Source organism: Schistocerca piceifrons, chromosome X, assembly GCF_021461385.2.
Source record: "Schistocerca piceifrons isolate TAMUIC-IGC-003096 chromosome X, iqSchPice1.1, whole genome shotgun sequence".
NCBI lineage: Eukaryota > Metazoa > Arthropoda > Insecta > Orthoptera > Acrididae > Schistocerca > Schistocerca piceifrons.
In genome coordinates, this window is record NC_060149.1 from 363,216,235 (window position 1) to 363,504,592 (window position 288,358).

Sequence of the window (288,358 nt, forward strand, 5' to 3'; positions counted from 1 at the left end):
GTTTTTTGACTGACATGTGGCGGTGCATTGTCGTGCAACAGCAAAATATCCTGCTTTTTCCGATGTGGTCAAATACGACTCATTCGAGCTTGAAGTTTCTTCATTGTCGTCACATATGCATCAGAATTTATGGTGGTTCCACTTGGCATGATGTCCACAAGCAAGAGTCCTTCGGAATCGAAAAACACCTTAGCCATAACTTTTCCAGCAGAAGGTGTTGTTTTGATTTATTTTTTTCTGTGATTTTGCATGATGCCACTCCATTGATTGCCTCTTCGTCTCTGGTGAAAAATGGTGGAGCCATGTTTCATCACTTGTCACAATTCTTCCAAGAAATTCATCTCCACCATTCTCGTGCTGTTCCAAAAGTTCGCTGCATACCGTTTTTCTTGTTTCTTTGTGAGACACTGTCAACATCCTGTGAACCCACCTGGCACAAACTTTTTTTAACGCCTTCACTTTCAGTATTCTGCAAACACTTCCTTCCCATATCCCAACGTAGCGTGACAGTTCGTTCACTGTGATGCGTCTGTCAACAGTCACCAATTCGTTAACTCTCTGCACATTCTCTGGAGTGTGTGCAGTACGATGCCTGCCGCTGCGAGGACAATCCTCAATATTGCTGTGCCCGCTTTTATCACGTAACCTGCTTGCCCACCGACTAACTGTACTGCGATCGACAGCAGCATCTCCATACACCTTTTTCAACCTCTTGTGGATATTTCTCACTGTCTCGTTTTCACATCACATTAATTCTATGACAGCACGTTGCTTCTGACGAACGTCAAGTATAGCAGCCATCTTGAAGACATGCTGTGACGCCGCCACTCACGGGAACCGGTTGAACTAAGTTTGAAAACAAGAGGGAACGATGTATCTACACACTGTAAAACTTTCACATATGCAGAATGAAAACCGTATTTTTACAAAAATAGTGTGCATTTCTTTTGGAGTGACCTTCATATAACTAACCTGATTACACCAATCCAGCAACAAGCAGACAGTCGACAGTTTACTCACTGATGCAATATGAGTTTATCTTCCAACTAGATATAAGTATATATGTAATCTGATGTTTATATACAACTTTTATAAATGTAAATAGACTCACCAAATGTAACATCTACAGGTTTACTTGAGAATGGCGCTATAGACAAAACAAGCTAATAGTGAAGAAGCATTCCTAATTAAATTATTGCTTCTTACCTGGTATTATTCATCATAAAAAGTCGTTGTTGTAGTTCATAATTATCCATGCTGGATTGATTTAATTTGGTTTCAGGGGATGAATGAGCTATAAACAATAAATAATTTGTGTGAACTCGTTGTCAGTCATTGGTCATGGCAAATGTGATGCAAGTGTTGAAACTGAAGTAACTTCCAAGATCTCGGCTCTTAGAGAAAAAAATGAGAATATTGTAGATGAAGCTTAAGTAGTGCGAAAACAGTGGAAAGCTTTTCACAATTGATTGCAATAGCGAAGAAAAGAAACTGTATAAATTGATAAAGTTGAAAGTGTGCTCAAAAACATATTAGTGGATTTACTTCAGATTTTATTGTAACTTAGATTAAACAGTGGTGAAAGATAGCAATGCAGGTGATATAGTGAATTAACTAAACAATCTTCCCTCGCTCTGCATGTTTGTATTCATATGGAACATACATTTGTACACTCAATCTTTCTTTTGCCCTACCCCAGCCTTCTTTGTGCTTGGATAAATTGTGAACCTGGCTAGAAACAGAGGTTTTCAATTATCTAAAACAGAATATCAGTAACTAACAATATGTTAGAGTGTTCTCTTATTTCTGATAGTATGTCAATAAGAAAGCACCTTGTATGGAACAGTCACATAAAAGTTTCCTTAAGCTATGGGCTGCTTGGGTAGCACAGCGAATACAGATGCTGGAGAACTGACTAGTGAAGCTTTAGTTTTTCAAATGGTATCATACACTGAAAGTTTAGTATTGAGCTCTCAGCAGTTGTTTGTGAAGTTATGTGTGAATCACTGTTGATATGACACACTGCTACTGTTAATCTTCATGTTAGGTTAAAAGCACACACAATGAAAGCAATAGCTGTTGCACAGGGTATTTCAGTAGGAGGCAAAGTTTAGGCTAGCTAATTCGTTTGCCAATATATCAAATTTTGTAAATATATACTGAATGAAATTATAAATGTAAAATAAAATGTAATGTTTACATGTTACTAATTTGCCGCAAATTCTCCTGTGTTTACTGTTAACATAACAGCCTGTTAACTAATACTTTTTGCTTGAATATGGACTCTTCATTTCGATAATTTTGTCCATTAGTTTCAAACTTTTGTGTGTACAGCATAGAAGTTCGCAATGGACAGTGCAAGGAAAAGTTTATGGATCAAAGCTGGTGATGAAATATGGAACACCAGTTAGTTATAGCATATGCTCAGAGCATTTCAGTGAAGCTACAATTGGTCCAACTTTGATGTGATGTGTTCACATCAGAGATGACACGATGCTTTGCATTTTTCATAGTCTCTGTCATATATGCAGCATCTAAGTTATGTTAGTTTCTTTTATAAATGAGTGTAATATTCCAATGCATGATACCTACTTCACAGAACTTTACATTAGATTGGTTCTGCTTCGCTGTTGGCAGTTGGTGTAACAGCAGATTTCCACACAGTGTTTTACTTCAATATTTACGTTACAGATAATGCAAAAAATGAAGGTTGTGACCAGTTAACAAGTGATTCACTCCAAGGTAGGAAAACCTTTTTTTAGTTCGTTTGGGATGATCATGGTGTGCGAAAATTTTTATGTTAGAAGAATTTACTATATTTGGGGATTTGTTGCTGTAAATAGTAGTAATAATTTCTATGCATCAAAAACTTGACATGTATGCTTATTTTATTAATTTATGTATCTGTTTGATTTCTAGCATTGGCAAACGATGTTCCCCTCAGTTCAGACACACCACCTCATGTATAATAAGAAAAAGTTCTGTACTTTGTGTTAGTAAGCACGCAATACAAGAAGAAAATCAGATATTCAGGGGCTGAACATTCTTATGCTAGGCACAGGCTTGGCGACCGTGGGGTTCCTGAGCTGGGAATAGGTAAGCATCGCTCGTCTTCCATAAGCTCTGGGCGTGCTTTAGCGACCGCCATGTGGCACGACAGTGGAACATGGTGTGTCACAGGAATTAGGTATCTTGGTCTGATCGCCTAGATTGCGAGGATGGTTAAGAACTCTACAAAAAAACTCAGTCTCAAGATTTGCTGTGCACCGAATAGATGCATATATGAATATATGAACATGGTATCTGTTCTTTCGGAATGAAACGATACATACGTCAAGACCATAAGCTGCCGACAGGCATTGATACTCATCAACGGGGAAAGTTGAAAATGTGTGCCCCGATCTGGACTCGAACCCGGGATCTCCTGCTTACAGGGCAGACGCTCTGTGCATCTGAGCCACCGAGTGCACAGAGGATAGTCCGACTGCAGGGACTTATCCCTTGTCTGCCGCGAGTAATGAGCGTAATGGGCAGGGGCACTACGATTGTAGTGTGTGGACATTAAGCTGGGAATGTGCGTCTCACGGTGAGCGTGCAAGGGATAAACTATCCTCTCTGCCCTTGGTGGCCCAGATGAATAGAGCGTCTGCCCTGTAAGCAGGAGACCCCAGGTTCGAGTACCGGTTGGGGCACATATTTTCAACTGTCTCTGTTGATGTGTATCAACGCATGTCGGCAGTTTAGGGTCTTGATTTACTTATCGTTCCCTTGTCAGTTCTATAAGGCTTACTCAGTCTCAATTGACCCTTACACCCCTAGCTGCTCATGGAACCGAAATGGAACCCTAGAAATTTACTCCAGCTCCACCCAATGCAGTGGGTTGGCCACCTTTAGGTATTAACACGCAGTCTAGAAGAGGGCTTTTGTAGCCAGTCCTCCAGACTCAGGAATATTTCATAATTCTTGTGTATATGGTAATGGAATGTGTGATGCTAGTCGGAATGTGTTTTTATTAGTTACAAGTAAATCTCACTTTTTTATATTTAACAGGGTTTAGAGGAGATTGCGGGTACAATAAAATCTGTCAAGTGCTTGCGAAATGGGACACTGTTGATCGAAACCTCACGTTCCCAACAAGCGAGAAACCCCCAGAAAGCCAAAAGCCTTGGGGAATATGCCATTGAGACTGAACTCCATACCATCTTGAACTACAGCAAAGATGCTGTGATGTGTAGGGATATGGTGGACATTTACAAAGATGAATTTAAAGCTGAATGGGCCCAAGAAGGCATTGTTGACGCCAAAAATATAATGAATGAATGGCGATCTGGTTAAGTAAGAATCGTTTATACTTACTTTTAACAGCACAAAACTTCCAGAGCACGACAAGGCAGGTTTTTTTAACCTAAGTGTGTGCCCCCAAGTCCCCAACACAATGCACTGTTTCAAATTCCAGCGCTTTGGGCATACTATTCTTGGGTGTAAGGAAGAAACCACATGTGGCAAATGTGGTAAGGTTGCCCATGAAGGAGCCATTTGTTCATCTCCTTTGAAGTGCGTCAATTGCTCTAAGGTTTACCCTGTCTGGAGTAGGGACTGAAGCGGATATCTTGAAGGATTGAAGATGCAAGAATTTAAAACTACAAAGCTCATTCCATATGGTGAGGTCAAAATGGTGTACAAGGCCATGTCCCTCCCCCCCCCCCTCCTTCGCTACCTCCTTTGCTTTTGTTCTTAAACAGCCAATTAAGAAGACTAATGCAGCTACAAAAACGGTAGTTGCTGGTATCAGCACTAATGTCTGTGTTTGTCAGTGCTCTTGGCCTGTTGCAGTTACTTCGAAAGCCATACCTCCACAACATCAGAAAAGGCTGTGCTTGCCAATGCTGCGGAGTTCCCTGCCCATCCGAAAGTTCAGTCTGGTCGACCACTAAAAGTGAAGGCAAAGAATCAATCGTTGACGGAGATAGGAAGTAACTTGTCTGACTAGTCACTTTCTCTGACGTCTCCCACGATTCATTTTCAGAGTTGATGGACACTGATGTTGGCCTGGAGTATGAATGTGCTACTACTGCGACAAATGGCTCCCATATTACAGTGGAACATCAATGAGTTCAAGACACATGTGGAGGAACTGAAACTCTCAGCACAGGATCTTCCCCAGTGCTTGTTGCAGGAAACGTATTTTAAAGTGTCTGACACTCCTGTACGATTGGTTGATCCAACGGAGGATAGGGCCAAGGAAGAGGCCACTGCGTTTGTCAATAATGCACTCCACTCCTTTTCTCTCCCCCTGCCAACTGACCTGCAAGCAATTGCACCCAAAATTCATTTGTGTCAGAGGATCACTGATTGCTCACTGTATCTCCACAAGATGTGACACTTTCTGAGGTTCTCACAGATCTTATAGAACATCTCCCCTAACTATTTCTTGCACTGGGAGAATTTAATGCACATCATGTATTGTGGGGCTCGATGTCTACTTGCCCTCAGGGCCTTGTTTTGCAGACCCTCATATGACGCCTCAGAAGCTGTGCGTCCCCAACACAAGCACTCCCACTCGTTTCTGTGCTGTTACTGGGTCATCCTCAGCCAACGACCTCTCTTTCCGCTCTTCAGCCCTCGTGGATTCTGTTCAGTGGGAGATCACTGATGACCTTCATTCTTGAGACCACTTCCCAGTCTGGATTCACCTACAGAATGGAGCTCTCCTTAAAAGGACTCTGCCGTGATGAATGGTCAGCAGAGCTAACTAGAACTGATTAGCCACCTGGCTGTTCGAACACCATGACAGCATGTAGGAGTGGGTGGACCACATCACACGAGTAATCGACCATTCCACTGACTTTTCCATCCCAAAGTCCTCTTGTCATCCTAGAAGGCCACATGTCCCTTGGCGGACTGATGACTGTCGTTCAGTAAATTGGGCTAGGCTTGAAGCTTTGCGACGGTTTAAATGCCGCCCAGAGGCGGCAAAACTTGCAGCCTTTCGCTCAGCAAGGGCCAAGGCTCGATGCGTCGTCAAGGAAACCAAGAAAATGTCATGGCAAGTGTTCCTGAACTCTGACAGCCGTTCCCCTTGTTCTACAACAGTATTGAAGCCATCAGGAGGATTTCCAGTAAACGCAGTCGGTTGCCTACAGCGGCGTTGTTGAAACCGAAATGTCTCCAAATAACACCTTGAGATATCATACAGACAATGCCAGAGTATTTTGCAACGGCTACAGCCACTGCCAGCCAGGATCCAGTGTTCCATCATTATCGTGTCACCATGAAAAGGAGTGACCTGGACTTGATTTCTAACAATTTGGAGTCCTACAACTGCACATTCTCCACGTATGACCTGGATTCACCACTGCCTGTGGCTCATGATACTGTGCCTGGTCACGAGAAAATCCGATACAGTTTGCTGTGGAACTTGAATCGAGCCTTAGAAGAAGTCCCCTCACAGCGTTTTAATTAGGCATGGCAAACATGCCACTTCCCCAACTCCTAGAGGGAGGCAGTTTTGATACTTCTGTTCAAACCAGGAAAGGGCAGAACACGTCCCAGTAGTTACCAGAGCATCGCCTTTGCGATCTGTATAGGAATGTCCGTGGAGCAAATGGTTAACCGTCGTCTGGTCTGGATGTTAGAGGCCAAGCCGCTGCTAAATCGCTCTCAATGTGGATTCAGATGTCGTTCCACCATCGATAACCTGACCCTGCTGGAGGCGGCTGTCCAACAGTCTTTCCTACGCAAATGGCATTCTATAGGTGTAGTCTTTGATATAGTTGGGGTGTACGGCACTAGACAAGGATCCTCATTTGTGCACGATTTTGCAGTTTTCTGTTCCTCCTCCAATACCGCAGCAGCAATTCGTCAGTTACAATTTACAGTAAAGGAGTTGACAAGTGGGCTGCAAAGACTTGCCTTACGCTTTCTGCAGAGAAGTGTGTGTGTGTGTGTGTGTGTGTGTGTGTGTGTGTGTGTGTGCGTGCGTGCGTGCGTGCGTGCGTGCGTGCGTTTTTAATCGTTCCTGTCGTATTTTTAATTTCTCTGAATTGCATATATGGAACACCGTTTTCCTTTTGAGAAATCTGTGCAGGCTTTGGGCCTCAGTTTTGGCTCCAAGCTGTTGTGGATACCACACCTGAAGGCAAGGGCCTGGAAGGCACTGAACAGATAGAAGTGCGCTAGCCACAGATCTTGGGGAGTGGACAGGGCTTTCGTGAGATCACAGCTGGAGTAAGGGTGCACAGTGTATGGGTCAGTGAGGCCTTCTTACCTGGAGATAATTGATGCTGTACATCATTACAGGATCACGATGGCAATGGGCTCCTACAGAACCAGACCCATACCCAGTATCTATGCTCAGACTGGTGAACTGGCACTTACCATCCAGCGAAACTCCTCATGATGTGTCAGTCGTGTACGTTCCTCGCTACTCCCAATTTACCAGCATACCATGCCATTGCTTGTCCAGCTATGGAATCAATCGTTCATGGGCAATGAGGCCGTTTGCGATCCACGTGAAATGTTTGCTGGAATCCCTTGTGCGTGGCACATACAGGCACAAATCCAGGGTTTTAACTGACTGTCACCCTAGTTACTGGAGAAACCAATAGTAATTTTAGATTTGGAAGAGATTGCACCTCTGCTTATGTTTTAATACTATATTTTCTGGCATTTTAAATGATCATCACAAGTATGTGGCTGTATTCATGGTTGGATCTAAAAAGGGGCATTCTGCTGGCTGCTCTGTTGTTTCCCTGGATCATGTCCTCAAGACTGCCTCGACAGTTCATTGTATTCGAGGGCAAATTATATGCTATCTTGAAGGCGCTGGAGATGGTGAGATGTGCCATGCTTGCTAATTCATCGTCTGTTCCATCTCCCTGAGTGCCCTTCAGTCTCTGCAACGCTTGTATTCAGCCGATAAAGTAGTCCAGGACTCGCTTTTCCACTTACAAAGGATAGGGAAGGAGGTGTCTTTCTGCTGGGTGCCAGGGCACATGGGTATTGCGGGGAACAAAACGGCGGATGTAGCAGCCAAGGAGGCATGTCGTGATGCTCAGTTAGTCCAGTGGGCTACCCCCCTGCATCCTACCGTCTTGCTGTTGAGGTGCAGAGTAATGCATTGATGGGAAGATGAGGGGCTGGAAGTGGCAGGCAATAAGCTCCGGCCAGTAAAGCCCACAACGTGGGCACAGCGTGCCTCCTTCCAACCATCTTTGCATAGGTCACAGCGCTATTGCGCATGGCTCCTTGCTCTGGTAACAGGACGCTCCAATGTGTGGCGCTTACGGTGTACAGGTCACTGTGCGCTACATTTCATTCAATGTGTTTTATTTTCAGACCAGAGGGCAGCAGCAGATTTACCGATAGATCTTCCCTCTATCTTAAATGACGTTCAAATAAATGGTTCAAATGGCTCTGAGGACTATGGGACTTAACTTCTGTGGTCATCAGTCCCCTAGAACTTAGAACTACTTAAACCTAACTAACCTAAGGACATCACACACATCCATGCCCGAGGCAGGATTCGAACCTGCGACCGTAGCAGTCGCGCGGTTCCAGACTGAGCGCCTTAACCGCGAGACTACCGCGGCCGGCTGACGTTCAAATAAATATGACGAGAGTTTTAAGGTAGTGTGATATGACCAACTTCAGGGAGATGTTCTTAGTGTGATAATAGACTGACTGGCTCACCCATGTTTTTTGTAAGTGCTCAGTCAGCCACATTACCCTATGCCTTTATTTTAGCTCCTCTGTCGTTTTACTTATGTTTTAATCCCAGGTATAGCACCTTTCACCCTTTCTCTATTTTCTTAAAGCACGTGAGACAGAGTGATTGTGTGGGTCAAAGCGAGTGAGGTGGGAATGAGTGAATGGGTGTCATTTTATAGTTTTCCTCCTTCCTGAGTGACAACAATTTTACCCATTTTATCCACATTCGTTTCCATTAATATACGTGATGGAGCTGATAACCTCGCCATTTAGTGCTTGAAAACTCCAACCACCCAAAAGAAAATCAGGCTTCTTCAGTAGGCAAACTCTCAGCTCAAGTAGTGGAACAGTAATTTGCATGATGCGATAAAGCCCTTGCAGAAGAACAGCTACACATATGAAGAGAGTATTTCAGTGCTTAAGAGAGTATCACGTATAAATGAAAATTTGTTGTAATATCAGTCTGTCAATACTACAGGTTCTTACATTCTTACAAAATATGTCTCAGCTTCGAAGTCTATTGCATTAACAATTAATTATTATTCTACAAGACCACAGGACTATGTCTGGGCTACGTTTGAAACAATAAGTGGTGTGAAAGTACGATTGGAGCATCTGGTTTCACAAGTTATTACTATTGTATTTGTATGTCTGGGTTCTGTGGAGAACTCCATTGATTTAAGACTTAGTGAAGTTGTGTGTGTTTGTGTGTGTGTGTGTGTGTGTGTGTGTGTAAACAAGACATTATTTCTGAACACATCAATCGTTACTTTATAATCACTGGGTATTTCAGCCTAGTGTGTGGGTCATGTGGCCATATGGTCTTTCCCTACTGAAATATTTGAAGGACAATGAAAACTAGATATGTGATAAAGTACATTGATTACTAACCTCCATTTTTTTGTAAATTGAAGTAAAGATTTAATTTCACGTAACACTGGAGCATTGTTTTGCTGTAAATTAAATAATCATTTAAGTGAACAAATTCATTTTTACTAACATCTGAACTGAATTTATGTCCACTAGTTACCGCAATGGTAAACCGAAGTAACGACTGAACTATATATTCCTGACTCTTCAAACTGTAAAAGGGAATTGGTAGTGTGTAGAATGATCAAAAAGTTCTCAAAAGAGCAAAAGTTTATTATACAGACAAAGAAAGACTTAAACTGTCTTCGTGTGTAAGTTTTTCATTACAGTGGGAACACTTAAATGCTCAGGAGCTTGGACAGTAACTTCCATACAGTGTTGTCATGTGTCATCTCTACTGACATCATGAAAATTGTACATTGTCAATTGAATGGAAGAATCTTATACCGTTTGTACTGGAAACTATTGCAGCAACTAGATCGGCTTAAATTATAGTGATCGGCATTTTCACCACGATGTAATCTGTTCTTAATTAATTTAATTCTACATCAACAAGTTAGGCTGACATCTGTCTGATTATGAGTATTCCTCCACGAAAACAAGTCATATATAAACACATATTCGGAAGTTACTGTCAATTCAGTGGCTTTAACTAAAGAGGGCAAGTTTCTTGCAGGGTTTTAATGGAGAAAGCGTAGTCTTGGTCTCCCAAGACGGCGGACTGTCACGCTCTTGGGTTCACCCAATGACTGTTCTTAGCAAGGTGTAGGTAGCGTTTTGATACAATACAGCTACGAGGGTAAGTCAATTATTATCCCCAATTTAGTTACATTTTTGTTTATTTTTGTAGTACTGTCGTTTTACTTTGATGACGCAAGCTTTGTTTATTTGTTGTTACATCTTTGCCCCCCCCCCCCCCCATGAACCATGGACCTTGCCGTTGGTGGGGACGCTCGAGTGCCTCAACGATACAGATAGCCGTACCGTAGGTGCGACCACAACGGAGGGGTATTCGTTGAGAGGCCAGACAAACGTGTGGTTCCTGAACAGGGGCAGCAGCCTTTTCAGTAGTTTCAGGGGCGTGTGTGGGTGTTGGGGTTTATGGGCGCTCAACATCGAGGTCAGCAGCGCCCAGTTTCAGGGGCAACAGTCTGGATGATTGACTGATCTGGCCTTGTAACACTAACCAAAATGGCCTTGCTGTTCTAGCACTGCGAACGGCTGAAAGCAAGGGGAAACTACAGCCGTAATTTTTCCCGAGGGCATGCAGCTTTACTGTATGATTAAATGATGATGGCGTCCTCTTGGGTAAAATATTCCGGAGGTAAAACAGTCCCCCATTCGGATCTCCGAGCGGGGACTACTCAAGAGGACGTCGTTATCAGGAGAAAGAAAACTGGCGTTCTACGGATCGGAGCGTGGAATGTCAGATCCCTTAATCGGGCAGGTAGGTTAGAAAATTTAAAAAGGGAAATGGACACGTTAAAGTTAGATATAGTGGGAATTAGTGAAGTTCGGTGGCAGGTGGAACAAGACTTTTGGTCAGGTGAATACAGGGTTATAAATACAAAATCAAATAGGGGTAACGCAGGAGTAGGTTTAATAATGAATAAAAAAAATAGGAGTACGGGTAAGCTACTACAAACAGCATAGTGAATGCATTATTGTGGCCAAGATAGACACGAAGCCCACACCTACTACAGTAGTACAAGTTTATATGCCAATTAGCTCTGCAGATGACGAAGAAATTCATGAAATGTATGACGAGACAAAAGAAATTATTCAGGTAGTGAAGGGAGATGAAAATTTAGTAGTCAAGGGTGACTGGAAATCGAGAGTAGGAAAAGGGAGAGAAGGAAACATAGTAGGTGAATATGGATTGGGGCCAAGAAATGAAAGTGGAAGCCGCCTGGTAGAATTTTGTGCAGAGCATAACTTAATGATAGCTAACACTTGCTTCAAGAATCAGGAAAGAAGGTTATATACATGGAAGAACCCTGGAGATACTAGAAGATATCAGATAGATTATATAATGGTAAGACAGAGATTTAGGAACCAGGTTTTAAATTGTAAGACTTTTCCAGGGGCAGATGTGGACTTTGACCACAATCTATTGGTTATGAACTGTAGATTAAAACTGAAGAAACTGCAAAAAGGTGGGAATTTAAGGAGATGGGACCTGGATAAACTGACTAAACCAGAGATTGTACAGAGTTTCAGGGAGAGCATAAGGGAACAATTGACAGGAATGGGGGAAAGAAATACAGTAGAAGAAGGGATGAAGTAGTGAAGGCAGCAGAGGACCAAATAGGTAAAAAGATGAGGGCTAGTAGAAACCCTTGGGTAACAGAAGAAATATTTAATTTAATTGATGAAAGGAGAAAATATAAAAATGCAGTAAATGAAGCAGGCAAAAAGGAATATAAACGTCTCAAAAATGAGATCGACAGGAAGTGCAAAATGGCTAAGCAGGGATGGCTAGAGGACAAATGTAAGGATGTAGAGGCTTATCTCACTAGGGGTAAGATAGATACTGCCTACAGGAAAATTGAAGAGACCTTTGGAGAAAGGAGACCCACTTGCATGAATATAAAGAGCTCAGATGGAAACCCAGTTCTAAGCAAAGAAGGGAAAGCGGAAAGGTGGAAGAAGTATAGAGAGGGTGATGTACTTGAAGACAATATTATGAAAATGGAAGAGGATGTAGATGAAGATGAAATGGGAGATATGATACTGCGTGAAGAGTTTCACAGAACACTGAAAGATCTGAGTCGAAACAAGGCTGACAGCCTTGGGAGAGCCAGTCCTGACAAAACCCTAGCGTCTGGTGAGCAAGATGTATGAGACAGGCGAAATACCCTCAGACTTCAAGAAGAATATAATAATTCCAATCCCAAAGAAAGCAGGTGTTGACAGATGTGAAAATTACCGAACTATCAGTTTAATAAGTCACAGCTGCAAAATACTAACGCGAATTCTTTACAGACGAATGGAAAAACTAGTAGAAGCCTACCTTGGGGAAGATCAGTTTGGATTCTTCAGAAATGTTGGAAGACGTGAGGCAATACTGACCCTACGACTTATCTTAGAAAATAGATTAAGGAAAGGCAAACCTACGTTTCTAGCATTTGTAGACTTAGAGAAAGCTTTTGACAATGTTGACTGGAATACTCTCTTTCAAATTCTAAACGTGGCAGGGGTAAAGTACAGGGAGCGAAAGGCTATTTACAATTTGTACAGAAACCAGATGGCAGTTATAAGAGTTGAGGGGCATGAAAGGGAAGCAGTGGTTGGGAAGGGAGTGAGACAGGGCTATAGCCTATCCCCGATGTTATTCAATCTGTATATTGAGCAAGCAGTGAAGGAAACAAAAGTTCGCAGTAGGAATTAAAATCCATGGAGAAGAAATAAAAACTTTGAGGTTCGCCGATGACATTGTAATTCTGTCAGAGACAGCAAAGGACTTGGAAGAGCAGTTGAACGGAATGGATAATGTCTTGAAAGGAGGATATAAGATGAACATCAACAAAAGCAAAACGAGGATAATGGAATGTAGTCGAATTAAGTCGGGTGACGCTGAGGGAATTAGATTAGGTTCAAATGGCTCTGAGCACTATGGGACTTAACAACTGTGGTCATCAGTCCCCTAGAACTTAGAACTACTTAAACCTAACTAACCTAAGGACATCACACACATCCATGCCCGAGGCAGGATTCGAACCTGCGACCGTAGCAGTCGCGCGGTTCCGGACTGCGCGCCTAGAACCGCGAGACCACTGCGGCCAGCTAATTAGATTAGGAAATGAGACACTTAAAGTAGTAAATGAGTTTTGCTATTTGGGGAGCAAAATAACTGATGATGGTCGAAGTAGAGAGGATATAAAATGTAGACTGGCAATGGCAAGGAAAGCGTTTCTGAAGAAGAGAAATTTGCTAACATCGAGTATAGATTTAAGTGTCAGGAAGTCGTTTCTGAAAGTATTTGTATGGACTGTAGCCATGTATGGAAGTGAAACATGGACGATAACCAGTTTGGACAAGAAGAGAATAGAAGCTTTCGAAATGTGGTGCTACAGAAGAATGCTGAAGATAAGGTGGGTAGATCACGTAACTAATGAGGAGGTATTGAATAGGATTGGGGAGTAGAGAAGTTTGTGGCACAACGTGACTAGAAGAAGGGATCGGTTGGTAGGACATGTTTTGAGGCATCAAGGGATCACAAATTTAGCATTGGAGGGCAGCGTGGGGGGTAAAAATCGTAGAGGGAGACCAAGAGATGAATACACTAAGCAGATTCAGAAGGATGTAGGCTGCAGTAGGTACTGGGAGATGAAGAAGCTTTCACAGGATAGAGTAGCATGGAGAGCTGCATCAAACCAGTCTCAGGACTAAAGACCACAACAACAACGACATACGTCTTTGCAATTTCCAAGCTGCTGTGTTAGTTTCGTTATAGATGCCGTGCTGTTAATCATGACTGCTCCGCTGTCTATTTGCACCAAAGAAGAGCAAAGTTCAGTGATCCGTTTTTTGTGGTCAGAAGGCGTATCAGGGGCCGATATTCATCGAAGATTTTCGGTACACTACGGAAACAGTGTTTTGACACAACGGAGTGTCTACGAATGGATTGAAAAACTCCGAAATGGTCGCACAAGTTTTACGCACGATGAGGGAGCCGGACGACCGTTTACCGCTACAAATGAAAAAACCATTGAGCGTTCACGTGAAATGATTATCTTAGACAGACGATTAACTATTGACTAAGTGGCATATCGTCTGCAAATTCCTCGCGGTTCTGCCTACGAAATCACCACAACAGACTTGGGTTTCATAAAGTTTGTGCTAGATGGATCCCAAAACAACTCACACAGTTGCGTAAACAAATGCGCTTGGACATCTGCAAAAAACATTTGGATCGCTATGGCAAGGAAGGGGACAGCTTCTTAGACAGGATCATTACTGGTGACGAAACATGGATCCATCATTACGAGACGGAGAGTAAACGGCAGAGTGTGGAATGGAAACATCCAAAGTCGCCGTGCAAGAGACAGTTCAAGACCCAACCGCCCGCAGGAAAACTGATGCTTATGGGTTTTTGGGACGCACAAGGTCCAGTACTGGAACATAAGAGCAAAAACGATAAACAGTGCACGTTACAGTGGGATGCTTACTGCCAGGCTAAAGCCTGCAATTCGAAGTAAACGACGGGGATTGCTGTCAAAAGGTGTTGTGTTGTTGCACAACAATGCCCGTCCGCAAAATGCTGCCCACATTGCTGAAACGCTCCAGAAACTCAATTTTGAAGTAGTGGATCATCCTCGATATCTTGCCCCTTCTGACTGTCGCTTGTTTTGTCCATTCAAACAGGCATTAAGGGGCCGTTGATTTGCCCCGGACGTAGCAGTGAAAGAAGCGGTGCATTCCTGTCTCGCAACTCAACCGAGAACCTTCTTTCATGGGGACATTAGGAAGCTTGAACAATGATGGACCAAGTGCGTGGAATCGCAAAGGAGACTATGTCGAAAAATGATGTTCTTGTAAGTTTTCTATTTGATTATAATAAAAATTTATAACTACTTTGCGGGTAATAATTGACTTACCCTCGTAATATTTACATAGAGCACCCTAGTTGTTAGCAGAGAGAGTACACGCTTACAGAGAAGCGTTTTGATTGAAAATTCGTCCACCAGTTGTTTTCGGTGAATTTCATTCTTTTTCTTGTTCCTCAGCACTTCTTCCCTTGTCAGCCATTGAGCAAACAAATGCAATTAGACACCACTGTTCGACTAGTCCACTTAATATTATTGTCATACTGAATACAATAATATATTATCAGGACCAGTGCCACAGGCTGGTGCAAATTTTAACTTTGAACGGAATTAATGATTGAAAGGTAAAAGAATCATGTAGTGTTTCAGCATGCTCATTTCTTACTCATAGCAATCTTGATCATTATTTGAGCACTCACTCATGTCTTATTGTTGTAAAAAAGTCCTCCAAAATGTACTATAAAGCACAGTGTACTCATACTGATGTGGAGTACATCTGTTAAGAAATCACTCTTCTCAGCGAAGGTAATGTCATTTAGAGATTTTTCAGAGGACCCGCAGTTAGTTTTTACTCGAAGTCCTCTACACATATCACAAGTTGAAAGTACTAATATTTAAGCTGACATACTTAATTAACCATATATTACATAAATTTATTTTCGCTCCTTGTATGTGTTATGTTACATTGGCCATCGTGTTTTAAAGGTTCGATTATCGTGAAACTACTTTACATATTGTTCTTTGTTTCACTATCAATAATCCCATCCAAAGGAGACAAGAACAATGATACACTAAAACAGAGGGAGGAAGCTATAACGGACACAAAACAGCCAGAATTTTCCTTTGTTCATAGTTAATTTTCTGCATAGAGCTGTTAAATTCACTTTTGCTAAATTTTTGCAGTGTGGAGGAAGGCTTTTCAAATTTAATTATACAACCACCATTGCTGCATAAAAGTAGTAGTAGCTCACCTAATCTAATGGCGGACTTTCAGTGCATCAATTTATAGTAGTGGGTACGCTATTAGTTTTTTAAAAGTAATTCAAGCACCATTACATTCTGAGTGGAAACGGAAGTGGAAAATTTATCTCGTGTAACTACAGCAATATAGTATAGCATGTTCTTGTTGATAGAAGTACTAATAAATATTCTTAGTATTTATTGTTATTATTTCTCTATTAAATCAATTTTTGAAAACAGTTGTCCTTTATGAGTTCAGAAACAACTGATGAACAACCCATAATGGAGCCGAAAGCTAACAAACGGAAGTTTGTTTGTACTCCCACGAATAACATGCTGTGGATGTTAGAAACGCTCACAATAGCAATGTGAACAGTTTCACGAACACTAGACCAGACAAAAGGAAAATTGGTAGTGAAAATAAATGAGCTTGCACAAAATCAAGGTGATCAGGCATAAGCACAAGCCAGATTAGCTATACAAATAAATGACATCAACAAAAATGGTTCAAATGGCTCTGAGCACTACGGGACTTAACTTCTGAGGTCATCAGTCCCCTACAACCTAGAACTACTTAAACCTAACTAACCTAAGGACATCACACACACCCATGCCCGAGGCAGGACTCGAACCTGCGACCGTAGCGGTCGCGCGGTTCCAGACTAAGGCGCCTAGAACCGCTCGGCCACAACGGCCGGCGACATCGCCAAAGCTCAAAAGGAAACTGCGAGCATCCAAGTGCAAATAAAAACTGAAAATGACAAAGTGCAGGCTGTGTTGGTGAACCAGTTAAACGCTCTTGCCAGAGAGCAAGAGACAACAGTTATGGAACACTTAACAAAACACCAGCAGTCCATGCGAGCTGATATGGCCAAATGGCTAAAGGAAAAGGAATTTCACACTGATCAAACCTTAAATGAAAAGTTCTCCTATTGGTAGGAGAATCGGAACTTACGTAGTGAAACTGAGCTATATAATTTCACGTTGGCAACCGAATAGTGTGTTGGAGAAATTAGTTCGACTTAGTTAAAGAAGACAGAGACGGAGCACCAATTACAGTGAAGACCATCTCTGCCGAGTGAAACCATGTCAAGGAAACTGTGCCTAGAAAACTGAAAGAAAGGGAACAGGCTATGGTTACTGAAGTTACGACAATAAAGAAAGAAACAGAGAAAGTGAACCAAGCAATTGAGAGTGACAGCCCTCCTGTAACTTCAGAGACTAAACTTATATGCCTACAAGAATTCCTGTGATACATGCTAGCATTCCAGTGATGAGTGCTGTACCAAACCGATACCACATGTAGTGTTTCAACTTAAGGAGATCACACATGTACACTTCTTAGTATTTTCCTACACTTGTACATAGTTAGGATTACCATTCATTTTATAATATGTATGGAACCACAGTTGTCTACATAATAAATAAGTATGTGTATACTTTTTTTTTGCTTTTATGTGTACTATGTGATATTTACATTTGTCATACAATTGTTTTGTAAGCACCCTTAATGTGCACACATCTCACCGAGTATTTCAATTTATTATTCTGTGTGTAGTACACATGACATTCTTTTTTATTAGTTAACATGCAATTTTAATGAGTATTGCTAGGCACAGTAGTTTATTCATTGAATACCATTCATTGAAAATTTAATGCAAATTTTATGTAACATATGCAGTGCGATGTAACTGATTATAAATATTAAGTGCAATAATAAATTGTACATAAAGGTTTCTACCATTCAATTAAAAATAGATATTTGATAAAATATTATTCAGTGCAATGGATTTTTCAGTGATCTATAGAAAGCAAGTGTGTATTTTCATCTATAATCATTGGTGTGCGAACATTTTTCCATTTAATGTAAACAGCGTACCTCAAACGTCACCTGACTATAACTCACACACCAAGCTGGCGACTTTCCTGACACTGTTGTATCTCCACTCAACAACAAACATTGTCTACAAAAATATGTAACATTTGTACACTAAATTAAAAAAGGAAACTCAATTGTAAATTTTGTAGGAAAATAGTGGATGCATTCCTCCCCAGGTTTATGGTTTGTTTCCTGCTTAGGGACATGAGAAAATGCCACTGAAAGACAGATATTGTCACACCCACCATTTGACAGCATGAAGAAAATCATAAAAATTTTGGAATCACCAACCCGCTTCACCTAGAAACATTGAATATATATGGTGGGGAGGGGGGGGGGAGAGAGAGAGAGAGAGAGAGCGTGTGTATTTACAAGTTCTATTGAGCATTTTTTAATTTTTTTGTGTCATTGAAATGAGGTGCTGAAATGAGGAACAAAGAAAGCCTCTTAGAAAAAGTCATTTTATACAATGTTTCTAAGTCTATATATATACTACTGGCCATTAAAATTGCTACACCACGAAGATGACGTGCTACAGACGCGAAATTTAACCGAGAGGAAGAAGATGCTGTGATATGCGAATGATTAGCTTTTCAGAGCATTCACACAAAGTTGGCGCCGGTGGCGACACCTACAACGTGCTGACATGAGGAAAGTTTCCAACCGATTTCTCATACACAAACAGCAGTTGACCGGCGTTGTCTGGTGAAACGTTGTTGTGATGCCTCGTGTAAGGAGGAGAAATGCGAACCCTCACGTTTCCAACTTTGATAGAGGTCGGATTGTAGCCTATCGTGATTGCGGTTTATCGTATCGCGACATTGCTGCTCGCGTTGGTCGAGATCCAAGGACTGTTAGCAGAATATGGAATCGGTGAGTTCAGGAGGGTAATACGGAACACCGTGCTGGATCCCAACGGCCTCGTATCCCTAGCAGTCGATATGACAGGCATCTTATCCGCATGGGTGTAACGGATCGTGCAGCCACGTCTCGATCCCTTAGTCAACAGATGGGGTCGCTTGCAAGACAACAACCATCTGCACGAACAGTTCGACGACGTTTGCAGCAGCATGGACTATCAGCTCGGAGACCATGGCTGCGGTTACACTTGACGCTGCATCACAAACAGGAGCGCCTGCGAAGGTGTACTCAATGGCGAGCCTGTGTGCACGAATGGCAAAACGTCATTTTTTCGGATGAATCCAGCTTATGTTTACAGAATCATGAGGGCCGCATCCGTGTTTGGCGACATCGTGGTGACGCACATTGGAAGCGTGTACTCGTCATCGCCTATACTAGCGTATCACCGGCCGTGATGGTATGGGTTGCCATTGGTTACACATCTCGGTCACCTCTTGTTCGCAATGACGGTACTTTCAACAGTGGACGTTACATTTCATATGTGTTACGACCCGTGGCTCCGCCCATCATTCGATCCCTGCGAAACCCTACATTTCAGCAGGATAATGCACGACCGCATGTTGCAGGTCCTGTACCGGCGTTTCTGCATACAGAAAATGTTCTACTGCTGCCCTAGCCAGCACATTCTCCAGATCTCTCACCAATAGAAAACGTCTGGTCAATGGTGGCCGAGCAACTGGCTCGTCACAATACGCCAGTCACTACTCTTGATGAACTGTGGTATCGTGTTGAAGCTGCATGGGCAGCTGTACGTGTACACACCATCCAAGCTCTGCTTGACTCAATGCCTAGGCGTATCATGGCCTTTATTACGGCCAGATGTGGTTGTTCTGGGTACTGATTTCTCAGGATCTATGCACCCAAATTGCGTGAAAATGTAATCACATGTCAGTTATAGTACAATATATTTTTCCAATGAACACCCATTTATCATCTGCATTTCTTCTTGGTGTAGCAATTTTAATGGTCAGTAGTATATATATATATATAGTATATATATATATATAGTATATATATATATATATAGTATATATATATATATATAGTATTTGTGTATATGTATGTAAAAATCTAAATTTTAATATGTGTTTAAATACATCTATCAATTCAAGCCAATTTGACCTTTACTAACTGAACCATGAAAGTACGGATCTGCGATATCTGACGAACTTTGCATCAGACGTAATGTTTATTTTGAAAAACTGTCTAATTGTCTAAAGTAAATTGGGAAGTCTCTAGGGGCTATGTAGTGTTTTGATCCAATACAGGTAATATTTACACCAAGCGATGTAGTTGTTAGCAGAGATAGTAGACACTTACAGAAAATCACTCTGATTGAAAATTGTCCATCAAATGTTTTTGGTGACTTTCATTCCTTTTCTTATTCCTCTACGCTTCTTCTCTCGCCAACCATTGAGCAAACAAATACAATTAGACACCACTGCTTGCCTAGCTCACTTAATATTATTGTCATGCCGAATATAATAACATATTATCAGAACAAGTGTGAAAGGCTGATGCAAACTGTTGTTTTGAAGAGAAGGCTTTATTCTTGTAAAAATATTCTTTAAAGTATGTTATATAGAGCCATGTACTCATACTGAGTCGGAGTACCACATCTGTTAAGAAAGCAATCTTCTCAGTAAAGGTAATGTCATTTAGATATTGTTTGAAGATCTACAGTTAGTTTTTACATGAAGTCCTCTATATGAACCATAAATTGAAAGTTTTAGTATTTAAGTTGAGATACATAATTAATTGTATCATTACATAATTAATTTTTCTCTTTGTACACTGTATGCTACAATAGGTAATGCCCATCTTCTTTTATTCTAGTCTTCTTGGTTACTCCTTAGCATGCTCGTATAGCATTATCAACATTGGTATTTCATCAGCAGTAATAAACATATGGCTTCGTTCACACATTTGTTATGACCATTGAGATTCAGAGGAAATGACTGATAGAATGTGAGAGGGAGCTAGGCCACACACATGGAACTGAGATATTTTAAGTTTTGCCTTTGTCTTTATTGTATGAAATTGAGCACATTAACAGACATCTTTTTGGTTCATAAACAATTGTTTGTAGGCCAAAAATACGGAAAAATTAAAATCTCATCTAATATGCAATACTAATCTGAAAATTGTCAGCTCTGTATCGCCAAATATGAAAAATAAAATTTAAAAAATGAGTTACTTTTACGTCAGTCCAGTCTTCATTCATTGCTCGTTTTAAATTGCAGTAACGTTCAGATTTACTTCAACATGAATCTCTTGTTGCATGTATGGTTTACTAGTAGTGTTTGGTGTCCAAGTCACACTGACAAGCCATGTCCATCGAAAGCTAAACTTACATTTAGTCATATGAGTCCTCCTCGCTATTTTCACCTTCAGTCTCTGATTGAAGAGCACAGTACGCAACATGATGGTTTACACAGATGTAATGGACCAGGGACATGTAATCCTTACATTTTGCAGCATCAATCTTTCTGTCACTGGATACAAGCATTCTGTATCTTGTAAGCGTGAATAAGCAGTGATGGTGTTGAAATCTGTTGATATTCTGTGTTTCCAAGTGTACAACGTGGCAGCCAGTCATGGAATATTTAGAAAACTTATTTAAAAAATTTATTTCAAAGGCCCCAGTCAAGTTTGTACAAGTTTTCTCGCAGAGTAATTTAGGCTGTGCCTACGTGACATAAGCTGCCTCCCTTTCAGAACCAAGGCAGTTCTGTCCATTTAAAGCTGCTGACAAGAGACGCTTTCAGACCTCTTCTGAAGTTTCTAGCAAATTCATGCCCCTCTTCTGAAGTTTCTAGCATAGTCGCACCATCAGTTTAGCCAATAGCATGCGTGAGAGGCAGGTCATATGTGTGGACGATGAAGTGTTCTGGTGAGCTGGACGTAGTCACTTCTCTCTCTTGTGATCCAGACCCCAAGTAGAGCAGACACCTTTCTTGGGAGGCAGAGCCTCTGGCTCTGTGCTTCATGGCTGGCCAGCAACAGATCTCAGCATGAACTGCCTCCCCTCCTGTTGCCTACTTGCTTTAGTTTGTTCGACTTCCTACACTGCCCCACACTTAGCAACTTTCTATCCTAAGTGCACCCTCTGTATCCCTTACACTGAAATATATTCTCATTACTTGACCAAATTTCCCGTTATATCATTGAACGTTAGCCCTGGATGCCCATTTACAAGTCCTAATCATTCGACCACCTGTACACAACGTGGTCCAGTACTTTTCTTTTTCAAAATCTCAACTTCCTCCAAAAACGCAAATGGAGAGTAGCTTTCTATAAATTGTTTAGTGCCAGGCTTCCTGGCTTCGATTTTCATGACACAGACTATATGTAGACTGTCGGATGGAATTTCGCTTGGTCGACTGTGGTGGGGAACTGAATCGGGAACTCAGCGAAGTTCTCCCATAAAACTGTAGGCTCTGCAAAAAAGACAACAGAATCGCTGAATGGGAGGCAAAGATTTGTGCCCTTCAGACTAAACTAGAACACGCAAAATTTGATCTAGATAGGCTGAAGGAGGGAAAAAGATCGTGGGAACTGGGTAAAGGTAACAAGCACTGGGCAAATGGCAAACTGCTCTTCAACTTCATCTATACAGTATTTGAGCTTATAATATTGGATAAATTTGACTTGTTACCCGAAATAGGAGGGGAAGAGCCTCATCCAGCTATAGGCATAATAGGGTGCAGCAGACTTCTAGCAAAGAAACTCAGTGTAGGTCGGTAACAAAAGAATGTGAGGAGACAAGAGTCTCAGGTAGTAGCCATGGGAGGAGTGCAGGCCAGATGATACAGGACCAATTGGGAGCATGATACAAAGTCACAAGTATTGTGAAGCCAATTGCCACCTGTATCCTTGTGACAGAGGGTATAGGGAATTTGTGGAAGGATTTTGGCAAAGAAGATCAGGTAATTGTAGTAGTTTGAGCAGGGAACTACTTCACTAAGGACAATAATTACAGCATTAGGGGTAACCTGAATGAAACAGGGGTAGCAACTACACAAGCGAACGTGAGTTTTGTGGAGGTCCTGTAGCACATTTGACCAGTCCTGTCTTAACACTGCAGTGAGCTCTGTGAACACTGTGTTGAACTGACTGAGATGAAAGCCTAAATGCGTGCAGTGCCTGTTACTGCAATTTCGAAACAGGGATATACAAGACATGACTTACACCTGAATAGGAGGGGGTAAGATCTTGACAGAGCCTCTCGCAGATAATACACAGGGGGCACCATCACAGAAAGCAAGATCCCTATGATAAATGGTGACAGAGATGTATCATAGTTTTGATTTAGAATCAGGATTCAGGCATCCTGTTTCAGAATAACAGAAGATCCCCCAAAATGCTTAAGAATGTACAGAGAAGTAAGTTTAGCTTAAGTCATAGAAATATTAGAGAGCTGGGTAATGAGATAGAAGAGCCTCTTCTCTGCTTGGAAAATTTATAGATAACTACAGAATTAGATAAGTTACATATAAAAGATTACACTTTAGTAGCTTACTCAGGCAGAACTTATATGGGAAACAGAGGAGTTGTTACATATACACTGAAGAGGCAAAGAAACTGGTACACCTCACTAATATCGTGTAGGGCTCCCACAACACGATGCAGCATGCACTCGACTAATGTCTGAAGTAGTGCTGATGGGAACTGACACCGTGAATCCTCCAGGGTTGTTCATAAATCCGTAAAAGTAGGAGGGCATGGGGATCTCTTCTGAACAGCATGTTGCAGGCCATCCCAAATATGCTCAATAATGTACATGTCTGGGGAGTTTGGTGGCCAGAGGAAGTGTTTAAAGTCAGAAGAGTGTTCCTGGACCACTCTGTAGCAATTCTGGACGTATGAGGTGTCGCATTGTCCTGCTGAAATTGTCCAAGTCCGTCGGAATACACAGTGGACATTAATGGATGCAGGTGATCAGAGAGGATGCTTATGTACATGTCACCTGTCAGCATCGTATTTAAAAGTATCAGGGGTCCCATATCACTCCAAACTCACATGTCCCACACTATCACAGGGCCTCCACGAGCTTGAACAGTCCCCTGATGACATGCAGGGTCATAGATTCAAGAGGTTGTCTCCATACCCGTACACGTCCATCTGCTCAATACAATTTGAAACGGGACTCGTTCGACCAGGCAACATGTTTCCAGTCGTGAGCAGTCCAATGTCAGTGTTGATGAGACCAGGTGAGGCATATGCTTTGTGTGGTGCAGTCATCAAGGGTACACGAGTGGGCCTTCAGCTCTGAAAGCCCACATCGATATGTTTCGTTGAATGGTTCGCATGTTGACACTTGTTGATAGCCCAGCAATGAAATCTGCAGCAATATGTGAGAGGGTTGCACTTCTGTCACGATTCTGTACAGTCGTCGTTGGTCCTGTTCTTGCAGGATCTTTTTCCGGCCGCAGCGATATCGCAGATTTGATGTTTTACCGGATTCCTGATATTCACGGTACACTTTTGAAATAGTCGTATGGGAATACCCCACTTAATCGCTACCTCAGAGTTGCTGTGTCCCATCCTTTGTGCGCCGACTACAACACCACGTTCAAACTCACTTAAATCTTGGTAACCTGTAATTGTAGCAGCAGTAACCGATCTAACAACTATGCCATTCTCTTGTTGTCTTACATAGGCGTTGCCGATAGCAGCGCCGTATTCTGCCTGTTTACGTATCTCTGTATTTGAATACGCATGCCTATACCAATTTCTTTGGCGCTTCAGTGTATTAAGACAGAACACAAATTCAAAAACAGTGAGACAAGTAGATTTTGTAGCTATCATCATATAGAAGTTTGTGCTGTGAATTAATATTGAAAAATAGTTCATTCTTAATTGTAACTATATGCGCATAGATCCCCACTGGCAAATTTTGAAGCGATTGTGAGGAACCTGGATTCCTTACTGTGTTATCTGTCAGACTGTCAGACTGCAGCAAGAAGCTAATAGTCTGTGGTGACTTCAATGCAGGTTTTTAAAGGATTCTGATAGGAAAACTTATCTGGAAACCTTATTTGGGTCCTTCAATTTGATCTCAGTGACTAACTTTCCAACACATGTGGATAAAGACTGTAGGACCTTAACTGATAATCTTTACCTTGGCCAAATCAAGACAATAACTGTTTATCCAGTAACAAATGCTCTCTCTGATTATGATGCACAGTAGGTTGGGATAAATAACATAGTCCCTTACAGTATGGATACTCCTCAGTGGAAATCAAAATAATTAAAACCTCCAGGACAAATGTTTTTAAGAATAGTTTACAGGAGAGTAACTGGTATGAAATTTATAATGAACAAAATGCTAACAAAAAATGTAATATATTCCATGATAAATTAATATACTTATTTGAAAACAGCTTTCCACATAAACTAACCAGAAAGGGCATTAAACAGCCTCATGAAAGAAACTATGGATTACTAGAGGAATTGAAGTAACTTGTGGAAGGAAAAGAGAAATGTATTTGTTGGCAAGAACAAATAAAGTTCCTGCAGAAGTTGCACACTACAAAAAATACTCAAAATTGCTAAGACAGGTTATTAAAAAATCAGGGAACATACGCATAGTGTCATAAATTAGTAATTCCAACAACAGACTTAAAGCTGTATGGAATGTAGTGAAATGAGAGACAGGACAACCAGCCACAAAACTGAAATGAATGGAAGAGCTAAAAATGATGAGTCACAGACAGCAATCAAATTTAATAAACATTTCTTAACTATATGAGGAAGTATAGGGACAAACAGTTACAGAGAAAAATTATAGCAGTATTCAGTACGTTGAAAAAATAACACTCATAAAATTCAGTCATATGAATGTATCACCAACTTCTCTTTCAGAAATTAAGAAAATTATATATTCTCTCAAGAATAAAAGCTCATCTGGTTTTGGTGAATTTTCCAATAGAATACTAAAGATTTGTTTCCATAAAATAGGAGTGGTTTTTGCCTGAAATATTTAGCGCATGACTAACTTAAAGCACTTTTGCAACAGAGACTAAAATATGCCATAGTCAAGTCTCTATTTAAGAAAGGTGAGAGGAGAGATGGCAGATTAAAACTGTGTGCCCGACCGAGACTCGAACTCGGAACCTTTGCCTTTTGCGGGCAAGTGCTCTACCATCTGAGCTACCGAAGCACGACTCACGCCCGGTCCTCACAGCTTTACATCTGCCAGTATCTCGTCTCCTACCTTCCAAAATTTACAGAAGCTCTCCTGCGAACCTTGCAGAACTAGCACTCCTGAAAGAAAGGGTACTGCGGAGACATGGCTTAGCCACAGCCTGGGGGATCTCATTCTGGAACTACCGACCTACCTCACTGCTGACGCCACTTCCAAAATATTTGAGAAAGTGGTTGATTCTGGAATAGATGCAACCTGAACAACAATAATAGCCTCAGAAAATCACAGTTTGAATTTCAGAAGAGTTGTCGTACTGAGACTGGCATACACTCATCAAATTTTACAAGTATCAAATAGTAAAATAGCGCTGACTGCTATTAGTTAGCCTGATATGCCTATTTTAATTCACTGTTTTCGTATGACATCATATTTTGGGGTAATTCATCATTAAGAGAAAATGTATTCATTGCACAAAAGTGTGTAATCAGAATAATAGCTGGAGCCCACCCAAGATCACCTTGCAGATATTCATTTAAGGAACTCAGGATGTGCACAGTACCTTCGCAATACATATATTCACTTTTGAAATTTGTTATCAATAGCCTATCCCAATTCAAAAATGGCACCAAAGTGCATAGCTACAACACTAGAAGAAAGGATTATCTTCACTATCCTGGGTTGAATCTGACTTTGGCACAGAAAGGGGTGAATTATGCAGCCACAAAAATCTTTTGTCATTTGCCAAATAGCATTAAAAAGTATGACAGATAGCCAACCAATACTTATAAACAAATTAAAAGAATTTCTCAATGACAACTCCTACTCGATAGACGAATTTTTAGATATTAAGTAGTAATTGTAAAATAAATAAATAAATTGTGTAATGCAAACTTATGTTTAACTGACACATATTGTCATATTCATGATCTATAGAACAAGTATTAATGTAATGTAATGTACGAATCACAGTATTCTCCTAGATAAATTGAAGATTTGCCGGATTGGTGTTATAGCCAACTCATGGATAATGTCATATCCAACATAAAGAATGCAGGAAGTAGAACCTTGTAATTCAACCAATACAGTCTGGGGACGTTATTCTGACTGGGGAGGAATCGTGTGGGTTTTCACAAGGCTCAAACTTAGGCCCACTATTGTTCCTTATACATGTAAACGATCTTCTGTCTAGTATACAATAAGCAAAATTAGTTCTTTTTGTAGATGACACTAGTATTGTTATCAGTCGAAGCATGCATACAGAAACAGAAGAAATTGTAAAGTTTTCTTAAAAGTATCGTTGACTGGTTTTCTGTGAGTGGTCTCACTCTGAATTTAAAAAAGGTACATCATATTCTGTTCTGCACAAGTAATGGTGCTACACCAATAATAAGTGCAATGCATGGTATGGAAATAATGAATGCGGTGGTAACTTCAAAAATGTACAGGTGATTTCAACTGGAAAAAGCACATTTTGGAATACCTAAAGCAATTAGTTAATTCAGCAACATTTGCACTTAGGATCATTGAAAATCTTGAGAAGAGACAAATCAGTAAGTTTACATATTTTGCATATTTTCATTCAATAATGTCTTGTGCAATAATGTTCTGAGGTAAGTCATCTTTAAACAAGAAAGTCTTAATAGCTCAAAAACGTGCTGTAAGAACAATATGTAGTGCTCACCCACAATCATCTTGTAGATATCTGTTTAAGGACTTGAGCATTCTTACTACTAATTCACAATATATATTTATCCTCTTATGCAGTTTGTTGTAAATAATCCATTGTAGTTCAAAAGGAACGTTGGTGTACATGACTACAGTACAGAAGGAAAAAGTATGTTCATTATGCCACATTAAGATTGTCTTTAACATGAAAGGGGTTCAAATGCTGCAACTAAAATTTTTGATCATTTATCTGGGGATATAAAATGCCTGACAGATAGCAAAGTAAAGTTTGAAAACAAACTGAAAAAGTTTCTCCTTGAAAACATGTTCAGCATATAGCCTTATTTACAAATTAGTAAAGTAAATGACTCATTCCACATCTTTACAATTTATCGTACAAACTGCAGTATCAGGTGCAATCTGGCTGGCTGAACTTTCAAATATGCCCACCACCAGTTATGGCACCATGTTTCCTAAAGTCACCACTGCAACACAAGGGCGCTGCCATGATCGATTGCGCTGTAGCCAGTGGATGTAAGCATCCCCTCTCCAGAGCTCCAGCGCTTGTTGTACTTAAGATCGAGCATTCATACACTGTCCCCATTTTCTGTGTTTGCCAATTGATTAACATTTACAGACTTCAATAGTGGCCAGGGCTCGACATCTGCTGGATAGACATTGTACTGGAGAGTGATAGATTTATACATCTTTTGTATCTGTATATGTTTCAACATTCAAAGCTACTGTTACAAACTGATACTGCAAATGCAGTAATAAAGCTATGTATTATTTACACTGTTTGATATTAGATGTAGAATAAATCACTATATGAGCATATGAATTCTATGTTCAGGATCAGCGCACATTCCTCGCTCCTGTATCCACTACTAAAGAACCACACAGCATGCAAAGGAAATCATAACAGGAACATGAAACTAACTAACCAACTGGTTTTGCGAAATTTCCTCTTCTTTACAAATGTGCCCATTTGCCTCTTATATACGTTTGAAGTTGCAGCTTGCAAATCTCGAAAAGTTTCTGTGGTCATCATCTGCACATGGAAAGGATTCTATATACAGGACTTTTCTACCACTCTGTATCAGTCCTCTGGGTTAAAGATAAAGTATGTTTCCCTAATCTTTTTCTCAGCAACACCAATGACATTGTAAGAAATTAAAACGGTATGTGAAAGAATTAACCTTCTGTCGGGCACGGTGTTTGTCGCAGCGAGATCGGGCACGGTGTATCAAATTGATCACACCATTTATTCACGTGATCATTTATTAAATTCTGTTCACAAAACATAGTATAAGTGCCAAATATATTTAAAGAAAGACAAAGATGACATACGAGCACAACTGCAGTAGAAATATTCATCATTCAGATTTCTTATCGTCAATGTTGGGCTTTAGTAACAAATGATAAAAACGTCGCTTTTTCATTTGCTTCTTTATTATATTTCACTAATAAAACACATTACAAATGGCAATTATCTTTACAGAAGGGCTATTATGACACTGGAGCATAACAACAATGATATTACAACTCATTCATTTGTTTCATCGTCACTTTTTGACTGTGGTAACAAATGCGAATTTTTCCACATTCAGAGCAAAAAGGTCCAATGAGTATCGAACAGATAGGCTTCTGACACATTTTGCAACAATATTTTGTCAGCCTTTTTTTTCTGTGCAGGTATTACACCTTTTCCTCTTGATCCCAGACCCTTGTTCTTCGTTTCTGCTTGTGTCTTCTGCTTCTTCTTCACACGTTGGCCTATATTATTGTAGCCGCAGCGAATTCCTGAGGTGTCGAAGCATCTACAAACCAAGTAAGGTAGAAGTAACGCATGTTAGAGTAGCTTCAGGAATTCTTTTCTTCGGATAAAATTCTCGTTGTTGCCGTAGTAAATTACTTGTGAATTGATTCCACTCATATTGATCATTGCAAAAAATATGACCATGGGCCAATGGCACACATATCTTGCTACATTGTATGAAGCAGTCAACTTATCTGTAGTGCCGACTCCACCTTTGGTGCTATTGTAAAATGTTACAATGGATGGCTTCTGTTTATCTACAGTGTCAGCATCTACTGAATTATCTTCATGCAAACTTGATGCCAAGATAACACACTTCCCCTTTTTAGGAACGTAGAAAACTTAGAGTGCAGCCTTTCTTGAAGCCAAAAAGTGAACTATGGACAGCCCTGCCTTTACTGGTAGCAAACTCCAGAGGAATCTCACGCTTGTTTTTCTTCATCGTCCCAACAAAAGAAGGATCTTTTCTTCTTAGCTCTTCTATCAAACCAATACTAGTAAACCAATTGTCTGCAGTCACATTTCGAACTGACTGATAAATTGGTTCACATAGTCACAGAACAAAATCTGAAGGTTTATTGCTAACGTGGTACAATCCTTCTGGCTGCATCCCAGCGTATATTTCCAGATTATAGAGACAAAATACTGGGGGAATCCACAAGAGCATATATCTTAATTCCATATTTGTTTGGTTTGCTAGGTATGTATTGGCGAAAACTGCACCTTCCACGGAATCCTTCAAGTTTCTCATCTACTGTAACGTTTTCTCTGAGGGTGTAGGATTTCAGGCAATTCTGTACAAACAGAGAAAACATATCCCGAATAACTGTTATCTTGTCTAATTTTCTCCTTTCATTGCGAGTCACAGGATTGTCAAATCTAAGGCACCGCGTGATGAATTTGAAACGTTTTATGTGTTCATAACGACACGAAATATTTCAATTCCATCCCCATCACTTCCCCACAGATCTTCTAAGCTTTGTCTGTTACTTTTGTTAACACCAGCCAAAAACAGAAGACCAATGAAAGCTTTTAATTGAATAATATCTATAGGTTTTACGTCTCTCTCTCGCTGAAAAGAAGCATTGACGCTCTCAATATACTGATTGGTATACAGAACTATAATCGACAAAATGTCGTCATCTATGAGGCAATTCCAACATTCCAAAGGCGTTCTCAATGCTTTCGCCACACCAATAGGACCAGGTAACTAATGGCTCTGAGCACTATGCGACTTAACTTCTGAGGTCATCAGTCGCCTATAACTTAGAAGTAATTAAACCTAACTAACCTAAGGACATCACACACATCCATGCCCGAGGCAGGATTCGAACCTGCGACCGCAGCAGTCGCTCGACTCCAGACTGTAGCGCCTAGAACCGCATGGCCACTCCGGCCAGCAGACCAGGCAACTTTCGAATAATATTGTGCGCCCTGAAACGTACTCTCTGCGGTGGTGGAACTTTATTCCATTTTGTCTCTTTGTCCGTTCCAGTAATGCTGACTTTCTTCAAGTACTTCCTCGTCGTTTTCACTGTCGTTTTCCTCTGTTTCTGAATCTTCCTGCCAAACTTCAACTGTGTCATCAGAATCTGTGTCTACTTCATCTTCAAAATCCTCTTGAACTTCATCATTATCCTCTTTGAACAACATTTTTTGTATTTCTGCAACATGATTTGGGTCAAGGAGGTTGTACGTCTTACTGTAGCCTGCCATGATGAAGTGTCTCACACCTAAAATGATAAAATTCCTATAAAATAATGCAGTCAGGAGCAGTGTATCAATTTGATACCTGATACTCAAACATCCTTAACTGACGAATAAACGGTCCAAAAAGAAAATAAGTGCATTACACATTGTATATTAACATTGTACTACTTACTACGGTATGTTGATAACCAAAGAAATGAATTGTTGAAATGCAACACGAACGGGCGCAGTGTATCAAACTGATCAATCAGCACATATATCGACAACAGAGCAGTCGTATCGACACTGAAGCACACAACAATGACAAGCGTTCGGAAAAGGCTAGTTACTAGCGAGTAGACGTCAGTGCTGCCACTCATTGACAAATAATTCACAGTAAACTTCGAGGTGTATCAATTTGAACAGCTGCGCCCGATGGAAGGTTAAGCAAGAATGTTCTATGGAATCGAAAATTCAAGTCATTAAAGTACAAGGACATAGTATACCATGTACAATGCATTATTCTTGGTGTGTGTTGAGCAGGAATCGGTAAACAAATGTAAATATTTCTTCTTCAGTATGTTTTCTAGGATAATTATAAATTTAAACAAACAAGATACGATCTCTGAAGCACATCTTGAAGCCATATTTTCAAGCCACATACACATAACATCTATATTGTTATTACATATGTGTATACCAAAGTCATACACACAAAGTTGCCTCAAACAGAATGCAAATTTGGTAGGTAATGTGGATGTTGGAAAAGCATTATACAAAACGATAGTCTGATTCTTCTTTGCGACATTCAGCTCAATACTGGCTCAGAAGATTATAAACAGCTGTGGCTTGTGTTTGATGTAGGTGAATATCCAGATGTATTATACCCTGTTGTTTGGATATCCCTACATCACACACCTTACATATATCAGTATGAGACATCTTTAAACCTATATTAAATTTTCTTGTGAATGTCATATCTAATATATACCTGACGCTCTAAAAACCACCCCTTTCGATTTCTTTTTTGTAATTTCAGCTACAGATTTCACAGAATGTGTATCTTTCCTTGTCAACTTCTTCCTACTATAATGGCTCTTGTACAAAGAAAAAATCTTTTTGTATGATCAATTATTCCATTTTCTAAATCGATAAACTTTGACATTTGTTTGCCATGTTTTCGTTTTTGGTTAACATAAGGAGAAGATACATAAGCTTTGTTTTCTAATGTTTCTGCATCCTGAGACTTGTCACTGGAATCATCAATGTCATTAAACTTTTCTTGATGAATATCAGATGTTTGTGTCTTCATTCTCCTCTGGTGGTAGACAGATGCTTTCTGGATATTGCAAATACATCACAAAATTATTCAGCATATACCCCTATTGAAACACCATTTGAATTCTTTATACAACATGTAAAAAATAACTTTGATTTATTTACACAATCAAAATATGCACTATTTCTATACTCTCTGTTACATCCTCCATCATGTACAAGAATGCACAGAACAGCATTTTACAGAGTATAGTAAAGAGAATGTCCCTTTCATTCACTGTAAATGTGTGATATTTGTACCAAATGAGGTTATTTTTCATAAAATTCACAGCACAATCGCAATGGTTACCCTGTTTTATCATTGGAACGGTTTTGATTCTTTTTCAATTCATGCAGTCTAGTCTCGTGTTTATTCATACTTTTGTCTTTCTTTTCTTCCAGTAATTTTCATTTCTCACAACTAATAGGCACAGAATCATCTCCAACATCACCCATAATACCAACCCTAAAACAAACGACTGCAAGTGGATGTACTCTTGGTTACCCCTAACTGATGTATTGTTACCTCTCGCGTCGAAAGATTGTTGTTCAGAGATATTCCGAATCCTTCTTTCCTACAGTGGAAAAATAAAAGGAGATAATAATTATTCATGCATTGTGGAACAGTAAAATATTATAATAATATCTGAATATGTAAATAATTCATTTTTAACAACTTGAGGGATAGCTCCCTCTTCTATTCTAGCACACAAATGTTTTCTCATCAGCAAACTTCATTTCTTATTTTTGTCAACTGTAAATAGATTTTAGTGCCAACATTGTCTCAAGTGGTAAAGTGGCTTGACCTATGGCAACATGGTATTGTTGGTGCAACTGTGGGCATTATACACTCCTGGAAATGGAAAAAAGAACACATTGACACCGGTGTGTCAGACCCACCATACTTGCTCTGGACACTGCGAGAGGGCTGTACAAGCAATGATCACACGCACGGCACAGCGGACACACCAGGAACCGCGGTGTTGGCCGTCGAATGGCGCTAGCTGCGCAGCATTTGTGCACCGCCTCCGTCAGTGTCAGCCAGTTTGCCGTGGCATACGGAGCTCCATCGCAGTCTTTAACACTGGTAGCATGCCGCGACAGCGTGGACGTGAACCGTATGTGCAGTTGACGGACTTTGAGCGAGGGCGTATAGTGGGCATGCGGGAGGCCGGGTGGACGTACCGCCGAATTGCTCAACACGTGGGGCGTGAGGTCTCCACAGTACATCGATGTTGTCGCCAGTGGTCGGCGGAAGGTGCACGTGCCCGTCGACCTGGGACCGGACCGCAACGACGCACGGATGCACGCCAAGACCGTAGGATCCTACGCAGTGCCGTAGGGGACCACACCGCCACTTCCCAGCAAATTAGGGACACTGTTGCTCCTGGGGTATCGGCGAGGACCATTCGCAACCGTCTCCATGAAGCTGGGCTACGGTCCCGCACACCGTTAGGCCGTCTTCCGCTCACGCCCCAACATCGTGCAGCCCGCCTCCAGTGGTGTCGCGACAGGCGTGAATGGAGGGACGAATGGAGACGTGTCGTCTTCAGCGATGAGAGTCGCTTCTGCCTTGGTGCCAATGATGGTCGTATGCGTGTTTGGCGCCGTGCAGGTGAGCGCCACAATCAGGACTGCATACGACCGAGGCACACAGGGCCAACACCCGGCATCATGGTGTGGGGAGCGATCTCCTACACTGGCCGTACACCACTGGTGATCGTCGAGGGGACACTGAATAGTGCACGGTACATCCAAACCGTCATCGAACCCATCGTTCTACCATTCCTAGACCGTCAAGGGAACTTGCTGTTCCAAAAGGACAATGCACGTCCGCATGTATCCCGTGCCACCCAACGTGCTCTAGAAGGTGTAAGTCAACTACCCTGGCCAGCAAGATCTCCGGATCTGTCCCCAATTGAGCATGTTTGGGACTGGATGAAGCGTCGTCTCACGCGGTCTGCACGTCCAGCACGAACGCTGGTCCAACTGAGGCGCCAGGTGGAAATGGCATGGCAAGCCGTTCCACAGGACTACATCCAGCATCTCTACGATCGTCTCCATGGGAGAATAGCAGCCTGCATTGCTGCGAAAGGTGGATATACACTGTACTAGTGCCGACATTGTGCATGCTCTGTTGCCTGTGTCCATGTGCCTGTGGTTCTGTCAGTGTGATCATGTGATGTATCTGACCCCAGGAATGTGTCAATAAAGTTTCCCCTTCCTGGGACAATGAATTCAAGGTGTTCTTATTTCAATTTCCAGGAGTGTATTTATGTTTATAACAGGGTGCAAATTTTGCAGTGTTTTAAAGCTGAAGTGCTTTGGTTTTATATGGCTATTGTGTCATGTGATGTTTCTGTATTCCTAGCTGCTCATGGTAGAAGTCTGCATGCCCAGCACATTGGATTTATTCCGTGAGATTTAATGATGTCAACATCTTGCTACAAAATTTCAGCTGATAACCATTCAGCATCATGGAAAGCTGTCAACATCATTTGGCTAGAAGCCTGAAATCTCTTGGAATACTCATTACGCTGGGAAAACTTCAAAAATCACAAACTGGATTTTACTGGTAATCATCTTACTTGACATATTCCGTTTTCTTGTAATCTTGTGTCTGATCTTAAGAGTTTTTATGTGCTGGTAATTTTCACAACCTCTTAAAAAGGCATATTCTGAAATATAATTTATTGGCATTGCAAGTTAGGAAATAAGGTTCCAAGTTAAGAAATCGTTTCCCTTCCAAGCATCTCATAAAACTGCAACAGTGAAAACTTTGGTGCAACACCCTACTTCAAATACCTTCAGCCAACATTGCGTTTTTACTAAGTAAATCAAAAGCAACTGTACTTTTCACTTTAATTATAGTCTGCTTTTTCACTGTTAAAAATGCTTACTTACTGTAAAATCCAATTTATATTCCTGTATATGCACCATATATTATTATTTGTCTAGGGACCGCTTGTATAATCACAGAATAAAGCCTGGAATAACTGCATTGTATGCTGTGCACACTGCATGATGCCATTTTATTTCCCAATTAGTTATTCCTGGTGTGGTGTTCCAATTCAGTTAGAGTGCCAAAGCAAACTCAGCTTTTGGAGCATTTTTGCATGTGAAAGTCACGATATTCAGTTTATTTCGCCATCATCACAGGAAATATAAATTGCAAACATGTGTGATAACCATAGAAATAATATAATTACGCCATTAAGAACAATGAATCCAGTGGGCATCATTATGGGTCTCAGGAACGTTGTGAAAATCAGAAAGTTCTTTCATCTAATGAAAATTTTAATAAGATGTACTTCACTAAGCTTGAAAACAATCTGGACATATAACACACCACTCTTATCTTATAGACAGTTTACCGAGCGAGGTGGCGCAGTGGTTAGCACACTGGACTCGCATTCGGGAGGACGACGGTTCAATCCCGTCTCCGGCCATCCTGATTTAGGTTTTCCGTGATTTCCCTAAATCGTTTCAGGCAAATGCCGGGATGGTTCCTTTGAAAGGGCACGGCCGATTTCCTTCCCAATCCTTCCCTAACCCGAGCTTGCGCTCCGTCTCTAATGACCTCGTTGTCGACGGGACGTTAAACACTAACCACCACCACCACCACTTATAGACAGTTAAGTAAAGAAGCAGATATACAGGATGCAGCACTTAAATCTGGACAAATGAAACTTTTATAAAAGTAAATTCATTAAAACACAACACATACGAAAATGAAAATCCTTTTACATATCAGCAGTGGTATCTTTCAAGTGTAACATTACTCAATGTAACCACCTTCAGCCGCAATGACCACGCCAATCTTGCCCTGAAGCGATCGCACACACTCTTTAAAAAAGCACTGTCCATATTCGTGAATGCTGCTTTCATAGCAGTGCATAGAGATGAAACATTAAGGTGCCTCATCTTATTGGTAACTCTTTCGACTAAATTCCAAACATAGCAGTCGAGGGGGCCTGAACTCCTTTGACCAAAACATGTCAGTGTTATCCAAGAGCCAGTTTTAGACTAAGTAGCCTGTATCAGGTCCTCTTCTGCTATCCGACTCATTTTTCGCTCGCTGACATTCAATAGCGACGCTAATTTCCTTAGCAATTGTCCCAGGTCCTGCGAAATTGGTGCCTGAGCCTTTTCGATGACTGCTGCAGTTCGTGACATGCGTTTCCTCGAATGAGGTTTCCCCGCCGAGTTAGTGGAACCTTCCCCAAACCTCTCTGAAGCATTGTAATTGGCCACAATATCGTAAACAGTTTATCTCAGGTACCCAAAGAATCGAACTATTTCAAAGGGCGAATACCTGTCGCGAAGACTTTCGATAATCGCGGCTGTTCGGTTATACTCCACACTTGTCTGTAACATCTCGTCCATTTTGAGGTTTTCACAGTTTACTAGATGCCTATGGCTTTCAAGAACGCTAACCGCGACCTCTGGGGGAACTACGACATGGCGAGAAATTCAGATTGAAATTTGTCTGGATTTATGCGCCGCACGCTGTATGTTATTTAGCCAGTGAGAGATACGTGTTAAAGGAAAAAACAGGTAATAGAATGTAAGATTTTCAATTCCCGAACTTTTTCATGCAGATTTCAGGAAAAAACCGGAAAATGATTAGGCAGACAGTTGAGGCAGAAGTATGACTCTCATACAAATAAACAACGAAATATTATGACTAGCAAAAGCAATATGGGCTTCAGACTGGTGGTGTTCAGTGCACAGAACATAAATCTTGTGTAATGTACAGTACAATATTTGAGATAACAGAGTTTTGATGCATATCAAATTAAGCTAACTTGCAGCATCAAAAGCTGTATGACACATAATGCTACAGCTCCTGTGATTATTATAATTCTACATACTGCAGTAAAGGTTTTGAAATTAAAATTTTAAGTGAAAGTGTTACTCTATAGTATGTGGTATTTTGAAGTGTCTTTCATTCCTTGACAAGTAAGGGATAATTGATCGAAACTTATCTGCTGACAACTCTGAGGTGTTATTCCCTGTCATTTTGTCAGTTAGTATACCAGTGACTTTAACCACATAATCCGCAGGCGAGATTCACAAAAGCTATTTCATAAAAAATTGAGTCCATTGCACTGTGGGATCTTGTGCATATAACAGCGTCTGGAGAATGTCAGAAATATGAATGTTGTAAAAACTTTGGAACCCATTTCTTGCAAACTATAAAAACCACACTGTTGTAGATTTTCAAATAGACCCTTACAATTACAACTGCAGGCTGTATATGGTACTTTGTGCTTAAGGAAACAAGCCATAAATATATTTTATCATATATATTGTTTTATTGTTTCTGTAACAATGTCATTTTAAAATCAAAGTGTGTGAAATTCATTGAGCTGCCCCACAAAAGGAGTGCAGTACATGACATAAAATACGTAGCATGTACTGTAGATTAAACCATAATTTCACTACCTTGTGTTTTCATTTTTATAAGGAGAACTGTATAGTAACAAATATTCAGAGGAATGGAGCTATTTTGAAAAAGTACTCTGTGCACTAGCAGTTTATTCTTGTGTGCTTGAAAATTAGATGTGTGCAAGGGCAAGTTACATAGTGGATTCTTGGACTAAAACTTGTCCTGCTGGTTGTCGCCTTGTCACTATCAATCTAGCCTAAATCTCCATGAAACAGAACGAAATCTGCAGAAGAAATATCTGAAATTCAGAAGCAGCTGATTCATTGATGGAAAAGTCATTTCTGAAGGGAAAATTATATGAGACAGGCAGCTGACAACTTAATTTTTTATGTAGGTCAGCATCAGTCATAGTCATTATAGGAAACACTGCCAATTCATTGATTTGGATCAGTATTGGAACACATATTCTTCAGGACACATGTACACATGTAAAAAAATATAGTCCATATGGTTCATAATATATAACCCTAACAGCAGTAGGGCTGAAAGTAATGCAAGGTGAGATACAGTTTTGTTTCTTTTCAGCATTAATGAGCCTGTCGTTGTAATACTTCCACAAAATAAGAGAAGGTTGTTCCAATACTGTTGACTTCTTTATAGAAAGTATGACCTGTAAAGAGAATAACATTATCTGCTATCAAAATATTGTCACCCTGGGAACATCAGAAACTACCTTTATCATTGGCGAGGTAAGAAGAAAGGTAGGAATATTCTGTCCAACTGTAATTATCCACGAAGGAGGGCTGTTTTAGTATTGCTTAGGCCTATGTAGCATGATTTTTCTAAATTAAAACGAATGGTGACAACATCTCAATTTATCTCTTCTCATTTTGCCGAGAACTAATTTTGAAAAATCTCATCATTAATGTAAAGTTGTGTAGCTATTTTTGACTACTCGTCGAACTTAATACGACAGCTAAGCGTTATTTCGAACTAGTACAACGCGTTTCCAGAATTATTCTAAGAACAGAGTTTGTGAAGCTACCCCTAGGCACTGTAAACCACAAATAATTTTTGTTTTCGAATATGTTGCCTATTTTGTGGAAGAACACTCATGGAAAAATATCCAAGCTGTCATGAAACATTTTCAGAGTTCCACTAAAACAAAGCAAAGAATAAATAAACATTGAGAAGAGACAGAAGCTCAAAATCTACTACTGTAACGTGTGTGGACGCTTTGAAAATAGGTTAACCTCCTTTGTTACCACATGATGTCGCTAGAGACCAGTTCATACTAGATAGAGTGGAACGGACGGCCTGCCAATGTTACCATCAATTAGTGACGGTTCACACTAGACGGAAAATCAACACGACATCAATTCACTTCGTCCAATGCCGAACTGTGAAAGTGAGGTTATGAGACACCATCCATAACACAAATAGGCGAAATATAGTATAAAAACCAAGAACTATAAAGCCTATTAGCGGTCAAAGCAAACTTTATAATGGATTTTCTTGATCAGTTTTGTACGGCAAATTGCTGGGAAATGAAACATTTGAATACACAGGCATTTATTTTCTGGCGGAAATATACACATCAAACAGTATTTATAAGAGAATACATAGAGCCCGGTTAGCTAATCTATTATGTTTTTTTCCTACTTAGCAAATAACGTCTTACACGACTGTATTTTTCACCTTCAATTGAGCTGACTCGATAGAAATCAGCGATTATATCTCTATCTACAAGCGCAGTTTCGCATATACTACTTCTCTGGTGTTTACGTCGTCGGAATGCTTGAATCCGTTAGGCCAGGGCGTTGCCTTGTTTTGTTGATTTCTGTTGTTAAGATAATGTTGAGATGAATAAAATTATTTGGATGGATAGTGGAGCCAGCTGATGAGTGAAAAATTGCTACGAGTGTGTCTATTGCCGCTGCCTATTATACTAAGGGGAGGTTTGTTAACAGAAATTGAGACATCGGATAACTTCTGAAAAAATTCAAAATATGCCTGACAATCCACAATAATGATGTTGAAATGCGCTGAATGCAGAAATCTTTATTTCTGTTTCCAAAACAACGTGAATTATAATGTTCGTCTCCAATTAGAATAATGTTGGCCGATTGTAATATATATGTGGAAGAGGTTATTATGCACGTTCATGAAAATACCATCATTGCTTGACATTACAAGAGTTGTTACACGTTGCACTCCGTTCTTCAGTGTCATTTGCTATTCCTTAAAATGTCCATTGCGAAATCTCTCCTTCATCTGAAAGTAATCTTGTGTATTTGCGTAAAGTGGCAATGATTTTTTAAAATATTTTTTTTGTACTTTGAGATATCTCATTAAGGCCATGGATTTTTTTGAACTAAAAGAGTGAAGTTCTGTTTCTAGTGACAAAAGATACAGGCATGTATTTTATTTATTAGCAGTTCGTCTTGGCAGAAGTTGTCAAGCCACTATCGCTTTATGAGATACGTTGTGGTAGTATGTTGTTTTTCACGGTTGTCATGGCACTTTAGCTTTATGAAATACGTTGTGAGAGTATGTTCTTCGCGATGGTTGACTTACATGCGTGGATCTGCCTGCCTAAGGTACCATGTATTTGTGTTTGTAAATGTGCACCTTGCGCGGGGGAGAGAGATGCATGTGCACCTTGCGGCAGCTGGCCCACAGATATGTTTACATCTGTGGCTAATAGGTAACCAGTTCTTATTGACAAATCGATTCGAATTAGGGTTGAAGTTCTGGAGACATGTAAGGTACACTGTTCACATGCTTATATTCAAGATTGCGTTGACGAAAGTGTTAAAGTAAATTATGTTCGTCGTCATTGTTTGACGTATCTTACATTCACTACCTAATAACAAAATTATATTGCGCCTTGTGTAGTATGCGTGTACTACAGTGCGAAGTAATTTGAACCTTCGATTAGAATCACCATAAGCAGAAGGCTATTTTAGCCCGACGGCGGAGCGTTAATTTTTAAGTTCTAGGATCACCGTTACGACAATTCATGGGCACGGTATACCAAAAATTCTAGAAGTAACGTGAGTAAAGTAATGCAGTTGGCCCGCTACATTGTACCCCGCCTGCAAAAGTGCATTTGAATTTTATGTAGTTTGGCAATATTCAGTATAGGCGTTTATGCAATAGTTAATAGATAAGAGTTAATTGCCAGTTTACTGTAGTTTACGTAGTTGTTTCATCTGTGACATCATGTTGTTTAAACTTCATTCTTGCTTTTCATACAGTGCTTTGTAATCAGTGCGTAGAATGTTATTTTTGATTATCATGGAAGTATTAAACTACCCCATAAACTTAGATATCAAATTCATGCATGATATAAAAAAAACATTATTTTTCTATTTTAGCACCAGCTGCTGCCTTTTTGTTGCTGTCAAAGCCTGATATCCCTTGAATATTTGGAACAAGAATGGTTGCCATAAGATCATGTTGGTCTCCTTGCATATGGAACAGCAATGTCAAAGTTGGAACCTACATGGTTGCAGCTTATACTGCAGTAAGTGTTTGACTCATAGATCCTGTGACACATTTTTCATGTATTGATCTAATTTGTATTTTTGATCAAAGTGGAATTTGCCGTGGATAAATTCATTATGGACAAAAATTGGAAGCTGTAATCTATGATGTGGATAGACATCTGTACTTGTCAGAAAAAGGAAATGAACTTATTCATTTGTTCACAGTGTGTCCATTTTATTATAACTGTTACTGCTCATTGTTTGTTGAGGTAAATGCTTCTTGGACCTCAAAGCTAGCATTTTGGAAGACATACAGAAGTCTTTCATTGCAGTGCATATAACAACTGAATAAAAGCATTCCTGGGACAGTTGTAATGCACTGTGTGGAATTCAAATTATGTTAAAATTATATTACTTGAAGCTAAGTAGTGTTTTCTCACTAAAAGCAGAATAATGTCTGTAGAAGAAAAACATGTATGGTGATATGGATTTATGTGGTGGCATAGTTTTTGTGTAAGTGCAACGTTGTCTACATTGGTTGCCATGTAGTGGATGGGAGTTGTCAAATATTTATGAAATATTTTTGGTCATAAAGTTCTAGTTGTTTAAAATCATTGGGATCACTTTTAATATCTAGTCCCTTTTGATTTCGCTGTATACATTTATTGAACAAAAGCACTTAGATTACTATCTTAAACTTATGTGTCACTGTGAAAAACATTCATTTGTCCAAACTGGAGAGCTTCTGAGTCTTTCCCTGTTTTTTGTACTTCAAACGTTACTTGCTTTCCAAGAGATCATACAATAGAAAATTTATGTTTGACTGTTGAGATTTTTTTATGCTTGTGATGAGCACTATAGTCATAGGATGGCAGTGCACATACATAGCTCTATACTGATGAAGTAAGGTGTAAATTATGTTTCTTCAAGACACATTAAAAAATGTGAAGCGATCTATAACGATACCCACAGACTGTAATGACATGTTTACACGATTTAAATTAAGTTGTGCATAATGAGTTTTCGCTTTAGATATGTTATCAAAAGTAACCGTTCATGTGTACTGATATGGTTTCTGTTTCCAGTCCTTCAGTGTTGTCCTAATTACACTGATTGCATATATGATGAGTGGTGGGGAATCAACCCAGCTATATTCACCATTATTTGAGACGGATGTCAGAGGATGTAAGTTAATATGATATTATAAGTAGTACAAACATCTTTATAACAACAAATTAGGTCACTCAATAATTTAGTACAGGGTGTCCGCATTAAACATATAATATAAAAAGGTAGTTACTTGAGACATAATTGAGATATTTGTTGACAGTTTTCTTCTACAAGTATGCTATCTCAAAAGGTATTGTTTAGTATTTTATCCATCCTCAGCAATTGTAGTTGTATGTAATGAAATAATAAGCAACCATTTGCATAAAAGAAATTTAATTTCTGTACTGGTTTCATGCACTTAGTGACCTCCTTCAGAAGGTTACACGTATCATATTATTTGCGAGTGTCAGTACTAAAGTGCATGCAGCACAATGCTGTGGTCCTGAAAAATATATGCAGGAGCAATAAGTAATACAATACAGAATCCATTAATACAATATTTTAAGAGCATGATACTTTGTTTCACTTCTTTGTACTAGTTTTATGCAAACACCACACTGCGTGTAGGCATCTAAGAGCTCTTATTGTATTAATAGGTTCAGTATTGTAATATTTATTGCCCCTGCATATATTTTTTAGGACCATGGCATTGTGCTGTATGCACTTTATTTGATATCCACAAGTAATGCGATAGGCGTAGCCTTCTGAAAAAAGGCTCTAAGTGCCCGAAACTGGTAAAAAAAATTAAATTTCTTTTATGCTTCTTATTTTATTACAATATATTGTGTGTTTGCTTGCAGCAGTTGGTAACTGCTTTGTTTATGTGAACGCTCATTAGTATCCGTATGGACTCCACAGCAGGTGTTCTATGTGGTTTCTCTGGGGGAGCTAAAGTCTTTTTACACTGGTACGTCGTGACATGATATTTCAACAAGATGGCGCACCATACCATTTTGCGAACATTGTGAGGTATTTATTGAATTGTGGGTTCCAGGATTGTTGGAATGGGAGAGGTAGTCCATTGACTGCTTGGTCCCCTAGAAGTCCAGATATTACCCCAATTGATGTTTTTCTGTTGAGGGTTTGTCAAGAATCAAATGTACCAGATCACATTTCATAATATACCAGACCTGCACCATCATGTATGTTTCACCTGCAGTGCTGCAACACCTTTGGAGAGAATTGGAATACAGATTACATGTCTCTCACACTACTATTGGTCTGCATATCAGGGTGTATTAGATATGTTAAACAAGATTTTGAGTTCCCATACTTGTGGGAACATATTGTCAATAAATACATCAATTAATTCTCAAGTTATTATGTTTTGTATTGTTATATGTATAATGTGGGCACCTTGTATTTAGTTATAATCACATGTAGATAAGCTAAAGTCAGCATTGTATTTGTGAAGGTACTGTTTTGAAAAATAGTATCCTTCTGTGTTTTAATATTTATGTGAACGTAAGTGCTTGAAAACATTGTAGATGCTAGAAGTAGTGACTCTTGTTAATGAATAAGAACTGCCTCTGTAAGGTCCTTTTTTTAACTTTTAAGGTACTTTGGAACTCATTAGATGTATTAAAACTGAGTGAAGACAATTATGATACCCTTGCTTCCATACAAACAGTGTATTGCCATGACATTTTCCTGTTGGGATTGAAGGTGATGCATAATTAGTTAGTGGGTAATGTGTATTTAAATCTGTTGGTAAATCAAAGAAGTTAGCAATACTTCATGGGGTTCTTGAGGCTGCTATTACGTTCTTGTGAATAGCTGCACTTGGGATGTGCATGAGTTGCTGTGGTTGTGTGTCAAGATGAGGGGATCACACAGTGTGTCAGCAATGTCTTTGAAGAGTTCAGCATCATGGCTCACCTTGTACAGTGAGTGTATGAGGATGTCACACTAACGGCAACTAGCATTACGTAGTTTTTATTGCACTTTTTGAGTCATTGTGTGACTCGTTTGTGTCACCTGGAGTCTAATTATCCACTGTATATAGCAACAGCTATACAAGGTAGTGGAGAGATTTATGTGATAGGGGACCATGTTTACCTAGCAAGAGCTTACCACTTCTTCCTTTCGCTCTTCCTCACAAAACATGCCCAGGGCTTGTGCCCCAGCTGCCATACCCTAATTGACTGCTTGCACCTTTGGTGGTCAAAGAAAAATAAGTGCCAGTTTTTTGGTATGCTTAGTTTAGTGAATTGATTATGTGATGACTGTCTGTAAGACAAAGCATGTTGCTTTCTTAACAACGCAGTATGGCCTTTCACCATTGTGCATCATCCATAAATTCACCCCGTGTCCATGGTATGATCACTTTCCGAACTTTTTGAATTGCCCGTTGTAATAGTGTACACATCTTGTCACCATACTAGCGCTGAATTGACTTCTCATACAGAAACCTCACCCATGCTGCGAGACAGCTAAAAACGTAAAACATTGCTATGTGAGAGCACATCATATGCAATAGTGAGTAGCTCATTATAGTCAGTGAACAGTGGGCTTACAGTTTTTTAAGGAATCTGTAAAGTGTTAGGATAAATTACAGAGGGTGAAGAAAAATTCACGCACTCATACTTTGCAGCACGATTCCTCATGTACAAGCAATACATAAATGTCTCTTGTAAAGTTTCATCCTCCGCATGTTTCTGGCAGTAAATGGATGTCACAGATTAGCAGTCTGGCATCACTGTAATCACATGTCAACCTCTTTCAGCATATAGTAGTAGTGCTGTGCAGTTGGTGTAGTGCATAGCATTTTGGGTTACTATGCAGGGGGTCAACGGTTCGATTCTGGATCGACACACATTTGTTTTTATTTGCTGAATGTAGTCTTTGTGGTACGGTATCTGACGTCTTAATCATCATACAGCGATTACAGTTTGTCTTCTACGAAACATTTTCACTTATGTACTATGAACACAGAAATGAAAGTACAGTTGAAATCATTGCTCAGCTTTTAAAGAAGTCTTTTGCATGTCGTGGGCGCAAATTATTTCGCACCACTGTGTCTACTAGATTCCAAACTTGTTTTCTGTGTACTCTCCCACAGTGGTTCCGCCAATTAGTATGAACTGTTATTCTTGCCACATTCCAGTCCGTTACATTTCGTTAGGGCCTTACATCACCAGTAGGGCTAGCAACATGCTTTCAAATAATTTTCAAACTCATTTACCATGTGTGTGTATTATTACCATCGAACCACTAATTATGCCTTTCAACATTGATTCTGATAACCACTTGCTGTTTTTTATCTCCACGTGTTACTATCATTGTCGTCATTATTATAATTGATGGAAATGTAGAAACATCATGTCCATTACAATTAGGGAAACAGTGTAATTAAGAAAAAAAAGCACATTTCACAATTAGCAGTGTCTGGATGAATCTGCAGAACAGAGGCTGTAAGAGAAGCGATGCGTGTAAAGTGGAACAGCCTGCTGCAAATAATGACGTGTTTATGCTGTATGCACTGTTCACCAGACAGGATTTAGTAGCTAGTGGAGTAATGCGCCCGTGACAGACTCCATGTGTATTCGTACACATATCGTATTTTCTTCTTATGTTATTCTAAAACAGTGTGGCAGGTGTATGGCATACACAAACAATGAATATGTGGATATGCTTCTGGTCCATTATGCAGCTGATAACCGGGTTAGTGTTGCTGCTCGTAAATATGTTCCTATGTGTACTGGTCAAAGTTGTCCAGATAAAAGTGTGTTTCATCATCTGGAGCTTCATCTTTGGGAGACGGGTTCCCTCCTTCCACTATCACGTGATAGAGGTCGTCCATGGACTCGCCTTACTCCAGCTACTGAGGAAGCTATTCTGTAGGTTAAACATCAAGAATGCCAGCAAAGTACACGTAGTGTAGCAAGGTAGCTGTGTGTCTCACAGTGCACAGTTGTTGATGTGCTGTACAAGCATAAGTTGCACCCTTATTATTCTTTAATGCAATACCTGGATGCTGTCTGCAGATGACCTGTAAGTCCTCTGAATTTTTTTCCTGGGGCGACACTTGAAGGAGCAAAAGTATTATACTCCATCGGGGCATGTGGAATAACTGGTAGCACATGTTCATATTGCTCTTGTATCTTTGGATGCAGCCATGTTGTGAAGAGGTCACAGCTGTGTGACACAGCGGGTCGTGCAATGTTCGGAGCTGCAGGGGGATAGCGTTGAGCATCTGCTCTGAGGGCAGTGTATTCTTTTGTGAACATCATGTGGTCATTAGTATGGAAAATATTCATCAGATTACCTTTCACTAGGAATTTGGGTGCACTCAGCGACTGTGATGTGATTTACAGATGATAGAGCACAGCAATCAGCAGTCCCTTTTTGCACGTTTTATTTGGAAAATCTAGATTTCGGCTTGTGCCTAGCCATTATCAATGCTTTATTTCATAATATCAATGCATGTCAGTTCCCTGTTGTTCGGACGTCTGTTACAGTTCTTTCAAGAGTAGTCTTGAAAGAAAGGTGACGCTTGAACAACAGGGGACTGACATGCATTGATATTATGAAATAATGCATTGATAATGGCTAGGCACTAGCTAAAATCTAAATTTGCCAAATAAAACCTGCAAAAAAGGATGACTGACTGCTATGCTCTGTCATTTGTAAATGGAAATTATTATTGTCATAGGTTGCTAATGTATTACATCTGAGTGGACGTATGGCATGTAGTATAAATGACTAGTAGATGTTGAGTGCAATCATCTTTAGCATCTCAAAATTGTTGTTGTTTTTGTAATTGTTTTATCGTGTGACTGGTCATTTGTTTCAACTATCCAATTATGACTTGGCTGATCATGTTTTTGTTATGTTCACTGTTGCAAGTCACTGTACTATGTCAATGTTGGATATATGTGGCTTAAGAAATGGTGTATTCTACAGTATTATATGGCAGAATGAAAATGGCAAATGAAAACAAATGTGCTTCGAACAGAATCGAACCCCCAACCTCATAAACAATACCAGCTGCACAGCACTATGCCTATATGCTGACATCATGAATGTGATTACAGTGTGACTGCGAATCTGTAATACGCATTTACTGCCAAAAATATGTGCAGGATGAAATTTTGTGACAGACATTTTTGTATTGCAAGTGTGTGAGGAATTGTGCTGTGATGTCAACGTGTGTGAATTTTTCTCTGCCCTATATAACAAGTAATCACCTGTATATGAAATGATTATCATAAGAGTTGAAAACATGCATGCTCCAGATAAAACTTCTTTGGCACTGAGAATTCAGTTGAGGAGAAATATAGGGAAAAGTGAATTAAATCCCTCCCCCCTTCAACAGTGGACCTTACTGTTGGTGATATGGCTTGTGTGCTTCAGTGATTGAAATTGCTGTACCATAGATGCAACCACAGCAGATGGATATCTGTTGAGAAGCCAGACAAACATGTGTTTCCTGAAAAGGGGCAGCAGCCTTTTTAGTAGTTGCAAGGACAACAGTCTGGATGATTGACTGACCTGGCCTTTAACATCAGCCAGATCGGCCTTGCTGTACTGGTAATGTGAACAACTGAAAGGAAGAGGAAACTACTGCTGCAGTTTTTTCCCCAGGGCATGCAGCTCTACTGTATGGTTATATGATAATGGCCTACTCTAGGGTAAAATATTACAGAGGTAGAATTATACCCCTTTCAGATCTCCATGTGGGGACTACTCAGGAGGATGTCACCAGGAGAAACAAAACTGGCATTCTACAGATTGGAGGATGGAATGTCAGATCCCTTATTGGGCAGATAGGTTAGAAAATTTCAAAAGAAAAATGGATAGGTTGAAATTACATATAGTGGGAATTAGTGAAGTTTGGTGGCAGGAGGAGCAGGACTTCTGGTCTGGGAAATACAATTTTATAAATACAAAATCAAATAGCGGTAATGCAGGAATAATTTTAGTATTGAATAAGAAAATATTAATGCGAGTTAGTTACTATGAACAGCATACCTAACACATTATTGAAGGCAAGAGGGACACAAACTAGTTGTATATGTGGAAGAGACTTGGAGATACCAGAAGGTTTCAGATTGATTATATTATGGTAAGACAGAAATTTCGGATCCAGATTTTAAATTGCAAGATATTTTCAGGGGCAGATGTGGACCCTGATGACAATTTATTGGTTATGCACTGTAGATTAAAACTGAAGAAATTGGAAAAAGGTTGGAAATAAAGGAGCTGGCGCCTGGATAAGTTGAAAGAACCAGTTTGTTCAGAGTTTCAGAGGTAGCATTTGGCAACAGCTGACCAGAACAGGAAAAGGAATACAGTAGAAGATGAATGGGTAGCTTTTAAGAGATGAAATAGTGAAAACAGCAGAGGATCAGATAGGTAGAAAGACAAGGCCTAGTAGAAATCCTTTGCGGGTGAAAGGTGGTACAAATGTCTAAATAATTAGATTGACAGGAAATGCGTACTGCCTAAGTAGGAATGGCCAGAGGACAAATGTAAAGATTTAGAAGCCTGTTTCAATAGGGGAAAGATAGATGCTGCCTACAGGAAAAGCAAAGAGGCCTTTCGAAAAAATAGAAGTAGCTGTGTGCATATCAAGAATTCAGATGGAAAACCTGTCCTAAGCAAAGAAGGGATAGATGAAAGGTGGAAGGAGGATCTACAGTGTCTGTACAAGAGAGATGAACTTGACAGCACTATTAAAGAAATGGAAGAGGATGTAGATGAAAATGAGATGGGAGCTATGATACTGCAAGAATAATTTGACAGAGCACTGAGAGACCTAAGTTGCAACAAAGTCATTGGAGTAGATGGCATTCCATCAGAACTAATGATAACTTAGGAGAGCCAGTTATGTCAAAACTTCCATCTTGTGTGCAAGATATATGGGACAGGTTAAATATCCTCAGACTTTAAAGAAGAATGCAGTATTCCAATTCCAGAGAGAGCAGCTGCTGACAGGTGTGAACATTACCAAAATACCTGTTTAATAAGTCAGGTTGCAAAATACAAACACGAATTCTTTACAGAACAGAAAAATTGGTAGAAGTCAACCTCGGGGAAGATCAGTTTGAATTCTGGAGAAATGTAGGAACACACAAGGCGATACTGACCCTATGCCTTATCTTGGAAGATGGGTTAAGGAAAGGCTAACCTATGTTTATAACATTTGTAGACCTAGGGAAAGATTTTGACAGTGTTGACTGGAATACTCTCCTTGAAATTCTGAAGGGAGCAGGGGTAAAATACAGGGAGTGAAAGGCTATTTGAAATGTTACGGAATCTGGACAGCCATTACGAGTTGAGGGACATGAAAGGGAAGCAGTGGTTAAGAATGGAGTGAGACAGGGTTGTAGCCTATTCCTGATGTTGTCCCATCTGTACATTGACATTGAGCAAGCAATAAATGATTCCAAAGAAAAATTTCGAAGTTCAGGGAGAAGAAATAAAAACTTCGAGGTTGGGCAATGACAACATAATTCTGACAGAGGCGCAAAGGACTTGGAAGAGCAGTTGAACAGAATGGACAGTGTCTTGAAAGGAGGATATAAGGTGAACATCAACAAAAGCAAAACACTGATAATGGGATATTGTCACATTAAATCAGGTAACACTGAGAGAATTAGCTCATGGCCGAGGCACTTGAAAGTAGTACACAAGTTTTGCTGTTTGGCCAGCAAAATAACTGCTTATGGCCAAAATAGAGAGTACGTAAAACATAGACTGCTAATGCCAAGAAAAGTGTTTCTGAAGAAGAGAAATTTAACATTGAATATAGAATTAAGTGTTACAAAGCTTTTCTGAAAGTGTTTGTATAGAGTGTAGCCATGTGTGGAAGTGTAACATGGTTGATAAAACGGTTCAGTCAGTAAGAGAATAGAGGGTTTTGAAATGTGATGCTGCAAAAAAAATGCTGAGGTTTAGATTAGTACTATAAATCACATAATATATGAGGAGCTACAGAATGGAATTGGTAGACAAGATATTTGTGGCACAACCTGTATACAAAGGGTCATTTGATAGGACACATTCTGAGACATCATAGAATCACAAATTGAGTATTGTAGGGATGTGTGGGTAGTAATAATCACAGAAGAAGACCAGAAGACGAATAAGTAGGACTTCAAATGTGGTCAGGTGATGGGCGTCACTTGGGTCATATGAGATTTCCACACTCCTAAACATCCGTAGGTCCGCTGTTTTTGATGTGATAGTGAAGTGGAAACGTGAAGGGCGGCGAACAGCACAAAAGCGTACAGGCCGACCTTGTCTGTTGACTGACAGAGACCGCCGACAGTTGAAGGGGGTCGTAATGTGTAATAAGCAGACATCTATCCAGACCATCCCACAGGAATTCCAAACTGCATCAGGATCCACTGCAAGTACTACAACAGTTAGGCAGGAGGTGAGAAAACTTGGATTTCATGGTCGAGCGGCTGCTCATAAGCCACACATCACGCCGGTAAATGCCAAACAATGCCTCGTTTGGTGTAAGGAGTGTAAACATTGGATGATTGAACAGTGGAAAAATGTTGTGTGGAATGACAAATCACGGTACACAATGTGGCAATCTGATGGCAAGGTGTGGGCAAGGCGAATGCACAGTGAACGTCATCTGCCAGCATGTGTAGTGCCAACAGTAAAATTCGGAGGCAGCGGTGTTATGGTGTGGCCGTGTTTTTTATGGAGGGGGCTTGCACCCCTTGTTTTGCGTGGCACTATCACAGCACAGGCCTACATTGGTGTTTTAAGCACCTTCTTGCTTCCCACTGCTGAAGAGAAATTCGGAGATGGCGATTGCATCTTTCAATACGATCGAGCACCTGTTTATAATGCACAGCCTATGGTGGAGTGGTTACATGTCGGTAACATCCCTGTAATGGACTGGCCTCCATGGCCTGAATCATATAGAACACCTTTGAGATGTTTTGGAACACATACTTCATGCCAGGCCTCTCCTCAGTGCAATGCTTCGTGAAGAATGGACTGCCATTCCCCAAGAAAACTTCCAGCACCTGATTGAATGTATGCCTTTGAGAGAGGAAGTTGTCATCAAGGCTAAGGGTGGGCAAACACCATATTGAATTCCAGCATTACCAATGGAGGGTGCCACAAACTTGTAAGTCATTTTCAGCCAGGTGTCCGGATACTTTTGATCACATAGTGTACTTTGGCGGCAGTAGAATTGTTCTGCAGTCAGCCTCAAATACCAGTTCTCTAAATTTTCATCATAGTGCTCCTCAGAAAGAATGTCCCCTTTCCGCCAGTGTTTCCCCATTAGGCTGCGTTCACACTGCCGGCCAGGCTGAGCCGAGCCTGGCCGGGCTGCCGCCCGCTTCGATATCAAACACATGGTTCTGAATTGTGGTGTTCACACTGGCGGCCGGGCCGCGCCGACACAGCGTGAGCCTCCCGGAGCCGAGCCAGCGACGTCCAGAGTGTTTAATATTGCCGGCGCGAGCCGACCGCAGGCGCGAGCCTGTGGAGCAGCACTACAGCTTCTGCAGTACACGCATCACACGTCTCCCTTCTGCTTTCGTCACAAGTGTGACTGCGCACATCTTTTATTTTAAGATGTTACCTCACAGTTCACAATCAGTGAGGAAAAATTACGTTTATTATAATGATACATGTGAAATTACTTTTATTTCATTTATTTAATCTACCGTGTTTACATGCATTTACAACAATAGCTTGCCAGCGATCGCGGCATTGCCGCCACTGAATAGTTCGCATTTACTTGTAAACGGAGACAGATATGAGTGTCACTGAGGGACGGAAATGTGTCCCTACCAGATGATAATGCATTGTAAAGTCATGCTGTGGCAGTTCCTTATCAGTGGAAATAGAACCACTGAGTCAAAGGGTATTATCTCAAAACTCTTCGCCTATCAATCTGCCTATCTTACAAGGTAATGAAAAGAATTCTGTGAGGTCATCAGTGGCTCCACATGATCAACCATCGCCACTGCCAAGAAGAAAAAAGTCGGAAAATTTTGAAGGAGTATTTCTGCGATTCTTCGTTGAAGGTACAGCAAGACATTACCATAAATGACGAAGCTAATTACTTCCTAATGATTCTCAGGAGTCCCATAAACTCTCTTCCCCTCAGAGGTAAGCGTTTGTGAAATTTAAAATACAAAAGCATGACTACAATTAATTGGAGGTAGTGAATGCTGTACAAAGTTCTACTGCAAACCAAAAAGTGTGTATTAACGAATATTACCTTATCGTTATACACAATTTTTCTTCTGCTGTAATACTTCTGTGAAAATTTGTGTTCTGTTTAGAAATTTTGTCTTGAATGTTCTGCAGCCCATACTGAAATGTATTATGATTCATTCTGTAATCTGAATAAAATTTTTCAGGATAGTTTTTAAGTTCTTCATATAAAGAAAAAAAACTCTCCTAAATGTCTGTCACTATTTATGGGATGAATCCATAACCTCCTAGTTCTTCTGTACTTCAAAACTCGACGAGTTACTGCAGAGTCAAAACAATACCAATAAAAGAGTGAAGACATTGTTCTACACGAAAGCACAGACTAGCTAAAGGCGAGCAACTGTTGACTGCAGCTGCGTTTTCTACTGGCTTGCGTGTCAGCTGTTGAAGGGTGGGGATCTTTTTAAATTTATTTATTTGGCCTCTGGCCAGCCATTTAGCCAAAGAGTGGGGATTACCTTGACAGTGCAGCGCAGCCCGCCAAGGAAGGAAAAAAAAAAAAAAATGAAGAACAATGAAACGCACATCTGTGCCGATCTACAGTAGTTTCATTAACTCTCCATTATTTTTTCTGTCAAAGTAGACAACGAGACTACAGAATTGTGCTTCAGTTATCTTTTAGTTCGAAATACGAAATGTACGTCATACTAATTGTAGGATGTTGATGACAAATAATTGTTTGTCTTTTGTGATGCAACGTGTGGCCAATTATAAAAGCATAGCAGATGATTGTCCAGTAGCCGAGGGAAAAATTCTTATACATTTGGATTTATCTAGACAATGAGACCTTTAAAATAATACGAGGGATCGACACTAGGTCTGCGCTGATCACTAGTAATTAGTTTTTTTCTGTCCTGCATTATATGACTACACTAAACCAAGCTGTAACTGCGCGAACTTCGTGGCTTGCGGACGCGGCACTGACGCCGCTGAGTAGCTCGCATTACTTGTGACCAGCGACAGATATCAGTATCATTACCATTTCAAAAACTTTTTGGTACTTTAAGCTACATTTCATTCCCAACAATGTATGGTCTAAAACGGATCTAACAGTAAGCTACCCGCTACATAACTTTTTCACTACAATATTTGTAAATCAAGTGCACAACGTTGACAAATAGCATCATTTCACAATGACTGTTAAGAAATATGGAAAGATAAATGATTCAATACGAAGCTAAGATGTTGCACTACCACGTGTACAAAAATCAGATTCCTTAGCCACATACTTTCTTCAAAATCGGTTGGGAAGCGTTACGAAACTAAGAAATCACGCGAAACGAAAAGTAGACTTTTTCTTTTTTCATGACGTAAGTAACGCTTTTAGGGAAAAAGTAGTTCATAAAACGATGTGGCGAAGTCTTATATACCGCTAAGAATTTTTAAACATAAATATTGGAGAAGTGGATTTTCCCCCATTTCGCCGTCCCGGCTCGGCGCGGCGCGCAATGTGAATGCACTACACGTCGGCCTAAGCTGGCTAGGCACGAGCCGAGCCAGTACGCGTCGGCCCGGCCCGGCCGGCAGTGTGAACGCAGCCTTAGGTTTTTCGAAGCATCTCTGTAATGCTTGCATGTTGTTCAGATCTACCAGTAACAAATCTAACATCCTGTCTCTGAATTTCTTCAATTTCTTCCTTCAATCTGACCTGTTGTGAATCCCAAACAGCTGAACAGTACCCAACAATCGGTCGCACTGTTGTTCCACAAGTGGTCTCCTTTACAGATGTACACTTTCCTAAAATTCTCCTAATTAATCAAAGTTGACTGTTTGCCTTCCCGGCTACCATCCTTAAATGCTAATTTCCATTTCATATTGCTGTGCAGTGTTACACGTAGGTATGTAATTGAAGTGACTGTGTCCAGCAAAACTCTATTAATGCTGTATTCGGACATTATGGATTTGTTTATCCTAATCAGCTGCATTAACTTAGATTTTTGTACATTTAGAGCTAGCTGCCATTCACCACACCAATTAGAAATTTTGTCTAAGTCATCTTGCGTTGTACTCGACAATGACACCATACAATCACACCACAACATCATCAACAGTCGCAGACTTCTGTTTACCCTTATCTGCCAGATCATTTATGTGTATGGAAAATAGTAGCAGTTTTATCATATTTTCCTGATGAATACTCACCATTGAGGAAAACGTATTGGGTCCTGTCACTCTTCAAGCCACTCACGTACCTGGGAACCTATTCCGTATGCTTGTACCTACATTGTCAGTCAGAATTGGGGTACTGTGGCAAAAACTTGACAAAACTCTTGTAATATGGAATCTACCTGTTGATTTTCATTCATATTTAACAGGATATCATGTGAGAAAACGACAAGCTGGGTTTCGCACAAGCAATGCTTTGTAAACCCGTGCTGATTTGTGGACAGAAGCTTTTCCCTGTGGAGGAAATTTATTATGTTCTGAATGAGAATATGTTAAAAGATTCTGCAGCAAACTGATGTTAGGGATATTGGTCTGTAACTTTGCAGGTCCGTGTTTTTACCCTTCTATGCAGGAGTCATTCGCACTTTTTTCCAGTCATATGGTATCGGGCGAGAGATTAACGATAAATGCTCTAAGAGAGGGACCAGTGCCATAGGGGACTCTTTGTAAAAACCAAATGGCAATTCTCAGGACCTGGCAACCTATTTGCCTTCAACTCCTTCAATTGCTTGTCTGTGCCAAGGAGGCTTGTTGCTATGTTCTCCATACGGGAGTCTGTGCAATGGTCAAATGATGATGTGTTTGCACAATTCTCCTGCATGAACGATTTCTTAAATGCAAATTAGAAACTTTGGCTTTACTTTTGCCTTCTTCTTCTGCCACACCAGACGGGTCAATGGGTGACTCTATAGAACCCTTAGAGCAACTTAGCGATTTTAATTGGTCTGTTTAGAGATGCACTAATTTCTGTTACCTTTTGCTTGTGGTCATTTGCACGTTCTCTTTTGAACCAATAATGCAACAGGCCTTGCTTGTTCAGCATTTCTGAATTTCATTGTTAAACCACAGTGGAGCTTTTCTTTCCTTAATCCATTTACTCGACACATACTTTTCAAGAGAATGATTTACTATCCATTTAAACTTTTCCCATAATACCTCTACATCCACTGTACTGGAACTGAATAATGCCAGTTCATTGTCTAATGTCTAAGTGATATGCTAACAGCTGTCTATCTGCTCTCTCTAGCAGAAATACCCTGTCTTGATACTGATGCCGTTGATTAGGTCAGCCTTGGTTGTAGCTACAAGATCTAAAATATTTCCATTGTGTGAAGGCCGTCAAATTAGATGCTCAAGACAGTTTTCGGAAAATGTGTTTCAAAGATCTTCGCAAGACTGCCTATCTGTGTCCCCTGCAATGAATCCATAAACGTCCCAGTCTATACTCTGTAGGCTTAAGTCACCTCCAATTAATATCACATGATCTGGGTATTTCCGCACTGTTGACCGTAGACTTTATTTCACTTACTCTAAAACCATCACATCAGAATCAGGAGACTGGTAAAAACATCAAATGGTTAACTTAATTACACCTAGACCTGTTACATGTGACCAGACAACTTCACTGTAGCATGTAGGTTGCAGTAGTTATTTGGAGATGAAGAGGCTTGCACAGTACATAGTAGCGTGGAGAGCTGCATCAAATCAGCCGTGAGACTGAAAATAACAACTAGTATGGAGAATGAGATTTTCACTCTGCAGAGGAATGTGCATTGATATGAAACTTCCTGGCAGATTTAAACTTTGTGCTGGACCGAGACTTGAACTCGGGACCTTTGCCTTTCGTGGGCAAGGGCTCTACCAACTCAGCTACCCAAGCACGACTCACGACCCGCCCCACAGCTGTAATTCTGCCAGTACCTCGTCTCCTATCTTCCAACTTCACAGAAGCTCTTCTGCGAAACTTGCAGAACTAGCACTTCTGGAAGAAAGGATATTGCAGAGGCATGGCTTAGCTACAGCCTGGGAGATATTTCCAGAATATTTTCACTCTGCAGTGGAGTGTGCACTGATATGGAACTTCCTGGCAGATCAATCTCATTCTGGAAACATCCCCCAGGCTGTGGCTAAGCCATGTCTCTGCATATACTTTCTTCGAGGAGTGCTAGTTCTGCAAGTTTTGCAGAAGAGCTGCTGTGAAATTTGGAAGGTAGGAGACGAGGTACTGGTGGAATTAAAGCTGTGGGGATGGGTCATGAGTCGTGCTTGGGTAGCTTAGTTGGTAGAGCACTTGCCCGCGAAAGGCAAAGGACCCGAGTCTCGGTCCGGCACACAGTTTTAATCTGCCAGGAAGTTTCAAATAGTATGGAGTTTTTGTGTACTCAAAAATGCAGAACAATGTAGATAAGTAACATATAGAAATAAAAATTTGACAATATAAAATACACAATTTTATACAATCACTATACATAAAAAGTGTATTTATGCAAATAGTTCTATATTGTTCCTAATATGGCATGTGCTGTGACTTAAAGGGTGAACTGTTTTAGTACTTACAGGTTTTGAGCATTCTTAAATTGTAAACTTATTTAAATATTATGAACAAGAATGCAGTGAGGAATGTTCATTGTTGGCATCATAGTAGAAAACAGCAGTCAGCTAGTAGTAAATGCAAGAGTAAATAACTCATGCACATAGAAAGTAATGATAAACATCTGTGGAAGTAAGTCAAGTGTGTAAATGGAATGAACATTGAAATTTGATTATTTAATATTTACTTGTCCTGCTTGATTTGGATGGTCTGCCATGTATTGTGTAGTTAGAGGAATAGTGACTCTAACAAACATAATGTTCTAATTCATTTGTATTATTTCTCAGAAAGTACTGCAAAAACTTGATTACAATTTTGTTTTGCAGCTATGCTTGGTGTTGGAGGGTTTTTCATTGCCTACCTGCTGCTGCTGATTGCATTCTCTGTATTCCTCATTTTTGGTGTGGTGGAAACTAATCGAGGAATGATGCTGCCATGGATGATCTGCTTTGGAATAGTAATATTGTTTCAGCTAGTTTTTGGCCTGTGGTTGCTTGGTGGATACTACATATATGTAAGAATATTATTGTTTAGTGAGTTAGTATCAAGCATATTTTAATGGTGGTAATTCAATGATTACACTGAAATAAATTAAACCATTATTTTTGCAGCTGGATTCCGTTATGGCAGCTCTTGTTGATTGGCTTTGGATGGCATACAATGTAAGTTTTGTTGGTTTAGGATCACTGTTATTTCATTCCTCCTTTTTTTTAATTTTGAGCAAAACTTAGTGAAATGTAAATAACAGGAGCAAAATTTAAGATATTTTTGAGACAAATGGTATAATATTTTTTGTTGTGCTGTATTAAATCTGAGTTTTTGTCTGTAATGACATTTAAATATCTATAAGAGTACAGATGATCACTCTTTGTTTTTCATGTGAATGAAACAATGAAGAACATCATAAAGGTGTTGAGGAATTAAGGGTGCAACAAGCCATTGTTTGATTTCTTAAAGATCACATGGTATAATATGAGAGTCCTGCCACATAGTAGTAGTCATGGAAGTAGTTTAGGCTAGCTGCTACATGAAAAATTAGATTCAGGGTATTAGATCTCAAGTGTTGTGAAACCAGCTCCTAGACCATACTAGCATGAAACTTGAGAAAAATTTGTAAGGGTTTTATTAAGAAGGTTAGTGCTGAAAGGTGGGAACTAGAAGTGATTTAGCTAATGGCATAAAATATAGTCTTGTGTATCATGGACAAAATAAGAACATATATTGAACACACAAATGTGTGTTTTGTGGAAGCGCTATGGTTCCACTTCCATTGTTGCTGTTGACTATGTTTTAAAGTGTATAAATGTAGAGATGAGGAAGCATCTTAGATTTTAAGTGAGGTACCACATCAGTGTTATTGCTGTGGATGCTATAGACGGATCATGGTACTCTTCTCATGGCCTACATTTGTATCAATTATGTAAATACAAGTTAGCAGATCTGTTTGTAGAAGGCATGAAAGAGGACTATTAGTACACAAAGGCAAAATGCTGTGGTTATTTAAAATGTTGAGTGAGATGTTGTATTTGTATTAATGCTTTCACATAAATTGACATGGCAAGTAACATGTGGAGATTTTATTGCAAATGTAAAATTGTTGGGCTTACAAAATAATTTGCTTAACATGAGTAGTTGAAAAGTAATTCACAGCCGTGCACCCACAATGATTTAGCTTGGCCCTGGGTGGTGATCTCTTAACTGTCATTTACAGTCTATATGTGCAGCTGGTTTTTACATCATAAGAAATGTAAGAGACGTGATTAACTGTGCAGTTGAAATGAAAAAATTTCAACTGTGCAGTTGGAATTAGTATTCTTTATTTCTTTCTTTTTCATTCATTACAAACCAGCTTTATCTAGTAACTTCCCCCTCCCCCCCCCCCCTCCTCCAAGCTCTTTTTTGGAAATTTTATCACTAGTTAATTTTGTTTATGTATTTAGTTCTTTGTGCATATCTTTTGTACTTATGACAATATCTCCATCTCCATGCGCTTACCCGAATCAGTTTGGTTTGACTTTTAATTTTTCAAAATATTTTATCTTTTTTCTTGTCAGTATGGTAGGATTCATTCTTTGTCTATGTTCAAAAAACATTAGTTTTATTTTCCAATTTCTAATGCAATATTTTCCTGTGTATTTTTATACCTCAGCGTTACTTCTTAATTTAGATGTTTCTACTGTTGCAGTGTTTCCTAATGTCCTCATCACTTCTTTCTTTTCATTTTTCTGTTTTTTTTCATATTCTTTAATCATCAAAAACTAGTGGTTTTGATGCATACATGCATTTTAGCCATATGACAGTCTTCTAGTGATAAACTTTTATGTTTAAAGGGAATGATGTTTTTATTAATGCATTTTCATAATCTTGCTCTGTTAGCTTCTGCATTGTCCATAATAATTTATTCTTTGGACTTAAATTTTTATGAACTCTTCTGATTATTCCATACTTCATGCTTAATTTTGATGGTGCAGTATTTTCTAAATTATCTGCAACTGCTAAACTGCCAGTTTTGACTTTATTTTCCCAAGCTATTTTTATTCCCGTTCTGGTGTTTGTTTCTGCAAATGTTTTCCTCCATACTGTGATCTTTTTTACAGCACACTGTTCAACAGGGAATAGTCGATAATCTTGTCAAACTTGTGTCTTCTTGTGAAGTGGGTCTGATATTTATTCCATGAAGTTTGTCTGGGATATTGTGTTTGTTAGGGTTTGTTGCAATAGCTCTTGCATTTTCTTTTCCATTCCAAATTCTTCCATATTGTGGAATAAAACCAGCCTGTGTATAGGGTCATAAGCGTTGTTCGAAATTTAGAAATGTTCATCAGTATTCTGCAGCCTTTTCATTCTTATTAGCAACATTAGATTCATACCTACAATAAGACATCATTCAAATGTTAAGAGAGATGATAAAATTATTGTCCTTTTGGAGGTTGGCATTCAATTGAAGGAAAAAGAAATAAAAGGGGAAGCTGCCCAGTAGAATTTAGCACAGAGCACAATTTGATCATAGTTGACACCTGCTTTAAAAATCATGAAAAAAAGTTATCTACTTAAAGAAATATAATTGTAAGATGGTGTTTTTGAGAACAGTTTTCAAACTGCGAAAGATTTCCAGAGGCGGGTGTGGACTGTGGCCATAATTTACTGATTATGAACTGTGGATGAAAAGTGAAGAAACTGCAGAAAGGTACGAGATTTGAGAAAGAGTACTTGGACAAGTTTGTGGAGAGTTTCATTGGGAGTATTGCACAATATCGACCTGAAACAGAGAAAAGGAATGCAATAAAAGTGATGCGGGTAGATCTTGAGATGAAATAATGAAGGTAGCAGAGCAAAGGACAAGGATTGGTAGGAATCTTTGGGTGACACGAGATACTGAATTTGACAAAAAGAGACTATGTGAAACTGAAGTGAATGATTGAAAGCAAAAGTGAACAAAAACCAGCTAAAAATTAGACTGACAAACTGCAAAGTGACAAAGCAGGAAATTGCTAGTGGAGAAATGCAAAACTTTAGAAGCTGCCCATAGGCAAATTAAAGAGACATTTGGAAACACGAGAAGCTCCAATATGAATATTAAAAGTGCATATGGTAAGTCTGTACTAAGCAAACAAGAAATTTGGAAGGCATGTACAGAAAGGCTGTATAAAGGAAGACAACCTTATAAAAGGGAAGTCATGAAATGAGAGTGCATTATTGCTAGTTGAATTTGGTATAGCACTGGAAGACCTAAGGTGCCGTAAGGCACTTAGAGTAGACGTTATTCCCTCAGATTTAGTGAGGTTCTAGGGTGACCATGACATGACAAAATTATTCACCTGAAACTGGAGATATATGAGACAGGCAAAAACTTTTGAACTCAAAGAAAAATGTAGTTATTACATCTCCAAAGAAGGCAAGTGCTGACACATATATTAACACACCATCAGTTTAACAAGTCATGGTTGCAAAATAATGACACGAATTATTTACAGAAAATTGGGTATAAGTGTGCCACAGGGATGGTCACTGTGGGTTCTGGAGAAATGTAGGACTATGCGAGGCAATATTGACCCTACAGCTCATCTTAGAAGCTAAGCTGAAGGATAATAAACCTTTAATTTATAACATTTGTGCAAAAGCTTTTAGCATTGTTGACTGAGATACGCTGATCTACAGGTAATTTATGACTTGTCGCACATTGAGCAGTCTGAAGAGGAATTTGAAAGTGAATTAATGTTCTGTGAGAATAAATAAGTATATGACTTACCTTACAAAATAGACTCAAGAAAGACAAACCTAGTAGATTTCAGGAAAGCTTTCAATAATGTTGACAGGAATACACAATTTGAGATTCTGAATGTAGTGGAGATAAAATGTAGGTTGCGGAAGGTTATCTACAATTTCTACAGTAACATGACTGCAGTTACAAGAATCAAAGGGCTGAGACAACATTGTAACCTAACATCAATGTTTTTCAGCCTGTGCTTTAAAACAGAAGGATAAAAATGGAAAGGTTATACGATTTAGTTGAACAGAAGAGACAGTTTCTTGAAGGGAGGTTGTTGTACGAGTATCGACAAAAGTAAAACAAGGATAATTGAATGTAGATGAATAGAATGAGGTGCTGCCGAGCATGTCAGTCTGTCCAGTGCATCAAGTTGGTTGTTGTACAGAAGAAGAAGAAGAAGAAGCTATTACTGATTTGTTCTCAGAGTGTGTACAACCCAGTAGATCCAGGTAAAACTTGGGAATTTTTTCATCTGGGAGAAAACTAGGAAAAGCCCGTAAATTTTTTACAATTCTGGGGAATTTTTCATGGTTTCAGTTTTCAATTAAATTTTTGTAATTTTGACTGGTAAGAATCAATATTCTAACAAAGGATATTACCATATCTTGGCACTGCAGAATAATATTGCAGCAATAAAACATGAACGAGAGGGAAAAAAATGAAAATAAAACGTAAGTTTCAAAGGAAATGCGCCATATTTGGTGTCACCACCAGACACCACACTTGCTCGGTGGTAGCCTTTAAATCAGTCGCGGTCCGTTAGTATATGTCGGACCCGTGTGTCGCCACAATCAGGATTGCAGACCGAGCGCCGCCATACGGCAGGTCTAGTCTAGAGACTCCCTAGCAATTGCCCCAGTTGTACAACCGACTTTGCTAGCGATGGTTCACTGTCTACATACGTTCTCATTTGCAGAGACGACAGTTTAGCATAGCCTTCAGCTACGTCATTTGCTACGACCTAGCAAGGCGCCATATTCAGTTACTATAATCTGAACAGATAATATTGTGAATCATGTACTGTCAAGAGTGACGTTCATCATTAATGGATTAAAGTTAAGTATCAAACTAATTACGTCTGCTTTCTGAATTCTAATTCCTTGTCATGTTCCAGACCTCACGTCAGTATAGTCCTTCCCTCCTCACGCCAGCCTGCGTGAGCTAAAACGCGTGCATTTCGGCCTCCTCTAGTAACACGGTGTTGGCTCTTCTGCCAACACAACACCATATACAAGGAAAAAACAGTGTTCGTACAAACGCCTGCCAAGAGCAAAATATGTCATAAAGGTTTTAGGAAGACTATGCCATACTTCAGAACGACAAATTGCCTGCAATGAATGTGACGTCACAACTGTTTACATTAGATTTGTGTGCGCAGTTGCGGGTGGACTCATGCCCATGCGCAATTGAGTTGTGTATGAGTAGTACCTTCTCCTGCTTCTGGCGACAGAAGTGTGGCTGTTAGCTGTATAAGCAGTAGCAGCAAGCAGCCAGATGCTACACAAAATTTTACTGGCACTCTCAAGCTGCCAGATTCACGCATGCGCAACAGGCAAAGATCTAGACGGCGGGGACAAACCTGGGTATCTGCCCCGGGTGGCAATTTCAGAGGGGGTGGGGCCAAATTCATATTCTCAAACGCTGGAGAGGTGGAGGGGGGGGGGGGGGGGGGGACCACTATCTAGTATTACCCCGGTTTGGAAATATCGTAGATCCAGGACTAATACGCAGAGTAGTCAGAGTCCCCCCTGCGGGTCCGGGGGTTAGAAAAGGCCCGAGGTATTCCTGCCTGTCATAAGAGGTGACTAAAAGGAGTCTCACATGTTTCGGCCATTGTGTGATGGCCCCTTCCCGCATCGGCAGCCCAGGTTAGGGCTAACTATTGCGGTTCGCATGCAATCCCTTCTGTCTGAACTGGAGTCTCCTTCCCTTTACCACCTCACATCCAGGTCTGTCTGCATACACCTCCATGGTGTACACATAGGCCGCAGATTTGTCTGGACCTTTTGCAAGACTCTACGGACTCAGCTACTCCTGCTGCTGTCCACTGTCACTTCCTCTTGATTCCTTACATGTCTCGCAGCTCTGAAGTGGTTTACACTGATGCTGTGATGGGTGATGGTCATGGTGGCTTTGCCTACGTCCACAGAGGCCATTTTGAACAGTATTCTGTGCCCGATGGCTGCAGTGTATTCATTGCCGAGCTGGTGACCATCTCTCGTGCACTTCAGTATATCCTTTCATGTGCCGGGGAATCGTTTCTTCTGTGTACTGACTCCTTGAACAGCCTACAAGCTATCGACCAGTGCTACCCTCGCCATCCTTTGGTAGCATCCATCCAGGAGTCCATCTATGGCCTGGACCAGTCCCATTGTTCAGTGGTGCTTGCGTGGACCCCAGAACATGTTGGCATCCCAGGCAACGAACTTGCCGACAGGCTGGCCAAACGGGCTATGCGGAAACTGCTTCTCAAGATGGGGTTATCTGAACCTGTCCTGTGTTCTGACTTACACCATTGGGTTTTTCGGCTTTGGGAGACGGAATGGCATAACAGTACACCCAACAAACTGTGTGTCATTAAGGAGACTACAAATGTGTGGAAGTCTTCCATGCAGGCCTCTCGCAGGGAATCACTTGTCCTCTGCCGGCTCTGCATTGGCCATGCTGGGCGACCCACAGTTACCTCCTGCGTTGTGAAGACTTCCCTGCGTGTCGGTGTGGCACCAGGTTGACAGTGACCCATATTCTGGTGCATTATCCCACTTTGACTGCCCAGCGATGAAATCTTGGGTTACCGGACTCGTTGCCGCTAATTTTATCTGACAATGCCCAATCGGCTGATTTAGTTTTATCGTTTATTTGTGAGGGTGAGTTTTATCATTAGATCTAAGTTTTAGCGTGTGTCCTTTGTCCCTCTCTATCCTACACCCTAGTGCTTCTAGAGTGGAGGCTTCAATGTGTTGCAGAGTGACTGGATTCTCCTTTTTTATTCTCATGTTCAGCCAGCCATGGTAACCTGCATTTTTGTTTTAATCTCTTCATCCCGTTTCTGTGGTTTTCTTGTCCCCTTTTGTCCATTTACATGTTTGTTGCCCTTCATCGTTTTGTGATTTTTCCTTTCATTCTGTTTTGAGTAGTCAGTCTCCTTTGTTTTATTCTCACACTTGTGGCAATGTTTTATTCAGAACAATTAAAATACATTCACATGATTATGGAGGGCTAAAACAAGTTATTAATTTCAGATTTTATTTTATTTCCACCTTTTTGACAGTCAAGCATTAATCGCCTTGTAGAATAGTGAAGTTATTTTTGTCGGTTTGCTAATGAAATTTGGCTTTTATTAACCGTTTCTGCTGAGGGCAGTCCATTTATTTGAAACAAAGCATTTAGTTCCACACTGTTGGCTAATTTCAAATGTTCTCTGCATTTCAAGTGCATGTTTTCATCTTCTAGCACATATGGCATTATGCCATAATAAAGAACCAAACATGTGGTAATATGCTACTGGTACTCCAAGAAAACTTACATCTGAATCTGGACATAAGTGTGTGCACTTTAAGCACGAGTGTGCACTTTAAGCCGAATCATGCATTTTAGTAGGGTTCACAAAATTCCGATGCTGTTGGAGTATCCTCTGATGTCTTGTTTCATTTATGACATAATGTAAGATATTTTAATGTTTTACACATACAAATATATGGGCTTCCAGCGTCATCTTAGCTGCGCAGGCCCGGTGACGCCTATTATCTGGCACTCTCTGGCAACTGCTGAAACGAACCTATTTCTAACAGGCCGTGGGAAAATATTGAGAATGGTGCTTTGAAAAGCGTTACTTTCAAAGTAAATTTCATTTTACGCAGGATGAATTACGTGTGAGAATATACGATAAATTTCTTGACTCTCATTTAAAAATCAACTCTTTGAGGACAACCTTTTGAAGAATTTCAAGCCAAGATGATCAGACATGTATGCCATCATCAAAAATTTTACTGGCACATTTTTGTGATGTATCTTAAAGTGTTACACGCTTATAAAAGATCAACATTATGTGTGAAAGCTTAGATTCTGTTAAATCTTATTAATCTTTGAGGCCAGTATTATATCGGAAGTTCACTGAGGCTTTTTGCAGATGATGCTGTGGTGTATCGAGAGGTTGTAACAATGGAAAATTGTACTGAAATGCAGGAGGATCTGCAGAGAATTGACGCATGGTGCAGGGAATGGCAATTAAATCTCAATGTAGACAAGTGTAATGTGCTGCGAATACATAGAAAGATAGATCCCTTATCATTTAGCTACAAAATAGCAGGTCAGCAACTGGAAGCAGTTAATTCCATAAATTATCTGGGAGTACGCATTAGGAGTGATTTAAAATGGAATGATCATATAAAGTTGATCGTCGGTAAAGCAGATGCCAGACTGAGATTCATTGGAAGAATCCTAAGGAAATGCAATCCAAAAACAAAGGAAGTAGGTTACAGTACGCTTGTTCGCCCACGGAGAGCAGCGCGCTTCGTTACAGGATCCTTTAGTAATCGCGAAAGCGTTACGGAGATGATAGATAAACTCCAGTGGAAGACTCTGCCGGAGAGACGCTCAGTAGCTCGGTACGGGCTTTTGTTAAAGTTTCGAGAACATACCTTCACTGAAGAGTCAAGCAGTATGTTGCTCCCGCCTACGTATATCTCGCGAAGAGACCATGAGGATAAAATCAGAGAGATTAGAGCCCACACAGAGGCATACTGACAATCCTTCTTTCCACAAACAGTACGAGACTGGAATAGAAGGGAGAACCGATAGAGGTACTCAAGGTACCCTCCGCCACACACTGTCAGGTGGCTTGCGGAGTATGGATGTAGATGAAGATGTAGATATGTGAAAGCTTTGCTTTTCTTGTAGCAACACTATGTATATTTATTTAAACCATTAACTTCTCTAATTTGTGTGGTCGCACTTCTTGACAGTGATATTGCTATTGGCTGACTACATCACATGTCCTATGCTCTGAATATCTGCCATCATTGGCTGGTGAGATCACGTGACATGAGCTATGACTGGCTTACAAAATCGCATCGCAGTCTCGATTTCAATGCTTCAGAAAGTAACATGAGGTGTTTGGTGGAATTCAAATTTACACTTTCATAATATGAAAATATGCAGTGTACACATTGCTGCACATCACAGATCTTTCCAAAATGTGTTTTTTTTTCCCCCACCTAAGTTTCATTTTGTAAAGTGCCAGGAAATTTTTTGCCGGTGTATAAAACCATATTGATTCTATGGATTGATAAGTTTTATAGTTCCGAGGAAAATCAGAGAATTTTTTTTTTTCCTTGTCCACGTATACACCCTGGTTCTGCTAAGTACTTATGTTTCCTAAACCCTGCCTACGACTTTCGGAATTATGCGTCCATTTGTTCAGCACTTCCAACAAATGCTGCAGGAAAAAATGGCTGCAATGAGTAAGGATATACCACTTTAGTTATTGACATGTTTTGTCCATTTTTGTGTGGTGTGTGGTTAGGTACTATTTTTCAGTTGTTCTGTAACTTTTGTGTCTTCCCAGATTTTTTCATAACTTTAATATCTAGCTGAAATTTTACATTTGCCTTTGTTATTCGTATACAGGATATTTTCTTGGTCCCTAAAACACTGATCTGGTGGCTAAAATTTCTGTAGCTTTCTTTTTTTTGCATTGCTGTAGTTTTCAGATTCTTCTAATGATTTGTTTGCATATTTAGTAACACAATTATAGTCCACCAGACTTTCTTCTGCTTTGTCACAATCAGTTTACCACGAGAAGTGTTTTCTTATTCTTTCTACTTGGTTTATTTCTTCTTCTGCACAGGTTAATTCCTGTTTTATTTCTTCCAAATTTCTTGAAACCAATTTTCAAAGGTGCTTTATGAATTCCATGTTATTACCTTTAAGTTTTAATGTGTCAGATTTTCAATCTTTTGAAAATTGTGTGTGTCTTATGTATTTTGAAGCAAAGGAAAAAAGTGAAGCCCTACACTGATTTCAAATGACAGAAAAGTTTGAGAACATTGGGACTAAACTTTCTGTATGTAGCAAAGGTGAAGACACCCACATCTACTCAATGTTGGGCCTAGGTGGCCACCTGGAAACATACATTACCGCAACACCAACTACAGGGACCTCAGTTCCCCACCTCCTGGTAGAAAAGTCCTACTCAGCTGGCAAACTTCAGTGGATGGTTACCTCATCTGGACCTACTTGACAAGCTAAACACTGCCACATGGGCCAGAGTCATTCATTGTGAATTGCAGTTTATTTGTCTGATAATTACATAATCTAAATCATTTTATTCGGGCACAAGAGACACGTCAAATTGTGGTAAAATTTCACCACATACAAAGAACAGCTGATGTTAACAAACAGAATAATAATAATACAATTTTGGTATACATACATACATACATACATACATACATACAATAAAATCCAACACTTACTTACTCCTTGCTCAAATGATCATTTCATCCTCTATGAATTCTTCTATTTAATAGTGACGTTCCCTCGCACAGAATCTGCTGTAGCTTCGTTTTTAAAATTTCTGGCTTCATGTCAAATATGTTTTGTGGTTGATGGAGCGTGGTATATGGACCGCAGAACAGTTCACTCATTCTTTCTTCCATGTATACAGTCTTGTATCCCCAACAACAGATAAAACTCTACAAGTAAAATATAGACAAAAGGAAGTAAAAAGAGAGAAAAAAAAACAAAGATGAAGGTGGATCTAGCAGCTATGGGTTCATTGGACCACCACCACAAACACTGATGATGATCCAATCGGCAGAGTCTCCCGTTGGTGTCAAGCTGGTACATTCTTCAGGAGAAAATGACATAGCCAATCTTCAGTAATTTTATCTGAAGTGCAAAACAGTGTCAGAAGAGCAAAGATAAAACAGCCATAAAAAGTAGGAAAATACTGTGACGTAGAATAGGTGCAGTGGTTGAAAACAGCAGGAGGCGCTCTGGGGTTAGTCCTGATGGTGATCCCTCCCAGTCTCAGCTGATGCAATCAGAAGTGAGCCCCATCTCATCACAACCTTCACAAAACCCCTGGTTACATTATCCAGTCAAACTGTAATTGCCATTTGCACCGTGTGGTAGAACTCAGACACCTACTTTTATTTTATACGAAAATATGTATTTCCCTTCAAAAAACTAGATTCCCTGAAATGTATGCCCCAATGTTATTTAATAACAGTGCCTATTTCAGGCCATGTAGACATTTTTAGTGATCAGACATGACACTTTACAGCATTAGAGTCTTTAGCTGTTCGCAGATGGACAACTAGGATTTTACTCACCGTAATATCTATCTGCCATCAGGTTGAAACCTACATCAAAAGATAGTTAACCTAATCCATGAACTATCCTCACCTTTTCTCTTATTAGGTGATTTCAGCTTTTACAGCCCACTGGGAAGCAGTGTCAGTATATTTGACTGGGGCATCTAATGTAACAAGTAATCAGAGATGGACAGTGCCTGTCCAACTCATTTTAGTGTGGTATGTGGAACATATCAGCTGTCAATCTGTCAATCAGTACCTCTGGTCTTCTCACCTTGAAATATCAGTCCTCCATACTTATTAATAACTGTTGCATCAATTTTGAATGAATAGGATGAATATGACAAAAAAATCTGTGCAGCGTATTTTAGGTTCAACTGTCTGCAGCTGTGAATGATGTAATAACACAGGTGCATGATCAGTCTCTGGTTCTGCCATTACATGCTTTGCAGGTGTTCTGACACTGCAGTCCAATCGATGTGGCCCAGTTACTCTTCGCGTTATCAATACCAACTCAGGAATAGGTTTATGCACCACCAAATAAATATCACTCTACTCTGGTGAAATCAAACTGCATTATCAGGGCCCTGTGTCCTCCGATTAACTTGATGTACAGTAACAACAATACAGGCACAAAGACAAAAGTGCCAAGCACCAAAATCCATAGAGCATTTACTGTTGTTGCTAATTTCTGTTGATGATAATCACACTTCAGTTTGACTCTTTTGACTCCAGTCTCAAATCATGTTAATATTGCTGCCATGTGTGGCTTCGTAGATGAAACTCCAGGATAGTTCTGAATCTCCTGGGCACTGCAACAAGCAATATTCACCAAAATTATAAAAACTAACAACCACATCAGCAGCTGTTTACCACAACACAGGAAGTTCACAGCGAGATAATAAGCATCGTCCTACATACCATCAGCAAAGTGAGAGGTGATGGAAGAATGCAACATAAACTTAGTTCATCTGAATTACCAACATCTAAAGCTGCAGGTATTGTCACAGTCAAAAATATAACTTTGAAACACCAATGGAAGTCACTTCTTACACTATGATAACATCAGATGAACTACTAAAGGATTATTGCCTCACTGAGGTGGAACTGCCATCAGCTTAAATGTCCATGCTCAGTCAACACTTGACGCGTTCTGCCTCAAGGGCCTACAACCACTCTTATCACTTTTTAGGTGACTGCAATGTCAGACACACCATGTTTCGTAATATATAAAATTTTGATATTATACTGCACACTGATTCCTCCTTTGCCAGCATTTCAGTTGAAAATATATGTCTGACAACAATACCTGTGTCTTCTGTCTACACAGAAGATAAGTAGAGCACAACAGTTTAGGGTTCATTACTCAACGTCTAGAGTCATGTAATGTTCCTTACAGTTAATGGGAACTCCTAAGCCCTCTGGCCCTTGGCCACAGCACAGCAGTAGAACCCAATAGATCCATAATCAAGGGCTACAGAATCTGGCTGTTACTGTCTTACCATTTTTCAGGTCTTTAATGATATCTTGCCTGAGGGCCAGTGAAGGAAAAGCACAATTATTGACCCAGTCTTTAAACCAGGTAGAAACCCATATGAGTTACAGAGATGTATAACCGCCTGCCTTACAAATGACCTAAGTTGTCATAATGTGTGGTGAACTGGCGGCTGGTGGTCTCTTGAATATGGGGCCTTTCATCCAACTCCATGTGGAGTTCAAAAGGGCCAGTCCAGAGCTGAACATTTAATTTGTCTGGAGCCAGCTATAATGACAGCATTAGCCTCTCATCAAGATCTCTCTATCTTTTTTTACTTAAGAAAGGCCAGGGACACTTCATGACCTTACTATATCTGTAACACACTGTGTGAGAGTGGGCTTCAGTGGTTGTCTCCCAGTTTTTCTCTGGAAGTTTGCGTGTCTACAGTTCTTATATGTTCATTCAGCATGTCGTACAATACCCTCCCTATCCAAGAGACCATATACATGAGACTGGAGGCCACACTGGCCTCTGCTGAGTGTAAACCAGTCCGTGATAGCGATTAGCAGGCGTGTCCTCCACCCCCTCCCCAGGGGGCTCACAGTTCTTTCGCGAGTTCGTGCGTGGCACACACAGGACCCCGAGCTATTGCAGCCAGTTCTTCTTTCCCTGGTTGCATTTCCTTCACCCTGCCCACCCTCCCTATCCTCGCTCCTCCTCCTCCTCCTCCTCTTGGTGTTCTGATTTGTGTTCACCTTACTATCCACCTGGTTTCATGTATTGGTTGCAATTTTTTTCCTTTAGCCTGTTCTTTCATCCTTTTAGGCATTTAGATCCCCACTTGAGTTTTGACCTCAACTTCAAAATTTCCTGTTTTTTAGTGTGAGCCATATGGGGAAAAAGTCCCTCCATAGCATCTATGGTGTGTGGTGTTCTCCCCCCATCCTTCCCCTCTCCCTTCCCGACTGTAGTCCCTTCAACCCTGCTATGTCACCAGCATGTGTAACCAGCCCTTGTGGTGGGGTTGTTATGTACCCATATGGCTGAACACCCTGACAACACAGGGATCACACTACTGATACCTGAGCTGTTCCTCCCCATGTATGCCAAGGAGTGGTTGCTTATCTTCTTGTAGCATCTGAACTCCCAGCAACAGCTGCCATGCCAGATGGCCCTTGCTGTGGCTGAGTGGCACCCATGGGGAGAGCCCCTATTTGGAGTTGGTAGTATCAGGGCGGATGCTTGGCGCATGAATTGTATCAAGCTATAAAAATCTGGTCGTTCTCAAACAGCCATCACTTTGAATGGTGAAGGGTCATTGAACACTGCTTTGTATGACCCAGCAAACTTCCCTTCCCTGGCTACACCATGGGAGGAGGGCCAGGCTCACAGTCTTGGGATGAAACCCTTTATCTGTTACCTCGTCTGTACTAGGACAAATGAGGACACATTCACCACCTCAAAGCCATTGTTTTTCGTGGAAAATATCGAGGACAAGTTTGGTGAAGTGGAGTCTCTTCGCAAGACGTGGTCGGGCTGCCTGTTGATCAAAGCTGCTTCTGCCACCCAGTCCACAGCTCTTCGTGCCTGTGATCGTCTTGACAATGTCCTGGTGTCTATTACCCCTCATCAGTCTCTGAATATGGTCCACGGAGTAATTTTTCATAGGTACTTTATCCTGCAAACTGATGAGGAAATCCGGGCTAATCTGGAGTGGCGTGGTGTTCATTTTGTTCGATATGTGCAGATGGGTTGCAAAGACAACCACACTGATACTGGTGCCTTCATTCTGGCTTTCGAGGTTATGTGCTACAGATGTGATGTGAAACTGTACGTCCCTCCACCTATGCGGTACTTGTGTTTTGGGCATATGTCTTTCTGATGTACAGCGGACCCTTTGTGTGTTGACTATGGCCACCTACTCCATGAGGGAAGCCCCTGTGTTTTGCCACCTGTGTATGTCAGTTGTGCTGATCGCTACTCCCCTTACTCGCCGGATTGCCTGTCGTACAAGAGAGAACAGAAGATCCAATAATACAAGTCCCTGGATCTTATGCTGACGCTCGCCAAAAGTTTGAGAGACTCCCACCTGGGACCCTCTCCCCGGCATGTTTCAGGCCAGAAGACTCTTACCACCACTCTGCCATGAGGCGCACCATCTGTGCGCCCCAAGGTTGCCCGCTCTCTGTCAGTTCCAGATCTTGCAGAAGCCTGTATTCCCCATGTGCCCTGCCCTCCTCCACCTCAGAAAGAGAAGAAGAAGAAACATAAATCCCAAGACAAAGCGCCCCCAGTGCCCCCGGAGGTGCCATCTCCCCCCTCGCAATGAGAGTCTGACATCTTATTTATGGATATCACCCCATCCTTGGCGGTGACGACTACTGACCGAGTGACTTGACCTCCTTGGCTTCTTCATGTCTACCTAGGACTTTCGCCACATGATCATCCAATGGAATTGGAATGTCTCCTCCTATTCTGCATTCTGTCTAGTTCTTCAAGAAACGCCTTTCCGTGATGACTACTGTCCAACATTTCGTGGTTATCGGATGTTCTGTCAGAACCATGCTGGCCCCGGGGTAGCATCTGGTGGGGTCTGCACTTAGGTTTGCTCCGATGTCATTAGTGACTGGATCCCCCTATGTACCAACTTGGAATTGATTGTGTTTTAAGTGCAAACGACTCCAGCAATCACCATTTGCAATGTCTACCTCCCTCCAGGTAGTTCACTTCCTTACGTTGCACTGTCTACCTTAATCCAGCAACTCCCACCCCTGTTTTTTCTTCTCGGGAACTTCAGTGGCCACCATCCAGTGTGGGAGAGAATTATTTCAACGGGTAGTGGTATCCTAATTGACCAACTTATCACAGACCTCAATTTGTGTCTCCTCAATGATGGTTCCCCTACCCACTTCAGTGCCACTCATGGCACCTTCTCTGCTCTCGATCTCACGATCTCCTCTCCTGCCCTCGTGGCTTCCCTACATCGCTCATCCCATGATGACCTTTGTGACAGTGGCCACTTTCCAGTGAGTCTAAAGTTTCCCTGCTGCTGCCAGGCAGACAGCCCCCCACGTTGGGCATTCCACGGGGCAAATTGGCCTTTATATATATTTGTGTGAACTTTGATAGCTCCCTCTCGAATTCCATTGATTAAGTCATGCAAGGCATCTCTACCACTATTCTTCATGCTGCTGGCACTGCTGTCCCCCTATCCACAGGTACCCCTCATCGCCGACGGATACCGTGGTGGGCCAAGAATGTCGCATTCGTTGTCCAGGACTGCCGATGGGTGCTGCAGCAATTTAAGCAATACCCTTTACAGTCGAACTCCCTCACTTTTAAGCATCTCCATGCTAAGGCTCGTTACTTTATTAAGTGGAGTAAAAAAGGAATGCTGGGAGCACTATGTTTCCTCCCTGGGGACGTATACCTCTTCATTGCAGATTTGGTCCAAGCTCCGTAGCCTTCTGGGCCGCCAGCGACAGTCAACTATTCAGAGTCTGAACCTCCAAGGTGCTCTGTGCACTAATCCATTAGTCCTTGCAGAACACCTTGCGCACACTTTGCAACGGCATTGTCCTCCTCTTCCTACCCTACTACCTTTCTCCGGCAGAAACGCAGAGTTAAACAGACCCCCTCTGTTTCATCCCGCACCACGTTGAGCCCTATAATGCACCCTTCACTGAATGGGAATTGGTGCAGGCTCTTAGCTCTTCACGAGACACAGCCCCAGGCCCAGATTCCATCCACAACCAGATGATCCAACACTTGGACATTCCACAGAGGCAACAGCTCCGCAGGGTCTTCAACCACATTTGGCTCACAGGTGCTTTTCCGTCACAATGGCAAGACAGTATAGTTGTCCCCATCCTTAGGCCTGGGAAAAACCCAATGTCTCTGGACATCTACCGCCCAATTAGCCTGATGAATGTACTTTATAAACTGCTTGAAAGGATGGTCAGCTTCAGATTATGTTGGGTACTCGAATCTCGGCTTCAGATTATGTTGGGTACTCGAATCTCGGGGCCTTTTGTCCCCATATCAGTGTGGCTTCTGGGCAAGTGATCTCCAACTGACCATTTACTCTGATTGGAATCAGCCATCTGACAGGCTTTCATTCACTGCCAGCAACAAGCCAGCACCTTGTCGCAGTCTTCTTTAACCTACATAAGGCGTATGACATGGCTTGGTGCCATCACATTTTAGTTGCCCTCCATGACTGGTGGTTCCGTGACCTCCTTCCGAGTTTTATCCACAAGTGTTTATCTCATCGACTCTTCCGGGTTCGAGTTGGCATTCCACTCATGGCCCCTCAGATTCAGGAGAATGGTATCCCACAGGGTTCTGTGCTAAGGGTGACAGTCTCCCTCATTGCCATCAATGGACTTGTGATCTCTGTTGGCCTCTGGTTACCCCAGCACTGTACGTCGACGATTTTTGCATCTGATGCAGCTCCCACTCGGTAGTATCTGCTGACCGCCAGCTCTAAGACGCCTCTGTGTGGACCACCGCCCATGGCTTCCAGTTTTCTCCCTCCAAAATGCGGGTTATGCATTTTTGTTGTTGGCCCACAGTACACCCCGATCCAGAACTTTATTTAGGCAACCAGCTCCTAGATGTTGTAGCACAGTCCTGTTTCTTGGGCCTTATTTTTGATAACAAGGTGACATGGCTGCTCCACATTCACCACCTAAAGATTACATGTATACGGAAGCTTAAAGCTCTCTGCCTTCTGGCCCACACATCTTGGGGTCTTGGGTCTTGTCCCGACTTGATTATGGTAGTCAGGTTTACGGCTCAGCAGTTCCTTCAAAGTCCATCATTGTGTGGTGCGTCTGACTGTTGGTGCCTTTTGCACTAGTCCTGTTGATAGTCTTGTCACAGAAGCGGGAATTCCCCTTCCCCCACGGAACCAAATCCTTGTTTCTTACACAATTGTCATTCACCAATTCCCTGACCATCCTGCGTATCCTGTGCTCTTCACCAATAAGGGATGTCTCCCTCTCAATGCCCACCCATGGGTGGGATTGCCGATTGGCATGCGTCTCACTTCCCTGTATCGGGATCTCCATCTCCACTCAGTGGACTGCACCCCGTGTCTTTCCTCCCATACCCCCCTTGGATGGCGGCTAGACTATGGATTAGGACCGATCTGTTTCAGGGTCCTAAGGTATCTGTCACTCATATGGTTTACCGGCGTCTCGTATGTGGCATCCTTGCAGAGTTCCAGGGTGCCACCATCTTTTACACTGATGGTTCTAAGACAATCGATGAGGTGGGATACACTTTCATGTTCCCTACCGTCTTCGAACACTATTTATTGCCGGGATCATGTAGTGTGTTCACAGCAGAGCTTTTAGCCATTCACAGGGCCCTCTTTTTTGTTTCTCAGGCCTCCCTCCACAGTGTTTTAATTTGTTCAGGCACCATCAACAGCCTACGGGCTATCGACCGATGCTACTCTCATCACCCTTTGGTCTCTGCTATCCATGACCTTCTCGCTGCCCTTGAGCATGCTGCCTGTTCAGGTGTCTTTCTCTGGGTCCCAAGTCATGTGAGCATCCCAGGGAATAAACTGGCCGACCGTTTGGCTAGAGAAGCAGATGCTTACCACCCATTCCCTTTTATGATTCGATCTGCAGATATGCAAATTTACGTCAGATCTCTCTTTGCCCAAAAGTGGAATCCCATCTGGAGTGCTACTGCTCATAGCAATGAACTCTGCACAATCAAGAAGTCTACTGCAGTTTGGCATTCTTCCTTCCACTCCTCTCACAAGGAGTCAACTGTTTTATGTCGTTTATGCATCGGTCGTACCCAGCTCACCCATTGTTTCCTCCTACATAACAACCCACCCCCACAATGTGGTTGTGGAGCCAGACTGATGATATCTCTCATATTGGTGGAATGACCCCTTCTTTTGGCCCTTTGTGTTAAATATAGTCTTCCCGATTCCCTAAATTTAATATTAGCAGATGATCCACGGATGGTTGAACTGGTCCTCAGTTTCCTCCGTGAAAGTGGTTTTTATTTCCCGATATAAGGTTCTACTTTAGTCTTGCAGCAGGGGCAGGTTGGTTGTGGTTGGGACTTCTTTTACAGTCTTCTCGGTCTGTGACCCCATGACCGCCCTCCTGTTTTCCAGTTTTTAGATTTGGTCTCACCTTTTATGGCTTTACTGTGTGTGTGTGTAATGATCATTATTTTATAATTTGACTCCCCTGACTGGATCCGTCCACTTTTAGCAGACCATCTTTCTTCTGTGACTCACTTCGGAATTGAGAGACTGATGACCTCGCCGATTGGCCCCATAACCCCACTCAATTAATCAATCCACCAACAGGCTTGTATAGGCTGTGGGGCCAGTTACCTCACTGTCCCTGTATGTTGACAACTTTAGTAAATATGAAAGCTCTTCATCTGCCAGTGTTGCTGAATGCCAGCTACAAGGTGCCTCAAGGAAAGTGGAGTCACTGGGCCCTCATCCAGGGCTTCCATCCTGTTGGGACTTTGCTAAGCCCTTGTCCTATTTTGAAGGGCTTATGGACTAGTGGCCACCTTTGTATTACAGCTACTGTACAGAGTGCACCATTGTGGGATCTGACTTGCAACTGGTGCCTTTTGGACAAGTCCTGTGGATGGCCTCTTGGGAAAGGCTGGAATTCCTCCTCTGCACATCAAGTGCCACCAGTTACTATTGAGTTTTGCAATACATGTCCTCAACTTCCAAGAACCATATTCTTTTTCCTGTCAGGATGATTCACCTCCCACAATGGTGACCCAGGTTGGGTGTCCTAGCAGAAGTTCACCTGGAATCTCTTTGTTGTGATCTTGACCTTCCGTCATTGAATCCTCTTATCAGATCACCTTTGTAACACACACCACTACCAACCCCCTTCAACCCCCAACCCCCGAGGAACAGTGGTTTATACCTCATAGAAGGATCCACTTCTAAATTGGACAGAAAGAAAAGGTAGACCACCTGTTTTTGTATTTCTTTCTCTTTTCTTGGGGAACTTTCATGTTCCAGAGTTGTCTGTAGTTACAGCTTGAAGTTGATAATATCACCAGCTGTCCCTTCATAAATTCTCGGGGTCACAAGTAACATCCATCCCATATGGGCACACTTTTTTGAGCAGAATTAATGGCCATTGTCCAAGCTCTCTGTTATGCGCCCACTCAACCTTGGGAGAGTTTTCTAACCTGCAATGACATTAATTATAAGCAGTCTGCAGCCATTTTTTATAGTCCTCAGTCTTCTGACTGATGTGATGCAACCTACCACAAATTATTCTCCTGCATCAATGTCTTCATCTCAGAGTAGCACTTGTAATTATTTGTTAGATGCATCCCAGTCTCTCGACTGTCTCTACAGTTCTTACTCTCTACACCTCCCAATAATACCATGGAAGTTCCTGACGTGTTAACACATGTTCTAACATGCTATCCCTCTTCTTGTCAGTGTTTCCTGTATGTTCCATTTTTCACCAATTCTGTGGAGAACCTCCTCATTTCATCTTTTATCAGTCCACCTAATTTTCAACATTATTGTGTACCACCACATCTCAAATGCTTCGATTCTCTTCAGTCCTGGTTTTCCCACTGTCCATGATTCAACACCATACAGTGCTGGGCACCATACATACACTCCCAGAAGTTTCTTCCTCAAATTCAGGCCTGTGTTTGATACCAGTAGACTTCTCTTGGCCAGGAATGCCCTCTTTGCCTGTGCTACTCAGCTTTTTATGTCCTCCTTGCTTTGCTGATCATGGGTTATTTTGCTTCCAAGATAGCAGAATTCCTTGACACCATCTACTTCATGATCACCAGTTTTAATGTTAAGTTTATCACTGTTGTCATTTCTGCTGCTTCTTGTTACTTTTGTCTTTTTACAGTTTATGCTAATCCATATTCTGTGCTCATTAGGCTATTGTCCGCCCCAGTAGCTGAGTGGTCAGCGTGACGGATTGCCGTCCTCTGGGCCCGGGTTCGATTCCCGGCTGGGTCGGAGATTTTCTCCGCTCAGGGACTGGGTGTTGTGTTGTCTTCATCATCATTTCATCCCCATCCGGCGTGCAGGTCGCCCAATGTGGCGCCGAATGTAATAAGACCTGCGATATGGCGGCCGGACCTGCCCCGCGAGGGGCCTCCCGGCCAATGACGCCAAACGCTCATTTCCATTTTCCATTAGGCTATTCATTCCATTGAATAGATCATTAATTCTTATTCACTGTCACTGAAGATAGCAGTGGCATTAATGAATCTTATCGAACTATATATATGACGGTAGTATCTGTTCCCGAAAGAACAGTTACCGTGGATGACCATGCAGCTTTGCTAGAAATGAAATGATAATTAAATGGACACCCTAGCTGCAAACAGGCGTTTATGTACTTCATTGGGGATCTCCTGCTTACATGGCAGACACTCTATCCATCTGAGCCACCGCGGGCACAGAGGATAGTGCATCTGCAGGGACTTATCCCTTGCACACTCCCCGTGAGATCCACATTCCCAACATGTCCACACCACTACATTCGTAGTGCGCCTAATAGATGTTTGCCCATCATACTCATTACTCATGGCAGATTAATCTACCAAGTCCCGTACGAGTTCGGGCATAGCGTGTGCGTTCGCACACAAGAAGGTCAATGGCCGGGAAGCCATATATTTTTAACTATATATGACGGTAGTATCTGTTCCCGAAAGAACAGTTACCGTGGATGACCATGCAGCTTTGCTAGAAATGAAATGATAATTAAATGGACACCCTAGCTGCAAACAGGCGTTTATGTACTTCATTGGGGACATGTTGAAAATGCGTGCCCCGACCGGGACTCGAACCCGGGATCTCCTGCTTACATGGCAGACGCTCTATCCATCTGAGCCACCGCGGGCACAGAGGATAGTGCGTCTGCAGGGACTTATCCCTTGCACGCTCCCCATGAGATCCACATTCCCAACATGTCCACACCACTACATTCATAGTGCGCCTAATAGATGTTTGCCCATCATACTCATTACTCGTGGCAGATTAATCTACCAAGTCCCGTACGAGTACGGGCATAGTGTGTGCGTTCGCACACAAGAAGGTCAATGGCCGGGAAGCCATATATTTTTAACTATATATGACGGTAGTATCTGTTCCCAAAAGAACAGTTACCGTGGATGACCATGCAGCTTTGCTAGAAATGAAATGATAATTAAATGGACACCCTAGCTGCAAACAGGCGTTTATGTACTTCATTGGGGACATGTTGAAAATGCGTGCCCCGACCGGGACTCGAACCCGGGATCTCTCTGCTTTGTGGCAAACATTGCAGCTTGATGAAGACTCTATATCGAATGTTAATCCCACTCTTGAACCAGTCTTTTATTTCCATCATAGCTTCTTTGATGTATAAACTAAACAGCAGAGATGAAAGACTGCATTCCTGTCTTACACCCTTTTTAATCCGAGCACCTTGTTCTTGGTCTTCCAGTCTTATTGTTCCTCCTTTCTTCCTGTACATATTGTATACTACCTGTTTATCCCAATAGCTTACTTCAAGTTTTCTGAAAATTTTGAGCATCTTGCACCATTTTATCTTATTGAACATTTTCTCTAGGTTGACAAATCCTTGATTTTCTTCATTCTTGCTTCCATTATCAAGTATAACATCAGAACTGTCTCCGCAGTACCTTTTCCTTTCCTAAAACCAAACTGAGTGTCATATAGAAGACCCACAGTTTTCTTTTCCACAAGCCATAAACCAATTCTATCCTCAGAACGTATTGGTATCGACCATACATGATCTTTCTGCGACCTCTAGGGTACTTGGAGCTGGATTTTGTTCCTCTGGACCCCAAGCCACATTGTGATTCATGGGAACAAGCTGGCTGATGAGTTAACAAAGGTGGTCGCGAGAAATTACTCTAGAAGATGAATATCCTGGGGTCTGACTTGCAGTCAACACTGCATCTTCAACTTTTGGAGGTTTGGACTGCAGGGGAAGGGGAGGGGTGTTCGCATGCCATGGTCGCTATTCACAAGCAGCAATTACTAAAAGGGTGCATGGTTGCGTGGCAGGCTTGCCTTCACCCTTTCCAAAGGGTGTATTGTCCACACCTAGCTGACTCGGTGTCACATCCTCAGATAAGCAGCCACCCTGTTGTGATTGTGGTACTCCTGTGAAAGTGGCCCATATCCTGTTAGTACCCAAGCTCTCTGCTTTGTGGCAAACATTGCAGCTTGATGAAGACTCTATACCCCTGCTGTTAGGTAATGATATCCATGTGGCAGATGTGGTCTTGCATTTTATTCAAGATAGTTGTTTGTTTACTGTCCTTTAAAATCTGTCAACACAGCTTCATCGCCTCTTCTTACTTTTCTGTGATGCAGGCATTCTGCCTGTATTCTAAAGTGGCTGGAAGGTCATCAGTCAGGTTTGGAAGTTGACCTGCAGAACTAATGTCAGAGGATCTCCAGCTGTCTCTACCACCACACCTCCCCTACCTCACTGTATTTTTTCATTTTTGTATGGCTGTTTTATCTTTGTTCTTCTGACAGTATTTTACACTTCAGATAAAATTACTTGAGATTCGGTTGGCTGTGTAGCAGCTCTTGAACGGTATATCAGCTTGATAAACACTTTTTAATCTCTCTATGCATTTATATTGACCATTGTTTCTATCGTTTATTTTACATTTTTACTCTTCTTTGATGGGAGCATGCCGCCCAAGTATTTTATGTGAAACAGGTGGGGGGGGGGGGGGGGGGAGAAGCAATCTCCTTCTTACCCCCTGCCCCTCGATAGTCCTTTGGCTGATTGCTGGATGTTGCACCTCCCCCACCTCACTGATTTTTACTTTATTTTGTTTGTTGGTCCCACCATGTGCTTCTTACTTATGCATCAGATGATACTGCAAAAGATCATATTGGCTGTCTGTCCTTTTCTCCTCATGGAAGATGGAATCTCGTGGGCTTGGATTATTAAAGGAAGATAGGACTGATGGCTTTATTGTTCAGTTCCTTTGAACCCTACTAGTTAATCAACCATTCTTCCAGTTGTTCCCAAAACTATTTCTGGAGATGATAATAAATTTGGCAACAATGTATGTTGATCACTTAATAATGGATATTGTTAGTAAGTGTGGCACACTTTCCACAATGTCTTTATTTCCATTTCAAGATTTGATAATTACCTGACTAGTGTTCCTTCATCTGTGAATCTGGTTTCTTGTAATATCAGTTCTATGATCTGTATTGAATTGAGCAAGTCGGTCCTGGGGTTTCCCATTATCTTGACAACCCCAAATAACTCACTTTGTTCAGAAACAAAATAAAAAACATATCAAGCAAATGTTATTTCATTACCAGGGATACAGTATCGAGTGTAATTACCTCTCTTTTAATTTTATTTGTTGAGAAGATATGACCAGCAGTAAACTTTTTTAAAAATACCACCTTATATTTTTTATTCAGCAGTCCATTTCCTCTCCTCAAGAAATGTTAAAAAATATCACTTTGTTCCATTCATGCAAGCATGACATTAACACTAATGTAACACAAAATTGCCTTTGAGTGTCCAGTACCAGCACACAATGCAGGTACTTGAGATAGCGCAACTTGTCCACTTTCCGGTGATGACTGTAAACAAATGGAAACTCAAGGAAAGAGCACACTGGTCATACAGTCTTCTGTTGACTCTTTGTGCAAGTAAAATGTATACCAACAAAGAGTGGGCAGAAATGCTGCTCATCTACAGAGAATGAAGCTAACAGCACAGTAGTTACAATAATGTTTTTTGTATTTACAATGTGGGTACATGTCATACAGTACTTAAGTTTGTTTAAATGATATGTTTTGTACAGTGAATGCAGCACTTGGTTAAAAACTGCACTGCAATTACTTTCCTTTTATTGTGGTTTGAGGTAGGTGTATTGCTACTCGGCCAGACGAACTCTACAGACAGCAGTATCTTGACGAAAACCACCTTCCTGATGAATGTTTTTACTTCTTGTTGTTGTGATGCTTGAGGAAACAAGAAGTTTCAACCCGAGGCAACAGAAACAACATAGAACATACACAGATGAAGATAACAAAGTTACTCTTCCTGTTTCTGTTGCACATGACAGCTTGAACAGGTTATTGGCATTCCTAGGACCAGTGTACATTGCATTCCAACACGTCGCGAGTTCTAGATATGTCATGGAGACCTACACCAAGATTTGCATGGGAATGGTTTCCAGTATTGCGTACAGTTCTGCCAGTAGACACAGCAGCAAATCCTCATGAACCAGAATTTTTTTCTGATTTTCTTTTTACTGATAAATGTTCCTTTTCAGACAAAAGACAGATAAATACAAATAACATACATTTGTTGGTCCAGTGAAAACCAGAGATTGCTCAGACATGTATAACATCAATGTCAATCAAGAGTTAATTTCTGGTGTGGGATACTTGATACTAAAATTATTGTCCCTTATTTCATCAATGGTGACCTAACGCACAAGGCATGTGCTGACTTTCTCTCATTAATTCTTTCTAGTCTTTTGAATGAAGTGCCACTTATAGCAAGACTACTTATATGGATCAACATAATGAATGCCCTTGAATGATGTATTGGAAGAGGTCTTGAGGAGAGGAAGAAGATTACTGAATAAAAAATGTAGGATACTATTTAAAAAAGACATACTGCTGAGCATACTTTCTTATGAAACATTTAACAGAAACTGGCAGTCATGTTGGTTAGTGTCCCACAGGTAGCTTTTTGTCAATACTTTTTATACAAAAAGGTGTGATAGAGATAAATGTGTTAGTTCTTGTGTGTTTAATGCCTGGTTACATTTCTTAATTTTGGGGTAGATTTTGTAATTGTATTTAAAAGCTTTTCCATTTCACCTGTATGTATTGAGATGCTGTAATTCACATGTTAGTTTGGTATGCCCTGAATGTGAAGACCCATATGAAGATGCATATTACCATGCAGGATTCCCCTTCTGGTTTTACTATCACTCACACATAGTGAAATCCTCTAATATTTTTTCTAGCATATGAACTTCGGGAACTGAGTTGAATTGTTGATGTTCCAGCCACATAATTTTCACCATGTGACTAGCTACAGTGAAAGATCAATTTGAAACAGGAATTCCTTCTGACCATCTACAGCTCACTGATGAAGTTACTTTGTCTGGTTCCTTGCGAGATCGTTTTCTGTATGACTTCTACCACCTTTTATGAAGTAATGTGCTGTATAGATATAGTTTCTCCCAGTTTTTCTAATCACATTCATGTCTAACATTGTTTTGTATATCCCACAAGTTCCATGTTTTTATAATCATCCATGTATGGTATTCAGTTTTCCACAAAAATAAGTATTGTCACATTATCTACAGTGTGCATGCATACACATTCTCTCTCACATAGTACTCTTGTTAAGATACAATGTTTTCAAGCTTGCATCTATTTTTGTTTGTATTGTTATTTGAGACAACTATGGCATTGATAATACTACACACCACAGTTTCCCTGGGTGTGTGTAATCAATTTCAGAAGGGTACAGGTTGGCTGAATAAAACATGTAACTCAGTGTAGCAACCTTTATGACTGCATGTTAAACGATATTCTGCAGCCCAACAGTTAACTGGTTTGTGGAACTAGCTCATTCTGCGTATTTACTTTTCTGTGATAATAAGTCACTTGAGCAGAGAGATCTTGAGGTGGTGCATGCAGTGATGCTGTAGCAGTCTTGATTCAACTACACTAACAATGGAGTCTGCATAGAGTTGCTCCAAAAATGAATCAGTAGTAGCGTACATCGATACAGTTCCGCACTGTCGCCTGATAAACAAAGTAAGAGCCTACGGAATATCAGACCAGCTGTGTGGCTGGATTGAAGAGTTTTTAGCAAACAGAACACAGCATGTTGTTATCAATGGAGAGACGTCTACAGACGTTAAAGTAACCTCTGGCGTGCCACAGGGGAGTGTTATGGGACCATTGCTTTTCACAATATATATAAATGACTTAGTAGATAGTGTCGGAAGTTCCATGCGGCTTTTCGCGGATGATGCTGTAGTATACAGAGAAGTTGCTGCATTAGAAAATTGTAGCGAAATACAGGAAGATCTGCAGCGGATAGGCACTTGGTGCAGGGAGTGGCAACTGACCCTTAACATAGACAAATGTAATGTATTGCGAATACATAGAAAGAAGGATCCTTTATTGTATGATTATATGATAGCGGAACAAACACTGGTAGCAGTTACTTCTGTAAAATATCTGGGAGTATGCGTACGGAACGATTTGAAGTGGAATGATCATATAAAACTAATTGTTGGTAAGGCGGGTACCAGGTTGAGATTCATTGGGAGAGTGCTTAGAAAATGTAGTCCATCAACAAAGGAGGTGGCTTACAAAACACTCGTTCGACCTATACTTGAGTATTGCTCATCAGTGTGGGATCCGTACCAGGTCGGGTTGACGGAGGAGATAGAGAAGATCCAAAGAAGAGCGGCGCGTTTCGTCACTGGGTTATTTGGTAACCGTGATAGCGTTACGGAGATGTTTAATAAACTCAAGTGGCAGACTCTGCAAGAGAGGCGCTCTGCATCGCGGTGTAGCTTGCTCGCCAGGTTTCGAGAGGGTGCGTTTCTGGATGAGGTATCGAATATATTGCTTCCCCCTACTTATACTTCCCGAGGAGATCACGAATGTAAAATTAGAGAGATTAGAGCGCGCACGGAGGCTTTCAGACAGTCGTTCTTCCCGCGAACCATACGCGACTGGAACAGGAAAGGGAGGTAATGACAGTGGCACGTAAAGTGCCCTCCGCCACACACCGTTGGGTGGCTTGCGGAGTATCAATGTAGATGTAGATGTAGATGTACATCAAGGAAATGAAGAGATGTTTGATCTTATATTAAACACTTTAAAGTAGTTGCTTTTTGTTTTTGAAATGCAGTTTGCCACATCAGGTATTCAGTAGCTTGCCATTTGTTTGCAAATAGTCATAAATCTTTTCAGTGCTGTGCTTGGGACCATTCATATTTTATTTAAAATATGGAGAAGTACCTTTCGCATAGAAACATGATTTTTATTTTTTGCAGTGTTACATAAGATTCATGTTAGTCTGATAAGACTATGAAAATAGGAGTAAATGCTATGTTCAGCAGATGAGCTTCTAGTGGGGAACACACATTAGCCACTATTGTTTAATATATTGTTTTAAACTTCGTACAGTTAATTAACAAAACACAAAATTTCAACTGTCTTGAGTCTTTCCTTATAATGGCTCAGGACTACTCAGTTACATTACCACTGTGGTGTTCTTAATCACTGCAACAAAACGAAATTGCATTTGAACCTAATTCTAATTTAAGTTTTTGTGTTGATGAGTTTTACGAAAGAACAGCTGTTTTTTCCATTAAGATGTTTGATTAGAGGTTTTTCTGGAGCTTTGTTTTTCCTTTTCAGGCATACTGCTGGACCTGTGTGTATTCTCTGTACCAGATATTTAAGGAAATGCAGTCCCCAAATATTGAACTGCTGTACCCGTGAACTATAGCAGTTGCTCCAATCATCAGAAAAGCACCATCTAAATCTATGAATAGATTAGGTATAGTTACGACCACAATTTTTTTAAAACTGGGAGTTACATATCAAAAAGAGTGTGTAAAGTTTCAGGTTTATAAGAGAAGGAAACTTTAATTCATGTACAAAATTATGAATCTCATATTGATATTTTGTATTTTTGTAATGAATATTTACTCCAGTATTTACAGAGACAGTGTGTAAAGTTTGAAGGATGGTTTTTACATGACATGAAACTTCCGTATTATGAGTAACCAAAGAATGAATGCTAATGACCTTTTGTGAAAAAAAAGTAACAGGTGCACTCATAAAGCAAGAGCTTTTTATTTTGCTGGTGTTTTGGAAGAGATTTGGAACTTAATTATCTATTGTGACATTAATAATGTAAGGGTTTGTTTTATCTGTAGCTTTCTTATAAATTTTGTTTTGTTATTTTAATAAGAAAGTGATCTGTAGTGGCTTTTTGCCTTCTGTTCAGTGCTGCTTGTATTTTCATTCGTTCAGTGAAATGATTGGTCTCTCTAAACCGAAGTATTCAGGCAACCAGTATTGCCTTCGGTCTACTTATAAAATAGTAACTATAACTGTTTATGAGATTGTCATGACCAGTTTGTCATCAGTAATACCAATTAAGAATACATGCACCATCTCTGTTTTTGCAGTTCTTTTGTTTGTGGTTTCTTTAATTGAATAAGTGACATGCATTTTACTCATTAACTGTGCCAAATGCATCCTATATTCATTGTTTCTGAACTAGATCCATTGTTACATAGTTCCAATCAAAACCAAGCACCATGCTCCAGCAGATAACAGTAAGATAAGCCAGAAATTGCTAGTTTGTGGTGGTGTTCTGTTAATTATAATTCATTTTTGTTTCTTTTCCCACAAATGAAAACAAGAGGTGGCTTAAACACTTAAATGTTCACAAATGGAGGTTCCATAAAGGTATATAAGATCCAGCTGTGACTCCTTTTACCAGATCTTTGAAAATTCACTTAATGATGGAATCGTGTAGTTAGCTCTACCTCTTTCCTCTCTTAATCAAAATGTATTAAGTGATCTGGATGGCATTATTCACAAAAGAAACATACCATCATAGTATTTTTAGATACTGTAAGATTAGTATAAACAACCCAACAACTAATGCATGTTGGTTGAGTATGTGCTCAGCAAGTAAGTTTTAATGGGAAAGTATTTGTTGTATTTTCTTATGTTGCCATTACTAGTATGAAGTTAAATATTTTTCCTCCTTTTTTTCCTCAGATGAACACACGGATCTGGTCTCTCATTATGCGCACAATATCCAGTAAAATTCCCCAGCATGCTTTGGCTTTATTATGTTACTTCACGTGAATAGAAACAGTACTTCCACTTCAAATAAAAGTGTTCATAGCATTATGTATATTTTTAGTTTTCATTGTGAGGAAAGTTCATTTGTGGATCTTATCATATAACCATTGTGATTTATATTGCATTCATATGAATAATACATTGGAACACTGTGTTCTGGAACATTTACTCCGTGCTACGGTATCAGTAAATACTACAAACTAGTTCCTGTCAACCAATCAGACTTAGAATTACCATTTGTGGGCATTGGTATTATGAATGTATGGTTAACACCCATCTGTAGTTTTTCAAAGATAATGTAGATGCATTCTTAAAATTTGTGTTCTGTTACACTTGTAGCCACTATCTAGTTTACATGTAATTATCACTGAAAAAACTGGCTATTTTTAAAGTTATTCTACAGCAAAGAGGCCTTGCTATATGTTGTACAGTTTTGTCATCATGCAGATGTAAAATTTGCCTTTGCCTGTTTCAGTAATTAAAATATTCTTGCATCACTGTCTTCCAAAACACACACACACACACACACACACACACACACACACACACACAAAACAGCGATCATTTTACAAATAAGATTAATGCCGCCATGTATCCTGTTATCATCAGTATCTGAAGGTATTTCTAATCTCACAGAGTTTGTAAACATAGACAAGATATATTTCACACCTACTGTGAAGTGTCAGAGAATGTACATTACAAAGCAATAAGTGACTAGCATAATAGTACTTTTAGATAGAGTAAGATTATTATAAAATGCTACACAGGAGCTAATGTGTATTGATTATGTACACAGTAAATTTTAATCTAAAAGTATCTGTCATACTTTCAAATTCGTAAATACTGTGCATTAAGGAGAGATGCCACAGGTTCTGTTTTTAGAGGGTTGAATTATTTTGCATGTTCAGCCTGTGTTGAAACATTCATTCTCTGTTCCCCACTGAGTAATTTAAATTTATTAATTATCTTTTACTAAACTGTGGTTGCCTTTTTGCACACCACTGTTTGCAAGGGGAAAATCGTATACATGCATCATTGTTTCTAATACTTAATATGTCCAATAAAATATTAGTGAGAAGTATTATAAAACTTTTTTTACTGTAATGTTATTTTGTAGTTGAATGTTATATTTGTACTTTTTTTAGTAGTTAATGTTGGTCTTTCATGAAGACTGACTCTTATTTTTTTAATCACAAAAATTGTCAAACATTGATTACTTAGAATGTACCTTAAAGTATTCTACACAATTCCGTCCAATTAAGAAACTGTGTTTCATTGTGAAAAGTAATCCATCCATTGTTGCATCTTTGTCAAATGCATTTTTACGTACATACATTTGTTAAATGTTTACAATATTTTATGCAGTAAAATGTTTAATAAACATATGTTTTATTGAAAATCTGCTGTGTGTTTCAATGAAGAAAGTTTCACCCCTCCTAGAATTCTTACTTTCAGTCAAGAGGTGCTGTTTACTATGTGATAAGTGTGATTCCTAATATTTATTTTTAGAGGGGAAGGGGGGGGGGGGACATGTGACAAACTTTTCGTATTCTATTGATAATTCCCTGTACACCTCTCACAGGATACGTTGGACAATATGCAGTTTTCGTCCAAAGCGCTGGGCTAGTTCATTCGTTTCCTTGGAAGAGGAGGCCGATAAGTGTTTTCCACCTCTTGACTAGTCAGTGATGACAGAATCGAGGTGCGCACACGGCAATCTTTTTCAAATGATTTTACAGAAACTATTCAGCAAAAAAATTTCATTTTTGCTTTGCTGATGGCTTTACATGGCATGTTACTGATGATGTGCCCATCATTTCGTTAATGATCTTAGTTATTGTGATTTACGCAAAAGTAAAATACTGTGCAAAATTCAGAAAGTGTGCAATGAAAAATTGGGGTCGCTATGATTTTGCATTTGGTGCATATTGCATAATATGTTATTGCATATGAAATTTGGGTATAATAGAAATTTTTTTTGGACATGGGTAGAGGTATCTACATGTCACCAATCTTGAGAAAACTGATTTGATGCAGCACACTCATTTGTGATGGTGCTGTGCCAGCAATAAAGCCAGAGTGAAATATCCACAACATTCCTCGTATTTTGTTAACAGTTTCTGATATCAAAATGAGATTTTGGCAAATGATAATACGCAAAGAGGAGAGTATTTTACCATATCGTTATTATCTAGTAACTTCATTATCTACTGTGTTATTCCAAGAGCTACTGATTTTTTTGGTGAAAGAATGTAATTTTTAAGGGCTATCGATAGCTGGTGAAACGAGAAATGCTATAGGTTTTGGAACAACATATGTGAAGACATTACAGCCTTTTTTATATAGAGAATGTGCTATTTCACAAGCTACTGACTTGAGTTTTCCTTAGTTCCTCATTTAATAAACAACTGTTTCAGAATTCTGTCATAACTGTGTCTGCACAAGGTGAGGTGAGACAGTGTAAATTCCGCTGCCTTTTGGCAAAACAAGCAAATATTGACATGGCAACCAGAGAAGTGTGTAGGTTTCACTCAAAATTTGCTATTCACGATGTTTCTCTGAAAGTTACAAACAGTTAACAAGGCAGGCAAAAATAAGTCGTTGCATTCTCAGTGGAATTCTTTTTAGATACTAACGAAAGCAGAGGTGACAGTAGATTTTTTTGAATGGTCACCATTCAAGTGTGAGCGTGGAGGGGGACCACTTAATATTTACAAAAAATGTGAGCATAGGCTTCAGTTAAAACAGCACTTCCCCTCCAGCAGTCGATATTTCCCCTACAGTGCTCTGAGCGACCGCCTACAACTGCTGCTCTCCCCACACTTCCCCAGCTGTCTGTGCATCTAGCAGCCATGGCATTTTGCGCGCAGTATACTTGGTTTCTTCTTTGTTGAGATTTTTTATTCAGTTATTTACCTCATACTTTCGAAGTAGAATAATCAGTGCCAGCCATTAATGATTGCATAAACGTATGGGTTCAGAGTGGGGGACGGAGATGTCAGTGTGTCAGCCGGCCTCCATTATATTCTGTTGCCATACGCCAGCAAATTCTGTTAGGCTTGATAGTGAAATGTTGGCCTGGTTTACAAGGAACATAGAAATTTAAACCTCAATGTCTAATCTGTGACAATGGAATTGAGGATACTCTTAATTTTTGTGGTGTTATTGAACAGTTGCTAGGGAACACCTCCCACATTCCATTTGTATTAAGTATACGTAATCCTATGGATTTCCTTCAGATGTAAAATCAGTTCTTCAAAATATTCAATTTTAGCAAGATTTTGTACTGACGGTGACGTAATGCACTTTTGGAAGTACAATTGCAAAATTGATGAGTAAATGAAGGGGTAATTGAAATCAAATATATTCAGTGAAAGTCAATGACGAACTGCAGAGGATGTAACCTGTCATTCTTACCTTCAGTTCAGTTTGCGTAAACATATTAACATGACGGCTGGTGGCAGTCACAACAGAACTGCACACCTGATCTGTGCCTGACAGTGAAACATCCATCATTATGTGTGCAGCAATCAACATGTTAAAGCCTCAGTGCAATGCCTTAAGTTTTAGGTTTGACCACACTATCCTGCGATGCAAATACTTAGTGAGGTTGCATAGTGCAGGACTCTCTCATATTCTGATAAGCAATTCAAATCCCAGTCTGGCAATCCAGACCTAGGTTTTCTGTGATTTTTCTAATTTGATTAAGGTGAATACAGGAACAGTTCTCTTCATAGGGCATGACTGATTTGCTTCCCAATCAGAGTTTGTGCTTCATCTTTAATAACTTTGTCAACAAGACAATAAACCCTAATCTTCCTTACTTTTTCCCTATACTGTAAAAGGTGTAAGACTGTAGTTTAGGTGCATATGAATTGTGAAATAAATGTTTGACATTACTAGTGTATGTGTAAATCACCTGAGCATCATGAGAAGCCATTTTCAGTGTTACCACAAATAAAAAAATGTGAATAGCTGAGGATAGTTAGCCATATTACGTATGCTGAGCCATCAGTTCTTATAAAGAGTTACAGTCTTTAACATTTGTCACAACCTTTAAGAAAACGAATTGTCGAAAAGTCCTGTCAGATTTTTCCTATACCATCAGAAGTCACCTGTAGAAGCAGCCATCTCGTATACCACTCTGCTGCAATCACTGCACAGCTTTATATGGTGGTATGACAGCAAACCAGCTGTTCATGAGAAAGAATGCCCACTGTCCAACTGGGGTCAAGAGCAAAGTGGTACAACATGCAGCTGAGTATGACATGTTGGAGTTCAATGGCTACGCCACAACCCAAGCCACTGGATATTTCTCTCCAGCACCAGATTTTCTGATCTACACAGATGAGACTCATCCTGGCAACACATCCTTCATTCCCACAGCCTTTCTCTCCTGTAACCCTCCTGGCTTCACTCTGTGCTAACCCATTGTTGCCACACCCAGCTCTGTCATATTACCCCCTCCCACCGCACATAATCTTTGTGTGCTGCACCTCACCAGCTCCAATACCCCTGTAGCGCATGCCTAACCTGTACACTTGCCATCACTTCCACCTGCATTCCTAGCCAACCTGCTGCCTCCCTCTGAGCCGCTAGCTACCCATCGCCAAACCCTCTTCCTCCACTCCCCCACCCTCCCCCTCCTGTCCCCTCCCCTCCCCTCCCTGCCCAACACAACCCCCACCCCAGTCCATCTTCTTTAATGCAATCCGCATTGTGTGTCCAGCCAGAGCAATGTAAGGGCACAAATGTGTGTATGTGGCGGGGCTGGGGTGAGCACTTTCTCTAAGCTTGTCAAAGAATTTATTTGAAACTTTGCAAGTTTTTTCTCTTTTGTGTGAGTTTGTCAACGACTCAACACTTTTGCTATTTAGTGAGTGGTCTCTTTTATCCTAAATCATTTAAAACAACAAGGCCGGGGTAACAGAACAACAAAGGTAGCAGAATCCAGCCCAAATATCTCCAGCTCACCTTTAGACTGGTACCAAGTAAGGTGTTCAGTGGTTAAGACAGTGGAGTCAGTCGGGAGAGCAGCAGTTCATTTCTCTGCCTGACCACCCAAATTCAGGTTTTCCTTGGTTTCCTTAAACTGATTAAAGCAGATGTTAGGATAGTTCCTCTGAAAAGGGCACAATCAGTTTCCTTCACCAATCGGAGCTAATTCTAATGATATTTGTATCAGTGGGATGTTAAACCCCAAACTCCTTCTTAGACTGATGAAAACAGTCTATAATTGCTTGAAAGAGACTATCTTCACCCATGTCGTCAGTACTTTCACTATGCTGGGAGAAGTAATGAAAAAGGACAGCAAAGGAAACAAAACAGCTGTGGCTGTTGGGTTACATAACTGCATATAGTTGCTACCCTGGTATGGAATTTCAGACATTACTGAAAGCATGTTCCAGTAATCCAACTGCACTTTCTCCTGATCTAAGTAGATTGTACATTTGACAGAGAAGCATGTGGAGAACCTGGACAAAAAATGGTTCAACTGTAATAGGATATGAATGGACTTGGAAATCATTTGAAAGAACTGAGACCTGTGGCATAGGGCGGGCACTTGTACATAAGAGAGTCAAATTATGTGGAGCTACAACGTCAGTGGCAAGAATGATCCCAGGGGTGGACTGACAGCTGTTGGAGGCTTACTGCTCTACACCCATTCTTGTAACTGCTAAACTCTGAGCAGACAGTGCAAAGTTCTTATAATACTGAAGCTCAGAACTGCCCATTCTTAGTAGGGAGAGGGTGTCAGCTCTGGCAGATATGATACCATCCACTGTATCGTGTTGTGGACCAGGGAAGCAATTGCAATCCAATTCCTGAGAGCAGCAATTGAAATATGTGCCACCACTTAATACCAAAGAAATTGGGATGTTGAGTGCTGGGTTTTTAATCAAGGATAAGTCATGTTGATTCAGATTTTTTTTTATTTATCTTGCTCCATTATATTTATGCTCTTGAAACTCCAATTCCACAGAACTCCGAGCCTTGCGTGTAGGCACAGTGGTGTGCTGATTAAGGAGACCAAACAAGACACACCATTGCTCCTCACTGCTGTAGCAAACACTGTCGATGACTGCAACAGTGCGTTTTATGAGGATCCCCATGGGTGAAGAAACTGGTGGCAGACCCTTGATCTGTAACAGAAACCAGAATAACTAATCAATTTTGCATCTAGCCATCATATCTACCTCTTTAAAGCAATACAGCCATGCAACTGTAACATAACCAGACTTAAAAATGGAATGAGTAAACAATGTCTCAAGCAAACTCTGGAACTCCAAGATACTTAATATTATAGGGCTCTCTCTCTCTCTCTCTCTCTCTCTCTCTCTCTCTCTCTCTCTCTCTCCCCCCCCCCCTCTCTCCCTCACACACACACACACACACACACACACACACACACACACACACACACACACACGCGTGCGCGGTTTTTAAGACAGATAAAAATAAAAAAAACACTACTGCCCACCTAGAGCTCTCTTACAGCTACATAGTCTCAGTAACTATAATACCACTTAAAGCAAGGCATTAAGTTCACTCAGTAATTTTCAACTAGTAGGATCAAACCTTTTTTCTACTGGCACTGGCAATAGCTTAGTTTAGATCTTAATACTTGGCAGATTTTAGCCCCCTATCACTAGTCAGGTACTAGCTCAGTTAACACAAGTTAAACTGCACTTTTAGTGATAGCTTGCTTATATGCAGGGAAGCAAGCGTAATTAATCACTGACTGCTAATCACCAAGAGACGTGCTGGACAAGGCAGTGAACACCATTATCATGCATTAGCAGAACATACAAATAACAGCACTCAACTGCAATGTTCCACTTGTGCAGTTATGGTTGAGTACCGAAAAACCCTTCTGTGCCCTAAAGTGAACGGAGGTAACTAAGCCTTGCTTTCCTCAGTCATTCATACGGAAACACAAAGTCACCACAGCACAGATTGCAACAACAGAACCTCTAGGCATCTGGACAGTATGTGCTTTCAAAACCATTCAAGTAATACAAGATCACGCAATTAATACCACTGACAGTGTCTCTGGAAACCCACTCTGATTCTGTACCATAACAGCCCAAGTTATCAGCCAATACAACTAAGCAAGTTTCACCCACAGACAACTTATACTTACATGACACACTCAGAATCAACTGCCAATCTTTCGCAACATCAATGAACCAACCATTTAAAATAATAACAGGAGCAGACTTACGTACTCTGTCCTTTCGGTAACCGACTTCACTTGCCATCATTTGACTGTCTTTTGTCTGGCCGAATAGTGTCCTTCAGTTACAAGGATGGCAAGGCAACCCCTTTCTCACTATAATTCAATATGAGCAAACTCAAAAATACAACAGACAGAATGAGGTACCAAACCCAAAATCATAACTCATGGATTGCACCAGCATTTTACACACACAGCAAACAAATATCTCCTAACAAGTAATAATGGATTAATGAGGAAACACTCATGCAGAAGCAGAATTCAGTTTCTCAACCTTGTCATCATTGCTCAGGAGCGCCCACTACCAACACACAAAACTATGTAAAGTTTCAATGATCAACTTCAAACGCCTTGAACCAACAAACTAAGCACATCTACCAATAACCAATGGTGTGATCAAAAGTGTGCCCTACAACCTCAACATACGATGATCTCACATCTTATGTGCACCATGCAGCAACAAACATGACCCAAATACCAGTGACCAGTGCTTCCAGTAAACTCCACACTGTTTGGTGTCACAAACCAAAACCATGTTGCCTGAAGACAACCTGTAATATCAAGCTACCAGCAACCACACGACTTTGACAAACACACTTATAATAATGGATCACCCACAATAGAGCAGGCACAAGTTCTGCAATGAGCTATCAAAACTACCTAGGCTGATCACAGTTTGTAGTAATGGGATACTCGCTACAGAGTAGACACAATTCAGCAATAAGCTATCAAAACTACCCAACATCAGAGAATAGTCCAAGCCACAGCAGCAGGTCTCTGTTTGAATCTGAAATCAAAGTTCACAACACACATACGACCACTACATATCAACACAGCCCCTGTGCCTGTCTACCAGCCAGAACTACCCTCTCTGCAAGCAGGCCAAGCACTCTCCCTCACTCTGGTCTGCATTCTGCAGCTCACCAGTGCCAGCATTAAGTGGCACCCCCAACACAGTGCGCTAAGAGCTGACGGGCAGGGAGTTCAAGAGTTCAAATCACTGAGGTGGACCAACAAATTGGCACAAATGCATTCTTCAATATTTGACTTCAAACAGTGTGTGTGTGTGTGGGGGGGGGGGGGGGGCAGGTGGAGGAGTGGAAGCTCTTAAGCTGGTTGTCTACCACTGTCTCACGTTGGTTACCAAATTCTGTATGTACATCTATACTACACAAGTCACCTTTAGAATGTAGTGGAAGGTATTTTTGATACCACTATCGTACCCCTCCTTTCCTGTTCCATTTGTAAATGGAGTTTGGAGAATGACACACCTTATGTAATTTTAAAAATACTTCAAAGTTACTGGCTGGCATGCCTCAGTGATCTCAAAGTAAGGTCAATCACAGGATTGAATGTTACGAAGTACCACAGCCTACGGCCATGCAACTGAAAGAGCCCATTTTTTAAATATGTTACAAGGGATTATTTCAAACATAACTGCACTGTAGTTGCACATTCTATTGTTCAGCAAGGAAATCCTACTAGACAGTTATTCTACATTTGTCAGCTCTAAACTACCCCAGGTGCAAAAGCTGTTAAATGGATTTTTTGTCGATTTTGAGCTGGGCACACTGCCATATAGATTTTTTCAGTCCCTACATGATGGAATAGGCTTCAGGGTGCAAAACCCACTATAAACTGCTGAGAATGGCTGTAGAAAATCTTTTTCAGGTGCAGAAGCTGCTAACTACACATTGTCTTCAGGTGCAAAGCCCACTGAATGTCCAACATTTGCAAGGCATGGCAGTCGCTGTGCCATGTGCAGATGCAAAGCATGCCATCTGACACCAGACTTACCAATCTAGACATTCAGAGCTACCTTTCAGTTTTTTTATGATCAGAAGAGATATTTTTCTTATTCAGGGTTAGGTTGATTACACTGTAGCAAACATGTATGCAACAATGAAGCTCTCGCTGCTAATGCATTGTTCAAATATATGCCGGTAAGCACAGTTCAGCTGATCAGAAGGGTGTTTGCTGACGTATTTGCATGAGTGTTTTGAAGAAAATGCATGATTTTGTGGATGGTTTAGATGCAGAAGATGGTACAAATTAAGTGAGAGTTATTGAAATTCTGCAAGAAGTCGAACCCGTTGTAGTAGTTGTAAATGACCAGAATGAGACCAAGGGTGACAGTCCCTCCCCAAAAAGGAAGTGGTATCCTGATCAGTGGAAGAGAAATGTTTCCTAAACAGAAAGGTAAGAACATGAAAAGTATTATCAAAGCAATGTTATGCAATGAAAACTGTGTTGGCTGTGATTGTTATGACATAACCTCAACAAATTTGTGGTACAACCTATGCTCTGGTCTACACAGTGGCATAGTATGAAGAATTTAATGGACAATCTCTGCAAAACTGAGTAGGAGTGTAGTGCATAGCAGAACTAAAGAAAATTTGTGTTTAATGCAGTAGATATCGCAAGGAGCAGCAAGGAGTTACACTGTTGCCAGATTGCTCCCAGTTTCAGTTTTGCGTGCATTATTCATTGGGGAGGAATTTAAGCAACCAATGGGGGACAGGGTGTTGGTAGTAAAAAATGAAATTTTCTACTAGTGATGTTTTATAACAGTTTTTTTATATATACCACATGATTTTTTAACTTAGGTTGTTGTGCTTACTGTCCCTTTTGTTTTATCTTCATGTACAGAGCTCTACCTAATTTTCAAGACTCGTGATGTAGCTCCCCCCCTTCCTCCCCCTGTTTCTCGTCACCTAAAAGAAGATCCGGTGAGGATGAAAAAAGGAAACAAACTGTTGCTACCCATTTTTCTTTACCAAAAAAGATGGCTGAGGAGATCAAAAATGTTGTTGTTTGCAAAGCAGCTTTTTTGTCAATTTTAAAAATTAGGAAAGATAGTGTTACCAGGCTGTGCCATAAAACTTTAGAGCATGATACGCTTCCCCCTGAGAAGAGAGGAGGTGACAGAAGAACGAAGTTGTATGAAATGGGAAAAGAGAAAGTGAAAAATAACACTAAGAAGTTCATCTCCTTAGAACGTCACTACTCACGATGAACCAACACCCAAAGAAACTATTTCAGTAGTGAACTCAGTATAATGAATATGTGGCCCATGTAACATGAAGAGAACCCTGAAAACATTGTCAAATATTTTTTGATGAGATTTCAATTCTGGCTTTGGTGCTCCATATGTTGATACTTGCTCAACATGCTCATTGCTGGAAAATCATATTGAAGCGGAAAAAGAAAGAGCTGAAGTGGAGAACCTACAAATCTAGCACAAAGTCTACAAAATGAGAGGTGGCGTGTTATACACAAAGCTGAAGGAAAATAATGAGGGTGAAACAACTCTCAACTACGACTGTCAAAAGAATGTAGTATCACAAAAGATGCCAGACCAAGTGGCCTATTATTCCTGTCAAATGTACCTTTACAATTTTAGAGTCTGCCAGGGCTCCTCAGAGGCGCCCCAGAATACTAGTATGGTGTTTTCATACATTTGGTTGGGACATGAATATGCCAAAGGATAAAATAAAAGAAAGAGTATCAATGGCTCACCACAGATTAACTCACTTAAACTTTGAAGGAGGGAAAAAACTTTGATTGTTTTCCAATGGATATGGGATCAGAATAAAATCCCGGATGATGATTAGCATGGTATGTCACTTGTTTCTTCTCAAAGCTTGCAACAATCTGGAAGAAACAGACCTGTGGTTCACAATAGTTGACCACTCATTCATCTCACCTGATAGGGTTTTTGATAACATCCTGTCTGTATACACACATCACATTGAGAAATTCGCAACGATAGTATGTCTAGGACAAAATGCATGTTCTGGAAAGAATACACAGAAAGCTCAGTGAATGTTACTGGTAACTGACATTTGCAGACTAAGAAAGCCAAAAAAATCATGTTCACAGAAAGCAAAAACAAGAAGATTTGTCTAGTTTGTGAAAAGACCTTCTACAATTTTGAAGCTGGAGAGGGGAAGAGCATCCTGAAGAGGGGAAGAAATATCAGCAAAGGAAATGACCCAACACCAATCACAGCAGGTGTAGAATGTTCAGGAGCCAAACTCAGAGACGTTAAAAATCTTTTAGAGCTCCACTTAGGTGAAAACTGGGCAACCAGCGACAAACTCAAATTCTACACTGAGGTGTTTGATGAGCAGGAAGGCACTCCTAGAGTTGCTCCTGCCACTGCCAACCCTTAAGATGAGGAAGAAACCAGAAGCAATTGTGAGTTGATGGACAGTGTTGAGGTTGATTCAGTCAATTTCATTTTCTAGAATTTTTTGTTGCAACTTTGTCCAATTTTTTCATTTTTAAAATTTTTTTAGTGTTTTACTAAGATGCTATTTAAAGCTCATTTTATTTTCTACCTTGTGAATTGAAAGCATGATGATGTATTTTTTTGAAAAAACCTAATGTTGAACATTCATTTTGTTCTATTTTTGTCATTAAATAAGTTAGTTTTTCAATGTAAAATAATGTAACTTTTATATTTTTATATGACAATTTTGTAGAGCTTCCCAACTTCTCTTTGAAATAAAATGTATTGTGTTTAAATTTGCAATAATTAAATACCATCCTTCTGTCATTCCTAACACACCATTGAATAGCAGATTTTGCAACAAAATGTTTGTTTCATAGTTGGATCAGTACATTTGCAAAACTAGCTAACTGCATAAATCAAGTGCGAAAACCACTAAGTCAATATTTCTCTTGAGATTTTAACTTATAAAAAATAACTGCAGATTTCAGCCATTAATTTCAAGTAATTAATTATTATTTTACTTATTTTTCAAAAGTAATGAGATCTTTAACTTTCATAGTTTGGATGGGATGAGTTTTTCATGATTAACTCAGTTTTGTTTATCACTCAGTTAGCAGCTTTCGCATCTGGGCTACTCAAATGTTCTCAATTAGTCCTGTAAGTAATTTGTTAGTGATTTTCTGTTTGACCAAACAGAAACAATTTCCTGATGACATTTTGCCTTTGGTGACCATGATATCAGTAATAGCACCATGGTGGCTAATCCTTCTTTCACAAGTGACACTCAAAAATATTGGGCCTGTTAGTAGCCAGGACAGCTGAAATATTTCTTACGTGTGTTGGTTGCTGCACAAGTTGGTCAAGACACTTATCAGAGACAATGAATTCAGTATTTTAGCATTTCTTTTTGTCCTTACTGCTGAGTGAGGTAGTGCAGCGGCTAGCACACTAAACTGGCATTTGGGAGGATGACAGTTCAAACCTGCATCCAGCCACCCAGATTCAGGTTTTCCATGATTTCCGCAAACTGCTCCAGGAAAACGCTAGGATGGTTCTTTTGAAAGGGCATGACCAATTTGCTTCCCAATCCTTGACACAATCCAAGTTACACTCCATCTCTAATGATCTTGATGTCAATGGGACATTAAACCCAGTATTCCTTCCTTCCTTTCTTTATTTATCCTTACCATGAATACTGTGTGTGCAGTCTTCCCAGTTGATACTGGGCTCATTAAACTCATCACCTATTACTACGACTACTCCTGTTGCTGCTGCTGCTGCTGCGTGCTCACGGCATTTCCATGATACTGAGTTTAGCTTGTCTTTGAATGACTGTATGAACAATGTGTCTGAATCTGGTCATTATTGTTACTCTGAAATAACTGACCCTGGTTAATCTTGTTCATGTTAGTTTGCAGTTGGATTTATTTTTGACCACTCCGGACCTAATGTTTCTGCTTGTCACTATGAATATTTCTCCTCCTGTAAAGTCTAATTTGTCATTGCTGTATGTGTTGTCGAAAATACAAAGGGCGTTCAAAAAGTTTTGCACAGTCATCTCCATTTTTTGTTTTTTGCACATACTTGGAACATTTAGCTATAAGTTGGCATATAAAAGTATTTTCTTTTATTTACAGGTGAGCCATAATGGACTGTGAAGTAGATGTCAGGTTGGGATGATGGTTGGTGATGGAGTTCCTCTTCAAGATCGGTGATGACTCTGCCACATCGATTCGCAGGAAGTTGCTACCTGTTTATAGGGAGGACACAGTGGATCACAGCAGTATCCAGCAGTGGTTGCAGAGGTTTAAAGAAGGTGATTTCTCTCTACTGGACAATCCACAATGCAGTAGACCATCGAGGGCAGTGAGTGATGTGAATAAGGAAACCATTGATCAAATCATCCAAAATGACCGGTGTGTGACGACATGACAGCTTGCAGAAATGACTCGTTTGTCATTGGGTAGTGTGGTATCACTGGTACAGTCACTAGAGTACAGAAAAATCTGTGCACTTTGGGTGCCTAGATTATTGACAAGAGAAATGAAAACTATGAGGAAGAATGTGTGCGATGGTCTCATGAAGACCTTTACTGAAGAGTGGAAACAGTGTTTGGATGGCATCATTACCCATGAGAAACATGTTTGTTTTTGCTGAACCATGGAGTGGCATCGTCCGGGTTCGCCTCAGAAGAAGACACTAAGACTTTCATGAACAGCAGGCCAAAAGGTGATGGCCTCTTCTGGGATCAGTGTGGTGTCATTGTCATTGAGTTTTTGGAACCTGGCTCTACAATTAACCGGGACTGTTAATGTATGTCATTGGACAAGCTGCAACATGCCATCAAGACCCACAGACCATAGCTTCAGGGTCAGCTCATCGGACTACGCTGTGACAATGCCAAACCCCACACAGCCTTTATGGCACGGGAGAAAATCAGGAAAATGGGTTGGCAAATGGCTCCTCATCCTCCCTACAGTCTGCACTTGGCCCCATCTGATTTTTACCTCTTTCATCGTCTGAAGGCCCACATGCACGGTAAAACATTTTATAGTGAGAAAGACCTTAGTTCCTGCGTCAAGCAATGGTGTAAAAGTCAATCCCCAGAATTTTACCAAAGTGCATTTACATCATGGAAAGGACATTGGGCCAGATGCATCACAGCTGATGGAGGCTACATTGAGTAGGCTCAATGTGTAGTTAAATGTTCCAAGCATGTTCACAAAACATTTAATTCTCCTCCTGCAAAAAATAAAAAAAATTAGAGATCACTGTGCAAAACTTTTTGAACGTCCTTTGTATTTGTACTTTCTACTTCAGGTTTCAATGAATTTTGCTCCTAGTATAATGTAGGGGTTACTGCTTTCTAAGACAAATGAGCTCTGGGACTTTGCTAATACTCCATTGTTTAATAACTATTATCATAAAATTCTCTCCCTCTGCATTTGCTTTCTGATCTGTTTTAATAACTGCTTTAACCAATGCTGTTGCTTTGAGTACTGTAAGTGACTGCTACAATGCACTAAATTCATAGAAGTACCTCAGTGTACCAGTAATTATTTTTGTCATGTGTCAGCATTGGTGGTTTCTTGCTAAAGGCACTGGTACTTCAGAATAATAATAATAATAATAATAATAATGAGGTTCAGGTAGAAACCACTGATACCAAAGAGTTAAAATAAGTACAACTTGGAATTGCCTTGGACAGTGTGAGCATAGCTGGTAAAACACCTCATTAATATAAACAGTTTGGCACTGTCTGGCAGTTGCAGATACAAAACGCCACAAATTCTCAGCAGTCAGTAGACATATGCACTTGCACATCTCTCAGGAGTCATACACTCCTGGAAATTGAAATAAGAACACCGTGAATTCATTGTCCCAGGAAGGGGAAACTTTATTGACACATTCCTGGGGTCAGATACATCACATGATCACACTGACAGAACCACAGGCACATAGACACAGGCAACAGAGCATGCACAATGTCGGCACTAGTACAGTGTATATCCACCTTTCGCAGCAATGCAGGCTGCTATTCTCCCATGGAGACGATTGTAGAGATGCTGGATGTAGTCCTGTGGAACGGCTTGCCATGCCATTTCCACCTGGCGCCTCAGTTGGACCAGCGTTCGTGCTGGACGTGCAGACCACGTGAGACGACGCTTCATCCAGTCCCAAACATGCTCAATGGGGGACAGATCCGGAGATCTTGCTGGCCAGGGTAGTTGACTTACACCTTCTAGGGCACGTTGGGTGGCACGGGATACATGCGGACGTGCATTGTCCTGTTGGAACAGCAAGTTCCCTTGCCGGTCTAGGAATGGTAGAACAATGGGTTCGATGACAGTTTGGATGTACCGTGCACTATTCAGTGTCCCCTCGACGATCACCAGTGGTGTACGGCCAGTGTAGGAGATCGCTCCCCACACCATGATGCCGGGTGTTGGCCCTGTGTGCCTCGGTCGTATGCAGTCCTGATTGTGGCACTCACCTGCACGGCGCCAAACACGCATACGACCATCATTGGCACCAAGGCAGAAGCGACTCTCATCGCTGAAGACGACACGTCTCCATTTGTCCCTCCATTCACGCCTGTCGCGACACCACTGGAGGCGGGCTGCACGATGTTGGGGCATGAGTGGAAGACGGCCTAACGGTGTGCGGGACCGTAGCCCAGCTTCATGGAGATGGTTGCGAATGGTCCTCGCCGATACCCCAGGAGCAACAGTGTCCCTAATTTGCTGGGAAGTGACGGTGCGGTCCCCTACGGCACTGCGTAGGATCCTACGGTCTTGGCGTGCATCCGTGCGTCGCTGCGGTCCGGTCCCAGGTCGACAGGCACGTGCACCTTCTGCCGACCACTGGCGACAACATCAATGTACTGTGGAGACCTCACGCCCCACGTGTTGAGCAATTCGGCGGTACGTCCACCCGGCCTCCCGCATGCCCACTATACGCCCTCGCTCAAAGTCTGTCAACTGCACATGCGGTTCACGTCCACGCTGTCGCGGCATGCTACCAGTGTTAAAGACTGCGATGGAGCTCCGTATGCCACGGCAAACTGGCTGACACTGACGGCGGCGGTGCACAAATGCAGCGCAGCTAGCGCCATTCGACGGCCAACACCGCGGTTCCTGGTGTGTCTGCTGTGCCGTGCGTGTGATCATTGCTTGTACAGCCCTCTCGCAGTGTCTGGAGCAAGCATGGTGGGTCTGACACACCGGTGTCAATGTGTTCTTTTTTCCATTTCCAGGAGTGTATAAATGTAAGAGAGTTAACTGTATCTATGTATAGTAGTTATGACAAAAGTTAGTGTTATCATTAAATGAGTACAGGAAGACATTTGGCTTAAAAACTGCTGCTGTCAGTGTTTATTAATATGATGATGTACTTCCTCTCACCTGTATGCATTTTTCGTTTTCTCGCAAAGGATGACATAAAGCCATTACGGCCCATCCTGATGCAAGCTGGCCACAACTGTTGTAACTGGTCCTTGATAGCCTGACCCCACACATTTTCTATTGGACACAGAGCAGGGGATCTCACTGGCCAAGGGACTGCTTCAGCATTATGCATACTGTCCATAGAGGCAAGTGCCCTGTTTGGATGAGCATTATCCTGTTGAAAAATGGTACCACAATACTGCCACATGAGCAGCAGCACATGAGGATGTAGGATGTCAATGAAATACCACTGAGTCATCAGAGTTCTCTCAGTCACTATCAGCCATGACCTGACATCATACTCAATGGCTCTTCATACCATGATGCCAGGAGTAGCACTACTGTGCCTCTCCAAAACACCAGAAGCCAGCAGAACTGCCACAGTGCCAGAGTTATGCCAGACAGCGAGATGATGGGGCACCACTAGCAGCAGCCAACGGGTTCAAGACTAGGCTTCACCTTTGATAGCTGCTAGTCCTTCATGTGGCTTGGTGGAACTGCCCCATTGCTCGTGCCTACCACCACTGATGCCGAGTTTCTAGTTGGACTTGGTGCCACAGTGCCAGCTGTCATCAGGTTCCTATCTGAGGGCAGCAGGTTGATCCAATGCACAGCATACTCTACATGCCACAACCGGGGCTGTGTGCAGAACCAAGGCGACATTCCCTGAGCAGAATTCCACTGCAGCACAACAAGTAGCTCTACTGATGTCAATGGCCATGGTCTCCAAAGGCCGTCAGTCTCAGCAACACTGGGTGCTGCTTTGGCAGCTGTGGACAGAAGCCACTGCACATCTGTCACGTCTGGCCAACTCATCTAATATAGGGTGCATATGAAGCTGTTCTCTCGGAAAGCTAGACAAAAGTTCAGGTAAGTCATAGTAATCAAATTTATTACAGTAAACAAAACTGACAACACTTAACTTTGCCTTTTTACAAAGAGGTGTCGCAAGCAATTGGCGACATGCAAATAATCAATGTCCATCAATACATACAATTTCCATGCAAGCAATTAATATAGATCACAAGTCACAGCTAAATTGTTTGGATCACGGCTCGTCTTCTAGTGCAGCTCTCCTAATGTGGAGCAGCGCTTATATTACCTTCATATAGGGGCGGCTCCTGTTGTGATGCGGTCTTAGTCAGCATACTATTGGCTGACGTTGTCTCACAGCCTTTTCTGCTGCTACATTCCAGGCTGACATGCCGGAATTCCTCCCTCCCAAAGCAATGAGTTGTCATCATGTAGGGAGCACGACAATGGAGGGAGGGAGGGGGGGGGGGAGGTGGAGGGTGGACACTGCGCTGGAGCCGAAGCTGTGGCTACAGGGGGCATCAAGTTTCTGGTCCTACCCCGCCATCCTGCCTTCGCTCTGGTGGAAATATCACCCGGAAAATGACCACAAGCGTTCATGTCCACCTGTGCAGGCCAATAACCAGATGAGGAAGGTGTCGGCTGCTGCGGTGTGGGTGGGTCCAGCTCCATCGGTATGATGAGAGGAGGCAGACGAGATGGAGGCTCCATCTCCATGGGGTCGTCCCGTGGTGTCGTGATGATACCCTCTGGCGGCTGCTGTGGCCACGCCATCCTTGAGATCCGTGAATCTGGGGGAGTAGACACAGACGGATTGATGAGGTCTCAGACACTAGGAGATCTGGCTATTGCTAACCTGGTTGCTCCTTTCTCTGGTAGTGTGTCTGAGTATGTGTTAGTGTTTGTAGAAGATCTCCAGTCATTGGCTAGCATAGTGGATTGGTCAAATAAACAGTTATTGCAGATTGCATGGTTGCATTTGATAAAGTAATTGAAGTTGTTCATAAGGTACACAGAAGCATTTCACAATGCAGAGACTTTTGATCAGCTATGGCAAGGGTTGGAACAATGGTACAGGGAGCATAAACTGCATGTCCCCCTCCCCCTCCCCCGCCCCCCAATCAACCCACCCCGTGATTGGTGGGTTGTGGTGTCTAGGAAGCATAATGAGGTAGTGGAGGACTTTGGGAATAGGATTAGGCAGTGATGAATACAGCCAGGGGGGATATTTAGCTTGACGGGGAAGGGGAGGGAGGCCAAAGTTATAGGCTTAAAATTTAAGTGATAGCATTCTAAAGATGTAGCAGTGCTATTAATATTTAAAATTTTTCATGAATAGCTAATATATAATTAAATAATATATAGGTTAAGTACTAAGCTGTTAGGCTAAGCCTAAGTTAATTATATTAAATTATAAAATAATTTTATTGCATGCAAAAAAAAACTGACATTTACATCAAACTAATATGTCGAGGCTTTTTTACAGCATATCTCTTGATGACGTCATCAATAAAACTTTCTGTTGGGTCCTCGTCCCCTTCAGTTGAAATCTTCACACAAGCTTGGAGCATTTCCTGACCCATCCTATTCCTTAATTTTGTCATCGCTCTGTTCATTGTACTAAATGACCTTTCCAATCTGCAAGTCGAAATGGAAATGCACAGTACAGATTCAGCGAGTGTCCGTAGTGCTTCGTAGCCAATGTCGACTCTCAGAATGAATGAAGCAACATCAGAAGACGTATCGTCTAATTTATTACTAACAACGTACCTAAACGAATGCAAGTCTGCAATAACAGTGTCGACATTTGTAAGTCCCAAAATCAAGCACAGTTCTTTACAATCATTATCACTAAACACTAGAAATTTTTTAAAACTTTCAAAATATGCACTTAGTTCTATCACTTTTATTGCCTTCTCAACAAACTGTTGCTCAGTTTCATCAATCATACTTTTAACAAATTTCCTTGTGCTTTTCGTAGCTTGAATGTACTCCTCTTCATTCGTGAATAGCACACTTTTAACTTATGTTGTGTCCTCCTGCAGTTTTTTAATTTTATTAAGAGTTTCATTTTCTGCACTATGTCCATCGCAGTCACCAACACAGTCGATGTGTCTTAAATGTTCCAGACTTCCAGAAACAAGTAGAGGGATTTGCAAAATGTTAAGTGCTTGTCTCTGCAAAACTTTACATAAGTTTGAGACTGCATTTAACGTATCGTCTAAAATCACTAAAAGGATGACAGCCAAAAACAGTTTTAATAAAAAATTTTATCCTGCAACTGTTTTTGGCTGTCATCCTTTTATTGTGAAGAATTTTAACAGTTGCTGCTGCAGCCATGTTTAAAATCGTAAAATCACTAATCCTACAATGAAATTGGAATTCATCATTTCTAACAAGATTCATCCAGCTGAACTTGTTAAATCCGCACCGTCCTTGTGTATACCTTCACATGCCATTATAATGGACTTGTAGGTTAGGAAAATAGCATGAACTGTGCGATAGGTACTTAACCATCAGATGTCAACAGCTTTGGGTATTTTTAAAACAGGTTGCTCTAAAGCACACTGAATTTCATGCAAAACATTTTCTCGTATGGAAGAACCATGAAAAAGTTTATAAATGTCTTTAACAACATGTAATGTGATTTTATAATGGGGTGTTTATTCCTAGAGTTGGTGGAAGCAATTGACAAAACATGTGCTCTACAGTGAATGTATGGTAGCTTATGGCCCTTCCTCTCCGACAACCGAGCGTGGACTCCTGAGATAGAACCACTAAAATTCGCAGCACCGTCGAAAGAACAAGATAATAATCTGTCGTAAGAAAGTTTTCTTTTATTTAGTTCAGTATCAACTGCTGTATATATGGATCAGCTGAAGTGCTTTTCAACTCAATGAGACACAAAAACCTTTCCTTCACTTCAAACGATGGAGACGGAGCAACATATCGAACTACTAAAGACAGTTCAGTTTGGTTGGAAACATTTGTAGATTCGTCTGCTATTAATGAAAAATATTTGTCATGTAGAAGTGTTTCATCTTGAAAGTCTAAAGACTTTCCCAAACAAGTCAACAATTCTGATGCAATATACTTACTAAGATATGTGGATCTTTTGTTCTGAAATTTTAACCACTTTTCAAGGGTAATGTCGCTTTTCAGTACTACCTTACGAATTAGAGGTTCATATTTTGTTGTGTGGGGTATTTCTTCCTTACTAAGGAAATAAATAAAATAAATGTCGTGTGACTAGGGCCTCCTGTCAGGTAGACCATTTGCCGGGTGCAAGTCTTTTGATTTGACGCCACATCGGCGACTTGTGCGTCGATTGGGATGAAATGATGATGATAAGGACAACACAACACCCAGTCCCTCAGCGGAGAAAATCTCTGACCCAGCCGGGAATCAAACCCAGGCCCTTAGGATTGACATTCTGTCACGCTGACCACTCAGCTACCGGGGGCAGACACTAAGGAAATACAGACTTCGAATTAATGATGACAATGCTTGACGGTTTAAAGCTTTTTCATTTTCATTTTGTTTAAATATGTGTGTATGAATTGGAGCGTTTAATCCCTGTAATCTACAATTTTCAAGTGCAACGGCTCTTGCATGTTTTTCTGAGTTGGCGTGCTTTTCAAGTTTTCCCGTGCTTCCGGTAGCTTTTCTAAATTTAGTGAAAAGTTCAGAAATGTTTTCTGTAGAGCTTCGATATCGTTTTTTAAATGCATTTCACATGATTTGCAGAAAGCCCCACCCTGCTCATGGCCAAAGTACAACCAATTGTACTTACACTCCCATTTTTGCTGATACTTAATCTCGCGTTCAATACTTTGTTTAGAACTGCAATTTACGGATGGGCCAGAAATAGAACATTTATTGTTTAAAAACTGTGGAAGGGAAACTGAAGACTTGGTAGACCTATGCAATTCATCGTCACAATCACTAGCACTTCTTTCAGTAGCCTCACACTCGTCTTTGTCTTTTGCAATACACTGTCTTTTATTAGAAAAGAAAAAAAATTAAAGTTTGTTGCTTCAACATTGTATTTCAGCACTAACACTTCTTTTTATGTTATAAACTGATGAAGACTGCATATAGTACACTACATGACCACATCACATTTCCGTAGTAACCTGTCAACTGACTGTTACAACCTTACAACAGTTTCAACAATGCATTGAGTTTTTGTACAACAATGAAAGCTTAGATTATACTCGTAGAGCAGCATTGCCAAATGTCTCACTCATGGTGGAATGTACCACTTCTCTAGGCAAAAATTGTGTATCCCCACTGATGCTGCGAAAATCATTGTCAAGTGTACACAAATATTTGGTTTGAGCTTTGGACTCATTGATTAGGAAAAATTTATATAGCTATTAAATCTTGGAAATATTCCCAGTAATGCAATAAAAAAACTGAAACAATCTATTATAATGTCAGATGCTACTTCCAATTCCGTATCAATACCCGGGGATGTGTTTTGCGAGATCAGGTTTAATCTAAGGGCAAATAAAGTATAGATACGAGTGGTAGATAAGAATAAAGTTCACAGTGAGGGTGGGCTGCCTAGCTAAGGGATTAGCTTACACTTTAGGCTGATTGCAGGTGTGGTGAGGGAAGACATGAGAGAGGAAAGGCTGACTTATTCCGCAATCGGCGTTGCCAACACACCTTGCAACGCTTAGCTTTATCGCACACTTATTATACAGCAACTGCTAATTTGTTGGTGTTGGCAATAATAATAAGAAGAATAGGCCTCCGGTATGTTCTGCCAGTCGTAAAAGGTGACGAAAAGAACAAACCACTAATAGTGCTAACCCCCCTTTTAGTGTGATTAGTTGGTTCAGGGCAGAACTAATGAAGCCTCGGACAAGTGCTGTCATGGTCAGGGACGACGCTTGAACCCTATGCCCGTCCACAATGGTAACGACACTGCTAGCCACATGGAAAATGATTTAAATCCAAATAGAGATGTTTTGCAGGATATGCTTCCTGCAACCACTCTAGAAGGAAAACAAAGACAGAGGATGAGATGGTCAGATGAAGTTAACCGACACCTCATGTTCTGTTATTACCAAGCAACAAACTTAGGAACCAACACAACTGGATACAGATCACAAGTATACACAACATTTATTACCAGATACCCAGAATTAAAATTTTTAAGAGAACAACGACTAGCTGATCAGATCCGTGTAATAATAAAAAATAACAGGATACCCCAGTCAGAATTAGAAAACCTCAAACAACAAGTACAACAAATACTGGAACAAAATAATGTGCAATCAGAAGAAGAAGAAAATACAGTAATGGTCTCAAACATCCCATAGCAAACAAACAAAGAACACCACGCATCAATTAAACAATCAGAGGAAAATGACATCTTAAGACAGTCACCAGAACAAGCACAAATAAAACACGAAGTGACACACATGTTAGATATAGAAGAAAAATTTCAGCTAACATATATAGAATACAAAGACACAAATACAGGCATTAGACCGTTCTTGCATAGACCACCAAATAACTTACAAGTCGAAACAACAATAACAACTATCAACACAATCATACACAACAAAATAAGTGAAAATACAACTATGGAAGAGTTACAACTACTGGTTTATATAGGAGCACTCACTACACTAAATATACACACTAGGCAGAGATCAGAACCAACCAACACACAGAAGAAACCCACAAAACCAGCATGGCAACACAGGCTACAGATCAGAATAGAAAAACTGAGAAAAGACATCGGACAGCTAACACAATTTATAAGGAATGAAATGTCAGAAAAAAAACGAAAAAGGTTAGGTAAAACCTCACAACAAGAAGCGATAGAGCAATTAGATGAAAAGAAGCAGAAATTACAAGCATTGGGCAAATGACAAAAAAAAAGTGAAAATAGAAGGAAACAAAACCAAACATTCAACACAAACCAAAAGAAATTTTACCAGACAATAGATAACACACACATTAAAATAGACAATCCACCAAACATAACAGACATGGAACACTTCTGGAGCAACATATGGCCAAACCTGGTACAATATAACAGGCATGCACGGTGGATACTAGCAGAAATAGACACATGCAAGATGATACCACAAATGCCTGAAGTGATAATTTTGCAACATGAAGTCACCCGAGCAATTAATTCTACTCACAATTGGAAAGCCCCTGGAAAAGATAAAATAGCAAATTTCTGGCTAAAGAAGTTCCACCTCAACACATTCACATCTAACTAAATTATTTAACAGTTACATTGCAGACCCATACACATTCCCTGATACAGTTCCACATGGAATAACTTATCTGAAACCTAAAGATCAAGCAGACACAACAAACCCAGCTAAATATCGCCCCATAACATGCGTACCAACAATATACAAAATATTAACTTCAGTCATTACACAGAAATTAATGACACATACAACACAGAACAAAATTATAAATGAAGAACAAAAAGGCTGTTGCAAAGGAGCACGAGGATGTAAAGAGCAACTGATAATAGATGCAGAGGTGACATATCAAGCTAAAACTAAACAAAGGTCGCTACACTATGCATACATTGATTACCAAAAAGCTTTTGATAGTGTACCCCACTCATGGTTACTACAAATATTGGAAATATACAAAGTAGATCCTAAATTGATACAGTTCCTAAACATAGTAATGAAAAATTGGAAAACCACACTTAATATCCAAACAAATTCAAATAATATCACATCACAGCCAATACAGATTAAGCGTGGAATATACCAAGGAGACTCATTAAGTCCTTTCTGGTTCTGCCTTGCTCTGAACCCACTATCCAACATGCTAAATAATACAAATTATGGATACAATATTACTGGAACATACCCACACAAAATCACACATCTGCTATACATGGATGATCTAAAACTACTGGCAGCAACAAATCAACAACTCAACCAATTACTAAAGATAACAGAAGTATTCAGCAATGATATAAATATGGCTTTTGGAACAGACAAATGTAAGAAAAATAGCATAGTCAAGGGAAAACACACTAAACAAGAAGATTAGATATTGGATAACGACAGCGACTGCATAGAAGCGATGGAACAAACAGATGCCTATAAATATTTAGGATACAGACAAAAAATAGGAATAGATAATACAAATATTAAAGAAGAACTAAAAGAAAAATATAGATGAAGACTAACAAAAATACTAAAAACAGAATTGACAGCAAGAAACAAGACAAAAGCTATAAATACTTATGCTATACCATTATTGACCTACTCATTTGGAGTAGTGAAATGGAGTAACACAGATCTAGAAGCACTCAATACACTTACACGATCACAATGCCACAAATATAGAATACATCACATACATTCAGCAACAGAAAGATTCACATTAAGCAGAAAGGAAGGAGGAAGGGGATTTATCGACATAAATAACCTACATTATGGACAGGTAGACAATTTAAGAAAATTCTTTCTAGAATGAGCAGAAACTAGCAAAATACACAAAGCAATCACTCACATAAATACATCAGCTACACCACTGCAATTTCATAACCACTTCTACAACCCTTTAGATCACATAACATGAACAGATACGAAGAAAGTAAATTGGAAAAAGAAAACACTACATGGCAAGCACTCGTATCATCTAACACAGCCACACATCGATCAAGACGCATCCAACACATGGCTAAGAAAAGGCAATATATACAGTGAGACAGAAGGATTCATGATTGCAATACAGGATCAAACAATAAACACCAGATATTACAGCAAGCATATTATTAAAGATCCCAATACCACAACAGATAAATGCAGACTTTGCAAACAACAAATAGAAACAGTTGATCACATCACAAGCAGATGTACAATACTAGCAAATACAGAATACCCCAGAAGACATGACAATGTAGCAAAAATAATACATCAACAGCTTGCCTTACAACATGAACTTATAAAACAACATGTTCCCACATACAAGTATGCACCACAAAATGTACTGGAGAATGATGAATACAAATTATACTGGAACAGAACCATTATAACAGATAAAACAACAGCACATAACAAACCTGACATCATACTCACCAATAAAAAGAAGAAGCTAACACAACTAATTGAAATATCCATACACAATACAACAAATATACAAAAGAAAACAGGAGAAAAAATTGAAAAATACATCCAACTGGCTGAGGAAGTCAAGGATATGTGGCATCAGGATAAAGTTGACATTATACCAATTATACTATCAACTACAGGAGTCATACCACACAATATCCACCAGTACATCAACGCAATACAGCTACATCCAAACTTATATATACAACTACAGAAATCTGTAATTATTGATACATGTTCAATTACCGGAAAGTTCCTAAATGCAATGTAACATATACCGTACAGTTAAAAGGAAGTCATGCTTGATCAAGGTCCGCATCACTTTCCATTTTTGACCAGACATAATGTCTGAGAAAATAAAGAATAATAATAATAATAATAAAAACAGAACAATTGACGCTAAGTGTTCCAAACCAAACCGATCAGTAACGAAACCAAACTATAGGGATCCAGCCGTCACCTATTGTGTTACACATTCATTTTGCTTGTAAAAACTGCATGTCATCACAACTTCTCCATAGTTGACTCCAAACTTCGTTAGCAACAGCAGCTGGCGTAGTTTAAATTTTGTCACAATGGTACAAGTTAACAGACCAGGTGATAATTTTTATGTTTCACCACAACTATAGATATGAATTTCTTGGGGGGGGTGGGGGGGTGGGGTTGGGAATTTCCAATTTCCGGGGGGGGGGGGGGGGGGACTTTTCTCCCCCGGGCTACCCCCTGAATTCATCACTGGGATTAGCTGGGATTAGGGTTTTGAATGTTCACACCTGTGAATTGTCGCAGAATTAGGAGGTGAACAAAGTGGTGCTGCAGGAGGCCAAGCAAGACACACTTAATGCTTTTCTGAGAGGTTTGCCACCGAGATGTACACAGGGTCACCTAAAGACCTCCATGAAGGGATTAGGTTAGCACTGTAAATATGAAGAAATTTTTTCATTATAATGTACAGGGTTTAGGAAACAAAAGAGATGCTTGTAAATCATTTATCACAGGACTATCTTCACATGTAGTAATAGTTACAGAACACCAGAAAATAGTGAACAACATTCAATATTGCAAATTAGAAGGCTACAACCTGGCTACATTCTACTGCAGAAGACACAATAAAGGTGGTGGTGTTGCCAGATAATCAAGAAAATGTAAGTTCTTAACCACCACAGAAAAAGTGCTATGGGGGAACAATTTCCGTGTTGATGAAGATTTTGAAATTGAAATTCTTAAAATCACATTTTGCACTGCTCCTTTCTGTGTCATAGGTGTATATAGATCCCTCTGTGGAAACTTTGATGCTTTTCTGAAATCACTTGATGGAGTTTTAAGTAAATTAATGTCAGGCTGTAGAAGTGTAAATCTATTCATACTGGGAGATCTGAACATGATGGTCAGGAAAGCAAACGTTTTACAGATTTTATCCTGTCTTATGGGGCTAAAGATCTTTTTGGACTAGTACCCACCAGAATAGCTAACACACACAGTAGTTCAATGGGTCATGTTATCACAAATTATGACCACATAATCTCAACTTACATAATATATAGTCACCTCTCAGATCATTTAGGCCAAACACTAGTGCTAAAATGTAATACCAAATTCAAACCAAGAAAAATGTACAGGCACAGGTGAATATTATCTGCAAACAACATTGCTACACTAAGACACAGTTTAAGCCAGGAATCATGGGAATCAATTGTGACACCCATTGGGGTCAACAGTAAATGGAACATGTTCACAGAAATTATGACTGAACACTTAAATAGAACCATGCCATTAAAAAAGCGAGTATCCAGAAAAATCAACCTTTAAAATAAAAACCTGTACCATTAGATTTTAAAACAAAAGATCTGAAAGAAAAATGGAAAACATGTATAACTCAGAGTTACATAAAGAACTCCACAAGCAGTACAAATACAAGTACCACAAACAAGTCAGGAGACTACAATCAGAAAGAATCATCCAACAGATATGAGTTTCAGATAATGTTTCAAAGATTTGCTGTTTCAGAAACAATGAAACAGAAACTAAAATTAATAATGTACAATTATCTGTGAATAACAAAGATATCTCTGGTCCTCTTCTAGTCAGCAATATTTTTAATAATTCCTGCATAGATACTGTTTAAAATGATGTATCTATGAAACAGGATATACAGCACTCATTTGAGTCCTGTAACAAACAGAACTGCAGTACACTACCCGCAGTAAGCACATATGACATTCTGCAGCATACTGATAACCTCAGAAACAAAAAATCAGCAGGATTTGATGAAATTTTTCCGTATCTATTGAAGAAATATAAACACGAACTAATGAAACCACTAGGTCACCTAATAAACTGTGTTCTCGAAGATGGTATATTCCCTGACAAGTTGAAACTGTCTGTCCTATATTACTTGTACACTGACTGTATAATATGTAATCAACAGGACCAAATAAATAAATAAAAGAATAGCGAAATCAATACACAAAAAGGGGGAAATAAAGCATGTACAGAACTATAGACCCATTGCCCTAATCTCAACTTTCAGCAAACTGATAGAGAAAACAATATTTAAAAAAAATCTTGGAACATTACAACAATGCTGACGTATTAAGTGATTTCCAGCATGGTTTCAGAAGAGGTCGAAGTACCATGTCAGCAGCAGTACAATTTGTCCAAAATGTACTTGAAAAAATAAATGAAAAATCCCAAGCAGCAGGAGTATTCCTGGACCTCTCAAGGGCTCTTGATAGAGTACATTGTGACACACACTTATCAAAAATTGCGAAGAGTGGTGTCACTGGAAAACTCATGCAATTGCTAGAAACATATTTAAAGGCTAGACAACAGTGCATGGAGATTATGTACTCTAATGGAGAAATACTGGAGAGGAGAAGGTCTAGTATAAGAAATATAAATTTTGGTGTTCTTCAGGGCTCTATTTTAGGTCCACTCTTATTCATATGCTACCCAGTATGTAAATGATTTCCCAAGGTCCCTTGACCATAAGCAACTGATCACTATGTATGCAGATGATACATCTGGTGTCTGCTATGCAGACAATGAGCCCAGCCTAGTTGAAGAAATACATAACTTTATTGAAAAGGCAAGAGTTCATTTTGAAAGAGAGAATCTAAAAGTAAACATAAAACAAACTAATATTACTCACTTTAAACTAAGTGGTCCAAACAGACAAAATACTGTGATTGATGAAAATCTACCAGAAACCTCTACAGATTGTAAATTCTTGTGTTTATGCATAGATGATCAACTTCCATGGAAGCAGCAAGCTGATTATGTCTGTAAAAAAATATAACTCCCATTCTATATGTATTAAGAAGATTATCACCATATCTCAATTCTAAAAGCCTAAGGACTGTATATTATGGGTTAGCATATCCTTTCTTGTCTAATGGAATAGTACTGTGGGGTGCAACATGCCAAACTAATATGAGTTTCATACTGCAGAAGTGAGCCTTGAGGATTATAGCAAAAGTAAAACCAGGAACTTCTTGCAAACCCCTATTCATTAGACACTATATTCTCACAGTTTATGGCATGTATATACTAGAAACTATAATAGTAGTGAAAGAAGACACTAAGATCACAAAAAGAAACATGAATACTCACAACTGTGAAAGAAGTCATAGAAAAGATTCTCATATGGGTAACAGAAGATTAACTTTAATAGCAAAAAGCCCGTATGTCAAAGGAGCTGTTTTTAATAACTTGCTTCCAAATGAAGTTAAGATATCGACACGGGATACTTTTAAAAAGCGAGTCAAGCAGTGGATTAACCAAAAATGCCCTTATAACTTGAATTTATCATGATTTACAATGAAAAAAAATATAATTTTAAAAACTTTATTCTTAGTTGAAAACACACATGCATTTAATATTACATGTTACAAGCAATAAATCGAATTGAAATCGGATGTATAATGTTTTAATTGTGGAGCCATAGGACACATAAAGAGGCAGTGCTACCAGCAAAGAAGGAGTCATGGAGATAACAGAGATGGCCAACATTTTAATGGGAATGGTAGTACGGGAGGTGTAGGTCATTGACAGTGATACGAGAGTGATGGTAGAAATGGTCCAGGGGGAAGAAATGGTCCATTAAACTTAAGAGGAAATCCCAGAACTCTGACAGAAGTTCCTGGTAAAAATACATTCAGTAAGAACAAATGCAGAGGTTGAATGTGCCACAATGGGTGTGATAGATGGCACAAAATATAAAATTTTGTTGGACACAGGGACACACATGTCAGTGGCCTCAAGAGAGTGTAAGAGGTGAATCCACCATGTTACAATTTGCTGTGGTGGAGGATAGTGATATACGAACATTAGAGTGAGTAAGAGTGAATTTTTCATTCCAAGTAACCAGGTTTAGACAATATGTGGAAGTGCTGTCTCATTTCAGTCAGGGCTATAGCATGATCCTGGGACTAAACTTTCTACATCAACGTCATGCCATAATTGACCTTTGATGACATATAGTGGAACTTAGTGGGAAAATGTTCTGGCTAGGGGAAACTGTTGTCAATGTTGATTTGCCACAAGGAATTTCTCGTGTACAAAACAATCAAGTGCAAGCAATGAGATGAAGGCATGATTTACATGATTGTGTGTCAGTAGGCACTGGAAAGTTGCTACAGGTGAATTTGGGGCCTGCGTTATGAGTTGATATGTTACATGTAATATAACCATTGGAGGATAGTGAGATATTGGATGCAGCATGTTGTTCACATCCACATCTACATCTACATGGTTACTCTGCAATTCATACTTAAGTACCTGGCAGAGGGTTCATCGGACCATTTTCATACTACTTCTCTACCACTCCACTCTCGAATGGCACATAGGAAAAAGGAACACCTAAATCTTTCTGTTCAAGCTCTGATTTCTCTTATTTTATTTTGATGATCATTTCTCCCTCTGTAGGTGGGTGTCAACAAAATATTTTTGCATTCAGAAGAGAAAATTGGTAATAGAAATTTCATAAATAGATCTCGCCACAAAGAAAACCACCTTTGTTTCAGTGACTGCCACCCCAACTCGCATATCATATCAGTGACACTCTCATCCCCTATTGCGTGATAACATGAAACGAGCTGCCCTTCTTTGCACTTTTTCGATGTCCTCCATCAATCTTACCTGGTAAGGATCCCATACCATGCAGCAATATTCCAGCAGAGGACAGACAAGTGTAATGTAGGCTGTCTCTTTAGTGGGTTTGTCACATCTTCTAAGCATTCTGCCAACAAAGCGCAGTCTTTGTTTTGTCTTCCCCACAACATTATCTATGTGGTCTTTCCAATTTAAGTTGCTTGTAATTGTAATTCCTAGGTATTTAGTCGAATTGACAGCCCTTAGATTCATGCAATTTATCGTATACCCAAAATTTATCGGATTTCTTTTAGTTCCCATGTGGACGACCTCGCATTTTTCTTTGTTTAGTGCTGATTGTCACTTTTTGCACCATGCAGAAATTCTCTCTAGATCATTTTGTAATTTGAATTGATCATCTGATGAGTTTACTAGATGGCAAATTACAGCATCATCTGCAAACAATCTAAGGGGGTTGCCCAGATTATCACCTAGATCATTTATATAAATCAGGAACAGCAGAGGGCCTATGACACTACCTTGTGGAATGCCACATGTCATTTCTGTTCTACTCGATGATTTACTGTCTATCACTATGAACTGTGACCTCTCTGAGAGGAAATCATGAATCCGGTCACACAACTGAGATGATACTCCATATGCACGCAATTTGATTAATAGTCACTTGTGAGGAACGGTATCAAAAGCCTTCTGGAAATCTAGGAATATGGAATCGACCTGAGATCCCTTGTTGACAGACCTCATTACTTCATGGGAATAAAGGGCTAGCTATGTTACACAAGAACAATATTTTCTGAATCCATGTAGGTTATGTATCAATAAGCCATTTTCTTTAAGGTGGTTCATAATGTTCAAGTACAGTATATGCTCCAAAATCCTACTGCAGATTGAGGTCAGTGATATGGGTCTGTAATTCAATGGGTTACTCCTATTTTCTTTCTTGAATATTCGTGTGACCTGTGCTACTTTCCAGTCTTTAGGAACAGACCTTTCGTCAAGTGAGCAGTTGTATATGATTGCTAAGAAAGGTGTTATATTGTCTGTATACTCTGAAAGGAACCTGACTGTATGCCATCTGGATTGGAAGACTTGCCTTTCTTAGGTGACTTGAGTTGTTTTGCAACACCTCAGATATCTATATTTACGTCACTCATGCTAACAGCTGTTCTGGTTTCAAATTCTGGAATATTTACTTCATCTTATTTCGTGAAGGAATTACGAAAAACTGTATTTAGTAACTCCGCTTTAGTAGTACCATCATTGGTAACATTTCCATTGCTATTGCGCAGTGACGGTATTGACTGTTTTTTTGCCACTGGTGTACTTTACATATGACCAGAATCTCTTTGGGTTTTCTAACATACTTTGTAGAAACATAGATTGTAGAAACTATTAAAAGCATCTCGCATCGACGTCCGCACTAAATTTTGAGCTTCTGTGAAACTTAGCCAATCTTGGAGATTTTGTGTTCTTCTGAATTTGGTATGCTTTTTTTGTTGCTTCTGCAACAGTGTTCTGACATGTTTTGTGTACCATGGTGGATCAGTCCCATCTCTTATTAACTTATGCGGTATGAATCTATCTACTGCTGTTGATACTATATCTTTGAATTTGAGCCATATCAGGTCTGCACTTAACATAATTAGCTTGGAAGGAATGGAGACTCTCTCTTAGGAAGGCATCAACCAAATTTTTATCTGCTGTTTTAAACAGATATATTTTGCGTTTATTTTTAGTGGTTTTGGCTGATATGGTTTGAGCCTTGCTACAATGACCTTGTGTTCACTAATCCCTGTTTTCATCATGACGCTCTCTGTTAGATCAGGATTATTTGTGGCTAAGAGGTCAAGTGTGTTTTCGAAACCATTTACAATTCGTGTGGGCTCATGAACTAATTGTTCAAAGTAATTCTCAGAGAAAGCATTTAATACAATTTTGGAAGATGTTTTCTGTCTACCACCAGCTGTGAACATGTATTTCCGCCAACAAATCAAGTGTAGATTGAAGCCTGCACCAATTATAACTGTATGACTGGGGTACTTATTTGTAATAAGATTCAAGTTTTCTTTGAAGCATTCAGATATTATATCATCTGAGTTGGGGTTCGATAGAAGGAGCCAATTATTATTTTGGTACGGCTGTTGAGTATAACCTCTACCCATAGTAATTCGCAGAAACTAACTATTTGAACTTCACTACAAGATAAACAACTACCAACAGACACAAACACACCACCACCTACTTTATTTAATGTATCATTTCTGAACACAGTTTGTGCCTCTGTAAAAATTTCAGCAGAATTTATCTCTGGCTTTAGCCAGCTTTCTGTTCCTATAAAGATTTCAGCTTCAGCTTCAGTGCTTGAAGCTCTGGTACTTTTCCAACACAGCTATGACAATTTACAACTGCAATACTGACTGTTGCTTGGTCGATCCTCGTCGTTTCTTTGCCCTGTACGCTTTGAGACTGGAGCCCTTTTTGATCTTTCCCAAGACTGTCTAACCTAAAAAACCGCCCAGTCCATGCCACACAGCCCCTGGTACCCATGTAGCCGCCTCCTGTGTGTAGTGGACACCTGACCTATTTAGCGGAATTCAAAACCCCACCACCCTATGGCGCAAGTCGAGGAATCTGCAGCCTACACGGTCGCAGAACCATCTGAGCCTCTGATTCAGACCCTCCACTTGGCTCTGTACCAAAGTTCCACAATCAGTCCTGTCGATGATGCTGCAAATTGTGAGCTCTGCCTTCATCTTGCTAGCAAGACTGACAGTCTTCACCAACTCAGATAGCCGCTGGAGAGCAGAGAGAATCTCTTCCAATCCATAGCAACACATGTCATTAGTGCTGACATGAGCCACCACCTGCAGTTGGCCGCACCCTGTACCCTTCATGGCATCTGGAAGGACCCTTTCCACATCTTGGATGACTCTTCCTGCTATGCACACAGAGTGCACATTGGCTTTCTTCCGATCCTTAGCTGCCATATCCCTAAGGGGCTCCATCATCTGCCTAACATTGGAGCTCCCAATGACAAGTAATCCCACCCTATGCACTTGTCTGGACCTCTCAGGAAAACCGGCCACTGCTGCAACAGGCAAGGCCACCCTTGCTGGCTCAGAAGTACTTTCAGCAGTGGGCAGCACCACAAACCTGTTATGGACATGTAAGGGTACAGCCCTGTGGCCAGCATCAACTTTCCCCTTCTGCCCAGGGATTCGCGACCCCACTATGGTTCACCAGTCACCATCAGGCAAGTGACGACTGGCAGGGACATGCGAATCTGAGGGCGCAGTGGCATCAGAGATCCCAGACAATGCTATAGGTTCCAGAGGTGCCAAAGTGCTTGCCTCGGGTGTCCCATTGTTACCGCGGCCCAGGGCAACAGCCTGGAGCCAGTCGGCCACAGCCAACACAGCTTCCAGCTGTTTACGGATGGTGGCCAATTCCCCCTGAACCTGTACGTGTTGTTTGGTAACATGTAGTCTCGTACACATGCAAGAGAAGGACAGAGGCAAAGTAGTACCCGTCAATGTGGATAACTTTGGTGCTGAAGAAGTTAAGTTGTTAAAGGGAACATTATTGCTACACTAGAGATTTTGACTGAGGAAGATTGCCACACAGGGGGTGTTGGCTTTGATGGGGCACAGGATCCTGCTGTGACTGCATTTTGCAAGAAATTGAAGCATTTAAAGGGGACAGAAAGAACAAATGGCGAACCCACTGCTAGAATTTCAGGATTTGTTTTTTCCACAAGAGCCATTGCCTGCTACACCAATAACACAACACAGGATTCTGACAGGGAACAAAGCACCAGTGTGTTGGAGGCCATGGAAATACCATGATCACTGCAACCAGTTATGGAGGAATATATAAATCAACAGTTGGCTGATGGAATTATAGAAGAGAGTAGTAGCCTCTGGGGGGAGGGAGGGCAGGAATTGTGATTTTGCCCAAGAGTCTATGCATGGGTCAAAGAAGTATTGGTTTTGTTGCAATTACTACCATTTGAATAGTAAAACTACTGCAGATGCCTACCCAATTCCAAACATCACGGATATGATAGATGGTTCAAATGGCTCTGAGCACTATGCGACTTAACTTCTGAGGTCATCAGTTGCCTAGAACTTAGAACTAATTAAACCTAACTAACCTAAGGACATCACACACATCCATGCCCGAGGCAGGATTCGAACCTGCGACCGTAGCGGTCACTCGGTTCCAGACTGTAGCGCCTAGAACCGTGCGGCCACTCCGGCCGATATGATAGATAACCTAGGCTAAACGCAATATTTCTCAACAATGGACTTGAAGAGTGGATACCATCATTTGGAAGCTGCTTTGTAAGATAGACCAAAATTGGTGTTTTCAGCATCTTGTGGACACTATCAATATATAAGGATGCCCTTTGGATTGAAAAATGCACTGGTAGCATTCCATCACTTGCTGGGTGGAATGCTGAAAGAACTGAAGCCTCATCAATGTGTCATATATCTTGAGCATATAACTGTCTTTTCAAGACATATGTAAGAGCAAATACAATGTCCAAGGGAAACATTCTAGAGATTACAAGCAGCCTGCTTGTCACTCAGCACAGCATGTCACTTTGGCCTGGAGGAGGCTAACTATGTGGGCCATATAATTAGTAAGAATGACGTGAGAACAGATCTGAGCTTAATATAAGTGGTGCAAGAGTTTCTGGTATCATGAATAACCAAGGAGTTGAAATCTTTACATGGTCTCGTGAATTATTATAAGAAGTTTGTGAAGTGGTCTGTGGATATTGTTGGACCTCTTAAACAGTTGTTGTAGAAGGGATTTAAGTTTGTACAGCCAGAGGAATGACGAGGAACATGTCAAATTGAAAGATGTGTTAACATTCACTCCAGTGCTGGTGTTCCCAGACTTTCAAAAGAAGTTGATATTATGTGAAGCATTAAATCATGCTCTTGGGTGTGTTTTTGGGCAGGAGGTCAATGGTCAATAACACCCATTTGGCTTTGCATCAAGACAGTTGAACATGGTGGAGAGAAAGATGCTTAGCTTGGTATATGGAGTGAGGTACTTTCAGTTTTACCTGTATAGGAGGAAGTTCAATGTAGGGATGGACCATGCTGCTCTGAGGTGGTTACTATGTTTGGAGGACCTACCCATTACATAGACGAAGTGGACATAAAACTCAGTGAATCTGAGTATGAAGTAATCCACAAGCCAGGGAAGAAGCATGGAAATGCTAAGAGGAAAAATAGCTGTAGTGTAGGCACTAGTCCAGGGCCTTGTGGAATGGCAAGCTACACAGAGTGCTGATAAAGATTGTAAGCAGTACAGCAAGCAACAGCAGTTTTTAGCATGCATGACAGATTATCATCTACAGAAACAAAAGTAGGACTATGATTTGTGGTGTTAGCCAAGTTGAAGCTAGAAGTAATATGTGAAATGTGTGATCACATTTTATCAGGCTATGGGGGACGCTGAGCACTGAATCAGAGGGTGGTGAAAAGTACTGGTGGAAGGAAAGCAATGGTGATGTCAACCAATGTGTCAGAAATTGTGTAGATTGGGCACAGTGAACAGATTTGAATAAGAAACAGGTACTATCACAGAGTCTGCCAGAAACAATGAAGCCATCCAGTTTCATTGAGGTGAATGTGTTAGGCCCATTCAGTCAAACACCAGCAGGTAATTCTTTTGTGCCAACCATAGTAGACCATTTTTATTGCTGCATGAAGATGGTGTTGATGCCAGACCAACAGGTGGTCATGGTCACTTGAGCCTGGTCACACTGCATATTGCAGTTTGGGCTGCCAGAGACAATAATTATGGACCAGGGGACAGGCTTAAATACCAGGGATTATGGGCTTGCATCAATTTTGTGTAGAATTAACATGGAAAAAGGAAGATTTGCAAAATATGTAAAAGTTGGACACAAAATCAAAAATATTGAAACAAATAGTTTTTATATTTATCAGAACTTAGAAATGGTTGCTTGTGGTTTGTTACTGAAGACTACTTCTCTGACAATTGTAACAATCTACAGATTCCATGTAGGAAACTATGAGCTATTTCTGAGAAATCTAGATGCATTATTGAGCTACCTGTCAGAGAAGAAGAAACAGTTAGTAGTTTGTGGGGATTTCATTGTAGATTTCTTAAAAGATACAGACAGGAAAAATTAACTAGATTTACTATTTGGTTGTTTCAATCTAATTTCAATAGTCAGTTTTCCAATTTGTGGACAGCAAAGTAATATGACACTGATTGATAACATTTGTATAGACATTGCCCAGGCTGAAACAATGTGTACCCAGTTGCTAATGGACTATCTGATTACGATGCACAATTAATCAAAATAAACAGTATGGCATCTTACACCTCTGAGGCATGTTCATACGGAGGAGTGAGACTTATTAATGAGAACAGGATAAAATGTTCTAAGAGTAAGTTAAAAGGGATGGTATGGGATGAGATATATGTAGAAAAAGGCACTAATGTCAAATTCAGTTTATTCCATAGTAAATTTGTCTCAATATTTGGATGTTGCTTTCCTAAAAAATTATCCAGAAGATAAAAAAAGTAAGCTCTGGATAATTTAAGTGAATTAAAATCTCATGTAAGAGGGAGAAGGAAATTTATGTAAAAGGCAGAGTAAATCAAGAACCAACATTACTTGCATACTACAAAAATGCTGTAGTATTTTAAGGAAAGACATTAAACTGTCAAGAAGTATTTATGTCCTGGCAGAAATAACTAATGCAGATAATAAGATTAAAACTATATGGGACACTGATGAATGGGAGACAGGGCAGCCAGTCAGTGTACAAGATTCAATAAAAATTAAACTAAATCACAATTTTGTGAACAATAATTCACAAGTTCCAAGTACTTGCAATAATAATTTTCTAGATGTAGCAGCAAATATCAGATTAAATAATGCAATTGAAAAGGCAAGAGAATGTATTGAAGATGTCATTCCACAAAACTATACGCAACTAGAAGTAGCACCACCATCCTTCACTGGAATTAATACAAGTATAAAAATTATTAAAACGTAAGCTCTTGTGGGGTTGATCAAATTTCAAACAGAATTGTAAAAAGTTGTTACAGCTTAATAAATAGTGTCCTTAGTGATACACGCTGAGGTGACAAAAGTCATGCGATACCTCCTAATATTGTGTCGGACCTTCTTTTACCCAATGTAGTGCAAAAACTCAATGTGGCATGGACTCAACAAGTCACTGGAAGTCCCCTGCAGAAATATTGAGCCATGCTGCCTCTGTAGCCATCCATAATTGCATATCTGTTGCCAGTGCAGAATTTTGTGCAGGAACTGACCTCTCAGTTATGTCCCATAAATGTAAGGTGGATGTTCGGGTCAGTTACACCAAACAACACCTTTTTAACAGTAGTTCATTTATTCACCTCTTTACACAAGCAAGGCTTGCAAAGAACTGCCTATGGCAGAAGAGAGCAAAGATAATCTTAGATTAGCATCCAAAGACGATGCTCAAAGTCTAGAGACAAACGTATATCGATGCTGGTGTCGACCTCATCAGCACCACAAATGTTTGATGGGATTCATGCAAGGCGCTTGAATTTTCTAGAATGTTTTTCAAACCAATTGCGATCAATTGTGGCCCTGTGACATGGTGCATAGTCACCCATAAAAATTCAATCATTGTTTGGGAACATGAAGTCCATGAATGGCTGCAAACTGTCTCAGTTGGTTCCACTTGACAAGAGGACCCAGTCCATTCCGTGTAAACACAGCCCACACCATTATGGAGCCATCACCAGCCTGCACAGTGCCTTGTTGACAACTTGGGTCCATGGCTTTGTAGGATCTATGCCACACTCAAAGCCTACCATTAGTTCTTACCTACTGAAATAATGATTCCTCTGGCCATGCCATGATTTTCCAGTCATTTAGGATTCAACTGATATGGTCACATCAAAGGAGAGCCACTGCAGGCGATCTCATGCTGTTAGCAAAGGCAATCGCATTGGTTGTCTGCTGCCATAGTTCATTAATGCCAAATTTAGCCACACTGTCCTAGTGGATATGTTCATCATACATCCCACATTGATATCTGCAGTCACACAGTAAAGCTTTTCTGTTAGCACTGACAACTGTATGCAAACGCCACTGCTCTCGGTCATTAAGTGAAGGCTGTCGGCCACTACATTGTCTGTGGTGAGAAGTACTGCCTGAAACTTGGTATTCTCATTATACTATTGACAGTGTGACTCTTGGAATATTGAATTTCCTAAAAATTTCTGAAACAGAATGTTCCATGCATCTAACTCCAACTACCCTTCTGAATTCAAAGTCTGCTAATTCCTGTCATGTGGCCATTATCATGTCGAAAACCTTTTTGCATAAATAACCTGTGTTATATATTGTGTTCACAATACTACCGCCATATGTATATGTCCATATCACTATCCCATAACTTTCATCACGTCAGTGTATGCAGTGCATCACTGGCATAGTGAATTTTTCCAGACAGGTTAAAATATGCAATTATTAAAATACTTCATAATAAAGGTGACAGTTGTTGTCCAGTTTCCTTATCAACATCTTTTTCCAAAATATTTGAAAAAGTAATGTACTTAAGAGCAGTCACACACTTAAGTGGGAACAATTAAGAAGGGTTGCTTGACTGAGAATACTATCCATACATTCTCTCATCAGACAGCACTAGCCTTAAATAATAATACATTGCCAGGTGGTATTTTCTGTGATCTTTCCAAGGCATTTGATTGCATAGATCATGATACTCTCGTACAAAAACTAAAGTTTTATAGACTTGATGACTTAATGCACAGCTGGTCTGAATCATACTTGACAAGCAGAATGCAAAAGATTGTGCTGAATAGCTCAGACAATAGCAATTTTAATGAGCAAGGAGAAAACAAATCCCAAAGGGAGTCCCATGGGCTTCAATTTTTGGTGAACTCCTATTCCTTGTACACACATCAAAAAAAGTTTTGCTTCATCCTGCTTCCCAGAACTCCTAAAGATGGACATTGACTGTGGATTTTGTATCACAGACACAGTCCCTTTGACTGTTCGGAGATGTCACTAAACCCTCCCAAAGATGTAAACAACCATGCATGAGCAGCATCTATTAGACGGAGGGGATCAGACAGCTGATCAGTTCTAGCCGTTCCTCCTAGAAGGAAGTACACAGCTCATGTTGTCTGTAGTTCAACTATGCTTAGACAGTCAATACCATGGTTTGATCACATCACCATTGTTACCTTGTGCAAGAAACTTGAAAATTTGTTTTATGTTTCAGTACACCCCATAAATAATAACTGAGAGTCCACGTTAATCTACCTCTTATAGTTTTTGAGTAATTAAATAAAAACTAATTTTGTAACTAAAATGTACCTAAGTGTTGTAGATTAAGTACTTGAAATTTTAATGATAGTGGATTTTGGTTAAACCAGATGATCAAATATATCAAATAATAGAGCTACACCCAGTTTAAGACTTGTAACATAAAGAGCAACTGGTATAAGTCTTAGCAAAGGTATGGTTCAGAGGTAACAATCTACCGTCAGTTCCACTAAATAAATTCTATTAAGCAAAGTTTTCATTATAGAAAGTTGAAGCTTCCTACGTGCTTTCAAACTGCTTATCTGCATACCATCAAAAATTAAGAAGTTTCTGAAGTAATTGGTAACTATATTATTAAAGATTATGTGCCCGAGATAGCGGTCGTTTGTAGACTGCCGCCGTATGCAAATAGACAGAGACAACAGATGTTTTCTCGGCAGTCCGCACCGGCACCTTATAAATACAGCCCCCGAAGCAGCAGAAAGGTTCACTTCGCTCTCAGACACTGTGAGGTCCACGCCAGTTAAACGTCTGGTCGCGCTCTGCCTCGTATGACGTCAGAGCCGAGCTGTGACAAGTGCGTATTTGGCAGTGAAAACGGATAGTGAACTCGCGAGTACTATACACCGTCCTGGATCGTTTAGAATTCGGTAAAATAACTGTTAGTGTGCCGTCCGTGTGAAATTCAATTCCGCGTGGTAAGTGGCGAATTTATTTTCACTTTTATGGCGAGCATTAATTTTTGAACATTTATTGCAGATATTGCAGATAATTAACAATAAAAGCGAACCGCGATAACTTGAATGGTGAAGGAAGGAAGAAAGGCGACGATGCTGGATCGCGGCTGCCGACGGCGCTGAGATCAAAAGAAGACGGTGCATCATCGCGGAGCTGCGCGGGTCTGCAAGACAGCTGCAAGCTGCGGCGAGCGCTCAACGGTGTCTAGCCCCCCCCCCCCCCCCCCCCTTCCCTGGAGCTACTGCAGTAGACGATTCCTGCGGCCATCTTCACCGCCACAACTGCTGCTTTTGCCTGCAATACGTCGCGACGCGTCGCATCACGGTTGTTGGTACATCGCGCCGACACAATTCGTCGAAATCAAGGATTTAAGTTAAGTCAAAAATATTTACACTATTTGTTAATTACTGCTAACAGATTAGTAGAAATGGAGAATTCAAAAGGGAACCGGTCCCTGACCATGAATCCTCAGGATCAGAAACTGAATTTAATGAGGATGGTTCCGCTAAGCCCATAAATATTAAATGAGAGGGTAATTTGTCATCAGTAGAATCTGATTTGAATTTAAATGAGAGTACCGGATTACAACCAGTCAGTGAGATAGAAGTCAAAAGGGAGCCGATAGAGTTGGTAACTTTATCAGGTAGTGAAACTGAGCTCAATATCTCTCAGGTTGAGCCAGGTCAGGAAATGGCAAGTGGCAAAGTAGAGGCTCCGAATTGGATGCAACTGTTGTTTGCTAAACTAGAGGCAAATCAAAAAGAACTAAAAATAGTAATAAAGAGTTGGAAAATAAGATTGAGGTTAGTAATGAGGAACTGAAAGAGGAAATGAAATCTAAAATGAACAGCTTAAATTACAAGATGGATGCTATCCATCATGATATTCAAGTAAAAGTAGGGCAACAATTAATTAAAATGCATAGTACTTTTAAATGCGAAATTGATAAAGTTCGCAAAGATTTTCAAGATGCAGATGAACTCTTGGAAGGGAGGTTGTCAGAAAGGTTAGGCAACGAATCCAAACTTTGCTCAAGAAGGATAGAGAGGTAAAAATTAAGGTAGAAACCTGTCAGCAAAATACTGAAGAGGTGGACAAAAGATGTTGTAACAGGGTAGAAGCACTAGAGTCACAAGTAGAAGAACTGAATACTAACATTGCTAACCTAGAAAATAGAGTAACCTCTGGTAGTTCTCGTAGTACAACTGTACAGCGTGTGGCTTCAGTTGACGCCGCTTTTATTGGATGTCGGCAATTCTTACGCTCTGATCCAAATAAGTCCATTCACCCCCTTGAATTTTGGAATGATTTTGAAGACGTAATGCTTAATGCCTGGTCAGAAAGGGAGAAAATTTCATTTATAAGAAGTCATTTGTCAGGAGATGCTTTGCGATGGTCAGCTGATGTAATGATAAAATGTAAAACTTTGGCTGAATTTAAATCTGCATTTCGTAACGAATACTGGTCACATAACAAGCAAAATGATGTTTTAAGAGCATTTTGGTGTGGTAAAAAGTTTTCCCCAGGACGTGAATCAGTAAAAGATTTCTCTAGGAAGTGGATTTCAATACTGTCACATTTGACAGAAAAAATGAAACCGGATATGATAATTATGGGTATAGAAGGTAAGCTGCCGTGGTACTGGCAGAAAAGGATCATTTCCGCCCCTAGAGACAATGTAGATAAATTTATTGAATACCTAGAGAGAGTTGAAAGAGTAGCTGCTGCAGAGGAACAGATGCAGCATACAAATAGATCATCTAACAATCACGTACAAAACAGAAAACAAGACAATGGGAACGTGAATGTTAGAAATATGGAAGTTAGGCACACAAGAACAAATTATCGAAATCAAAGCCGTGGCAGAGGGAGAGGTGGTAGACACTCACCACGCTTTCGTCACAATTATTATGACGAAAGCAAAGAAGTAAACACAATGCCATTGAGACCAGAATGGGAACAAAATGCGACCATACCTAGTGCTGTAGAAAATGAACACAACAGGCCGCGTATGGGAAACTAAATCCCGTCTATGAGGAAACGGCCGCTCACCAGGTGGTAACAGTAACACAGCCAGACAACAGTCAGGCAACATACACATACAGAAAACAGGCATGATGAAACAAGAACAGACAGTACCAGTGATGTGTTAAACCACTCTCACAAAATAGTAGACAGTATTTTGGATACGCTGGAGAAATGGGTCGAAGAAGAACAAGAACGCACTGTACATAACAGGGAAGAAATAATGAATGGGTTTGAATCTGGTGTGGATGATGATGAGGTAAAAGCTTACATCTTCGATAATAATGGCCATCTAAAAACTAGAGTTGAAGTAGCAGAAGTAGAATCAGTCTTGCAAAACTTTAGAGAGGATGAATTGGTGAATGAAGGGGGTAGAAATAGTAACGAGGTTAAGGAACCTAGTAGCTGTATTAACGTGCCACAAATAGTAGAAGCTGACGACATTATTATGAATAGCAATGTTGCGCAGGGACGCAGTTGCTCAGAGTTAGAAGCTGGTTTGGCTGATGTGCAGCAAACAGAAGTAGAAGGAGTCGTCAAGTGCTTCGATTTAAAATTAGTGGATAGGTTGGAAAAGGCAGCTAAAAGTGTAGAGATTAATGAAACTCAAAATTTAAATGTAAATGTACTTGCAACTGATCAAAACTACTTTAGCTGGAAGCAAATTGAAAAGGATTTATTAGAAGACGTGTATGAGCAACCTGTTCAATGTAAAATAACTCTCCCTGTTATCAAAACAAACATATCAGGAGTAACTGTGCGCTGTCTTCTAGACAGTGGCAGTGAAGCAAGTGCCTTGTCCCAAGCATTTTTTGAAATTATTCTAAATAAAAAGGAGTTAACGGTTATGAAAGTAAGTGGTTTAAAGATTATAGGTGCTACTGGAAAAGTTTATAGACCAGTTCAGCACGAAACTTTGATACCCATTGGTATAAGTAACGTAGTAATGGATCATCCTTGTTTAATAGTACTAGGCCTAAGTGTTGATATGTTGATTGGTACCGATTTCTTGTCAAAGTATCAGGGAAAGATCGATTTTGACCAGAACAACTTAATTTTAACTGAACCTGACACTCGCGTGATAAGAGAGGCTTTTATAGGAAGTCATATAGGCGGTAATAATGAAGCCTGGGAACTGCCTATTAGAGTAATAAGGAATAAAGGGTACCTACAGGAAAATACTGAATTCTGTAGTAATATGCAAGATGCTAATGTTGAGGAGAGATATATCCTAGAAGAAATAGAGGGAAAGGTACAATCAACAAAGCAAATTTCTGATGAACAAAGATCAGAATTAAAGAGTGTGTTAACTAGGCATAGTAACGTATTCTCAAACGCACCTGGTGAAGTTAGAGGATATGAATGCCATTTGAATATCAAGCCTGGGAGAGTATTTTTCAAGAAACCTTATCCGATACATGTTTCAAGGAAACAAGCAGTTCTAAAGGAAATTCAACGTATGTTGGCCTGGGGTGTCATAGAGCAAGCAGTTAGTGAATATAATAGTCCTCTTGTTGTTGTGCCTAAGCGTGATGGAAGTGTCAGATTAGTACTGGATGCACGCTGGTTAAATGAAATTATCAGAGAAAGTGACCGTCCTCAGAATATGGACGAGCTGATTAAAAAATTTCGAGGTGTAAGGTACCTCACTTCAATTGACATCTCGCTTCCGTCGGCCGTCGTAATGTAATATATTATTATTGTTATTATTATTTTTTGATTGTTGCCGACTTACGTGGAGGGCCTTAATAAAAATGATATTCCATTTAATTTTGATTTTACGATTAAATGCTTTCCTGAAGTTCTCCTTTTAACAATATTAATCTCAAATTATTTGTTACGTTAATGAATGTTAGACTCGCTGAATCTTCTAAAACATGAGCATATAAGTGGAACAATGTAATAAACTTTTCATATTAATTTCCCCGGCTAGTCAGTTCACTTTAAAGCAAGAAATCTTTAGTTATTAATTACAATTGCGGCCCACACACGCGCGAGAGTATTTTTCTTACCTCCGTTAACCATTGTATTGTAGTCGGAGTCCTAGCTCTGGCTCTTGGCTATGGTACGTATTTTTGCAACTTCGTGCGGCTGTGGAGAAAAATTAATATTATGTTAGTAGCGGGCGAGTATTTCGCTTCCGCTAATTTTTCATAAGTTAATATTGCCACGTAATGGCGTCGTTGGCTGCATCGGCCGCTGCGATTGTTGAACTGTAAATTACTTGAATGCAGGTCAATTCAAGGAAGGCGGACATGAAATCGGGATCACCTCTTACAAATTAAAAGTGCACAATAATATTAAATTAATATATTATCTGCTTAACTCATACAAATATGCTTACATTTGCCAGCACTCGAAAGATGTCCGTCTATACACACTCAAGACAAAAGAGGAAGTGAAGACGACTAAAAAAATTAACAAAAGAGCTTATCTTGTCGTCTCTTTAGATCATTTTGTTATATTTCTTTGCATTGCATTTCTTTGCATTTCTCGCCAGAGAAATTATTGTTTTACGGCTACATGACAAAAATATATTATTCAATTTTAAATGTCTCTTCGTTATAAATACTGTTTTTTAAGTCTTTTCGTAATATAGCACTGGGGACGCTATATTGCCCCCCGAAATGTTTATGTCATAAAAAATGTTCGTGTTTTTTTACATAAATATTTCCTTTTTCATGTCCACAGTGTCCACACACAGATTTTTCTTTCACAGTCTACATATGTCACATCGTATATTTAAACCGTTGTAATTACTGAGGTGTGTTGCACACAAAGTGTAATACAGATGAAGTTACCTACATAACAATATAATATACAATTGGTTACGTATACAGTTATGTACCTAAGAAAAGGACATAAAATACAATTAGTTTCATTTTGGCTGCTTTTTTTTAGGGTTGCAACTTTTGCAGTGTTCAAAGGTATACAATCACGAGTTAGTCCGTAAACTTGAAGTCCCAGGGGTGTCAACTGTTCGCTCCCCATTTGGCGCGGCCGTAGGGAAACCCTGGGGAAAACCTCGGCGGAGCGACAGACTAACTGCTTTGGTTACTTTCACTTAAATGTTTTTGGGATGTCATTGGAGTACAGGATGTGCATACATTACGAATAATGTTTTGTTGCACTATGCAAAGAAATAAGGTCATTATAACAATTGACTGCGGTGTCGTTGACGATCTACGCCGCGACGTTTAGCTCGCGACGGCGCCGCTTGGTGTGTTCGGTGCTCGGCGTTCGCGGCGGCTGCGAAGGGGTCAACGCCCACTCGACGCCAGCGTGTCTCGCCGTCGCGGAACGTCAGAATCAGCTGATAGGCTGCACGGTTGGCGATGCGTTTCTGTCTCGACCGGGCGTGGCGGAATGGGATGATATCCGCCCCCGCGCTTGTTGGCAGGAGTCAGCTCTGCTACGCATCTCCGACGTAGTACCTGAAACATACGCATAACCAACGTAATATTTGTTTCCCGCTGCAGATGGTTACGCTAGTGGGAAAGAAGCATTTATTAGTGAGGTAGTTATTGTTAAGTTTTCGCCAGTTTCCGAGTGTCAAGCCAGCACTGTCCTGCAGAATACATGACATGGATCCTCTCCCGTGAATGCAGTTTTGATGCAATACTGTTTCCATTACACGTCAGTTTTTGTCTTGACAAAATTATTTATGTTTTCGCCGCACCCGCAGGCAGTGGTGAGTGTCCCAATACGAGCTTAGCACAAACATTTGCCGTTTCTGCGGTCGCTGTTTTGCAACAGTCCACGCATCGCATTCCAATCTCGCATTGTTGTACGCACTGAAATTACAGTCTGTCCCAAAAATATTGGCTGTGGGTTCACTTCACGTTAACAGTTCACATTTATAAGCAAATTCACAGTTTTTCGTGCGTAATTTTCGCGTTTTGCGTCCTTACCGCTGTTGAACGTTCAATACTAGCACTTCACTGTCCGTATCACAGTTTCACCTTCACAGTTTTTCACACTGCTTAAAGTAACTGTTTCGATTAGTTCACAAACACTAATGTATTTCATTCAGTCTGAACTGGATTTTGTCTCGTGCTGGATTTTACCAGTCTCTCGCACTAATTATCTCTTTTCATTTTCCACTTAGAGTCGTACTTGCCTTCAGATTTTTTGACTATACAATTGTATTTCCGTCTCATCTGAGGTAAGTCCCCATGTCATGTCTGCCCACTCATTGCGTACTTGCCCTCCAGAGCCAGGCTCGACTTTACAAAACTTTGCCTCTCGCATTATTGTACACATTTTATAATCTAGGCCTAGCGTGCAAGTTCCTAGATTATTGTTAGATTTGTGACTTTTGTTTACACTACAAATTCGTGTAAATCTCTGCCTTAGCAGATGGCAATATATTTTAACAGTGCTTAGCGGTAGTCGCGTTTACTGATTTGCTTTGTACCTTGTCCACAACACATGAGGTACCTTGGGTGATGTACACCCTGCACTCATATTGTTAAGTAAATTATGATTGAGCATATTTCAGGATCGGTATAGACATAAATACATGGAACAACATATACACTATAATATTGAATTTCATAAGTTTCATTACTACTACAGTTCAAAAATATTCATGACACACCAATGAAAAATTCTTTCATCATTACATGCTGTTGAAGTTTTTTTAAAAATATTTTTAAAGCATTTTTCAACATGAAATTTGTAAAATATTCTTAAACCTACGTTCATTTTTTTTCTTCAAAATGCAGTTGCTTAAAAATACTATTATTCCTTAACATCTACAAAATTGAATCGCACTAATCTTGTGCGCCTCATTGTCTTTAAACGTTACACTACAATCTGAACATTTACACACAGAAAAAGAAACACTCTAAACTTAACCTACTACACACATATGTAAACGTTGCTCTACTGAGCGAACTTCTTTAAGTCTATATGGATAGAGTCCTTTAATCTCTTCCGATTCTACGTCACCCAACAAATAGCTACATCCATGTGGTATGTCTATGATTTTGTAGGGCCCGGCATACACCAGTTGCCATTTTTTATTCTTTTTCGCTAACAGAGATGACTTGGGATGAGTCCTTACTAGCACCAAGTCACCTGGTTGGTACACTGTTACCTTCTTTATTTTCTTGTCATGCTTCTCCTTTCGGCGCTCCGCGCACCTCGTTAAGTTATTTAAAGTCTCAGCTATAATTTGTTCGTGAGGTACGACTTGTCGTGGTACAGTTGGTAATGGTGACATCCAGCTGTCGGTTTCATTCTTTCCAAACATGACTTCTAGTGGAGTGTAACCGGTGGCTGAATGTGGCAATCTATTGTGGAGTTCCTCAAAAGTCGAAACGTATTCTGCCCACTTGGTGTGGCGATTCGGAATGTAAGTTCTCATGAACCTGTTCAACTCTTTAAAGGTACGCTCTACAAGACTGCTCTCCGGGTGAAATCGAGCTACAAAAATGTGCTTAATACCTTGCTCTTGTAGAAACGTTTTCCATTTGAGGCCAGTAAAATAGGTGGCATTATCGGATAATATGATCTGTGGTTTGCCAACATTAACAAAATAATCTATTCGTAATTTCTGAATGAGGGGTGTGGCCGTTGAAGCTTTTACAGGATACAATTTTAGAAATTTGGAAAAGGCATCATATACAGCAAATACATATTTCACACCACCTCTGCCAGTGGGTAGTGGCCCTAGAATGTCAACAGAAACTAGTCGTAATGGTTTGTTAAGAAGAACAGGGTGCAATTCACTTACAGTCGGCAGATTTGTAGGTTTCGTCCTTTGACAAACTACACATGTCCTTACAACATTCTGAATTATTCTTTTCTTAAAATGACATTGTCTTGCGAGAAGTGCTCTACATTTTTCAATACCCACGTGTCCCCACGAAAGGTGCACGCGCCAGATTAAATCACTGATACATACTTCCGGTACACAGATACACCACAAGTCCTTGTTAACATCCTTCCGGTAATATAATACCCCATTTTGAACAGAATAATGGCTACCTATCTGATTTCCACCCGAAGATAGGAGTTCTTGTTTGACTTTTCCCAAGGCGGGATCTTCGTCCTGTAAACTAGGTAGTTGCTTGCACGCCTGCAGGAACTTTTTTCGACACGTAGGGTCTTTCATAACTAAAATTTTGTACTCTGTTGCCTGTTCTAGTATTGTTGTTAGCTCAGGCAGACCTTGCGGCAACCGCGACAAAGCATCAGATACTACGTTGTCACAACCTTTTATATGCATTATTTGAAATTGATATTCCTGCAGAGCAAGCACCCACCTAGTCAACCTGTCGTGCATTAACTTGCATGTCAGCAAAAAACTTAAGGCCTGATGATCACAGAAAATTTTTACATTTTTTTCCGTACACATAATATCTGAACTTCTTCATGGCCCATACTACTGCTAGTGTTTCGAGTTCGGTGACTGTATATGATCGTTCACAACTTGACAACACTCGGCTTGCGAAACCGATTATTCTTACGTTCTTGTTTCCACCTTCCTCATCGATTTGGAATAAACAAGCGCCTAGTCCGACAGTGGAAGCGTCTGTAGCAAGGCAAAATTCCTTTGACACGTCGGGATGTGACAGTGGATTAGCATTTAGAAGGGCTTGTCGTATTTGCTCAAATGACTGCTGGCACAGTTCATTCCATATCCAGGGTGCATTCTTTCTCAACAAGTTTAACAGGGTATTATCATTTAAAAGCTGGTCAGGTATGAATCGTCTGAAAAATGACACTAGATCCAGAAATGCCTTTAACTGTTTCTTGGTTCTAGGAGGAGGGAAGTTCTCAATTGCTGCCATTTTCTTCGGATCGGGCACAATACCTGTAGGTGATATTACATGACCAAGAAATTTTATTCTCTCCCTGCCAAATTTGGATTTTGCGAGGTTTGCTATTACGCCTACCTCAGAAAATCTTTTTAGTACGCATCTCAGCGTGTCCATGTGGCTTTCCCAATCGGGAGTAGCTATTAATAAGTCATCGACATACGACGTTACTCGGAACAACAAATCTGGTCCTAATGCTGTATCGAGCGCTGCAATGAAGACACCTGCACTAACATTTAATCCAAATGGTAAAACTTTAAATTGGTAACTTCTGCCAGCAAACACAAAGGCAGTGTACTTTCTTGATGATTCAGTTAGTGGGATTTGTCAATACGACGACCGCATATCGATAGAGGTCAGATATTTAACTCCATAAAACTTCTGTATCTGTCCATCCAGGTTTTCTGGTCGCGTTCTGACAGGTACAATTATTTTGTTAATATCGCGCGCATCAAGCACGAGACGTATACTGCCGTCCGCTTTCGCTACGGCCACGAGCGGACTGCTGTACGGGGATAGAGATGGTTCAATTATCCCCCAATCAAGCATTTTTCTTATTTCCTTCGTAACTGCCTCCTTCTTTGACCACGGGATGGTGTAGTTTGCGTGACAGAAAGTATCGTGAGATACCACTTCGATGTTATAGGTGTAGCCCTCGATAACACCGGGTTTTTCCGAAAACACATTCTCATAATCTGTAAGTAGCTGTGTCAATTCGTTTTGTTGTGCTTCAGTCAAATGTTCTGACTCCCTGACTTTCATGGCTATCAGTTTCCTTTTTTCCTCTCTGTCTTCAGTAATAAACTCTTTATAACATGCTTGTCTTGTACTTACGTCAGAATATAAATTCATTACCTGTATTCCTTCGAATCTCGACTGAAAGCTCCGGCAATATTTACCGTGCACTTCCCGTGTCCTCGACAACGGCAAAATTACCCGTCTACCCTCATTCATAAGGCTTACTTCCCCGCACAAGAGGTCGATTTTTGCGTCTCTCTGGCGTAAAAATTCCATCCCCAGGATGCAAGCAACACCTAATCCTTTAACTACTAGGAACGAGCTTTTCATTGCTTCATTTCCTACCGTAAACTCGACTTGCACCTGGTGCTTTATGATATGAGATTGTGCACCTATTGCACCTGTTACATGACAATTCTTCACTGGCAATACTGGTATTCTATTATTTTGACTCAAGCACTTGTAAAAATTAGCACTCATGACATTGGTTGAAGCACCGGTATCGACTATTATCTGTATTGGTGCTCCGTACATATCTGCTTGCAATATAGCCTGCACAACACTTTTGTCGGTTCGGTTACATTTTTGCGGTATGTCTACAAGTTCCTTTTCTATTTTTGTTCCCTCATTGTATCTCAGCATACAAAGTTTATGGCTGTCATCCGTGGATGTGCCCTCACTACACCATCCTGCAGCCAACAACGGAGAGCGTATTGTGGCTGTCTTTAGTTTAACGGATGAGCTTTAGTGGGTTGACAGTTGTCTGTCACTTCCACTAACCTCATATTGTGGTTCTGGTTGTTGTTTTTGCTACTGTTGGGTTGGCCGCCCTGCCTCCCCGATGGTGTATTTTGATATTGTGTATGGCTCTGGTTTTGCGGTGGTCGGTTGTAACTCCCTGACATGTTCTGTGATGGACCTGGGTTGGCGTTCCATTGTGGCGCTGTGTTTTGTTGCCACTGTGGTGTCGGTTCATTACTACCACGCCACTGATTTCGGTTGTTCCGCCATAGAGGATTGCCGTTACCATTATATCCATTACTCATGCGTCCATCATGATGTCTCTTTAGATTTTGACGATTACAACCGTTGCCATTATAACCATTGCCATTGTTTGTGCCTCGATTCTGTTGCCGGTGCTCTTGCCTATTCCCGTTGTTACTACCGTTACTGTGGCTGCTATTGTAATCGGCTTTTTGTTGATTACAGCCTGCATTGTTCCACTTGTTTTCGGTTTTCATATCTTCGATCAATAAGTCAACAGAATCCACTATTTCCATGAATTATTCTATATCGTATTCCGGCACATTGATGAAATATCTTTTAATTTCACTGGGCAACTTCATTTTTATCAATCTGATTATGTCACGATCGGACATTGGCTCGTCCCAGTACCTGGTTTTGTTTATATACTTTTCGAAATATTTGCGTAACGTTCCCATCTTAGGATTGTACATTACTGGACTGTACAACTCCTTTCGTAGTCTTTCTTGGACGCTATCGGACCAGAATTTTTGCAGGAATGCACCTTCAAACTGTTGCATCGTTAGACATTTTTCGGACACGTCGGTGGCCCACAGTGCCGCGTCACCTTGAATAAAGGAGACCACGAACTGTATTCTTTGTCTTTCCGTCCATGTCCTGGGAAACACATTCCTGAAGCTCTTAATAAATACCACAGGGTGGACATTTCGTTTTTCGCTATTGAAGGGTTGGAATGTTCTGTGTTTTATTACATTGTCCTCTTTTTTGCACATCTGATTGCTACATTCTGTGACATTCATTACTTCTTGATGTGCGCTGCACGGTATCGCATGTTGTTCGTGCCCGTAATTCACATTAGGTTGCGGTTGCGCACTCGCACTCTGCATACAGTCTGCGTTATTATAATAGTCAGTACGCGGAGTCGGATTCATCTCTCCGCCACTTTTTACATTGCTTTCCAACACAGACAGTCTCCGCGCGACCTCCTGTTGCCAATTTGGCAACTCCGCTGTCACACGGGATTTGATCTGTGTTAATTCGGCGTGCAGTGCGGCAGCGCTAGCGTCAATATTTACAATCGCGGCCGCAGTCGCTTGTTCTACAGCTGTTTTTACATCGCTTTCAATCTTTGCAGATATCTCGCGATCCTTTACTTCTAGCCATTCATTGAATTCTTTGTCGACTTTTTGAGCTTGCACTTCCAAATATGTATCAATACTTTTCCGTGCATCTATCTACACATTATCCACGCGGGTGGTTAAAGTCTGGACATTGTCTTCAAGCCTAGCCTGCGATATCTGTAATTTTTACATCTCGCCGGCTAAGCTTTGCACAAGATCAGGTATTTCTTTGCACGCGTCCCGCATCTCGGCAAGTTCGATTTGGATACTGTCTAGTTTCGCTTCACTGCGCTCCTCTTGCTCACTGAGCTTCTGCGTAAATTCTTTCCCTTGGTAATGTAGCATTTGCGTTAATTTTTTCTCCTGCTCATACAGCATCTGAGCCAGTTTTTCGTCTCTTTGTTTTTCCCTCTGTTCTGACATTCTATCTTTTTCCCTTTCTTTCTGTTCTCTTTGTTGCTCTTGCTCATAGAGCATCTGAGCCAGTTTTTCGTCTCTTTTGTTTTTCCCTCTGTTCTGACATTCTTTCTTTTTCCCTTTCTTTCTGTTCTCTTTGTTGCTCTTGCTCATAGAGCATCTGAGCCAGTTTCTGATCTCTTTCCCTATCTCTTTCTTCTAACCTGCGCAGAAATTCTGCAAATGGGTCTGCAATCGGTGAGCATACTGGTGCCCCGCTTAATCTAGCACTCGATTGGCCCCCCTGCCCAGGCAGTGGAGTTGTTACTCTATTCCCATTCTGCTGTGGAGCGTCATTCACCGTCCACAGATCCTCGCCACCCGCTCCGGAAATTATGTTATCCGAGGCGGTGGCTTGGGATTCGTTTACGTTTTGCAACTGACCCTCACTTTCTATATTAACAAAATTTTGTTCGTCTGGTACGGATGCTTTAGCTTGTCCTATCTTACCCATAATAAATTCACTTTAAGCCACTAACGAATCTTTAACACTGATACACACACGAATAATTATCCCCTACAAAAATAAACATATAAATAAACAAAACGAATAATTATCCCCTCCAAAAATAAACACATAAATACACAAAACACCGAAGGTATCTCATGTGCATATGGGTTCGATATTCCGCACAGAGCTACACAGGATGCTTGCACAATAGGCCTTACCTTGCTTATTTTTCTTTCTCGCAATCCTTTTTCTTTTCTACACTTTTTCTTCTCCAGATCTCCTCAGGGTGTGGTTTCGTTGTTGTACATGTAAAAGAATTCATATAGGCATTAATATTTTACAACAATTAGACACATACATAATTACATTCCTTACAATAGTAAGTATTATATTAATAAATCTCAAATTTTCTTTGATCGGGCCCAAAAGTTGCGGCGCCAATCTCGCGTACATCGGCCGTCGTAATTTAATATATTATTATTGTTATTATTATTTTTTGATTGTTGCCGACTTACGTGGAGGGCCTTAATAAAAATGATATTCCATTTAATTTTGATTTTACGATTAAATGCTTTCCTGAAGTTCTCCTTTTAACAATATTAATCTCAAATTATTTGTTACGTTAATGAATGTTAGACTCGCTGAATCTTTTAAAACATGAGCATATAAGTGGAACAATGTAATAAACTTTTCATATTACTTTCCTCGGCTAGTCAGTTCACTTTAAAGCAAGAAATCCTTAGTTATTAATTACAATTGCGGTCCACACACGCGCGAGAGTATTTTTCTTACCTCCGTTAACCATTGTATTGTAGTCGGAGTCCTGGCTCTGGCTCTCGGCTATGGTACTGAAAATAAGAATCTTAAAGCTACGTATTTCTGCAACTTCGTGCGGCTGTGGAGAAAAATTAATATTATGTTAATAGCGGGCGAGTATTTCGCTTCCGCTAATTTTTCATAAGTTAATATCGCCACGTAATGGCGTCGTTGGCCGCATCGGCCTGTGCGATTGTTGAACTGTAAATTACTTGAATGCATGTCAATTCAAGGAAGGCGGACATGAAATCGGGATCACCTCTTACAAATTAAAAGTGCACAATAATATTAAATTAATATATTATCTGCTTAACTCATACAAATATGCTTACATTTGCCAGCACTCGAAAGATGTCCGTCTATACACACTCAAGACAAAAGAGGAAGTGAAGACGACTAAAAAAATTAACAAAAGAGTGTATCTTGTCGTCTCTTTAGATCACTTTGTTATATTTCTTTGCATTGCATTTCTTTGCATTGCATTTCTTTGCATTTCTCGACAGAGAAATTATTGTTTTACGGCTACATGATAAAAATATATTATTCAATTTTAAATGTCTCTTCGTTATAAATACTGTTTTTTAAGTCTTTTCGTAATATAGCACTGGGGACGCTATAGACATCACATGTGGGTACTGGAATTTGCGCCTGGCAAAGGAATCACGAAAATATACAACCTCTTTGTATGAAGGAGTGTGCTACCAGTACAAAGTAGTCCCATTCGGATTGAATATTTCTGTGTGTGCCTTTGTAAGAGTTGTGGCTCATGTATTAGGACAGGAATTATTAGATCAGGTAACTATTTACGTAGATGATATTCTGTTGGCAACTCCCACATGGGAAGAACATATCAGTCTGTTGGACAGGGTACTAGAAGCTCTTGAAAATGAAGGTATGAAATTGAAATTAGAAAAGACTGAATGTGTAAGGGACAGAATAAAATTCCTGGGCCATGAAATTAGCATGGATGGTATACTGCCGAATCCATCCAAATTATCAGCTATTGAAAAGTTTGAAGCGCCCCGATATAAAAAGCAACTCAGGTCAATGTTCGGTTTGTTTGGATTCTACCGACGTTTTGTTAAAGATCATTTGTTTAATGCTCCATGTTTACTCAACTTATTAAAAAATAATACCCCATGAGTTTGGACTTAAGAATGCCAGTCTGCTTTTGAAGGATTGAAAAACTGTTTGATTAATAGTCCGCTCTTGCACCATCCAGATTTTACGAAACCCTTTTGCATGTCAGTGGATGAGAATGGTTATGGGATGGTAATAGAATTGTTTCAGATGGAAACAGAAGGCGACCAGGAGGTTCATAAAACCTTTGCTTTTGCGAGTCGTTTACTGCAATCTGCTGAGCGAAATTATGGAATTTCAGAATTAGAGGCTCTAGCCATCGTGTTTGACCTGCAGTAATTTGACCACTATTTGTTAGGACATAAGGTGATTATCTATAGTGATCACAAGGCACTTACGTTTTTGAAGACTTGTAAATTGAGGCATCCACGACTAACTAGGTGGGCTATGTACCTTCAGCAGTTAGACCTTGAAATTAATTGCATACAGGGAAAGAACAATCTAGTAGCAGATGGGCTATCGAGAAGTGCTGAATTAAGGAATGAATCAGAGCTTCCCTTGGCGGATAGGAATGAGGTAAGTATATTGGCCATACGTGAGCTCAGAGAGGTGAGTGCCATAAAGAAACTATTTAAAAACTTAAGCGGGAGCAGATTGATGATGATCAACTGAAGCTAGTCAAAAGCTATTTAGGGGACCCCAATTATCCAAAGGTAGCACAATATTACTGCTTACATAAAGGAATTTTGTTCCGTAGAAGGAATGTAGATTTAGCAGAATGGAAAGTGTGTTTTCCTTCACAGCATGTAGATCTGCTAATAGATTATGGGGCTAAGAATTGCATTGCTAAACTAAGTGACAAAGTCATCTTCGATAACATGCATCGTAGAGTAACAAAAAGACTGGCATCCTGTGTTATTTGTCAAAAGGTAAGAGCAGTAAATAGAATAGCGCAAGGCGATATGCACCACGTAGACCCAAGTGAACCCCTAGAGTTATGTGCAGTCGATCTTTTCGGACCCCTCCCGACATCTAAAGCAGGATGTACCCACGTTTTTGTGGTAACTGATGGGTTTAGCAAATATGTCAAACTATATCCGATAAAAAGGGCTAATGGCAAAACGCTTGTAGACAAGCTGGAGAAGGATTATTTCGTGAAAATTGGCAAGTCAAAGAATCTTTTGTCAGATAATGGTCCTCAATTTGTATCTGAAAAATTTAAGGTGTGTCTTGAAAGGAACGGTACTCGCCATATTAGGATCTCAGCATATTTTCCACAGGGGAATATGAGTGAAAGAGTTATGCGGGAGCTGAATAGCCTGTGTAGAACTTACTGTGCCAGGAAGCATTCAAATTGGGCTGATCATATTAAAAATTTTGAAGCGAAAATTAATAATCTTAAACACGATGCCACAGGTTTTGCTCCGTGTGAACTGATGTTTAATCAGGAACCTCATAATATCATTTCGAGTATGACTGACTTTCCAGTTCTAACTCAGAGTTGATTGGATGAGATGAAAGCACAGGTCAGGGCAAATATACGCAAAAGCGCTTTAGATAGAAAAAAGAGCCATGACGCAAAAGCTTCCCCCAGTAGTTTTAAGATTGGTGAGCTAGTACTGGTCAAAACAAAGGAAAAATCAAAGAAAATTTCTGCAGAAACTAAAAAGTTTATGCATATCTATCATGGATCATTTAGTAAGCCTCATGCAAACGCATACCGCTTGGAATACCCAAAGAGTAAAAGGGAACTAGGTATATCAAATATTGTAGATCTAAAGGAGTTTAAAATTAACAGTAACTGGTTACTGTAGGGAGTCTGCCACTCTTTGGCGTATACACGGTTGGGCGTACCTTGTGGTCCCAGCTGGATGAATCTTTATTTCCGTTTCAAGTTTCATTCCCTTCTTGTGTTAATCATTTCAAGTAAGAATCACATATGTCTTCATGTTGTATATATTCTATTAGGTTATAAAGTCTTCTTGGTAAGTAATCTTCCTAGTGAATGGCAAAAATAAATTTGAGCATCAATAAGACTTTAAAAAAATGGCTAAGATAAATAGATAAAAATCAGGTCTGTAGAAAGGTATAGAAACTACAAAATAAGAGAAACACTTTACAGTATAAAATGTTAATGAAGCAAGGCATACATAAAAATAATCCGTTAGAATAAGGTTGTCTGAAGAACAGAGAGGGTAAAAATGTAATGCCCCTAGAGGCAAGCAATAGCGTTTTAGCATTAATCAAAGGGCGATGTGTGGAAGTGGTGTGAGGATCACACCAAATATGTAGCGAGATAAGGAGGTCAGTAGACTGACAAAGGGAGAAAGAAGTGGCGGAACCGGAGTATTTAGAAGATGGAAGAAAGGGAGAAATGAAGTAGGTAAGTTGAGGTATATAATTAAAGGATGGAGAATTGATGAATAATTTCCCTCACGTCTCAAAAAATGGTGGAAAACGCGTAATCTTGCCTAAGGCAGTTAATAAGGTTAATATGGTAAAAACAGACAACAGAATCTTACAAATATTGGGAAATGCAGATCATAAAAATCGAATTAAATACAGTTTTTTTTGATAATACGTACAATAAAGCAAAGTAAGTGCTGGTCAGCAAATGACTTCTTTGGTAAACTAATCCATACGATAATTGAGCCAAATTAATTTTACAGGTTACTCAATTTTCTAAGCTAAAGCAACATCTCAAGTAGTAACATTTGCCAAAAATTTCACTATTTCAGAACCTTAAAGATTATTTATGGAAGAAAGAAAGCATGAAGCATTTTCTCAGATGTGACTTAGTGCAAATGGTCTTTCTAACAACTGCTCAATTAGTAGACTAGTGCCAGAATATAAATTGGAAGATGTACTTTTTCCTCCCTTAGATATAAGTTGAGAACAGAAACTTAGGCTGTGTTGTCTATTTCTCAGGGACATGGAGGCAAAACGAAAGACTGACAACAAGCTGTAGACAGATTGGACGAAAGGACACCCCGCAGAGTGCGTACGATTTCCTCCTACGTTTCTGTCAGTTGGTGAAAATAAATCAGTGTTGTAGAGACACCAACCGTAGTGCCTACAATTATGGTGAAAAATGTGAGTACTGTGCAGTGATAAATTCGTGTGTATTTGTTTCAGGTAAAAACTCATATTAAATACAAAAATTTAATAATAATAATTTTGCCACTGCTGAAAAATTTATGGAATGCTTCTATGGAAATTTATGTAAATGATTTTGTGAAAGTCTTGTACACTATATTTTTCTATGTGTATGTAAGTATGGTTATTTTGTATGTGTAGTAATAAGGAATTGTATAAAAATCAGTTTTAGTTAAAAGAGGTAAGCTAAATCATTACATCGCTTGTTTGTCTTTTTTGGATATTTAATTTTGTTCAAAAATAGATAATTTCACAAAAGTTAAAAAGGGGGTGAAGAAGCAAACCTAGCGCTGTATCATGTGTGAGATACAGAGGGGAGTGAGTGCGCCGGGACTTACCCCAGTTCACTGCTAGTAGCGCCACGTTACCTTAATGCGTCTGCATGTAGCGCACAAGTATTGCACCACAACTTAGTATGAAATTAAAAATCAAAATTTATGTTTAAAACTTTGTTAAATTATAGTTTAGTGTAATATTGTTCCAAATACCAAGTCTTGATGTTCTAAACTTAATAGCTTACGGAAAAATGTCGTTTTAAGAGAAAAATCAGAGGCGCTAAATAATGACGCTAGGAAGCCAGAATTTGGTTAGAAGGTGCAGTTAGAAGTTATAAATAAGTGATGCTGGTTTCCAAAACTATAAAACAAAAATTAACGCCAGAATCCACGTTTTTCGGAAAAATCAGAGGCGCTAAATAATGGACTTAGAAACTTGAAAATTTGTTTTATGCTTCAGTGCACCCCAAAAATAATAACAGAGAGTCCACATTAACCTACCTCTTATAGTTTTCGAGTAATTAAATAAAAACTAATTTTGTAACTAAAATGTACCTAAGTGTTGTAGATTAAGTACTTGAAATTTTAATGATAGAGGATTTTGGTTAAACCAGATGATCAAATATGTCAAATAATAGAGCTACACCAAGTTTAAGACTTGTAACATAAATAGCAACTGATATAAGTCTTAGCAAAGGTATGGTTCAGAGGTAACAATCTACCGTTAGTTCCACTAAATGAATTCTATTAAGCAAAGTTTTCATTCTATCGAGCTGAAACTTTCTACGTGCTGTCAAACTGTTTAGCTGCATACCATCAAAAATTAAGAAGTTTCTGAAGTAATTGGTAACTATATTATTAAAGATTATGTGCCCGAGATAGCGGTCGTTTGTAGACTGCCGCCATATGCAAATAGACAGAGACAACAGATGTTTTCTCGGCAGTCCGAACCGGCACCTTATAAATACAGCCCCTGAAGCAGTAGAAAGGTTCACTTCGCTTTCAGACACTGTGAGGTCCACGCCAGTGTTTAACACGTCTGGTCGCGCTCTGCCTCGTATGACGTCAGAGCCGAGCTGTGACAAGCGCGTATTTGGCAGTGAAAACGGATAGTGAACTCGCGAGGACTGTACACCGTCCTGGATCGTTTAGAATTCGTTAAAATAACTGTTAGTGTGCCGTACATGTGAAATTCAATTCCGCGTGGCAAGTGATGAATTTATTTCCACTTTTATGGCGAGCATTAATTTTTGAACATTTATTGCGGACTTTCAATTGAGTGATGTTAGTCAGGGCGAAAAACAATCTGGTAGGAAGTTACCGTAGAGGTCGCCTCTGAACTGCTAAAGGTGCTGTTAGATTAGAAAGACTTGTTTTCAATTGAACTTAACGCAATTTTAAGTGTTGTTTGTGAGAAACTTAAATTAAATTAAATCTTGATTGGAACTTTAAACTTTTACTGGAGTCATAGTCCTGATCCCGCAAAGAAATGGGAAATACACTTTTCCTTCAGTGGACTTCAAGCTCTAATATAAAGCACAGAAGCTGAAATCGTTATAGGTACAGAAAGCTGGCTAAAGCCTGAAATAATTTCTACAGAAATTTTTACGAAGTCTCAGACGGTGTTCAGGAAAGATAGATTAGGCAGAATTGGTGGTGGAGTGTTTGTGTCTGTCAGTAGTGGTTTATCTTGTAGTGAAGTCCAAGTAGATACTCCGTGCGAATTGGTAGGGTGGAGGTTATACTTAACAGCCGAACAAAGTTAATAATTGGCTCCTTCTACCGACCCCCAGACTCCGATGATATAGTTGCTGAACAGTTCAGAGAAAATTTGAGTCTCGTAACAAATAAATACCCCACTCATAGGGTTATAGTTGGTGGGGACTTCAACCTTCCCTCGGTATGTTGGCAAAAATACTTGTTCAAAACCGGTGGTAGGCAGAAAACATCTTCCGAGATTGTCCTAAATGCTTTCTCCGAAAACTATTTCGATCAGTTAGTCCACGAACCCACGCGAATTGTAAATGGTTGCGAAAACACACTTGACCTCTTAGCCACAAACAATCCAGAGCTAATAGAGAGCATCATGACTGATACAGGGATAAGTGATCACAAGGTCGTTGTAGCTAGGCTCAATACCGTTTCTTTCAAGTCCACCAGAAACAAACGCAAAATAATTTTATTTAAAAAAGCGGATAATGTGTCACTAGAAGCGTTCCTAAGAGACAATCTCCATTCCTTCCGAACTGACTATGCAAATGTAGACGAGACGTGACCTCATAAAGTGGTAAGAGATGGAACTGATCCCCCATGGTACACAAAACAGGTCCGAACCCTGTTGCACAGGCAACGGAAAAAGCATGCGAAGTTCAGAAGAACGCGAAATCTCGAAGATTGGATAAAATTTACAGACGCGCGAAATTTGGCACGGACTTCAATGCGAGATGCCTTTAATAGGTTCCACAACGAAACATTGTCTCGAAATTTGGTAGAAAATCCGAGGAAATTCTGGTCGTATGTAAAGTACACAAGCGGCACGACGCAGTCAACACCTTCGCTGCGCAGTGCTGATGGTACTGTTACCGACGACTTTGCCGCTAAAGCGGAGTTATTGAACGTAGTTTTCCGAAATTCCTTCACCAGGGAAGACGAATAGAATATTCCAGAATTTGAAACACGAACAGCTGCTAGCATGAGTTTCTTAGAAGTAGATACCTTAGGGGTTGCGAAGCAACTCAAATCGCTTGATATGGGCAAGTCTTCAGGTCCAGATTGTATACCGATTGGGTTCCTTTCAGATTACGCTGAGACAATAGCTCCCTACTTAGCAATCATATACAACCGCTCGCTCACCGATAGATCTGTACCTACAGATTGGAAAATTGCGCAGGTCGCACCAGTGTTTAAGAAGGGTAGTAGGAGTAATCCATCGAACTACAGACCTATATCATTGACGTCGGTTTGCAGTAGGTTTTGGAGCATATATTGTATTCAAACATTATGAATCACCTCGAAGGGAACGATCTATTGATACGTAATCAGCATGGTTTCAGAAAACATCGTTCTTGTGCAACGCAGCTAGCTCTTTATTCGCACGAAGTAATGGCCGCTATCGACAGGGGATCTCAAGTTGATTCCGTATTTCTAGATTTCCGGAAAGCTTTTGACACCGTTCCTCACAAGCGACTTCTAATCAAGCTGCAGGCCTATGGGGTATCGTCTCACTTGTGCGACTGGATTTGTGATTTCCTGTCAGGAAGGTCGCAGTTCGTAGTAATAGACGGCAAATCATCGAGTAAAATTGAAGTGATATCAGGTGTTCCCCAGGGAAGTGTCCTGTGACCTCTGCTGTTCCTGATCTATATAAATGACCTGGGTGACAATCTGAGCAGTTCTCTTAGGTTGTTCGCAGATGATGCTGTAATTTACCGTCTAGTAAGGTCATCCGAAGACCAGTATCAGTTGCAAAGCTTTACAGACGGGCCTCCTTGGCCCGAGGTGTAGGAGTCTAGACTTATTATAGTCATTCCTCCTGTTCCTGGCGATGCGATGGTGATGTGGCCTCACTGTATGGCGTGTCCTCTCGTTGTCCGGTGTCTATCCTTTCCTGGCTACTAGTATGCAGGCATACTAGTGGACTTCGGTGTTTTACGTCTTCTTCGTCTCGCGAGAGATGTTCTGCAGCGCTGTCTGTAGATCTGCAGACAGCTTCCTCGTGCCGTCGCGAACCTCGTTCTTCAGCCGTACGACTGCGTCGTCGAAGATGTATCCCCAGTCGCTCGGCGTGAAGACCGGGTCCGCATTGATGGTGTTGAGATCTTTCTTTGTGACGAACTCGAGCAGAATTGCCCGATGTCCGCCACGTATCTCAATCGGCCGGTGTGGAAGCGGTGGCTTCCGTTTCCCTTCCGCTTCAGCGAAAAGGTACGGCTTTCTTCGGACGTCGTACCGCCCATCGCGCACCATGGTCGCGATCTTCTTCATGACCGTTGGGAGGTTGGTGGCGTCCGGGAAGGGGATGGTTGTGGAGTACATCCCTCCTGCCTCTTGTATGTCCTGCAGCGGCTGCTTCACCACTTCCGGCGGCGGCGGCGAGACGGTCTGTACCACGTCCATGGGCGTCTCCCCGGTCTCCTGTATTGCTACAGGTTCCGGGGCGACGTCCGTTTGCACGGATACATCCGTCTGCGTGGACAGATCCGTTTGCGTGGACACGTCCACCCCAACTTGTCGTACCACCGTGGGGGTGGCAGCGGGAGCGGGTGTCTTCTTTTGCATCAGACGGATTTCTTCCCGCAACTCTTGCAGCTGCCGATGGAGACCGACGACCTCCTTCCGCATTGCCGCTCTCTCTGCCGCCATTGCGGCTTTGAGGGCGGCCACGGCGTGGTCGGTGGCGGCGCTGGGCGGGATTGCGGCCGCCCCGTTTTCCCCCTTGTGCGGGGGTGGCGGGACGGCTGCCTCTTCTTCATGGACCGCTTTCTTGGCGGTTGTTGGTGTCCGCTGCTTCAGGTATGCGCAGCTGCGTGCATTTGCGGCGTGTGCGCCGCCACAGTTCACGCACGTTGGCGCGACGTGTGGTGGCTTGTCGCAGTCGCGTGTATCATGTGCCTTTGCACATTTCAGACACGCGACTGCGTCCCTGCACGTCCTGGCGACGTGTCCCATCTTCTGGCAGCGGTAGCACTGCCTCTTGTGCTGCGGTCGGCTGCGCTTCTTCTTCTTGTTGCTGCCGCGGCCGTCTCCTGCCAGCGTGAGCAGAAGCTTTGCCACAGCAGCAAGTTTGCCCCCCTTTCCGCGTCCGGACATGGCGATGGGCTAGTGGCGAGCGAGCGACGGTGTAAACGGTGCGAGCCGCAGCGAGTCGAGCAACGGAGTCGTGCGTGCAGGTGGCAGTTGACGCTAAATAACGAAAAATGTGAGGTGATCCACATGAGTTCAAAAGAAATCCGTTGGAATTCGATTACTCGATAAATAGTACAATTCTCAAGGCTGTCAATTCAACTAAGTACCTGGGTGTTAAAATTACGAACAACTTCAGTTGGAAAGACCACATAGATAATATGGTGGGAAAGGCGAGCCAAAGGTTGCGATTCATTGGCAGGACACTTAGAAGATGCAGCAAGTCCACTAAAGAGACAGCTTACACTACACTCGTTCGTCCTCTGTTAGAATATTGCTGTGCGGTGTGGGATCCTTACCAGGTGGGATTGACGAAGGACATCGAAAGGATGCAAAAAAGGGCACCTCGTTTTGTATTATCACGTAATAGGGGAGAGAGTGTGGCAGATATGATACGCGAGTTCGGATGGAAGTCATTAAAGCAAAGACGTTTCTCGTCGCGTCGAGATCTATTTACGAAATTTCAGTCACCAACTTTCTCTTCCGAATGCGAAAATATTTTGTTGAGCCCAACCTACACAGGTAGGAATGATCATCAAAATAAAATAAGAGAAAACAGAGCTCGAACAGAAAGGTTTAGGTGTTCGTTTTTCCCGCGCGCTGTTCGGGAGTGGAATGGTAGAGAGATAGTATGATTGTGGTCCGATGAACCCTCTGCCAAGCACTTAAATGTGAGTTGCAGAGTAATGATGTAGCTGTAGATGTAGATGTAGATGTAGATGGGCTGAACCGAAATGTGGCCGTGCAGACTGGAAACTGAGGTCAGTATGTTTCCCTTCGCTTTCTGGCTGACCACCAAATTAGTTGCCAGGCTCACGTGATTAAAGACGGCATCATAACTTTAAACCAGTGAAGTAACTTACTCGCCGCCCCACAAATTGTCCAGGCATCTCGGAGTGAACAGAAGCGATGTTGATCGGACATGGAGGAGATACAGAGAGACAAAATGGTTCAAATGGCTCTGAGCACTATGGGACTCAACTGCTGAGGTCATTAGTCCCCTAGAACTTAGAACTAGTTAAACCTAACTAACCTAAGGACATCACAAACATCCATGCCCGAGGCAGGATTCGAACCTGCGACCGTAGCGGTCTTGCGGTTCCAGACTGCAGCGCCTTTAACCGCACGGCCACTTCGGCCGGCACAGAGAGACAGGAACTGTCGATGACATGCCTCGCTCAGGCCGCCCAAGGGCTACTACTGCAGTGGATGCCCGCTACCTACGGATTATGGCTTGGAGGAATCCTGACAGCAACGTCACCATGTTGAATAATGCTTTTCATGCAGCCACAGGACGCCGTGTTACGACTCAAACTGTGCGCAATAGGCTGCTTGATGCGCAACTTCACACCCGACGTCTATGGGTCCATCTTTGCAACCATGATACCATGCTGCATGGTACAGATGGGCTCAACAACATGCCAAATGGACTGCTCAGGATTGGCATCACATTCTCTTCACTGATGAGTGTCGCATATGCCTTCAACCAGACAATCGTCGGAGACGTGTTTGGGGGCAACCCGGTCAGGCTGAACGCCTGACACGCACTGTCCAGCAAGTGCAGCAACGTGGAGGTTCCCCAGTGTTTTGGGCTGGCATTATGTGGGGCCAATGTATGCCCCTGGTGGTCATGAAAGGTGCCGTAATGGCTGTACGATACGTGAATGCCATCCTCGGACCAATAGTGCAACCATATCAGAAGGATATTGGCGAGGCATTCATCTTCATGGACAAGAATTCACGCCTCCATTGTGCACATCTTGTGTATGACTTCCTTCAGGATAACATCGCTCAACTAGAGTGGCCATCATGTTATCCAGACACGAACCCTATCGAACATGACTGGGATAGATTGAGAAGGACTGTTTATGAACAACGTGACCCACCAACCATTCTGAGGGATCTACGATGAATTGCTGTTGAGAAGTGGGACAATCTGGACCAACAGTGCCTTGATGAACTTGTGGATAGTATGCCGCGATGAATACAAGCATGCATCAATGCAGGAGGACGTGCTACTGGCTATTAGAGGTACTGGTGTGTACAGCAATCTGGACCATCACTTCTGAAGGTCTCGCTGTATGGTACATGCAATGTGTGGTTTTCATGAGCATAAAAAGGGCGGAAAAGATGATTATGTATGTCTCTATCCCAATTTTCTGTACAGGTTCCGAAACTCTCGGAACCGAGGTGATGCAAAACTTTTTTTGATGTGTGTATATGTGATGACCTTTCACTTAACATTCAACAAGCAGGATTGGTACTTTTTGCTGGTGATACTAGTCCCATTAGAGATAAAGCAATAGAAGAGTTGGTAAACAATATTTTCCAAGGAATTATTTAGTGGTTCTCTGAAAATCCTTAACAATATGATGATGGTATCTGTTCTTTCGGACATGTCTGAAAGAACAGATACCATCAGTTACAATGCAGCTCTCTGCGAATGAAATGCGTGACTGCGTGTGAGATCGCTCTCTAAGTTTTCATCTATTTTTAGTTTTCAGATATATATTTTAACTGTTTTTGTGATAATATTTACTATATAAGTGACTTATTAGTGGTTTCTTCATTCACCTCTGCATTTCGTGTGTTGTGGCCTGATATTTGTGAGTGTTTCGTATCGAGCAACTTAACCTCTTACCCGTGTTTACATTCCGCGCTTACCAGTTGCAGCTGTAGCGGCGCATCGAAAGCTAAGTACTAATTAATTGTTTGTGTATAGTATTTTATTTAGGAACTTTAGTGGTCTTCAACCGGTGTTCTTGGTGTTTTCCGGTGAAATAACTTCAGAAGAAATTTTTGCGAACTGCTTTCAGTTTCGTTACTGTCATTAGACGTTTGATTTTCTTTCTGTGTTAGTATTTTGTTATATTCTCATTTGTTGTTGATTAATACTTTCAATAATAGTAGTTACTTCCCTTGTAGAGCAAGTTTGTGATAATTGTAGTCAGTTTTTAACATCTTCTTATTGTAGTAGCGGAACTTAGATAAAGTTGTTTTCTTGTTTCAATAATTGTAAAATTTTACCATGAGTGAGAAGTGTGGGCTTTGCCGTAGGTTCGTGAGTAGTGGATTGCTGTGTGAGACTTGTTCGAAGTATTTTCACTGGGGGGAATGCAGTGGGGAAGCCAGTGGGCATTCTGGTGAGATCCTCTCCTGGAACTGCAGGTTATGTAGCAAGAGTAAGTTGATAGAGGAGCAGGAGCGTAAGATCTGTGCCCTTCAGGTGCAGTTGAAAAACGCACAGGAGGAGCTAGATAGGATGAGGAGGGAGAAGGGGGTTGGGGAATGGGAGCTGGCTGTTGGCAAGAGATCTGCTAGGAGAAGGAGATTTTCAGATAGCTTTACTATTGGTGTTTGTAATAGATATGACCAACTGTCAGAGTCTAGTGGAGAGGAATCTCTAGTAGCTGTAGATGTAGGAAGTATGCAGCAGACCTCAGCAGTTACGGTGGCTAGGACAGTTGCAAAGTCTAAGAGAAAGAAGAAGGTTCTGCTGTTAGGTAGTTCTCATGGTAGAGGTGTAGGCCAGCAGTTGCAGGAAGTTTTGGGGAGTGAGTACCAGGTCACCAGCATTGTGAAGCCTAATGCAGGATTGGCTCAGGTGACTTTTAACATAGGGGGGTTATGTAGGGATTTTACTAAAGAGGATCAGGTAGTGATTGTGGGTGGGGCTGGTAATAGTATTGATAGGGATGGGAAGTATGACATAGATGGTGACCTGGAAAAGATAGCCACTCAGACTGGCAACACGAATGTGCATTTCGTGGAACTGTTTCAGCGTCACGATCGGCCTCATCTTAATATAGCCGTCAGGCGTAATAACATGAGACTTGGGGGTGCGCTGATGACAGAAGGCATGAGTCACATTTCAGTGGTGTCGGTGGAGTCTATCAGTAGGACGGGTTTCACTAGACATGGCCTGCACCTCAACAGGTATGGGAAGGGGAGGTTGGCAAAACTTATAGGTGACAGCATAGGTGGGGGTGGTGGGATCACTCATGGGAAAATTCCGGTAGTTGTGGGTGTTAGAGCTGTACCTTTTTTAGATTGAAGTCAGCTGATAGGTATTCCTGCTTAAGGGAAGTCTCTCTAACAAAGAAACCACTTTCTACAAAGCTTGGGTATCCGATTAATGAGGGAATTAGTATATTTCATCAAAATATACAAGGTATTCGAGATAAAGTTAGTGAACTGCTTATAGATGTTGACTCTGAAATTATTGGTATATCTGAACACTTCTTAAATAAGGAGATAATTCAGAGGCTTCCTTTACCAGGATACAGGTTGGCTGGCAGCTTTTCTAGGAGCTCTTTGCGGTGTGGGGGAGTAGCCATGTATGTGAAAAACGGTATCCCATTTGAGTCAATTGATGTTTCAAAGTACTGCACTGAAAAGGTGTTTGAATGTTGTGCAGGTGTGGTTAAATTTAGTGGAGCTAAACTTCTTACTGTTGTTATTTATAGATCCCCAGACTCCGATTTCACAACATTTTTGCTAAAGCTAGAGGAGGTTCTTGGTTCACTTTATAGGAAACACAAAAAGTTAGTTATATGTGGTGACTTCAATATTAATTGTATAAGTGATTGTGCAAGGAAAAGGATGCTGGTAGACCTCCTTAATTCATATAATCTTATGCAAACCGTATTCTTTCCAACGAGAGTGCAAGGGAACAGTAGAACAACCATAGACAATATTTTTGTTCATTCGTCATTATTAGAAGGGCATTCTGTTAGCAAAAAGGTGAATGGCCTTTCAGATCATGATGCACAAATTTTAAGTCTAAAAGATTTTTGTGCTTCAACACATGTTAAATATAGTTACCAACTTTTTAGGAAAGCTGATCCAGTTGCTGTACAGACTTTTGTAAACCTTATCAAGGAACAAGATTGGCAAGATGTTTATAGTGCTGATACAGTAGACGATAAATATAATGCTTTCCTCAAGACTTTTCTCGTGCTCTTTGAAAGTTGCTTTCCGTTAGAACGTTTAAAACAGGGTACTAGCACAAACAGGCAGCCTGGGTGGCTGACTAAAGGAATAAGAATATCTTGTAGAACAAAGTGGCAATTATATCAAAACGTTAGAAACAGTCAAAATCTAAATGCAGCAGCCCATTACAAACAGTATTGTAAGGTGCTTAAAAAAGTTATTAGGAAGGCAAAAAGTATGTGGTATGCAGATAGAATAGCTAAGTCTCAGGATAAAATTAAAACCATATGGTCAGTCGTAAAGGAAGTGGCTGGTCTGCAGAGACAGGTCGAGGATATAGAATCAGTGCGTAGTGGGGATGTCCGTGTTGCTGATAAGTCGCATATATGTACAGTACTTAATAATCACTTTCTGAATATAGCAGGTGAACTAAATAGAAACATAGTCCCAACAGGGAATCATATAGCGCTCTTAGAAAAAAGTGTTCCGAGACTGTTACCTGAAATGCTCCTCCATGATACTGACAAGAGGGAGATTGAGTTAATAATTAAATCACTAAAGACCAAGAACTCTCATGGATATGACGGGGTATCTAGCAGAATACTGAAGTATTGTTCCACGTATATTAGCTCAGTACTTAGCCATATCTGTAACTTTTCCTTTAGCAGTGGTCGGTTTCCTGACCGATTAAAGTACTCGGTAGTGAAGCCACTTTATAAAAAGGGAGACAGGGATAATGTTGACAATTATAGACCTATTTCTATGCCATCGGTGTTTGCTAAAGTTATCGAGAGGCTTGTATATACAAGGTTACTGCAGCATTTAAATTCACATAATTTGCTGTCAAATGTACAGTTTGGTTTTAGAAATGGCTTAACAACTGAAAATGCTATATTCTCTTTTCTCTGTGAGGTTTTGGACGGATTAAATAAAAGGTTGAGAACGTTAGGTGTTTTCTTTGATTTAACGAAGGCTTTTGACTGTGTTGACCACAAAATATTACTGCAGAAGTTGGAACATTATGGAGTAAGGGGAGTAGCTTACAATTGGTTCGCCTCCTACTTTAAGAACAGAAAGCAGAAGGTAATCCTCCGCAATATTGAGAGTGGTAATGATGTTCAGTCCCAATGGGGCACTGTTAAATGGGGCGTTCCCCAAGGGTCGGTGCTGGGGCCACTGCTGTTCCTTATTTATGTAAATGATATGCCTTCTAGTATTACAGGTGATTCAAAAATATTTCTGTTTGCTGATGACACCACCTTGGTAGTGAAGGATCTTGTGTGTAATATTGAAACATTATCAAATAATGTAGTTCATGAAGTAAGTTCGTGGCTTGTGGAAAATAATTTGATGCTAAATCACAGTAAGACTCAGTTTTTACAGTTTCTAACCCACAATTCAACAAGAACTGACATTTTAATCAGACAGAATGGGCATGTTATAAGCGAGACGGAACAGTTCAAGTTCCTAGGCGTACGGATAGATAGTAAGCTGTTGTGGAAAGCCCATGTTCAGGATCTTGTTCAGAAACTAAATGCCGCTTTATTTACCATTAGAACAGTATCTGAAATAAGTGACATTTCAACACGAAAAGTAGTATACTTCGCATATTTTCATACGCTTATGTCATATGGTATTATTTTTTGGGGTAATTCTTCTGATTCAAAAAGGGTATTTTTGGCTCAAAAACGGGCTGTTCGAGCTATGTATGGTGTAAGTTCGAAAACCTCTTGTCGACCCCTATTCAATAGTCTGGGAATTTTGACATTGCCCTCACAGTATGTATTTTCTTTAATGTCGTTTGTTGTTAGCAATATTAGCTTATTCCCAAGAGTTAGCAGCTTTCACTCAGTTAATACTAGGCAGAAATCAAATCTGCATGTGGAATGCACTTCCTTGACTCTTGTGCAGAAAGGAGTGCAGTATTCTGCTGCATCCATTTTCAATAAGCTACCACAAGAACTCAAAACTCTTAGCAGTAGCCCAAACACTTTTAAGTCTAAACTGAAGAGTTTCCTCATGGCTCACTCCTTCTATTCTGTCGAGGAGCTCCTGGAAGAGATAAAAAATTAAGCAAATTCCAGTGTTACATTCTTGATTTTCTTTATTTAAACTAACGACTTGTTTCATTTTATGTGTTTCTACAATCGTGTTATAATTTCATGTATTGACTCGTTCCATGACCATGGAGACTTCTCCTAAATGTGGTCCCACGGAACAATAAATAAATAAATAAATAAATAAATAAATCAAGACCCTAAGCTGTTGACAGGCATTGGTATACATCAACGAGGACAGTTGAAAATGTGTGCCCCGACTGCCACTCAAAACCGGGATCTCCTTCATATAGTTAAGGCTAACCGGCCATTGACCTTCTTCTTCTGTGCTGGATGCACACGCATTGCCTGAACTCTTACGGGACTAAGAAAGATTGTCTGCTGCGAGTAATGAGTGTAATGGACAGGGGCACTATGAATGTAGTATGTGGACATTAAGTTGGGAATGTGGGTCTCAGGGGGAGCGTGCAAGGGATAAATCCCTGCAGTTGCACTATCCTCTGTGCGCTCAGTGGTTCAGATGGATAGAGCATTTCCAATGTAAGCAGGAGATCTCGGGTTCGAGCCATGGTCAGGGCACACATTTTCAACTGTTCCTGTTGGTCTCTATCAATGCTTGTCGACAGCTTAGGGTCTTGATTTAATTATCATTTCTTTATATAATTGCTAATCTTGGAAACAAATGTATCAACTTGCTGACATATTTTGCATATTTCCAGTCAGTAATGTCATACAGAATAATCTTGGGGGGTAACTCATTACTTAGAAAGGAAGTAATGATTGTACAGAAGTGAGCAGTAAGAATATACGATACCCACCTACAGATGTCATGTAGGTACATCTTCGAGGAGCTAGGCATTTTAACTGTGCTCTCACAATAGATATATTTGCTAATGAAATTAGTCAGAAATAAGCCATCACAATCTGAGAAGAACAGTGAAGTTCATACCTACAGCATTAGATGGAAAAATGACTTTTCTTACTCATTGTTAAAGCTGTCAGTGGCTCAGAAAGGAGTTCAGTATGCAAGAAAATAATTTTTTGATCATTTTCTAAATAACATAAAATGGCTGTCAGGTAGTGATGCAAGTTTTAAATGTAATTCAAAATCATTTCTCCTTGATGGCTCCTTCTATTCCATTGATGAATTTGTACTTAAAAACTGGTAGCCAGTTAAAAAATCAGTTGTAATTGTATGAGCAGGACTGAAAAAAATAATATATTCATTAATGTTAACACTACTAATGTACACATATCCAGCAAACTGCCTTGTTCCATGTTAATTCAACAAAAGAATCATTCAAATGGCCAATGGAACATGTATCTAACTGACTGACTTCTTTCATGTCAGACCTGACGAGAGAGTTGTGTCAGTTACTAAATGTGAAAAAATTGAGAATCAGTCCACTTCATCCACAAGCTAACGGAATGATGGAACAAATTCATTAGACAATTGGGAAGATGCTTAGTTATTACATGAATGCCTACCATTCAGATTGGGACACATATCTACCCTTTGTAGGAGTGCATACAACTCCAAAGTACACACTTGCACAGTGTTGCTGCCATTTAAGTGGTTGTACAGAGAAAAAGATGATGTTGTCTTTCGACTTTATCAGCCAGAAAGGAGGTAAGAAAGGGGAGTTTGCTAGAACAGTGAGGGAAGTGTGGAGAAAGGTCCAGTGAGCAAGTACTGAGGCATTGGAGAAGCAGGAAGAGGTGGTGAAGCAAGTGGGAACATTATGTTAGTATAAAGTAGGCCAATGGGTGATGTTGTCAAGCCCATATACCGTGAATGGAAAGTTGAAGAAGTTTGTAACAAAGTACCAGAGCCTGTACCAAGTAATTGAAAGTACATCACGAGTAAATATGAAGCTGCAGCTGCCAATAAGGACAATAATTGTGCATGTTGGGCGTCTTTGACCATTTAAGGGTGCACTGTTGGCAATTTCATGAGAATCACTGGCAAAAGTGAGGACAGAGGCAAAAAAGAAGAAATGGAAGGTTGAGTGACAGAGAGAGAGATCCAGAAACCTCATACTCTTTATGCATTGGTGCCAAGGAAATAATTGATATGTGGTTTGGTTTTGTCATTTTTTCTTTTGTGTATAGTATATGGTATTAATGTCATTTTAGATGAAGTTATGTGTTTGTGTTAGAGTAGATTTCATCACAAGTGTTTTGAGACATGCTGTTTGGAGATAGCAGACTTCTGAGGGGAAGGAAGGTGATATTGGTCTCTGTCTTACAGGAGAAAGTCTGAAGATGAAGAATGCTAGTTTTGGTGGTACTTTACCTTTTCACTTGGGCAGAGTGAGGGCACTGCAGAATAATCGCCTGGACGGGGGACTTTCGTTTCCCAGTCAACCAGACATGGTCTTATCTAGCCACAGGTGGTCATTATATTCAGTATTCAATATGTATGACTTGTGAAATGAAATTAGGAGCCTGGAGGAAGTGTCTTGAGGGATATAACAGTTAGTGGTTTAATAGGCCTAGTAAGAACCATGGCGGTAAGAATAAAGGGAGATACAGCTGTGAAGCTATGTGAAGCCGAGGGTAGCCATCTTAATCCGAAATGAAATTTTTTTATTCATTATTAAACCTAATCCTACATTACCCCTAATTGATTTTGTATTTATAACCCTGTATTCATCTGACCAGAAGTCTTGTTCCTCCTGCCACCGAACTTCACTAATTCCCACTATATTTAACTTTAACCTATCCATTTCCCTTTTTAAATTTTCTAACCTACCTGCCCGATTAAGGGATCTGACATTCCACGCTCCGATCCGTAGGACTCTAAAAAACTCTACCATCTGGTGAGCAAGAAGTACGAGACAGGCGAAATACCCTCAGACTTCAAGAAGAATATAATAATTCCAATCCCAAAGAAAGCAGGTGTTGACAGATGTGAAAATTACCGAACGATCAGTTTAATAAGTCACAGCTGCAAAATACTAACACGAATTCTTTACAGACGAATGGAAAAACTTGTTGCCTCGCGATGACTGGGTGTTGTGTGCTGTCCTTAGATTAGTTAGGTTTAAGTAGTTCTAAGTTCTAGGGGACTGATGACCATAGATGTTAAGTCCCATAGTGCTCAGAGCCATTTGAAACATTTTTTTGAAAAACTGGTAGAAGCCGACCTCGGGGAAGATCAGTTTGGATTCCGTAGAAATGTTGGAGCACGTGAGGCAATACTGACCTTACGACTTATCTTAGAAGAAAGATTAAGGAAAGGCAAACCTACGTTTCTAGCATTTGTAGACTTAGAGAAAGCTTTTGACAATGTTGACTGGAATACTCTCTTTCAAATTCTAAAGGTGGCAGGGGTAAAATACAGGGAGCGAAAGGCTATTTACAATTTGTACAGAAACCAGATGGTATTTATAAGAGTCTAGGAACATGAAAGGGAAGCAGTGGTGGGGAAGGGAGTGAGACAGGGTTGTAGCCTCTTCCCGATGTTATTCAATCTGTATATTGAGCAAGCAGTAAAGAAAACAAAAGAAAAATTTGGAGTAGGTATTAAAATCCAGGGAGAAGAAATAAAAACTTTGAGGTTCACCGATGACATTGCAATTCTGTCAGAGACAGCAAAGGACTTGGAAGAGCAGTTGAATGGAATGGATGGTGTCTTGAAAGGAGGATATAAGATGAACATCAACAAAAGCAAAACGAGGATAATGGAATGTAGTCGAATTAAGTCGGGTGATGCTGAGGGAATTAGATTAGGAAATGAGACACTTAATGTAGTACAGGAGTTTTGCTATTTGGGGAGCAAAATAACTGATGATGGTCGAAGTAGGGAGGATATAAAATGTAGACTGGCAATGGCAAGAAAGCGTTTCTGAAGAAGAGAAATTTGTTAACATCGAGTATAGATTTAAGTGTCAGGAAGTCATTTCTGAAAGTATTTTTATGGAGTGTAGCCATGTATGGAAGTGAAACATGGACAATAAATAGTGGTGCTACAGAAGAATGTTGAAGTTTAGGTGGGTAGATCACGTAACTAATGAGGGGGTATTGAATAGGATTGGGGAGAAGAGAAGTTTGTGGCACAACTTGACTAGAAGAAGGGATCGGTTGGTAGGACATGTTCTGAGGCATCAAGGGATCACAAATTTAGCATTGGAGGGCAGTGTGGAGGGTAAAAATCGTAGAGGGAGACCAAGAGATGAATACACTAAGCAGATTCAGAAGGATGTAGGTTGCAGTAGGTACTGGGAGATGAAGAAGCTTGCACAAGATAGATTAGCATGGAGAGCTGCATCAAACCAGTCTCAGGACTGAAGACCACAACAACAACAACATCAGAGAGAGAACCCCGACAGACAACAATCGCCTAGAACGATGGGGGCAGACAATGCTTTGATGGGTATTTTAATGGATGAGAGCCTATTAAAATGCCGGCAGTACCACGTATTCATACCAGATAAGAAGCCAGTGCACCCGGTTGTATTTATCTGGTCGTTTAGGAACGTGCTTCCTAAAACGTGGAACGAACGACAACGTATACAGTTCGTAGCATAGCACATCCAAGGCGATGGAGCCTTGTGGGCGACAGAAGCTATAGAGAATTATGATACATATAGTCAATTTGAAAAGGCATTCCTTTCTAAATATTGGTCGGCAGGAGTACACGAGAGATTACGAAAAAAGATCTTTTCGCCTGAACAGTACAACTCGCAAATAGGAGGGTTAGCCGGTATTTCGAGAAATACATCAATCTCACTCGGTATTGGGACTTTCCGGTGGTATAGAAAGATGTGCTCCGGCTGTTAAAGGCAAAGTTGCCACCCAATATGCGAGAAAAATTAATTACTGTTCCGGACGAAAGTGCGGCTGAGTTGTGCTTCCTGAAGGCAGCAGCGAGACGGAATGGGGGCGGAACTGTGCTAGAGATTGTGCATATGCTCCGGTACAATGACGATCAGGACATGTGGCAGAAGTTGTTTACAGATAATGGAACAACTTCCGAACAGAATCGTGAATTTGCACAGGCTGCTGTGCAAGCCGTAGTAGGAGGTATTCCTACAACGCTCATTTTTTATCCTGGCGCGAGTGTGAATGTTATTGAAGCAAATTTTTTCCAACATGATCACTCAGCATCGAAAAGTACCGAAGTAAACGGTTCAGAATTGTGTGGTATCCAGTGCTATTGGCTCCGGAGGCCAACGAGTTACGATACAGGCACAAGCACAAGTAGATATTAAATACGAGAGCGGAGCCGGCAGATGCACGTTCCTCGTCGTGAGCAGTCTCACAGTGTCCTGTCTCATAGGCATTGAGTATATGCGGGATAGGAACGTAGCTATCGACCTTCTCCATGGTCAATGTCGTTTGAGGATTGGAGGAGAATTAAAAATTCTGAACCTAATTAAAACAAAAGGTCGGTATACCAGGCTGTCTGATGGTATTCAAGTGAAAATCATAAATAAAAGGAAGCGATGGATGAAAGACCATCCTAGGTACCGTAGCCCCGCACCAGATGAACAGAATGACCAGCAGTATGACGTAGACTTTATCTCAGTTCAGAGTAAGTCCGAGGAAGCAACGTCTTTGTCGGAAGAACAAAGAGAAGATTTATTTTCACTTTTGAAGATATACGTTCAGGGCTTTTCCAAACGGCCTGGCGTCATAAAAGATACGAATACCGGATGGAAGTATACCTCTGTAAGACCTTTGCACGTGCAACCTACTTCGTCCCGCGGTCTAAGCGTGAACCATCAAACGGGAGCTTAATAAGATGATTTAGTGGCGCACCATCGAACCATCTTTCTCCCCCTCCAGCAGCCCTCTCTTAGCGGTGGACACAGCAGTTGGAGAGGTGCGCCTTGTTCTGGACGTGAGGTCAATCAACGAGATAACTGTCGCAGTGAAGATTCGACTCTACACTTTAGAATAACAATTGCAGAAATTCATGGGGTCCTGAACTTGTCTCATCGCTCGACATGTGCTGCTCATACTGGCAAGTGAAGTTAGCAGAATAATCTAGAAAGTATACTGTTTTCGTCTTTGCTCACAGGTCTTACCAATTTAGGATTTTGCCCTTTGGCTCTAATGTAAGCACCAGCTTGTTTATCTCCGCCCTGGACATGGTCCTAGGGCCGGAATTGCTGGATACAGTAACACTGTGCGTGGACGATCTGCTAGTGCCAACGTCCACATGGGAAGAACACCTGGATGCACTAGATAGAGTGTTCAAGACGTTCTCTGAGTTCGGTTTGCCAGAGATAAATTAAAATCTCTTGGACACATTGTTTCTCCCACCGGCATATTACCTGATCCAGAAAATATAGATGCAATTCGCAAGTTCCCAGCACCTGCCACTAAAAAGCGACTTAAATCTTTCCATGGACTTGCATAATTTTTTCGCCGGTTTACAGCTGATCAGTCGGAGAATTATCCTGATCTTTTAAATTTACTGGAAAAGAATGTGGTTTGGCATTGGTCAAGCAAATGCCAGCATCACCTTGACGTGATCAAAGATTTCTGCATAGCAACTGATACTTCCTGCTCTGGTTTAGGAGCGTGCCTCTTTCAGGAGGACAATACAGAAGGCAAGATAAGCAAGATAACGTACAAAGTCATCAGTTTTGGAAGTCGAGTCCTGACTGAATGTGAAAGATCTTACACCGCTACTGCGTTAGAGGCATTAGCCACTATGTGGTCTTTTAGGACATTTAATTATTACTTCCATGCTAAACATATCGAAGTTTATATTAACCACCAGGCGCATAGTTTTCTCCGAACGTGCAAACTGTTGCATCAGCGCCTAGCGCGGTGGACGCTGCTACTTCAGGAATATGATTACGAAATTGTGCATATAAGTGGTAGGGTGAACGTCGCAGCAGACGCGCTCTCTCGTTTACCACAAGGTTTACCTGAGTATTCAGACTTAGTGGAACAAATGCCCAGTTTCAAAATTATGTTGATGAAAGACCCTCTGCTCCGCCAGTACTATTTAGAAACGTGTAGGAGCATGGCTAATTTACAGGATGCAGATGAGAGGTGGGCCCAGGTCAAGGCACACCAGGAACTGTCACAATACTTTACGGCCCATAATGATGCACTTTTTCACCGCCAACGCAAACAACCGGAGTCATGGTGTGTCAGCATACCGGACACGTATAAGGAACATGTGATATGGTACAACCATATCGCATGGGGGCACTTAGTGGTGGAGAAGTGTAAGAAAAAAATTGAGCAATACTGTTACATTCTGAATCTGCACAGGTGTGTGCATAAATTGCTTCGCACATGTAAAGTTTGTCACCTAAGTAAGCCTTCTAGTCTTTCCAATAAAATAGCACTGCATCCAATTATCACAAATAAACCAGGAGAGGTGGTGGCCATTGAGGTCTCCGGCCCCCACCCCCCAGGCGAGGGTAGGTCTCAAATACATTGCGCCTTATACGACCTCTTCTCGAAATATGTACATTTGTATACCACTAAGTCAGCAACAGCAGCAGCCATCATTAAACGAATCCGAGAAAATTTATTTCCCAGATTCGGGGAGCTGGGTGCTATTCTATCCGATAATGCATCAGATTTCACTGGCAAGAGATGGAGAACCTTCTTGAAGGAAAATGGTATCCGCCAGATATTAATAAGCAATTTACATCGAGAATCAAATCCCACAGAAGGATTATCCGGGAATTTAATAGGTTCATTCGAACATATATACCGAATAAACAAACCAAATGGGTGGAATTTTTTTCACCATTTGAGCAGATGGTAAACAATCTTCCCCATACAAAGGCGCAACTATTATGTTCGATACTAAAGAGAATAATGAATGGGTCAATCCTCTGCCGAAACATTCTGATGATGAATTATCCAGAGAGGAACGAATCAGATGAGAGCTTAATGCTGCTGCACAGACTAGGAAGCGTGCTCATGACAAGAAGCTTGGCAAAGTCTAAGACTATCGGAGATCGTATCCTCCTGAGATCACATCCAAAATCTTCTTTACTTTTAAGGCAGAACAAGACGTGGCAAACTTTGTATACCAGCCCATACGAAATTGTACGCATTCCTTATGAAGGCAGTTACTTGCTGCCCTACCCAGACTCTCGGAGGATCAAAGGCTCATATCATCAAAATGGTCACAAGAAATATGTACAATGATGAGCAGAATTCAAATTTATATATGTAAACAAGGCCATGCAGCATTTTGCATTATTTTCCTTATTATTATTATCTATGTTATCTCATGGATTTTGTATTCTCATAATTGTTAAAACAGACAGAATATGGACTATAAAAAGAACAAACAGAGACTGTAAAGTCTTACATAAACAAATGAACCGGATCTGACTAATTATCGAGAAAGCACAGGAGTGCATACAATGTGCGTACTAGTCCAATGCAGAGATTATTACTAGTTTTGGCATTCATTTCCTTTGTTTAGCTGTAAAGTATTTCTTATGTTTCTTCTTTGTTTGTATATTTTATATTTATTCCAAGAGTAATAAGTGTCATCCAGACACTGTCACTAATGAACTGAACAAAGGTAGCACCTTTAGAGCTTACAGAAAATAAACACGAACTGAAATGAAATGACAAATGTTGCCAGTAAGGAAACTATCAGTATCCGGCATAAATACAAGTGGTTCAAATGGCTCTAAGCACTATGGGACTTAACATCTGAGGTCATCAGTCCCCTAGAACTTAGAACTACTTAAACCTAACTAACCTAAGGACATCACACACATCCATGCCCGAGGCGGGATTCGAACCTGCGACCGTAGCGGTCACGCGGTTCCAGACAGAAGCGCCTAGAACCGCACGGCCACACAGGCCGGCGGCATAAATACAGTACGTAGATCTGTAAACAGTTACACTAAGATGTACTGCTATTTCTATCTTTTATGCAAACAGTTCTACCGAGCGAGGTGGCGCAGTGGTTAACACACTGGACTCGCATTCGGGAGGACGACGGTTCAATCCCGTCTCCGGCCATCCTGATTTAGGTTTTCCGTGATTTCCCTAAATCGTTTCAGGCGAATGTCGAGATGGTTCCTTTGAAAGGGCACGGCCGATTTCCTTCCCAATCCTTCCCTAACCCGAGCTTGCGCTCCGTCTCTAATGACCTCGTTGTCGACGGGACGTTAAACACTAACCACCACCACCAAACAGTTCTATGACTATGCAGTCATGTTGCTGACTTCTATTAATGTTTCATTTCACTTGTATTTTAAAAACCCTTGACTGAGTTATTTAAAGTATGTTTTATTAGGAAATTTCTTATTGACATATTTGCTACATGAATAGCGTATTCGCATATTAGGCACCAGAAATGTGCTACAGAAGAAATTATATCCACAGGTCTATGTAAATAATGGCTTTAAGTTTTTGAACTCATAGTTAGTAAGTATTTGGTTAACTTCTATGCATTTACATTTCTACTGATGTTTGTTTATTGTATATATCTACATACATTTTTCTGTGAACTCAATTTATGACGTAGATAAGATTTTAGTAAAGTAGCATTAAGAGACATTTACGTGCCTTGCTGTAAGCATAATTTTGTAAGAACCTGAGATGAAGCGATTATGCTAGGCGAGAGAGACTTGACACTTACGGTTTTTGAGGCGAACACGAATTTCTGTTTTTAGCTTCCCTTTTTTTGGAAATATCTCGTGCTTTGCTCTCTGAGGTCGTTTTTCGTTTGCCGTGATTAGGAATTTCACTTGTAGTGGGCAACATGGGACGGTCGTGGCCTCATGTGTGTGTTGACAATGATCTTGCACACATGAGCCAGTCGGTAGGAATGTTAAACTAGACCGCTGGTGTAAATTATATAGCAGTATGATATTTCTATGAAGGCATGGTTTCAATGTAAACAGGTTTAATACGCATATATTGTGTAAATAATGAGGTATTTTGGATATAGATTTCTGGTATTCAGGTCGCACGGACACGCTTGTAAGTGAGATGTAAACTTGCAAAAGTGACTGTTTATATGTTTCGCAAATAGTGCCACAAGGGCAGGAGGACAATAAAGTGCACTATTAAGTGTACATGGGACCCTCAGGCGAGTGCAAAATGTGGACTTTGAAGTGTTTATATAACTTATAATCACACAAAAAGGTGATGAACAATGGCGAGGTTCGGACTTAACCGTTTTTGGGCTGTGTATAGCATCCGATGGGAGATGAGCCGACGTCTTCAGCCTATTCTTGTGGCCTAATCCCATGCGTGATACACTTTTACACACACCCGAAGCAATATAGCGAAGTGCAGCATAGAGAAACGCTACTTTTAAGGCACAAACTGTGACTAACTTCGCTAAAAACATTGTTGGGACGATGTGTTATCGACAACACATAGAACTGCAATTCCACACGATGTGACTCTATAGTGCTACGAATAAACTGTGTTAGCAGAGACGTTTAATAAATGCCTGATTAAAAACACGCGTATAACCGCACTAGATAAGTGTAACAGATAGTGCTGAGACACGTTTGTTGTGGTTATTCAAACCGGGAACCGTTTTCAAACAGTGTGACAATCTTCAGTTGTGTGAATGTTAAGGCTCTAGTGAATAAACAGTGACAATTTACATTCGTGCTAGAGAGACACTTATCATAGAACACAACACATGTGCTAATCAGAATCTTCCTCCCAGGACGTTACAGTGTAAAGTGATATATAAAGGACTGATTCTGCCGTGTTTTATGTATTTCGTGCACGCAAGAAACATTGCACGCACTGGCACCAAATGCGTCCACGCAGCAACCCAGCTCAAATCACGTACGCGAAGCGTGTCTGCGTACCTCATGCCACCGGCCGGCAGCAGGGCGCGCTACATGCGGTGCGTGATTGAGTGACATTATTCCTATGAGATGGCGTTAGCGGCGACTTGTTGCCACCGCTGCTGATCGACGCTCTTCGCTTGTCTGCACAGTTGATTGAGCCCTGGGAGCATTGACTTCCTCCCGGCGACGGCACCGTGCGCTGAGCCGATAAGTTCGCTCAGCGGACTTCTAACTAATTAAAAACGCAAAGTAAACTGATTTTTTGATGAAACATGGACAAATACGGTCCAAGAGCACAGTAAGGAATACAGTCTGTGTGTTTCCTCGTTTGTAAAAGACGTTTGCAGATGAAGTGACATTTATGGAACTTTTATGACTTGTACGACAATTTGCGGAACATTTAATGAGATCATCGATCCGTTGGACTTAAAAGGTGAAAGACAATTTTCGTAAACATGAACATTAACAAAACTATAACTAAAAGGTGAACCTCTTATATAAAAGTTTACCTGGTACCTGACCTCTACGTTCAATTGAATTCTACTTTTTGTTTTCTAACTACGTTAAAAAAAATAAAAAGTATCATTCAAGGGGGCAATGAAATGTTTCTTTTTATGTATGAATAAATTTAAGCCCCAGAAACTAAAATCATTTATGTAAACCTACGTAAGAAATGCTGTATTTTTGTATTAATTCCGTGATTGTGTTCAAGTTGTCTTATAAAGTAAAACTGTAATTAATTTTTCTTAAATGTGAGAGAGCATACAGAAGTTAATACTAGCAAAAGAGAGCAACTGTATTTTTTAATTGGAAAATAATGCATCAGACGCAGCGCAGGCTGCGTCAACAGTCAAATTTTATGCGCTCAGCCACGCCGGAAAGGAGCGCAGTGATGTCTCTCCAACATTTTTCCACGCAAGAGGCTTCCAAGACAGGAAGAGACTGAGGAAAAATGACAATAAAATTTCCTTCAGTTGTCTACTTGTATGTAGACACGAGTAGCGTCTGCGTAGCTCTTTCCTTTCTCCTCTCTCCTGAGGTCCGCTCTCCATTGATGTCTCCACTCTTGTTGATCACTCTCTTAATGGTCGCTCTCTCGAATCATTATGTAACAGGCAGTTGTAGGTGAAAGATATTATCAAGGTGCGTAAAGTATTCATCTGTGTAAAAGTATGGTCAATGTATGAATAATTGTTATTGTTTATCAATGTTTCATTTCAATAACGTTAACCTTGCCGGCCAACCTCTCTATGTTTCAGCTAGGAGAACTGCAAGACTGTTGACACATCGTTTGCTGGCCGCTGCCACACATCAGTGATGTTCGAACTTGTAGCAGCGTCCCTAACAAGGAAACCTCATCGCACCCCCCTCAGATTTAGTTATAAGTTGGCACAGTGGATAGGCCTTGAAAAACTGAACACAGATCAATTGAGAAAACAGGAAGAAGTTGTGTGGAACTGTGAAAGAATAAGCAAAATATACAAACTGAATAGTCCATGGGCGACATAAGCAACATAATGGACAATGTGAGATTAGGAGCGCCGTGGTCCCGTGGTAGCAACGAGTTAAAATTTCATAGAGTGGCTATAGGTCCGCCATGTTTGAAGCAAATTGAAGTTCTGGCCGCCATGTTTTCTTTAGTCAAGGCATTCGTCTGCTGCGTCCCGCCCCCTTGTAACTGCGTTTGACTTACTTGAAATAGCCCATTCTAGCTTTATTTTTTCTAAAACAAGCAATAGACAGCAGCGATTTCAGTGTACACTGACAGCAAAAAGGGATGTTTTTGTCGAAATATGGCTAAACTTTTCGATGTAGATAACACTACAAGACAACTTTAATAAGTCTGTCCATCCACTATAATGTTACTTGTTGCCCATAAATTAATGCAATTAGAGCAGGTACCACCAGAATATTACGGTGAAACTTCTAAACATGCTGTGGTTAACTATTAGAAACAGTAATGGGCGCAGAAATGCGATATTTTTGTTGCTATGCCTTGGCAGAATAAAAGTGTAGGGTCAGGGCAAATTTCCTTATTTGCTGAGAATAATGGCATACTTTAGCACTGCACTGAAGTTCCAATAGCTCCTTCAACAAACCAACTACATGTTCACTGTTTAACATATCAGAAACTGAACTACATAGCCTTCTTCTCAAACCAGCAACTAAAGTCTGTAACTGCACTATTCTTCTTTTGTGTCGTACACTAAGTTGCTTCATTTGCTTTATCCGCTTCTTTAATCGCACATTCTCTGCTTGTACTCTGTTATATTGTGTTTTGAACTTCTTAGGGCTTGGTAGACAGTAATTGTGGTCAGCAGAAACAGATGTGGGTCCGACAGGCACTGAAAGAATGCAGTTACATCATAAGTTTATAACAGAGTTACACCATAAGATTATAATAGAAAGTGTGTAATTCAAAGTAATAAGAACACAGAGTAAAATTAAATTATTGACTTACTTTGTGCTAATGATGTCACTGTAACAGCACTATCTTGCAAATTGTCGAAAGATCGCTTTCTGGGTTGTGGTCGTAATACTTTATCTTGCTTTTGTAAATGTGGTGGAAAGTTAAAGATAGTAGGTCCTGCTTTTGACAAAAGGCGCCTCTGGACATTTGTGTGGTACATATATTTCTCTTCAAAATGAGCTGAACTGAGGTAACTGGTTGTAGTAGGAAACCAGTTTTCTCGCTTCATATTAATAACCCATCTTTTTGTAATTTCCTTATCTTTTAAAAGGAATCTGTAATCAACGATAAATAAATTACTTTCCTGCATTTGTCTAAAGCATAATTACAGTTCCAATGCAAATAACTCTTTAATAAACATTAAAAAACGTGTGTCGTATTTCGGTACTAATATACTTACTTATAATATGAAATATTTGTTGTTTTGTCGCTGCGATTTGTGCAGTTGAACGCTGAACACACTGCAGGCATGTTGACTTTATATTTTGTAACAAAAAAGTCAACTAGAAAAGTTAAATATTGCAGTAATATCACAACAGCTGACAAACTTCCAACACAAACAACAGTAACGCTTTCCTAATGTTTTGACTAAGGAGAACATGGCGGCCGAGTTAGCGTTGGTTGCCGCTAGGAGCGCTGTAACTAGTATCTCAGCCACTCTATGAAATTTTAACTCGTTGCGTGGTAGCGTGAGCAGTTGTTCACGTCTTCCCTCGACTGAAAATTTTACTTTCTTTATTTTGGCATAGTTATTATCTGTCCGTTCGTTCATTGACATCTCTGCTCACTGTAATAAGTTTAGTGTCTGTGTTTTGCGACCGCATCGCAAAACCGTGCGATCAGTAGACGGAAGGACGTGCCTCTCCAATGGGAACAGAAAACATTTGATCGCAAGGTCATAGGTCAACCGATTCCTCCACAGGAAAACACATCTGATATATTCTATACGACACTGGTGACGGCATGTGCGTCACATAAAAGGATTATGTTGTCGACCCACCTAACTTGTACACTTGGCGAATGGGTAAAAAGATTCTTCTACCTTGCCCGATTTAGATTTTCTTGCGGATGTGATAATCACTCCCAAAAAAGTGATGAAAACATAAGAGTTTGTCACATAAACTGAAAATAAACAATTAAACTTTTCACTCGATGGAAGATTTGAACCAAGGACCTTTCGTTCCGCAGCTGCTCACGTTACCACGAAACCATGGCGCTCCTGCGTTCTCTTCATCCTTAATGTTGCCTATCTGCCGTTGAACTACTCAGTTTGTATATTTTGCTTATTTTTTCACAGTTCCACACAACTTCATCCTGTTTTCTCAATTGATCTGTGTTCAGTTTTTCAAGGCCTATCCACTGTGCCAACTTATAACTAAATCCGAGGGGGGTGCGATGGGGAGGTTCCCTTGTAAGATCTGTTAAGCCGATCTGTAAATGTAGTTTCCGGGCAGCACTACTGCACTGCTGTGCATAACGCGTAATATTAATGATCGGCATACAGCCAACAAACAACGTGCACGGTCAGTCCAATCCAACGATATCAAAGCAGGTCACAATCTTGAATTATTAATTTCTCTCTCTCTCTTAGTGGTAAATTTATCTGTGCCGTGTGATAATTTAAACTTATCATTTTATTTTTACTTGGCTGCTTCTTTTAATTAATGGCACTCGAGTTAATTTCTCTTATCAAATTTTATTTTTCAATGACGACTAAAGAGAGCAAAAAAATAGAGAGAAAACTTTCTTTTTCGTAAATAATAATTCAGTAAGACTTAGAGGCAGGCTTGTTCTTCAATGGAAAACAAGCATCTTTGTCCTGGCTTTGAATAGAACGATTCCAACCAGGATAGTGATGTGAGATTTGTGTGAGAGAAATGAGGGTACAATTATTTACGCAGTCACTACAGCGCAGGCATATCGAGCATGGCTCTAAGCACTATGGGACTTAACATCTGAGGTCATCAGTCCCCTAGACCTAAGGACGTCACACACATCCACGCCCGAGGCAGGATTCGAACCTGCGACTGTAGCATCCGCATGGTGCCGGACTGAAGCGCCTAGAACCGCTCGACCACAGCGGCCGGCATATCGAACGATGCCAGAGCAAGGCGAGGGGAAGTCAGAGCAGACCGGCAGACTAAGGTGTTGACATGAAGGTAGGATCCAGGTGGTCGGGTGAGGCAGCAGCAGAGCACTGCAGCGACGTGCACAGGTACTTCTTAGTAGCATTTCTATTGCCAAAGCGGTCAGACCTGACTGCTAAGCGAAGCAAGGTGTATGAAGGAATGGTGGACAGCTTGGCTTGCTATGATGCGGAGACCTTATCTGCGGCGATCGAATTGTCCAGATACTGTGTAAGGTGGTACCTGCCCGGCCGGCCGCTGTGGCCGAGCGGTTCTAGGCGCTTCAGTTTGGAACCGCGCGACCGCTACAGTCGCAGGTTCGAATCCTGCCTCGGCCATGGATGTGTGTGATGTCCTTAGGTTAGTTAGGTTTAAGTAGTTCTAAGTTCTAGGGGAATGATGGCCTCAGTCCCATAGTGCTTAGAGCCATTTGAACCAGGAAGAGTCTCTTCTGATTCGAAGTGAAGCACACCGTTAGTACTGATCAGCTGGCGGCACCCTTTGTTCTTCATGACAACGGGAAATACTCGTTTCACATCTGGAATGACTCCTCCCGATATACACTGAATTTCTTCCCCTCCTTGGCAGCCATACCCCCAAGGAGCCCCATTACGCGCCTGGCACTGGAGCTCCCAACTACTAGTAATCCCACCTTCTGTGAATGGTCAGATCTTGTGGGTCGAGAGGCTTCCGCTGGTACAGGGCGAGCGAATGCATCTAGTTCAGAATCTTTGTCAGCCACAGACTGGGCCTGAAATTTGTTCGTCAGACGAACCATAGGCCCTTCGATCGCCTCTACAGAAAGTCTTTCGCTGCCTGCCGCACCATGGAACGATCTCCCAGTCGATCACGGATTAGGGGTCTATCAAGGGCTGTCACAGTAGTGGACTGATCAGTTGAAACCTGGAACGCGCTGGACGTACATTGCAAGCCCTACATCCAATGCCCCCTCCTCCCCCCCCCCCCCCAAAAAAAAAGCGATGCTCATTGGCAAGAACCTCAAGCTGCGTGACTGAATCCAGCACAGAGCAGTGAGCGAAGTGTCAACAAGTCAGCTCGCGTCTGAACTCAGCAATCACAGTCGCTACCCATATTAAAGTGGAGGAGTCACATACTAGCCCCGTAGGCTGCGCGGATAGGAACAGGAGCTGAGTGATTGTGGGGTAACGGACGTCTGCACAAGTAGAGGAGCAGTCATCAGGAACTGCCTGAAGATGCCAAAGAGTCTGTTTGACAAAACATTGTAGAGAACTTACGATGTGACCTGGGCGGACACCCAAGGATTCTACAAGTTAGAAATATGTCGGGAAAAGAACAGATCGTAAAATACTTTCTGTGTTCACATTTTTAATAGTTTTTTATATTGGCTGGCAACATGAGAAAATACATCGCGAAATGGAACTATAATGCTACTGGGAGCTTTCAAAACTTGGCAGTTTCAAGTACAAGAAGAATAAAGATGACAGCCATAATAGTTTTAGATTTCAAGCCATATGACACTAAATACAGTTGCTTCTAGTCAGTATCCATTACGTGTTGTGACTTACTACAATTTGATATAGAACTGATACACCTCTCTGTATGACGGAGGTGGATGCGAGTTCGGTTTGCCAGGAGAATAACATTTTTTTTTCTTTTTCTTTTTTTTAAGTGGTAGTTGCATCCCCTACCACTCGCTGCGTGCGCTCTTGATATCAGATCACTAGCCTTTGGTTTGTTCCCTGATGCACAAATCTACACGAAATTATATGATTTCCCTATAAATATTCTTTGTAGTGTCACAAACTGTCGGAGACGCCTGTAATCGCTGACACAATGTCTGCTTAAGACGTTTCACAAACTGTACTATACGTCAAGATTTATGTTTGTTATGCGACTACAGAAATTGGTTTTTATCTTTTCGTGTAACCTCTGACCAGCCAACGGCCTTGCCGCAGTGGTAACACCGGTTCCCGTCAGATAACGGAAGCTCAGCGCTGTCGGGCTGACCTAGCTCTTGGATGGGTGGCCATCCGGTCTGCCGAGCACTGTTGGCAAGCGGGGTGCACTCCGCCCATGTGAGGCGAACTGAAGAGTTACTTGATTGAGAAGTAGCGGCTCCGGTCGCATAAACTGTCATACAGCCGGGAGAGCGGTGTGCTGTTCACATGCTTCTACATATCAGCATCCAGTGACGCCTGTGGGCTGTGAATGGCACGGCGGTCGGTCGGTCCCATTGGGCACTCCGAGGCCTGTTCGGATATAGTTTAGTTTTTAACGTCTGATCATGGAGAGAATATGTGCCACTTTTGAAAGAAGCAGCGCTCTAGAATATTTGATAGCAAGTTGTTATGAGCCGAATGCCATCGTCAGTCAGAGCAGCGATCACATAGCATTCATAGCCCCACTTTCGTAACACTTTATCAACAGTCGCAGCACTAATTAACTTCAAAAACATAGTATTTTTCCTGATCCAGTTGCCAGGTATGGACGGTTTCAGAATTGAGACCAATTACCTGTGTAATCCAGTCATCTATTTCCAGGGATGTCGGCTGAACAGGCCGGGATTCCTTATCAAAAGCAAATACCAGAGTATTCTTCCTGAGGTTTATAGCCAAAGTTAATCCAGCGACGCAATTTCGGTTAAACAACCGAAATTCCAATTAGCAGCATCAAGACCAGAAAGAGCGATCAGATCACAAGGAATAGAAACGAACACGGAGATTAACGGACGGACAGCACTCGGCGAAGCACAAGTACAGCGATGTAAACACCGAAGTGCAGCGCAGCAGTTAACACCGGCCACTCGCGAGCGCGGCTGAAACGGAACTGACAAGGAGACGGCACGAGCGTGGGGTCGGGGATTTGTCCGAAATTTTGTGTGGTGAAAGAGGACCCCTAACACCTCACGTAGTTAAAATATTAAGACGCACTACCCGGAAAATCCCGAGAAAAATCGATCCAAAGTTTCGTAGGTGCCTTATGAGTATAAAATGTTAGCCCATTGCCAAGCCGCGTTCTGGCCTACATGGTTAGCGGTCAGACACTTACGCCAGAGGTCTCAGGTTCGAGTCCTCCTCTGGCACTTTTTTTTCATTTTCTGTTGCTTGCAAAATTGCAGCGCATTGTTACAGGAGAATCGTCGTGAAATTAATTCCCGGGAAGGCTGTATAAAAATTCATTCTATAATTCACCATCAGTTATCGTCACCAATATGCTGAGACATGATTCAATATGCCTGGTTTGCCTCAAAATTATCAGATACTCAAAACATTTTCGTAAATGTTAATGGGGCATATTTTTGTACAGATTTATTGCAAACGCCGCGTGTTTGTAAAAAATCCGCTTTTATATGTTGCGCAAGATGTCGCAAAAATTATTGCTTTGTTTGTTTTTACGATAATTAGCACTGCGGTTCTTGTTTATAATTATTATATGTATAAAAATTGAATGTTTCCCAATCGAATTTGTTATTCTGATTAAAAACCCAATGATTCTCCTTATATACTTTACAATGAAAAATGGCAAACCCGCCGCCATGAATTGTGTTGTTGGACAAAAAGAAAATAATTTTTATTCAACAATGTAACTGATTTGTTAAAGATAATGTAGGTTTGGGAAACTTTCTGAATAATTGGTGGAATAACAAAAGAAAATGAAACAGAAGAAAAAAAAAGTGCCAGAGAAGGAACAGACCTCTGGGGTAAGGGTCTGACCGCTAACCATGTAGGCCAGAAGGCGGCTTGGCAATGGGCTAACATTTTATACTCATAAGGCACCTAAGAAACTTTGGATCGATTTTTCTCGGGATTTTACGGGTAGTGCGTCCTAATATTTTAACCACGTGAGGTGTTAGGGGTCCTATTTCACCACACAAAATTCCGGACAAATCCCCGACCCCACGCTCGTGCCGTCTCCTGTCAGTTCCGTTTCGGCGGCGCTCGCGAGTGGCCGGTGTTAACTGCTGCGCTACACTCCCGTGTTTACATCGCTGTACTTGTGCTTCGCCGAGTGCTGTCCGTCCGTTAATCTCCGTGTTCTTTTCTATTCCTTGTGATCTGATCGCTCTTTCTGGTCTTGATGCTGCTAATTGGAATTTCGGTTGTTTAACCGAAATTGCGTCGCTGGATTAACCATGGCTACAAACCTCAGAAAGAATACTCTGGTATTTGCCTTTGATAAGGAATCCCGGCCTGTTCAACCGACATCCCTGGAAATAGATGACTGGATTACACAGGTAATTGGTCTCAATTCTGAAACCGTCCATACCTGGTAACTGGATCAGGAAAAATACTGTGTTTTTCAAGTTAATCAGTGCTGCGACTGTTGATAATGTGTTACGAAAGTGGGGCTATGAAGTAGATTTTGTGCATAGAAATGGTTATAAACGTAAGGTTTCCATCTATAGAGCGGACATTAATTACAAAACCTTTCGTGTTTTGAATATTCCCATTGAAATTGAAAATAATAAGATTAAGGAAGCTCTTTCAAACTACTGAGACGTTAAATCAATTGCAAATGAAAGATGGTCGCCTCACTTTAAACTGCAGTGTTTCAACGGGGTCCGCTGTATAGAGATGGACGTTAAGACGAATATTCCGCCTCACGTAACTGTTTGTGGGTATAAGGCACAAATAGTTTATACAGGTCAGGAAGCTAATTGTCATATATATATAACGAAACCGGCCGCTTCAGACAGGAATGTCCGCGGCGAACTGTTGTTCTTAAAAGTAATTTGATACAGCGTCAGAAGCTTACCTTAAATGATCTGTTACCAAAGAATAGCCCGGATCAACTGGTTGAGGATGTTAACGCAGCGGGCCAAGCGTCTTCCTTCACGATAACAGTCAATTTCCCCCGTAACAACAGAGGGAAACCCTGTTACCACTACTCGTGAAACTGAAATGCAACCGAAAAAACGACCTCTGGAGGTAACTGATAGTTGTTCAGAGGACGAGCTGTCTTGTCCCATTCCCCCACTTCGCAAGGAAAAACAGTGCGATGAGGAGGTGGGGGAACCTGAAGGCAAAATGCGAATAGAAAGTGATGAACAGAAAGATAATACACATACGGTACCAGAAAATGAAGGGGGTGTAATCAGCATTAATTTGCAAGAAACAACAGGTGCAGTAGCCGATTGCAAAGATCAGCAGCTATCTGTTAATAAACAAATTCAGGGAGAGGTTGCAAAACTGCAGTCTCCATTTGTTTCCCTCGATCAGGAAGTGAGTGAAATTAATAAAGAACGAGGAAGTGGTGGCCAAACTGAAATCACGGTCGACACCTCAGGGCAGGCGCCGGCAACCGAAATCGCGAAAGCGTCTATTGCTGCTGCATATAAGCCGCGAAGTAAAATACAGAAGCAACCAAATGAGAATGTAGCTCGTAACCAAGGGAAGGGAAAATCCGGTAGGGACGACCCAAGCCCAAAGAATGTTCGGTCCGAATCGGTCTTACACGAATCACTGGAGGAAAAATCAGAAAGTTCACCAGGAAATCAGTCTGCTTGCGGTACAAGAGAGAATATCAGAAGTAGAAAAGAAACGGGACAGTAACTAATAAACTAATTGAAGCGTTATTCCATGTGCAGCCTTCCGAGAAAACTGTTACAGCTTAACTGAACCCTGAACAACAGGAAACTAAATTAGTTCATCAAAACAACTACATAGTGACAGCACAATGACGCAATCTTATTCTGTCACCACTATAATAATGAATAAAATTACGACCGGTTTGAAATTATCGGCCCTTAAGCAATTTTTGGTCGAATCCACGACTGATATTGCCCTGTTACAAGAAGTTCTAATTTCGGATTTAGTAATTCCCGGTTTTGTCAGTTACATAAATTTGTCTCCCGAAACAAGTGTTGGAACAGCTGTTTTGGTGAGGGAAGGGATTACAGTAAGCGAGGTGGAACGACTGGAATCCGGAAGGGGAATAGGACTAAATATCTATGATGTAACTATCATCGCCGGCCTGGGTGGCTGAACGGTTCTAGGCGCTACAGTCGGGAACCGCGCGACCGCTACGGTCGCGGGTTCGAATCCTGCCTCGGGCATGGGTATGTGTGATGTCCTTAGGTTAGTTAGGTTTAAGTAGTTCCAAGTTCTAGGGGACCGATGACCTCAGAAGTTAAGTCCCATAGTGCTCAGAGCCATTTGAACCATTTCTTTGTAGCTATCATCAACTTGTACGCCCCTTCAGGAAGTTCTCACCGAGCTGACAGGGCACGTTTCTTCAAATATGACCTGATACACTTGTTAAAGAAAACTCCAAGACAGTTATTACTTAGAGGTGATTTTAATTGTTTTCTAAATCGAAAAGATCAGTTACCTAATTTTAATTTCTCAAGTGAACTAAAACAACTAATTACTGGTTTAGAATTAAAGGATATATGGGAAATCAAATACCCCTCCATTGTTGAGTTCACTTATGTCACGGCAACATCACGTAGCAGGACTGATAGACTATATATTTATAAAAATCTTGAAACTTCCGTGACAAAAGTAGAAACCATTCCTACGTACTTTTCAGGCCATTCAAGTGTCTTAGCTTGCATAAATCTAACAAGACAGCTGGTTCGCCGGTTCAAGAATCAGTGGAAGTTGAACACTTCCTTGTTAGTAAATCATGATTTAGAAGACCCGATTAAAGAAATATGGGCAATATGCCTGCGTGCTCGTTGTAGATATGCCACTGCTATTGACTGGTGGGTTAAAATGGCAAGGCCAAAGTTGAGGAAGGTACTTATTCAATACAGTGCCCAGAGCGCAAGGGAAATGAAATGCACTATAGAATATTACTATTCCGTTTTGAGAGATCTATATGATCAAGTATCAGCAGGTTCCTCACTTCGGATAGCAGACATCAAAAAAGTCAAAGCCAAGTTACTTAATACCAAGAGAAGTGAAATGGAAGGGTTGAAAATAAAATCGAAGGCAAATTCTGTGTCAGAAGATGAAACTACTCCCCTCTATCATTTAGTGAGGCATACGAAGAACGGGAGAAGGACTTTTATTGGTAGAATTCGAACAAAACACGGTACGATTCTCAGAACCCAGCAGGGTATCATGGACGAGATTTATCGCTATTATTGCGAGCTATATTCTGTACATCAAAGTAGTGATGCTTCCTTGGAAGAATTTCTTGACGTCCTAACCCCACAGCTGACAGAAGACGACAACGAAAATTTTCTCCAGGTTGTCAGAGAAGAAGAAGTGTATGAAACTCTGTGCGCCTCACCACCAAAAAAATCCCCAGGACCGAATGATCTGCCAGCAGAGTTTTACATCCGTTACTCGCCAATAGTAGGTGCGAAAATCACGGACATTGTAAATGAGGTTATTCAGGGTAAAATGATTCTGGCTGCGTTTAAGGAGAGTAAAACTGTTCTGGTGCCAAAAAATAATGGAAATAAAGATTCAAATCATTTTCGTCCGATTTCACTGCTGAATTCTGATTGTAAATTAATAGCTAGAATAGTAAACAAGAGAATTTCATGACTTACGGATAAAATTATTAGTAAACATCAGAGCTGCGCGCAAGGCAGAACCATTTTTTAAAATCTAGCAGAATTCAGGGATATCAGTGCAATAACTTCTGTAACAAACATAAAGTGTGCTTTATTGTTTTTAGATTTTTATAAAGCGTTCGATGTAGTAAGTCATGAATATCTTCTACAGACACTGAAGCAAATAGGTTTCAACGATAGGGTCATACAGTTGATTAAGAACATAGCAACCGGAACAAATGCTAAAATAGCGGTGAATTGTCAACAATCCAGGCCGATGCAAATAGACCGAGGTGTTCCTCAAGGAAGTCCTTTGTCCATGTCGTTCATCGCCATTTCGCTGGAACCTTTCCTCCGACATGTCCATGCTAGATTAAAAGGCTTAACATTATCAGGATATAAAACAGTTATAAGAGCCTATGCTGACGATATATAGGGGTCGTTATAAGGAATAATGACGAGGTAACCACGCTAGCAACAGTGATTGATTCGTACTGTAGAGCATCTGGAGCCAATGCAAACGAAAAAAAAGTAAGATCTTAAATCTCAGAGGTTTTGATAATATCAACGTCGAGTGGGTAAAATTAGTCCGACAACATAAAACACTTGGGATCACCCTGACAGCGTGCCCTATGAAAATGACGGCTTTAAATTGGAAAGTTGCAGCAGATAAAGTGCAGGGAACCATTATAGAGAATTTAACTCGATATATGAACCAAGTTCAAAGAACACAGTATATCAACTCATGCATCCTTGCTAAAGCTTATTATACTGCGCAGCTGTTTCCAATACCGAGAATGATAGCGAGGAGAATAATGTCCAAAATCACCAACGTTTTGTGGAGAGGTGAAGTGTTCAGAGTACCTGCTAAAGTAGCCACTTTAGATCCTAAAAATGGTGGACTAGGATTAACTGATATAACGGATAAAGCCTCTGCACTTTTTATCAAAAGGCAAGTTAATTTAGTAAGAGACTCACGAGAAAGCATAACCAGCCAGCTGTTCGAGGTCATTAAACCTCGAAGCCTGCTTCCCCCGATTGACGTGCAGAATATCAACAGTCGCTTACAGCATGTGAGGATTTTCTATGTTGAGTTTAGTTATGTCAGTGTCGAACTCAGGCAGTCACGACACTTAACATCGAGAGCTATAATGCGGGAATGAAAGAAAAGCGAAGGAAGGAACAAAATAGAACGACAGTTTCCAAACATTGAGTGGACTGAGATTTGGTAAAACATTAGTTCTAATGTGCTCACGTCTAATATAAAAACGTCGTTGTACAAGACAGTTAACAACATAGTTAGCACCAATGAGACTGCACGCAATCGGACTCTGTGAAACAAATTTATGTCAACAATGCCACCTAGTTGACACAATAATTCATAGATACACTTGCAGTGGTCACATGAATAGTTGGAAGTGGATCCGGGAGCAAACAGCTTTGATTACAAGAACATCCCCTGAGTATATATCGCTGTCATTGATACGCAGGCCTGAAGCACGCTATTTCCCAGAAGCAAAAAATAACGCTGTGTACTGGTTGCTGGGAAATTTTGTTAATTACATCCTTAACAAATTAGGATCCGATAACATCATAGAGTTCAAGGTATACGTGCTGTGTGAATTCCACAAAATTAGAAGGTATTCGAATCACAAGAAAAAGTTCAGTAATATGCTAAAAATTGGATTTGAAAGAATGGGCATTGGTTAATATAAAAAAAGACTGTTGACAGTGATGTATTGTAGTTATCTTAAGGATATTATTTAAAATTTTACAGTATATTTTTGGTGTGTGCTTTTTCTGCTTCAAAGAGTAGTTTTTGAAATTTATAAGCTAATGTACAGAAATTATGTGACAGTGAGATTGTGTGTCTAATAGTGTCAAAACACAAAACATTAAAGGTGCATTATTGACTTATATTAGAAATCTGGAAATAGACAGTTTTTATGGAAAGGTCCTTATCGATTGGTTAAAACCATAAGATTATATCTGATAATGTAATATTCAATGGGTGGCACATTGCCCTGTTCATTTTTGCACTGTGATGTGTAAATCAGTTTGACAGTGAAAGACTTTTTATATAGGTCTGATCACTTCGGGTACTTAACATTCAATTAATGTCCAGAAAGTGTAGTTGGAGGGCTAGTCAACTTTATTATATATCCCCCTTCCGCTATTCTCAAGTATTTCAGAAATTGTCTAATATAATTATTAAATTGTTTTATATTTAAAATTATCCCACCAACTTGCTGATATCCACCATTATGCTTCTGTAAAGATTGGAGCTCATGTAATTCAAAGTGCAGATTTTATTTCTTCATGTTGAAGTTTGAATGTCTTTAAAAAAACTTTTCTCGATGTTTAACTTAATTCTTTCTGGTAATTTAGTGGGTAACACAATCTTCTGTTGTCTTTCTTTAACATCAGCATAATTGAAATGATCAAACTGTTTTTGTTTAAATAACTTCAGGTATAACATGTGTCCACGGTTAGTATATGAACTTAGTATGTATTTGGAATGTGTAACATTGTTTTTTTAATAAATGTTTTTATATAAAAAAGCGGTCTAAGGCGCTGCAGTCATGAACTGCGTGGCTGGTCCCGGTGGAGGTACGAATCCTCCATCGGGCATGGGTGTGTGTGTTTGCTCTTAGGATGATTTAGGTTGACTAGTGTGTAAGCTTAGGGACTGATGACCTTAGCAGTTAAGTCCCATAAGATTTCACACACATTTGAACATTTGATAACTTTAACAGAGAAGACTTTTATTTATTATTTTCGTACCGTGTATATTTATTTATTATTTTCATACCGTGTATAGAACTTGTGTATCGCTCAGTAGCGATTTAATAAATGCTATTGACGACAGATAGATTCAAAATATATCACAGTTGTCGTCCCTGTTCTACGGAACCTACCATCCTTTCCTTCTCAGGGTGTAGAATGCTGAACCTGTGAACGAATGGAAATTAAGGTTATCAGTCAACGAAGCAACACTTCATCTTGTCGCCATTAACAACTGTAAACAGATTTTTCCTCTTATTGTTGAAGCCATTAGGTCTTATAATTTTTACAAACCAATATACAAGACCAGACTGAACAACCGGAATTCTTTGAAACGACAGCACAAGAAAATGTTTTTAGCGCTTATTATTCCTCGCGTGACACACTGAGTTTTAATGGCAGCATATAACGGACTGTCACGCACGTCGCTATCAGCCACGTGCACAACAAACTGTGGATTTAAAAGGAACCTTAAAACCGTTTCATTTCCATGTACTACGATATGTTCGATTTATACAGCTTAGTGAAGAACGATGGCATATTTTCCAGAATTACAATAACTTGAATATGTGGGTAGATTCTTGTAATCAACGTACAACCTCAGTAACTTCGACATCTACACTCATCGTCGTATATCGGAAAGCCGAATAGACATCTCTCGACGATAGTGTAGCACAGCATTTGGGAATGTGTTGGGACTCACAGTGTGTCTACTTTTACGTGAGTACATTAAGGGACAAAACGTGTTTTTTCTAAAGTAAAATCAGTCGTCAGCTGCAATATTGAAATATTTTATTGCATTTAATCGAATTCAGCAGTTAAATCTGTCATCTTCGGAAGTCTACAAAATTTGGGAAGATACAAATCATTAGAACATGGCCATAAATGTACGTAAAGTACAAGAAGCGCGTCGCAACAAACTTACTCAATACTGGCCTACAACATGAATAAAAAGCCATCAAATTAGAAATGGATAATTAAGAAATCTCAAAAAGATCACGTAAAAATGTCAAAAATGTTTGTTTATAACTACCTGATGTGCAACAGTTAATAGTTTGTTAATGAATCTTAGTAACCCGACAAATCACAAATTGTACGTAGTGTATGCGATAATTTCAACCACAGACTGGTAACCTAGAATTCATCAAACTTAAACTCATTCAGGTAGGTGCGCTAGGAGGAAGGAACATTCTAAAAGGATATAAAATGTGTGACTCAGGCATATGAAACGGAAGCTGTACCTTAGATAAAAGGGCTCAACGGCCAACCGTTTGTCCACATAAAGATTAGGGTAAGGGGGCTAACTAAAGGCTGGTATATAATTTTATGTGTTGAAAATTGGTGATGGCACCATGGGCCATTGGTGGATTGGTTATTCATTGTACTTTCCAGTATCCTGGAGACGAGACTCGTACCGAAAAACGAGTTTACAGAAACGCAAAGAAAGACGATTGCACATGGGTTTAGGTGGCAGTGAGTGGAGTACGCCGGCGCGGGAATGCTTTAATATTTCTGGCTTTACAGCCATTATATTCAGATACGGTAAGATCTTCTTAGAGCAACTGAGTTGGCAGCAGTGGGAAGATGATGTAACGTGGTGTGAGAAATCGATGACAAACGGTTTGCTCGGTGCGGATACCGTGAGAAAGACCATCTAAATTGTGGTCCTCTTCGGTGATTGGCTGCTGAGTTAGGAAGTAGCGCGCAAAGTGATAAACTTCTCTAGTTCTCTTATTAATATAAGAAAAACTAAACAGTGAATTTACTTGCATTCCATATAAAAGCATATCTAAATAGCAGGCTATCATTCCATTATTTCAATAGGGTTAATTACCAGCAGAATAATAAACATCAGCTAAACGAAAAGGAAGACGGAGCACTTCGCAATTCTTCAGATTGCGCTAAACGTGGGTGGTGGCAGAGTGGTTCGTCTGTAAAGTCAGAGTTGTTTCGGCAATCTTGGAGGACAGACATGTTGTCTGCCTTGGACGGTATCGGTTAAGAACTTAATTAGCTATCCATGTTTTGTTGGAGATGTAAATGAGACCTAGTTTGATAGTAATTACGCAAAACCGCTGTTCATTATTTTTTATTCACTGCCAAAGTGTGAAGAATGGAAATTATTTGTGATTCATAAAGTGGACTATAATTGTGCAGTCTGTAGTACTCTGCTAATAAAATGCGAGTGGTATCCCGTTCAAACAAACCTATTCAAAACTAATTTTTACAATACCGGTTCCTCGCTAACAGTTTATTTCAGCCTCAAGATAATGGACTCGCGACCTACTAGCTGTTTTCTGCGCAGGCTATAAGAACTACAGCAGACTGCAGGTTGGCGAATATTCAGAACTTACACATTCCACTCAGGCCGGGGGAAAGAATTAGGCACCTCGCGTGTACTGCAATTTTAGTACAAAAAAGATCAATGACACTTCATCTGTGAAAACACAGAGGAAGTGTGAAGGAGAAAATTTTCGAGGGAAGGGATTATATACACGTAAATCCCTCTCGCCACCTTTATCTCCCTCCCTTTCACTTGCCGTAACGCGCGAGGGGCCACAGTGCTTGTTTACGATTTGTCTTCAAATGCGGAATGTTTGCCTGGGGCTCATTTAAACAACACCACGGCAAGTAACGTGATACAAGTCAAAAAATGGCATTTTTTCTTTATGTCACTGAAAAATAGATGTAAAGTGCCACAACGTGCACGGAAAACGTGACATCTCTATCTCGCAGTTTGTCCAGTTCTGGGCAGTTGAGTCAGTTTCGCTGTAGGCTACTCCAAGATTCACCACGGTAAGAACAGTGTCGCCTTAACTTTGGTTGATTGGTTGATTAGGTGAAGAGACCAAACAGCGAGGTCATCGGTCTCATCTGATGATGGAAGGATTGGGAAGGAAATCGGCCGTGCCCGTTCAAAGGGACCATCCCTGCATGTGTCTGAAGCAATTTAGGAAAATCACGGGAAACCTAGATCAGGATGACCGGCTCTTAACTGTTTTTCCGGCTCTTAACTGTTGCACATCAGATAGTTTTAAACAAACATTTTAATATTTTTTACGTAATCTTTTTAAGATTTCTTAATTATTCGATTCTAATTTGACGACTACTTATTCCTGTTGTAGGACAGTATTGAGTAAGAAACTTCCTGGCAGATTAAAACTGTGTGCCGGATCGAGACTCGAACTCGGGACTTTTGCTTTTCGTGGACGGGGAGTGAGTCGTGCTTGGGTAGCTCAGATGGCAGAGCACTTCCCCGTGACAGGCCAAAGTCCCGAGATCGAGTCTCGATCCGGCACGCAGTTTTAATCTGCCAGGAAGTTTCATATCAGCGCACACTCCGCTGCAGAGCGAAAATCTCATTCTGGAGTATTGAGTAACTTTGTTGTGATACCCTTCTTGTAATTTAAGTACATTTATGGCCATGTTCTAACGATTTGTATCTTCCAAAATTTTGTAGACTTGCGAAGATGACAGATTAAACTGTCGAAGACGGTTAAGTGCATCAAAATATTTCAATATGGCAGCTGACGACTGTTTTTATTTTGGAAAAAAATGTATACCAAATTTTCTGGAAGACTGACAGCTATGAACAAAAAGATAATGTGTCCATTTTTGTTTTAACAGTGGTTTTTTTGCTCGTCTGTTATTCTTCTGGAAGGAATTACATACCCACTTTCATCCCTGTATGCTCAGTCGTTACCAAGGACATAAATGTATTCGACTAAGATCGACCACAGTTTGATCAAAACAGTTATATTTACGTGGAAGTAGCGTTATCTCATCGGTATTTTTGACTGGATATGGATGACTGTTAATTCGCAATGGAAGAAACTCAAGCTAAAATTTAATGTCTCGTCGACGTCGATACCGTCATTGTCATAACGCTCCGCTGGAGGAGGACGAGGGAAGACTCAGTTGTTGCTTTAACAAAGGTGCCTCTCCTGCATTTAGACGAAGTGATCTACGAAAACCACGGATAACCTAAATCTGGTTGATTGTACTTGAACACGAGTCAGGTGAGAATGTTACATCGTGATGCGCTATAATATCGCTAGCGCTAGCTAACTACTCTGAAACAGTTCGCGTATTATTATCATCCTAATGACCAATAAACAATTACAATCAAAGAAAACACTAGTATTAACAATAATTTCGACGAATTTTGTCCAGTCTAAACTATTCATTTTGATTATTCTTCTAAAAAAAAATGGCTCTGAGCACTATGGGACTTAACATCTGTGGTCATTAGTCCCCTAGAACTTAGAACTAATTAAACCTAACTAACCTAAGGACATCACAAACATCCATGCCCGAGGCAGGATTCGAACCTGCGACCGTAGCAGTCGCGCGGTTCCGGACTGAGCGCCTAGATATTCTTCTAAAAAGGGCTATTGTTGTTGTTGTGGTCTTCAGTCCAGAGACTGGTTTGATGCAGCTCTCCATGCTACTCTGACCTGTGCAAGCTTCTTCATCTCCCAGTACCTACTGCAACCTACATCCTTCTGAATCTGCTTAGTGTATTCATCTCTTGGTTTCCCTCTACGATTTTTACCTTCCACGCTGCCCTCCAATACTAAATTGGTGATCCATTGATGCCTCAGAATTTATCCTACCAACCGATCCCTTCTTCTAATCGAGTTGTGCCACAAATTTCTTTTGTCCCCAACTCTATTCAATACCTCCTCATTAGTTATATGATCTACCCATCTAATCTTCGGCATTCTTCTGTAGCACCACATTTCGAAAGCTTCTATTCTCTTCTTGTCTAAACTATTTATCGTCCACGTTTCATTTCCATACATGGCTGCACTCCATACAAGTACTTTCAAAAATGACTTCCTGACAGTTAAATCTATACTCGATGTTAACAAATTTCTCTTCTTCAGAAACGCTTTCCTTGCCATTGCCAGTCTACATTTTATATCCTCTCTACTTGGACAATCATCAGTTATTTTGCTCCCCAAATAGTAAAACTCATTTACCACTTTAAGTGTCTCATTTTCTAATCTAATTCCCTCAGCGTCACCCGACTTAATTCGACTACATACCATTATCCTCGTTTTGCTTTTGTCGATGTTCATAAACATAAAAATTGCTTATCATTGTTTTGTTGTCAGTTCCAGTGATATCACTCGTAGCAACGGGAATCCAGTGGTAATTGTAGTCAGAGAAGGTGACGTAGACGCAAGATTTGTCGTTAGTGTGCCAGTAAAACGTGTTATGTAACAAACTAAATTAAGAACGTCTTACTGTTTCGGAAAAAATAGGATGTTTCCAGAATGAAATTTTCACTCTGCAGCGCACACTCCTTTCTTTCAGGAGTGCTAGTTCTGCAGGGTGCGCAGAAGAACTTATGTGAAGTTTTGAAGGTAGGAGACGAGATACTGGCAGAACTTGAGCTGTGAGGAGGGGCGTGAGTCGTGCTTGGGTAGCTCAATAGCCGGTACGGTAGCTCAGCTTGTTCGATCAGTGGGTTAGCTGCCTTCTGTTATAAGGAAACTGAGTTAATGGATCAATGATGAACTTGAACAAGCGTCATGGGACGTCCGCCCCGAACAAACAGAACGAACAAAATGAGATTAAAAAAAAAACTTCAGTAGAGCACTTGCCCGCGAAAGGCAAAGGTCCCGAGTTCGAGTCTCACACATAGCATCTTTAATGTTTCAAAGCGCAGTAATACTGGTAATTGATGCAGACTCAGACTTCCGTCAAATATTACCAGTAACTGCAACAGGGACGAGAGCAGACCAGTCAGTGCAGCTGCAATTGCCAGTTAGCATAGCATGTTAATATAACTCCACAATTAATCAAATAAATGCAAAATTACAATAGCGAATGCGAAATTACATAAAAAGTTAAATTTAAAACACTTTCAAATGGCCAAGACCAATATCTTGCCAGTATCGATATTGATAATAGGCAAAAATCGTCGAGATTCTCGATTCACGGGACGGATGAATTCTCTATATACGTAATTAAGTTTCTACGGAACCATAGGAGTGCGTGTCCTACTGGCACCTGCCCGGTTTTTTGTCTAGAAAAATATAACTGTGTATTTTCGGATGCTGCGGTTATCATTCAACAGCAGGCAGTACAAGTAAAATAGCGCAACTTAATTTCTTGGGCAACAGAAGGCAAGAAATTGAAGAGTTAAAGCTGAAGCACGTGGAACATCGAAGTGTATACAGGGTGCTCGGAATTTTCCGTTACAAACTTCTAGGGTTTGTAGAGGAGAGTGAGTACATAATATCTTGAATTGTAACCTCTGTCCAGAAAGGTACCGTTTCCGTGCTACAACCATTTGAAAGTATCTTTGGTAACGCGACCACTTTTGCAAGTAATTGATTACGTGTTTCTCAGTACATCACTAGTTTTACAGTTCTACTCATTAACAGCCAAAGGAATTGCTCGCGTGCTCGTTGACGGGTTCCCTTCAGAGTGATGCAGTACAGTCTTTTCCAATTCGGGTGTGTGGTGTCTCCTTGGAGCACCAAAGTCACGCCTGTTGACGCTGAATGTACCCTGTCTCGAAGCCGTTACGCAATTGTGGTGAAAGGGGTATCCGATGGAGTCTGATGTTGTGGAGAACGATCTTGATAAAGGCGACGAGCAGCTTTTCCATCACCGTGTTCTTGGCCATTCAGAAGGATCATGTCGGTGTGTTCTGCAAACGTGTACTCAACTACGTTGTCCTAACAGTTACAGATACGTCAATGAGGCTTGAACCGAGACAGAGAGGTAGGATGGACGTCGAACGACATGAGCCGATCCGACATAACCAACCCCTACCACGACTACCATCTTGTGTACCTACCTATCAAACATGTGACATGGGTTCCTAATCAAAATATTTTGTACCCACTCCCCTCTGCAAGTCCGAGAAGTTTGTAACGGGAATTTTCGAACACCCTCTATAGTGATTCTCTTCAAAATATTGTCATCGATGCACGAACTACTGAGTCGGTCTGTCTTTTTTCGCCATTATCCCACTTTACTTATTTGTTAGTTCGTGATGGATCTACCAGTTCCACGCAGCCTTTAACACCAACAGTGAAATTCTCTGTAACAAGAGGTAACAGAGAGAAGGCCGAAATACTGAATGCGGTCTTCCGAAGTTGTTTCACTTCGGAAGATGATAACACTGTCCGTCCTTTCAATCGTCGTACGAACATGGAAATGGCAGATATTGAGATAACCGATCGCGGAATTGAAAAGCAGCTATAATCGCTTCATAGCGGAAAGGCTTCAGTACGAGATGAGATACCTATAAGATTCTATAAAGAATATGCGAAAGAACGTGCTAACGTGCTCCCTATCTAATAGTATTTTATCGTAGATTGTTTGAGCAACGAAAGGTACCTAACGACTGGAAAAAAGTGCAGGTCATTCCCGTTTTTAAGAAAGGCTGTAAGACAGATCCAGGCAATTATAGATCTATATCGTTGACGTCAATCTGTTGTAGGATTATAGAACATATTTTATGCTCAAGAATTATGAATTTTTGGGAAATGAACATCTCCTGTATAAAAATCAACACGGAATCCGCAAACAGATATCCTGCGAAACTCAGTTCGCTCTGTCCCTATATGAGATCCACAGCGCGGCGCTCAAGTTGATGCTGTGTTCCTTGATTTCAGTAAGACATTTGACACCCTCCCGCATTGCCGTTTAGTAAAAAAAAAGCTTACGGAGTATCGGAGCAGACATGCGACTGGATTCAAGACTTTCTTGCAGACAGAACTCAACACGTCGCTCTTAACGGAACTAAATCGACATATGTAAAGGTAAGATCCGAAGTACCACAGGGAAGTGTGATAGGACCGTTGGTGTTTACAAGATATATGTAAATAATCTAGTAGAAAGCGTCGGATGCTCTTTAAGGCTATTCGCAGATGATGCAGTTGTCTATACCAAAGTAGCAAAACCAGAAGATAGTAAGAATTTGCAGAACGACCTGCAGAGAATTGATGAATGGTGCAGGCTCTGGCAGTTGACCCTGAACGTAAATAAATGTAACATACTGCGCATACATAGGAAAAGAAATCCACTACTGTTGCTCTGTTGATGACAAACAGCTGGAGACAGCGTCTAAAATATGTAGGTGTGATTATCCAGAGCGACCTTAAGTGGAATGACCACTTAAAACAGATAGTGGGAAAAGCAGACACCACACTCAGATTCATCGGAAAAAAATTGAAAGAAATGCAACTCATCCACGAAAGAAGTGGCTTATAAGGCGCTTGTTTGCCCGATTCTTGAGCATTGTTCATCTATCTCGGATCCCTATCAGGTAGGACTGATAGAGGAGATAGAGAAGATCCAACGAAGAGCGGCACGTTTCGTCACGGGATCGTTTAGCTGGCGAGAGAGCGTTACGGAGATGCTAAACAAACTCCACTGGCAGACTTTACAAGAGAGGCGTTGTGCATCACAGAGAGATTTACTATTGAAATTTCGGGACAGCACTTTTCAGGAGGAGTCGGACAACACATTATTTCCCCCCCCCATACATCTCGCGTATTGACCACGAGCAGAAAATTCGAGCCGGCCGAGGTGGCCGAGCGGTTCTAGGCGCTACAGTCTGGAACCGAGCGACCGCTACGGTCGCAGGTTCGAATCCTGCCTCGGGCATGGATGTGTGTGATGTTCTTAGGTTAATTAGGTTTAAGTAGTTTTAAGTTCTAGGGGACTGATGACTTTAGAAATTAAGTTTCATAGTGCTCAGAGCCATTTTTTTTAGAAAATTCGAGAAATTAGAGCCAATACAGAGGCTTACCGACGATTATTCTTCCGACGCACTATTCGCGAGTGGAACAGGGTTGGAAGGAACAGATAGCGGTACCGAAAGTACCCTTCGCCACACACCATAAGGTGGCTTGCGGAGTATGATGTAGATGTAGATGTAGATATAGACTGATGTGCATTTCTACACTATATATCGCGACAACTTTCAGTTTGGCATTAATATTTTGATTTGCTATGAATTCCTCACATTTAGAGTATATCAGGAAATGGTGAGCTTTTGAGTTTGCGCGAAAACTCATATACTGTGAGGCAAACATATTGTTACGCCACAGGATGATATCCCCAGGGGACCCTAAAATTCAGTGACCGTTAGACTGCCAGCTAGGGGGAAATGCTGAGTGAGTTGCAGCATGGGGGAACGATCGAGCTCTCATGTCGGCAAGCTAAGTATTATGACATTTTGGAAGCTGTGAGATACCATGATACTAGTGACAAAGCAGAGTTTCCTAAGGAAGGCCAGGTACAACGCAACTTCAAGTATTCAGGTGCCACGCTAGCTGAAAAGAGCCTCTGATAGGGGAAGTTGCGAAGGTCTGAAGTCACTAGCAGAGCTGACAGCGACGGAAAACCGGGACACATGATGTCATAGCCACCCTCACCGCCGCAGAGCTCACAGGAAGCGCCAAAATAAATACCCCACTTTCTTAACAAATGCCTGACTGATGTGAACTGATTGCCGACGCTCCAGTGCATAATCTCAACCCTTGTGTCAGCTGCAGCTCTCCGGTGAGAGAAGAGGCTAAGGGGATCAACTCTCGGCGCGCCTAACTGTCTCCGATCGTCTATGCAACCACGAATGTGACTGGGATGACCCTGCTGCTGCCAGCTGCATTGCCAAGTTCCGAGGCACGGAGGCTGCCATCACCCTGCAGGCCTGCTGGAGGCTTCGCCTGTGTCACCTGGATGCTGTCATAATCCGCCTTCGAGTAGGTGGGCAATGCTGCTTCTCATCCCATTCCCGTGGCAGATACAGAGGCTGCTCGCTCCTGTTTCCTAAATGGGGGGGCTGAGAGCCGCCCCTGCGAGTCAGCGAGTACTCCAGGTGGACGTGGTGCATAACTCCTGATTTCAAATCTCCGACGTCCACGAGAGCACTTTGGAGATCGAACGGAGAGCTGGAAGTCGCCGGATTCTGTGGTCGACAGCCGCCCATGACGTAGCAGCCGCCACCTGATACTTCGCTGTGCTGGCGATACCGCAAGAGCCGGCCGGAGTGGCCGAGCGGTTCTAGGTGCTACAGTCTGGAACTGCGCGACCGCTACGGTCGCAGGTTCGAATCCTGCCTCGGGCATGGATGTGTGTGATGTCCTTAGGTTAATTAGGTTTAAGTAGTTCTAAGTTCTAGGGGACTGATGACCTCAGCAGTTAAGTCCCATAGTGCTCAGAGCCATTTGATACCGCAAGACGAGCGCAAGCCGGTCTTACGCCACTGACGAGGCGCATCTCCGCCGGACCGCCTGTGGCGCGGTGCTTTAGAAGACAGTCCTGTATTACTGGCTAATAAATGTGTTATTGTCAGTGATGTTTCATTGGCGCTCTCGAGCGTAACTAGGTCCTCACCACGGCATCCTGCTCAGCTGTCTTCTGTCGATTACGGGAGTGTGGGACCGGACTGCTGTAATATACAGAATTGTTTTCAAATGATTGTATGCGTAACAACTCCGCAGACTGCTGGCGGTCATAATACTGAGGAATTGTCTGTATTGGACGAATACAGACTACTGCCGTAGGAATCCAGAAAACTTTTTTAATAGATCTAGTAGACCGTGCAACACAATATTTCCATTGCCGGAATGTTCTGCGCCCAAGGGTGTAACGTTATACGTAACTTCAAATGGTTCAAATGGCTCTGAGCACTTAACTTCTGAGGCCATAAGTCCCCTAGAACTTAGAAATACTTAAACCTAACTAACATAAGGACATAACACACATCCATGCCCGAGGCAGGGAACCTGCGACCGTAGCGGTCGTGCGGTTCCATACTGTAGCGCCTAGAACCGCTCGGTCATTCCGGCCGGCTTTACGTAACTTCGGTATATGACCTTGTGAGCGGAAATTTTCTTTCCCCAAACGCTATTTATTATCACACGCAGTTGGTTGTCACGTTATTACTAAAATTCGATTAACAATGCTTTTTCAGTGTAAAAAACTGAATCTTGGTTCTTTACTGATGCAGCACAGAAAGAACAAAAGCTAACATGGCCATAGATAATTTATTTTAGAATGGAGTAACTTATGCTTTTGTTATGAAGGTAAGATTGTCGCACAATAGTGAGGTATTGCGTGTAAGTGCTAGAAGTGACTCTGAAATGGCCTAGTTGTAAAATATTGTTCAGTCATCCCAATATTTACGAATTTCATTACTTTTACTGTCACATACAGAACATTTGTTTTCTTTGGCAGATTTTTACATTTAGATGACTGATCTTTAAACACATATGAACCGCTTACTGCAGAAAGGCAACACGTCCAGAATTCCTACTTTTACATTAGGGACAAAATCTGAATAAAACCGGTTTAATGCAATTTATCTCCTGATATCAATTTTTGGTTTCTTGATGACTTGATGAAGGTAAATTTTCTTATTACACAAATGTAAAAGTCAAGAATGACGTGAGGGGAAAGAGGGGGATATCTTTGTTGGTGTTGGACATGTTCCCTTTCTGATGTATACTGGATTTTCAAAGTAACTTTAGGGCCAAGTGACTTCTTTTAAACTAGAATTGTACATATAACGTCTTTTATTGTAATAAACATTGTTGGTTACGTATCTGAATGATATTTGACGTTTTCCATGGTTGCATTATTTAGGTATCTTCATTTACATGACGAAACGTCGTTGTTGTCGGCCACGAACTGGCTGAATTCCAAAACTGCAACTTCTCTTGAGGGATATAGACCAAAGATATCTTGATGTCATCCATTTTGCTATTATTTATAGTCAGTAAGGATATGTAGTTTCTCTTTGAAGGGAGTTCCAAAGGTTGTGCAGCTTTTCTCAGCCTAAAAGTGTCCACCTTCAAGCCATCAATATTCAAGTTGCACGCAACACTGCGGATTTTCAGCTGAAAAAGTCATCTCTTGGGATTTTGAAATACACTCCTGGAAATGGAAAAAAGAACACATTGACACCGGTGTGTCAGACCCACCATACTTGCTCCGGATACTGCGAGAGGGCTGTACAAGCAATGATCACACGCACGGCACAGCGGACACACCAGGAACCGCGGTGTTGGCCGTCGAATGGCGCTAGTTGCGCAGCATTTGTGCACCGCCGCCGTCAGTGTCAGCCAGTTTGCCGTGGCATACGGAGCTCCATCGCAGTCTTTAACACTGGTAGCATGCCGCGACAGCGTGGACGTGAACCGTATGTGCAGTTGACGGACTTTGAGCGAGGGCGTATAGTGGGCATGCGGGAGGCCGGGTGGACGTACCGCCGAATTGCTCAACACGTGGGGCGTGAGGTCTCCACAGTACATCGATGTTGTCGCCAGTGGTCGGCGGAAGGTGCACGTGCCCGTCGACCTGGGACCGGACCGCAGCGACGCACGGATGCACGCCAAGACCGTAGGATCCTACGCAGTGCCGTAGGGGACCGCACCGCCACTTCCCAGCAAATTAGGGACACTGTTGCTCCTGGGGTATCGGCGAGGACCATTCGCAACCGTCTCCATGAAGCTGGGCTACGGTCCCGCACACCGTTAGGCCGTCTTCCGCTCACGCCCCAACATCGTGCAGCCCGCCTCCAGTGGTGTCGCGACAGGCGTGAATGGAGGGACGAATGGAGACGTGTCGTCTTCAGCGATGAGAGTCGCTTCTGCCTTGGTGCCAATGATGGTCGTATGCGTGTTTGGCGCCGTGCAGGTGAGCGCCACAATCAGGACTGCATACGACCGAGGCACACAGGGCCAACACCCGGCATCATGGTGTGGGGAGCGATCTCCTACACTGGCCGTACACCACTGGTGATCGTCGAGGGGACACTGAATAGTGCACGGTACATCCAAACCGTCATCGAACCCATCGTTCTACCATTCCTAGACCGGTAAGGGAACTTGCTGTTCCAACAGGACAATGCACGTCCGCATGTATCCCGTGCCACCCAACGTGCTCTAGAAGGTGTAAGTCAACTACCCTGGCCAGCAAGATCTCCGGATCTGTCCCCCATTGAGCATGTTTGGGACTGGATGAAGCGTCGTCTCACGCGGTCTGCACGTCCAGCACGAACGCTGGTCCAACTGAGGCGCCAGGTGGAAATGGCATGGCAAGCCGTTCCACAGGACTACATCCAGCATCTCTACGATCGTCTCCATGGGAGAATAGCAGCCTGCATTGCTGCGAAAGGTGGATATACACTGCACTAGTGCCGACATTGTGCATGCTCTGTTGCCTGTGTCTATGTGCCTGTGGTTCTGTCAGTGTGATCATGTGATGTATCTGACCCCAGGAATGTGTCAATAAAGTTTCCCCTTCCTGGGACAATGAATTCACGGTGTTCTTATTTCAATTTCCAGGAGTGTAGTAAGAGCCCTTTTCAGATGTATAGGATCGACTTTTCCATACGAATCACCGTTCAGGCTGTTTCTTTTATAGAATGTAGGCCACCAGGAATGTTTTATAAGTTCAACAACGTCATCCGCTATTAGCATCTTTCCTCCTTCAACCAACATGTCAAAAAACGGAAATTTATAAATTTCGGACTGGTTGCCTTCCTGCAGTAAGTGATTCGTATTCACTCTGTAAATTTTTCATGAAATTTTAAGTTATCATGCTGTACAGTTAGTTCTCCAAACGTTCAAAAGTCTTTTGAATCGATCGCACTGTCCTCGTCTATGAATATTACCCTTCAGTACTTCTTAAAGACGAAATTTCTGGCAGGGTATTATTGTATATGGACACTCATCAATAGATGTAGAAGGAGCTTCACATGTGCACCAGGAAGGTGTGTTGGGACCTTTCTTGTTCACGATGTATATTAGTGGTCTGGTAGGAAACATTAATTATAAGTTCAGACTTTTTGGAGATTATTATTATTATTATTATTATTATTATTATTCTCGTGTCAGAAACACACAGGTACACGTACATACGTTTTACACAGTTATGATTAAATTACTTTTGACCAAAACTTGGCCACTTCCAGTGCATTTTTTGAGAGAATGGAATTATTTATAATGAAGCACTATTTAAGAAAGCTGTTTAAATCTTGAGACAGATATTGGTAAGGCTTCAGCGTGGTGCAAAGGTTGGCAAATTGCTTTAAATGTTCGAAAATGTGCACATCACATAAACCGAAAACTTTGTATCCTACGACTAATACACCAATCAATCATAACTGGGATCAATCAACTCATACAAATTTTCTGGGGGTAAAATGTTGGGATATCAAATGGAACGATCACATAGGCTCACTCGTAGGTAAGGCAGGTAGCAGACGTCGATTTATTGTTAGCACATTGGGAAAAACAGTCATCTACAAGGATGACTTACAGAACACCCGTGCCGCCCATTCAGAAGTCTGAGACGAGTACCAAACACGACTAATAAAGGATGTTAAATTTATGCATAGAACAGTACAATGGTCACTGTTTGTTTGACTCACAGTTCAGCGCAAGGGAAATGCTTAACAACTTGCACTAACAGATCCTCGAAAAAAAAGCTGTCAGCATCCTCACGATTGCCTACTTACGAAGTTTCAGGTATGTGTATTAAACCGGAGACCTAGAAACGATGGAGAGGCTTCGTCCTGCCGTAGCCCTCAGTAGTTCACAACCCCACAACAGGCCACAGCAGTCCACCCACCCCACCACCGCCCCCACAGAACCCAGAGTTATTGTGCGGTTCGGCCCTCAGTTTCCATTATTATTGTGCAATGAAGGTTGTGATTGCGTCTTGCTGCTGGTGTACTTAACGTACCCCCGGAATCTCTTTGGTATTTCTGTCAGATTTCGAGACAGAGTTTCGCTGTGGAAACTATTAAAAGCAGTTTGCTTTGAAGATCGCACTGAATTTCAAGGGTCTTTAAAAAATTCGCCAATAATGGGGATTTTGAGTGCTTTTAAATGTGACATGCATTTTTCGTTGCTTCTGCAACAGTGTTCTGATCTGTTTTGTGTACCATGGGGTTATCAGTACCATTTCTTATTAATTTGCTTGGTTTACATCTTTCAACTGTCGTCGATACTACTTCTTTGAATCTAAGCCACATCTGGTCTACGCTTACATAGTCAGACTGGAGGGAGTGGAGATTGTCTCATAGGAAGGTGTCACGCGAATTTCTATCTGATTTGTAAATAGGTATATTTTGCTTTTAGTTTTGGTAGATTTGGAAGTCATGGTATTCAGTTTTGCTACGACGACCTTGTGCTCACAATCCCTATTGTCACTAATCCCTGTATCCGTAGCCTTGTAGGCCTTCATCAGAACCTGTTTAGGAGAATTCGAGAAAAACTGTCCCCTAATCTCTAGGCTGGAGAAAACCTCCTTTCCCCACATAACTATCTCCCCAATAGTGTCGCTGACAATAATCACCAAAAATGAAGAAACAACTACGCATTTGTAGGTTGGCGTGCGATTCCTCATCCAGAGTCAAGACAAAAGTTTACTTAGCAAAATCAGATAGGGTGCATTTGGAAAACACGTGTATAACAAAAAGGAGTTGGCAACATCCGTCAAAGTGTGCAGCGCATCGTAATGTATCACCCCGCACTACCATACAGGCCGTTGTAGCTCACTGAGTGTTTGATACCGACTGGCGACAGTCTTTTTCGCATAGGCCCTCACCCGATTGATCAGTGTGACGAATGTCAGCACATTGATACATTACTTCACATGCTGGTCTCTCGTGAACGGGATCATTGGCTCTGATTCGTAGACAATTGGCTTCTTTTCTTTCCCAAGTGCTCTATCCGCTTTTTCGAATGAATTTCTTATTCGTCCGGACCTATCCTTTTTTCCTCAGAAAAATGAATACGATTGTGTGACTTCTAGGTCACTACGTTCGCTACATTGTTGAAGGAGGGAACGACCCTGATCGCCGTGTTTTTCACCAATATCTGGAGACCGCGAATTGGAAGTGGCTGCAGTTTTCAAGATATTGGGCGCTGTTTTTCTTTTTAATTCGTTTCGGACTACTAGGGACCACGAGGCTCGTTGTAACTCTCAGATAGTCTTCCGCTTTTTCTTGTCCCAGTATGCCTTCATATTCTGGCTGTGAGCCTGCTCCCTCTCATCTGTCTACGTAGGTATGGTGGTGCCCGTACACTTCTTGTGTGTGAGAGACAGTGGGAAGACTCTCCGCAGGATGGCCTGTCGGTATTGAGTTCGGTTCTGGGTTGTCTTTAATGGGACCTGCAGTTCCTGTAAGTCTGATTTAACAGAGGTGATCCATTTGGCATTGGACGCCTTTCCCCTACTTGTCACTGTGAGGATCCTGTCGGTGAGTCTGGAGTGATTCAGGTGGGTCATGTGCCCATAGAAGGTCAGTGGCCTTTTCCTCAAACATGTGACTATGTCTTCCTAATGTTCGTAGAGATAGTCATAGTACCTGATTCTATAGGTACAGTCTTCCTCTCTTATGGGTCCTAGTATTCTCCTTAGGATCTTCCTCTCTTTAAGTTCTAGTTTCCTGAGTGAGCCCTTTCGATTCACCAAGAGGTGCTCAGAGGCATAGAGTGCAGAGGGTTTTGCTACCGAGTTGTAGTGCTTCAGCTTTATGTTGGTGGATAGGTACTTGGAGGTATATATGTTCTTGCAGGAATGATCGGTCCTCTCTAACTTGGTGCACCTGGCGTCTATGGTCAAGGTTTCACTCTCGTTTGCTGAGATCCATTCTCCCAAGTATTTGACTGCAGGAACTTTACAGATGGTATTGTTTCCTAGTGAGATTTTATAAGAAGCCTGCTTGATATTGGTGATGAACTTAGTCTTCTGTATGTTGACCCTCAAGCCGATTTTGCCGCAATACTGTAGAGGCTCTTTAGTTGGTGAGTAGCCTCCTCCAAGCTCTTGGCCAATAGGGTGAGATCATCAGCAAAGGCTAGACAGGATATATTGAGGCTGTCTTTCTTGTACCTAATCTTAAGTCCTGCTTCAGGTGACAATGTGGAAGTCCATTTTCTGACGATTTTCTCCAGAATACAGTTGAAGGGGATGCAAGAGAGCCCATCCCCCTGCCTGACTCCTGTCTGGATGGAAAAGCTCGCGGAGTTTTCACCTCTGAACTTGACTTTGGAGGCGGTGTTCTTCAGGGTAGCTTGAAATGGTCTGGTAGTCTTACCATCCAGGCCAAGTTCTCACAGGACAGAGAAGGGAGTCTGTCAATCTATTGAGTCATATGCCTTTTGGAAGTCGACTCTAATGTATACCCAGGGATGTTCTCATCAACTGCGATATGAGAGGATTGTCTTGAGGTTTTGAATCTGTTCTGTGCAGGACCTACTTACACTGAAACCAGCCTGGTATTCACCTAGTTGGGAGTCTAGCTGTTTGGTGACTCGATGTTGTAGGGCTTTAGAGAATATCTTGTAGGTTATAAGCAACAAGGAGCTGTCTCTGTAGTTTTTACGGTCGGTCTTACTTCGTTTCTTGTGTAGTGGATGGATCACGGCTGAGGTCCATCCCTCTGGTAAGAACTCTGTTCTCCAAATGACCTGAATGATCTGGGTTTGTAATTATGATTTTTCTTGTTTTTAATCGACGGGCTGTTGGTTAAGTACCCCTACGGTGTTTGAATTCCTTCCTGTCTCTGGTGCCCAGTCACGTGAAGCCTTGTTTCGCTCACCTTTCTTCCTCTTGGCCGGGCGGAGTGGCCGCGCGGTTTCAGGCGCTATGTTACGGATTGCGCGGTCCCTCCTGCCAGAGTTTCGATTCCTCCCTCGGGCATGGGTATATGTGTGTGTTGTTCTTAGTATAAGTTAGTTTAAGTAGTGTGTGAGTCTAGGGACCGATGACCTCAGCAGTTTGGTCCCTTAGGAATTCCCACACAATTGAACATTTGATCTTCCTTATGCAAAAAATAAAGTAAATAAATTAGATTTAAAAAATAGACAATAGCTTGTGAGATATTTAGTTTTCCGGTTACTCAGAATCTCTTGTTTTGCAACTAATAATTATTTGTTTTCACAATTTCCACCATAGGTACATGATTATTTGGCTATGGGTGTCTGAATGTTCATGAAAGTACCAAGTCAGTCTATAATCGTCAGGCTCCTCACTTTATTTTTTAGACGTCCGTTCTCGTCGTTTGTAAACGAGACCTCATTTTGTCACATGACAATAGCCTATCACATGACAGTGGGCTCCATTAAACTGCATGCACGTGCCTACTAAGCGCGCAATGCACAACCATAACTGGCCCTGTGAAAAGTTCATGTAGGGAGGCTTCCACATGGAGAACACGCGATGAATACGTCTATAAGCTTTTGGTGCTGGGTGCATCCGATAACCAAGCTGCTGCTATTGTTCGTACGTATGCTGCACGGTACCCTCAAAGGTTCCATCCCAATAAGAACGTTTTAACGTTGCCTGAAACAACGCCTTCGGGAATACGGTAGTCTTCGGCCACAGGTAATGGACAGAGGTCGTCCAAGAGCTGGACGTATTTTACAAACAGAGGACTCGATTCTTGCAACCATTCACCAGTCACCTCTGCCAAGTACCCGTGATATTGCAAGACAGCTCCAGATATTTCAAAGACAGGTTGTTGAAAAGTTTCACGATGAACTACATCCGTATCATTAGACATTAACTCAACACCAGCCACCCGAAGACGCCATTCGATGCGTACAGTTTTGTGAATGGCTTTTGTACCAAGTGGAAGATAATGAACATATTATAAATAACGTTATATGGACTGACGAGTCTAACGTTACTCGTGAAGGTATTTTCAACCCCTACAACAGCCATTATTGGTCGGAACACAAACCACATGTCACCCGCGAACGTGGCTTTCAGGCACGCTTTGGCATAAGCCTTTGAACTTGAATCATGAGAGGAGTGTTTTTGGGCAAGTACCTGTTGCCGGACAAGTTGAATGCGCCCCTATATCGTACGTTTCTTTGCAGTTCTTCGCCTGACGCATTAGAAAACGTTCCACAAGGAATTCGGCGACAGTTATGGTTGCAGGATGATAGTGCAGCGCCACACTTTTGAATCAATGTGCGTGGCTATCTAAATAAGTGTATCCAGGAAAAAGGAGTGGTCGTGGAGTTCTAATGTTCTGGCCTCCACGTTTTCTGGACCTTAATCCACTAGATTTTTATTTGTGACGACACTTAAAGGAACAAGTTTAGCCGGCCGATGTGGCCGAGTGGTTCTAGGCGCTTCAGTCTGGAACCGCGCGACCACCACGGTCGCAGGTTCGAATCCTGCCTCGGGCATGGATGTGTGTGCTGTCCTTAGGTTAGTTAGGTTTAAGTAGCTCTAAGTTCTAGGGGACTGATGACCTCAGATGTTAAGTCCCATAGTGCTCAGAGCCATTTGAACCATTTTTGAACAAGTTTATAGTACCTCACCCATGGATGATGTACAGGACCTAATAACTCGAGTGCATGCCACTTCAGCGGTGATGGATGCAGGTGTGTTGCGTAGGGCGAATTATTTGCAAATGCAAGGTGGTCGCTTTGAACACCTTCTCTAAAATGAACATCGCTCGTATGTGGATGTACTGGCTCTATGACGATAAGCCTGGACGTCAAACGTACAGAATGGAATTATTGTGCGTAGTATAATGTGCAGTCTAGTGTAGCCTACCTATTTTATTCTATGTACCTCATTGGATACAGACGATATGATTATATCCACTACTATTTTCTATTGGCTTTATTTGTGTCACGGGTGATACAAAGTGGTGGATTACGTCTCTAAGAAGTTTATCTTGTGTCTTAACGTTTAAATAAAGGCAACAGTAACAGAAAGAAATAGACAAGATACTGCATTTTAAAGGTGTAAATCGCATACAATTTGATGCCGAAATTGAAAAAAAAAAGTTCGGCCCAAACGTGACTCGAATATCTGTGAGTCTGCATATCTGTTCCCCACAGCATTGCCTCGTCTCACTTTTTTTTGCATTTTGTTCGTTGTGTTCGGTCGTAGCGGCCGTCACATAACATCTGTTGAAGTTCGTTGTAGATCCCTTCTCTCAGTTTTATATTACAGAGAGCAGCGAGCTCTCTGACGAACACGCTGGGCTACCGTGCCGGCATCTCACTGAGCTAATGGGACAGCTCCGACAGGGCGCGGAGTTCGTGTTATCTTTTCTTGGCCACACTGTACGCAGTTACAGCGTTCACAGAGCCTCGTTTTTTAAATCGCACTTCTATTAAACCTGTTTGTTGGACTAGCTTTTACTACATGCTCTTTTGTATTGGACTGGGATGAGGAATCGCATGCCGACCGCCAAATGAGACATTTTTTCTTCATCCTGCATAAAAAGTTGATATTTGCTTACCTTTTAGATGCCTTCAGTGGTCCAGGGGCTGAAATGATTTAGAAGTCAGTTTTCAATAATGTGGACTAGGTTTGCTTCGTGAAATGGCTGAATAATAATTGTTGTTTTTTGTTGTTTGTTTATTACAACGGGTTCTTGAATGCAGACACTTCGATACGGTTGAAATTATTTGATTCCCATTGCCTTTTTCAGTTCAGATTCATTATTTTAAAAGTTGCAACAAGCAGTGTGCAGGGGTCATTATTTCACATATCTGACACATAACCATCTCTCGTTTCAACTCTCTGTGTGTCTCACATGACATTAACTTACGACGCAAGACCGATATACCCAACGTTAATTTTCAAGGAAGTTACATTGTTATATACAGAGACATTAATTTGGTACATTAGAAAATAGAGATTCATGCGTTATTGTAAGATATAATTTGTATCAGCATTAATAATTGTTTTCATCCGATCCTATTTCAGTTAAATGTAAAAATCCTGGATGACTAGCTTTCTGGAGTGCATATATTTTTGCATAAAAGACATACCCAATATTTGCATAACGATCTAATAGGATAAGGGGATAGAAATAATGGATAAATACGATGCAAAAACCAAGCTCCCCAGTAAAACCAGAGAATCATGCAAGTTCACACAAAACGGTATCGGACGGTTCGTAAACAGTGACACCGGCATCGGTAGATTGCAACAGAGAGAGAGAGAGAGAGAGAGAGAGAGAGAGAGAGAGACAGACAGAGGCAGAGAGAGAGAGAGAGAGAGAGAGAGAGAGAGAGTGTCAACCTAGGTTTATTACGTACAGATACCGACAACTCACTTCGACGACACAACAGTCACACGAGAACACATGGGTACCCTAAAAATGATACCTTTCAAGGGACCCCCTGCAGCAGACCGCATGATAGCTTGCTGAGTACATGTGAAGATGTCAATGCTTGTCGTAATATAATTGGATGGTGCGCTCTGTTTTAGTATCTAGATTATCAACCACACTGTAGGGAGCAGATAAAAAATGTCGGTTTCCTTACCACTGAGCCGAATCAGATGTGTTGTTGAGGAGAAGGCAAATGACAAGCAGCCTATAAATTTTTTTATTATTTTCACCGGCAGATAGCTTGATAATGCCCAAGGGGGCAAAATCAGACAATTACCAAGTAATGAAATAATGGATTCATTTTAAAATAAAAGAATAGTATACGCAGGAATGATATCCGTAAAGAAAAATGAAAAATCCGGATAAGTGCGAATAGGACTTTCCCATAGAGGGTTCCGTACAAAATTAATTGTGCATATACAGGGTGGTCCATTGATCGTGACCGGGCCAAATATCTCACGAAATGAGCGTCAAACGAAAAAACTACAAAGAACGAAACTTGTCTAGCTTGAAGGGGGAAACAAGATGGCGCTATGGTTGGCCCGCTAGATGGCGCTGCCATAGATCAAACATATCAGCTGCGTTGTTTTAAATAGGAACCTCCATTTTTATTACATATTCGTGTAGTACGTAAAGAAATATGATTGTTTTAGTTGGACCACTTCTTTACGCTTTGTGGATGGCGCTGTAATAGTCACAAACATATGGCTCACAATTTTAGACCAACAGTTGGTAACAGGTAGGTTTTTTAAATTAAAGTGCAGAACGTAGGTACGTTTGAACATTTTATTTCGGTTGTTCCAATGTGATACATGTACCTTTGTGGACTTATCATTTCTGAGAATGCATGCTGTTACAGCGTGATTACCTGTAAATACCACATTAATGCAATAAATGTTCAAAATGATGTCCGTCAACCTCAATGCTTTTGGCAACACGTGTAACATTCCTCTCAACAGCGAGTAGTTCGCCTTCCGTAATGTTCGGACATGCATTGACAATGCGCTGACGCATGTTGTCAGGCGTTGTCGGCGGATCAAAGGGTTCAAATGGCTCTGAGCACTATGGGACTTAACTTCTGAGGTCATCAGTCCCCTAGAACTTACAAGGGGAGGCCGCCAATTGTGGAAGTCAGATTCGATTCATACTGCGCATAATAAAAACTCCTGGCCAGGGGTGTAATGTGGCAAAGCACCAAGATGCACTTCTCAGCCGTTGTCGAGAAAATCGACAGCTAAAAGAAACCGTTGCGGTGAAATACTCTCTACGAAAAATAATTTTCTACAGCTTCGTGGCGCAGCGGTAAGCGCTCGGCTTCGTAATCCGAAGGTCGCCGGATATCGAATCTCGCGCCATGCAACCTTTTTTATTTTTTTTTTAGTAAGTAGTATTTTTTTGTAATTCAAATATATATATAATTCCCGCCATTCAGTTGCAACAATTATGCATATAATAAGTTGTTGAAAGTCGTTTATTGTGGAAAAACGGGCGACTTCGAACATCATTATGTTTTCCGCAAACAAAGTTGTATTTCACAAATGTTATTAATTGTCTTCATAATGTTTACCACGTATAGTTAACGGAAGACGTAGAAACGATATTCCGAAACGAATACGTGTAGTGTAAGTCAAACGTTCGAATTAGAAAAGAGACCCCACGAACACAAATTTGCTGTGGCAGATATGAAATATAAACTCCGTTACTCGCTCTTTACACTTGAAGGACAGATGTTGAATGGGCCGAAACGAGCCGCCGCATAACAGCGTAGTTGCCTGCTAACTTCGAAAGAAGGTAGATGCGGTCCCTAGCACAACTTACAACATCGTCGAAAATCAGTGCGTACGTGAGAGCTTTGGTACACCCTGTTAAACAAACGGAAAAATGGAGGCGGTACAATTGGAGAGCGATCCGGGCCCTTCGCATGAAAGTGATGTGATCGAAGAAGATTCTATACACATTGAAGTGGCGAAACAACAATTGAAATAAAACACAATATCACAATTAATATTCAAGTGGATACAATTTATTGAAAAGTTCGGTATACACTCGCACATAATTAACAATTAGTGACCAGAAGTAGCTGGAGTATCGCACGAACTAGAGTGATAGTTATCATAGAAACATGGAAAGCAGAAAACAGCACGACATCGAGCACATCTGATAAACGATGCGTTTTGACAAGAACAATTGTTTTTTAAATTGTCTGTTGGGAAACACATCTGATTGACATTCTGAAAAATTGTTCTATCGTTCGTCAGGTTTGATGCATACCACGCGTATCGTATCATATCGGCAAAAATTGGAGAAGACAATTGATGGTGGACGATGGATTGGATTTTTATACAATCGTCTCTGGAGTTGATGTCACGGTTTCGCTCGATTAAAAAAGCACAATTTTGAAGGCGCTTGATTGGATTTTTATACAATCGTCTCTGGAGTTGATGTCACGGTTTCGCTCGATTAAAAAAGCACAATTTTGAAGGCGCTTGATCAAATTTTTTACCTGCCGGTAAAAATACATGTCAAACGGTTGGACGAGAGGAGTGCACCTTGGAGGAATGACTTTTATAGTGCACGTTGGTAACTTCTTATCGTCCTGGAACATCTCATCCTATAACGCCGGGTTCGTTTGCCCACCCCAAGAGTCGATCAGAAGGAGAAATTCTTTCTTTTGTGCGTATGGTTGCAAAGTATTACGCAAGAAGTCCATGAACAAACCCGTTGTTAGTTTACCGGATTTGGAGGATGTAATAACGACGTTGGTATATTTCTTGGCGTACTCGTCGACTGTCTTCTGTACTCTGGGTCCAAACGTACCTGTGGACTCTAGGAGGCATACGAAAACAAGAGGCAAGACTCGTCCAGACACCGTGATTGAATATTGTGCCGTATACTTTGTTCATGTCGTGTCGGGTTACCAGGACAGCCTTTGACCCTTTTTCGGCGAGAGTTCTGTTCAACGTGGACTGGTACTGGCACCCTGACAAACAAAATATAAAAATATCGTTTATATAAGAAATATACGAAATCTGTGTTGTCTATCATATATCAGATTATCATATTCTATCATCATGTCATATGACATTTGTGAACAGGTCTTTACATACCTGTTTGATCAGTATTAATTATGAAATCTTTATCGAAGTTAGTTATCAACGTTCGCGTCTGGATCCGAAATGTGTCCGCTGCGGCCAAAATTTCGTCTTGGGTAGCCGTCTCTTTCCGGGAAACAAAATTTGTGATTTTCCGTTGCTGAATCCCATGCTTCTTTTTAAATTCGGTGACCCATGTTTTTGAAGCTTTGAAGTTGAAATCTGGGAACTGACTTGCAGCGCCCAAGGCCCACTGCTGCAGGTTTCTGGTAGTAACTTGCTGGAAGTTTTGTCGAGTTTCTACGAAGTGATCATGCACCCATGAATCGATGGTACAATATTTATCAAATTTGCTACCGCCACGTTTGATTTGCTCTTCCCACCTGGATAAATAGCCCTTATTTGTCAAACGAGAGCACCCCTTTTTTTGTAGAGTTTTGAGACTCCAGTCTGGATGTTCTTTGGCCAGATTGACAGCTCTAATTTTGTAATCCAGAGAAATATAGTCGTACCCTTTTTTTTTCTTCTCGTCCGGCTCGTATTCGTCTGATGATTCGTTGGCAATGGGACTCGTTTCAACGTCTTCGTAGGCATTATTATCGTCGATTTCATTAATGTCTATCAGTTCCTCATCATGAACGAGGGATTTTTTCCGCGAGCATTTGCAGTGTATTCTGGAACACTTCTTCCCCAATTACCATGTCTTCTTCGTTGATTGATGATGACGGTTCTGCTGCGATGCGATTACTGTTACGAAGGAGGCTTTCAAAATACACCAACGCATCTTTCAATTGTTGTTTCGCCACTTCAATGTGTATAGAATCTTCTTCGATCACATCACTTTCATGCGAAGGGCCCGGATCGCTCTCCAATTGTACCGCCTCCATTTTTCCGTTTGTTTAACAGGGTGTACCAAGGCTCTCACGTACGCACTGATTTTCGACGATGTTATAAGTTGCGCTAGGGACCGCATCTACCTTCTTTCGAAGTTAGCAGGCAACTACGCTGTTATGCGGCGGCTCGTTTCGGTCCATTCAACATCTGTCCATCAAGTGTAAAGAGCGAGTAACGGAGTTTGTATTTCATACCTGCCACAGCAAATTTGTGTTCGTGGGGTCTCTATTCTAATTCGAACGTTTGACTTAAACTATACGTATTCGTTTCGGAATATCGTTTCTACGTCTTCCGTTAACTATACGTGGTAAACATTATGAAGACAATTAATAACATTTGTGAAATACAACTCTGTTTGCGGAAAACATAATGATGTTCGAAGTCGCCCGTTTTTCCACAACAAACGACTTTCAACAACTTATTATATGCATAATTGTTGCAACTGAATGGCGGGAATTATATATATATTTGAATTACAAAAAAATACTAATTACTAAGAAAAAAAGGTTGCATGGCGCGAGATTCGATCCGGCGACCTTCGGATTACGAAGCCGAGCGCTTACCGCTGCACCACGACACTGTAGAAAATTATTAATCGTAGAGAGTATTTCACCGCAACGGTTTCTTTTAACTGTCGATTTTCTCGACAACGGCTGAGAAGTGCATCTTGGTGCTTTGCCACATTACACCTCTGGCCATGAGCTTTTATTATGCGAAGTATGAATCGAATCTGAATTTCACAATTGGCGACCTCCCCTTGTTAGCGCTACTTAAACCTAACTAACCTAAGGGCATCACAAACATCCATGCTCGAAGCAGCATTCGAACCGGCGACCGTAGCGGTCGTGCGGTTCCAGACTGTGGCGCCTAGAACCGCTCGACCACCCCTGCCGGCTGTCGGCGGATCACGATAGGAAATATCCTTCAACTTTCCCCACAGGAAGAAATCCGGGGACGTCAGGTCCGGTGAACGTGCGGGCCATGGTATGGTGCTTCGACGACCAATCGACCTGTCATGAAATATGCTATTCAATACCGCTTCAACCGCACGCGAGCTATGTGCCGGACATCCATCATGTTGGAAGTACATCGCCATTCTGTCATGCAGTGAAACATCTTGCAGTAACATCGGTAGAACATTTCGTAGGAAATGAGCGTACACTGCACCATTTAGAGTGCCATCGATAAAATGGGGGCCAATTATCCTTCCTCCCATAATGCCGCACAATACATTAACCCGCCAAGGTCGCTGATGTTCCACTTGTCGCAGCCATCGTGGATTTTCCGTTGCCCAATAGTACATATTATGCCGGTTTACGTTACCGCTGTTGGTGAATGACGCTTCGTCGCTAAATAGAAGGCATGCAAAAAATCTGTCATAGTCCCGTAATTTCTCTTGTGCCCAGTGGCAGAACTGTACACGACGTTCAAAGTCGTCGCCATGCGATTCCTGGTGCATAAAAATATGTTACGGGTGCAATAGATGTTGATGTAGCATTCTCAACACCGACGTTTTTGAGATTCCCGAATCTCGCGCAAAATGTATGCTACTGATGTGCGGAAGAGCCGCGACAGCAGCTAAAACACCTACTTGGGCATCATCTTTTGTTGCAGGTCGTGGTTTACGTTTCACATGTGGCTGAACACTTCCTATTTCCTTAAATAACGTTACTATCCGGCGAACGGTCCGAACACTTGGATGATGTCGTCCAGGATACCGAGCAGCATACATAGCACACGCCCGTTGGGCATTTTGATCACAATAGCCGTACATCAAAACGATATCGACCTTTTCCGCAATTGGTAAACGGTCAATTTTAATCCGGGTAATGTATTACGAAGCAAATACCGTCCGCATTGGCGGAATGTTACGTGGTGCCACGTACTTATACGTTTGTGACTATTACAGCGCCATCTATCACAAAGCGAAAAAAGTAGTCCAACTAAAACATTCATATTTCCTTACGTACTACACGAATATGTAATAAAAATGGGGGTTCCTATTTAAAAAGACGCAGTTGATATCCGTTTGTCCTATGGCAGCGCCATCTAGCGGGCCAACCATAGCGCCATCTGGTTTCCCCCTTCAAGATAGACGAATTTCGTTCTTTGTAGTTTTCTCGTTTGATGCTTATTTCGTGAGACATTTGGCCCGGTCGCTATCAATGAACCACTCTGTAGATAGTTCATCCGTCCCGGGAATCGAGAATTCTGACGACTTTTGCCTGTTGTCGATATCGATAGTGGCAAAATATCAAACTATGTGACGTAAATGGCCGTATCTTTTGATTGCATTGACGTAGAAGCTTAATTTTTTTTACACCGCCAAGGGACCGTGGACTTCAGTATGTGACATAAATGTCAACTTGCTACCCGCTCCTGAGACGAAGGGGCATTAACAGACGTACGGACAGACAGAGGAACAACAAATGGCAAAAAATATTTTGTTGTGCGATATAAATACAAATTAACAATTATTTTTTTGTTTCACTGTGAAATATTGCTTTTCGCCACGTTTTATGATTCTAGGTCAACGGGAAGTACCCTATAGGTTTTGATGAGAGAGTTTACGAGTGTTAAAATATCTACATCTACATTTATACTCCGCAAGTCACCCAACGGTGTGTGGCGGAGGGCACTTTACGTACCACTGTCATTACTTCCCTTTCCTATTCCAGTCGCGTATGGTTCGCGGGAAGAACGACTGCCGGAAAGTCTCCGTGCGCGCTCGGATCTCTCTAATCTTGCATTCGTGATCTCCTCTGGATGTATAAATGGGGGGAAGCAATATATTCGATACCTCATCCAGAAACGCATCCTATCGAAACCTGGACAGCAAGCTACACCGCGATGCAGAGCGCCTCTCTTGCAGAGTTAGCCACTTGAGTTTGCTAAACATCTCCCTAACGCTATCACGCTTACCAAATAACCCTGTGACGAAACGCTCCACTCTTCTCTGGATCTTCTCTATCTCCTCCGTCAACCCAACCTGGTACGGATCCCACACTGATGAGCAATACTCAGGTATAGGTCGAACGAATGTTTTGTAAGCCACCTCCTTTGTTGATGGACTACATTTTCTAAGGACTCTTCCAATGAATCTCAACCAGGCACCCGCCTTACCAACAATTGATTTTATATGATCATTCCACTTCAAATTGTTGCGTACGGGCCGGCCGGTGTGGCCGTGCGGTTCTAGGCGCGTCAGTCTGGAACCGCGTGACCGCTAAGGTCGCAGGTTCGAATCCTGCCTCGTGCATGGATGTGTGTGATGTCCTTAGGTTAGTTAGGTTTAAGTAGTTCTAAGTTCTAGGGGACTGATGACCACAGATGTTGAGTCCCATAGTGCTCAGAGCCGTTTGAACCATTTTGTTCCGTACGCATACTCCCAGATATTTTACAGAAGTAACTGCTACTAATGATTGTTCCGCTATCATATAATCATAGAATAATGGATCCTTCTTTCTATGTATTCGCAATACATTACATTTGTCTATGTTAGGGGTCAGTTGCCACTCCCTGCACCAAGTGCCTATCCGCTGCCGATCTTCCTGCATTTCGCTGCAATTTTCTAATGCTGCAACTTCTCTGTATACTACAACATCATCCGCGAAAAGCCTCATGGAACTTCCGACACTATCTATTAGGTCATTTATATATATTGTGAAAAGCAATGGTCCCACAACACTTCCCTGTGGCACGCCAGAGGTTACTTTAACGTCTGTAGACGTCTCTCTATTGAGAACAACATGCTATGTTCTGTTCGCTAAAAACTCTTCAATCCAGCCACACAGCTGGTCTGATATTTCGTAGGCTCTTACTTTGTTTATCAGGCGACAGCGCGGAACCGTATCGAACGCCTTCCGGAAGTCAAGGAAAACGGCATCTACCTGGGAGCCTGTATCTAATATTTTCTGGGTCTTATGAACAAATAAAGAGAGTTGGGTCTCACACGATCGCTGTTTCCGGAATCCATGTTGATTAAAATTCTACAACAGATCGATGTCAGAGATATAGGCCTACAGTTTTGCGCATCTGCTCGACGACCCTTCTTGAAAACCTGAACTACTTGTGCTCTTTTCCAATTATTTGGGACCTTCCGTTCCTCTAGAGACTTGCGGTACACGGCTGTTAGAAGGGGGGCAAGTTCTTTCGCGTACTCTGTGTAGAATCGAATTGGCACCCCGTCAGGTCCAGTGGACTTTCCTCTGTTGAGTGATTTTAGTTGCTTTTCTATTCCTTGGACACTTATTTCGATGTCAGCCATTTTTTCGTTCGTGCGAGGATATGAGACCTAAACTGCCGTACCTTTTGATTGCTCTGACGAAGAAGTTTAAATTTTTTACACCGCCAAGCGCACATAGACCTTAGTATGTGACCTAAATTGCAACTTAATACGTCTACCCGTTTCTGAGAAAAAGAGGTCTTAGCAGTAATGCAGACATAAGGACAGACGGACGGACGGGCAACAAAGTTATCCTAGAAGGGTTCCGTGTTTACCGACTGAGATACGGAACCATAAAAAGATTAGCGCTGCAGAGTTATCAGTCCACGAGCAGGAGCACGTGATGGACGATCACTAATAATCCGCGCTCCCTGCGGCAGTGTTTTTCAGTGTGCAGGGAGGGCAGTGGTTCGCTAGGAGAGGCTACGCGGTGCTGTGGGTCGATGGCGCAGGGCGGTCCGGACGTGTCGCGTGGTGCGGCGGTAGTGCGCGATGCGAGTCCGCCTGCTGCTGGTGGCTCTGGTGCTGGCTGCGGAGACGACCGGGGCCGGCGCTCGCCTGCCGCCGTGGGCACCCCTCGTCGTGGAAGTCGCGCGACACCTGCGATCTCGCTGCGTCCTGATCGCCGCTGGACACGGCGCCTGTGAGTCTCACCGACACTGTTTCTACTTGCTGAGCATGCACGAATCCACAGAAGGACGGAGGGTGTCGTGGGGGTTATAACACCGTCACCAAAAAATGTTTGGTGAAAGCATTACAGGGTGTCCCAGGAGGAATGGTTAATGTTCAGGATTATGATAGAAACGACCATTCGAAGCAAAAAGTCCAGTAAACATTCGCTCTCAGGTAGAGGCATGTTTTTTAAGTAAGTACCGTTTTGAAATTAAAAAAAGTCGTGCTAACAAGGGAACCTCCCCATCACGTGGAAACACCTTTCGACGGTATCGCAATACAACACTAATAGGAGCAGTAAGACTAGTATCGTCGAATCAAGCGAATGTTGTGTTCCTTCGAAGAACAAGTCGGTATGCTTTCAATTTACAGAGAATGGTGACGAAATTCAGTGAGAGCTAGAGACTTGTACGCTGAAAGATATCCTCAACGTACTCACCCTACACGTCGTACATTTAAATATGTGTATGATAAATTGAGAACAACTGGACCTTTAACGCATCGGAAACATATACGGCAAAGGAAAGTTACAAACGAGGACACACAAATTGGTACTCTTCCCACTGTGAATCGAGATCCTTGTGTTAGTTCGTGTCAAATCGCAAGGGAATCTAGCATTAGCCAGAGTAGTGTTGTTCGTCTTCAGCATCGTCATAAATATCATCCTTACCATATCATTTATACCAAGAATTGACTGGTACAGATCGTACGCACACCAAAAACCGTGGTCGGTGAATGTATGGTGTGGGATTTTGGAAGGCAGAATTATAGGCTCCTATTTCATCGAAGAAAATCTTAATATTAGGAAGTACACCACATTCCTGCAAGAAACATTAGGTCTGTTATTGGAAGAAATACCTTTACGAACAAGGAACACAATGTGGTATTAACGCGATGGGTGTCCGGCACATTTTTCGCTCATGGCTAGAAATGAGTTGCAGAGACAATTCCCAAATCGTTGGATTGGACGCGGTGGAGATGTGTTGTGGCTGGCTCGTTCGCCAGACTTGACGCCTCTGGATTTTTTCTTGTGGGGATTCGTAAGAGACATTGTTTGTAAAGACGTTGCAACTACACCTGAAGATATGCGAAGGAGAATTGTCAGAGCATGTGCTTCGGTAAGTGCCGAAGTAATAAGGAATACCACTCAATCCATTATAAGAAGACGGCAGTACTGCATTGATACGAATAGTCATCACTTCGAACACGTTCATGCTATCTTTGTGACCTTCGTTGACCTTCAAAGACCCTACTGTTACACATCTTTGGATTCGTCTCAATAGCCGCTGTCAGAAAATAAGTACCAAACTATAGCATGCCATTTAAAAAAAGGTTGACCTTCCTATCTCTGAAGTGACCTCACCCAGCAACAAAAAACTAACGTCATATTCTGGCGCCCATTGCCCCATGCAACTTTTGTCCGACAAACGTTCCAGCTCCTGTCATACTTTCGGAGTTATTCTTGGTGGAAATCGTTAGTGACTCACCCTGTATAATCGGCGTGACTCTTGTCAAGCAGCACACCACTAACGCTGTCTTCGAACATTATGGGCTTGTTTCTCCTACTCATCTGCATTAACTTATATTTTTCTATATTTTTAGCACTAGAAGCCATTCAACACAAACTAGAAATTTTGTGGAAGTTTTCTTATGTCCTCCACAGTCACTCAACATAGACAGCTTCCCATATACTACAGCATCATCAGCAAGCAGCCTCAGAATGCTGCTCACCTTGATCGTCAGATCATTTATGTGTTTAGAAAATAACAGCAGTCCTATCACACTTCTCTGGGTCACTCCTGACGATAGCCTTGTCACTGATGTACACTTGACAGCAAAAAAAGTGGGTCACTGCCGAATGCAACCAACATAACGTAGCTGTGTTGCAGGTCCTCTAAACACCAAAACCCCGTGGGGTACAGTCGTTTGACTACACACAATGGGTACCGCAAGAGACTACTAAGAGACCAGAGGTCTTTATGGCAGTCAGTCTAATCGTCAACTAATATCGTCATACAGAACATGTTAGAAAACACGTTCTTAGCGATGAGACACCCCATAACACTCATAAACTAACCTTAATTACAACAAGTGACATTCCAAAAGTTCTGAGAAAACGGATTATTTTACTTATATCGTACAGTAATCCTTAGTCAAAATTAAATACTTGAGACAATATATGGAGTTACAAAGCTGTGCGGCAATTGGAAAAAAGTTTTTCGCTCTCTAAAAGGTTTTCCATCCACGTGCTGAAGGTCGCTCAACGGCGAGTGGCTCTGGAAACTGGATATTGGACGATCCAGTAGAAAAACGCAATTAACAGCAATAAGCACTCTAAGGAAATCTCAACATTAACAGCGAATCACCAGTAATATCATTGTTCTCGTAACACATCAACAGCTACGTGTACACAAATTTGAACTTTAAGTGACATGACCAACGTCGTCGTTCTGGACCTGGATTCAAACCCAGCACCTATAGCCATTGCTAACTAAGCTAAGCTTTGTCTGTGCCTTATTGAGACCGATTCACTAGGCATAAAGAGATGTGAAGTATAGACGCTTGCAACAGTATCAGTTATCAATTCAGATCCTGAAAATAAATGACGAAAATGTTTGTACTGAACTGGGAATCCTGTCATAAAAGTTACCGTCCTGGGAACTACCCCCAACGCCGTTTAATATGGTATCATTCACAAGGAACAAGGTATGCTCATGTTTAAAATTGAAATGCCATCATATAAAGCTTGTGACACGGATGTGAACCCAGCACCTAATCGGATTGTCAACGAAGTACAGTCATGCTCAAAAGTATCCGAACGACCTGGATTGCATTTCGGCTGATTCCCATGCAACCCACATAACGCAGCTGTCTAGCAGGTCCTCTAATCGCTCCTTGATAGTCGTTTGACTATTGAAAATGGTTCCAACAAGTCACCACTAGAAAACACTGCTCTGTACCGCAATAACTCAGGATGTAAAGTAATACCACGATACTAAAAATATCAGGGAACACCTCATCACAGATAAGACTGTCCTTAAGGCTTGTAAGCTCGCATTTATTGCAATAACTGACATACCCGAAATGTTAGCAGTCTCATTATTACGTCAGATAGGTAATGCACGTAGGAAGTTCGTCGTATTCATGCTTTCCTCTTCAAAGTAATATACCATACTTGTTATTTAAGACAAAATGTCATTAAAAATTTACGTTATTCACGAGCAGCTAGTTGAGAATATGTATGAACTTCATATGACACGACGAACCGTCTCGTTCTGCATATGGATTCAAACCCGGGTCATGCAAACTATGATTTCGTGACTGACGGAAATTAACAGTCATTACTGACTAGGCATAAAGAGAGTAATATACCTCGATTTTAGACAGAATCAGTTAACAAATATCAACTTTAAATTACATAACGTAAACATTTTTAACGGTCGCGAATTCCTACCCAGCATCTATTGTCCCTGTTAACGAACTACGAGAGATGATAAATACTGCTTCTTCACAAGTAACTTACTTGAAATGCAGTGAGGTACAGCTTTGTGTTGGACAGGGATTCGAACCCAGAACCTAATCGTATTGTTATCGAAGCACAATCAACTTTGACATATCGGATTTTCTCGGCAATAGCTAGATGTATTAAATGAAATGACGAGACGAAACATTAATTTTTTCCTCCCAGGACTCCAACCCAGCACATACCGCTGTTATATTCCAGAGAAAAGGAACGTTAAGTATGGGTTTGTTACACCAGCAGCTACATGTGAGCATGTTTGAACTAGAAATAATATGACAAAGAGTTCAGTGCTGACTAGGAATCGAACCCCACACATATCGTTGTTGACCACACACAAAGAGACGACACTTACCGAATTTTTCTCCACCAGCAGCTCGGAATAACATCCTTAAACTTACAATGATCTCGCAAATAGTTCTGTGTCTCACTGGGAGTAAAAAACGGCAGATATCGTTAGTGTTGACAACGAATGAAAATGAATTAAAAATAAAAATTATTATCCACGAGCAGATAGGTGTTCTCATGCTAGAGCTTGATAATACGTAGTGAAAAGTTTAGTGCTGGGCCAGGGTCCAACCCATTCATGCGCGATATGTGGAGATGTTGAGGAATCTGCAGCTTTGAACAAACAACAAGTTGTAGTCGAGCTGTATTGTCACGAAGGGGTCACATCCGCGTTAAGGGCGGTCTGAGTTGCATTCCCAGTTCAGAACCTATTTTATCGACATACAGAAGCTCAAATAAAAGACGGAATAAGTGTCCTGTGACCATAAACAGGGTTTGTTTCGTCACTAGAAATAAATAACAAGTATAAGAAAGGTTACTGGTGATAGAGTTTCTACATGTCGCCACTCCTTCCTTTATTGTGGTTCCACCTAACGTCTACTTGGTAGAGAAGGAATATCATGTTTAATGTGATTTTCAGACCACAATGCCATTATACCTTCTTCACTTGGTGTAGGCAGAAGAGAATAGAATCTGCCTCTCCCTATCAAAAAACATCGGCAGGAGTTGGAATCGAACGGACTCCACCATCACATGAAACTATCATCAGTCCAACAGACCACCAAACCCTACCCTCTATGACTCATTTCTCTATCATAACACCGTTGCGGCACACAAGATGAAAATTCAGACACACAGGCTCCCTGTAGTGGTTTCCAGGATGTTCAATACATTCATTCACTTGGTTGACCAAATCGCCACGAACTAGCTACCTTGGGTACTCAGTGCATACATTCGACTCTATTTTCTAATCACCGAAATAAAATAACGTAACTGCCACCTACACAGAACTGCCAACAGTGTAGGATGCAGAAATTTAAATAGGAAGTGTTCCTTTCCATTTGAGCTACTCTATTGCGCTATCTGTTTATTGAAACCATCGTGCAGTGCAAAAGATATGCTGTAACTGTCTGTCTCTCAGAAGTCTATATCCGGCCATATGCATTATCTCACAGCACTGTGGAATGCCGAAGTTCTGGAGGAACTGTTGTTGACTTCCATAGGTGCTGTAGCTACGTCGCAGCTAGTAGCATAACGGTAAGCGTCGCGCACTGTTGATAAGACGTCGAGTGTTGTATTGCATTCGATACTATATTTTTTTAAAACGCAGTTCTGCTGTCTGCTGAAGTTATCAATTTAATGGAACTTTGAACATAATTCTCTTCACTTCTCAACCCAAAATAGTAGCATGTGGAAAAAAGGCTAACTTCTTAGACATTTTGTTCTTTTCAGGTTTAATATACGGCCAGGCAGCAGATGTGCTCGAAGCTTTTGTATTATGTATGGGGAGAGCGCATCGTGCCAAAATAGTCAGTAAAGTATTTTCTACATTAGCTGTCGTCTGGTAGTGGCATTTTATTCTTCTTCAAACCTTGTTTGACAGCTTTAACTCAGAACAAGTTTTCTACATGCATGTAATCAATAAAGTGCATGTGCTTTGTCAGACTGTTATAGATAACATTAGAGAATTCTCATATATCGTTGATGATTAATCTCTCTCATGTTTAGTATTAACAACACTAAAAGAAACCTTACGAAAACTGTGCACTGTATTGTAAGAAATGAAATAAAACTACCCACGATAACCTTACGACGAAAGTCTGTTTTAACAAAACTGAGTATCTGTACACAAGCGTGCCTCTATCTGCACGAATTAGTAAAACACTACTCACTTAGATTTCGATTGGGTCTGTGTTTAAATGGTATGCTGTGTCATACTCAACAGGTATGCAAACGTGGCATTTCATAAATAAAATTTCGTATTCCTAGAAACCCAAAATTTGTTTGTCAGCAGCGGAAAGAGGCGTTACCTGTTGTGCAGCATTGTAAGTTTTTCACCATTGCACTATGAGCTGAAGGTATTTTATTACGATATGCTTATCGATGTTTCATCTGACTGCTTGCAGCTCTTACACAGAAGGGATAAAAGCGTTACATTCAGCGAGGCTGGAACTGCGAACCATAAGTCTCGTTTCCACACGTCAGCACAACACATAGATGGTGGATAGATATGGTGGATAGATATGGTTTGCGCCTTCCTCTTACGAGGCCAGTAGTGGCTAGAACTCGTAAACCGCTATTTACAGGACGAGATTAGTTGCGATTGGCACGTTCAGTGACTTTGCTGGGCTGAAAACCGTAAATTCACAGTCTTCTGTTACACCTCAAGCGATAACAACTCAGGTTATTCAATGGGAATGACACGAGAAATCAAGTGAACTTTGAGGCTTAATTCCGTGCACACCAGGAAGTAACTCGTCGATCACAGAGTTGCTAAACATACCATGCGTTGTTGCCAAATCTCAGTTACATTACCAGCAGGAAGAAGACGAACCGATGTGATCCTACAGCGGGCTGGGAAGTGACCATAGCTGGCGCCTGAAAGACGCGGCTGCTACGGCCTGGCATACGTAATGCGTCTGATTCGCATTTCTGTAACTAGGTTTGGGGACTGGAGCTTAGTTGCTAATAATACTCAGAACTGACTGCTACTAAGCATCATAAATCAGTACTCTCATAGTTGTTTTTATATTTCTTTCGTAACTGTACTCAAAACTTAGAAACTCATTCTCGGACGTTTTCATGCCTCGCCGATAGTCGAGCACAACAAACAAATAAAAATAAATAGAGAATGTGTGTGTGTGTGTGTGTGTGTGTGTGTGTGTGTGTGTGTGAGAGAGAGAGAGAGAGAGAGAGAGAGAGAGAGAGAGAGAGAGAGGGTAAAAAATTGTTGTAATGAAATTGAATACTGGTATGCAAAGAAATCTTTCATTAAAATGACTCGTTCCACATCACTACGAAATGTCGTATTCATGATATATGGCACAAGTATTAATCTAATCTAATCTAATCATATCATATTTCTGACTATCCATGAAGAGTCATGAAGTACCGAAATTTTCACCTATATCTGTAACCAAATCTAAACTTGAAAATAAAAGACGACAGTTTTTGTAATAAACGCGGACTCCTATCAAGACCCTTTCATCCCTGTTAACTAACCATGAAAGATATCTGATATACCTCAGTTCAGAAGTAACGAAGTGTGTACGAATTTAAAGATGAAGCGCATGATGTGAAGTTCTGCGACGGAGATACGAACCCAAGACGTAATCGGATTGTTAACTAAGTAAAATCAAATGTTACATATCGGTTTTTCTGCCCAGCTGCTAGGTTTTTAATCTAAAATAAGGACACAAATTTTTGTGCCTGAGCGACAATCGAACCGCACTCCTATCGTTCTTCTTTATTGTCCACGAATATTGCTTAAATATCAATTGCTTACTCCCCAACAGTAAGATGAGTTCGTGTTTGTCCAGAAATTGTTGGCAACATGAACAGACATTAAAAATGCACATTAATATTCACTAGCAGGCCGGTGTGCACGTGATAGGGCTTGAAATGAAGTTATGAATATTTTTGTACTGGATCAGGATTCGGACCCACATATTTACCTTTGGAGGAGACCTAGAGAAGTCTGCAGTCTTGGGAAAAGGGATGAAATGATTGAACTATACTGTTCCGAGAGATTCAGATCCTCGAAAGAGGAGATACGAATTCGAATCACAGTCCAGCACCAAATTTTTCAACGTCTCTAGTTCAATCAAGTACAATTAAAATAAGAGCCCTGTTCCTTTAGACGGCTATCAGTTCATCAAATAAAATAAATTTTTTTAATGTGAGTTAGTTTACTGGTGACAGTATTTCTGTTTACCCTGACCTCCACCTATGTCATTTTCCAATGTAAACCGGCTCTGCCGAGTTTGGAATGAGGGAACGTGATGTTTAATGCGGATTCTCTATTATAACAGCTTTCTCTTGAGGTTACCAGAGGTAAAGTAAATCTGTTGGTGCCTCTTAAAAGTAAATGCCTGAACCCACGCATTGCACTTGTGATAGTTCGTTCCACCAGACCATTGTGGCCACATTTTCCAGCCCCAGGAGTGTGCTGTAATGGGTGATGTGCTTAGCTTACTAAACTAGTCACGGTGGAAAAGAACGCGAGTCTGTTAAATGGTTAAGTAGAAGCAAGCTTCTGACGTGGAGATTATGCTATTCTCATGTCAGCAGGGTGTAAAGACTCTTCTAGGCGTCATAGCCTCGATTTGAAGCCATTTTGAAATTTTCACTAATTCAGGAAATTTCTTAGTTCGAGAAAATCCACTGTGAAGTGTGAAGTTACGGGATAATTCGATTATCACCGTCATTTTTACTATCATTTTCTTCATACCGCTGCTGGAACACATCTGCTTGAAGATCATTTAAGTCCTTTTGGTCATTATAGAAGTAGTTGCCCAAGAACAGATTCTTTCCCTGTCTATGGAATCCTTTTCACGTTAATATCAAACATCAGCAATTACTCGTAGATCACAATAAAACTAAAGTAATTGATGAAGGCGTTACATGATAACGAAAACGCGCTGCCTTTCTTCATTTACTTGCGCCTAGAAATGGCTGTCGAATACTGCCAAACCGAAAGCCAAGGGATCTTACTGCCTTCCAATATACGTCTTTGTCGGTTCTTCCATATGATTTGGTCGACGTGACCTGTTTCAAGTTGTGTATGACACAGAATGTTTTAGAAAATCAATTCTTTTCCTTTGCAATAAACAGAAAGATTTTCATTCTAAGCTATCCAAGTCCAAAATTTTCGCAATATTAGTTCAAATTTAATATTCGCTTACATAATGTAAGGAAAGTATTTCACAGTTGCAAAACCCGCATCCGACTCACTGTCCTTACACTTAGTCAAATGGCTCTGAGCACTATGCGACTTAACTTCTGAGGTCATCAGTCGCCTAGAACTTAGAACTAATTAAACCTAACTAACCTAAGGACATCACACACATCCATGCCCGAGGCAGTATACGAACCTGCGACCGTAGCGGTCGCTCGGCTCCAGACTGTAGCGCCTAGATCCGCACGGCCACTCCGGCCGGCCTTACACTTAGTCGCTGGCCATAAATTCTAGCTTAAAGTGACGCCAGTTTAAGTAACCTAATGTAGCGAAGACTGCTTGCCAGTGCTCTTTCTCACCGGAAAATATGCAATTCACTCATTGGGCTCCAAAAGTACACTGTAACAGTAATTTCTGTGTGTATGCAATGCATACGGATTGCAGAATTTAGTGGTGCTCTCTCTTCCACTTCTGTGTACAATATGCCTGACCTAAACGGGCCCTTATCATTACAGGCCCTGGGCGGTGCAACATCATATTGACAACAGTAATGTGATTATAGTGACAACCTCATTGTTCGTTTTACCCGATTTTGTAATCATTTAAGTAAAACAACATGACCTTCGAGAGGGAGACATTTCGTCCCCCTTTTCCTTCTGCGAAATTTGTCTGTAAGCATTTTGCCTTCGAACCAGCGAAATGCGGCATAGTACAGCTGGTAAACGATTTACAAACCACGATTTAGTGCCGTTAACACGATTTCTTTAAACATTGGCGTAGCTGAAGGAATTTAGTTTTTTCTTAAATCGTCTTATGCAGCAACGTTCACAGATATCTCAAATAGGAAAAGCTCTTTATCCAGGAACGAAGGTTGTAAAACAAACTTCCCACAGTTTGGGTCAGGTTGATCTTTTCGTCTGATAGCACTGCGTAAGTATTTTGTGTAAGAGGTATTAAAGTTGTGTTCATGTAGCTGTGGGAATCATTGGTAGAAAACGAGTTTCACACCAATGGGTACAGTACTGATAAATATTCAAAATGATTATCAACCTAAGTCTGCGTTCATCCACAAACAGAGGCGTATTTGTAATATTGAAGCTAGACTAGGTATCCTTGTCTTCCTTGAGTGGGCATTGGAAGGCGTTTACACACACGTATACGAGGGTAATCCCAAAGGTAAGGTCTCCTAAGGGACACGCAAGTGCCAACGCAGGCACAAATGAGAGATCCTTAATTTTAATGGCAAGCAGAAACGACAGTGTTGGCTGCATGGTGACAAGGTGATAAAGAGCAAGACTATGGATACGAAGGTCTCAGGTTCGATCCCTCACCAGTCCCACGATTTTTATGTGCCGTTTTACACATATACCCCTGGGGCAGTGTTTGTTGATGTGAAAAATGCCGAGTTGCACTGTGGTCCGAAAGCCACGTAAAACTGTAGGTTCCCCTATTAACTGGCTAGGTAAGTCAACTCAGAGGTCGGGTGAAAGCAACAGCATACCACCTCCAACAAGACCGTGCCTATTAAAGCACTGTAGTGTTCAAACCGCTCTTGCGACTGATGACTGCTTTACTTTCTATGGGTTCCAAAACTAATGATCTTCGGGTTATTAACATTTTTGTGATTTCATGCTGTAGCTTTGATACCAGTAAACGCAAGTAACCGGCCGAGCACTGTCACCGATCAAGTTGTCAAGGTGGTAGACGACGATGCTGTCGACCCCAGTTACAATTTTTGTCATGGCTATGTTTCAGTCGAATACCTCTATGGGCCTTTCTGCGTATTTCAAGATATACTTTTATACACTTGGTACGCTTTCAAATTGATATCTGACAGAGCTGTACTTAGCAACATGAATCAGATATGTTTTCTGTGCAATATATCGGACAACACGTCAGTGCAGCGAGATTTCGTTTATGTGTTGCGCATGGTGCAAGAAATATTTGTGTTTTGCTTGCTTCTGTGATAGGTTTCACCCCACTGAATGCGAGCAAGCTGACGAATAGACTGTCAATAACTGGAATTACGCAGTAACACACTTAAAAGTTGTATTTTTGCATTATGTATCCCGATGAAAACAACTGTAAACAGGTTATATGCCTACTTGCTTATTATTGCGCTTCTCGCTACTTTCCTCAAAACATTAAAATAAAAGTAAAAAGAGAGAGAGACAGAGAGAGAAAACAGAAATGTATTTCAAATATCAGCTCAGTGACGCCATGTTCGTCTTCTGATGTAAAGCAAGGATAGTTGATAGGTAATATCTCGTTGTACTAGCGATATGTATGGCTACGGGGTTCTTTGTTTTCTCTCTGCAAACAACTAGAACAGAATTCAGTAAAAAAAGCGGTAAGAACACCTACTCAGTGCGCCAATTAAACACTCAGCCATTCTTGGTTATTTGTTAATCGTCTGTAATGCAGTAAACATCCTTGATTATTGATTTGTAATTACTACCATTGTTATTGTTATTCGTCACCCCACAACAGCTTTCCTATCACTCATTGCCGCCGATGCACGTAACGAATGGATCAGGATGAATGGAATGTGGGATGTTTCGCCACGGAGAATATCCACATTTATCTCGGCGTCTTGTGTTAGGGTAATATGAAAATCTCAATAAGAAAAGACGACAATAACACCCAACTATTTCTGTCCACTTAACACCATGACGACAGACAAATTGGCGTCTCACTGTATTTTGATTATAATTCGTTAGCCTTTTTGCGACCTCATTTTAATACCTCGTGGGAGCAGGCATAATATTTTACTTTTTGAACACCGAACAATAACACGCAAAGATAGTAGATGGAAGGATACAAAGAAAAAATCAGACACATGGGTGTGGATCCAGTTCATCGTAAGAAGACTAAACGAGAGGGAAACATTACGAAAGCAATGAATACGCTGGTTAGTATATATTATTTGTATAGATCTGAAGAGTAAAAAGCGCAGATCTGCACAGTGCCCGCATCTGCACTTTAGTTTCTGTCTTAATAGGCATAATTTTTAGTTTCTTTTCTTCTGAATTATCAAATGAATTGATTATTACGTGGTACAGAATAATTAGGTAACTGCGTTTCTCACAGCTTCCATTCGCACCAACATTTTTCTACATTCTCGTGCAATTCATGAAATTCTACTTGTATGATCACAAGACTGCACATAGATGCAATCGATTTCGAGGTGCAAAGTGTTTGTTATCTTACTTTTCGTGACAGGTTGGCAAAGTTGATTTCCAAAGACTTTTTATTGTACTGAAATAATCTTTTGTAACAAATTAACAAGGTAAGTGTTTTATTCGTATACATTTTGTGGGAAACTGTAATCGTGATGGAAGATTACACACCTGAACGTTTGACACAGCTGGTAGGAGAAAACGCTGCATATTAACCAAACCCCGCGCCTCCTCTCCGTATCCTCCTATGACACGAGCACAGGATTCTCCTCCTATAACGCTACAGAGCTGTTCCTAGCACAGCTGAGAATTGGCAACATCGTCACAAACATTTGGCAACACTGTGACAGTGCAATCAATTCCGCGTATGGTACTGAACTGACTCGCTAAATTCACTTGATATGCCCTTTCCAATTGAATGACTCGTGCTGTATAATCCTCACGTAAACTAAGACACTGAGACAGAAATTTCAATTTTTTTGTCTAAAGAAATGCTATTCTTCACGTAAGTGACAACTTTTAATATTTCTCACGATGCGTTATGAGGCTGAGCGACCCATACCATCACGAGAGTGGCGTGCTGGCAGGAGTGTGTCCGTAGTCCCGTGGTACCGCCCGTGTCTCGTGTTCCAACGGTTGAGAAAATCGTCAGTTCTAACTGTGGTAGGGGCAGCGCATGCGACCTTTTTTGTGTATTATTTCATGGAGCTGCGAATTCCCAGAAAAAATTCTGTAACAAAATTAGAAGAAATCCTTTACACATCAAATCCTCTTGGCAGCTCGACTCAGTAAGCTGTGTTAATGGTCGTAGATCTCGGCTTTCTGACTGCCAAGCTGCTATACAATACAAGCGTCTCTGAAGAAATTCGAATCGACCGTCAACGATACGAAATTCAATAATGTTCTTCACTTAAGACTCCCATGCCAGGGTGATAAGTATGAAGGAAATAAACTGATTAGCAAATCGCAAGAAAATACTTTCAGCTCAAAGTGCAATGGTGAAAAACTTACAATGCTGCACAACAGGTAACGCCTCTTTCCGCTGCTGACAAACAAATTTTGGGTTTCTAGGAATACGTAACTTTATTTATGAAATGCCACGTTTCCATACCTGTTGAGTATGACACAGCATACCATTTAAACACAGACCCAATCGAAATCTAAGTGAGTAGTGTTTTACTAATTCGTGCAGATAGAGGCACGCTTGTGTACAGATACTCAGTTTTGTTAAAACAGACTTCCGTCGTAAGGTTATCGTGGGTAGTTTTATTTCATTTCTTACAATACAGTGCACAGTTTTCGTAAGGTTTCTTTTAGTGTTGTTAATACTAAACATGAGAGAGAAATTAATCATCAACGACATATGCGAATTCTCTAATGTTATCTATAACAGTCTGACAAAACACATGCACTTTATTGATTACATGCATGTAGAAAACTTGTTCTGAGTTAAAGCTGTCAAACAAGGTTTGAAGAAGAATAAAATGCCACTACCAGACGACAGCTAATGTAGAAAATACTTTACTGACTATTTTGGCACGATGCGCTCTCCCCATACATAATACAAAAGCTTCGAGCACATCTGCTGCCTGGCCGTCTATTAAACCTGAAAAGAACAAAATGTCGCAGAAGTTAGCCTTTTTTCCACATGCGACTATTTTGGGTTGAGAAGTGAAGAGAATTATGTTCAAAGTTCCATTAAATTGATAACTTCAGCAGACAGCAGAATTGCGATTTAAAAAAAATATAGTATCGAATGCAATACAACACGCGACGTCTTATCAACAGTGCGCGACGCTTACCGTTAGCTACTAGCTGTGACATAGCTACAGCACCTATGGAAGTCAACAACAGTTCCTCCAGAACTTCGGCATTCCACAGTGCTGTGAGATAATGCATATGGCCGGATATAGACTTCTGAGAGACAGACCGTTACAACATTTCTTCTGCACTGCACGATGGTTTCAATAAACAGATAGCGCAATAGAGTAGCTCAAATGGAAAGGAACACTTCCTATTTAAATTTCTGCATTCTACACTGTTGGCAGTTCTGCGTAGATGGCAGTTACGTTATTTTATTTCGGTGATTAGAAAATAGAGTCGAATGTATGCACTGAGTACCCAAGGTAGCTAGTTCATGGCGATTCGGTCAACCAAGTAAATGAATGTATTGAACATCCTGGAAACCACTACAGGGAGCCTGTGTGTCAGAATTCTCATCTTGTGTGCCGCAACGGTGTTATGATAGAGAAATGAGTCATAGAGGGTAGGGTTTGGTGGTCTGTTGGACTGATGATAGTTTCATATGATGTTGGTCTCGGTTCGATTCCAACTTCTGCCAATGTTTTTTGATAGGGAGAGACAGATTCTATTCTCTTCTGCCTACGCCAAGTGAAGAAGGTATAATGGCATTGTGGTCTGAAAATCACATTAAACATGATATTCCTTCTCTACCAAGTAGACGTTAGGTGGAACCACAATAAAGTAAGGAGTGGCGACATGTAGAAACTCTATCACCAGTAACCTTTCTTATACTAGTTATTTATTTCTACTGACGAAACAAACCCTGTTTATGGCCACAGGACATTTATTCCGTCTTTTATTTGAGCATCTGTATGTCGATAAAATAGGTTCTGAACTGGGAATGCAACTCAGTCCGCCCTTAACGCGGATGTGACCCCTTCGTGACAATACAGCTCGACTACAACTTGTTGTTTGTTCAAAACTGCAGATTCCTCAACATCTCCACATATCGCGCATGAATGGGTTGGACCCTGGCCCAGCACTAAACTTTTCACTACGTATTATCAAGCTCTAGCATGAGAACACCTATCTGCTCGTGGATAATAATTTTTATTTTTAATTCATTTTCATTCGTTGTCAACACTAACGATATCTGCCGTTTTTTACTCCCAGTGAGACACAGAACTATTTGCGAGATCACTGTAAGTTCAAGGATGTTATTCCGAGCTGCTGGTGGAGAAAAATTCGGTAAGTGTCGTCTCTTTGTGTGTGGTCAACAACGATATGTGTGGGGTACGATTCCTAGTCAGCACTGAACTCTTTGTCATATTATTTCTAGTTCAAACATGCTCACATGTCGCTGCTGGTGTAACAAACCCATACTTAACGTTCCTTTTCTCTGGAATATAACAGCGGTATGTGCTGGGTTGGAGTCCTGGGAGGAAAAAATTAATGTTTCGTCTCGTCATTTCATTTAATACATCTAGCTACTGCCGAGAAAATCCGATGTGTCAAAGTTGATTGTGCTTCGATAACAATACGATTAGGTTCTGGGTTCGAATCCCTGTCCAACACAAAGCTGTACCTCACTGCATTTCAAGTAAGTTACTTGTGAAGTAGCAACATTTAACATCTCTTGTAGTTCGTTAACAGGGACAATACATGCCGGGTAGGAATTCGCGTCCGTTATAAATGTTACGTTATGTAATTTAAAGTTGATATTTGCTAACGGATACTGTCCAAAAATGAGGTATATCACTCTCTTTATGCCTAGTCAGGAATGACTGTTAATTTCTGTCAGCCACGAAATATTAGCCTGCATGATTGGTTCAAATGGCTCTGAGCACTATGGGACTCAACATCTGAGGTCATCAGTCCCCTAGAACCTAGAACTACTTAAACCTAACTAACCTAAGGACATCACACACATCCATATCCGAGACAGGATTCGAACCTGCGACCGTAGCAGTCACGCGGTTCCGGACTGAAGTGCCTAGAACTGCACGGCCACCACGGACTACCCTGCATGACCTGGGTTTCAATCCATATGCAGAACGAGTGCTAACATTTCAGGTATGTCATTTATTGCAATAAATATGAGCTTACAAGCCTTAAGGACAGTCTTATCTGTGATGAGGTGTTCCCTGATATTTGTAGTATCGTGGTATTACTTTACATCTTGAGTTATTGCGATATAGAGCAGTGTTTTCTAGTGGTGATTTGTTGGAACCATTTTCAATTGTCAAACGACTGTACCAAGGAGCGATTAGAGGACCTGCTAGACAGCTGCGTTATGTAGGTCGCATGGGTGGTGGTGGTGGTTAGTGTTTAACGTCCCGTCGACAACGAGGTCATTAGAGACGGAGCGCAAGCTCGGGTTAGGGAAGGATTGGGAAGGAAATCGGCCGTGCCCTTTCAAAGGAACCATCCCGGCATTTGCCTGAAACGATTTAGGGAAATCACGGAAAACCTAAATCAGGATGGCCGGAGACGGGATTGAACCGTCGCCCTCCCAAATGCGAGTCCAGTGTGCTAACCACTGCGCCACCTCGCTCGGTAGGTCGCATGGGAATCAGGTGAAATGAAATTCAGGTCGTTCGGATAGTTTTGAGGACGACTGTACATAAAATCAGAAGTTAAATATCAATTGTTTTCACCAATAGCGAAATGCTGGAACCTTAATTGACGATAGAATTGTTTTTGCCTGATAGGGTTTCGAACCCAGCAACTAGCACCGTCGTTTTCTAGCCAGGAACAGACGATAAATAGCTATTGTTGGTTCACCAGTAGCGAGATGGGCGCATGTTTAGCTAGACATCAGGCGACGAAAAGTTCTGTGCTGAATGTAATTCAAACCCCGCACACGTGGTCATGAATAAACTTTAACTATCAGATTCTTTTCCAATAATAGCTAGGAATGGCATGTTTGTGCTTTCAATGATGTGATGGAAAATACTTTGCTGGCTAGAAGTTGAATCCACAACATGTCGTCGTTGGTCATCACAACGAACACAACGTCAAACCCAAATCCGTTTTCACCAGTAGGAAGGAGAGGAATGTTTGAACTTGAAAAGATGTAAGGAAACGTTTGATCTTACAGCTCATCATGTGGCTGTGAGTTGAAACGAACACGTTACAGCTGACAACGCACGATGAGACGTTGAAAATGCAACTGTTTTTCACCAGTAGTTCGGAGTGCACATGCTAGGGCTTGAAATGAAATAACGAATATTTTGTGCTGATCAGGATTCGAAACCAGATAGGTGCCTTTCGAGGACGCCTAGAAGAGTTTGCAATCTTCGGGAACACAGTGAAATCGAATTCTAATCCCAGTCCAGCACCACAATTTTCAGCGTCTCAGTTTCAAATAAAGTAAGAGCCTTGTGAACTTACATGGCCATTGGTTCATTAAATGAAATACGTTTTCTTGTTTACGACGGCTTGCTGGTGACAGAGGCTCTGCCTTACGGGGTTTCTCCATCTGTCACAGCTCAAACGAATGCTTAGTCGGCAGTGAAGGGATGTTATCCTTACTGCGGGTATTGAACTACGGAGCTTACTGGCGTTCTGCACTTCGAGTTACTAGGGATGAAGGAGAGCTACTTGTGTGTGTTAAAAATCTACGCCTGACGTGAGATGTGAACCTACACGTTTTACACATCAATACAAGATTAATCCACCAGACCACAGAACCCCCTGCCAAGCACATAATGAAGAATTGCAGAGTTTTCATTTAGATGTAGATGCAGATGTCAAGGGACGCGTAACAGGAAGGAGGGCGGGATCTGGGAATGGATAGAAGTGCAGAAGTGCAAAATATAAGCGTGAAATGCTTACAAAGTATTGCTTACTTAGATGTGTGCCACAGTTCGTTTTATCTTAGGACCGAGAGATAAGGAAAGACTGTTCTCAGAACGAAGAATGGGTTATGGGGAAGGGGAGATCAAAGAATACGGTTTCATAGGTGGTGAGAGGAATGATAGAGAGTAAAGACAGCAGCAATTAAAAGAGGAAATGTAGCGTCATTGGAAACCGCTAGATTTGTTTACAAAGTTTTGGGGGAGTGTAATAGAAGGGCACTTGCGGCGATAGTGTCAGAAAGAGAGAGTGTGAGTGAGAATAGAAGAGATATTAACAACGAGTAAACATAAATGTTCAAATGTGTTTGAAATCTTATGGGACTTAACCGCTAAGGTCATCAGTCCCTAATCTTACACACTACTTAACCTAAATTATCCTAAGGACAAACATACACACCCATGCCCGAGGGAGGTCTCGAACCTCCGCTGATACCAGCCTCACAGTCCATGACTGCAGCGCCTCAGATCGCTCGGCTAATCCCGCGCGGCGAGTAAACATAATATGAAATCGTTGGCGTATTGTGTGGAGGACGGAGGGTGTATTCATGGATGGAGGGGGAGAGAGAGACGTATTTGAAATAACAAAAACTACTGTGACAGTCCATCTACGCTGATCAGTTTGTATGTAGACAGGATATAAATGAAATCAAAATAGAATACTTAACAAACTGTATATTCAAAAGAAACCCACTTTAATTAAAAGGGCAACTCAAAGGAAAGCTAACCCATGTTGTATCTTTTCTGTTGCCACGCGATCTTCCACTAACTCCCAATGAGGAAAAATGACGAAAAAGAAGACACAACAAAACATTTTAAGAACTCTAATACTTTATCCAGAATCCTTCATTATTTTGTACTTCTGCCACGCGTCTTGGCATAGAATGTATAAGCCGTCGGACGTAACAAACTGAAGAAGCAACTTCCTCCCAGGCTTCCAGGACCGTCACAAAGAGCGTCCGCAGTAGTTGGTTGGTTTCGTGGCCAGTTCTCTGTTAATGTTCTGGCGACCTCAGCCCACATGTTTTCCATGGAGTTCGTATCAGCCGCCAGTGGTGGCCAGTCCATGACGTTGATGCCAATCGTGGAGACCCGCTGCTGAACAAATGCTGACATGTGAATGGGAGAATGGTCCTCTTCCAATGTGACGTACCCTTCTACGTACAGCATTCGCACTGACGGAAGCATCACATTTTCCAATATGTGGGCACACTGCGCGTTGTCCAGAGTTCCTTCTATCCTGTGAAGAATTCCCGCCCCTCTCGCAGAATTCCAACCCCAGCAGGTAACAGATATCCGTCCACTTCTTGTCGTCGTGGTTACATATTCGCGTCGATGGCGAGTCCCTTGCGGCCTGTAAACGATTCGTGGACCGTGGTTATTGGTGGAAAACACCTTCTCATCAGTGAAAATGACGTTGTCCCACGACGCCCTCAGATGGAGCTCCGCAAATGCTAGCCGGTATAAAACGTTGTCTTCGCTGAGCTCTTGTTTCACGGCGGATCGTCGTGCATGGAGTCCAGCGTCCCTCAGCCTTCGGCGAATCGTGTCACTGGAGCCGGGGAAGTTCGTTTCCCGCCGCAACTGTTCCGCGTTCAGAAAGGGATTTTCTCTGCTCCTAGACACTAGGTCCCTGTCTTCCTGCTGTGAGATCACTCTCTTCCTGCCTGAGCAAGGAGCCCTGTTGGTGGTGTCTATTTCAAGGCAGATCCTCCACCATCTCGTTGCAGTGGTATGTGGTACGCCATACCGTCTGCCAGCTTCTCTGATGGAACATCCTCCTTCCTCAATGAGAGCGACGACTCTACCTCGGCCGGCCGGAGTGGCCGAGCGGTTCTAGGCGCTTCAGTCTGGAACCGCGTGACCGCTACTGTCGCAGGCTCGAATCCTACCTCGGGCATGGATGTGTGTGATGTCCTTAGGTTAGTTAGGTTTAAGTAGTTCTATGTTCTAGGGGACTGATGACCTCAGATGTTAAGTCCCATAGTGCTCAGAGCCATTTGAACCATTTTTTGACTCTACCTCGAATAGACCTCTCCCAGTGAGCCATTACGGCAGACAGCCTGATGTGTATTTCTGCTTGCCGCTCTTGTACTGATTCCAGGAGAGGAGGTAAACATATTTACGTCAAACGGAGCGGCAGAGGCAGAGGCATGCGACGCAGCAGTGCTGGCTCGTCCCGGACTGTTGGCCCACCAACGCCACCGCCAGCTCGTTCACTTGCGTCTCGCCTCGGCCAGCCTGGCTGGCCCGCAGCTCGCGAGCCGCCGCTAGTACAGACCCGGTCCGCATGGCCACGATCACCCCTTAAAGGATCAAAAGTTACACCTAACCTACCCAAGTCTGTAGTACAAACTAACGCAGCTACAGCTATTATGCTATAGCATGTGCAAGCACGCCTAAAGTTGACGATTTATTCAAATATTTGACGAACAATACTTTCAAAAATACATTCATTTTAAACATAGCTACCACAAGATATTTCACCTAGCTAGCAATAGCATGACGCAGGAAACTATACTTTCTTGTAAGCGCTGTGCATTAGATGTAGCCTTAAGAAAACCTGTATTCAACCACGACAACTAAGCGGAATGTAAATGTAAACAGGTTTGGCGGCAGCTTCTCCAAATAATAGTATATACTTAGTATATAATACACGTTTTGTGCACTTACAACATGTACTCAGTGTCTCTGAAACAATACGTGCTGGACGACGGAAATTACTTTCTGCTGAGGCACTTCATTTACATCTCAATGATACACGACTACTAGAGAACATTGCTCTTTACGGCAGTTAATCCACTTGTAAATTAACATCATGATATCGCAGATATTAGGCAACACGTTACTAGGGATGAGTAAGGCCTTAAGGTTTGCAACTAAACATGCTACTCCTAGCTACTACTGAATATGAAGTTGATTATTAACGTGTCTTCATAACCATGTGTGTGGCGTTCGACTCTGTCTGCATAGACGTTTTCATCACCTTATTTCTGGTTAAACGTGTGCACATCTCGCTGATGGTGGACCAAAATTGGACATTTCTCGTCTGTTCCTGGTCAGACAACGATGGCGGTAGGCGCCGGGTTCGAATCCCGGTCAGGCAGTACAACTTCAGTCGTCATCCAAGGTTCCAACCCCACTACTAGTAACAAACTGTGATATCTACATTCTGATTTTACGTACTTATTCAACAATCCGATTAGGTGCTGGGTTCGCATCCTTGTCCCCAGCATTACTTGATGGCATTTCAATTTTAAACATGTGCATCCTTTATTCCTTGACAATGCAACACTATACAACGTCTTTCGAGGTTAATTACCAAGAAGGTAATGGTCATGTTAGGGTTCCTGCTTTCGTACAAACATTATCGTCATTTACGTTCAAGTTGAGAATTGATAACTGATACTGGTGAAACGTCAATATTTGACGTCTCTGCCTAGTGATCGAATCTCGATAAGGCACAAAGCTTTGCTTGGTTAACAATGGCTTTACGTTCTGGGTTTGCATCCGGATCCAGAACGAAGACGTTGGTCATGTCATTTAAAGTACAACTTCGTGTACAAGTAATTGTTGATGAATAATGCGAACAATGATATTACTTGTGATTCGCTGTTAATGTTGGGATTTCCGTAGAGTGGTTAATCACGTTTTCTTTTAACTGCTTAGTATTACATAAAGTTGATGCGAAACCACTCCCCGTTGAACGTTGAACGACGTTCAGTATGTGTTGGGTAAACCTTTAAGACAGCAAAGAACTTGTTTCCAGTTGCCATACAACTTTATAAATCTATATACTGTCTCAAATATTTAATTGTGCCTAAGGATTACTGAACGATTTATGTGACAAAACTAGTTGTCCCTTAACATTTGAAATGTCACTTATTGTAATTAAGTTTAGTTTACAAACGTAAGGACCGTCTGATCTCTTCTGTACTATCGTGGTGTTACTTTACATCTGGACAGACTGTCATAAAGACCGGTGTTCTCTAGTAGTCTCTAGCGGTACCCATTGTGTATCTTACAACGACTGTACTGTGGAGGGTTGCGACTATGTGCAACACAGATATGCTATGTTGGTTGCATACATTCAGGTGCAGCCTACACGTTGAAATTCGGGGTTGACACACTTTTTTTGCTGTCAAGTGTACATTCGCCGTCTAGGACAACGTTCTGAGTCCTGTTATTTACAAAGTCTTCGAGCCACTAGCATACCCGCAAAACTACTCCATATGCTCGTACCTTTGTTAACATTATGCGGTTGGAAATGGTGTTGGTCGCTTACCAGAAATCTAGGAATATTGAATCTTCCTGTTGCCCTTCATCCATAGTTCGCAGGATATCATGAGAGAATAGGACAAGATGAGGTTCGCACTAGCAGTGCTTACTAAAACCATGCTGCTTCGTGGACAGAAGCTCTTCTGTTTCAAGCAAAATTATTGTATTCAGACTGAGAATATGTTAAAAGAATTCTGCAGCAATCCGATGTTAATACCTTGCGCAATAAATGCAGGCGAAGTAAGCGGTCAGCGCTGTAGAATTCTCTTTGTAAAATCGCATTGGGTTTCCGTCCGTACATGTCGACTTCTTTGTTTTCAACTTTTTCAGTTCTTTCTCTACGTCAGGAACGCCAATTACTCTGTACTCCAAACGGGAGTCTGTGCGATGTTCAAACGATGGCATGTTGTACGATTCACCGGCGTGAACGGTTTCTTCAACGCGAAATTTAAAACTTAGAGTTTGCTTTTGATATCTTCTACTGTCACACCCGACTGATCAATGAGTGATTAGATAGAAGTCTTAGACTCGCTTATCGATTTTACGTAAGATCATAATTTTCTCGGGCTCTCAGCAAGATCTTTTGCGCAGATGATGGTAATAGTTGCTGTATGGCTCGCGCGTCGATCTTTTTACAGACGCACGGATCTCTACTAACTTTTGCCCGACTTCATTTGCGCGTTCCCTTTTGGACCGAGAGTGGAACAGCCTTCTACTCAACATTTTCCATGTCGTTGTTCAACCACGGTGGGTCTTTTCCTTCCTTAATCCACTTACTCGGCATCAGCTACAGGGTAAAATTTACAATCCGTTTAAATTTTTCCCATAATTCCTCTGTGTACATCAATACTGGAACTAAATGATATCAGTTCATTATCTAAGTGGGAGCTTATCTGCTCTTTCTAGCAGAAATACCAACCTAGCCTTCTTGATTGGTATATTAACTTTCGTAACCAAAGTCGCTATGGCGACATGATGGCCACTAATCCCTGTCTCTGTATTGACGCCGTCGGCAAGGTCAGGCCTATTGGTAGCTACAGGGTCTAAAATATATCCATTTCTTATTGGCTGTCGAACTAGCTACTCAAGACAGTTTCAGGAAAACGTCTTCAAAAGTACTTCGCAAGCCTGTCTGTCTGTACCCCCTGCAATAATCTGCTGCGATATCAGCCACTGCCCGGTCGGCCGTACTTTCAAACAGACGCCACTTAACGCTGCCGCGTTTGCTACAGCCACCATCTCGGCACGAGGACACTGCCACGAACGATTACGTCACTGCCAGTGAGATGCTAGCATCCTCTCTCCGGAGCTCCAGCAGTGCGTGTGCTTAAGGGGGAACGACAGGATAACAGACGAAAATATTGCTCAAATTCAGGATTTTTTTCCTCGGTTCTGGAATGAAGTAGTCTAATAGGGTTTGCTACAAAGAATAAGGCATACATTGAAATTTTTGTACGTATTTTTTAATTGAGAAATATTAATAACTTCACTGGTTAATTAGGATTTTCCCGAGGCAGTTCGGAAAGGAGGCAGATCGACGGTTGTCGCTGTAACTACGGTTGCGGTTATCTGAAACACAAAATTAAGCCGGCCTCTGTGACCGAGCGCTTCTAGGCGCTTCAGTCTGGAACCGCGCTGCTGGTACGGTCACAGGTTCGAATCCTGCCTCGGATAGGGATGTGTGTGATGTCCTTAGGTTAGTTAGGTTTAAGTAGTTCTAAGTGTAGGGGACTGATGACCTCAGATGTGAAGTTCCGTAGTGCTTAGAGCCATTTGCACCATAAAATTAGCGTATCAGTCTGATCCTTACCGACGTAATTTTAGTTCAACGCAGGGATTTGCAAAAAAAAAAAAAAAAAAAAAAAAAAAAAAAATTTGGCGAAATTATAGATATTCGAAAAAATGGTCATTTTTGAACCCCTCTTTTTTGGCCCAAAAAATACTAAATATCAACATAAAAAAATCGACTTCGATGAACTGAAGAGAATTCTATTTGCTTCAAAGAGACCGAAAACCATTGAAATCGAATGAAAATTGTAGCGTGGGCGACAATGCCGAAAAACATGGTTTTCACAAAAACGCGTTTAGAGTTCGACAAGTGTTTATTGTATAAAGAAAGTGGCAAAGCTTGAAACTTACGGGATATCATCAATACATGGACCATAATAACGAACGCCCCAGCTAGTGGATGGCCGCTTTCTGCTACTGACCTGATAAGCCCGCATTTTCGTCCTCAAAGCCCTTTTCGTCGCTGAGTGCATCGCCGTTGGCGTCTCTGTCCTCACATAATCGGCGCATTTCATCGACGATTTTGATTTGAAGGGCATTTGCCACGTGCATTAATGCAGTATGGCCTGTACCGAATAGACATACGGCCAAATTTTAAGCAATGCTGACAATTGCGCTTCTGCTGGATGTTATTTTTGTAGCGTATCTCCAAATGAGACAACTTAAACTTTCGTTCACATTTTAAGTAAAACCGTCCCAACAACGCTCCGGCAACAGGTTTCCTCAAATCGGTAGAAAAAGGGAGCGTGAGTGTGGAACCGGTTCTCTATCGCCAAGGCGTGCCGTGCACGCTCGGCTACAAACACTCACAGAATCGTTAATTTTTCGAGTTCGCCCATAATATTTTGGGGAATAATTCTTCAATGTATATACATCCAAATTCCATAACAAAATATTTCCAGTTTTTTGACCGTCACTCTGTCGTTCCCCTTAACCTCGAATATTCGTGCATTAACCCCCATTTTGTGTGTTTGCCAGTTGAATAACATTTTACAGACTTTTATAGTGGCCAGGGCTCGACATCTTATTAACAGACGTTGTATTGAACAGTGACAGATTTATAAATCTTTTGTATTTGTATATATTTCTACATACATATCTACTGCTAGCAACTGACGCTGCAAATTCAGCAATCAAGTTACATACTGTTTTTAGTATTTCAAGTTAGATGTAGAATAAATTGATATCTGAATTCTCTGTTCATGAACGGCGTCTGTTCCTCGATCCTGTATCCACTAAAGAACCACACAGCGTGCAAGGAAATCATAACATAATGTACCAGTCTATACTGGGTAGTTGAAAGTCACCTACAGCTAATATTGCATGATGTGGGTATTTTCACGCTACTGACCGTAGACTCTAGAACTGTCACAGAGGAATCGGGTGACTGGTAAAAATTTCCAGCAATTAACCTGATTTCACCTAGATCTGTTATGCGCAACCAGATAACTTCATTGTCACACTGAAATTCGACCTCAATAATGACCATACTTTTGTCACCTGCAATGAACACTACCCCTCCTATGGTGTCTAATCTGTCTTTGCGAAATGCGTTCCATGGCTCGATAAATATTTCAAAGCTTCCTACTTCTGGTTTCAGCCAGTTTTCGGTCCCAAGAATAATTAGAGCACGAGAAATTTCCTGGAGGTCAGTAAGCAGGAACTTTGTTACGAATACTTCGACAATTTATTGATAAAATTTTGACAGTCGAAGCGTCTTTACTGTGAATGCTGTCTGATTTTGCCATCTGCTTGTCGCCTGGCGAGTGTTCATCAGAGTACCTCAGACAACCGCCTAAGCTTTTGGTGACACCTTCCACTTGACTCCAAACCAAAGGACCTCGATCAGCCTTGGAAACAATGCTGCAGCCTGCACCAAACAATGCAACAGCCTGCACCAAACCCTCCAGCCGCTTGTATGATCTAAGGATAGCCTCATAATCCAGCTGTAGGCGTCGTTGGTGGCGACTTGAGCGAAAACTTGCAGACGACTGCACCCTACACTCTACTTAGCCACAGGCAAGGCCTCCTCGAGATCTTGGATAAGGCCCCCCGACTGACATACCGAGTGCACTTGGGCTTGCTTTTTGGCCCTGAACGCTATTTCTCTAAGCATAAATTTTATTCGTATGTCTATCGATTTCAGTTCTTGGCGGAGTCTGAGATATTAGAAACTAGGCGCCAGTATTCTGTGAATGTAGAAAGTAGTATCATCTGTTAGAAGCATAAATAACTGTTTGCACAAATGTTGTCATTTTTCTGTATGAAGGAACTCATAAATGCTGATATTATTTTAGTGATTAATTCTTTCAAAAGTTTAATAATGAAGAAACTATTAAATATGTTTTTAAAGATTAAAAACAGTCTTGATCCCAACTTTTTATTTTTACTGGAGTGACAGGTTTCGATTCTATTTGAGAACCATCTTCAGACTCTGGAAAACATATTACCAGGTAGAGGGATCGGTGTAATAGTAAGTATACATAGCAAAATGTAGAACTAATAAATAAATATACCCAGAACGGTGGGTGGACTCCGTGGGGCAAGTTGCGCCGACTTTCGACGCTGGAATAACTGCTAATCAGACAAGCACGGAGCAGTTATTAAATAGGCTTGGTCACGCCCACCATCCTGAGTGTGACATCATTGCTAGCCATTCAGAAAGACGTCTATGATTAGGTAAACACAAAAAGTAGATTAAAAAGTGCGTTATAATTAAATTACATCGTAACATCATTATAAGTGATTATTCATCATAAAATATAAACTATAAAGGTTCCTTGGTTTAAAATCAGCTAAAAGTATGCTGTCCTCTAACGTCTATTCTGCGAAGATGCACCAAAGGTTGCTAAATCGACAGGAAGACGCTACTAGCAAAGATACATCGAAGGTTGCCGTGGAAACGGCGTCCTATTCCGATGTGGCAGTGTACAGTGCTGTCAAAGATTACAATTGGCGAGGACCAACGGCCTCTGTCGATATAACATGTTGGAGATAACTAGAAAGTGAATTACAGGTATATTATAGCGTAACATCACATAAATCTCATTATTCGTCATGAGATATAAACTAAAGGGTTAAAGATTTAAGATCAGCTAAAAGTACGCTGTCCTCTAATGTCAATTCTGTACAAGATGCATCAAAGGTTGCTGTATCGATAGTGAGACGCTGTTAGCGGAGTTACATCGAGAGTTGCCGTGGAAACGGCTTCCTATTCCGATGCAGCAGTCTACAGAGCTGTCAAAGATTGCTGTAGTTGAAAACAAACGTCCTCTGTCAATATAACATGTTGGAAATAGCTTTATGTGATGGTGGTTTTATCAGTCATTACAAATGAGTGCATGGGGAGGCAGTCTTCACATTAGTGCATAGTGAAAGACATAAAGTAAATATTTGCAGGTTCTATTCTATCTAGTATAGATTACGAAAAAGTTAAAAAGTAGAATCATGATGCTATTAGGTAGAATGATGACAATATTCGTGTATACTACGGGAAATGATCTCGTAATGAGAGATAGTTGACACTAATATGTGACATAAACTTTACATTACGTATAGCATTTAGAGGATAGAACCTCTATAACCAGGAGACCATTAGCAATATAGGAAAATGGGGTATTATTTGCTAAAATTGACATATAGTAAATCCAAGATTTATCGTGAACGTGATAAGACAACAGCAATGGTTATATCAAGATATAAAATATGAAATATGCAAAAAGTATAACAACAAAATTATGTCCTTTATCATAAGAGCGCAAATGACAAAATCAAGAGTCAACATGATTTATAAAAAACAAGGACATAACGTATTTGAGAATGAAAGAACAGTATTACTTATAATAAGCCTTCAAAAAGATCAAAGAAAAATTTTTCTCTGAAGTCGGGCTGCTCGTTGAGTAAGGCTAGAGGCTTCTTTTCATAATGTGCATAAATTTCTATTTCTTCCAACGAATTTAATGACGGTCTTTTTGGGACAATATGAAGAATTTTTAAGTTATTTTGAATTGATCCTTCTGAATGATCGCAGTCACTCAAATGTTCCCCAAATAAGGATTTATTACTACTAGTGCCTGATGTATGTTCTTTAAAACGAACAGTAACGTTGCGGCCATTTTGTCCGATATATTGTTTCTCGCAATCGTCACGTAGTAACTTATAGACTCCATAGTTTTGGTATATGGTATCTTTTTGATCAGTATTATGTCTAAGTCTGTTTTGAAGCAAATTGTTGGTGGTGAAAGCTATTGTGAGTTCAGTATTTTTAAACAATTTATTTATTTTATCGGAAATATTCTCCCATGTATGTCATTTTAGAGTATTTTCGATTGCTGGATTCAGATGTGCGATATGAATGTTGTAGGTTATTAAGCAAAAAGTCTATTTCATTGGGATTGAAATCATTTGCAATGGCAATCTGTTTTAATATTAATCTTTCTTTCTGGATTTCATCTGGGGTCAATGGTAATTTTTTAATTCTATGAATCATTGATTGAAAGAACGCTAGTTTATATTTAGATGGAGGGCAAGAGGTGGCGTTAATAATTACATCTGTTGTAGTTGGTTTTCTATAAATTGCAAACTGATATTTATTCTCCCTGTTTTTAATAGTAAGATTTAAAAAATTTATACATCTTTGGCTTTCACGTTCAACTGTAAAAATCAATTTTGGGTGTATACTGTTCAAACAATTTGCGATCAAGACTAATTTTTAATCTCTAAATTTTAATTTTAAAAGATCGCTGATGTTGTTTTCAAAAATTTTACATTAAATACGTTGTGAAAGCAACTGCAGCATGTATACGAAATGCAGTCGCTAGGCAGAGACTGTTTTTATAATAGCTTTGAGTACAGTTACAGTCTGCCGTGGTACGTTGTCATGTGATGTGCTCGGAATACAGCAGCAGCACGCGTTTCTACATCTACATCTACATCTACATTTATACTCCGCCAGCGTACTCCAGTCGCGTATGGTTCGCGGGAAGAACGACTGCCGGAAAGCCTCCGTGCGCCCTCGAATCTCTCTAATTTTACATTCGTGATCTCCTCGGGAGGTATAAGTAGGGGGAAGTAATATATTCGATACCTCATCCAGAAACGCATCCTCTCGAAACCTGGACAGAAAGCTACATCGCGATGCAGAGCGCCTCTCTTGCAGAGTCTGCCACTTGAGTTTGCTAAACATCTCCGCAACGATATCACGCGTACCAAATACCCCTGTGACGAAACGCGCCGCTCTTCTTTAGATCTTCTCTATCTCCTCTGTCAACCCGACCTGGTACGGATCCCACACTGATGAGCAATATTCAAGTATAGGTCGAACGAGTGTTTTGTAGATGGACTACATTTTCTAAGGACTCTTCCAATGAATCTCAACCTGGCACCCGTATGATCATTCCACTTCAAATCGTTCCGCAGGCATACTCCCAGATACACTCCTGGAAATTGAAATAAGAACACCGTGAATTCATTGTCCCAGGAAAGGGAAACTTTATTGACACATTCCTGGGGTCAGATACATCACATGATCACACTGACAGAACCACAGGCACATAGACACAGGCAACAGAGCATGCACAATGTCGGCACTAGTACAGTGTATATCTACCTTTCGCAGCAATGCAGGCTGCTATTCTCCCATGGAGACAATCGTAGAGATGCTGGATGTAGTCCTGTGGAACGGCTTGCCATGCCATTTCCACCTGGCGCCTCAGTTGGACCAACGTTCGTGCTGGACGTGCAGACCGCGTGAGACGACGCTTCATCCAGTCCCAAACATGCTCAATGGGGGACAGATCCGGAGATCTTGCTGGCCAGGGTAGTTGACTTACACCTTCTAGAGCACGTTGGGTGGCACGGGATACATGCGGACGTGCATTGTCCTGTTGGAACAGCAAGTTCCCTTGCCGGTCTAGGAATGGTAGAACGATGGGTTCGATGACGGTTTGGATGTACCGTGCACTATTCAGTGTCCCCTCGACGATCACCAGTGGTGTACGGCCAGTGTAGGAGATCGCTCCCCACACCATGATGCCGGGTGTTGGCCCTGTGTGCCTCGGTCGTATGCAGTCCTGATTGTGGCGCTCACCTGCACGGCGCCAAACACGCATACGACCATCATTGGCACCAAGGCAGAAGCGACTCTCATCGCTGAAGACGACACGTCTCCATTCGTCCCTCCATTCACGCCTGTCGCGACACCACTGGAGGCGGGCTGCACGATGTTGGGGCGTGAGCGGAAGACGGCCTAACGGTGTGCGGGACCGTAGCCCAGCTTCATGGAGACGGTTGCGAATGGTCCTCGCCGATACCCCAGGAGCAACAGTGTCCCTAATTTGCTGGGAAGTGGCGGTGCGGTCCCCTACGGCACTGCGTAGGATCCTACGGTCTTGGCGTGCATCCGTGCGTCGCTGCGGTCCGGTCCCAGGTCGACGGGCACGTGCACCTTCCGCCGACCACTGGCGACAACATCGATGTACTGTGGAGACCTCACGCCCCACGTGTTGAGCAATTCGGCGGTACGTCCACCCGGCCTCCCGCATGCCCACTATACGCCCTCGCTCAAAGTCCGTCAACTGCACATACGGTTCACGTCCACGCCGTCGCGGCATGCTACCAGTGTTAAAGACTGCGATGGAGCTCCGTATGCCACGGCAAACTGGCTGACACTGACGGCGGCGGTGCACAAATGCTGCGCAGCTAGCGCCATTCGACGGCCGACACCGCGGTTCCTGGTGTGTCCGCTGTGCCGTGCGTGTGATCATTGCTTGTACAGCCCTCTCGCAGTGTCCGGAGCAAGTATGGTGGGTCTGACACACCGGTGTCAATGTGTTCTATTTTCCATTTCCAGGAGTGTATTTTACAGGGGTAACTGCTACCAGTGTTTGTTCCGCTATCATATAATCATACAATAAAGGATCCTTCTTTCTATGTATTCGCAATACATTACATTTGTCTATGTTAAGGGTCAGTTGCCACTCTCTGCACCAAGTGCCTATCCGCTGCAGATCTTCCTGCATTTAGCTGCAATTTTCTAATGCTGCAACTTCTGTGTATACTACAGCATCATCCGCGAAAAGCCGTATGGAACTTCCGACACTATCTATCAGGTCATTTATACATATTGTGAAAAGCAATGGTCCCATAACACTCCCCTGTGGCACGCCAGAGATTACTTTAACGTCTGTAGACGTCTCTCCATTGAGAACAAAATGCTGTGTTCTGTTTGCTAAAAACTCTTCAATCCAGCCACACAGCTGGTCTGATATTCCGTAGGCTCTGATTTTGTTTGTCAGGCGACAGTGCGGAACTGTATCGAACGCCTTTCGGAAGTCAAGGAAAATGGCATCTACCTGGGAGCCTGTATAGATATTTTCTGAGTCTCATGAACAAATAAAGCGAGTAGGGTCTCACACGATCGCTGTTTCCGTAATCCATGTTGATTCCTACAGAGTAGATTCTGGGTTTCCGGAAATGACAGGATACGCGAGCAAAAAACATGTTCTAAAATTCTAAAACAGATCGACGTCAGAGATATAGGTCTATAGTTTTGCGCATCTACTCGACGATCCTTCTTGAAGACTGGGACTACCTGTGCTCTTTTCCAATCATTTTGAACCTTCCGTTCCCCTAGAGACTTGCGGTACACGGCTGTTAGAAGGGGGGCAAGTTCTTTCGCGTACTCTGTGTAGAATCGAATTGGTATCCCGTCAGGTCCAGTGGACTTTCCTCTGTTGAGTGATTTCAGTTGCTTTTCTATTCCTTGGACACTTATTTCGATGTCAGCCATTTTTTCGTTTGTGCGAGGATTTAGAGAAGGAACTGCAGTGCGGTCTTCCCCTGTGAAACAGCTTTGGAAAAAGGTGTTTAGTGTTTCAGCTTTACGCGTGTCATCCTCTGTTTGAATGCCATCATCATCCCAGAGTGTCTGGTTATGCTGTTTCGAGCCACTTACTGATTTAACGTTAGACCAGAACTTCCTAGGATTTTCTGTCAAGACGGTACATAGAATTTTACTTTCGAATTCACTGAACGCTTCACGCATAGCCTTCCTTACGCTAACTTTGACATCGTTTAGCTTCTGTTTGTCTGAGAGGTTTTGGCTGCGTTTAAACTTGCAGTGAAGCTCTCTTTGCTTTCGCAGTAGTTTCCTAACTTTGTTGTTGAACCACGGTTGGTTTTTCCCGTCCCTCACAGTTTTACTCGGCACGTACCTGTCTAAAGCGCATTTTACCATTGCCTTTAACTTTTTCCATAAACACTCAACATTGTCAGTGTCGGAACAGAAATTTTCGTTTTGATCTGTTAGGTAGTCTGAAATCTGCCTTCTATTACTCTTGCTAAACAGATAAACCTTCCTCCCTTTTTTATATTCCTATTTACTTCCATATTCAGGGATGCTGCAACGGCCTTATGATCACTGATTCCCTGTTCTCCGCTTACAGAGTCGAAAAGTTCGGGTCTGTTTGTTTTCAGTAGGTCCAACATGTTACCTCCACGAGTCGGTTCTCTGTTTAATTGCTCGAGGTAATGTTCGAATTGTGCACTCAGTATAATGTCACTCTATGCTCTGTCCCTACCACCTGTCCTAAACATCTGAGTCTTCCAGTCTGCCGGTCTGAGTGGCCGTGGGGTTCTAGGCGCTGCAGTCTGGAGCCGAACGACAGCTACGGTCGCAGGTTCGAATCCTGCCTCGGGCATGGATGTGTGTGATGTCCTTAGGTTAGTTAGGTTTAATTAGTTCTAAGTTCTAGGTGACTGATGGCCTCAGAAGTTAAGTCGCAAAGTGCTCAGAGCCATTTGAACCATTTTTTTGTCCCAGTCTATATCTGGTAAATTGAAATCTCAATCTTGGTATGATGAAGTTTTTCCTCGAGTGAAATTTAGCTGGAACATGGCAATATACGGGAAAATTAGAAGCAGGTGCACTAGATTCTCCACCATCACTACACCACTACGCCCCGAAGCAGCAGCCGGAAGACGGCTGACCGTAACCAAATGCGCAGAGCGCATTCAGCTGTTTCCGAACTGTGGCGAGCTCCTCCTGTGTCCGCACACAGCACGCACACATCGTATTCACGTTGGCAGGGTTAAATGAAGAAGTTAACACTAAAATCATAGAGAGAAACCTAGATATGCAACTTGCTACCCTCCCGACGTGTCGCAAATGGAGGCTGACGCCTTAAGCCAGCCGGTGTGGCCGAACGGTTCTAGGCGCTACAGTGTGGAACCGCGCGACTGCTACGGTCGCAGGTTCGAATCCTGCCTCGGGCATGGGTGTGTGTGATGTTCTTAGGTTAGTTAGGTTTAAGCAGTTCTAAGTTCTAGGGGACTGATGACCTTAGAAGTTAAGTCCCATAGTGCTCAGAGCCATTTGACGCCTTAATGAGCTGTGTAGCTAGTTGTTCAGAAGAAACGATAATTATGCTACAGCGTGCATGACTCGGCACTTCACGGTTACAAAAACGTGAGATTATTCCTCTTAAATATGAAGCCGTACACGAAAGTTAAGAATCATACAACTAAGAAAACACAGAGAAAGCTAAATACGTGGCCTGCCGCTTTCCAGGTGTGTACTAAGTGACTGCTGGACCAAGAGTGAAAAAATCAGTTGAGTACGCACGCAAATACAAAAATGTTACAATAACCTCATCAATGTCCGGAAAACGATCAACAGCATAACACAAAAATTTTATAACTGACCTCTTGAAGCCATAAGTGTCGAAAGAACAATTATACTCTGAAGTGCCAAACAAACTGGTCTAGGCATGCGTATTCAAATACAAAGATAGGCAAACAGGCAGTATACGGCGCCGCGGCCGGCAACGCATATATAAAGACAAGAAGTATCTGGCGCAGATGTTAGATCGGTTACAGCTGCTACAATCGCAGGTTATCAAGATTTAAGTGAGTTTGAACGTGGTATTATAGTCGGCGCATGAATGATGGAACACAGCATCTCCGAGGTAGCGATGAAGCGGGTATTTTCTCGTACGACCTTTTCACGAGTGCACCGTGAATATCAGGAATCCGGTAAAACATTAAATCTCCGACATCGCCGCGGCCGGAGAAAGATCCGGCAAGAACGGGACCAACGGCGACTGAAGAGAATCGTTCAACGTCACACAAACGCAACCCTTCCGCAGTTTGGAGCAGATTTCAATACTGGGCCATCAACAAGTGTCATCGTGCGGGCCATTCAACGAAATGTAATCGATGTGGGCTTTCAGAACCAAAGGACCATTGGTGCACCCTTGATGACTGCACGACACAAAGCTTTACACCTCGCCTGGCCCGTCAACACCGACAATGGATTGTTGATGATTGGAAACATGTTGCCTGGTCGGTCGAGTCGCGTTTCAAATTGTATCGAGCGAATGGACATATACGGGTATGGAGACAGCCTGATGAATCCATGGACCCTGCATGTCTGCAGGGGACTGTTCAAGCTGGTGGAGGCTTTGTGATAGTGTGCGATGTATGCAATTGGAGCGATATGAGACCACTGATACTTCTACATACGACTCTGATAGATTACATGTACGTAAGCATCATCTGCATCCATTCGTGTCCATTGTGCATTCCGACGGACTTAGGCAATTCCAGCAGGACAATGCGACACCCCACACGTCCAGAATTGCTACAGAGTGGCTTTAGGACCACTCCTCTTTTAAACACTTACGCTGGCCACTAAACTCCCCAAAAACATAAACATATCTGGGATGCCTTGCAACGTGCTGTACCGTAGAGATCTCCACCCTCTCGTACTCTTACGGATTTATTGACAGCCCTGCAGGATTCGAGGTGTCAGTTCCCTCCACTACTACTTCAGACATTATTCGAGTCCATGTCAGGTCGTGCTGCGCCACTTCTGCGTGCTCGCAGAAGCACTGCACGATATTAGGCAGGTGTACCAGTTTCTTTAGGTCTTCAGTGTATTTGCTCCTCGATTATTGGGAAGAGCAGACGAAACCGGGTTTGCACAACGAAGCTTTCGAGGGCGGAGAGGGCCTGCCAACGTGCAATATTAAAGTAATTCCTCGAAAATGTACTCCGCTGGTACAGTCTTGCGACGCCGGCCGAAGTGGCCGAACGGTTCTAGGCGCTACAGTTTGGAACCGCGCGACGGTCGCAGGTTCGAATCCTGCCTCGGGCATGGATGTGTGTGATGTCCTTAGGTTAGTTAGGTTTAAGTAGTTCTAAGTTCTAGGGGACTGATGACCACAGAAGTTAAAAGTCCCATAGTGCTCAGAGCCATTTGAACCATTTGAAGTCTTGCGACGTTTATTTTTACAGACGGGTGATGAGTCGCATAAAAACGATTACAAAATTGCGCGTTCATCATCTAACAGGACAGATAGGTGCTCGTGAAGACTGCATCACTTGCCTGCATCAGTTTTCGGTGATATGCTTCCATACGCGTGGTAGCTGCCTAATCGCTTGATGACCGAGAACCGTTTATGAATGTGAATCAAATATTTTTCTAAAACGCACATTGATAAACCTATGCACTTGCAAACATTTGGCGGTCATAGCACATGGTGTACGTCCGAATAATTATTGTTTTCCATGTTTCTACGGTCAATATCATTCTGATTCGTACAGTGCTCTATAGGTTACTCATTATACTTGCTACAATTGTAGATACAGTAATACAAGGTAGCCACAGACACACACATAAACACAAACAAAAGACAAACACACAGCGTCAGGTGGCAACACTACACACTGAAAACACACACAAAATGTAAAGTGCAAGTGATGTATGCGATGTGTTGAATCAAATGTAAGTGAAATAATGCCGGAAATCGGCCAACTGGAGCATGGAGACTAGTGAACATATCTCCAGGACCACACGCATGACCTAACAGTGCTGGAAATCCTAACACCGAACGATGATATCACATCACGAAATTTGTGCTGCAAAAGTTGATTCTAACCTAAAAAACAAGAGAAAAACACGACAAAGTGTAACATAATAACATATTTAACAGCCGTCTAATACGTTATCATATGTATAAAAGGAAACACGTATTAAGGCCACTGAAGACGCTTCACAAAGAAAAGAAGCGAAAAGCGTATGGCAATAAACAAACTGCCTGCAGTTAGTTGCATAGACGGCGCATCAATGAATAATAAGCATTGCTGATATTTTTTGGCTACACTGTATACCTGGTCAGATATGCTACCCACATCGTGCGATTCAGTAAATATACAGCTGTGGAGCTCTATACTCGTCTACGTAAGCTTAAGTCCAGCATCACATCATTTATTGAATGAGCAATCCAACTACTGACTCTTTGGCAGTGATCAGTGAAAACGTCTTTACACGATTTCCATTAGAAACAAATATAATGAAGTCCCTTATTTCTCATTAGTTCGTTGTCATTTACTTAACTTCGATATAGCCCTAACCATGATTTGAGAGGAGAACAAAACCAGAAAACCCTCAGAAAATACCGTGAAGCCATAATTATAGACATTCACAGGCAGTCATAGTTTTTCCACCGTTTTTAACCAATTGCAGCCGAATATGTTTATAATTGGGACTATTTATGCACTGTCTTTGTTTGTTTATCGTGTGTGTCTGCTGGTGCAGAATGGTCTGTCAAAGAAATGGCTCTGAGCACTATGGGACTTAACTCCTGAGGTCATCAGTCCCCCAGAACTTAGAACTACTTAAACCTAACTAACCTAAGGACATCACACACATCCATGCCCGAGGCAGGATTCGAACCTGCGACCGTAGCGGTCGCGCGATTCCAGACTGTAGCGCCTAGAACCGCTCGGCCACCCTGGCCGGCAATGGTCTGTCAGTTGCTAAAATTATTTTGTCTATATTATTTGACGTTTTAACCGCTCATTACTACCGTTACGTTCAGTATTTCAAGTCTTCTCATATACCTTTCCTCTGATGTTCAATGACTCTTCTTTCATTGGTTACCTCTATAATCACGGTAACTACCTACTGTTCACATCTCTCTGTTGACAAGACTTGATAAGACATGGAGTTCGAAAGAAATACCAGGTACGTGGACAGCAGATTTGTTCTGGATAGGAAAGGCATACAACAAACTCTAAGAACTATAGTCGTTTAGTTTGCTCTGCTAAACGGAAATGTCGAAATGACTATCCCACCACACCCTCATCCAGAAGGAAGGTAAATCCACAGCGGTAAGTTCTTTATGATGTCCATCATAGTTAAGTAAAAATAAGACCACACCACGTTAATTTCCCGTTAGTTGAACGGGACAGGACGTAAAGTAGATGTAGATCATTAATCGCAGCACGATAACATTTTCATTCACTCTCAGTAAAGTGTAATTACGGAATAACGGCAAAAAGGAATTTCTGTTCAATAACGTCACTTCTCTCAGCCACTGTCTCTGGCAAAACAGTAACTGAAGTCATTACAAAAACTTTCATGCTAGGAGCGCTGACAGTAATTGTGTAATTGTAACACGGAAATCAGCTCTTAGTGACTTGAAATAATCACTGCCGTTGCATCTAAAGACCAGACTGTTTCATGGACAATAACGTAGAAAGCTCTTATCACAGTCTGTTCTGAGTTTTTCAGTTATCATATTAGGCTCTTATTTACGACGTAGCTACTTATTACGTCCTTTGAATTGATTACCAGAGCGATAGTCTTGTCTTCAAAGTGACGCACATCCTATCTCGGAACACAACATCGGGTCTCGAATTGCTGTGGGAGGATATTGCCTCTAGCAGGCATTTGATATTTATGCAAATTTTCCATGAAAAATCAATTTTTATAATGTACAAGAAGAATGAACATAGGTATATGTTTTTATTCTAATACCACCCTTCAGAGCGTTCTTTTTCAAACTCGTTGTATAACAAGAGGGAATTTTATGTGCTATACAACAGTTACGTTGTAGACAAACCACTCGCAGCACACTACTATTCTTACGATAAAATAAAAAAAATGTAGAGCTTTTGTTCCACGAAATTATCTAGGATATGAGCGACAAATTATAGTTTTACACTACATTAATTTGTTTCAGTACTTAAATTATCTGTAAAGAATAATTTAAATCTTTGTTGCGTATTTCACAGACATATCGAGAAGACAAAACTAATTTATGAAGTCATATTAAAGTATATGAGCAAACAACCTCAGTTTTTACCTGCAAATTTAAAGACAATTGAATAATGTTTGTGTACCTAACGGTACCCACCCAATTCAGATAACTAGCACAGACGACTTCCTTCCCAGCGCTTGCCCATTTAACTAGTTCCCCGTCTCTAATGACATAGTTAGTTTAAAGTTTGCTGGTCTCACAGAAGGAATCATTCCATCCTGAAGTGACTTGAATAAATTATATAAAACATAATTCAGAATGATTGAACGAGGATTTTAATCACACTCCTCCTCTCCTCGAGCTTAGTCCCGATCGAATGACATAAGACACGATACGCTTAATCCCTGCGTTTATTCCCATTCCCCTAGATATTCACGACATCTTATAAGGCGTCGGAATAGCAGTCACTTTCCATCACGTTCAGGGACATCTCTGCAAGAATATCGACAATGGATGCATGATCTGAGTTTGGATGTTGATATCTTGAGCTCTCTGTCCAAATGCCTGGAGCTTCAGTACCACGTAGTTACTACCTGTTCTTTCTCGTGTGGGATCAGTTCTGGACCTATTCAGCATCTCTAGTAATCTCAGTGACGGATGGGATGGTACATGTTAACAAAATATAAATGATCATAAGTTTTGCTTTTGAGGAGCCATGTTCGGAACAAGAATAGAGTCTTTTGTTAAGTGGCTTAGTTATGTTGGATTTGCCAAAGACAGTAATTTAAACAGACCTAAATGTACAAATATCTTTTGAAAATGTTTCATAATTTACGTAGTTTCAATTTCTCGTTTCAGAAACTAATATTTTTCTGTAGTATCTAGAATTGTACCTGGAACACTTCGTCTGACATTTTATAATGCTGTAGCTTCGGAGATGCATGACAGATCAAGTTAAGCGTTAGATAGATGATAGATATATCTGCTACTTTGTGACTACATATCTCTTTTTGTGGGCTATGCATTTCGATGCGCCGGTTCTAGGCGCTTCAGTCCGGAACTACGCGGCTGCTACGGTTGTAGGTTCGAATCCTGCCTCGGGCATGGATGTGTGTGATGTCCTTAGGTTAGTTAGGTTTAAGTAGTTTGAACCATTTGAAACATTTCGATGGAGCTGGCGCTATCATCAGGTTACAGGTAAGAAAAATTGTTGTTCCTTAGACATTCCGCGTATGCACAACGTTCATGAATTCCTAAGATAAATTTAAGTTAGTTATTTCCAACTTACGGTTATTCGCAACTTTATTTGTATTTGCAGGGGAAGGTGTAATATCGAGTGAACTGGTGAAGCTCCAGAAAGAGCTTAGCTCCGGAAACGTTGCAGTCGCAGTTTATGGTCGAACAGTGCCCTGTTTCCACAGGCAGCTTGTCGTAGTTCTGCCACAAAACAACTCTACACTGAAGGTATTGGAATTTTATTTCCTAGCTGGCGACTGATAAGATTTATTTAATGTTTGAATAGTTTGCAGTACGACGAAAATTTATTGCTTCTTCCAGTTACAGTTTCCACTGATTAAGATTTTACTTACAAGGACAGGTTGGCAGAAATTGTGTCCCTATGTACAAGTTCAGATACTGTCATAATTCCTTTGTGAAATACACGATACTACAAGTTACTATTTTTAGTTTTAATGTGGCAGTTTCGAATCAATACCGAACTATGATGACGTTATCCGAATAAACAGTTTAACGTTAATAAACCGGATGTGAAGGCTCCAGCTGCATGAGGCGGAAATTCAGTAAATAATCGCAGGCAATATTAATACAATATGTTCAGCTGATTAAGAGACTTTTTTCTTTCTTCGTAACATTTCATAATTAATTAGTCTTCAAGAAAATTCAGTTTTTTTCGCATTTCTTGCAAAGGACGACAGGCAATATAGGCTAAGATGCCCTATTTTCGGAAAACTAAGTCAATCTAAGTACATGGCTGTTTAAAAATCAGTTGAAAACTCTATAAAAATGACCGACGCAGGCAACACATGATTGATTTTGGTTATACAGGGTGATTCACCTGCCTCTACCTATAGTTTTTATGCAACCTGCAATGCCTTCAAAAATCCCCATGAGATTTTCATATTCTCTCTGTCGCAACGGGCAAAATGTGTACGTTTTCGCTGGAGGCCACAGTTCTAGCGTTAGTAAAAAAAAAACTCATCTGAAGGTCACTATGGCCTTAAGCAAAGACACTGGACATTCTGGAGGATGGCAGTTCAAACCAACATCCATCCATCCAGATTTAGGTTTTCAGTGGTTTATCTAATTCGCTTGAAGATAAAGCCGAAATGGTTCTTTTGAAAATTATCTTGCAGTGCAGCCCATACGCAGGGGGCTGAAAAAAAAAAGTTTTCCCTATATCTCCGCTTCTATTCGAGCTATGAATCTGTCTTCCACACAGTACTGATACTCATGAAGTTTGCTATTTGCATGCCAAGTTTGATTGAAACCTATCCAGGCACTTGGAAGGAGATCCTGGACATACATACACATGTACGTGGTGGTTTATATGTATATAGATTACGCTGGAGAAGATGGCGTCGACACCCACTGAATTCAGCAACCGGGAGGTACGTCTTGACTGTCAACCCGCGCCTTGCCGTGCTGGAGGCGTTGTGAGAGCAGGTATAGATCTCACCCCTCTTCCTCCACAACTCATCCCATTTCTGATGATGCTGTGATGTACGGGAAGGTGTCACGGTAGTTATAATGTGGTGGGATACGAGATGAAAGAGAAAATTATTGGTTGACGTGGTGTATTGCAGCTTTCTCTGAATGTAGAAAAATGTAAGTTACTGCAGGAAAAACAATCCCATAATGTTCGAATACAGCACAAAATGTGTGCTGCTTGACACAGCCATGCCTATTAAATATCTGGATGTGACGTTACAAAGTAATATGATATGGAACGAGCTCATCATGAGAGTAGTAGGGAGGGCGACTTGTTGACTTCGGTTTATTGGGAGAATTTTAGGAGAGTATGGATCATCTGTAAAGCGTGACCTATTTTTGAATACTGCTCGAGTGTTTCAGACCCACCAGGTCGGATTAAAGAAAGACATTGAAGAAATTCAGAGGCATGATGCTAGATTTGTTACCAGCAGGTTTGATCAGCATGCATGTATTACGGAGTTGCTTCGGGAACTCAAATGGGAATTCGTGGAGAGAAGGCGACGTCTTTTTTGTGGAGCACCATTGAGAAAATTTAGACCCGCCATTTGAAGCGGTCTCCAGAACGGTTTTACTTCCGCAAATGCACGTTTCACTTAAGGACCACGAAGATAAAGTAAGAAATTAGAGCTTGTACAGAAGCACACAGACAGTCGTTTTTCCTTCGGTCTGTTTGCGAGTGGAACAGAAATGTCTAGTAGTGGTATAAGGTACCCTCCGCCATGCACCATACGGTACTTGCGGGGTATGTATGCTGCCGTAAGTAAATCTTGTAAGTTCTTAGAAAACTTTTACTTTTTGTGTAAAAAATTGAAAACCACTGTTTTAGGATTTTCATGTGTTCTCCGCTATACGGTGCTTCTTATTAGATTTTGAACAAACTGTCTGATGAAAAAATTTTATTCTTTCACATCTTATAGTCCCACACCACACACATAATGAACGGGCTCCCTTTCCGCTGTCTTTAATAGTTATGATATTTTGAAATTAAGTAAGCCACTGCATATATTTCAAAGAGCTTACAATGGAAACTATTGTCACGGTCCAATTTACATTTGGAGCATTTTAGGTCATGCACTGACGTATACGAAATAGAACTGACATATCGAAACTATTTCTGAAATCTTTAAGGAGAGCCATATCACTTTCCTGTCTCAGGAAAATTTGTGCTCGACCTGGGTTCAAACCTGGACTTCCTGCTTACTAGGCGGACACGCTGACCATTGAATTATCGGTACACAATGGCCAACCTGCCTGCAGGACCTGTCTACACACGCTCCTAGACAGACGCAAATTCCCATCTTTGCCGCATACCACATACGCGGTACCGTCAATTATTCCAGTCGCTCGCAGCCACACTGTTCTCCCGCGAGGGATTGGACGATGACGTGCGTCTAGCACTGAAAACTTTCGATGGTCCGTCGAGACCTGAATAGTTATAAAGGGTGTTTCAGGAGGAATAGTAAATTTTGTAGGAAGTGGTAGTACAGACAAATTGCAGAAAAGTGCCATATAACATGTGTCCAATTTTTATTGAGTACATACAGCTGGTTCAATGCATTTTCGTTTCGTTTGTTGGTCCTTACGAGACCCTGTTGTCTACACTTCCTTAAAAATGAAAAAAATGTTCAAATGTGTGTGAAGTCTTATGGGGCTTAACTGCTAAGGTCATCAGTCCCTAAGCTTACATACTACTTAACCTAAACTATCCTAAGGACAAACACACACACCCATGCCTGAGGGAGGACTCGAGCCTCCGCCGGGACCAGCCGCACAGTCCATGACTGCAGCGCCAGACTGCTCGGCTAATCCCGCGCGGCCTTGAAAATGAGCTTCCAGCAGTACTGTAAGAGGTTCCTTTGGCTACAAGAAAGCGTATGTTCCTCCAGCATGTCGAGGCTCCTGCACATTCTAGTCGTCAGGTGACACTTCCCGGACGATGGATCAGTAGATATGGGCACTTTTCTTGGCCACCAGGGTCCCCGCACCTTATCCCTTTGGATTTTTACCTGTGTGGATAGTTGAAAGGCGAAGTCTACAAAGAAAAAGTAAACCCAAGAGCCGATTCGATCGCTCGGATTATGAATAGAACGCAAAGACAACCTCAGAAGAGCTACACGTGGTGTTAGCAAGAGAAGTCAAAAGTGCATTGAAGTTGGTGGGTGAAATTTTGAAAATAAACTTTGAACGTACTCATTTGTCTTTGCTTTGCTTTGCTTTGCTTACGTACTAACAGCTGTGTCTCTGTACTCAATAAAAGGTGGACACATTTATATGGAACTTTTTATGCAATTCGTCTATACCACCACCTGCTAAAATATCTACTATTCTTCCTGAAGCACCCTGTATATGCATACATGTGTGGTATCTGTTCTTTTGGACATGTCCGATAGAAAAGACACCATGAATCCGGGTTCGAACCTCGTCAGGCACAAATTTTCATCTGCCGCCGTAGCTGCAGACGCCACCCCCCTTCCCCCCCCCCCCCCCCCCCCGCACACACACACACACACACACACACACACACACACATACACACACTTCTTCTATCTTAAGTGCTATTTGGAAACTGTTTGGCACCTCAGTGATAGTGAAGGACTGGAGCTGCATTAACCTACACATTTCACTAGATATAATTGTAATTTTCTGAACAATTCATGATTCATAAGCGACAGCGATTTGGAAAACTTCAGTTTGCGAGATGGTTACTTTATGCGTTAATTAGAGCGTCTCTCATCGTTTAGTTTGTGAGGAAACTGCTTCTTTCTGACCTAGCCTATACTACAACAATGAGTGAATGCTCTGATTCCTCACTGGATGTACTATTGCAACTTTAGCCAAAGATTCAAATGCCGCTGGAAAAGTATATTTCTAGTCAGATGGTTTTGCTCCTCCTCTGCTTTCATTGAAAACGATCACAACGAAATTAAGTGTAGGAATCCTACGAAACCCTTAAGTTCATACAGCGGTACTGTGCAGATGAAAAAAGTAGTTTTTCACAATTATCAGATGACAGATGGAGTTTGTCAGAGTCCACTAATTATGACTGTTTTATTAATTGGTGGTTCACAGGCGCTTTTCTGCCGCTTATTGTAACTATCTTTTGAATATTAGAGCTGGAAGAATAGAAACATCAGATTTTCGCCACATGAAATATTCGAATTCAACTTGAGTCTTCACATTTCGAGCAACGGCAGAATATCCGTCAGAAAAAGCTGACAACAAGAAAAGTCATGCCTGTGTTGTGAGGGGTGTGCCAATGACAGTGATCTCAATAACAATATTGTATAGCAAAGATAGCCCGCCCGGTTGGCCGTGCGGTCTAATGCACGGCTTTCCGGGCGGGAAGGAGCGGCTGCTCCCCAGCACGAATCCGCCCGGCGGATTTGTGTCGAGGTCCGGTGAACCGGCCAGTCTGTGGATGGTTTTTAGGCGGTTTTCCATCTGCCTAGGCGAAAGTGGAGTGGTTCCGCTTATTCCGCCTCAGTTACACTATGTCGGCGATTGCTGCGCAAACAAGTTCTCCACGTACGCGTACACCACCATTACTCTACCACGCAAACATAGGGGTTACGCTCGTCTGTTGTGAGACGTTCCCTGGGGGGGGGGGGGGGGGGTCCACCAGGGGCCAAACTGCATAATAACCCTGGGTTCGGTGTGGGGCGGCGGAGGGTTGAAGTGGACTGCGGTAGTCGTGGGGTTGTGGACCACTGCAGCTGCGGCGGGGACGGAGCCTCTCCGTCGTTTCTAGGTCCCCGGTTAACATACAATACAATAGCAAAGATACGTTCCCAACTCAACCACTGAAGAAGCTCCAAAATTGTGAATCGCGTCAGGTGAATACGCTTTCAAGGTTTCGGTCCGATGAAGACAGTAAAACACAAATAATTGTCGCAGTTATTAATTGATGACGTTTCGTTTGCACTCAGTGCATCGATGTATTACAGGTAATTGTACTTTAGCCCCTAAACCAAGTTAGAGAAATGCGAATAAGACTGATTGACATATAATGAGGATATTTCGGGCCTTCCTACCAACAGCGTTGAGACGAAGCTATAGTCACTTCCGGGTCACTCACAGAACACATCAGCTGGTATCCTTCCTGGAAGTGTAACTGAAACATTGCAATAACGCAAAATATGTTTGGCAACTCTGTGACCGACGAGTTACTTCCTTGATGGTATAGAACTATCCTGTAAAATTCACTTGATATTATCATGTCATTTCTATTGAATAATGTGAGTGATTTTCTCTTGAGATGTGATATAAGGATATCAGTTAATGCTTTTGAGTCTACGAACGTCGTTCCACACGGGAAATACAGCTACTCTCGTCTCTTATGTTGCGATTTATCTGTCATAGAGGCTACTGGGCCAACAAGTGAGACACGTATGTCGCATCTCTCCGCTAGCTCCGAGGTAACGTGCTTGCCCACCAGATACAAGTTGCTTTCGTTAGCCTTTCTAGATTCGCTGAAAGCTGGGTTTTTAAATCTTTTGTAGCAGTGCTACAGGCAGGCAGGTAAAAACTCAATAAGGCAATCGCAAGACAACGCTCGAGCAAAATTCCTCTTGCTACTTTGAGTACCCCTTAGTGTCAGAGCGAAAACCTTATGGAACTGCAAATATTCATAATGCCACTTTTGTTTTCTGCCAATATATTTTTTGTTGTTGTCAATACGTAATTTTATCTATGATCTACCACATTTTCATAATACGTGTGTATGATACAGGACATGAAGTAAATACATACCTTTTAGAAAGTCAAAAGTCGGTAATATCCTACTAATTCGTGTTAAAATAGGCACAATCGTCTTACAAGCACTTAGCACTTGATTAAGATAGACTGCCGTCGTGATGTTTCTGTAGTAAGTTGAATTTAATTTGCCGGCCGGAGTGGCCGAGCGGTTAAAGGCGCTACAGTCTGGAACCGCACGACCGCTACGGTCGCAGGTTCGAATCCTGCCTCGGGCATGGATGTGTGTGATGTCCTTAGGTTAGTTAGGTTTAAGTAGTTCTAGGGGACTTATGACCACAGCAGTTGAGTCCCATAGTGCTCAGAGCCATTTTTTTGAATTTAATTTGTATTAGTACAGTGAATATTTTAATTGCGTTTTCCATTAGTTTATTGAACGCAACAGTAATCATCAAAGAGAAATTAATCAGCAACAGTATATTCTTCCACAATATCTAAAACAATTTGACAATGCTAAAGTGGTTTACCAATTCTAAGCCTGTAGAAACCTACTGGTTCTAACGGTGTCATTAAACCATTCTAGTTTGAAGAGCATTTTCGTCTAGAAATGAAATGCCTTGCGGTTGATTGATCAAGAGTGGGAAAGGTAAAAGGTTACGAGTAAACGATCGGAGGGACAAGTACCTGAGAGATGACTTCCCTATCAATACAAGTGTCTGAGAGATGACTTCCCTATCACGCTCCTGAATAGTTTTGTTTCTCAAATCAACAGAGTGCGTTATCATGCAGTAGCACACATTATGTAGTTTTGTCGGTCGATTTTCTTACACTGCGACCGAAAGGTGTCTCAATTGTTGGCAACAAATTCCAGTTGTGATGGACAAACCCTTGGGGAAGAATTCGTAGTGGAAAACACACTTTTGCAGCTATCTGCTATCAGCCCTCTGTTATACCAAAAGTAAATATTGTGTTGCAGATGTCACACCTTTTTCCACTTGCCATCCAATTTTACAACGCTTAACCGTAGTTCATGATTTTCAAGTATACGAAATCCTATGCTTAACTGCAAGATGATGACTAGAACTTCAAATTCGAAAATGGCACTTGATACATATACTGGCAGCGTCGTGCCGCGTTCACTTGGGCGGCGCCCGATTTCAGGCGGCGGGTGGCGTCTGGCCAGTGGCCGGTAGCAGCTGCAGCGCGAGGAAACGCTCGAGCGCAAGCTGTTCTGACCGCGACGCAGCTGCGAGCTGACCTGCGGTATTGTTTCTGGAAGTATTAGTTATTACTGGTGGGTAGAATGTGAAGCGAATTATTTTCGATGTTCAATCAGACTCTTTACTTCAGACGAGGGCCGAAATGTGATAAAAAAAATTCGGTTGGACGCGAACACGCGACTATAAGTTTAGACTGCACGACGAGTACCAGTAGACCACGGGCTCACACAACACAACGACATCTCGGAAGTAGACAATACTTCCTCCTGACACTTCAGTATCTAACAAGGTCGGTCGGTTCTATTGGCCACCTTAAATGAACTACTCGGGCTTAGGCTCTGTGGCGGCCGGACGGCGGTCAGTTTTTAGGTCCAAGACTGTACATACACGCCTTGAAATATGAATACCTACTCTTAACATCTAACTCTATATTGGTGTGCTGACAATAGCTGGGATTTAGAGTAGGCTGGTCAAACCCTACTGTACACGTTCAAGTATCTCATTTTTACGTATATGTTTTGTAATACTGGGGAGTGGTCATTCTTTGCAGTGCTTACAGAAGACGCCGTGACGTAATTAAATTACAGTAAATCCACTGACAGGACAACACTCCATGATCAAGAATATCTGCAGAATTGGAGCATTTCTGGACTCCAAGGAGATCATCCCCCATTCTATTATAATTACTGTTTCTATTCTCCAAAAAATAACTTCACAAAAAACTATGAATACTCTCAAGTGGAATTTTGTATCAGTCTTCAGAAATTGTAAAAGTTGGTTGGTCGTGGAGTGATGAGTGGTGACGAAAAAAGTGGAAGATTTGTATTTAATATTACATAGACATCGGCTTCATTAGAGAGAACTGATACAGGCTGCGAAATACACCACCTGATCTAAACTATCCAGACATCCTTATGTAAAGTGAAATCGACCACTATATGTCATGAGAGGCGGACTAGCCAATATAAAAGGAGACGGGGTTTGTTGTGTCGCCAGTATCGAAGTAGAAATAGAAGAATGGATCAGTCGTGAAAGCTCAGTTACTTGGAAGATGCATGTCACTTGAGTGACAAATAAGGAACATGTGCCGGCCGGTGTGGCCGTGCGGTTCTAGGCGCTTCAGTCTGGAACCGCGTGACCGCTACGGTCGCAGGCTCGAATCCTGCCTCGGGCATGGATGTGTGTGATGTCCTTAGTTTAGTTAGGTTTAAGTAGTTCTAAGTTCTAGGGGACTGATGACCACAGATGTTAAGTCCCATAGTGCTCAGAGCCATTTGAAACATTTTTTTGAAGGAACATGTCAACCTTTTTAAAACTGCCCTATTCGACTGCAGGTGATGTGGTTGTGAAGTGGAAACGCGAAGGAGTAACCAAAACTAAACCACGATCAGGCAGACCTCATGCACCGACGGATATCACTGTCGAGCTTTGCCGAGGATGGTAGTAAAACATTGCATAAAATCAGCGGAAGAAGCCACTCAGGAGTTCCGAAAGTGCTACCAGCAGTCCAACTAGTACAATGACTCTGCGTAGGTGCAGTAGACGCGCAGTGCCTCATAAGCCACGTGTTTCTCTAGTCATTGCTAAGCAGCACTTGCGGTAACGTAGAGATCGACCTCCCTGGACGTGAATGACCGGAAACGAGTGATTTGGAGTCATGAATCTCGCAATACCCTGTGGCAGTCCGACGGAAGGACGCTGCCTGCCATCATGTGTAGTGCCAACAGTGAGATACTGAGGAAGTGATGTTAAGGTACAGAGGTGTTTTTCGTGGCTAGAGTGTGGTCCTCTCATTGCGCTTAACAAAATGCTAAATGGGGAAGCATATGAGGTTATTTTATTACTTTGTTTGCTGCATAGAGTAGAGTAGTAGTTCGGAGACGATGACTGCATCAGTATGACAGTGCACCCTTTCATAAAACAGCATCTGTGAGTCAATGGTTTCTAGACAATATAATTCCTGAAATTGACTGGCATGCCCAGAGTCGCGACCTGGACCCGAAAGAGCGCCTTTGAGATGAGTTATAAAGTCGACTTCGCTCCAGATACCAGCGTCCAACAACAGTCTCTTCCGTCGTTTCGGCTCTTGAGGAAGACTGGGTTGCCACTGCCCCGCAGACATTCAGAAACCTCATTGAAAGTGTCTCCAGCAGAGTTCAAGCTGCCTTAAAGGCGAAAGGCGGACACACTACAATTAAGGAACGCTATTTCTAGTCCGCATACTTTTGACCAGACAGTGTATGAGAAGGAAGCGGCAATGGATCCGAACACCATTCAAATGACTTAACCACTGAGCCACAGCGTTAGGTACATATAGCTGAGAGCTGTCTGGAATTGCGTGTCGCACTCCGTTGAACTGTAACGAGCGTGGCGGTGAGATAGCACATTGGTTGAGACTCTTGACGCGTATTCGTGAGGAACATTATTCAAATCCATCGTCCGGCTACTTTGACTAATAAGAAACTCATTCTTGTCCACCACAGTTGCTAATGAAATATCTCATTCAGTACTGTTTACCACATGATCATCTTTAGGTGGTAGGCGTATGTCGGAAATGACTTTACACGCGCACACCAAATTGTTACATAGTATGTGATATGGTATCATGATAGAGTTTCTTGTACTATAACACCTGCATTGGAGTATAATGACAAGCAGGAGAACATAGGCCTAATACAACTGTAATAAACAGCTACTTCATCTGTGATATTTACGGTTAGCAGCGTAATGGGAAACTGAAAAGGTGGGGAGGCGATCAGTTGATGAATTATCATCGGTAGTGGATAAGAAATGTTAATTATAAATTACTCAGCAGGATATGAACAAGTTTCTTACATCTTGATTTAGGTTTCCGTGATACTGTAAATCACGTCATGTGTGTCGGGTTTCTTCCTCACATCAGTAGACAGCAATTTTTGTGCCTCATCCTTGTTGAGCCCTTAAGACTCCTTTTCCCGTGTAACAAGCATGTCAATACAATGAAACGCGTGCATATCTACAATTTCTTGTGTGAACATGCTTTAAATGAAAAGAACTCAACACAAAGTAATATTTAGAAGCTATTTAAGGAAATGTTCATATACTGCATCTCGAAAGTTTAAGTTACTTGTCAATATACTGCCACCCTCTAGGAACGGCAATTAGTTGCTTTAATTTCGTCGGAAACACGCACTGCGCATACCGGACATGGTATGTTTAATGCATGGCCGAAATCACGCGTTCGTGACAGCGTTGCTTATCGGTGCATATATCTAATGCGCTAGCGCTGTACTCACATTTATGATAATATACAGGTGAATCTGCGCAGTGAACACAAAACGACCTGCACGCAGCCGTCAGTCTTTCGACATTGGTGGAGATTAATTACTCTCGACATCGCAGATTGGAGTCATCTGATCTATGCTCTGTAGCTCCCAACAAACAAGAGCTGCTCGTTTGTTTCTGGATATATTTGGACGTCCGGTTTGCGTGATCAGCGGCGGGGTATAGCCTGACCTAACTGGAGGATCCCACCAACCTTCAGTTTCGTATTTGTTCGGAAAGCTGACCAAATATAAAAAGGTTTAATAACCAAGATTCTCAGAGGTGTTTTCATTTGCGTTCTATTTTTCTTAATTGTATCCCAGATAGTTTTCTTTCGCTGTTACGGTTCATACCAGTATTCTGTTGCACTTAAATTTGCAGTTATACGAATTTTTTGACATTATCTGGTTCTTAAAACTGTAAATCAGTAAGTTCTTATTCCTCTGTGGCCTTTCCTCATTCCCCGGCAGGGCAATTGCTCCTGATAAAGGAATTTGCTTCTTATTGTTCCGAAATAACACCTTGTAAACAAAATATATTCTCAGAGTTTATCACATCAGATTTGCATTTGAATTGAAAACTCCTTAGCAAACAGAATCAGTAGGTCGGTCGTAATGGAAAAACATAGCCACAAGTGAGAGTAGTGTAGAGTGAAACTCAACGATATGTGGTGTGCCCGTATTTATTGCAATTATTCCCTTGGACAACGCATTGAGATCTCATTTTAGGAAAATTGTTGCGAAATTCAAGACGATCTGAAGATGATCAACGCTAGCTGCAAGTCCTGAAAGCTGATGATCAACATGAGAAAATGTAATATAATGCTGGCAGAAGGCGGGAAGACTCGATATTGTCTCACTAAGGCCTCACAGATCAGCCACTGGAATCAGCCACAGCCGTCAAATACTTAGGAGTATCCATTCCGAATAATTTCTAGGTGGAACAATGACGTAACAATAGCTATTTGGGATGTCAAACGCCAGAATGAGATTCATTGCAGGAGTCGCAAGTGTATTTGCCCACAAAGGAGATCGTTTATAAGACTCTCCTTGAATAGATCCTTGGCTAGTCAAATTGCTCTAAGCAGTATGGGACTTGACATCTGAGGTCATCAGTCCCCTAGACTTAGAAGAACTACTTAAACCTAACTAACCTAAGAACATCACACACATCCATGCCCGAGGCAGGATTCGAACCTGCGACCGTAGCAGCCGCGTGGTTCCGGACTGAAGCGCCTAGATTCTTGGGAATTGTTCTCTAGTCAGTATCTGTAAACATAAAATGTAGAGCATGAGAAGGAAGTCCGGAGCAATAGGACTTCAGAAAAGTCGTCCAAGTAGTTGCAGTACGCATCGCTTTAAGGTGATCCCTTCGATAACCAACGAAGATGTGAAGCTCCATACGCTCTCTCAGCCAACACGACACCTCACAACACCAGCACTCCGTCACCACCAAATTAGTCTCTTTGAGGATGGACTTGTGATTGTACAGACTACCGATCTCCTTCCAGACGTATAATGTTGCAAACTGGGATTCATCTTTGAGGAGAACATTCCTCTCTTCATTCATAGTGAAACTGCCTACTCTGCACTTAACGAATTTGTCTTTGTAATGCAGTCATCACGACACGCGCTACCGGTCCAGCATATAGAAGAACTCGTATGAACTTACGATATACATGTTGTAGGGGAACTGCAGCTTCTGAGGAAGTTGTGCACGCAGTAGGCTATTATCTTGCTGAGCTCGCCATATCGTGGTGCAGCTAAGGCAAAAATTCAGTCCTTGTGTTACAGTTTTACTTTAGGTAAACGTCCTACTGACCTACGAAGAGCAATACTTGTGCCTCGGAAAAGTCGCAGAAGCCTGCAAGTGACAGCTTGTGTCGCATGCAAAACTGTTGTCTGTGTCGAACCTGTGTCCAAGGCACCCGCCGATGCTTCCTTAGAAACAGGGTCCACATAGCGTCATCATTACACTGCTTTGTAAATTTCAGTCTGAGAAAGTACTAACGTAATGGAGATTAATGCTCTGATTTTCTTTATCTTTAAAACATGTGACTTTTCGAAGCAGGGAGCACGCCTTTCCTATACCGATAGCTATGGCAAAATGTTGATGGGCGTTGACAATGATGGTTTATTCTTTCTTTCTTTCTTCATTCTCAGTCTACGTTTATCTTTGGAGACCAATCCAGTTTCAATAGTTAAGTTACATAGCTACATTTATGTTTCTTTTTAATGTTGTAACTGTAGCTGTAGGAAGTGTGTTGGCACTTTAGGTTAAACTTCATACATGCACGCTACCATGCACTGATACGGATAGTGAGGCGCATTTAATACTTCGGAAAAGTGTTAGAAAGGAGTAGGATGTTTAGTGTTGGCTACTTCATTGCTTTATATCTCAGAATGCAGTTTGTAATAGAGTAAGGTACATTTCTGCTGCAGAGTTTACTTGTTTCAGATAATTCTCCAGAGACAGAAAACAGTATTTTCTTTATGTAAGGTGTGTATTATTTTGTTTTCCGTTCGTGTCTCTTACGAGTAATTTTTGTTTACCCTATTTCATTAACAGGCACAGTTTCAAAACAAAACAGTCGATTGAGCTGTTCGCGCAAAGTAGTGCTTCTGTCGTTATTTGTTGGCTATGTCCCTCTTTCAACGGTACAGTCCCCCCGCACTTTTTACGCTGTTTTTATTATCACCAAAGGTTTTGATATACGAAAAGTAGTGGCCTTCTTTTTTTCTGGCTCACAAGTTAGTCACTTCAACTTTAGTTCGGTCAATACGATAAACTCATCGATCCCATCTTACGGCCATCTAATAGGTGTTTGTTCAGGTGGGACAATGTCTCCGAAGATCTGACGGTAAAAGTAAATCAATAGAAGAAATATTTTCGCTATGGCGTCTCTAAAATATTTATATTGGTTTTTAACATTCTGCGTAAGGTACGACGTCAACGACTGCTGCCGAACGAGGTGGCGCAATGGTTACAACAGTGCACTCATCTTTGCCATGAACTGGGATCAAATGTCCTTCCGTCTCATTGAGATATAGCTTTCCAAAACTCATTTAAGGAAGATTCTGGACCGGTCTCTTTCAAAAGAATACGGTTGATTCCTCCCCTATCCTTGACCAATCGGATCTTATGCTCTCTAATAACCTCGTCGTCGAGGGGACGTTAGTTCACAATCTTCCTTCCTTTTAGGTGCCCCTTATATGACGAGGGGTAGGAACACGTAAGGCACCTTTGAACATTGTCGAACATGAAACTTCCTGGCAGATTAAAACTGCGTGCCCGACCGAGACTCGAACTCGGGACCTTTGCCTTTCGCGGGCAAGCGCTCTACCATCTGAGCTACCGAAGCACGACTCACGCCCGGTACTCACAGCTTTACTTCTGCCAGTATCTCGTCTCCTACCTTCCAAACTTTACAGAAGCTCTCCTGCGAACCTTGCAGAACTAGCACTCCTGAAAGAAAGGATATAGCGGAGACATGGCTTAGCCACAGCCTGGGGGATGTTTCCAGAATGAGATTTTCACTCTGCAGCGGAGTGTGCGCTGATATGAAACTTCCTGGCAGATTAAAACTGTGTGCCCGACCGAGACTCGAACTCGGGACCTTTGCCTTTCGCGGGCAAGTGCTCTACCATCTGAGCTACCGAAGCACGACTCACGCCCGCTACTCACAGCTTTACTTCTGCCAGTATCTCGTCTCCTACCTTCCAAACTTTACAGAAGCTCTCCTGCGAACCTTGCAGAACTAGCACTCCTGAAAGAAAGGATATAGCGGAGACATGGCTTAGCCACAGCCTGGGGGATGTTTCCAGAATGAGATTTTCACTCTGCAGCGGAGTGTGCGCTGATATGAAACTTCCTGGCAGATTAAAACTGTGTGCCCGACCGAGACTCGAACTCGGGACCTTTGCCTTTCGCGGGCAAGTGCTCTACCATCTGAGCTACCGAAGCACGACTCACGCCCGCTACTCACAGCTTTACTTCTGCCAGTATCTCGTCTCCTACCTTCCAAACTTTACAGAAGCTCTCCTGCGAACCTTGCAGAACTAGCACTCCTGAAAGAAAGGATATAGCGGAGACATGGCTTAGCCACAGCCTGGGGGATGTTTCCAGAATGAGATTTTCACTCTGCAGCGGAGTGTGCGCTGATATGAAACTTCCTGGCAGATTAAAACTGTGTGCCCGACCGAGACTCGAACTCGGGACCTTTGCCTTTCGCGGGCAAGTGCTCTACCATCTGAGCTACCGAAGCACGACTCACGCCCGGTACTCACAGCTTTACTTCTGCCAGTATCTCGTCTCCTACCTTCCAAACTTTACAGAAGCCCTCCTGCGAACCTTGCAGAACCAGCACTCCTGAAAGAAAGGATATAGCGGAGACATGGCTTAGCCACAGCCTGGGGGATGTTTCCAGAATGAGATTTTCACTCTGCAGCGGAGTGTGCGCTGATATGAAACTTCCTGGCAGATTAAAACTGTGTGCCCGACCGAGACTCGAACTCGGGACCTTTGCCTTTCGCGGGCAAGTGCTCTACCATCTGAGCTACCGAAGCACGACTCACGCCCGGTACTCACAGCTTTACTTCTGCCAGTATCTCGTCTCCTACCTTCCAAACTTTACAGAAGCTCTCCTGCGAACCTTGCAGAACCAGCACTCCTGAAAGAAAGGATATAGCGGAGACATGGCTTAGCCACAGCCTGGGGGATGTTTCCAGAATGAGATTTTCACTCTGCAGCGGAGTGTGCGCTGATATGAAACTTCCTGGCAGATTAAAACTGTGTGCCCGACCGAGACTCGAACTCGGGACCTTTGCCTTTCGCGGGCAAGTGCTCTACCATCTGAGCTACCGAAGCACGACTCACGCCCGGTACTCACAGCTTTACTTCTGCCAGTATCTCGTCTCCTACCTTCCAAACTTTACAGAAGCTCTCCTGCGAACCTTGCAGAACTAGCACTCCTGAAAGAAAGGATATAGCGGAGACATGGCTTAGCCACAGCCTGGGGGATGTTTCCAGAATGAGATTTTCACTCTGCAGCGGAGTGTGCGCTGATATGAAACTTCCTGGCAGATTAAAACTGTGTGCCCGACCGAGACTCGAACTCGGGACCTTTGCCTTTCGCGGGCAAGTGCTCTACCATCTGAGCTACCGAAGCACGACTCACGCCAGGAAGTTTCATATCAGCACACACTCCGCTGCAGAGTGAAAATCTCATTCTGGAAACATCCCCCAGGCTGTGGCTAAGCCATGTCTCCGCTATATCCTTTCTTTCAGGAGTGCTAGTTCTGCAAGGTTCGCAGGAGAGCTTCTGTAAAGTTTGGAAGGTAGGAGACGAGATACTGGCAGAAGTAAAGCTGTGAGTAGCGGGCGTGAGTCGTGCTTCGGTAGCTCAGATGGTAGAGCACTTGCCCGCGAAAGGCAAAGGTCACGAGTTCGAGTCTCGGTCGGGCACACAGTTTTAATCTGCCAGGAAGTTTCATATCAGCGCACACTCCGCTGCAGAGTGAAAATCTCATTCTGGGAACATCCCCCAGGCTGTGGCTAAGCCATGTCTCCGCTATATCCTTTCTTTCAGGAGTGCTAGTTCTGCAAGGTTCGCAGGAGAGCTTCTGTAAAGTTTGGAAGGTAGGAGACGAGATACTGGCAGAAGTAAAGCTGTGAGTAGCGGGCGTGAGTCGTGCTTCGGTAGCTCAGATGGTAGAGCACTTGCCCGCGAAAGGCAAAGGTCCCGAGTTCGAGTCTCGGTCGGGCACACAGTTTTAATCTGCCAGGAAGTTTCATATCAGCGCACACTCCGCTGCAGAGTGAAAATCTCATTCTGGAAACATCCCCCAGGCTGTGGCTAAGCCATGTCTCCGCTATATCCTTTCTTTCAGGAGTGCTAGTTCTGCAAGGTTCGCAGGAGAGCTTCTGTAAAGTTTGGATGGTAGGAGACGAGATACTGGCAGAAGTAAAGCTGTGAGTACCGGGCGTGAGTCGTGCTTCGGTAGCTCAGATGGTAGAGCACTTGCCCGCGAAAGGCAAAGGTCCCGAGTTCGAGTCGGTCGGGCACACAGTTTTAATCTGCCAGGAAGTTTCATATCAGCGCACACTCCGCTGCAGAGTGAAAATCTCATTCTGGAAACATCCCCCAGGCTGTGGCTAAGCCATGTCTCCGCTATATCCTTTCTTTCAGGAGTGCTAGTTCTGCAAGGTTCGCAGGAGAGCTTCTGTAAAGTTTGGAAGGTAGGAGACGAGATACTGGCAGAAGTAAAGCTGTGAGTACCGGGCGTGAGTCGTGCTTCGGTAGCTCAGATGGTAGAGCACTTGCCCGCGAAAGGCAAAGGTCCCGAGTTCGAGTCTCGGTCGGGCACACAGTTTTAATCTGCCAGGAAGTTTCATATCAGCGCACACTCCGCTGCAGAGTGAAAATCTCATTCTGGAAACATCCCCCAGGCTGTGGCTAAGCCATGTCTCCGCTATATCCTTTCTTTCAGGAGTGCTAGTTCTGCAAGGTTCGCAGGAGAGCTTCTGTAAAGTTTGGAAGGTAGGAGACGAGATACTGGCAGAAGTAAAGCTGTGAGTAGCGGGCGTGAGTCGTGCTTCGGTAGCTCAGATGGTAGAGCACTTGCCCGCGAAAGGCAAAGGTCCCGAGTTCGAGTCTCGGTCGGGCACACAGTTTTAATCTGCCAGGAAGTTTCATATCAGCGCACACTCCGCTGCAGAGTGAAAATCTCATTCTGGAAACATCCCCCAGGCTGTGGCTAAGCCATGTCTCCGCTATATCCTTTCTTTCAGGAGTGCTGGTTCTGCAAGGTTCGCAGGAGAGCTTCTGTAAAGTTTGGAAGGTAGGAGACGAGATACTGGCAGAAGTAAAGCTGTGAGTACCGGGCGTGAGTCGTGCTTCGGTAGCTCAGATGGTAGAGCACTTGCCCGCGAAAGGCAAAGGTCCCGAGTTCGAGTCTCGGTCGGGCACACAGTTTTAATCTGCCAGGAAGTTTCATATCAGCGCACACTCCGCTGCAGAGTGAAAATCTCATTCTGGAAACATCCCCCAGGCTGTGGCTAAGCCATGTCTCCGCTATATCCTTTCTTTCAGGAGTGCTGGTTCTGCAAGGTTCGCAGGAGGGCTTCTGTAAAGTTTGGAAGGTAGGAGACGAGATACTGGCAGAAGTAAAGCTGTGAGTACCGGGCGTGAGTCGTGCTTCGGTAGCTCAGATGGTAGAGCACTTGCCCGCGAAAGGCAAAGGTCCCGAGTTCGAGTCTCGGTCGGGCACACAGTTTTAATCTGCCAGGAAGTTTCATATCAGCGCACACTCCGCTGCAGAGTGAAAATCTCATTCTGGAAACATCCCCCAGGCTGTGGCTAAGCCATGTCTCCGCTATATCCTTTCTTTCAGGAGTGCTAGTTCTGCAAGGTTCGCAGGAGAGCTTCTGTAAAGTTTGGAAGGTAGGAGACGAGATACTGGCAGAAGTAAAGCTGTGAGTAGCGGGCGTGAGTCGTGCTTCGGTAGCTCAGATGGTAGAGCACTTGCCCGCGAAAGGCAAAGGTCCCGAGTTCGAGTCTCGGTCGGGCACACAGTTTTAATCTGCCAGGAAGTTTCATATCAGCGCACACTCCGCTGCAGAGTGAAAATCTCATTCTGGATTGTCGAACATGATCGTTTTAGTATTTGAGGTGTTATGTTTGGGGAAGCATAATGGAAAATTTGTGGTAAGATCTTATGGTACCAAACAGTTAGGGTCATCGGTCCCTAAGCTGACACACTACTTAATCTAACTTAAACCAACTTACACTAAGAACAACACATAACACCCATGCCCGAGGGAGGATTCGAATCTCCGATGGGTGGTGGGGGATCTGCGCGAACTGTGACAAGGCACCTGAGACCGCACGGCTACCCCGCGCTGCAATCATAATGTTGCATGGTCGTACTGACCTCCAAATATTTGGACGCGATAGACTCACCGGTCAACGTTATTGTGACACTGTATTCCTCTGGGTGCATTCGGCCCGGATTTCATTGTCATCGGCGATAAGGCGTGATTGCATTGAACTGGGAAGTTGGAGGACCTCTTGGAAAGGGAGGGTGTTTGGTGAATGGGACTGGCCAGTCCATTCCCCCGACTTAAATCCCATCGAGCGCTTGTAGGATGCTTTGGAGAGACGTACTGCAGGTCGTCCACATGCACCAACGACCATCCAGAGTGGTTAACCGCGCTGGTGGGGGAATAGAATGTTCTACTAGAACAACTCATTACGATCTTAGTGGACATAACGGAAGCACGATGCAGAGAATGCAATTGCCGTCCATGGTGATCACACACCCTATTAGGACCAATGTCTCGCCGTCTGTGATGTCCAGGGGACCATCATAAATCGCGGTGACTTCAGTGGAGTTATCATGTTTGAATAAAAAAGTCATTTTTGTCCGTCTTATTGCGTATTTCTTTCAGTTACGTTCTGTAGTATACTACAGCAGTTCCTTCTACGTCTGGTCGAAGTTTCATAGAACTACACTGATCAGCCAGAACATTATGATCACCTACCTACTATCGATTAAACCCGCCTAGGCGATAGCAGCGTCACGTGGCAAGGAATGACGCTGAGTCAGACACACGCACGATGTATGTAGTGTGCTTCCTGTCCGAGTGTAGAATGGGGAAGGTGCGCGTTATAAAATGGTTCAAATGGCTCTGAGCACTATGGGACTTAACATCTCAGGTCATCAGTCCCCTAGAACTTAGAACTACTTAAACCTAACTAACCTAAGGACATCACACACATCCATGCCCGAGGCAGGATTCGAACCTGCGACCGTAGCGGTCGCGCGGTTCCAGACTGAAGCGCCTAGAACCGCTCGGCCACCATCGGCCGGGTGTGCGTTATACTTAAATTTGACCGGGGGCAGATTACGATGGTCCGGAGGCTCGCAAAAGCATTTCGGAAACTCCGCGACTTGTCAGGTGTTCGAGGAGTGCTGTGATGAGTATCTTCGACACGTGGCGAAACCAAGGTGAAACCACGTCCAGACGTCGTGGTGTTGGGCGGATACTCTTCATTACAGATGTCGGACGTCGTAGGCAGGGCAGAATGGTAAAATAGGACGGGCGGCGAACTGTGGCGTAACCAACATCAGGCTTAAATGCTCGGTGGAGTAAATGTGTGTCTGAATACAGAGCGCACCGAAAATTCCTAATGATGGGCCTCCGCAGCCGATGGATGACCCATGCATGTGCCAATGTTTACACCACGACATCGGCAACTACAGCTGAAATGGGCACGTGACCATCGGCACTGGCCGCAGTGGCAGAGCGTCACATGGTCTGATAAATCCCGATACATTATTCATAATGCCGACGGGAGAGCACAAATCCTTCGTCTTCCAGGGAAACAGCTCCTTGACACCTGTACTGCGGGACAGAGAAAAGCTGGCGGCGGCTCCGTTATGCTCTGGGGAACGTTCACGCAGGCATCCATGGGTCCTGTGGAACTCGTGCAAGGCACCATGACGGCCAAAGGGTATCGTACACTGGTTGCAGACCACGTACATCCCTTCATAACGATCATGTTCCATAATGGCACGGGAATTTTTCAACAAGGTAAGGCAGCATTTCATAAGGCCAGGAGTGTGATGGAGTGGTTCCATGAACTCAGTGGCGATTTCCAGTTGATGTTCTGGACCCCAGCTCGCCAGATCTGAACCCGATCAAACGCATCTGGGATGTGACTGAACGTGGCCTCAGATCTCATTGCCCCCCCCCCCTCTTATAATTTACGGGAATTAGGTGCTTGTCTGTGCATATGTGATTTCAACTCCCTCTAGCAACCTAACAAGGCTTCATTGCTTCCAGGCCACGACGCGTCGCTGCTGTGCCATTGGTGGGCATACCGGCTATTAGGTTAGTGATCGCAATGGTATGGTCGATCAGTGATGTTACTTAGCAGTCTTTAAGTTTTGTACACCAGTGTAATAGCTATTTGCTTAGATTTCTCTTTTTGTCTTTTACATATGCATCGCTGAGTCAAGGCATTTACAGTGTACATTCAAGCATATACTGTTCTGACCGGATATCCTGGTAATGGTGTAGTCCAGCCAGCGGGTCAGCGTAGAGTTCTGGCTGGTGGCATGCAGGAGTATTAGTAAATCCTAAGTGAGTGACAATAGTTCAAGGAAGGAAAAGACTCTTAAGCCGATTCGGTAACGACTCGTCTTTTCTGTGGAGCAGCTACGAATATCCAGTAATATGGCAGATTACCTGGATAGGTAAGACTGATTAGCTGCAGTGAAAATAGAACATCTTCACAAAACAACCTTGAAATAAAATCTCGGGAAAACACTGGAAAAATGCTCGATGAATATTAAAGATTCAAGACACTGTCCAAGTAATTACTGTGGCATCGACAGATCTCTGTAATTTGGAACAATTGTGTGGAACTCAAACGTGCAAGAGATATACAGGGTGGTCAGAAACTGTCTGAAAAACTTGTAAGGGTGTTGCACTACAGATTATGCTGAGAAACGATTGTTAAGAAAAAATTGGATACGTTGTGCCGTTCCCGAGCTGATTAGCATTGAAGTTAGCCAATGAGGCCTGCCGGAGACGGTGTCGCCAAACATGATCTTCATTTGGTTTCATAAAACCGAACAGGAGAGCAATGCAAAAATTCGACATGGGATAGTAGTAAGGATAGAGCCCTAGCCAAAGACTGAGCGGCCTCGTGCGCTGTCATCTACGCTATGAGAAACACTGACACTTATTATATCTGGCGAGCCTCCTGAATCTGCGCTCACGAGGCGTGACTGCTCAGCTTCAATGCTAATTAACTCGGAAACTGCGCAACGCATGGAATGTTTTTCTTAGCAATTATTTCTCAGCACATCGTACCCTGAAACACCCTTACAAGCGTTTCAAACTGTTTCTGGCTACCCTGTGTAGTAAAACCTTACCGAAACTCACAGGACCGCCAACGGCTACTCCACATCCGCGAAGTTGAAATGCTATTGTTAATTGACATGTAATATTCATGGAGAATAAGAAAATAATGAAATCTCTCTTAATTTCTGAGGCCTTAGATATGGCATAAAAGCCATTCATTCAGTGGTAAATCATGATCTTTGTGACAGTGTTGCTCTGGGAATACTGGCAGATCAGTGCCAATATGTGTAATAGGAAACGTGTGTCGTGCTTGTAAAGCAAACTTTTACATTTACTAATAGTAGTCGGTCCGAAAAAATCAGTTTTTAAATGAATGTACTCTTGTCTCTTTGCCGTCACACTTCTATTACGATCTGCGCAGACCTGTCTCAAGTTTTCTACATTTCTGCATACATACTCTGCAAGCCACTACACTGTGCATGACTGAGGGTGCTTTGTACTAATATTAGCCACTTCGCGTTCCATTCTGTTCACGTATGGGGCTAGGGAAATATGACTGTCCCCATACCTCTGTACGTGTTCTAATAAATCTTATCGTGTTCCCATAATCCTTAAGTGACGTGTATGACACAGGATGTAGAAGTTTTGCACGGTACTTCAAATACTGGATTCTAGATTTTGTCCAACAGATTTTCGTGAAAACAACATTGCCTGTCTTCCAAAGTTTCAAATTTTTCTAAAAGCTTGCAACTATGCCAACTAACAGTGAGTGAGGGGCTAGTTGGCGTACCTATAGGAGGGGGGAGGGGGAAATTATAACCTAATATGCACAGGGGCTTACGCAGAACACTGAAAGATTCGAGGAAAAACGTTTTATTTGTTTGTTTGTCAAAACTTGAGTTGACTTCCATTTCAAAGAATAAATTGTTCAAAAATAGCAGTATGACTTTAAATGTATGAATAAACAATGAATTCGTCAAGAAATATAAATTCTGGTTATTATAATAGCCGCCTATAGTTACTCAAATGAAATTAGTTCTACACTATGTGATCAAAAGTATCCGGACACCTGGTTGAAAATGACTTACAGGTTCGTGGCGCCCTCCATCGATAATGCTGGAATTCAGTATGGTGTTGGCCCATCCTTAGCCTTGATGACAGCTTCCACTCTCGCAGGCATACGTTCAATCAGGTGCTGCAAGGTTTCTGGCAGCCCATTCTTCACGGAACGCTGCACTGCGGAGAGGTATCGATGTCGGTCGGTGAGGCCTGGCACGAAGTCGGCGTTACAAAAACATCCCAAAGGTGTTTTGTGGGATACAGGTCAGGACTCTGTGCATGCCAGTCCATTACAGGGATGTTAATGTCGTGTAATCACTCCGCCTCGGGCCGTGCATTATGAACAGGTGCTCGATCGCGTTGGAAGATGCAATCGCCATTCCCGAATTGCTCTTCAACTGTGGGCAGCAAGAAAGTGCTTAAAACATCAATGTAGGCGTGTGCAGTGATAGTGTCACGCAAAACAAGGAGTGCAAACCCCCTTCATGAAAAACACGACCACACCATAACACCACCGCCTCCGAATTTTACTTTTGGCGCTACACACTCTGGCAGATGACGTTCACTGGATATTCGCTATACCCACACCCTGCCATCGGATCGCCACATTGTGTACGTCACTCCACACAACGTTTTCCCACTGTTCAGTCGTCCAATGTTTACGTTCCTTACACCAAGCGAGGCGTCATTTGGCATTCACCGGCGTGATGTGTGGCTTATGAGCAGCCGCTCGGCCATGAAATTCAAGTTTTCTCATCGCACGTCTGACTGTCACAGTACTTGCAGTGGATCCTGATGCAGTTTGGAGTTCCTGTGTGATGGTCTGGATAGATGTCTGCCTATTACACATTATGACCCTTTTCAACTGTCGGCGGTTTCTGTCAGTCAGCAGACGAGGTCGGCTTTTGTGCTGTACGTGTCCCTTCACGTTTCCGTTTCACTATCACATAGGAAACAGTGGACCTATGGATGTTTAGGAGTGTGGAAATCTCGCGTACAGACGTATGACTCAAGTGACAATCACCTGACCACGTTCGAAGTCTTCGAGTTCCGCGGAGCGCCCCATTCTGCTCTCTCACGATATCTAACGAGTTCTGAGATCGCTGATATGGAGTACCTGGCAGTAGGTGGCAGCACAATGCACCTAATATGAAAAACGTATGTTTTTAGGGGTGTCCGGATACTTTTGATCACATGGTGTTTGTTTCAAATAAACCATGAGTGTCAAAGTTGGGCGCTCGTTTATTTGAACGGGTGGGTTCAATTTTCGTACAGTTGTACTGTGGTTGTATCAGACTGAATCATCCTCGTTTGGCGATCTGTAGTTTATCACATTTGTGACCATTATGGACACGCGAATCTCGTTACCATCGGTTTCGACAGCCTTCGCAGGATACTGACGTGCAATATACTTCACCAAAAGAAAGTAATTTACATGGCATTCGGGGTGATGAGGAGGATGTTGAATTTGTGGGGGATTCGTTGTTGGTCTATTTCGATGTGACCTGTTGGCATCTTTCTAAGATTCTCTAGGATTCGTGGCAACTGTCGAGTGAGAACCCTCACCATCGCCTTGGCAGGAGACAGAGGGTGAAAGCTCTTCGCCATGGAAAGCGTTTTCAACATCAGAACTACCGTTAAGAAAGGACAAGCTGTCCTCACTTTCGGCATAGCTAGTATCTGACAAATCCGCCTCGGAAGTTGCGCGGTAAGCCTGGCGGATTGCCAAGCGAAGGCCCGCGTTCGATTCCCGCTTGGGTCAGAGATTTTCTCTGCTCGGGGAAATGGTGTTGTGTTGTCCTTACTTTCGTACCGTCGTAACAGACATTACACTGTGAAGATGGATAAATAGGCACGGACCTAAAGCCAAAAAACTGAAGAAGATAATTATGCCTGACATGCAGTTATCAGAACCCATGGCAGAAAATTCAAGCCGAAGTTTCTGTGGAAGTTTTTCCCTCTTTGACTTGTCAACCTTAGCCATGTCACTTTTATTGACAGTACATCGCATATGCAAGTGGTAGGATAGTGAAGCAGGCAAAGTGGTGAGTTTATAATGTTTTGTACAGTGTGCCTTCGGCAAGGCTACATGTGGATGCGTGCCTGTGTTTAGGAGCGCGGGGCAACGCTTGCCCGTGTTCGTGTTTATATCGGCAGTTGCACTTGCACCGGCTTACTAGCAAGACCACATGGCGAACCATTATCTTAAAGCAACACTACGATTCACCTTTTGCCCCGACTCTGCACGACCCAAAGCACTCGATGTAGAACGGTTCCTAAGAAACGAGGTAAAGATACCAGCATCGGACATCATAGGTATACACTTTTCCATCGTCAGCAGCACAATGTACGTGAAGATTATCAATGACGTTACGTGCGACAACATCATCAGGGAGGAAAGTCACGAACTTCGCTTTTGACACGCAGATTGCAACCGTGACCATCGATCACGCGGGTTTGGGCTTCCGGTCAGTTAAGAGTTTTCGAGCTGCCTCTTGAAATACTTACTGAACCCGTGATAAAGACCCTCCGTCCCTACAGAAGGTCATCGACCACACAGCCGCGAAATGGACACAGTTCAAGACATATCCTGTCTTGAATGGCGGCCGATAAGTGCTTATGGATCTTCGTAACCATGTGCCCTTCTACCCCTGAATCGGGGCCTGCAGAGCCGTTACGTACGATGGCCACCTCGCACGTGCCCGGTACGCGGAAAGCATGGACATATTCGGTCGGCATCTATACAGCGACAGATCGCACAATTACTGCCTACGGACGTGATGACCTCACCCAACCCGACTACTCCTCCGGTGGTGATTCAGTGGCGTTTACCGCCGCCACAATTTCACGAAGACTGCCGCTTAACCACCTCAGCCCGCAACTGCCATCACAAAGAGACGGTTTGGACTAAGCGTATAACACTTCCACTCTGCTACTGTTATGCCATAACCACAAAACCAAAGGCAATTTGTAAAACAGATTTATTTTATTGGATTAATAATGGTATAAAGCAACAGAGCAGTGTTACCCTCTGAGAGGAATTTTGTTAAGTTGACCGTATTGTTCCTAATGGAAGTGGCTTATCGGAAATGAAAGTCAGAATTACGTTAATATTGGAATAGTGACAAACAAAATTTTGCCTAGCTATACTGTTTATAGAATAAGGGAAACGGTCGCCAGCCTAATTAGGCAAGAGAAAGATTAACATTCTCGTTTATGAAAGTAGGTATAAGTAACTATAATGGACAACACAACAAACACAACCTAGACTTAGCAACTCTCGAGTGCAATGAACTCTGACACACATATGTTTTAAGATTGAAGCTAACAACTGGAGCAGCACAGAAAAAAAAAACTATTTGCAAAATTATAACACGTACAGAAAAACACTACCACTTTCAGGGTTTACACAAACTGAGTGGTCTTTATACTGTTAATATGCACACAAGAAAGATAAACACTTGGCATACATGAGAATGTAACGTTTCACAACTGCAGCTTTCTCACTTTTACTACAACGAAACACAATGTTGACAAAATTGCAAGAAACTGACTCTCCTTTTCTGAATTTACTACAGACAACAACGTGATTATTTACTTTATAAGACTCAGCCTAAAGTTTGAAGTTGGTAACAGCACTTTAAATAACAGTTTCAATAGGAAAATTATTATTGGACAAATAACATTTGCTTTAACTCACTCTGTTACCACATTAGCTTTAACTATCTTTTTAATAAGTTCAAGAGGCATTATTTAACAAAGCTCTAGGCTTCGACGTATTTTCAGTAAGGACACTCGGTAATCACTTTTCTTCAAACGGAGAGGACCCTGAGAGGTGTTATGATGAGGAGTAAAATCAAGGTAGGTAAATAAATTCCGATATGAATTACCTTATATTTCAGCACATTAACAAATCCATTAGGCTGATCCTTCACTGTACATCAATATAGTATTACGTTACAGTGATTGCGCAATGTGGTGGCAACTGCATGTTGGTAGGTGGAATTACAGGTAGAATTGCCGGACTTTATCGTATCTTCATGGCGATGATTCATACAAATTCCAGAATAGATCCAGCTATTTATCCACCCATCCGAGGCATTGGAAAGAAGCAGTAAAAGCCTCTCTCTGAATCAGCATGATATGCACCTTTACATTGACAGTGCACAAACTGGTAGCTCCTTTCCGACTGGTGGCTCGTCTCTGACTCGTAGCTCGTCTCCGACTGACTATCAGTTCCACCTTTCCCACCTAGGCCAACCACAATTTGCGCGCGCTACTCAGTTCCGTTCCCGAGGGGAACCACACTACCTCTTACATACAGAATAACTAAGAGCCCTAAGTGAGGATCAGCAGTTTACCTAATAGCAACCAAATACATTAAATAAAACAAAACATTTACACATATTAACATATCTACAAAAAATTATTCACACAAAATTACAATCATATACAGTAAGTATTGTTCCCTCCAAATGGGTCAAAGCATTTAAACGAGAGATATGTTACACAGCATACAATCAAATCATGACATCAAAGGTTTGACAAAAAAAAAAAGAAAAAAGAGTATACAGTTTTGTGTTATCTGTTCAAACACATTTACAAATGATCAACAATGTGACATTAAATAAAGCAAAAAAAAAAATAAAATAAATCCATACAGCATAAGAGCTGTGGTGTTACACATGCCCCATGTTTCGTTGAAGTTTCCCATCAGGGATACTTCAAGGAAACATCTATAACACCTAAGTGGTGCTGGCTGCAAAAAAAAAAATTATTCCATCCAACTTCAGTTGGGAGAAAAAAAAACACACACACACACATTACAAATATACAGTATATACACTAAGAAGATTCATACATTTCTTCCAAAACATCCTCAAAGTAAAGTATTTACAGTAATTTTCATCCACAGACTGGTTTATGGAAATTAATTTTCATCAATACACAGGATACCTTCAAACTTGTTCATTTCATACACACACAGTTCAAATATCAAATAACAGATAAACAGTACACAAACTAATCTACATATTTTAGAATATGGTATAGCCTTCAAATAAAATAAAGAAAATACACATATCCACAACAGCACAGAACATTTTAACTTAATAAAACAGAAATTTGTCTTTCAATGTTTTTAAAGAATGTAACTTTCAGAGACACAAGCATGTTAATGGTCATAGTGTTTTTCACAAGGTTCAGCAATTAATGAAATATTGAAAAATTCAGTTTGCATCCACATATGTGCTAATATTTACACAAAACAGCTATGAGAACTTTTTCCAATTGGTGCTTTAAATACAAAAGTAACTTTTCAAGGTTTTCTCAAAACAATTAACTTTAAAGCTGCTCTTCATTAATAGCAGTCTAAAATGTTTGTTGCACATGAACACATTAACCTATCCAGAACCTATCTTTAATCATCACTGCTGTATTTTAAAAACAGACAGTCCAAAACTTTAAGTTATTCCAAAAACCCTAGCACCAAAATATCTACATCTGTTTGAATAAGAATCCATATATATATTCTATAATAAATTTTCACTGACTTCAGAAAAATAGTCAGTTTATAACACATTGACCAATAAACCTAACTAAGTTCACTGCTTGCCTCAGCACTAGCAGTCCATGTTACACATTCTGCCCACTATTGGTTTGGCAGTCTTTATAAACATTTAGGCACAAAAACACAATTTAGATTAAGAACACTAAAACAAACATTTTTCAATTAGTACACTGCCCCCATCCTCTAGGTTTGGCAGTTCGTGACCACTTATCAACTTTTTGCCCCACAATGGCAAGTCCTTTGGCTACTGCTCACACAGCATATTTGGGTAGCCCTCAGCTTTAGGGCCACTACATTTTTATTCTTTTGTCTTGTTTTGCTGCTCAAAACCATATTTTTGAGCAGTTTATTGACATCATTTCCAGGTTTTTTCATCTTTATGTCACATCTTTGGAAAAATTTGCTTTAATGGTATAAAACATAAAACCTGCAACTTTGAAACGGCAATTAGACACTGGCAACAAAACTATTTCTTTTCAAATGACAACATCAGGTAACATATACATTAATCAAGAAAAATTTAAATGTCCTACTTGGGATTAAGAATTTCTTACTACTCCTTTACCACTGCTTTTCCACACACAGTTAGGTTATTACATACATCAAGATCAGGACAATAATTTCATATGCTATTGCAAGCGATTTCTGCCAACCCTTTTGGTGGCACTAGACATATATATCTCACATCTACTTTCCAGACATTAGTCAGGTTTATCTCCTCAGTTTTTTAACACACAAAGTTTTTCAACATCATATTTATCCCTATTTTCAAAAAAAACATTTACATTACATTTACCTTGTTTTCAGTATTCTTACCTTTCCACGTCCATATTTCTCTTTCCAATTATTTTTCCACTACATTTTTTCTTTAACAATACCCACTATACTTTCATTATTCTTGGTCATTTTCTAGTGTACCCAATTTAATTATTTATTTACTTATCCACAAACAACACACAGTACCTTACATTATTTCTACACTTTTCAGTTTACTCTGATAGAGAAGAAGGAAAGAAGATAGTTAAAGTTCTGAATGATGAAGAGGAAGGCTGGCAGCACGAAAAGAAATGGAAGTAGTGCTGGCAACGACTCGGGTACCTAGTGCTCGTCAGACACTTCACAATGCAAAGAGTGCATGTCCCCTGAGGCTTAAGAACCCTCATCTGAGCACATGTCTCTTTGAGTAAACCACATACTGCAAACATATGCCCTTTCTGATTTTTAAGTACATTAGAAATTAATCATTATCTCGTAGAGTTCTTTGCACTCTCATTAAGTTACTATAAGCATACTTATTCATAAGGTACTCAGGTTTCTTACATTACATGGCCCTCTCTTCATAATTAGACTGGCAACAATAAGTATTCAATTGAAAATAAACAGTTCCTAAGCAAAGTCAAACAGTATACCACAGAAAATAAGCAACAAACTGCCACAGGCCTAAAGGTCAACAAAATAATAATCGACTTTCAGATAACACTCAGATACTATAATAATACTAAAGTCATGCATTATATTAACAGAGTATATACATACATCCTGCCCCCAGTCTCTTTATTAACAAGGCAGTCTTTTATGGTTCACAAAACAGTCACTTAAATCTGGTGGTTTTTTAGGCTTCCTGTTTTCTACATCTTTCACTAACCTATTCAGATCTTGCCAACGTTTTGTTTCATCAGGTGGTTTTTTAGGTTTTCGAATTTCAAAGTCCTTAGCAAGGTACATGATCTCCTGTTCTGCTATTATCTTACCAGGTGGTTCATTTTGTTCCTGCAATTCACACTCCTTCAAAACATTTGTTAAGGCTTGCCCCAGTATAGTATCATCTGGGGGTTCCTGCAAATTATGCCCCTGTGTTACATTACTGAATAATTCATTCAGTTTTGGCACAGTTTCACTTTCTGTATCTTGCTTTGGTAAAATGTCACTAATTTTCTCATACCCTCTTACAGTAAAAGTGTATTCACTTTCGTTTACACCTGAAAATTCATCTTCACTAGAGTCATCACTACTCTCTTCCTCACCGTCAGATTCACTTAAGTACGCGACTTTTGAACAATAGGGAAAGTTAGTATATTCATTCTTATCTGTATTCATACACCCTTCATCATCTGAACTAACACTGATTTCGTTTTCGTCATCAGATTCGAGCAGGAAAGCAACTTTTAGACAGTGGAGCAGATTATCACTAGATTTTTCAGCCACTTCGTTTTTTGACTCATTTTCTACACAATACACATCGTTTGGACAGTCAGACACTTCTGTTATATCACTTTGAACGATTTCGGCCTTAACTTCATATTTAGTATAATCGTCATGTACTTCGATAACTTTCATTTCATTTTCTTCCATGCTGTCATTTTCAGGTACTCGTGCGAAATTCTTACTAGACCCTTCTGCATCAGAATCATAAAACACCTTTCCATCAACAACAATTTTGTCTGCACTGCTTATAATGTCATGTTTACTAACGTCCTCCTCTATATCACTTTCACCTATCATTAATTGTGCACACGTTTTTTGCGTGGCGTATTCTACCTTCCTCTCTTCTTTATTCATCATAACCTCCCCCACATCTACGTCTTTTACCTCATACACATCATTAACAGTGCCAATATTTCCCTTTTCACTCGCCTTTTCTGTCTCCCTTTTATTCTTTAATAAAGTCTTTTCGCACGAATCCGATACTGAGTTATCTTTATCATATGACATATTAACTTTATTTTCATTTCTACATTCATCTACTACTGAAACCGGCCATCGGAAGTGTCCGATCCCGCCTCTTCTGTTTCTCTCTACGGCAGCCATCTTGTTCTGACGTCTGCCATTTGTGTCTGCTGCCAAGTGCAATGTACGCTGCTTCGGCAACCGCTGGCCCGAGCACGAACGGTCACGTGACTCCGCACTGGGAACGCCACTATGTATCACTCCGCGCCCGTCTGCTATAGGCGCGTCCTTAACCTTCCTGCCCCATCGTTTACATCTTTCTTTCTCGAATCTAATATTTGACATCTTTTCTTTGGGCCCAAAATCGGTTTCCGCGTGAATCCGGCCCGTAACACACGCGGTTTTCAGTTTTCCATTTCTTCTCTATTTTGGAAATTCCGCGTCATGTATCCTCTACCGCGCGTAGTGTAATTTCCTCTACCTCTCGCACGACCTCTTTGAATCGCGTTTACACGATATCTTTCGTTTTCAGGTTGTTCATTTTGGTCATTACTTTCTCGCAAATAATTATTAATATTATGGGGACGGTACTCGCGATTTCTTCGCCAGTGATCTTCATCTTCTACCCTTTCCAAGAACGCAGAAAAACTACTGTGTGTACTCCCAACATATCGTTTCGAATCCTCAGGCAGTTTCTGCCAAAGAACCCAAACGATCTCAGCTTCAGTTCTTCTAGCCTTCAAATGTATCAGTTTTCTGTACCATGATTCGCAGAATTCTTTCATGGTTTGCCTACCTCTGATGTCATACAACCTGGCCATTAGAAATTCGCGCCACAACTGGTCTTGTTTTTGTTCTGACCAGTATTCGTCAATAAATTTTTGTTTAAACGTTTCAAAATACATCTGGTTAGTATCCAGATTCAACCCCCATCTTTTTGCTTCTCCCGTTAGTGCACTAATTACAACATTAATTTTTTCCTGATCAGACAAATATTCAGGAAAATTTCTTTCGCAATTCTTTACAAAGTCTAGGGGGTGCCAGCCGTTATGTCTCTTCGCTGGGTCGAATTTTTCCTCGCCCTCTAATATTTTACTGAGAGGCATTCTTTCAGTAAAATGTGTAGGTCCGGTTTGTATTTTCCTTTCCAAGTCATACACTTTGCCTTGGATTTGTGATGTGTTATGTTCACACTTCTTTTCGCAAGTAAGAATCTGTTTGGTTAGAGCTCTGCTTGTTTCTGTTACAGATTGTTTAATCTGTGCAAATTCCGCGTTACATTCGGTTTGTATTTCGGATTTAATACCGAATACCTTTTCGTCAACCTTAGTACAGACTAAGGGTTCAATTTGATCTTGAATTTTAATTACTTCAGAGTCAAATCTTTCGTTAATGTCATCAATTTGTCCTTGCATGTTGGCAATATTGCCATTGATGACAGTAATTTCGCTTTTAAGGTTTTTAATTTCATTACTCACAATGTCTACTTTTACATCAACTTTCTCAATCTGTTTACTAATATCACTACCCTGTGCTGCAATTTGTGCATTAATATTGTCACTGTGTGCTGCAATTTGTGCCTTAATATTGTCATTTTGTGCAGACAGTATTTTAAGCAAGTCAGTCAGATTTAATGTCTTTTCACTTTTAGATTCTACTGCCTTTTCGTGTTCAGATCCTACACCCCTTTCTGGTTTTGGTGATTCAAACATATCCCTCGATTCATCAGCATAGCCACTGTCTTCGACAACATCGCCTACATTGTCTTGCTTAGTACGCGCTACACACATAGCTTCGATCTGTTTATTAACGTCTGCGTGATAACGTACGTAATTTAACTCGCGCGTCATGCCATCTGTTGGTGTGCTGCCTGAACTGCTCTCGGTTGCATTCTGCTCTCGCGCGTCTAAATTTATTTCTAATTTCCTGTCCATTTTAGCTATTATTAAGTACTGATACCTTTTATTTTTAATTTAAACTGAACTTTCACTACTAGTTCTGTCAAGTAATGTACAGGTTCGTGCCGCTGGACGTTTTATGTTCACTCAATGTTTGTAAAATGCTAACTACTTATAATTTTTTCCGTCTGTAGGTGCAAACTGAACAACGTCCTGTCACGCGGCGCCACGTATAACACTTCCACTCTGCTACTGTTATGCCATAACCACAAAACCAAAGGCAATTTGTAAAACAGATTTATTTTATTGGATTAATAATGGTATAAAGCAACAGAGCAGTGTTACCCTCTGAGAGGAATTTTGTTAAGTTGACCGTATTGTTCCTAATGGAAGTGGCTTATCGGAAATGAAAGTCAGAATTACGTTAATATTGGAATAGTGACAAACAAAATTTTGCCTAGCTATACTGTTTATAGAATAAGGGAAACGGTCGCCAGCCTAATTAGGCAAGAGAAAGATTAACATTCTCGTTTATGAAAGTAGGTATAAGTAACTATAATGGACAACACAACAAACACAACCTAGACTTAGCAACTCTCGAGTGCAATGAACTCTGACACACATATGTTTTAAGATTGAAGCTAACAACTGGAGCAGCACAGAAAAAAAAACTATTTGCAAAATTATAACACGTACAGAAAAACACTACCACTTTCAGGGTTTACCAAACTGAGTGGTCTTTATACTGTTAATATGCACACAAGAAAGATAAACACTTGGCATACATGAGAATGTAACGTTTCACAACTGCAGCTTTCTCACTTTTACTACAACGAAACACAATGTTGACAAAATTGCAAGAAACTGACTCTCCTTTTCTGAATTTACTACAGACAACAACGTGATTATTTACTTTATAAGACTCAGCCTAAAGTTTGAAGTTGGTAACAGCACTTTAAATAACAGTTTCAATAGGAAAATTATTATTGGACAAATAACATTTGCTTTAACTCACTCTGTTACCACATTAGCTTTAACTATCTTTTTAATAAGTTCAAGAGGCATTATTTAACAAAGCTCTAGGCTTCGACGTATTTTCAGTAAGGACACTCGGTAATCACTTTTCTTCAAACGGAGAGGACCCTGAGAGGTGTTATGATGAGGAGTAAAATCAAGGTAGGTAAATAAATTCCGATATGAATTACCTTATATTTCAGCACATTAACAAATCCATTAGGCTGATCCTTCACTGTACATCAATATAGTATTACGTTACAGTGATTGCGCAATGTGGTGGCAACTGCATGTTGGTAGGTGGAATTACAGGTAGAATTGCCGGACTTTATCGTATCTTCATGGCGATGATTCATACAAATTCCAGAATAGATCCAGCTATTTATCCACCCATCCGAGGCATTGGAAAGAAGCAGTAAAAGCCTCTCTCTGAATCAGCATGATATGCACCTTTACATTGACAGTGCACAAACTGGTAGCTCCTTTCCGACTGGTGGCTCGTCTCTGACTCGTAGCTCGCCTCCGACTGACTATCAGTTCCACCTTTCCCACCTAGGCCAACCACAATTTGCGCGCGCTACTCAGTTCCGTTCCCGAGGGGAACCACACTACCTCTTACATACAGAATAACTAAGAGCCCTAAGTGAGGATCAGCAGTTTACCTAATAGCAACCAAATACATTAAATAAAACAAAACATTTACACATATTAACATATCTACAAAAAATTATTCACACAAAATTACAATCATATACAGTAAGTATTGTTCCCTCCAAATGGGTCAAAGCATTTAAACGAGAGATATGTTACACAGCATACAATCAAATCATGACATCAAAGGTTTGACAAAAAAAAAAAGAGTATACAGTTTTGTGTTATCTGTTCAAACACATTTACAAATGATCAACAATGTGACATTAAATAAAGCAAAAAAAAATAAAATAAATCCATACAGCATAAGAGCTGTGGTGTTACAAGCGAAGGGGCCAATAGAAAGGGAGGCCACCGCACATCAGCTTCCTCTACCTAACACCACGTCCGGAGTCGCCACAGCGTCCACACTTGGCTACTTTGTGGCACAGACGGAAGCCTTCGAACCCAGAGGGTGAGACTCGTTGCTGTCGTCTGACGCAGGAGGACATGTTCGAAAGCAAAGTTCGCTACGGCGGCGCAAGCAGAGACGTAGATCGATACCAAGAACCAGTGACAATCGCATGCACGAGGATGATGAAGGTACTCATGTGGACGATGCCCATCTCTCGAAGTGAGCTGACAGTGACAGTGACGGACAACATTGAACAACGATCACACCAGCGGCCGTCCCCTCTGTGGACGGCGTAACGAACGGCGCGCTGGTGGAGACAGTTGTCTGACATGTACAACCACTCCTCCACAGGAAAGTCTATATGGACACCAAACACTACCGAGCCACAACGGCATTGGGAAACGATGAAGAAGACGTGTTGGTGAGCTCACTGGGGTCGACACACCCAATTAGCCCAACCTACAAATGGCTTACAAATGTGTCCCCTGCCGTCAGATAGGGCTGAGTGATGTCACCCATTGACTGAACCCACTTCTCTCAGCGATGGTGGATCAACGTCCGGCAACACTGTTTCTAGCGTACAGAGTGGCCACCGTCAGTACCAATATGACACAATTACTCCGACACATGATTCACACATCAGATGTCGACGTCTCCGTATTACAAGAGATGTATATTTGCGACGATTCTGGATACTTACTGATACGACTTTTACCACTCTGTTGGTGATAAGGCTGGGTGTGGTGTGGCGATATACGTCCGAGAGAGGCTGCCAGTCATAGACGTGACAATACTTCCATCCGCACGGGACATGGCACTTGCCGTATTTGGAATGTGTATCATCAATCTGTGTCCTCTGTCGGGCACATCAAACCGACGTCAACGTTCAGGTTTTCACTCTGTAGTCAACATCCCCATATTCCTTGGTCATTTAGACCACACTATAGTTGGAAGCGACTTTAACTGCGTATTGCATCCGAAAGATCAACCTCCATGCTACTCACAGCGCCCAGGCCTATGTACAATGGTGGAAGGACTCCGCCTTCTTGATGCATGGGAAAAGGTCAACGGCGATGCCCCTGGCCACACACATCTTGCAAGCCATTTTGCAAGCAGGATAGATCGCACCTACGTCTCTGATACCCTCCAGTCGGGAGTGCTCACCACGGAAAAATGGCCACGCGCCTTTTCTGACCACTGCGTGCTCATCAGCTCCCTCCTACTTCCATGTCCCACTGCAGTTAATCTGGCGCAGCCGTGGGACATGGAAGCTTAACACATCCCTCCTCCATGATCCAGTTTGTCGTCAGCGTGTCGTTGGAGTTTGGAAGTCCTGCTACGCCGCCTTGACAGGTACTCCTCTACACTGATGTGGTGACTCAGCTGTGCCAGACTAGTGATCACGAGGGAGATGGTCCAATGCGGA

General features: G+C 41.5%; 2 protein-coding genes and 1 non-coding gene across 10 annotated transcripts; 1 reads left to right on the forward strand and 2 right to left on the reverse strand.

Annotated features, from left to right (window-relative positions):
* The first annotated feature begins 39,697 nt into the window (after nucleotides 1-39,697).
* LOC124722029 lies at nucleotides 39,698-87,790 on the forward strand. Of its 3 annotated transcripts, XR_007006433.1 has the most exons (7): nucleotides 39,698-39,878; nucleotides 41,301-41,449; nucleotides 42,497-42,596; nucleotides 57,585-57,772; nucleotides 57,870-57,920; nucleotides 85,782-85,923; nucleotides 87,162-87,790. XR_007006433.1 is itself a non-coding variant. In XM_047247216.1 (6 exons), the coding sequence occupies exons 2-6, from the start codon at nucleotides 41,363-41,365 to the stop codon at nucleotides 85,863-85,865; spliced, it is 510 nt and encodes a 169-aa protein (XP_047103172.1). In that variant the 5' UTR covers nucleotides 39,698-39,878; nucleotides 41,301-41,362; the 3' UTR covers nucleotides 85,866-87,790. The 3 variants fall into 3 exon arrangements, 2 of the variants coding, with proteins under 2 accessions (XP_047103172.1, XP_047103173.1); XM_047247216.1 differs by having other exon boundaries at nucleotides 85,782-87,790; XM_047247217.1 differs by lacking the exon at nucleotides 39,698-39,878 and adding an exon at nucleotides 39,934-40,976 and having other exon boundaries at nucleotides 85,782-87,790.
* On the reverse strand, nucleotides 79,148-79,222 carry Trnat-ugu. The gene has a single exon. It is a non-coding gene; the product is annotated as a tRNA-Thr (tRNA).
* A 5,373-nt stretch (nucleotides 87,791-93,163) lies between the features above and the next one.
* On the reverse strand, nucleotides 93,164-168,420 carry LOC124723085. 6 transcript variants are annotated; one of them, XM_047248262.1, is made up of 4 exons: nucleotides 125,046-125,104; nucleotides 105,931-106,119; nucleotides 105,088-105,272; nucleotides 93,164-93,391 (listed from the first exon to the last, which is right to left on the reverse strand). In XM_047248262.1, the coding sequence occupies exons 3-4, from the start codon at nucleotides 105,253-105,255 to the stop codon at nucleotides 93,185-93,187; spliced, it is 375 nt and encodes a 124-aa protein (XP_047104218.1). In that variant the 5' UTR covers nucleotides 105,256-105,272; nucleotides 105,931-106,119; nucleotides 125,046-125,104; the 3' UTR covers nucleotides 93,164-93,184. The 6 variants fall into 6 exon arrangements, 3 of the variants coding, with proteins under 3 accessions (XP_047104218.1, XP_047104219.1, XP_047104217.1); XM_047248263.1 differs by lacking the exon at nucleotides 105,931-106,119 and having other exon boundaries at nucleotides 125,046-125,094; XR_007006496.1 differs by lacking the exons at nucleotides 105,088-105,272; nucleotides 105,931-106,119; nucleotides 125,046-125,104 and adding an exon at nucleotides 168,335-168,420.
* Between the last annotated feature and the right edge of the window lie 119,938 nt (nucleotides 168,421-288,358).

Excerpts from the sequence above, each read along its gene's own strand:
- LOC124723085 (XM_047248261.1), bottom strand. The coding sequence starts at position 106,430 with ATGATTGATGAAACTGAGCAACAGTTTGTTGAGAAGGCAATAAAAGTG. Across the intron at positions 93,392-105,936 it reads CCTCGACATATTAGTTTGAT|ATCAAGGGTCTGCCACCAGT; the intron begins GTAAATGTCAGT and ends TTTCTGTTACAG.
- LOC124722029 (XM_047247216.1), top strand. The coding sequence starts at position 41,363 with ATGGTTGCCATAAGATCATGTTGGTCTCCTTGCATATGGAACAGCAAT. Across the intron at positions 41,450-42,496 it reads TGGTTGCAGCTTATACTGCA|TCCTTCAGTGTTGTCCTAAT; the intron begins GTAAGTGTTTGA and ends TTCTGTTTCCAG. Across the intron at positions 42,597-57,584 it reads TGAGACGGATGTCAGAGGAT|CTATGCTTGGTGTTGGAGGG; the intron begins GTAAGTTAATAT and ends TTTGTTTTGCAG.